The sequence below is a fragment of the Cnephaeus nilssonii genome (assembly GCF_951640355.1).
Source record: "Cnephaeus nilssonii genome assembly, chromosome: 6".
Lineage (NCBI taxonomy): Eukaryota > Metazoa > Chordata > Mammalia > Chiroptera > Vespertilionidae > Cnephaeus > Cnephaeus nilssonii.
This window is the reverse complement of record NC_137077.1, coordinates 2,520,605-2,803,983: the sequence shown is the minus strand read 5'-3', so window position 1 is coordinate 2,803,983 and position 283,379 is coordinate 2,520,605. Positions and strand designations below refer to the sequence as shown.

At 57.4% G+C, this 283,379-nt stretch overlaps 2 protein-coding genes and 1 pseudogene across 3 annotated transcripts; 1 reads left to right on the top strand and 2 right to left on the bottom strand.

Annotated features, from left to right (window-relative positions):
- Positions 1-58,655: 58,655 nt before the first annotated feature.
- Positions 58,656-109,366, top strand: MPPED1 (metallophosphoesterase domain containing 1; the record flags this gene model as incomplete). The annotated part of the gene is made up of 6 exons (XM_079775764.1): positions 58,656-58,879; positions 67,856-68,041; positions 92,514-92,735; positions 105,400-105,515; positions 108,007-108,120; positions 109,248-109,366. The coding sequence occupies 6 exons, from the start codon at positions 58,656-58,658 to the stop codon at positions 109,364-109,366; spliced, it is 981 nt and encodes a 326-aa protein (XP_079631890.1).
- Positions 109,367-117,048: 7,682 nt separating this feature from the next.
- Positions 117,049-273,271, bottom strand: EFCAB6 (EF-hand calcium binding domain 6; the record flags this gene model as incomplete). The annotated part of the gene is made up of 33 exons (XM_079775486.1): positions 273,213-273,271; positions 271,825-271,988; positions 265,652-265,749; positions 255,780-255,925; positions 250,740-250,951; positions 246,006-246,094; positions 243,658-243,724; positions 233,622-233,758; positions 227,897-228,006; positions 221,904-222,031; positions 214,748-214,896; positions 206,561-206,671; positions 204,920-205,025; positions 198,525-198,695; positions 195,765-195,824; positions 195,152-195,312; positions 192,877-193,044; positions 189,903-190,071; positions 179,032-179,146; positions 176,363-176,496; positions 174,986-175,218; positions 169,444-169,540; positions 164,125-164,243; positions 161,860-162,081; positions 158,515-158,670; positions 151,786-151,981; positions 148,850-149,041; positions 130,106-130,333; positions 126,410-126,646; positions 124,029-124,197; positions 121,907-122,091; positions 119,132-119,281; positions 117,049-117,171 (listed from the first exon to the last, which is right to left on the bottom strand). The coding sequence occupies exons 3-33, from the start codon at positions 265,711-265,713 to the stop codon at positions 117,049-117,051; spliced, it is 4,602 nt and encodes a 1,533-aa protein (XP_079631612.1). The 5' UTR covers positions 265,714-265,749; positions 271,825-271,988; positions 273,213-273,271.
- LOC307101962 (ATR-interacting protein-like) lies at positions 142,082-144,238 on the bottom strand (annotated as a pseudogene). Its single transcript has one exon. The product of its transcript is annotated as an ATR-interacting protein-like (transcript).
- Positions 273,272-283,379: the final 10,108 nt, after the last annotated feature.

Sequence of the window (283,379 nt, the reverse complement as noted above, 5' to 3'; positions counted from 1 at the left end):
ACACACCACACACACACATCACACACACCACACACACACATCACACACACCACACACACACATCACACACACACACCACACATACACCCCACACACCCCACACACACCCCACATACACCCCCCCTCACCCCCCCACAAACCACATACACACACAACCACACACACCACACACACACATCACACCCCCCACACACACCACATACACCCCCCACACCCCCCACACACACCCCACACACACACATCACACACACAGCACACCACATACACACCCCACACACCCCCCCCCCCACACACATCACACACACCGCACACACCACACACACACACCCCCTCACCCCCCCACAAACCACATACACACACAACCACACACACCACACACACACATCACACCCCCACACACATCACATACACACCCCACACATCCCACATACACCCCCCACACACAGCACCCCCCCATACCAAACACACCACACACACACCACACACACACATACACACACCACACACCACACACACACATCACACACACACACCACACACACACCACACACCACACACCACACACCACACACCACATACCACACACACCACACACACACTACACACACACCACACACACACCACACACACACCACACACCACATACCACACACACACCACATACCACACACACCACACACACACACACACACCACACACACACCACACACACACCACACACACACTACACACATACCACACACACACACCACACACCCACACCCCCCCACAAACACCCCCCACACTCCCCACACACCACACACACACACCACACACACACACCACATACACACACATACACCACACACACACACACCACACCACACACACCCCACACACACCCCACACAAAACATATGCAGGCACATGCTCTCACACACACATTTACACACTTTGTATAGCCTCACACATACAAGCTCTCACACACATTAGAACTCACACACTCGCACCCCCAGCACAGACACACTCCTGCACACGCCCTTCCGCAGCCGTCCACAGGCGATGCCCACAGCCCGCCAGCCTGGCTCCCGATCTGACTTCCCATCACAGAGCGTTTGTGGCACTGGCCTGGCGGCCGAAGCAGAGGCCAGGGGGGCCAGGAAGGCCCCCACCCCACTTTCCATCTGGAAAACAGACTCGGGCCGCTTGCCGGGGCCAGGAGTCCCAGGGGACGGAAGCGCTGCGTTCTGCCTCCAGGAAGCTCACCCTCACTCCATCGCTCCAGGCCAGTGGCTCCCAGCGTGGGGCACACGCCCCACAGGGGGGCGATTTGATTTTTGAGGGGGGCAGTTCGAGAATGAGTTAGCCACAGTGAATTTTGTGCATTTCTTATGGTTCTGGGGGCCTCATATATGCATATAAATATATATTGTGACGTTTATGCATTTCAGTTCTCTGTTATATGTTTTGAAACTTCATTTGCTATTTTTCATATCACGTCATATTATTATTTTTTAAAACAATTTCTTAGTGATTTCTTCCTCAGGACTTCAACTGTCCTTTGGTTCTTTTGTTTTTCTCTTTCATGGAAGCCATGTTCTTTGGAAGCCTGTTTAGACCAAGCTAATGCCTTTCAGGCTTCCTCCCCGTGAGTAGGAGTCACTCTTTGAATAATGAGAATTCCATGTCACGGCGGGTGGGGGGGGGCATCAGGGTTTAGAGATGCTTAGGGGGGACACGGCCCAAATGAGGTTGGGGACCACTGCTCTAGACATTTCCTTCGGCAGTGGCCCGGCTGGCGGCGTCACTGGGAGACCCCGCTCTCAGCTTTGTTTGTCCTCTTCCTGGGTGTGTGGCGCTGGTTTCTGGGGTATAAAGCTTCCCTAGAACCATGCTGTCTTGTGCCTTAGGTAACAGGACAGGAAGTGTGAGTTTGGGGGGGTCCTTTCAGGGGGCAATCCCTCTAATGTGCCTGTCCATCAGGGACCCCCGCTCCAGCCAGGTACCCAAGCTTGATGGTAGCAGGGACACCTTCTTCCAGGCTCTGTCCCCCCAAATCAAGGAGGGAATGGAGGCAGGGGGGTGATGGCCTGTTAGAATGTGGACCCCCAAAGCCCAGGGGCAGCTCTCACACCGAATTCCAGTCCCGGCCTTCCCCTCTAAGGTGTGCAGATAAGTTGGGGAGCAGGGGAGGAGGGAGGTGGAGAGGGAACGTACTTGTAAGCCCCCCTCAAATGCACTAAAAGGCAGAGAAAGAGATGGCGCCTGGCCAGTGTGTCTCAGTGGTTGAGCATTGAAATCAATAAAAAAAAATCTATATATCTATATCTATCTATCATCTATCTATCATCTATCTATCATCTATCTATCTATCATCTATCTATCTATCATCTATCTATCTATCTATCTATCTATCATCTATCTATCTATCTATCATCTATCTATCTATCTATCATCTATCTATCTATCATCTATCTATCTATCTATCTATCTATCTATCTATCTATCTATCATCTATCTATCTATCATCTATCTATCTATCTATCATCTATCTATCTATCTATCATCTATCTATCTATCTATCTATCATCTATCTATCTATCTATCTATCTATCATCTATCTATCTATTATCTATCTATCTATCTATCTATCTATCATCTATCTATCATCTATCTATCTATCTATCTATCTATCTATCATCTATCTATCTATCATCTATCTATCTATCATCTATCTATCTATCTATCTATCTATCTATCTATCTATCTATCATCTATCTATCTATCATCTATCTATCTATCTATCTATCTATCATCTATCTATCTATCTATCTATCATCTATCTATCTATCTATCTATCTATCTATCTATCTATCTATCATCTATCTATCTATCTATCTATCATCTATCTATCTATCATCTATCTATCTATCTATCTATCTATCATCTATCTATCTATCTATCTATCTATCTATCTATCTATCATCTATCTATCTATCTATCTATCTATCTATCTATCATCTATCTATCTATCATCTATCTATCTATCATCTATCTATCTATCTATCTATCTATCTATCTATCTATCTATCATCTATCTATCTATCATCTATCTATCTATCTATCTATCTATCTATCATCTATCTATCTATCATCTATCTATCTATCTATCTATCTATCATCTATCTATCTATCTATCTATCTATCTATCTATCTATCTATCATCTATCTATCTATCTATCTATCTATCATCTATCTATCTATCATCTATCTATCTATCTATCTATCATCTATCTATCTATCTATCTATCATCTATCTATCTATCTATCTATCTATCTATCTATCTATCATCTATCTATCTATCATCTATCTATCTATCTATCTATCTATCTATCTATCTATCATCTATCTATCTATCTATCTATCATCTATCTATCTATCTATCATCTATCTATCTATCATCTATCTATCATCTATCTATCTATCTATCTATCTATCTATCTATCTATCTATCTATCATCTATCATCTATCTATCTATCATCTATCTATCTATCTATCTATCTATCTATCTATCTATCTATCATCTATCTATCTATCTATCATCTATCTATCTATCTATCTATCTATCTATCTATCTATCTATCTATCAATCATCTATCTATCTATAAAAGAAACGGTCACACCTGCTCTGGGGTCGGTCAGGGAGACCGCCCAGGGCACGTGACCCTAGAGTTAGGCACGAAATATGAGGAGGTGACTTTCCGGATGGAAAGAATGTGCCAAAGTCCGTGAGAGAGGTGGAGACGGAGGCGCGAATGTTCGTGAAGCACCTGGAGAGCAGGAAAGCACTGCACGTGTGTGAGGTGGCCGGACGGAGGGCTGCTCACAGAGGCTGGTGGTGGCGCTGGCGGGCCGGGCTGGCGGGCACCGCACGCTTGGACTCCACAAGAGGCGCCGGCAGCCTTTGGAGACGAGCGCCGAGCGGAGGCCCAGGGAGGAAACCCCCCCGCCGCCCCCCGCCCCCCCGCTCACAGGGCTCTGCGTCCCCCCTTGTCTGCCCCGTCCTCACCACACCACTGGCCCAGGGGTCCCGCAGGCACCTGAGTGCACACGGGCGGGCCTTTGCCCAGACGCCTCCCTCTGCCAGGGACACCCCCTCTTCTTCACGAGGCCCCTCTTCTGCCCACAGCCTAGCCCCCACCCGCAAGCTGGGTGTAGGGCCTCCATGGGGGCGCACACAGATCCCAGGGCATCCCCATCAGAGCCCAGCTCACCCCAAGTTGCACATCTTTCTCCTTTCAGACTAGGGGTCTCCGAAGGCCAGGCTCACAGCCAATGCACATCTGGTGCCACGGCTCCCACAGGAGGCCTCAGAAGTGATGGTTGAATGAATGAATGAATGAATGAATGAAGAAACAGGACAGGTTTCACTTCACTGGGAATTCATTTTGTGCCAGGGAGTGGATGAAATTCTTTGGCCATTTGACGGGGCCTGGGGAGGAGAAGCCAGCTGCCCACCCCTCTGGCCACACCACTGCGCCCGCCGCTGGGGAAGCTGGGCTGGCCGGCGGGAGGCAGGACCGCTGTCCTCCGGGTCCCTCTGGCTCCCCCTGCTGACACTCCACTGAGGTCTGCGGAGAGGAGAGGGGAGGGGAGGGGAGGGGAGGGAAGGGGAGGAGAGGGGAGGGGAGGGGAGGGGAGGCAGAGGTGAGCTCCTTGAAAGGAGAGGAGAGGAGAGGAGAGGAGAGGAGAGGAGAGGAGAGGAGAGGAGAGGAGAGGAGAGGAGAGAAGAGGCAGAGGTGAGCTCCTCGAAAGGAGAGGAGAGGAGAGGCAGAGGTGAGCTCCTCGCCCAAGCACGCAGCCTCGGCCACCGGCTCCGCCTGCTCACCGTCCTCAGTGCAGAAGCACTTGACTTACAAAACGCTCCCAGGAAGACTCCTTGTGGCTGACGACAGCTGTAGGAGTTCCTGAAGAACATACTTCCTAGACTCTTGTCACCTTCCTTGTTAAACACTAGCGTTCCCGTTGCAGGAAAAATCCTGCAATAGGGTTTCCTGCTGCACTCTACCCCACCTCCGCTCCTCCCTTGTCCCCCGGCCCGCCTTCTCCGCCAGCCTGCCCCGCTCTCCTTCCTTCTCCCCCGGCCCCGCCTCCGCTCCTCCCCTGCCCCCGCTTGCTTGCTTCTCCGCAGCTTTGCTCCCTTCTGCAGCTCTTGGCTTCTTTCTATGCTGTCTTGATATGCAAATTAGCCACAATCTTTGTTGGGTAATTTGCATACTCATCCTGATTGGTTGGTGGGCGTGGCTTGGGCGTAGCGAAGGTGCGGTCAATTTGCATATTTGTCTATTATTAGGTAGGATAAACTTTCACCAGGAGACCTCTGTGTGCACACTGCTTTAGTCCGCGAGGGGAATCTTACACCCCTCGGTGACCCGGGGCCCCACAGGCCGGGCGTCTTGCTCAGGACCCACCTGTCCAACAAGGGTCTCGGTCCCCAGGGCCCTGGGCACGTCCAGCCCATGCGCCTGCGCCCCGGCACGCAGTGTGCCCTGACCCCCCCCACCCTCTCCCGTGGGTGCAGCAGCTCCCTGTGTCCTGTGTCCCGTGTGCGGGGTCCGCGCCATTGAATCCCGAGCGGCCGAGACCCCCCCAGCCCCACTTCCCGTCGGAGAGCCGGGCAAGGACAGCTAGCAGACGGCAGAGGTGGGTGCGAACCCCGTCTGCGTGGCTCCTACAGATGCACTCTTATCACCACCCGTTCACAACCCCCTCTAGCCCTGGTCAGGTGGTGCAGTGGGTAGAGTGTCGGCCCACCCACCAAGGGTCTCAGGTTCAATTCCCAGGCAAGGACATGCACCCGGGTTGCAGGTTCAATCCCTGGTCCCCGTCAGGGTGCGCGTGGGAGGCAAGCAATAGATGTTTCTTTCTCGCCTTCCTGCTCCATCCCTCCCTTCCACTCCCTCTGAGAACAATGGCAAACTACCCTCTGGGCAGCGAGGATAAGACAAACCAGCCAACCAACCCCCCGAAGGCTCCAGGGCTCAGCTCCTGGTGAAACGTGTCAAGTTTCCTTGTTTGGCCTCGTAGGGAGCCACGGGCTTCACACAGTGGCCAACGGGAACACTCCACAGCCCACAGGGCTGGGGTTCGGTGCCCCCGCCCCCAGCTTCCCACCCGGAATGGCAATACTTCACTTTAGAGGTTGGGTGGGATGGTGTAGGAGTGGAAAGGGGGGTGATATGACACCGCCCCCCCACCCCGGGGCGGAGGAGGGCACAGGAGACACCGGAAGGGCTCTCAGTCTCCTAAGAGCCGAGCTCCAGGGGCGCTTCCTTCTCCCCGCGTTGTACTCCGGGGCACGGGCCGCTCAGCACGGCTTGCACTTGTGAAAGGGACTCAGCTGCAATCATAGACACATGGACAGGAATCCCCCTCACGGTGCCCTTCCCCACCCTGGTGCCAGGCAGACCCAGACACACGGCTCAGCCCGGTGCCCTGTCCTCAGAGCCTCCCCTGCTCGGGCCTTGGGGGGCGAATCCAGCTCCCACATTCCCCCAGTCACCTCCTTCCTGGAACCCCGTGGGGACGCTGGGCCAGCCAGCAGGACTGCCCTCCACGGGGCGCCAGAAGAGGTGGCGTGTCCCCCCACCATGGGCACTGGTTCAGCTTTGAAACCTGGAACTTTTTGGTGAGGACACCTGTCTTCCGTTTAGGACCTAAACTTTAGGTCAAGATGCTGGGATGCACAGATTAAACTGCCTGGTCACCTTGTATGTGGCACAGAGAGGTCAAGTGACTTGCACAAGGTCACACAGCAGAACCAGAAGTGAATGAATGAGTGAGTGAAGGAGAGATGTTGCCCCCGGTCACCCAGCCAATTAGAGGCAGGATAAGAAGGTGCTGTGGGATCCTGATTCCCTGTCCAGGGTTCCTCGATCTTTCCTCTGTCCTGCGGTCTTAGATGCTCAGTGGTGGTGGCGGGGGCGGGGGGGGGGGGGGGGGGCGGGGAGCTGTGGGGGGGGAAGCAAGGGCTTGGCGGGTCAGGACTAGAATCCCTGCTCTGTCACTCGCTGTGTAGCTTTGGGCAAACTACTGCGCGTCTCCATGACTGAGTATCACTGGTACACGGAGCTAGGAATGCCGACCTCCCAGAGCGGGCGTGAGCATCTCATCAGATCACACGCACACGGTGCTGGGCATCGGGCAGGCCCGGAACGCGTGGCAGGCGGGCGGTCTGTTCTTCAGAGGATGTTTATGGAGCACCTGCCTTGTGCGAGACGCTGCTCCAGGTTTGGGAGACACAGTGGTGAGTGGGCCATTTGGGGGCGGCAGACAGCCAGAAACAAGGAACCGGGAACAGCCCGGTGGTGGTAAGGGCCCTGCAGAGAACTGAACGGAGAGGCGGGGTACGGCCCACGGTGGGGGCGGGTGAGGAGTGCTGCGGGTGGAGGGGGGGCAGCCAGGAGCGCTCCTGGGAGCTGATGCTTGTGTTAGGAATATCAGCAGGAGCCGCTGTGCAAAGGTGGGGTGGGGGTGGGGTGGGAGGGGGGCGTGGTTGGAAGTCTGTCCCAGAGGGTCATAAAAGGGGACTTGACCTTCAAGTTCTCTTGGAGTCCTTTCTCTTTTTACGTTACCGTGGAGCCGGTCCCAGCCCCCGGCACCAGCACGGTCTGTGTTGACCGCAACGCTGAAGCAGCACGTGGCGCGGTGTGGGGTGCGGGTGTGGGCGTGTGGGGGTGTTTCTAATGCGGGGCCAAGTGTGCACTTTCCACGTGCCCTGCAAATACAAGAACATCTTCTACACAAACACTAACACCCCCCCCCCCCCCCGCCTCCCCCGAGGAAAACTTACAGCGACTGAACATAAAAAGCACCGGTCACTTTCTGCTGTATTTCCTCCCAGTCTTTTTCCTATGAGTACAAAGCCTTTAAAAAATGAAATTAAGATCACGATGTTACACACAGCATATTTTTCTGACCTCTGTTTTTTTCTGTTTTTTTTTTAAACTTTATTTAAATTATCTTTTCAGAGGTGTAAGTTATATACCAGAAAGTGTGTCACGCCGAATGATGACCTCTTGTCTGGCTTTTGCTCACCATGCCTTTTACATTCCATTCAACGCATACATACAGCTTTGCAACCTGCTTTCTCTCATTTTATTCAAATTAGTAAGTATTAAATCTTCTTTTAAAATGTGATTTGTTTTGGTTAATCCTCACCTGAAGATATTTTTCCATTGATTTTTTTTTTTTTTTTAAAGAGAGAGTGGAAGGGAGGGAGGCAGGCAGCCAGGGGGGCGGAGGGGGAGAGAGAGAGAGAGAGAGAGAGAGAGAGAGAGAGAGAGAGAGAGAGAGAGAGAGAGACACTGATTGGTTGCCTGGAATCCAGCCTGCAGGCACATGCTCTTGACTGGGAATTGAACCTGCGACCCTTTGGTGCGTGGGCTGATGCTCTGAAAACTGAGAAACACCGGCCAGGGCTTAAAATGCGATTTTTAAATCCGTTATGTAGTGTTCCATTGCGGGGTCTCACATAAGGTATCTGACCACTCCAAGCGGGTTCTATTGTGTGCGGTTATAAACAACACTGAGTGGAACGTCCTTGTCCCCACATCTTTGCCCACCTCTCCGCTCATTGCTCTGAAATAAATCTGTGGAGGTAGACTCACTGGGGGGAAGGGGTCGACAGTTTTTCGTCTCCTAAACCTATTGCCAAGTGGCTTCTCAGAGAGGGTATCCACCCTGTCAGTTTCTCCCCGTAAGTACCTCACGCACCGGTGCACCCCTCGGTCTCCATCTCTCAGGTCTCAGTGCCCTTTGGAGTCACCACCTGGCACTCTGCCCAGTGCCGCCTGCCTGAGTTGCAAGCAGCTCTCCAAACCCAAGACCAACACAGACCCGTCAGGAAGTCAAGCCAGGGCTTCCTGGTTCAGGCAGGGCACAGGCCTGGACCCTAGGTGCAGAGCAGGGTCCCCGTGAATGAATTAGGGGGCCGCTAGTCCCCTTCCCTCCCTTCCGCCACCGGTGCCCAGCAAGAGGCCCAGCCGAGTAGGCACTGAGCGTGGGTGTGGCCGCGGAGTCACTGCCTGGGGCCCCTCACGCCCTTCCTCCTGGGCCGTGTGGCGGCAGCGATGACATACAATCTGGAGGCGATCGTGCTGGTCAGTGGCCCTGGACTCCTCCCAGGTGGGTCTCAGGGCCCAGAAACCAGAGGTCAGCCCGGAGGCCACAGCTCCCCATCCTCTGGGGCCTTGCCCTGGTTTGCCAACTGCATGAAGATGCCAGCCCTGCCCGGCCAGCGTGGCTCAGTGCTTGAGTGTCGACCTATGAACCAGGAGGTCACAGTTCGATTCCCGCTCAGGGCACATGCCCGGGTTGCTGGCTCACTCCCCGGTAGGGGGTGTGCAGGAGGCAGCCGATCAATGATTCTCTCTCATCATTGATGTTTCTATCTCTCTCACTCTCTCCCCTTTCTCTCTGAAATCAATAATATATACACTGAATGGCCAGATTATGATGATCTCTGAACGCATAATAATCTGGCCACTCAGTGTATAGCCTATATAATAAAAGGCTAATATGCAAATTGTCCCCTCGTCCAGGAGTTCGACCAGCAGGCAGGCCGGCCAAGCGCCCATGTCCCCTCCCCGTGGCCAGGCTGGCTGGACCCCACCCATGCACGAATTTTATATATATATATATATATATATATATATATATATATATATACACACACACACACACACACACATATATATATACACACACACACACACACACACACACACACACACACATACATACTGAGTGGCCAGTACATATATATATATACATTAGAGGCCCTGTGCATGAATTCGTGCATGGGTGGGGTCCGGCCAGCCTGGCCAGGGGGAGGGGACATGGGCGGTTGGCCGGCCTGCCTGCTGGTCGAACTCCTGGTCGAGGGGACAATTTGCATATTAGCCTTTTATTATATAGGCTATACACTGAGTGGCCAGATTATTATGCGTTCAGAGATCATAATAATCTGGCCATTCAGTGTGTGTGCATATATATATATATAAATGCCAGCCCTTCTCCGGTCCCAACCCTCGTGTAGTTCAACTTCAAGAATGTCCCCAAGACAAAGGAGGCGGAGGAGCTGTGTGGCCATGATAAAGGTCCCCACAGCCCCCACGCTAGGCTGTACACAGACGCAGCTCCTCAAGCACAATGAGCCATTGTGGTATTCCCGGCGCCATCCTTACCTCCCAGGAATGCTGGGGGAGAGAAGGAGACCGGACCGACCGAGCCTGACCAAGGGGCCTGGGCTCCTCGGCTCTGCCCCCAAGGTCAGCCACGCTCTGACAGCTAGTCCCACAGGCCAGGGCGCTGTGACAGTGACGACGGCAGAGCCGCACAGTTTACAGACTCACTCACCCCCGTCATCTGGTTGGACCCTCAGCGTCAAAGGCGGAGATCAGGTGTCTCATATGCTCCATTTCGCAGATGGGGAAACTGAGCCCAAGAAAGGTTCAATGCCAACCCGCGGGCCCAGGCTGTGGGGCCCCAGGGAAACTGTTAGAGGAAGAAAGAGCCGGTCGGTGGTTGTGCTGGTGCCGCAGAGAGGAGGAGGCGTCACTTCATTTGGAAGAAGTGTACTAAGCAAGGACTCGGGGCCTGTGCTTGTGTGCGTGTTTGTATGAAGTCTCCAAGGGTGGCACACCCCCTGTCAGCCGTGGCTTCCTCCAGGGAGTGGGATTTGGAGGTTCCCAGCCAGGATTTTGAGGGTTTTTTTTTCTGTGTACCCCTAGCATGCCATGGAACTGTCCTTGCAATGGACATTCACTGCTTTTGGGGGAAAAAAAATCCGTGAAAATAAAATTAATCTGTAGAGGCTCCTGGCACACAGTAGGTGCTCACTAAACATGTGTGGAAGGCAGGGGTTCAACTGCAGGGGGTGTCCTTGGGCTGCTGTGCCTCCTGCCTCAGACTGGGCGCTCCCACCAGGTGAGCGGGCCATGTGACCCTGTGTGGGTCCCCCCCCCCCCCCCACACACACACACTCATGGCCTCGGATGCTGCTGGCGTGGATGCTCAAGGCGGCTGGGAGCCGGCGGCCACATTTCCTTGGAGGGACTGCTCTAAGGCCAGAGCTCTGTTTGGTTGGCTCAGATTTTTATTTGTGGGGAGATTAAGAAAAAAAAAATAAAAATAAAACATTGAAAACAACCCAGCGCTCCTTGCCGTCCACTGCGGGTGAATGGCGCGGCTTCGGGCAGGCGGGCCGGCGCCTGCAGAATCGCGGGCACCGCCGGCCGCAAAGCAAACACACGGACAGGACAGACGGCGGGACAGACGGCGGGACAGACGGCGGGACAGACGCGGACTTTGTGCGCGGCCCCTCCTCCCGCGCCGTCACCGGGAGCCGGGGGACACCCCCCCGGGACCCCCCCCCCGGGGAGCCCCTCCCAAGGGTGACCAGTGAACCCGCTCTGTTTGCGGGCCTCCCGGGCGGCCCTCCGCAAAGGCCTGCGTTAGCTCTGCGGACGGAAAGAAGGGCCGATCCCAGAGGCTCGGAGAGAAAGGGGGGAAATTAGGGTTCCGTGGGCTCACGGGGTGGGGAGAGGCCAAGGGTCTGCTCCCCGAAGCCGAAGCCGGGCTGCGCTGGAGCCGCGGGGAGGCGGCCGATCCGCTGAGTCCAGGAGTCCAGACGGGGTCGGAGGCGCATTCCTCCCCAAGGCAGGGCGATGGCTGTTTAAATGGCTCCTTAGCTTTCCAGCTGTTTTACGGGCGATTTGCCCAACGTAATAGCTGTAAGGCTTCACACAAGGAAAGAGCTGAGCGGCCGTAGTTCGTTCAGACGGCGCCCATTGTCCGAGGCTTAAACCTTCCCAGAGCGACCCCCCCCCCCCCCCCCCCCCGCCCCAGGCCCAGCCTCTGTCCAGCTCCTAGAGACTCTGTATTTATCCTTTGGACATTCTGCTTTCTGGGCCTCCGTCCAGGGACTTCTTCTAAATGAATGCTTACGGGAGGGGCTGCCTGTCTCCTGCCTGTGAACATCCCCAACGAACAGTCATAGCCGTCATGAGGACCACAGCATCAGTCTGCTGAGCACCCACTGTGTGCCAGGCCTCGGGGTCAGCCCTTTCCTTCACTCATCTCATCTCCTTCGCGCACGTGTCCACGGACACGTGGGTACTACTATGAGGACCATTTTATAAACGGGGAAACTGAGGCACAGAGGAAGGACTGTGACCAGATCAATGCTAGACAGCCCACACCTAAGACACCCGGGGTCCAGCCTGCCTCCCGGCAGATGAACAAGCGGTTCTCCGGTAGAGTAGGCACTGGCTTCCAGACCCTCTCTACCGCCCCTGGGGAGTGAGACCCAGCCCTGTCTGCCTGGCTGGGCCGAGCGGCAGCCCCTGGGTGACTGTGTCCCTGGTGTGCCTGTCACTCGCCCCTGCCACCCCCGCCCCCCGACATTCACAGGTAAAGACGGATTCACTCTTTGTCATTGGTGAGTCGGTTTGAGAAAGGCCAGTCTACTTCATTCCTCTTATTTTACCCATGGGCGGTGGTCGGCAAACTCATTAGTCAACAGAGCCAAATATCAACAGTACAACGATTGAAATTTCTTTTGAGAGCCACATTTTTTAAACTTAAACTTCTTCTAACGCCACTTCTTCAACATAGACTCTCCCAGGCCGTGGTATTTTGTGGAAGAGCCACACTCAAGGGGCCAAAGAGCCGCATGTGGCTCGCGAGCCGCAGTTTGCCGACCATGGCCCATGGGGAAGCCGAGGCCCAGTGTGGGGAGGGGATATGCGAGGATCTCATGGCAGGTGAATTGGCAAAGGCAGAACTAAGATAGATTTCTTACCTTTGTACGACATTTGTAATTCTCGCCTATCCTGCCCTGTTCCTTGTATTTTTTAAAACACACGTAACAAAACAATCGTCATTCTTGGCACAGGGACACAGGTGTTCTCACACACAGTTGGTCAGAGTATAAATTGCTATAACCTTGTGGAAGGCAGTTTGGCAACATCGCTCAAAACTTTTAAAATATATATATATATATATAATTGATTTTTTACAGAGAGGAAGGGAGAGAGAGAGTTAGAAACATCGATGAGAGAGAAACATCTATCAGCTGCCTCCTGCACACTCCCCACTGGGGATGTGCCCACAACCAAGGTACATGCCCTTGACCGGAATTGAACCTGGGACCCCTCAGTCCGCAGGCCGACGCTCTATCCACTGAGCCAAACCGGTTAGGGCTCGCTCAAAACTTTTAATGCAAAGATCTGTTCACCAACCGGATTCCATTGCCAAGAATTGTTCCTACAAATACAGTCACATATGTATGCAAAGATGTATGTACAAGGATGTTCATCACAGTACTGCTGCTTATGCCTAAAACTGAAAGTAAAAATAAAAATGAAAATAAAAATAACCAGAGACTCTAAATGTCTATAAATGGGGACTGGTTAGATATATTTTGCTCTCTCCACTCACGGAATATTCTACAGCCACTAAAAGGAACGGGGTAGACCGATTTACATTCCCACTGACAGTGTTTGAGAATGCTATTTCTCTGTAAACTTGGGTATTTTCAAATTTTTAAAATCTTGGCCCATTTGATAGGTAAAAAAAGAGCATCTTACTGTTCGTACTTGTGTTTCTTTGTGAGGAAGGTTGAACTGTTTCCTACAGATGTTGTTCATTTTCAATTCTTTTTCTGGGAATTTCCTTTTCATATCTAGCTTTGGCTCATTTTTTTGTTGGGTTTTAAGTCTTCCCCACGTATTTGGACATTTTCTAAATCCAAGCACTCGATCCTATGAAATCCCAGTCCCTCGTCAGCTTTTATCCTGACTTTGTTTATGCTATTTTCCACCTAGAAATGTAAAAATTGTATGTAGTCATACTTTTTTTGACTTCGATATTTTGGTGCAGAAGATATTTTAAAAAATAGTTGGATCGGTTCTTTTTTTCTCCTTTTTGATTTCCTCAACCATTGGAAAGCCTGGAAGGCCCCCATCCCTCCAGAGAACTGGCCAGTAGTCGCTGATATTTTTGGCCAGTTTTTCTAGGAGTTGATGTGCGTTATCAATACTTCATCTCCAGAACCCGTGAAAGTGGATTTAAACTTGTATTTTTACAAACACGACCTCCCAGCTCCATCCATTCAACTTTTCCTCCCGTGGTTCATGAGCCGTTTCCGTGCTGTGAGTTATTTTGTGTGGGAAGGGCTGTTTCTCAGCTCTCTATTAATCATGTGTTTTAATATCGGAGAGGGCTTGTTTCTCATTTAAAAAAATAATCTTTGGATTTTACACTCTTTCATTTCCTCACATGAATTTTATTATGGCTTCTGGGTCTCCCGCTCAGAACCAGCTTTCCTTTCCAAGATTATAAATAACTTCACCTGTGTTTTCTTTTGCCGTCTTTTATGGCTCTGTTTTTGGTTTGGATCTGGGGTCCATCTGGAATGTATTTGGGCGGGAGGGGTGAGGTGGGGATGCGCGTTATCTCCTCCAGGCGGCCGGCTGCGGCTCCCGGGGCCCCGCGTGTGTTTCTGTCGGTTCCTGGGCTCTGGGCTGGGCTGAGCGTCGAGTTCCAGGACAAACCTGAACCCGCGTCGTGTTTTCCCATCTGGAGAGCGAGGCCCCCGTTCTGACTTTGGCTTCTCCGTAGGGTTTCCCTGGCTGGCCTCGCACGCTCATTTTTCCAGATGAAACTGGGTATCATTTTGTCAAGTTCCAAAAAAATGAAAGAAAATAAAAACTTGTCCGTTGAAAGAGGTGGTTCCCCCCCCCCCCCCCCCGCCCCATAGACTGTTGGTATGAACCCTTTGCCATTCACTGGGTTGTCAGTCTATCTCTCCCCAACCCCCCCGAACCTTGCTATATTTTCTGTGATACAGAGATTTTTGTTTGTTTTTTATAGTCAAATTCATGCTCCATTTCCTTAAAAAAACAACAACCTCCTCAGTGATTTGAAAGCTTGGGAATGTCTCCTTCCTGCAGAGCTCTGGTCACCACTCACGTCGATGTTGGCCGGTCTTCCCAGACGCGCTCTGCTGCGGACACCACCTCCACTGCGGCCGTGCAGGCGTGAGGAGGCCTCCGAACGGACCGCCCTGTGCGCTCCTCCGCTGTCCTCCGCGCCCCTCGCTGGTTCACCGGGGCTTAACCACCCATCCCCACACCCCAGGGGCTGGGGCTTGTGTTTCTCGCATCGTCTTTGCATTTCTCACCTCCTGCTTCCCAAAGCACCCAGCCTGCCCACGCCCTGGCCCTCGTGAGAACCCGGGCAGCGGGCGAGAAGCAGCCATCCCCGCGCCCAGTGTCCGTGAAGGGAGAGGGACTAAGGGACAGACACGGTGACGGAGTTGTCATGGCGGTGGGGGCTCGAGCTTCCTGTGGGATCTGAAACTCCCCGTGGGAAGGGCATTGTCCGGTCAGCAGCAGCTTTGGTGGGTTGTTGAGTTTGACACGAAGAGGAAGAGAGGGGGCTGTGTATGCAGCAAGCGTTCACTATTCGGCCTCAGATGATCGAGGGCTGTTACCATGGCAACTGTGATTCAGTGTGAGGGTGTCACTAGAAAGGGGTGGGGAGACCCATCAGGGCTGGGGGGTGGGCCCGAGATGGAATGGGGTGCAAGATGGGATGGGGGCGTGAGATGGGACGGGGTGCGAGATGGTATGGGATGGGGTACGAGATGGTATGGGGCATGAGATGGGATGGGGGGCGTGAGATGGGATGGGCCCTCGCAGGCCCCTCTGGATGGATACGCTTCGTCCCTGTGACCTCGGTGCGGGGGTGCCCTCGTCTCTGTGACCTCGGTGCTGGGTGCCTTCGTCTCTGTGACCTCGGTGCTGGGTGCCTTCGTCTCTGTGACCTCGGTGCTGGGTGCCTTCGTCTCTGTGACCTCGGTGCGGGGTGCCCTCGTCTCTGTGACCTCGGTGCGGGGATGCCCTCGTCTCTGTGACCTCGGTGCGGGGTGCCCTCGTCTCTGTGACCTCGGTGCGGGATGCCCTCGTCTCTGTGACCTCGGTGCTGGGTGCCCTCGTCTCTGTGACCTCGGTGCGGGGTGCCCTCGTCTCTGTGACCTCGGTGCGGGGTGCCCTCGTCTCTGTGACCTCGGTGCGGGGTGCCCTCGTCTCTGTGACCTCGGTGCGGGGTGCCCTCGTCTCTGTGACCTCGGTGCGGGGGTGCCCTCGTCTCTGTGACCTCGGTGCGGGGTGCCTCTTGAGCCCAGTGCACCGGCCTGAGCCCTGCCATGAGTGTGTGACAGCCTGGGAGCCTTGCTCTTAGGGGACATGGGGGGTCCCTCATTTGCAGTTGACGTGGCTACGTGGACACCAGTAGCCCCTGAATGAGCTGAAGGTCCATGCAGACGGGGTCTCTGAGGCGATCCCTCAGGGTCCTCAGCCACGGCCACATCTCACACTCTCCTGGGCCTGCCGATGCTGCCGGGCTTGAGGGCGGCTACCAGGTCAGAGGCAGAGTCACAGAGGACACAGAGATCCAGGGACGACCCCCCGCCCCAGGCTCCGCCCTGGTGGCCCTGGCTTGCTGGCTCTACCTAGGCTAAGGGGGACCATTGTTTAATTCTTCTCTTTATTTTATTTTTAAACATTTTTATTGATTACAGAGAGGAGAGGAGAGGCAGAGAGAGGTAGAAATATCAGTGACGACAGAGAATCATGGATAGGCTGCCTCCTGCATGCCCCCTAGTGGGGATCGGGCCACAACCTGGGCATGTGCCCTGACCAGAATCGAACCCAGGACCCTTCAGTCGCAGGCCGACACTCTACCCCCTGAACCAAGCTGGCTAGGGCTCTCCTCTTTATTTTTGGCTTTTATTTTGATCAAACGTATAATGGCAACTAGTTCTGGGGGTTCGTCGTGAAGAGCGGCCGTTTCTGCGGGTCCCCACCCGCTCCGTGGGTGCCCCAGAGGCCGCCGTTTCGCCTCCTTTAATGAATTATTGGGCTCTCCCTCCGCACCTCTGGGACCACACCTTGTTTCTGCAGTCATCAGCCTAGTGGAATGCTCTGGAAGGCGAGGATTTCGCTGTTTCTGCCTCCCCACCCCCCACCTGCCTCACACACCTTCCCAGTCCTCGGGCCTGTCCGTGTGGCCACCTGTTTTCAGAAATGAAGGGTGTGGATCGGAGCCGCCTGCCCGGGTTCCTGTCCTCTGCCCGGCTCTGCCAGCCACCAGCTGTGCCACCCAGACAGATAACGCAGCCTCCGGTGACGCCTCCCGCCCGGCTGTGGGTGGCCTTACATGAGTCACGTACAAACGCTGCACACGGGGCCTCGGGGAGCGAGTGCCAGGACGGAGGGGAGGCCTGGGCTGTGCCAACTGTCCCGGCAGCTCACCCCCCCGCCCCCCCCCCGCCCCCCGCTTATAAAGGCCTCCTTCCCCCTTTGCTTAGTTTCCTGTGTAATTGTCGCTATTGCAGTTCTGCCCTTCCTCACGGGGCACCCCAGGCACCAGGCTGCCCCCCTCCCGGGAGCCCGGGCCTGGTGAACTGGGGTCTCCCTCTCCCAGCAGCGGGCTTCCGCTCGCCTCTCCTGTTTCCGGTACCCCATCTTTTCCTCGTCCTTGAGTTACCCGCCCCCCCCCCCCCCCCCCACGCTGGGGCAGTTTTCTCCGAGACGGCGGTGAGGACAGTGCCGCCGATGCTCAGGGCGCTGGCCACGTCTGTGAGCCCGCGGACTCGGCGTCAGCCCGCCCAGCGGGGCCCGGGGCACGCGGCTCAGGGGCCTGCGAGGCTGTGGTCGCCCGTCACCGCCTCGCCCCGCCTCGCCTCGATTTCTGCTGAAAGAGCGCTCTGGTTGTCTTTCCACTGCTGGGAACTTCTAATTGAAACCCTTCTAATTGAGCAGATGAGGAGCGGGTCCGGCTCGTTCCCCAGCGCCCCCCCCCCCCCCCATGCCTGTGCACAGGACCGGAAGCAGTCGCTGGGCATCTCAGGCGAGAGCAGCAGGCTGGCCTTCCCACCAGGAAGGCAGATGTCCACCGGGAGGTCCGAGTCTAAACCCCAGGCCTGCCGTTGATCTGCTGGAACTGGACGCGTCCTTTTATCTCTCCGCGCCTCGGTTTCTCCCGCTGCGAAATGGGTCTGCCTACGTGACCTCGCGCAGCTGGTACAGGACAGAAGCAGGAGGCTCTGTGTGGGAGCGCCGAGCGAGCTTTAAAGCCGGTTAGAGATTTCGCTCCCGGTCACAGCAAAGAGTGGCTGCGGTGTGAGAAGCCGGCGGTGATGGGAGGACGCGGGCCGGGGTGCGAGCTGGGCTGTCACCCTGCTTCCGCCTCTGCGTTTCAAATGACCTTCACCCGTCCCCCTCCGAGGCCCAGTTCCCTCTCCTCGTCATCACCACCATCTCACAGTGTTGCCGCAACTAACACGGCGTCCTCCCAGGAGGCCCCCCGCGTGCTAGGAACCCCCTAATCACGGTGACTGTGTATCATTACATGTATAATTTTTAAAAACTCTTCAACATATGGAAGGGTTGGATTGTTAGGACGACCTTGATGAGGTTCGTCAGCATCCTCTCCGTTTTATGTTCAGGAAACCGGGGACTGGGGTCCAGGACTTGCCCAGGGCCACACGGCTGAGGAGGGGGAGGCCTCAGACCCAGCTCTGGCCGGCGTACGAGCTGCTGTGGCCCGGGTCCCGGGCCGCGTTCAGACCGTTTGGCTTGGCCGCCGTCCACGCCTCCCGCCGCTGCTGCGTGTCCCTCTGCCGGACCCGGATCAGAAATAACTCGGCTGTGAATGGCCCGCGGCGCTGGCCAGCGGCCCTCGGAGGAGACGGATGGCCCGGGTCCCCCCAGGCAGCGGTGTGAAGGAGGCGGGGAGAAGCCGGCCTGAGGGCCCGGGAGCCCTTCGGGACCGGGATCGGTTCCATCTGGGGGAGGAGGAGAGTGAGCCGGCCCCACTCCGTCAGACGGGCTGGCGCGCTGGCTGCCAGGCGCTCGACGCCCGCCGGGCGGCCTCTGGTCGGCGTGGCTGCCGTCCACGGCCCCACACCCGGCTGGTGCGGCTCCAGCGGGAGAGGCATTTCCTTTTGTGGCGTCAGCACCTGGTTTGCACCGGGCGGTTTTGAAGCCTTCTGCGACCACATCCTGGTGGAGGCGTGGCCCTCGGGCCCACGGTGATGCTGTGAGGAACAGCGAGTGACAGGCCAACGTCCAGCACCGATTCGGTCCTTCCGCCCCGGCACGCTGGGAGGGGCATCAGGCAGGCCCGGCACCGGCTGTCCCTGCAAGCCACAGGCTGTGCCGACGAAGCAGGTTAGAGGCTGGAGCGAGGGTCCACTTGCTCGTTCGTTCATTCGTTCATTCATTCATTCGGCTTCTGCTCACGTTCCCCGGGTGGATGTTGTTCCATGTTCACATCAGGACTGAGGACACTGACCTTCCCTCCTTCTGCCCTTGAGCTGCCCTTGGCCTTGATGGAACACAACAGCAAACCCACAGGGAAGCATGGTATGCTGCAGTGTGTGCCAGAACAGAACGGGTTGAAGGCCAAAGCAAGTTCTGGAAAGTTCTCAGAGAGAGCGTCTATTCCTGGCACACTGCCCGTGTGGATACCTTGATGAACTCCCCTGGTTATAATGAACTTGCTGGAGACAATATTTTTTTTAAACTTGATTTCTGGCCCAGCGGGAGTGGCTCGGTGGTTGAACATGGACCTATGAACCAGGAGGTTATGGTTCAATCCCCAGTTGGGGCACACGCCCAGGTTGTGGGCTCGATTCCCAGTAGGGGGCGTGCGGGAGGCAGCCGATGGATGATTCTCTCTCATCCTTGATGTTTGCATCTCTCTCTCCCTCTCCCTTCCTCTCTGAAATCAGTAAAAATATATTTAAAAAAACAACAACAGGAAAAATAACCTTGAATTTGCACGCTGCTGCATGGGCGTGGAAGCGGGAAGTGATGGGTCCCCGAAAGGAAGGGGAGGCGGGGCCTCACCTTTGCTCCCACGGCTGCTTGAGAGGCGAGGAGCAGGAGGGGAAGGCTGGCACGGCTCAGCGAGCAGGGACCGGGAGCCCCCGAAGCTGCAGTCCGGGGGCCGTGCCCCAAGGGTGGGGGGGAGTGGAATGGAAACCACCCTGCGGAAGAGGACAGAAAGCAAACCTGCCGGCTCTGACCTTGACGCTGGGTTGAGCCGAGAGAGAGAGATCATCTCCCTGGAGAACCTGGACCCACAAGCTGGTCCGCACGTGGTTTTCCAGTTTGAATTCCCGCTGCTTGTTGGTGCCAAGGAACTCCGTGGAGAGTTCCATTTAAAGGGGCCTGTGCTCGGCAGAGCCCCCAGGGGACGGGCAGGAGGGAGTCCTGACCCTCCCCGAGGAATTGAGTGACAGAACCCCAGGGGGTTCCAATGAAGTTCCAAGGACATTGGGCCCTCACGGTGAAAAATAATAAACGCCGCCCGGAGAGCGAGAACCAGCGAAACCAGGCAGGAGAAACAGAGCTTGAGCACCTTTAGGCTGGAAATGATTGCATTCAGGCTACAAACAAACCCAAAAGAAGTCTCTGGGTGTGTGTGTTCTTAAATAAACAAAAAAGTAATCTGAAACGATGCGCAGGGAATGCGAGTCTGTGAAGAACAGCCAGATTTGAAAAAAGAATCAAATAAAACTCACAGAAACGAGAAATCTAGCACTGGACACTTGAAGCTCGATGGACAGATTGACCCTCGGATGAGATGCCATCAAAGAGAGAATTTGTACGCTGGTCGAGCCTCGGAATCACCCGGAAGAGACAGGGTCCGACGCACACCTGTTTTGAGGTCTAGAAGGAGGGGGTAGAACAGGGAACAGGCCCTGTGGGAAGAGACAACGGCTGATAACTTTGTAGAACTGCTGTCGATACAAAACCTCAGATCCACAAAGTGCAGTGAATCCCAAGCTAGGTGGATACACGAAAATTATACGTAGACACACAGGAGGAAAGGTGTGGAACCTCAAAGACGAAGAAAAGGCGGGAAGCGCACCAGAGAATGAAAGACGGAATGCCAGCGTCCACGGATGCCTCCCTCCCAAAGATCCGCAGTTAGACGGACAGCGGACTTCTCTCTGCCAGCCACGGGAGCCGGCGGGCGGTGGGGTTCAAGCTTCCATGCGCCGAGAACAGATCACTGTGCACGCAGAGCTCGACACTATCTTTTCAGAATGAGGACGGAATAAAGACATACGCGAATCCAACTGTTAGGTCTTACCAGTAAAATACCCTCCCGGAGGGAAATCCTACGTGAAAGTCATTGCAGAGAAAAGGCGAGACGCGTAAGGGAAAATGGGCAGAGATATTGGCAAATATTCGGAGGGAAATGACCAAAGCCTGGGCTGTGTGACTCCACAATAATAACGTCTAATTTACGGCAGGAAGAGAAACCAAGCTAGGACTAGAGTACCGGGCAGCACCATGTAATTTGGAAGGGGTGGCCAAAATGTAAGTTTCCAAATTCCTTCAATGACTTGATGAAGTTAAGACGTTGTCAGCTAAGTGCTCAGTATTAACGTAGCTAGGGCAAGCATGAAAACTGGTCTTAGAATGTATAATTTCCAAACAATTAGAAAAAACAATTAGGATAAGAAAAAGAAGAAAAATCTTAAGTGATTGAAAGGAAGGCAAGAAAGGGGGCAGTGGCAGAGGGGAGGGGGGGGAGGGGAGGAAAAGTTAGAATGAATAGAATATACGGGATGAGACTATAGAAATCAATCTAGATAGACACTGAGTGGCCAGGTTATTATGATCTCTGAACGCATAATAACCTGGCCACTCAGTATATATACTAGAGGCCCGGTGCATGAATTCGTGCATGGGTGGGGTCCGGCCAGCCTGGCCAGGGGGAGGGGACATGGGCGGTTGGCCGGCCTGCCTGCTGGTCGAACTCCTGGTGGAGGAGACAATTTGCATATTAGCCTTTTATTATATAGGCTATACACTGAGTGGCCAGATTATTATGGGTTCAGAGATCATAATAATCTGGCCACTCAGTGTATAAGCTATTGGCAATACACGTAAAAGGGCTAAACTCTCCAGTTAAAAAAAGATTGTCCGGCTGGATTTTTAAAATATCTAGATTATGCTCTGTTTACAAGACACATACCTCAAACGTTAGGACCCAGAACTGCTGAAAGTCCAAGTATAGAAAAAAGTGGACGAGGCAAATACCAACGGAAGGAAAGCTGCTATAAAAATAGACGTCGAGGGGGGAAAGCACGGTTGGAGGTAAGATGGTTGCCAGATAATGACGGACGGCATTTCAGTTCACCCGGGAAAGCCTTCGGCTTGCTTCATCGAGTCAGCAGAAGCCGGACGGTCAGGGTACGGAACACTAGGGAAACATGTCACGTTAATTTCACTCCTGAACATAGATCCAAAAGTGCTTTGAAAATACCAGTGCAACCCGGCCGGCGTGGCTCAGTGGTTGAGCATCAACCTATGAACCAGGAGGTCAGGGTTCGATTCCCGGTCAGGGCACAGGCCTGGATTGTGGGCTCGATCCCCAGTAGGAGGCGTGCAGGAGGCAGCCAGTCAATAATTCTCTCTCATCATTGATGTTTCTCTCTCTCCCTCTCCCTCTCCCTTCCTCTCTGAAATCAATAAAAATATATATCAAAAAAATAAAAGAATAAAAAATACATCAGGGCAGTGCATTCAGCAAGGGCCACTGGTCGGCTCATTGCTAGGAAATTAATTAACACAAGTCATCACATTAATGTGAAAAACATGCCCATTTCACGAGATGAGAATATCTTTAGGATTCTGAGTGGGAAGGGAAAGGGAAAGTGGGTGAATCTGACTGCATTAAAATGAAGGTTTTTAGAAAATCAGAAGACCATACCTGGATGGAAAAGACAAGCCCCGAGTGGAAGATGCTGGCAGCACGTCCAGCGATCAAAGGGTTAATGTCCAGAATGTGTCAAGAATTCCTGAGAACCAGTAAGGAAAAGCAAACAACCCGTAGGAAAATGGGGTCATGGCGAAGGGCGAAGGGCAGGCAAGCGCGGCCGCCGGCCTGGGAGCAGGCCCATGCGAGTTCTGGTCGGCTCAGCACGCTCTCTGCTGTGTGCCTTCGGCTGCATCGCTCGGCTGCTCTGAGCCTCGGCGTTCTCTCCGGAGCGTGTGTCTCGCTGCTTTGGCGCGAAGGGGACCTCCCCTCCTGGCCCTGGGCTGGGGGGCAGCATGTGGCCCGACCATCCATCTGTCCGTCCCCTTACCCGAGCCATGGTGGGGCCAGGTCTCCGACCTCCTGGCTGGGCCTTGGCCGTGGTCACCAGGGCCCTGATCTCGAGTGTCCCCAACCCTGGTCAGTGAGGGTCCCCCCGGCCTGTCCGTTCTCTCCCTTTCACCAGAGTGTGTGGGGCGGTGGCCTGGAGGGCCCCCCTGAGCTCGCAGGCAGCCTCAGGCCTCGGGGGAGGAGTCGATGGCATTTGTACAGGCTCCAGCCCCTCACCGCGGCAGTTTCCTGGGTGTCAGGACCCACGGCGGCGGCTGCTCCAGCAGACTTCCAGCGCCCTTCGTGGGGGGCAGGACCGGCACGGGCCTGGAGCTCGGGGACAGGAGGCAGGTGGCAGGCACAGGGAGCCGGAGCCGGAGAGGCACCTGCGGTGCTGATGGGGGAGTGGCGGCAGGAGAGAGTTCTGGGTCAGGAAAGGTGCCCCAGGACTCCCAGGGGGCTCCAGCCCAGGGTACCCAGGTTCATGGAGCTGTGGGCACTGCCCCAGCGGTGGCTGTCCGGTGCTCTAAGCTGGCCCTCTGCCTGGGTCACGCCACACCTGCGCCGCGGCCCCTCCCAGGCTGAGGGTCTGCTCGGGGCTCCATGCCGTGCTCTGCTGCAGCCCCTGCAGCCCCAGACTGAGGGGACGCCAGGGCTCTGGTCTAGCTCGGGTCCCACACACTGGCCAGGGGGCACTGGGAGTGCTGTGTGTGCGTGTGCGTGTGTGTGCGTGCGTGTGCGTGTGCATGCACGTGTGTGTGCGTGTGCGTGTGTGTGTGCGTGTGTGTGTGTGTAGCCTTGTAGCAGCGGCCCAGGGACCTTTGGCTAAAATTTTCTGATGCTCACTGTCAACAGTGCTGAGGTTGGGGGGCCCTGCATCCAGGACACCCGGCTGGGGAACCCCCAGTGGTCTCAAGTGCACATGCCTCCCGATGGCCAAGGGTCACGTGAATAAGCGTGTGGGGGCGGGAACAGGGGTGCAGAGGGAAGGAAGCTGTCCAGCCCAGAAGGAAGGGGTGTTGCCAGATTTTCTGTTTTTTAATAAAGTGTAGACGCAGCCAATTATTATTTTTGGAAAACTGTGTGGATTGAAGGAGACTGTATACTTCTCCCTCTGCTCCTGGCCCTGCCACCCTGCCGGCTCCCTGCCACCAGGTCCCCGCAGAGCGGAGTGGGAGCGCCCCACAGCGAGGCCGGCCGTGGCCGGGGCGCTGCTGCCCCCTTGTGGCTGCAGTGGGGCGGTGCTGGCCAGGCGTGGACGCTGGCATTCCTGAGACCAGGGCTGGATCCCAGAGCTGCCCGTTTGAGCCCAGTGCTTCCCCCGCACAGGGTGACCCTGGACGGTCACTCCCCTTCTCTGGGCCTCAGTTTCCCCAACTGAAGCCGGGGGAAGTGGGGGTTTGGGGAGGGGTAGGTGAGAGAATGGGCGTACGAATGCCAGGTCTCGTGTAAGGTGACTGGTGTGGGCACAACCAACGTTTTCCATTCCACATCCCGGGAGGCCGCCCCCGCCAGGCTGGGCACACGCCCCGCGGTGACCTGAAGTGTCCTCGGGCCCTGTGGCTGCAGGGCCATCTCATGGATCCTCCCCCGCCTGAACTCGGGGCCGCGGGAGGGACACCGGCGGACGGAGCAGGTCACCTTCACAAGGACTCTGGCTCTGAAAATGGTGGGAACCAGCGGCCGCGGCCCTGGGCTGGACACTGGGACCCCCCCCCCCCCCGCCCTGACGGAGAGAGGAGGCGCCCCCTGCCAACAGGGGCCTGGGAGGCCCATTCCGGTGAGAGCCGAGACTTGAAGGGAGGCGCCGTGGTGGCTTGGGGAGACCTGGGGAAACTGGGGGTGCCCAGCGCCCCCGGGGGTCTGCGGGCTCTGCGCTCGCTGGTGAAGGGAGGCAGGCGGGGAGGATGATAGCATTTCAGGGCAACCTCGTGGGAATCCAGTGTGACCTCGTACCGGACAGGAGGGAAACTGAGGCCGGGGAGCAGCCAGGCATCCCCAGGTGGCCCAGGGGCCTCCCCCGCTGGCCACAGGCTTGCCCCTCATCGGAAGGATGGGGGCTCATCCGGTGAAAGGGGGTGCGGTGGGGTGGGGCGGGGACGGCGGTCACCCGGGGCTCTCTCTGCTGTCCCTACAGCTCTTGCAGGGCCCGGGCTAAGTCCGAGCCACGGCGGAAGCCACTGAGCCAGCTGCTCCCTGGGGTCCTGTGAGGGAGGGAGTTGGGGCTGTCCGTGCAGCCTGGCTGTGGGTAGGCTGGGGACCCTGCCCCCTCCTGCCTCCTGGAGACCAGCAGACCTGGGTTCCTATCGGGCTCCATCCATCGCCGCCTGCTGTGTGATGCTGGGAGGGCCGCTCCGCCTCTCACAGCCTCACGGCCGGCCCAGCAGGCGGGGAGGGCGGCGGAGGCGATGTTGCACTCTCCTTCCGAATCAAGCGTGAGCACGCCGGTAATGAAGTGGGTCCTGGGTAACGAGTGTGAATCCCCGCCACCTGCCCCCCCAGCCGGCCAGCATCACGGCTCTCCGGCCGATCATCACGTCACCCGTGCCCGGCAGAGGGGCTGCCCTCGGCATATGTTTGGAGAGCTGAGGATGTATCGCGTGGGACACACCGGGACACGGAGAAACCCCGGGTCTTTGGAAAGCCCGTGGGGAGGAGATTGCGGGGCCCCTGACCCCGGGCTGCCCAGGCCTGAGCTCAGGACCCAGGGAGGCGTGGGCAGCAGACGCACTTCTCACCTGTAGCCAGCAGGTGGCGCCCGCGCCTGCCCGCAGCCCGCAGCCCGCAGCCCGCAGCCCGCAGGCCCGTGGCCGCTGTGCTGCCTGCGGTGGGCTGTCCCGGTGCCTCGTTCCAGTGCGTTCCTTCTCCCCGGGGAGTCCGCTCCCAGCTCCCTGCGGCTGCTGCTCCTCCTCAAGGCCCACCCCAGGGCGCCCCAAGTGGAAGTGACTTCCTCGGAGCCCAGCCCAGTCCTGTTAGGGAGGGAGGTGGGGCTGCCGTCATCCCCAGGGTCTGTCGGGATGATGCTCAAATGTTGTGACCTGAGGCGGGAGGTCAGAAAGGAGGGCCTTGGGTTGTTAAAGGGGAACAGATGCATAAACGTATGTACACGTGTGTAATAGGTGTGTGAAGTCACGTTTCAGTAGGTAATGGCTGGACATGGAGGGAGGGGGAGGGAGAAAGGAAGGGAGGGAGGGAGGGAGGGAGGGAAGGGAGGAAGGAGGGAAGGAAGGAGGGAAGGAGGGAGGGAGGAAGGGAGGAAGGGAGGGAGAAAGGAAGGAAGGAAAGGAGGAAGGGAGGAAGGAGGGAGGAAGGAAGGAAGGGAGGGAGGGAGGAGGGAAGGGAGGGAGGGAGGGATGGAGGGAGGAAGGGAGGGAGGGAGGGAGAAAGGAAGGAAGGGAGGGAGGGAGGGAGGGAGGGATGAAGGGAGGAAGGGAGGGAGGGAAGAAGGGAGGGAGGGAGGGAAAAGAAAAGAAGGGACAAAAATCCAAGCAGCAAAAAGGCCATAAAGTAAAAACCAGGTCTCTGTCATCCCCCGCCCCTCTCCCCCTCGCCCCCCGCCCCCCGCCCGCTGCCAGATCTCCACCCCAGAGCCCCCTGTGGTTGTGGCTTCTTGAACATTCTTCCAGACACTACTCAGACCTGTGTGTGTGTGTGTATACCTGTGTGTGTGTGTACCTGTGTGTGTGTGTGTGTGTGTGTGTAATGCACAATGCCTGTTTGCCACAATTGTGTGGGAAGAAATAGTCTTATCTTGAAAAACCCCTTAGCCATAAAGATTTGAGTCTTGTGGCGAGCCGGCACGGCCATGGCATACTCAGCCCCATGTTGGGCGCCTTATGTGCCACGCCAGCTCAGCCAGGTTCGGTGAGCCTGAGAGGGGGTGGTGAAGGATGGAGAAAAGACAGATGAGAAGAAAGCTGGGGTTGGGTGGGACGCTGCTCCCGGATGGAGAGAGCGCCACGGATTACAAGCCGTGTCTTTATTTTATAGCAGATGCCACAGGGCAAAGGAAGGGCGTGGTCAAGGTGTTTACACCATTCTCGTGGGTTTCCATCCTACTCAATCACATGCACCTGAACTCTATCAGCCCACAGCACTCAGGCACGGGGGCCACGTGTTCGGACCACAGGTTCAAGCTGACAACTCCAGCTGTTGGCTATCATTGTGCCGGGAGGCTCTGCCCTCCGAGCTGGGACTTGCATGTGGTCGTGAGAGGACTGTGCCCTCTCATCAGTCCGAGGCTTGAACCTGTCCAAACTCCGCCGCCGCTCTCCACAGGGTCTGACTGGAGAAGGACCCACTTGGCCATCTGTGGGGTGGGAGGAGGGTGGGAACCAGACGCGAGTGGGTGCCTCTCCCGGGGGACAGTGCCTCGCAGCTCACGGCGTCCTGGCTTTGTGTCACACTCAGGACTGGGCGGGGTCTCCCAACGGCTCAGGCGGGAGAGCATTCCAGTCTCCCCAAAGGGCAGGTGGGGGCCAGGGCCGGAGAGGCAGGGGGACCCTCCACGCCACACAGCGGGTGGCAGAGAAGCTGGAGTGGGGAGCTGGGTGTCCTGACCGGGGGCTCTGGCCTGTGTGACGCTCAGATGCCCAGGGATGGGCGGGCAGGTGGGCACCGAGTCAGCTGACCACGCCGGGGTCTTTCCAGCGTCGTGGTTTCGAAAGCCGCTCGGAGACCAGCCTTCAAAATATTTTCCTGCTCTCCCTCCTCCTCCTCCTGCCCCCTCCTCCCCCTTGTCAGGAATCTGTGAGAGGAGTAGAGAGTGGATGATAATTGCCCCCCACGGAACTCACCTGCTATGAAAGGGTGTTAAATAACACGCAATTTACATGTCTTCCCTGTAGGAAACGATAGAATCAGAGCTTTCAAATTAGCAGTAGATTGTTCTAATTGAATCTATTTCCCGTACGGCAGGTGAAGGGAGGAATGATCAGGCAGTTGAGCTTCCCCTGCAAATGGACCACCAGACAATTGAAGGAATTAAATGCTTATTAAAAGTGCAGGGGAAAGGGGGATCATGTTTCTGGGAAATCTGTCTGCAGGACGGTATTGCACGTGCGTTTGGATCCATACGATCAGTCTTGTGACAAGATACAGGGTGTGTGTGCCCAAGGAGGCGGAGGGAGGGAGGTGGGAGGGAGGGGGCCTGCTCCCTCCCCCCAGCCAGCTCTCAGCACACGGCCCGGCTCTGGGATGGGGACCTTGCTCCGTCCTATTAACCGTCCTGAGCCTGTTTCTCACTGTAAACGGCAGCCGTGAGATGCTGACGGTGAGTGTGGGGAGAGACGAGACAATGCACGTGATGCGCCTAGATTAACGCCTGGCACATAGTAGCTGCTCAATAATATAAATGTGTCTTGCTACCATGACTACGTCTCCCGTCATTCTGATGTTTGCCTGGTGTACTCATTGTCTAATTCTGCGTAATAAGTTAGCACACGGCTCAGTGGCTTAAAACAGCACACACTTGTTATTTCATCGTTTCTGTGGGTCAGGAGTCTGGGTCCTCCTGGCTTCTGGGGCTCTCAAGCAAGGTGTCGGTCCAGCATCTGCAGTCTCACCTGAAGGCTCAACCGGGGAAGGAGTGCCGTCCAAGCAGACGGGGCTGTGGGTGGCATTCAGGGCCTTGCCGGCCATTGTCTGGAGGCCTCCCCTGGGCCCGTGCCACGTGGGCCTCTCCAAGGTGGCAGTGGCTCCGTCAAAGCCAGCAAGCGAGGGAGTCCGCTAACAAGACAGAGGCATGACCTGGTGTGACCTCATCACAGCAGCGTCCCCTCTGCATGGCCCATGGGTGAGAACCAAGCCGCAGGCTGCGCTCCCATCCGAGGGGGCCTTGGCCTTGGCGAAGCTGCCATCGCAGCAGCCAGCAGGAGGCAGCAAGAGCTGAGGCCACGTTTGGGCCGAGAGGACCAGCGCCTTGGCGGCTCGTGGTCCACGCTGGGTGGGTGGCCAGAGCCTCATTCCCACGGGGCCTAGGCCCTAGTAACCCTGTCTGCACTGGGTCGTTGTTTTCCACAGACGTCGTCCCAGTCCTGGTTCCGCTGCCGAGGACCTGGGCCACCTTCAGGCACAGGACACGCTGACCCTGCCAGGCGCCCCCATCCTTTGCCTCTACACCCCTAAAACTCTTCGCTGCAAGGTGCCAACACACCCTGAGCAGGATAAATCTCACCTGGAGGCCCCAAATCAAACCCCTGCACAGGGAACATCGACTTAGGGGCCGATGGGAGAACGAAACCTTTCAACCCAATTTATTTTTATTTGATTACTAGAGGCCCGGTGCACGAAATTCATGCATGGGGGTGTGTGTGTCCCTCAACCCAGCCTGCACCCTCTTCAATCTGGGACCACTTGAGGGCAGTCGGATATCCCTCTCACAATCCAGGACTGCTGGCTCCCAACTGCTCGCCTGCCTGCCTTCCTGATTGCCCCTAACCACTTCTGCCTGCCAGCCTGATCACCACCTAACCACTCCCCTGCCAGCCTGATTGATGCCTAACTGCTTCCCTGCCAGCCTGTTTGCCCCTAACTGCCCTCCCCTGCAGGCCTGGTCACCCCTAACTGCCCTCCCCTGCAGGCCTGGTCCCCCCCACCTGCTCTCCCTTGCAGGCCTGGGTCCCCCCCAACTGCCCTTCCCTGCAGGCCTGGTTGCCCCCAACTTCCCTCCTCTGCCGGCCTGGCCCCCCCACCTGCTCTCCCCTGCAGGCTTGATTGCCCCCAACTGCCCTCCCTTGCGGGCCTGGTCCCTCCCAACTGCCCTCCCCTGCTGGTCTGATTGCCCACAACTGCCCTCCCTTGCAGGGCTGGTTCCTCCCAACTGCCCTCCCCTGCTGGCCATCTTGTGGTGGACATCTTGTGTCCATATGGGGGCAGTCATCTTTGACCACATGGGGGTAGCCATCTTGTGTGTTGGAGTGATGGTCAATTTGCATATCATTCTTTTATTAGATAGGATTAGATAGGATAGAGGCCTGGTGCACGGGTGGGGGCCGGCTGGTTTGCCCTGAAGGGTGTCCCGGATCAGGGTGGGGTTCCCTTGGAGAGTGGGGCAGCCTGGGTGAGGGGCCTGTGGTGGTTTGCAGGCCAGCTATGCCCCCCAGCAACCCAAGCAGAGGCCCTGGTATCTGGGATTTATTTATCTTCTACAATTGAAACTTTGTAGCCTTGAGTGGAGTCCAGGGCTGGCCAGGGTGTGTAGGAAGCTTGGCTTCCTCCATTGCCAGGGAAACCCAAGCCTCCTGCTCTCTCCAAGGCTGCAGCCATCTTGGTTGGGTTAATTTGAATACTCGCTCCTGATTGGCTGGTGGGTGTGTCTTGTGGGTGTAGCGGAGGTATGGTCAATTTGCATATTACTCTTTTATTAGATAGGATTATTTTTTAGTTTAAATGTATTTTTATTTTTATTGACTTCAGTGAGGGAGAGGGAGAGACAGAAACATCAATGATGAGAGAGAATCATGGATCAGCTGCCTGCTGCCCTCAGCCCTACTGGGGACTGAGCCCCCAAACCTGGGCATGTGCCCTTGACCAGAATTGAACCCAGGACCCTTCCGTCTGCAGGCCGACGCTCTATCCACTGAGCCAAACCGGCTAGGACTCAACCCGACTTAGAACTTGAACGTTGGTCCTTAAAACATGGGCCTTGGCCGAGACAGACTGCCACCCGAGGACACCCACGGGCCGGAGCGGTGCCGGCCGCGCGTGACTGGCACGGAAGCCCCCGGGAGAGGCCGTCGCCAGTGGACATGTCCTCGGGGGCCACAGGCCATAGCGATCCCAGGGAGAGCCAGCTCGGGAAAACGAAAATGAAAATAAGGAGAAGCTAGACAGGTTTATCGCGCTCGCTGGGCGACCCGTCAAGACACTAAAGGAACAGAAGGCGCTCCAGCTCGGACCGCAGCTGCTCCAGAACACTGTGCAAGGCCGAGCGCAGGCTGGTGACAATATTGTTACCCACCCGCCGGGAGTCAGAGGCTGGCCAGCCGCGTCGTGTCCCCATGTCCCCGCAGGCGGCCCACGGAGTGTGCTCAGGCCGTCTGTCTCCTCTGTCCCGCAGCGTGCTGACCAGGCACCGACCCCTTCCTAGAGAGAGGGACCCGGTGCCCAAGAGAGGTGCCCCCCTCAGCGGCCTCAGGTGGGGCGCGGGGGGTGGGGGTGCTCAGGGCTGGAACAATGATCAGGGGCCAAGGGGAGGTTCAGGCGTCGACACGGGGGGACCTGTCCTGTAGGTCCTCCTGGCCTACCTGGTCCTGAGCTCAGGGGGAACGGGGGTTGGGGGTGGCTGCCAAGCTCTGGGCTCCCGGGGTCAGCACTGGGCAGCTTGGGGGGTTGGGCAGCTGAGTCCGGGAGATGGGAGGGTGAGGAGCGAGGCGTGAGGAACGTCTAGGAAAGCGGGTGGGAGAAATCGCTATTTATTGAGCACCTACTGTGTGCGTTGGCACCTGACAGCCACTATCTGCTCTGAGCCCATAACAGTCCCACACGGAAGGACCGTGGTCACTTGTCCGGGAGGAAGTCGCTGGTCCGAGGCCGCACAATGGACAGGCGTCAGGCCCCGGTCAGTCTGTCTGTCTCTCTGTGTCTCCAAACTTCCCCTCGGCACTTGGGCTCCGGCCCTGCCTCCCCTCGGGACCCTTCCTCAGGGTTAATCCTCTCCCCGCATTATTCCCGCCATGAAAAGCGCCCTTGTCTTCCCTGGAAACCCTCTCGGGAGGGCTGCGCTCCCCTCTGGCCCTTTGTCCCTGGCCACAGCCTCCCGGGCTCCCAACCTGGGCCTGGCCGCCCCCACCCCTGCCCCCACCCCTCTCCCTTCCTGGGCCCCATCGTAGGAGGCCCCGGTGAGGTCATCCCTGTGGTAGCACAATAGGGCCCGTCGATCTTTCTGCTGAAGAGGGAGATTGGGGTGGGGGTGGGGAGGCAGGAGGCTGCAATCACAGGTTCCACAATGGGCGCCTTGCAATTAGAGCTGCCGCTGCCGCTGCGAGTTAGGAGAGGCTGGGGGCGGGGCAGCGGGCCAGGCAGGGCCGGGGGTCAGGCCAGGTAGGTTGGGACAGCCATCGCTCCTGCGTGCTGTGGACACTGTCTGTGCACCCCGGAGGACGCATCAGCAGAGACAGCGCAGGTGAGGCCGGTTGTGATGGAGCGAGACACTGTATGTGAGACAGACAGACAGACAGGCAGGCAGGCGAGGAGGCACGGGCGGGTGAATGAGCATCTTTCCCCCACGATGACATTCATTAGGCTCCTGCCGTGCGCGGACACCTCCCGGATCTCTGCCTGTACCTTCGCCCACTTAATTCCTGCAAAGAGGCTCGGAGAGGTTAGAGGACACGACCAAGGCCGCCCAGCTCTTACCTGGGGAGTCCGCACTGCGGGCGTTTGCCTGCGCCCTCACATGGGCTCTTGCCAGGCCTTTGTCCCCCACGTCCACCCTTCTCTGTAGCTCTCCATCCACCGGCACGTGGCTACAGCACCCACAAGCCTTCTCACAGGAGGGCGCGGGGAGCCATGACCTAAGAGCGGCTCACTGTGCTGAAACTACCATGAACCCGCCGCCTCGCAGTCCCCACCGCGGCCGCACCCTGGGACGGGGCTGGCTTTACAGACGCTGACACAGGCTCTCGGCGCCCAGATCAGACCGGAAACGAGGCTGGGCCTGCGGCTCCTGGACCGAGGGGCAGCCTTGGCCCACGGCGTGTGCGTCTCCTCCCCCCGGGCCTCCTCCCTGTGCCTGCTGTTCAAGGACACATCTGGCCGGGTGCTGGGCTCAGACACTTAGGGACGTGGATGGGCCTGCGGGACGTCGGGCAGGAGGCCGGGGGAGGGGTTCGAGAGGACAGAGCTGCCTCCTGGCCGCTCCCCGCTCCCCTCGCTGTGGGATGAGGGAGGTGGCTGGGTGCAGACGGCATTTCGCTGCCTGGAAGGAGGACCCGGGAGGGTGCTGGTCCACGGAGGCTGGAGCCTTGGGAAGCTCCATGGCCCATACACGGGGACCAGGGGGAGGGGCGGCTGCCCTGCCCCGACTGAGAGGTGGCCCCAGGGCTGCCGGCCTCCGGGGGCACAGGGACACTGGCATCAGCTCCTGGGGAGCCTCCTCTCTGACAAGACACAGCGTTTTCTCTCCTCCTCCTCCCAGGAGCCTCACCCGGCCCTGTGGGCTGCACCAGGGCTCCGTGTGCCTGGCCGGCCGGGGGGCTTTGGCGTGACCTCTGTTTCCTCGTCTATTCCATGGCCCTGACCATGGCCATCTGGTCAGGGTGGGACGGAGGCAGCAGGTGTAAAGCGCCATTGCCCCTTCGTCTGGGTCTGCTGTCCCCAGCACCCGTGACGCCACCGACAGTGACAGCTACTGACCTCACACGCTGTGCCCGGCGCTGTCTAAACATGTCCTCGGCCCTGACTTCTTGAATCCTCATGAGGCCCTTCCTGGCGGAGGTGATGATTAGCTTCACCCCATTTTACAGACGAAGGAACAAGGCCAGAGCAATGCAGTGACTTGCCCACGGTCACCCCGCCGTGAGTGGCGGGGCTGGGAGTCTGGCCCTGGGCTGACCAGGCTCCTGCATCATCTCACAGCTTCTGTTTCGGCCCCAGGCCAGGAGCCTGCCCCTCAGCTCACCTGCTCACCTGCTCACAGGCCTCCGCCCGGAGGGTGCCAGCTCGCTGAGGGACTGCACACAGGCCGGACCCCAGCGATGTGGAGATTTGCACACTGCACCCCCCCGCCCCCCCCGCTCCCCCCCTCCCCCCCACACACAGCACGCGCAGCACGAGGGAAGACAAAGGGAGCTAATCAGGCTCTGGGCTGCGGGAGGCAGCGAGAACCCCTGGGACCTGCGCAAACACGCGGCCTGGCACCTGGGCGCCGGCAGCTCCCTGATGCCGAATCCCAGGCGCAATCTCCCCTCAGCCTCTGTTTGCGATGTAAATACCCGCTTCCTGCAGTGGTGCCCGGTCCTGCCCGCTCTGCCTGGGCGCCAGGAGAGTGGTGGGGGGTCCCTCGGGCTGCCTCAGGCTTCCTGGACCGGGGGTGGCTGGAGGTTTTGAACATGAGCTTCAAAGGGGCCATCTGTGTGGCACCGGTGACCGCTGTCAGAGGGTCAGCTGTCCCTGGGGTCCAGACACTGGCGACTGAGCAGAGTGGGCACCCCAGGCCTCGTGGGGCTGGCTCTCAGGGGAGGCCTCTCCGTGAGAGCTGGGGCGCCTGCAGGATGGGGTTCCGGCTCCTTGATGAGGGGCTGAGGCCTGGGGAGAGGAGGTCTAACCAGAGCTCTGTCCTCCCGCCCTCCCCGCCCCCTCCCGCCCTGGCTCAAAGCGGGGCCTCGTAGTATCTGCCCTGCTCCATGCCCTGAAGTCCGCCCACCTTGGCTCAGGGCTCCTCCATGGGGCCTTGACCCCCCCACCCCCTGCCTCTTCCCTCCTCTTCCCCGCAGCCACCTGGCTCCCGCCCGCCGCAGGGCTTTGGATGGGCCCAGGGTGCTGGGACACAACGGGGGGACCCTGAGTCCTGAGGGCCCCTCAACCTCCCCCCTGTAAAGCCAGGAGCCACCTGCAGGGCTGCCCCGCCCACAGAGTCTCCGCTCTCTGGGATTGGCCAGACTCACACGGGCTGTGTGACTCCGCCCCCATCGTGGCTGATTGGTCCAGACTGGACACCTGACTCAAGCGGGGCCCAATGGGATTCCCTCCCGCGAATCTGAATGGGAAACTGGGACACCCCATCCCAGGGGCGGGCCACCTGCTGGGCGCTGAGGGCCCCAGGTGCGGGGTCCTCGGAGCCCCTGGGTTTCTCGATCTTTCCTCCAACCCACCGCCCTCGCAGATAACAGCCACCTTCCCCTTTCGCTCCTCAGGGCTCCTGTTGCAGACGCTCTCTTCCCGCGCTGCCTGGCCAGTGTGTCCCCGAGGACCCGCCTCCAGCAGGTACCCTGCGGCCTGCGGGTCCTGGCACCCCCCCCCCCCCCCCACCACCACCAGGTGGAGGCCCAGGCAGGGCGGGCCAGCTGCCTTTGCCTCTTTCTTTCTTTCTTTTTTAAAAAAATATTTTTATTGATTTCAGAGAGGAAGGGAGAGGGAGAGGAATAGAAACATCAGTGATGAGAGAGAATCATTGATCAGCTGCCTCCTGCACGCCCCCCACTGGGGATCGAGCCCACAACCCCGGGCATGTGCCCTGGCCCAGAATCGAACCGTGACCTCCTGGTTCATAGGTAGATGCTCAACCACTGAGCAACACCGGCCAGGCTGCCTTTGCCTCCTTCCAGGGCATCCCCCAGGCCACCGCTTTCTCACTCTGGAAGGAGGCAGCAGGAGTAGGGGAAGGGCAGGGGGATGGAGGGCAGGGGGACGGGGGGCAGGGGCCGAGGTCTACCCCCTCCTTTTGCTTTCACCAGCCTGACCAGGAAGGCTCCGAGGCAGTTCGGTGGAGGAGGAGGAAGCAGAGGCTCAGAGGTGGTCCTGGAACTAGTCCTGGGCTCCCTTATCCTCATCTCCCGCCAAAGGGTGGGACAGGGGTTCCTGTGGCACTGGTATCTCAGGGAGTCAGGTGTCCCCTGCCTAGCCCTCAGCTGCCTTTGGGACTCATCAGGATGGGGACAGAGGTCGGCCTCCAGGAGCCAAGCACAGCCGACCTGGAGGGCCAGCCAGGCACCGGGACGGAGAGAAGCAGTCGTGCTGAGTGGCCGGCAGGGCAGCCCCTGAGGCACCGCCTGCCCCCTGAGCCGTCACGTGCCCACCTGGGCTGCGGTCAGCCAGGCGGCTGGTGGAAGGAAGCGCTGACTGGGTGCAGGGCAGGGCCCTGACCCTCCTGAGCTCCGCGTGGCCGGTGTGGGTTGAATGGCAGCAGCCCCGCCGAGGGAACGCCTTCCTCCCACGTCTTTGTCACCTGACGGTTCATTCGACTGATTTAGACAATTTCAAAGGAGGCCTGGCTGACCCCCAGCCTCAGTTTCCTGCTTTGTAGTGAGGAGGGCAGGGTTCCCCCAGCGCCCACCCTTCCCCGCTTCCCCGCTGGGGGCCTGGGGCGGGGCCTGTGCCTGGGAACTCGGGGAGGGCCGGAGGCGGGTGTGTGCCAGGGAAGCTGCTGGCGCTCCCTCTGGCTGCCTCCAGGCGATGAAAGGAGCTGACGGCTGGGCTTGGCAGTGCCTCCTGGGGAGGCAGCAGCCGGGCTGGCAGCAGGCGGAGGGGATCGATCGTGGGAGGGGCTCCCGAAGAGGAGAACAAAGCACTGAGGGTGCTGGGCTCCAGGGGTGACCAAGGGGGTGGGGGTGGGGGTGGGGGAGGCCAGGGCTCTGTGGCTGATTTGGAGGGGGTGGCCCACAGGGAGGCCATGGCGTGAGGGGATGCGTGGGTGTAGGATGGGGAACCCACCTCGTGGCTGTGTGAGTCCAGGGGGCCACTTAGCCTCTCTGAGCCTCAATGTCCACCCCTGTTCCATGGGAACCACCATGCCCACATCACCGCTCACTGCTGTATGCTAGTGCTTACTAACGGGTGTGGCACATAGTAGTCGCTCAATAAATATTTTTGGATTCAATGAATAAGTAGGGTTGATGGAGGATGGGGCTGGCTGATCCTTCTTAGCGCGATGCCTGGCACACGACCATTCTAAATACCTGATAGCGTTGCTATTGCTGCTGTGTGATCCGCCGCGGGGGCAGAGGACTGAGCCAACGTGGAGTCTCCACCAAAGAGAAGGAAATTGGCAGGTGTGTCTGGAGAACAAAGTGGGGTGGGGCCTGGGATGAGCCTGGAGATGCCCTGGGACCAGAACTCGCAGAGCGGAGGGCCACGGCCAGGAGGCTGACTCGGCCTGACTGCAGGGGAGGCCGGCAGGGCTGGGGCTGAGCAGGGCCACTGTGGGCAACGGGAGGCTGGTGACCTGCCCCGGCCGAGGAGAAGGCTGGGGACGCAGGGAGTGGAGACCAAACCATGGCGGCCTTTCTCCGGACGCTGGACAGGGAAGGCGAGGTGGGAGGTGGCAGGTGGACAGGGAAGGCGAGGTGGCAGGCGTGGAGGGCGAGGGGGAGGCCAGGTCTTGTTCCTCAGGTCAGGGACATGACAGGTGTAAATGCAGGTGGAGAGGGGTTCTGGGGGCGCCTGAAGACGTGGGGAAGCGGGGTACTGGCTAGAGGGGTCCCTGAGAGAGGCAGAGGCCAGAGGGCAGCTTGAGGGGGCTTCAGGAAGAGCTGCAGCTCTGGGGGTTATTGGGGCTCAGTAGTGTGCAGGGAGTGGCCAGCTTCAAGGCGGGAGGTGGAGGATGGGACAGGGCTCTGGGGAGAGGGCGGCGTGGAGGGCTGGGGAGCTCTGCGGGGCCGAGGCCGGGTGGAGAGGTAGGAGCCCTGCGGGGCCAGCGGGCCCTTTGGGAGGGCAGCGTCTCTCGGGCCAGCCCTTCACAGGGCCGGGAGGGACCCGGAGGCTGCATCCGGAACGGAGCGGGAGAGAACACGTAACTGATTAGCGGTCGGCTCTGGGCTCTCCATGCGTGAAGCTCAAGCTATTTCTGCGCCTCCCTCCGGCCTGGAAGCAACAGAGAGCTGGAGGCCGGCACAGAATGGAGCCAGGACCGCTGTCGCTCCAGCCCGAGGAGGGACCCAAGGTGTGGCCTTGGCAAGTCCACCCTTCAGCCCCAGCTGTCGCTGTGAATGGTGCTTACAGGGTAAAGGCCCCTGTGTGCGCCCAGACACCGGAGCTCTGTCGTCTCTGTGAGGGGCCCCAGCAGGTGGGCGGTGCAGGGGGTCCTGGCGGTGGGAGGCGGGAGGGAGGCCGAGTGAGTGACGTTTGTGGTGGTGGTGGCCGGGGACGCATCTGCACACACACCTCCCTCCCCCCTCACTGCCCGCAGAGCCCTGCCAGGGGCGGAGCATGTGGGAGTGGGGGTCCTGGAGCTCTGGCTGTCACTCAACCCTCCGACCTCACTTTCCTCATCTGTAAAATGGATGCTCTTCCTGACGAATTAGAGCAAGAGGGTTCCCAGCAGCTCCTCGGGCCCTGGCATCACGACCCTGGGCGGAGAAATCATAAGCCTATCTTCACCCCCACCCCCTGACCCTCTTCTTTGGGAGATGTTTGTCCCGCCCTCTAATCCGGGGACAAAGTATTCCCTCTGCTGCGTTCCTTCTCTATCTGGGCCTCAGTTTCCCATCTGTACAGTGGGGGGAGTAAAGGGAGGCTGGAATAAGTCACTGAGCTCTCTCCCTAACGCTGATGATTCTGAGTCAAATCTGCTCTTCGGAAGGGGCTGAGACATTCAGACTAGGGTGTGAATGACTGCCACAGCAGCTGCACACACTGGCTCCCATGGCCCCAGGCCTGCCCGAGAGCTGCACTGCGTCTCAGCACTGGTCTGGATGCCACACTTTGAGGGGAGACAGGGACCTTGGGGCTCATCTGGAGGAGAGGACCAAGATGGGCAGGGTGTGTGTGGCAGGTTAGGGCAGGAGCAGCGGCAGCATTCGCAGCTGGGGTGGTGAGTCTGGGAGGAGCAGACACCCGGAGTTCTGCGATGGTCCCAGGGCTCCTCAGAGCCACCCTGGAGGGAGCCAAGGTGCTGTGCAGCTGGAGTGGGTGGGGCGCAGGGGGGAGCGGCAAGCTTAGTAGAAGGAAGACCCTCTGACAGGTGAGGGCCCGAAGACAGAACGGCCCGGGGACGTGGAGGGATGCGCCTGGAGACAGGCGAGTCGAGGCACGAGGGTGCTGGCAGGAGCGAGGGGAGGGCTTCCCTTCCGAGGAGGGCGCTGCATGTGGGGGCCGGCACCGCCCCCCGAAGGCCTCCGGGGATTCTGCCTTTCACCAGGGATGATGGCTCCCCATTGGGGGGTTTCAGGCATTAGCAGGGGGGGACGCATCCTGGGCCCACGGGTCTGGCACGCTGAGTGCGTTGTCTGCGGAGTGCCTGTGGGCGCGGGAAAGGAGCTGGGGTGCAGCCGTGACCGGTACGGGGACACCAGTGGTCACCCGACACCAGGGGCCGGGCAGGGCGGCTGGTCCCTGGGGACCATCCCTGGTTCATACTTGCAGGAAGTCACAGCCAGCACCGGCAGCCACAGTCCTTACCCCCACGACGGGCGCGACCGCGTGGCAGAGGCCTGCCCTGGTGCAGGGGTGAGGGAGCAGGTCCCGCCCCGCCCAGGCCCAGCAGAGGACAGCCTGTGCTCGCTCCTCCCGCTCCCAGGGGAGGCTTCGGCGGGGGGGGGGGGGGGGGGGTTCCCAGGAGCTGCTTCACCTGCTGCTGGGCCCCAGGCCTGCCCCCGTGCTCTTGACCCCACCCCGGGCTCAAGGCTGGATGCTATGGTGGATGCCGGCTGCTCCCCCTGATGCTCACCGGGCCCCGATGGGGTTCAGAACTCCGGGACATCACGGGGATCACAGGCTGGGCCGGATGGGGAGACTGGCAGCCTGTGGGCGCCACCGAGTCTGGTTGCTGCCACCGTTGCCCACCACTCCGCACTGTCAGTGTGAGGGTGGTGAGGTGCGAGGGGGAGACTCATTCATGCAAAGTGCCCAGGAGTAGCTACTGTTGTTACTATGACCTGTAGCTCACAGAGCCCTGGGTGTCCTGCCTCCGGGGGGGGGGGGTCCCTCTTTCCATCCCTCTGTCCCTACTTCACACCATCCACTGCCCAGCCCCTTCCCTGGGGCTCTGCGCTGGGCTGGCAGAGGTGCGGCCTGGCCTCTCTCCGAGCCCCTCTCTCCTCCATCCCAGGCTCCCCTTTGGCTCCTGCCTCCAGGCCTTTGCTTATGGCCGCCCCCCTCTTCCCTTGTCACCAGGCAGCCCGCCGGAGGGATGAGGCGTGCTCTCTGCTCAGCGGTGTGGTCATTGCTATTTTCCAGGCCCCACAGGCTCTGGACCCGTCGCTGAAGGGCAGGGCCGGTCCAAGTCCCTCCAAGTCTCTGGCTTTGCCTGGCCCAGAGGAGCTGGGGGGACATCGATGGAAGTTTATGGAAGATGAACCACCTCCTGGCCTGCCCCACATTGCACCCATTCTTCAGAAAAGGAAACCAAGGCGTGGAGAGTGCGAGTGTGCTACCCAAGGGCCCGCAGGGAGTGCAGGCAGTGCGAGATGGGGCCCCGGGACAGCCCCGCCTCACCTGTCCCCCCTCTCTGATATCCAGGAGGTTGGGAGAGGTGGACGGACCAGGGAAGGCTGCGGGGCAGGGCTGGGCCTCGCCAGGACCCTGGACAGCTCAGCAGAGCTCTGCAGACCCGGTGCTGGAATGGCACCTAGATGTGCCGGGGGCCTTTAGTGGGGTTGGAAGGAGCTGGCCTGGGACCCGGGGTCGGAGGACCGGGGTGGGGGTGGGGGGTGGAGGTGAGAAAGGCGGGCTGGAGTCTGAAGACTGGCCTCGCAGTTCGAGCTTTACATGTCTGCCATGTACTGGCTGGACAGGTCCAGAAACCTCCCAGAGCCTCAGTTTCTCCATCTGTCAAATGGGCCTTCCAGTCTCGCTTCAACAGGGAAGGTTGCTCCCTGCCGAGTCCCATCAGGCTGTTGTGAGAAATAAACCAGCGACACGGAATCTGGAAAAGTTCTCAGAAAACCACAAAGGCTCACGGGCAGCATGTGAGGGGCCAGGCCAGGGTGCTGGGAAGCTGGCCACCCACATGACTGGCGGCCCCTCCACAGGGGAGCTGGGTTTGGCCTCTGTCCAGCTCCTGGAGACCCCGATCCCGGAGCAGCATCGCCTGGGGCGGGGACACCATTCCTGAGGCATATATATATATATATATATATATATATATATATATTCTCACTAGAGGATATTTTTTCCTTGATTTTTAGAGAGAGTAGAAAGGAGGAGGAGGGGAGAGAGGGAGAGAGAGAGAAACATTGATGTGAGAGAGACACGTTGATTGGTTGCCTCCTGCACAGCCTGACCAGGGCTGGGGATCGAGCCTGCAAACGAGGTACCTGCCCTTGACCGGAATCTAATCTGGGACCCTTCAGTCCGCAGGCCGACGCTCTATCCACTGAGCAAGACCGGCTAGGGCCTCAGGCCTATGTTGAGCCAATTGTCCAGTGATAAATGCCTCACCCTCCAAGTCAATCTCCCCCGGCAGACCCCTGCGGAATGACCAGCTCACTTTATACCAGGTCCCTCTGCACCTGGCATTTCGGGGGATGGCCCTGTGCGGGGAGTGTCCTGGAATGGGTCGGGGACTCATTTGAGCACAGTCTGGCTGGAACCTCAGCGAGGGGCCGGAGGAGGGGGCTCCTGGGGTCTTTGCACTCTTATCATTTCATCTTGGAGCCAGCCCAGGAGGGCGCTGTGACATCACCTCCTCCTCACGGTGAGAAAACCGAGACTCAGAGTAACATGAGAAAGTCCCAAGGTCCCAGGCAAGCTGGTGACAGAATAGATGCATTCGAACCCGGACCCGAGATTGGGTGCCCAGAACGGTGACAGCGTCAACAGCCCCCGCCTCCTGAGAGCTGACGGCGGAGGGCATGCGGGCACTGCCCTCCGGGCGGGGTATCACACCGGCTTTCCAACAGTCAAGAAGAGATGGAGGTGGTTCAGAGTCACAAGCTGTGAGTGGCAGAGGCAAGATCTGAACCGGTGGTTAGGACGTGGCCCCAAAGTTGGGGTCGTCATTATGGGCTGCACCGGAGCCTGTTCCCATCTCTTTGATTGACCAGAGGTGGGCGGGACCTGGGCCCCTGACGTGGTGTGGCTTTTTCACCCTGGTCTCTGGCCTCCAGAAAGGCCCGGGACGAGGCCCATGTCCGACAGCTGGATTGAAACTGCCTTGGGCTATGTCGGGATCCAGACAGACCTGGGGTGGGAGACAGAGACCTTGAGGGGTGTAAGGGAGCAGAGGTAAGAACGCCAAGCCAGGCTTCCCCCTGCCAGCCCCAGCCCAGGCCACCCCCTCCAGGGAGCCCCTGGTCCCCGCCCTGGCTGACTCCCACCTCCCCTGCAATCCTCGGGCCTCCCCAGCCAGGGTGGTGTTTGGGGCCTGACACAGCCCTGGCATGCTGTCGGAGCCCATGACTATCTGCTAATGAGAGCCATTCCTGCATGCTGGCTCCGAGCCGTGGAGGAGCCGACGGGGTGAGAGCCCAAGATCCTCTGTCAGCGAGGCGTGAGAGGTCCTCCGTGGCCCAGGCCCTGCCCATGACCCCAGCCCAGCCCTCTTCACGCTCTGCTCCCACCCCTCCCTGAATGCCCCCTACCCTTCACGATATTTTGATGGTCATAGAAATGTCGGGTGCCCTGTCTGGTTTGCTCGGTGGTTAGAGTGTCCGCCATTGGACTGGTGTCCTGGGTTCGATACTGGTCAAGGGCACATCCCTCGGTTGGAGGCGATCCCCAGTCCTGGTCAGGGCGCGTGCAGGAGGCAATCAATCGATGTGTCTCTCTCACATGGATGTTCCTCTCTCTCTCTCTCCCCCTCTCTTCCACTCTCCCTAAACATCAATGGAAAAAATATCCTCAGGTGAGAATTAACTACGACAAAAAAAGCAGAAATGTCGAGGATGACAGAAAGTTCCCCTAAGGTTAGAAATCACTTGTAATCTCATCCTCAGGGTGGCCACTTGGCCCTACACACTTCCGTCTTCATTTCTTCTTTCTGTTTCTCATTCTTCAAAGCACAGCCCCGGGCGCGCTCCAGTGTAACCCGCTTCACTGGTTTGTCAGGTGCGATGAGCCGCGGCCGTCACCTTCCCGCCTCAGTCCGTCTCCGCAGCCTGGTCCGGCCGCTGGGCGTTCCCGGGCACACCAGCATCCTAAAACCGCCCCCCCCCCCCCCGGGCACACCAGCATCCTAAAACCGCCCCCCGGGCACACCAGCATCCTAAAACCGCCCCCCGGGCACACCAGCATCCTAAAACCGCCCCCCGGGCACACCAGCATCCTAAAACCGCCCCCCGGGCACACCAGCATCCTAAAACCGCCCCCCGGGCACACCAGCATCCTAAAACCGCCCCCCGGGCACACCAGCATCCTAAAACCGCCCCCCCCCCCGGGCACACCAGCATCCTAAAACCGCCCCCCGGGCACACCAGCATCCTAAAACCGCCCCCCGGGCACACCAGCATCCTAAAACCGCCCCCCGGGCACACCAGCATCCTAAAACCGCCCCCCGGGCACACCAGCATCCTAAAACCGCCCCCCGGGCACACCAGCATCCTAAAACCGCCCCCCCCCCCGGGCACACCAGCATCCTAAAACCGCCCCCCGGGCACACCAGCATCCTAAAACCGCCCCCCGGGCACACCAGCATCCTAAAACCGCCCCCCGGGCACACCAGCATCCTAAAACCGCCCCCCGGGCACACCAGCATCCTAAAACCGCCCCCCGGGCACACCAGCATCCTAAAACCGCCCCTCCGGCTGGGCACTCAGCTCGTGCCTGTCTCAGGGCTGTCAGACATGGCCGCAGTTACCGCCCGGGGCCGCTTCCCGGGAGGTGATTTTCTCGGCCAGGGGATGTCAGTCCACGCTCTCCTGGCCTCTGAGCGCTGCACAGGATGGTCCCTCCGCTGGGCTTCCCGCTCCCTCCCATCCTCCCCGTGACGCCTCACTCCTCGGAGCACACACCTCACCTCGGAACTGCCCCTGCTGTCCTGCCCCCTGCCCCCAGCTGCCCCCTCCGACCTCCTGCCTCTGATCAGACCGTCTGCCTTCTCCACCCCCTCTCTCGGCTGGCAGCACGTAGTAGGCCCCGGGAAGTGCTTCCCAGCCTAGCGCGCCGCCCCGGCTGCGTGAGCCGTGTGGGACTGCACCGCGTTTCTGTTAGTCTCCGTGAACAAGTGCCGCTGTGTTATTGAATCTCCCCAGAGCAGCATGTCTGTGTGTGTGCCAGGCTGGCTGCTCTTTTCGGAGTGGTCTCCCCTGCCCGCCCCGCAGTCCTCGTTCCCTGGGCACCGACGGAGCTCCAGGCCCGGTGGGCGGCAGCGCTGGGGCCCGAGGGAGCCCGGCCTCCGAGCAGCAGCCTGGACCAGGGCAGGTGCTGGCCAAGCTCAGAGCTCGTCGTCTGGGACTGGGCGGTGCAGGTTAGGCAGGTCCCTTTGGGAGGGAGCACTGTTCCAAAGGCAATGCTGAGCGCTAGGCATACAGCAGGTGCTCAATAAGTGCACGCTCTAGGAAAGTACGAGATGGTGCTCTGGGAGCTAAGGAGAGGGCCAGTGGGATTGGAGGTGGCGAGAAAGCTGGCCAAGTGGGGCAAGTGTCCCAAGAACCTGGCTCTTACCCCAGGGACCAGGGCCACGCATTTTCCACTCCCCCAAACCACATGTCCTCGGGGCTCCTGAGGCCGTGGCCGCTGTGGCTTTGTCCTGGGCAGGCGGCAGGGCCAGGCAGTTGGGCTGTTAAGGCCAAGCCCTGTCTCCCGAACAAGCACCATTGTGCCTGGGATGCCTGTGTCCCCGGGGGAGAGATGCTCCCTGCTGAGTCTGGGACACGCATTGGGTCCACAGAGTGGGGGAGCCCTGCTGGGGGGAGCTGGGAGGTCCTGTGAGCTAAGGGGGGGCTTAGGTTGCTGGGTCTCATCCTTCATCCGCTCATTCGTTCATTCCTTCCTTCACTCATTTACTCATTCTCTCAGCAGACACTGGCCTTGTCCTGGCTCTGGGACAGGACCCCACAGAGCATCTTGCTCATCTGTCCTCGGAGCTCGGGGCCTGCGGAGTGGGGCATCCCAGGGCCCGGGTGACCGGCCTTGAACTCCAGTGCCTCTGGGGTCCCTGCTGTCCTGGCTCTCCTCCTGGGCACCTGCTGTGCCTATTGCCAGGAACGCCCGTCAGGCTCTCTCCCTGCCCACGTCCGCCCTCTCCTCTGGGCAGCGCTCTGCTGTCTTCCGGGAGCCCCTGCCTATCCCCCCGCGGGCACCCCTCCTGTTACTAGTCTCTGACCTGTCTCCCCTTTGGCCTAGCACTGGCCCTGGCTGGGTGGCAGGGGCTGTATCTGGGTGCCCCCTGCACCCCTGGCCGCCCAGCACAGGCCAGGCACACACGGTCCCCGGGATGGCAGAGGTGCCAAGTAGACGTGGCAGCTGCTTGAGCAGTGGTGCTGAGTGTGGATTTGTGCCACTGACCAGGATTTGGGTCTCTGCACCAGGCCTGCGTGTCTCCCGGGGGTGTGTGTGGGGGTGAGGGGGTTCTTTCCTCAATTCCCAGGCGGCTCCGCCCACACTCCTCTCTGTCTGGGATGGGAATTGCCTGCCCTGGGGCTCTGACCCTCACAGGCCAGGCAGACGCCAGCTGGGCAGCTGCAAGGTCAGTGTGACCCCCGGGGTGCGGAGGGAATAACCATGGGGGAGACCTCTGGCCGGGCGAGGGCGCTGGGGAACCCGCTTCCTTGGACTGGCCCTGAGGAGACTGTGTGGCAGCTGCCTCTTCGAGAAAAGACGGCAGGGCCTGCCAACCGGTGCCCACCACTCAGGTGTCCTTCCCACGTGCCCCCGCGCTTGTATTTCCAGCCTGGCTTCTTCACGCTGCCCCAGAGTGACCCCAGTACAGGGTGAGAGAAGTGAGGCTCAAACACAAGGAAGAGGAGGGGGTGCCCTCCCGAGCCCCCTGGCCAGCCCCTGGCTTCCTCTCTGGCCTTGGCACCCCAGCCCAGGCCTCTACCCCCAACTCTACCCCCACAGCCCTCACCTCTCCCGCTTGAGTCTCCCTCCTCCTGTCAGGGCCACCAGAGCAAACTCTAAAAATAAAATAAAACCGACCAAGTCATGCCCCTGCTCAAACACCTCCCATGGCTCCCCATGGATAAAGTCTATCCCCTTAAGCAGGTACCCCGGGGCATCTTCTTGATACCCCTCCCTCCCTCCACCCCCCCTTTCCTCTTCCTCTAGCCCCCTCCCCAACACGCCAAGGTCTTTGCACGGCCTGTTCCCTCTGCCCGTAAGGACTTCTCCATACCTCCTCTCCTCGGCTTGCTGGTAGTGTCCGCCTCCAGGAAGCCCCCCCAGGTAGCTGTCCCCACCTCCACGCTGTGCCTGCAAGGAGCATTTTCTGTGCCCCTGTCTGCCTCCTACCAGACGGGGCTCCCCCCAAGGCAGGCCAGGCCTGAGCAGCGGCACAGGGCGTCCACCTGGGACTGGGTGAAGCTGAGATGAACGCAGGAGGGGGAGGCACAGTGGGAATGTGGGGGGAGGGGGCCCGCAGACATCTATTGAGGTGCCTTAGAAGGGCTCAGAGGGGCCACACCCCTTCTCACCCCCGCGTGCCTGGACCTGTGCCCGGAGACAAGGCCCTGTGGACACCTCTCTCCGCTGGTGGCCGGGGTCAGAGGTCACGGGGCACCTCAAACTCCCCAGGGTGGGACCACCCTGATGGGGGTGTTGCTCTTGCCCTCCCCAATAAGCCAGGGGCCAGGTTCTCAGGTCCGACTGCTTACCTGGAATGGGGAACTTGGGGCCCCCGGGGTTAAGAGAGAGGGGCACAGAGGGGCGCGGGCCTATGCTGCCTGGGAGCTGGGGTCCATGTCTCCCCAAAAGGGGGCGGAGGGGATCTTCTCAGACTTCCAGCAGGAGGGGTCCCGAGCAGGGTGCCCTCGTGGTTCTGGGAGGGGGTCCGGGCGGGGGGCGGGAGCCGCGGCGCCCCGGAAGGGGCTGCGCACGCCGCGGCCGCCGCGGATCCGGAGGTGAGAGCGCCCCCGCCCCCGCCCCGCTCCCCGCTCCCCGCCCACCCGCGCGCGGCCGGCCGGGCAGGGGGCGGGCCAGCGTGGCCGGAGCTGCCGGCGGCCCGCGACCCTCTCCGCGGCGCGGCCCCGCTCACCGCCCGGGTCCCGGCCGTTCCCAGCGCTCCCTTTCCCGGGCGGCGGGATGCGGGCGCCGGGCCTGGGCGGGGGCCGAGGGCCGAGGCCTGGCCTGCCGGGCGGGGACCCCGGCGGGGACCCCGGCGGGCGCAGGGCGTGGGGCCGAGGGTGAGAGCGCGCCCCTCCCGGCGGCGCGGCGGGGGAGGCGGGCGGGGAGGGCGGGGGCGGGCGGCGGGCGGGGAGTCGGGGAGGCTCGGAGCGCGCGGCGGGCGGGCGGGCAAGGGAGGGGGCCGCGGGGAGCCCCCCGCCCCCCGAAGGAGGAGTCTGGCTCCCACTTGCTGCCTCGGACGCGCGGCGAGGCGGCCGCCGGAGCAGCCCCCGCCCCGCTCGCCTCCCCCCGGAGCCGGGCCCCTGCCTCCCTCCGTGCGCGCTGCTCGCGGCCGCGGCCGCCGAAGAGGAGCCCGGGGCCAGGTAGGGCCGGGCGGGCGGGCGGGGCGCGGGGGCGCGCGGGACCCTCTCCGGGCGCGGGGTGACGCCCGCGGCGAGGGGCGGCGCAGGGGCGCCCGCAAAGTTAGTTTGGCCGCCTTGGGCCGCGCCGGTGCCCTGCCCGCCGAGCGGGTGCCGCCAGGAGGGCGCGCGGCCGGGCGCTGGACTCCGCCTGGGGCCGCGGGGTCAGCGAAACTTTCCCGGCTCGCCAGGCGCTGCCCACGGCTGGCAGGTCGCTGGCGCAGGAGCGGACTGGCGGGTGCAGGTGATGCTGCCGGTGGTAACAATAGCAGCCCCGGCCTTGGAGAGCCTACTGTGCGCAGCGAGGCCCCTGCTGGTCCTTGGGGGCAAGGGAGGGGGCACTCGTACTGGTCTGGTGGCCACTTTCGCGAGCCGTTGCCGGAAACTCCCTCTCCCTCTCTCCACCCGTCTGTCTGTCTGTCTGTCCATCCATCCATCCCTCCCTCCCTCCCTCCCTCGTCCATCTATCCAGTCACTCGTTCCACACAGATTTCTTGCTGTCTGCTGTGTGCCTGGCCCAGGGGACCAGTGGCGAACCAGCAGGTCCCAGCCTCACAGGCAGTATTTCACCGACTGCCCTGCGGAGGAGCAGTGCTGTTTATTCTGGGACTTGTTTCAGGAGAGTGCATCCATGCACAGTCTCCCTCTCCCTGGTGGAGACCGAGCTGAGGTGGCCAGGCGTCCCTGGCAGGCCACGGCAGGCCACGGCTGGCCACGGCTGGCTCGGGGTCCTGCTCCCCTCCCACGCTGCTGGGTGGCCTGAGATGGGACCAGGAGGCCCCCGCCTGGAACTGGCCCCCAGGCCTGCCCAGCTGACCTCTGGGGGATGGCCCCCTCAGTGCTGGGTCAGACCCCCTCCGGGTGCCCCTCCGGGAGCTTGGCTGCCTCCTCCTCCGTTTCTAAGGCGTCTATTGAAGGCCCAGAGGAGAGCTTGCTAAGTGGCGGACAATTATGAAATTAAACTGGGAACAAAAGTGGGCCGGCTGGTGAATGGCCGAGCTGGCTCTGCAGCACTGAATGGTGACGGGAGCCGTGTTCGCAGGGCTCAGCCGCGCCGGGGGCTCAGGCAGACACTGCCACTGCCGACACCCCGATTGCTCTTTGCAAAAAAAAAGAAAAATTAAGCCAACTTTCCCAATAACTTGCCCCGTGGGCTACAAGGCGTTGGGAGATGTCAGAGTGGCCATCGTCTGACGGCCACGTCCAGGTTGGAAGCCAGGCCTTGGTTCACGGCGCCAACACGCCAGGAGACCATTGGGGGAGGGTGGTGGCTTGGCTGGGGCGAGGCAGGCTTTGGTGGTGATGAGAGAGAAGCATTCTGGGGCCCGGCCGGTGTCCAGGGTACCTGGTGCGAGCCCCCCTCCCCGCACGTATAAGCTGCTCCATGACGCCTGGCTCCCTGCATTCGGCTGTCCGAGAGGCAGCCCCCAGCCCTTGTAAACCCGCTTCTCAAGATGGTTTCTGCGAGATGCTGCATCTGTCCGCGCGCTCACTGGGCGAGGACCGTCCCTGGCTGATGGCCGAGCCGAGGCGAAGAGGCAGTCACAGAGGGTTAATCGTGTTTGAAGTCTTCGGGGTGGGGCTGCTTTCCTATTTATGTCCCGGCCCCGGGAATTTCGGAAGACCCGGGTCGAACCAGACCCCTGTCAGCTCCGTGGGGCATGTAGGTTGCGAGTCTCACCCACACGTGGGACGCCGGATCTCACACGCCCCAGCCAATGCCCTTGAGCTGGGACTGTGGACAGAGACCGGGATCTAAGTTTAGGTAAAAGATCGGGTTTTGGGGATCTTTCCACATGAGCCCCAATGTCAGGAATGCAGAGACGACATATAGAATGACAGTCCAAGAAGAGCCTGCTGGTAAAACATGTCCCAGTCCACCCGTGAGACTGTTCAGTCTCCATCGGACGAACGTCACGGAAGTTCCCTGGGTGTCCCTGGCCTTGCTGCCTTCCCTGCAGGCGGTGGTGGACACCCACGCAGGACACCCCTCTGCCCTCGTCGGGGGAGCGCAGGAGCGTGGCAGGGCGTCACGGAAGGGTAGCACCCAAGGAGAAAAAGCAGCATTCGGGGTGTGGGTTCCGGACTCCGAGAAAAAAGGAAACGCTCCCCAAAGTGCGGGCGTCTTTCAATCTATCCAAATGACTTCACGTTTCCAGCTTCAGGCCTGCGCACTGCTCGTGACTCGCAGGGGCCGGGGACCTGAGCCGGCCGGGCAAAGGCTTTTAGCAGGTAAACATCAAGCACAGAAAAAGGCGCAATTAGCAGAGGTTAGTCAGCGCCTCTCAAGTTGTGGCGAGCTGCAGCTGAGGGTGGGATCTCCGCCTCATCCCCGAATTGTCTGTCAACATCTTTCATGTGACAGTGTGACAGGTCTCTCCCACCGCCCCTCCCTCGCTGGCAGCAGAAAAGGGTCCTTTCAAGCCTCCCCTCCTTTCCATTCTCCTCCCCGAGATCTCTGTGCGCAGTCGGTACCTTTGTCTGCCTGCACCTCAGAGGGAGGGAGGGACCCCAGGGGAAGGGGCGCCCCAGGCGCAGGGGCCGAGGGATGGGCTCTGGGCCTGCTCTCTGCCCACAGACCCCCCGCTCTGGCATCGTGATGAGGGGCAGGCTGCTGGTGGGGTCTTCCTTCTGGCCAGAGCCCTTGCCTCCTAGGATAAGACGAGAGAACACTTAGTGGGGGGCAGGGTGAGGGAGAGCTTCATGCAGCCACGGTCCCGTGTTTGGATGATGCTGGGTGACCCTGAGGGCAGTGCCCTGCAGCCACAGTTCCGGGGGGGCTGAGGGGGGTGGAAGTCCCCTCAAAGGAGGCGTCCCCCCAGCTGGCGTCCTCTCCAGCCAGACTGCCACTGAGATGTTTGACTTGGGTCTGAAGAAGTGAAAAAAGAAAAAAGAAAAAGGAACGAGCAAGAGCAACCCCAAGGGAAAGAAAGGAAGAGAGGCCCCTGGAGGAAGGTGGGGTTGGGGGGGAGGTAGGAATACAGCTTCTCCGTTAACTTGATTCTCGGTGGCTCTCCCCGGCGACCTGGCCATTCTGCTGCCAAAACAGTTTACCTTATTTTGACTTTTCCCCCCCAAATGAGACAAGACTTAGTTATGCTTTATTCCATTTAAAATATCTCTGGCCAATCTCATGAAAAAAAAAAATCTTCAGTTGAGATTGTTTTAATTTTGAGCTCAGACAGAGACTGGCAGGTTCTTGGGTCTCCTCACGCCTCTCGGTAACGACGCTTTGGGGGCTTCTGGGACGTGGTCGCGGCCAGCTCGATGTCAGAGCCGGGTCACACGTCATCCGTGGACGCAGCTCCCGGGAAGAGCCCCCTCCGGAGGATGGCGCTGAGTTCAGAGCCAAGGACCGAGGAGGCCCCCGTCTCCCAGCCCGGCCCACACCCGGGAGGTCCTGTCTGCCGCAGTCTCCACACCGCCATCCCCTTTCCAAGGAGGACGGAGCTCAGCCCGGACGCGCATGAAGAGACTTTGGCTGGCATCGCCCGTGCTAATTTCATCCCTTTACGAAGAAAATGATGCCTGCTTTCAATTTCCAACACACCCATCCGTTCTCCTTCATTTCATGCTTTTGCATTTTCCAGTAGGACCGAGGCCTGCGAGGCTGCAAAATATGTCGCACCCGCTACCTGGGCAGTGGGCGCCCTGCCCGAGCCCTGCCTCCCCCCTTCACTGCGAAAGCACGGCAGCGTTTGGGGAGCAGGCAGCGGGTCCCTGCTCCACCCGGGGCCCCCTGCCCAAAGCCGGTGGCTGGGGGGATGGAAAATGGAGTTTTGCTTTTATAACTTTGTCACTCAGACACATTCGTTAATTGATCATACTTTGGAGGTTTAATCTTTAATTGCAAATTCCCACACGACCACAAAAAAACACACTTAAATTGATCATAAAAATGGCAGAACCCCAGCCGGAGACTGGAGTGTAGAATTACCGTAGTGCCGATTTGATTATGCTTCGGTGACATCTGTTTAATAGATTTCCGTGAGAACTGTAAATCCACGTTCACTTGCTTTGCAAATTGTATTTGAATGCCGAGCAACCGAGACTTCCTTGCTTCCCCCCCGCCCCCGTCCCCCAACCCTGTGTGCCCCAGGCCCCCGTTCACGGTGAGGGTGCTGGACATGTTTGGGGATGGGGGGGAGGGCGGAAGGCCGATGGTCACACACGCGCCTCGTGTCCTTTTGTGCGCGGGCGCGTCTGAAGCGGATCCGAGCCGCTTCCCATTTGGACTCCACGGCTACGTGAATCTCCAAGTGCTTTATTTCAAAAACTAGGACATAGCACTTTGCAGAAGAAAAATCAGTCCACCCGCTATTATTTATGTGATTGCTGATCTGCTGGGTGGATAGAGAAGGCACCCGGAATTATAATAATTTATGGAGCGGAGCGCTGGTTTACAAACATATGTCTCAGCCCCGGCTCCTCGGTTTCTTGGCGTCTCTGGCCTCGCTCGGGGCCGTGGGCACGGAGAGCGTCCGGAGTGTGAAGGCCGGCCGGCCGGGAGCGGGGACCCCCGCCGCGTATCAGACGGGAGGCATAAGTGAGCAGCTATTTGCGGCAGACGGGACATGATCCAGTAAGTAGCGCTCTTCATCATTCTGAAATAAAAGCGCATAATTGGAAAATGAAGCGGCAGCAACTGGGGGGGTGGGGTGGGCGCGAGGAATTAGAAAGTGTAATTTAAAATCATGTTGTCATCATTCAAAAGGGGCCCGACTAAAAGGTTTTTAAGTGGTAAATGCTTTAGAGCCACTCACGCTTGATCCTTTTTCAAGGCAGAGTGTCCAATTTTCTCGATGTTTCTGGAGCCCTTCATGGCCGGGCTCAGCGGCTCCTTGGACTTGGCCGCCAGGCCCGGCTGCGGGCGGTTTTTCCCCTGGCCTCGCACAGTCCACGCGGGAGGGCGGGACGCTGGGCCAGGCAGGGGTTGGCTCTGACCGCCCCCCTCCACTGGGCTGTTGGTTCTTTCCCCCTTTCCTTTGCGTGCCTCTGTTTATTTTTTGATCCTTTAGAACATTTTCGACTACCAACTAATCACATGGCATATTTCCAGGCACCAGCAAAACAAGAAAAAAATAAAGGTGGTTTTTGTGCTCGTGAGGAAACCTGGCTTCTAAAGGAATTATTGCCAACCCTCCCACACCTCGGTGGCTTTCTGTTGCATATGATTGCTCCTGCCTTCTGCGTAGTGGGGGACTACTTAGGAGACGTTAGTGTGGCTTTTCTGTGACATTTCGCCACGGGGCAACTGAGTTATCCACAGAGCCTCCGTGAGCAGTGCCTTCCGCTGAGCTGGCTGGCCGGGCAGCCCTGGGGTGATGGGCTGGAGGCTTGCCTGCAGGCGGGGCTGGCCGCGGGGCGCAGGCCTGGGGCTGCTGGCTGCCCCCCCAGGTGAGGGGTGGGTGGGGTCCGGGAGAAAGCTTTCCCTTGAGGGGTCTCAGTGGGGAAGGCTGTTGGGGCCGGCACTTCTGAGGGGCCGCTGTTGCATAGACAGCCGTCCCCCTGCCGCCGTAGATGGTCCCCCGAGTTTCAGACTCGGGACAACACAGTTTTGTCCTGGCCCCACAGTTGTGGCTGCGAAGGTGCTCGTGGCAGGAAGAGAAATGGTGCCTTTCGCAGTGGCTGCCCCACAGCCTCGAGTTGGCTTTGACTATAGTGACCGTGACGCTTTGTGACGATGGAAACGGGGACACTTTTGAGAGCCAGCGAGGATGCTGGGAATAAGGGCTGATGGGGGATAACAGGCATGGACGGGGCTGCCCTGGGTGCCCACGCGGGCCTTGGGGAGGCAGTGGATGCCTCGTGGCAAAGGGACTCTGTCCTTGCTCTGCAGATCAGCACCCCCTGGCCCTGCAGACACTCGGAGATTTCGGGGCTGCTGGGATGGCCCAGCATCTTCCTTTGCGAATCCCCGCCCCCTCCACCCCCATCCCGGGGTTAAGATGATCCACACCAGTCAAGGCCTGCTCAGTCTCTCCTCTCTGGGCCTTTGGCCCGTGCTGGCTGGCCGCAGAGTTTGGTGGGGGCCTTTTGGGGGCCCCCTCCTCTCTAAGCTGCTGTTGAGGGTCTGGCTGCTCCTGCTGGGCCTGCGCCCTGGGAGGGTCAGTTTCACATCCGAGGCATTTGGGTCCCCAAACAGGACCTGTCCTGGACCAGGGGCTGTGGGAGTCTCCGGGTTGGTGCCCTGTGGTGCCGGGTGAGGGTGCGGAGAGCTCGCCTAGGAAACGTGGCCTGGTGGTCCTGGATGTGTCCAACCACACGCCCAGGGAAGTGAATCACAGGGGCCTCACCAGGGACGGTGGGACGGAGGGGGCAGGGGAGGAGGGGTCCTCGAGTCTCTGAAAATCTCTGCTCAATGCTCAGCAGTTGCCTGCAGAGCGCCTGGGTTTCAATGGGACTTTCTGGCCACAGCGGAAGGACGTTTCGGGAGCACCTACTGTGTGCTGGGCCCTCCGCCAGCTGCTGCTTTGGGTACCATGTCCTGTGACCCACCACCCCAGTGGCTCTGGGAGGGCGGTGTCAGCATCCCCGTGTTTACAGATGGAAGACCGAGATCCGGTCACATATGTTTTACCCTTTGGCCTCTCACTCAGTCAGACACAGGACGAGACTCTGCGTGGGGAGCTTTGGAGAGGGGGGCCCTGGGGGTTGTGGGTAGAGGCACCTGGCCTATCCTGGGGAGGTCGGGGAGGTGTCCACCAGGCCCGGAGCTGGGAGACAGGTGTGTGTGTTGGTGCTCAGAGCCGGCCAGGCAGAGGGAACAGCATGAGCGAAGGCTCAGAGGCAGGACTCCTGGTGTGCAGGGAAACCCAAGTGGCGAGCTTGGCCTGAGGGGTGAGGGAGGCTGGGCCCGGGCCGGGCCTCCTGCGCGGATCTAAGGAGCCGGGGCCTCCCCGGGGGCAGCGGGCTGCCCTTTGGTCAGAAGCATGTTTCAGGACTTTTCTTTTTTTAAAATATATTTTTATCGATGTCAGAGAGGAAGGGAGAGGGAGAGAGAGATAGAAACATCAATGATGAGAGAGAATCATGGATCAGCTGCCTCCTGCACCCCCCACACTGGGGACTGAGCCCTCCACCTGGGCATGTGCCCTGACCGGGACTTGAACCGTGACCTCCTGGTTCATTGGTTGACACTCAACCACTGAGCCACGCTGGCCAGGCTATTTTAGGACTTTTGTTCCGGAGGCTGATGTGGCGCTGGCCTTGGCCTGACCGGGTTGTGGGGCCTTCGGAGAGCTCTTTCCTCCTGTGAGCGGTGCAGACAGTCGGCGCCTACTGGCTGCTTCGTTCCTCTTGGAGGGCCCTGGCCTGCCCGGGCTCAGGGCACCCGAGGACAGCACGTCCACGCCGTGAGGGCGCCCCACCTGGAAGGAGAAGCCGCCTGGGACAGGGCTTTTGAGACGCGAGCCCTAAAGAGCGGAGGGCGTTTCTCAGCGAGAATTTCCAGCCCTTCCCGTCGGGCTGCCTCGGCCTGTGGAGAGGCCGGCTCAGGGTTCACTCTATCCCCCTGTGACCCAGGGAGGAGGCAGCGCACAGAGAGGTCAGGGGACCGGTCCAGCGTCCCACAGCCGAGCAGCACCATCTGAAACCGAACCTGAGCCCTGCTTCTCCTGATCTGGAAGTCCAGGCGCTTCTCCAGTGAGGAGCCCCGAGGCTGAGAGCTCTCCAGAGAGACGCTCAGTGCCTCTGCCTCGGGGCCTTTGCACGTGCCGTGCCCTCTGCCCGGCTCTTTCCCCGGGTCTGGGCAGGCCTGGCTCCCTCTCGGCCTTCGCTTCTGCGGTGACGTCACCTCCTCAGACAGGCCTTTCTTATCACCCAACTTAAAGTGCACCCTCCTTTCCCCAGTTACTGTCACCCCATCACCCTTCTACCTCTTGTGGGTCCATCTTCTCGTCTGAAAATAGCTTTTGTGTTTGCTTAGGGGATGACTTTACCGCTCCTCCCCCACCCCCCGTGCGTGAGGGCCGTGACTGCCTTGCTTTTTCCTGCTCTTTCTGCCCCAGGAACAGGGTCCGAACGCTGAGTAAGTGCAGGTGCCCATCAGATCACCCACCTCCTCTCCAGTTCCACTCCCCGCCCACCCCTGGCTCCGGAGGCACCCGTGGTCCAGCCAGGACCTGTGACTTGCTCAGGGTCACCCTGCTGGACAGAGCAGGCACCTCCACCTCTTCTGCAGTGCCCCCCCCCGCCCCCGTCCCCCCCCCCCCCCGCCGCCGCCTGTGGTGCTGCTTCCTGGACCAGGAGGAGTGCTTCCCGCTGAAAGCTGTTTGGCGGAATCGGCTCCCGCTCCGTGATGGCTGGCTGTCTGCGCGGTGGCTGACGCTGCTGCAGCTCCATAAATATTAAACGGCATTAAGGAGGCTCCGCGCTCCCGCGCTCCCTGGTTTCTCCGTGCGGGGCCGTGCGAACCCCCTTTATGTGAAACGCAGCATCTCACTGCGGAGCGCCCCGGGACGCGGGCGCTGCCTTTTCTGGCTGAGTCCCCGGTGCAGCGCCGTCTCCCCGCGGAGGCGATGCAGGGCACGCGGGCGCCTGCTTCCGGGGCGGTGGGTACAGGCCCCTGGGACCCCTTTCATAAGGGCGGTGCCCACCTGGCCAGCCTCCTTGCGGATTCGTGGGGTGGGAAAGGGGAGAGGGCGATGGCTCTTCAAGCTTCAGCTGAGCCCTCCTGACACCCCCCCTCCGCCAGGCCTGTGCTGGCACCGGGGAGGGAGACTGGCAGGACACTCTGTCCGTCCATCCCTCCCTCCACCCTCCCTCCCTCCACTCACTAATTCAGTGTGTGTGCAGCCTGGTGGGAGGCCCTGGCGGTGGGGATGATGTAATCACGGAATAGCGAGCATTTATTGGGCACTTACTATGTTCTGGGCTCCGTGATAAGCAGTTTACACGAGTCGCCTCATTTAATCTTCCTGGCGGCACCCACTAGTCTCTCCGTGCCGTCGCCGAGGATGCAGAGCCCCGGCTGGGGGAGCCGCTTGCGCAGCGTCCCTGAGTCACGGTCCCACAGAGGGGCCATGGCAGGGTGCAGAGCAGGGGCGTGGGGAGCCGGCGTCTGAGAGGATCCTGGAGCTGCCGCCTTTGCTCACACCGACACCCCTGCCCCACAGAGGCCCCGCCCGGGCTGCCCTGCTCCCCGCAGGCCCCCCGCACACGCAGCCAGTGGAACGGAGTGGCGATGACAGCAGTAACAGCCCATGTTAGCTGGGCCCTGGGCACCCGCCAGGCGCTGGGTCAGGACCCCATTCACGGAGCCTGCACAGCTGTCCTGGGAGGTGAGGCTCTTCTTTCCAAACTCGTTCTCCAGAACAGGAAGCCGAGGAAGCTCAGAGAGGGTAGGAAGCTGGCCTAAGGTCACACAGCAAATCAGCACGAGGCTGGGGTTCAAATCCCTGTGCAGGTCTGGGCCGTGGCAGCCCTGGACCTCGGCTTCTGTTGCCCGAGGCTTCTCCCCAACTTCCAGACAGGACGGCAGGGCCGGCTCCCACAGAGGTCTTGTGAGTCCGGGGCCGGGACACCGGACGCCCCACTCCGAGGCCGGCCCCGCCATGTCCACCGGCGGGGGGCGGGGGGCGTGGTGGCGATTGAGCCGATTCACTTAGACCTGTGGTCGGCAAACTGCGGCTCGCGAGCCACATGCGGCTCTTTGGCCCCTTGAGTGTGGCTCTTCCACCAAATACCACGGCCTGGGCGAGTCTATTTTGAAGAAGTGGCGTTAGAAGAAGTTTAAGTTTAAAAAATTTGGCTCTCAGAAGAAATTTCAATAGTTGTACTGTTGGTATTTGGCTCTGCTGACTCATGAGTTTGCCGACCACTGACTTAGACACAGGCTCGCAGGGGGGAGAGGCCGGTTTTTCTTGGGGGAAGGGGACTGTGCTGTGAGTCGGGATGTGTTCTGTGTGTGTGAGTGGGGCTTGGAGAGAGGATACGGCTATTGTTGCACCTTGTATGGGCATGATTGTCGAGATTCCTTTTTAAAATTAATAATCCATTTCTCCTTTGCACCTAATTAGAATGTTCTCCAGTCTCTAATTTTTGTCATTTCCCTAATCTAATTTGTGTTCTGACCCTGTGGATCCTTCTTCCACGCGCAAAGCGAAGGGGGTTTTCTTTGTTTGGCGTGACTGGGCCGGGACTGACCAGGAGCGTTCACATGACGCGGTTTCCTGTCTGGTTAGTGCAGTGCGCACGGAGTGATCGCAGGGCCTGAATGACCAAACGCGGGAACAAAACCAAGCCACGTTCAAGGCGTTTCCTGTTTACACGGGTTCAAAAAGTAACGATGGAGCCGGGCGATGGCGTGGATGGGGCCTCGGTGGCCGGGGGGCGCGGACCTCACACAGCGGACGCGGGATGGTTCCCAATGCGAACCCCGCTTTCCAATGACACGAATTCAAACAGTACGGATCGCGCCACGCGCTGTGACTCTAAGTGGGTTCGAGGGTTGACAGGATCCCTGAGATGCTTACGAAGGCGTCGGGGAGGGTTTTGGTGAAGGTGGATTCTGCTCCCCCCTCTCCTCCGCGGCCACCCCGGAGCCGGAGCCGGAGCCGAGCCGGAGCGCGCCGGTGGGGGCCGCCCGCCGGGAAACTCCCTCTGCTCCGGAGCTCTTCAGGCGGAATGGGTGCCCGGGAAGGAATGTGCGCCGTGCGCCCACCTGCTGGGGCTTGCAGGGTGGGTGTGGGGCCTGGGGAGTGGGTGCATCCGGGTCCGAGGGAGGGGCTGGGGCTGGAGGGGATCCTCCCTGTTCCCCAGTGTGGAGCCCTGAAACTCACTTTACCTGTTTGCAGCGCACCAGCCACGTCCCGCCCCATCTCGGTCCCTCACCCGGTGGGCTCGGGGATTTTGTCAAAGGCAAAAAAAGCCTTAAGTATTTAAACATGTTGGACCATGCCAGCATCCATCCCCTGCCTGGCGGGTTGTGTTTTTTTTTTGTCCCCTCCCTCCTTTTCCTTTTCTTTTTACCAAAGTATATTCATCAAACTGCTGAGTTGGAAAGATTTGTAATGAGTTTTTGAGCTGTACGACTGTGTTTTCCCCCCCTCCCCCCGCCCTCTCCTCTTTCTAAATCTTCATCTGACATTAAATAAAGCAAATCCCAAACAGATTAACTGTCGCACGGTTCTGCTCCGTCTCCTCAGTCTGCTTCCAGGTCTGGCGCGGGACCAGGCGGCGGCGGCGGCGGCGGGAGATGCCCGGGCGGCCCGCGGAGGCCCATGTGGCGCGCTAGGTGGGATCCCGGCGCCCTGAAGGCCGAGGCCCTGGCCCTGCTGCCCTGCGGCCTGGGCATGGCGTTCTCCCAGTCCCACGTGATGGCCCCGCGGAGGCACCAGCACGGCCGGCTCATCATCGAGGTGGACGAGTACAGCGCCAACCCCACGCAGGCCTTCACCTTCTACAACATCAACCAGGGCCGCTTCCAGCCTCCGCACGTGCAGATGTGAGTGGGCGGCTCGGGCGCGGGGCCTGGGGGGGCGGGGGGCCCGGTGGGTGGGGGACCCGGCGGCCGGCCGGGTGGGCTCAGCACGGGGCGCCTCCTGGCTGCCAGGCCCGACCTTCTCTGGCGTGCTGAGCGCCCCGATGCTGGGATGCCAGGATCTCCAAGGCTCGCGCGGGGAGGGAGGAGCGAAGCTGTGGAGCGATGGCCTGTGGGCTGGTTCTGGCCCGGAGTCCTGTTTCATTTGGACTGGAGAATGTTTTACAAATACTAAAAAAAAAATGAGGTGATTGCATATAGACGTCCAGACTTCTGGCTTGGCTTTGCAACGCCCCAAAGCCTGGCAACGTCGGGCCCACGGGTCCTCGTGCAGCCGGGGAGGGGGTGTGGGCCGGGGTCCAGCTTCCCCTTCTGGGTATTTGGGTTTAAGGCCCCCCGCCCCGGTCTAAGTCATCTTCCTCATTGTACAGATGGGGAGACCGAGGCCCGAGAGGGGAGGGGACTTGCCGCAGGCCCAGGGCAGGGTCAGACCAGGCCCTGGTCTTGGGCTGGCTGCCTTCCCTCCTCCTGCCCGCCCGGCCCCCAGGCCTCCCTGGAGACAGCAGGGTGTTCCAGGCGCCTGGAGACCCTGAGGCGTCGGTGGGTGTAGGTGCCGGCACAGGGCGGTCAGAGCTGTGACGGGCACGGTGCCCAGAGCAGGCCCTCCTGACCGCCAGGTCCCGCTGCGGCCACGAGCACCGCCTCCTGGGAGGTGGGGGCCTGGAGGCTGTTCCTATGGGGAGACCCGAGAATCCAGCAGGTGGGGTGGGAGGGGTGCTGCCCTGTTACCGAGTGGCTCCCTTAGGACCTGTCCCCCGTTGTGACGGTGGGCACCGAGGCGGTATTCCCAGGAGGAGGCGGGGGCTCCGGGCCTGGGGGGTCCCAGCACTGGCGTGTGCTCCGGAAAAGGCCCGTTTCCCCGGGGGCTGTGGGGCTGGCGTGGGCAGCAGCTGCCGGCTTTAGTTTTTGGTGGATTTCTGCTTGGAAACGGCCTCCAGCTTCCATTTTAGGGCCAGATGTGCAGGGCTGGGAAGGGTGGGTAGCCTGGGTCTCAGGCACACTGTTCCCTGGGAGCTGGACGCCGGGCAGAGGGGGTGGCTTCCTGGACGCGTCTTCCTGAGGCCCCTGGGTGCCCGACAGACTCCTGCCTCCCTGGGAAGGGGCTAGAGCCGGGCCCTCCGGCCGGGAGCTGGGCTGTGCTGTGTTTGTGGCCGAGTGCATGCCCACAGGGGGCCGCAGGCCCCACACATGATGCCCGGATGCCGTGCAGTGCCAGGCAGAGCTGCCATTGATAGCACCTTTGCCGGGGCCCGCGGGCACCCAGGCGGCCTCCGGTCCCAGCTCAGAGCCGGGGAACCAGGAAGTCCTGGGAGGGGAGGCCCAGGGGTGGGGCAGGACCCTGTGGGGAGCGTGGCTTCTAGGTTGAGACGCAGAGGAGGATGCGTGGGGGCAGCGAGCTGGCGGGGCTGGAGCAAGGGGCACCTGGGAGCTGGGTGGAGGGTGCCGCAGGCCCGGCCCTGTCCTGAGCAAGGACGTGAGGGATTTCTCCCATTTAACCCACGAGCAACTGTGGGCTGTTTGCTCGTTTGTCCATCCACTCATTCATTCCCTCATTCATTCATTCGGGAAGTGAGTGAGCAGCTGCTTAGCACACCGGCTAGAAATGTGCGCTGTGCGCCAGGTTTGAATCCTGCCTCTGCCACTTCCTTCCACGCCCCCGCGCGTGCCCTGCTGACCCCTGGGCGGGTGGCAGACGGCACACGTGTCGTGAGGGGCGTCAGGGCATGAGGCGCTGGCAGCAGGAAGTGCTGTGGAGAGATGCTGTGGCTTCCTAGTGGTCACTCGCCTCTAGGAGTGGTCGGAGCAGTCTCACTCGGGCCTGCCCCACCCCCTCCCTCCCGGCCCGCTCTGTGCTGCCCCCTCTGTGGCCAGGCTCCGGGCCTCCGTGGGCAGTGGGTTCAGAGGTGGCTGGGGTTGGGCAGGGCCCAGGAAGACGAGGCACTGAGCCTGGTTCCGGACTCCTCATCCAGTGCTCCCGCGCTGCCCGCCCGGGCCAGCCAGGCTCTGAAACACAACTCTGCACAAAGCTACCTGAGGCCACGGTCATGCAAGGACGTGGGGCTTGCTCCCTCCAGCCCCTCCCCCTCCCCCTCAGATCCCAGCCCAAGCGCCAGGGGAGTGTGCGGGCTGCGGCGGGCTGTGCGGGTTTCCATGGTGAGTCTCCACAGAGGGAGACGCGGGAGACGGAAGCCACTCCCCCACACGTGATTGATCACCGCCCTGGGCTTTGTCTGCGGGCCGAGGGAGTGAGGGGGCCTTATTGAATAAACCCACAATTTATATTTAATAACAGCAGTGACAGCCCGAACGTGGCCTCCGATTGAGCCGTGAGATTTACGCCGTTGCCCCCAGAGGGCCTGGCGGTGACGAGGCTGCCTTAGCCTGAGTCATGAATCTCTGGGTCTGCGCCTCTGGGTTTCAGGCCCTGAGGACGTAGACCCTCACCCTGGGGGCCGAAACCCCCCGCGGTGGCCTGGGAGAGCCCCCCCACAGCCCCCCGTCCTTCCGTGCTGGGCGGGCAGGCGGGCATGCGGGCGCGTGGCCTGGTGGTCGGGGGGAAGGCAGGGGTGGTGCTGGAGGGACAGGGTTATCCTGGGGTCCGCCCTACCGCTGCCCCGGGGCTGGCGCCAGGCTCAGCACCTCTTCTCGCCGCTTTTACAGAGTCCTGCTGGTGGAGCCCCTCCGAGCACACGGGGCGGTGGGGGTCCTTGAAGAGCGTAGCAGGCCGGGGAGCGCCCCTGTGTGCCAGGCCCAGGCGGCCCCTTAGCGTCCCGGCCCTCCCAGCTGAGCCAGAACAAGACCGTTTTAGTTCTGTTCCTGTGGTCACGGTCACAGGAAGGTGTTGAGGTTAGACGCCAGCTTCCTGTGGTGGAGACGCAGGCTCAGACCTACTCTCTAACGTACTCGCTGCGACCTTGGACGTGGGACTCACGTCCCGGCCTCTGTCACGGAGGGCCGCCGTGACTCCGGTGTTCACGGGGGTTTTGCCATTCTGAGTGTCGGAAACCCAACTCCGACGGTCTCCAGGAGAAAAGGGAGTTTCCCGGCTCATAGCGAGGACCCGGCGTCAGGCACAGCTGGGTCTAGGCAGCAGGTGATCCGTCGGGCCCTCCCAGCGCCCTCCTCTGCTCCATCGCTCTCTCCCGTTCCCCACACCGAGACTGTTCTTGTTCTGTCCTCACTTCCAAGCACAGCTGGGTTTCTGGGAGCTCCGTGTGGAGGTCTCCCTGGGCGTCCTGGCCACAGGTGTATGCCTTGAGCCTAGCAGGTGCCTGTCCTTGAGAGGCAGGAATAAGCATTTGTCCAGGCCTGGCTGGTTGGCTCAGGGGTTAGACCAGGGGTCCTCAAACTTTTTAAACAGGGGGCCAGTTCACTGTCCCTCAGACCGTTGGAGGGCCGGACTATAGTTTTAAAAAAAAAAACTATGAACAAATTCCTATGCACACTGCACATATCTTATTTTGAAGTAAAAAAACAAAACAGCAAAAACACCCGCATGTGGCCCGCGGGCCGTAGTTTGAGGACGCCTGGGTTAGACCGTCGACCTGCACACCTGAGGGCCTTGGGTTTGCTTTCCGGTCAAGGGCACGTACCTGGGTTGCAGGTTCAATCCCTGTCCCCAGTCAGGGCACCTGTGGGAGGCAACCAATCAATGTGTCTCTCTCACATCAATGTTTCTCTCTCTCTCTCCTCTCTCTCCCCCTTCCCCCTCACTTCCACTCTCTCTAAAAAAAAAAAAATCAATGGAAAAAATATCTTCCCTCCTCGGTTGAGGATTAAAAAAGAAAGAAAGCGTTTCTCCATAGATGGACTGAAGGAAATGAATGAGGACCTTGCCATAGTCCAGCCTCGTGTGAACTTGGGAACCAAAAGCCAGCTCCACAGTTTCGGCGTGGCTGGCTCCCACCGCTGGGGTCCCAGGCAGCCTTCCCCGAGCCCGGTTTCCTCATCGGCACAGGGCAGGTGCCCGAGGAAGGCGGGGGAGCGCCCGCCCAGCGGCGATGAGCTCTCATTCCCGGGGATCCTCCGCACCATTCCCGCGGTTAGGGGGTTGAGCATTAGTTATAATCCAAATAGCCGGAGGACAGTGCCGGCAAATAAGAGTCTTTATTTTTAATCTGGGGATGAGTAGGCTTGCACGCTCACCGAGCTCAGAAGCCTCAGGGTGGAGAGAAATAAGAATGGAGTTAATTAAAGAGCCTGTGAGTTTGGAAACCAACCACCAGCTTCACGATTTCAGCGTGGCTGGCTCCCACAGCTGAGAACCGGGGCGAGGGTGAAGGGGAGTTACCGGAGAGCCCTCGCGCTGTTCTGTTCGGGGCTGGCCGATGCCCCGCCAGGGCCTCTCAGGAGCAGAGATTGTGGGCATGGAGGTGGCATCTGGCTCTTTCTCGCTCCCTTCTTTGTCCCTCTTGGACTCTTTGGTTTGGCCTGCTCACAACCCCAGTGTGTGTGTGGGTGAATGAATGAGTGAGTGAACTTGATCGGCTCACTCACGGGCCCGTGCCAGGCCAGCAGCCCAGATGCGACTGGCTGCCCTGGGTTCAATCAGCCGCGTGGGGCAGACGAGGGGTACAGGTGGGTTCAGGGCCAGGCCCCTGCAGAGCCTCGGTCATATGGGTCATGTGGGGGGAGGGGCGGGAGGGGAGGGGAGGGAGGGAGCCAGAGGACAGAGGAGTGGCGGGAATGACTGCTCTTTCCCTGGCCCCCAGCCTCCTGGCCCCACATCCCCACGGAAGCTGTGGCTTTATTGGCTGGCCACGTGTGGGCTCTCCTGGCCTGGGGTCGGGCATGGTGCATCCTGATGGCCCAGCCCTGAGCTCGGGGCTGGCTCACAGGAGTGGGCAGAGGTGCCGTGCTGAATGAACCGGGAATGAATGAGTGAGGGAATGAACGAGTGAGGGGATGAATGAGTGAGGGGATGAAGGAGTGAGGGAAAGAACGAGTGAGGGAAAGAACGAGTGAGGGGATGAAGGAGTGAGGGGATGAACGAGTGAGGGGATGAAGGAGTGAGGGGATGAAGGAGTGAGGGGATGAACGAGTGAGGGGATGAACGAGTGAGGGGATGAACGAGTGAGGGGATGAAGGAGTGAGGGAATGAACGAGTGAGGGGATGAAGGAGTGAGGGGATGAAGGAGTGAGGGGATGAAGGAGTGAGGGGATGAACGAGTGAGGGGATGAAGGAGTGAGGGAATGAACGAGTGAGGGGATGAAGGAGTGAGGGGATGAAGGAGTGAGGGGATGAAGGAGTGAGGGGATGAACGAGTGAGGGGATGAAGGAGTGAGGGGATGAAGGAGTGAGGGGATGAAGGAGTGAGGGGATGAACGAGTGAGGGGATGAAGGAGTGAGGGAATGAACGAGTGAGGGGATGAAGGAGTGAGGGGATGAACGAGTGAGGGGATGAACGAGTGAGGGGATGAAGGAGTGAGGGGATGAAGGAGTGAGGGGATGAACGAGTGAGGGGATGAACGAGTGAGGGGATGAAGGAGTGAGGGAAAGAACTAGTGAGGGGATGAAGGAGTGAGGGAAAGAACGAGTGAGGGGATGAAGGAGTGAGGGAAAGAACGAGTGAGGGGATGAACGAGTGAGGGAAAGAACGAGTGAGGGGATGAACGAGTGAGGGGATGAACGAGTGAGGGGATGAAGGAGTGAGGGGATGAACGAGTGAGGGGATGAACGAGTGAGGGAAAGAACGAGTGAGGGGATGAACGAGTGAGGGGATGAACGAGTGAGGGAAAGAACGAGTGAGGGGATGAACGAGTGAGGGGATGAACGAGTGAGGGGATGAAGGAGTGAGGGGATGAACGAGTGAGGGGATGAACGAGTGAGGGGATGAACGAGTGAGGGAAAGAACGAGTGAGGGAAAGAACGAGTGAGGGGATGAAGGAGTGAGGGGATGAAGGAGTGAGGGGATGAACGAGTGAGGGGATGAACGAGTGAGGGAATGAACGAGTGAGGGAATGAACTAGTGAGGGGATGAAGGAGTGAGGGGATGAAGGAGTGAGGGGATGAAGGAGTGAGGGGATGAAGGAGTGAGGGAATGAACGAGTGAGGGGATGAACGAGTGAGGGGATGAACGAGTGAGGGGATGAAGGAGTGAGGGGATGAAGGAGTGAGGGGATGAACGAGTGAGGGGATGAACGAGTGAGGGGATGAAGGAGTGAGGGGATGAACGAGTGAGGGAAAGAACGAGTGAGGGGATGAACGAGTGAGGGAATGAACGAGTGAGGGGATGAACGAGTGAGGGAATGAACGAGTGAGGGGATGAACGAGTGAGGGGATGAACGAGTGAGGGAAAGAACGAGTGAGGGGATGAAGGAGTGAGGGGATGAACGAGTGAGGGGATGAACGAGTGAGGGGATGAAGGAGTGAGGGAAAGAACTAGTGAGGGGATGAAGGAGTGAGGGAAAGAACGAGTGAGGGGATGAAGGAGTGAGGGAAAGAACGAGTGAGGGGATGAACGAGTGAGGGAAAGAACGAGTGAGGGGATGAACGAGTGAGGGGATGAACGAGTGAGGGGATGAAGGAGTGAGGGGATGAACGAGTGAGGGGATGAACGAGTGAGGGAAAGAACGAGTGAGGGGATGAACGAGTGAGGGGATGAACGAGTGAGGGAAAGAACGAGTGAGGGGATGAATGAGTGAGGGGATGAACGAGTGAGGGGATGAAGGAGTGAGGGGATGAACGAGTGAGGGGATGAACGAGTGAGGGGATGAACGAGTGAGGGAAAGAACGAGTGAGGGAAAGAACGAGTGAGGGGATGAAGGAGTGAGGGGATGAAGGAGTGAGGGGATGAACGAGTGAGGGGATGAACGAGTGAGGGAATGAACGAGTGAGGGAATGAACTAGTGAGGGGATGAAGGAGTGAGGGAATGAACGAGTGAGGGGATGAAGGAGTGAGGGGATGAAGGAGTGAGGGGATGAAGGAGTGAGGGAATGAACGAGTGAGGGGATGAACGAGTGAGGGGATGAACGAGTGAGGGGATGAAGGAGTGAGGGGATGAAGGAGTGAGGGGATGAACGAGTGAGGGGATGAACGAGTGAGGGGATGAAGGAGTGAGGGGATGAACGAGTGAGGGAAAGAACGAGTGAGGGGATGAACGAGTGAGGGAATGAACGAGTGAGGGGATGAACGAGTGAGGGGATGAACGAGTGAGGGGATGAACGAGTGAGGGAAAGAACGAGTGAGGGGATGAAGGAGTGAGGGGATGAACGAGTGAGGGGATGAAGGAGTGAGGGGATGAACGAGTGAGGGGATGAACGAGTGAGGGAAAGAACGAGTGAGGGGATGAAGGAGTGAGGGGATGAACGAGTGAGGGAAAGAACGAGTGAGGGAATGAACGAGTGAGGGGATGAACGAGTGAGGGAAAGAACGAGTGAGGGAAAGAACGAGTGAGGGGATGAACGAGTGAGGGGATGAACGAGTGAGGGGATGAACGAGTGAGGGGATGAACGAGTGAGGGGATGAAGGAGTGAGGGGATGAAGGAGTGAGGGAAAGAACGAGTGAAGAACGAGTGAGGGGATGAACGAGTGAGGGAAAGAACGAGTGAGGAGGGAAGAGGAGGAGCGGAGGAGCTCCCAGCACCCCCTGTAGGTCATCAGTGGACGCAGGGAGTTTTCTTCCGCTCCGGGCTGGGCCCAGCGCCCACCTGCTGGGATTTGCTGGGATTCTAAGGGCCCAGCAGCCCCAGGAAGGACCCGGCGGCCCCTCCTGTCACGGCTGCGGGCTGGGGCGCGCCGGGCTGGCTCGCGCCTGCGGCTGCGGCGGATGAGCGTGCACACGGCCCTGCACATTAGCATGCTGAACCCACGTCGCTCGTAAGGTGTTAATTAAATTTCTTTGAAGTATATTGTCTGAAAAAAAAAAGGGTAATTAGAAAGATGTCTTTAAAAGTATTTATGTAACTGATACGGCCCTGCTTTCGGCTTGCCGCATAATTAGATTTAAACACCACGGACTCCTCGAGCGGCTTCCTCGTTGGGAGAGAGCTGCGCGTGGAAATGTCATTGCGTTGTTTTGAGGAGCTGGGAGCCTGGCAGAGTCCTTCAGCTGAGAGGCAGGGGCGGGGCGGGGGGGGGGGGGACTGAGCGGGGGAGGCGGGGGCTGCACGGTGCCCCGGACCAGCCACTTGCTCCGCGTGACGCACACCCCTGCAGCTTTTCCATTTTCTGGGTATTTTTGCTTAGCGAGGCCGCTCCGTTTTACAGACACGCAAACCAGGGCCAAGTGTTGTTGTGTTTTTTTGTTTTTTTTTTGTAAATTTGTTTTTATCGATTTCAGAGAGGAAGGGAGAGGGAGAGAGAGATGGAAACACCAATGATGAGAGAGGACCATGGGTCGGCTGCCTCCTGCACGCCCCCCACTGGGGATCGAGCCTGGGCATGTGCCCTGACCAGGAATCGAACTGTGCCCTCCGGGTTCCTAGGGCAGGGCCGAGTGTTTGGCTTAAGGCCACACCAGCAAGTGCCGGGCTGGGTTTGAAGCCTGATCTTCTGGTTCGGGGGCTGCTTTCTCACCCCATGCGCCCCCCCCCTTCCCCCGGCAAAGCCTGTGCTCTCGGGTGGTCAGGCCATCTCAGATCCGAAACACTGCCGCTCTCTCCTGCCTCTGTTCCGCGTGTCGCTGGGAGCCCCCGCGCCCCCCGTTTCACGGTGGCTCCGCTGGGGTGTGCACTGCCCTGGGACCCACCTCTTTCAGCCGGGCCATGGACGTCAGTCCTTGTAGTCTCGCTGGGGTTGATAGCACCCCCACAGAAGCCTGTGTTGTGGCGTGAGAAACCTCGCCCTCATTATTATAAAGCACAGATACACATTTGGTGCCGTGACCCCGTGACCCCATGACCCTGGGACCCCGTGACGAGTGCCTTCCTCCCCGCAGGGTGGACCCAGTGCCTCACGACGCCCCCAAGCCGCCCGGCTACACCCGCTTCGTCTGCGTGTCCGACACCCACTCCAGGACCGACCCCATCCAGATGCCCTACGGCGACGTGCTCATCCACGCCGGCGACTTCACGGAGCTGGGCCTCCCGAGCGAGGTGAAGAAGTTCAACGAGTGGCTGGGTAGGTGCTGGGCAGGGGGTGGGCTTCTGCCGACGTCCGGGCCTGGGGCAGCCCCTCTGCCCAGCTGCCCTCCCTCCCTGCTCTGCCCACTGCCCTGCCCGGCCTCTGTCTGCCTGTTCGTCCCCCCGCCCCCCCCCCCCCCCCCCGCAGGGAAGCCTTCCCTGAACTCCGGACCAGGCCCCGGACCTCGGCCTCTCCTGCCCCAGCCCTGGTCTTCGCTGGGACTGACCCTTTGTCTGTGGGGATTTGGGGCCCAGGTGTGTTCTTGTCCACGTGGGTGTGCAGCCCCCGTGTCCGGCACAGGTGGGGGCTACATAAATAATGGCTGAGTGAGTGAGTGAGTGAGTGAAGGAACGAGGGGCTGGACGGGTGAATGAATGCGTGACCGTCTGGGAATGCTGAGGCCAGGCAGGTGCTCGGCTGGTGCCTAGTGGCTCAGCCACCGACCACTGTTGGGATGGCTCCCCCAGTGAGGGGACCCTTTGAGCCTCTGTGCCCACATCAGGGACCCGGGGGGCCGGCCCTCGGCTCCTCCCCAGGGCAGCTGTTGGCACAGGCAGTTGGCACAGGCCTGTGGTGGGCCGTGATTTGCAAGCATGCCCCCAGGCTTTTCTCGTTGGCTTTTTACTTTCTTCCTAAATAAGAGAGACAGACTGGGGTGCCCCCTGGGAAAAGCTGTTTGCTTGGAATTGAGTCTTCGCTGCCACAGCCCCGGGGTGGGGGGTGGGGGGTGGGGGGACAGCTGGATGGCATTGGACGGCCTGGGCTGGCTGCCGTCTCAGAGGCCGGGGTGCGCTGGCCGCCTCCCCGCGCAGCCCACTCCCCTGCCAGACTGTCGCTCCCGGTGCCCGCTGCGCAGTTGGCCGGGAGCGAGGCGGTTGCTGGGCGAGCGGAGGCCTGGCTTTGCAGTTGAGACAAATATTTACAAACACGGCCCTCCCTCCGCTTGGCAGGCGCAGAGCCTCACATGTTGATGTTCACATGGGGATGCTAATCGGGGGCCCCCCGCTGGGCTGGGCCCCGGGAAGGCTGGGGGAGCGGGGACAGGGCTCCACAGGGGGGGCCTGCCCGGCTTCTCGCCTCCCTGGTGCCGCCTCGGGATCGCGGCCGCCTCCGGGAGGGACCCTCTCTGAGCCGGCTTCTTATCCTCAAAAGATGGGGGGTCCTCCCTGGGCTGATCCAGAGCCGGAGACCAAGGCAATGGCTGTGCCAGGCGCACGGGCAGGCTCCTCACGCCCTGCCGGGGAGAATGGTGGGAACGGCTCTTTGGGGCGGGTGCTGTTCGGATCTGAATTGGACGGAAGGGCTGTCAGCCCCCTGCGCCGAGGCACTGGAGGGTGGGGACGGTCTCGGCGTACCCGGCCCACGACTGCCCCTCAGCGCGGGGGAATGAGTGAGGAGACGCTGGCATGGGCAGTGGGGTGGACTCCACGCGCTGGGGGTCTCCGTGCGGGACTGGCAGGGCAGGGCCTCTGGGGGAAGCTGACTTCGGGCTGGGCCTCGACCGAGGGGCTGGGAGTTTGTGCAGAAAGGGTGACACCAGGCCGAGGGGACCGCTGAGGCCAGCGTGGGCCGGTGGCCGCTCGGGAGGAGGCGTGATGTGTTGTGGCTGGAGTCAGGGCGGGGCCTGACCTGGGTCCTGGGGCCGGCACAGTGCGGCGGGCACTTTAGGACGACCCCTCCACCTGCCTCTGAACGGAAGTCAGAAGTGTCCACAGGACCTGGGGGGCCTGCGTCCTCGTGTGCCCTTGGCGTTGGGGTGACGTATGTGCCGAGCTATTGCGGGGGGGCGGGGAGGGAGTGTGAGCTCGCCAAGGGCCCCTCCTTTTACAGGAGGCTCCCTCCCCCCGGCCTCTCCCCTTGCTGCCTCCAAGGCGATTGCAGGTGTGGGAGCTGTCACTCAGCTGGGGTGTGGCTGGGCGCTCACACCGGAGGCCGAGGAGCCGCGCCGGGTCCTGCGTGGAGCGGCGAGGGTTTGCGTGTGAGGGCGAGCTTTGGCGGGGGCTGTCTGGGGGAGTCCGTCTGCAGGAGGCGGGGCAGCATGAGGGCTGGGACCTCCTGCCTGGGAGTCAAGCAGACTGTCTTCACCCCTGCTTTGGCCTCTCCTTTGCTGTGTGACCTTAGCTTAGTCACTCAGCCTCTCTGTGCCTCACTGTAAACTGGGAGAATTGTTGACCTGCCCCATAGGGTTGTGGGGGATTGAAGAATAACATTCTCGTGTAGCGCTAGGCACAAGGAGAAGCCTCAGGAAGTGGGGGCTGTTACTGTGGAAAAACCTGCCTCTCTCATATTCGAGCCCCCCACGCCCCCCCAACACACACCTATCAGCCGGCCTCAGTGTCAGCAGAGCCATGTCATTCCAGCCACATGGTCGGCTCCTTTGTCGTTCCTAGAGCAGGCCCCCAGCTGGGACCGCTCTCCCCCTCACGGGCAGGCCGGCCTCCACCCTCAGTGTCCCCCGCCTCGGAGCCCCTCCTCCCTCTGTGCACCCAGAGCTCCCCGTTCAGGCCTGGGTGGTGGCCCTCACCTCCTGGCAGGGAATTATCTGTGTTTTGTGTCCCCCTGCCCCCCAGCCCTAGACCATCAGCTCCTGGAGGGCGGGGCCAAGGCCTCCTCTCCAGCGCCAGATGAGGCACAGCCAGGGTAGGCCCTGGACAGGAGCTGTGGACAGGAGTGACGGGCGCGGATGCATCCCCGGGAGGTGGGGTGCGCTGGGGCAGCAGTATGGGGGGGGGGGCTTGGGGGGGGGCTTTGAGGAGGCAGAGCCGTGAGCAGGCAGGTGTGAGCCATGGCTCTCGTAACATGGCACTTGGGGCCTGAGAGACTCGGGCGGAGGCCAAGTTGGGTCCCCAGGACGAGGCTCGGAGCTGAGGCCAGCAGGTGAGGTAGACCGGGCCCCGGGGGCAGGTCTTCCAGGTGGGCGTGTGGGCTCCCCCTGAAGCCAGGGTGCTGAGGGCAGGTGAGTGGCTGAGTGCCAACCGCACCCACTTCCAGGATGTGGGATGCAGAGGTAGCAGCTGACCCGAGGCCCCCTCACCACCCACACCTTCCCCAAGGCAAGAACATAGCACCTGCCTCTGCCCCGGGCTCTGGGGCAGCCATGCCCTCAAGGACTGTCAGTTCAGGAGCTGGGATTCGCAAGACGTCAGAAAGCTCCCTGTGACTGGCAGGTGCTGGCCTGGCCTCCTCGTGTCTCCCCCTCCTCCGCCCCCCCCCCGGCCCCCCGGCCACGAGAAGCCTGCACCTCTGCACTCTCACTCCCATCCCCCAGCTCCCTAGCCTCACCCCTGCTCCAGCCTTGGAGTGACCAAGGTGGGCTTGTTCTCAGCCTTCTCTCCTGGCCTCTCCACTTGACCTCCGACGTGGGTTCTTCCGCTTCCACTCCATCTGCCTCTCTGGGCCTCCCCTTCTCCTTCTCCTTTGGTTCCTCGGTCTCTTGCTCACTGCAGGTGGCCTCTCCCAGGGCCAACCTTGAGCATCTCAACCACCTTCTTTCCAGGTGATAATCACTCAGACCTCCCCCCCTCTCCATCCCCAGCTCTTGCTTCCACCCAGACCTCCCTCTCTCTCCCCAGCCTAGATCCTTCTTTGAGATTCTGCCGGTGCATTGTTTGGTCTTTGCAGAAGACACCTCCTCCAGGCTGTCCGCCAGGATTTCAGACTCCCTCTGTCCCAAACTGAACTCCTCAACCACAGACCCATCCCCATAGGCTGTATAGTGAGGTGCAGCCCTCCAGTGCGGTGTTTGAGACCCTCCCCACCAGGGCTCCTGTGCCCCTCTCCTCCCCACCGAGGCTGCTATCAGCTGCCGTCTCTTACTATTCTGACCCCACTCTTATCTGCCCACTCACTTATATCGCCTGCCAAGCGTCTGTGGGCACCCAGCAGGCCAGCCTGCCGGGCCCCCCTTCCTCCTGCAGGATGCCGTGAGCCCCTCGAGGGCCAGGCAGCTCCCCAGAGCCCAGCCCGGCCTGGCGCTGGCGGAGGGCGCTCGGCAGGTGCGCGGGCAACAGCCCGGAGAGGCCTCGGAGCCCAGGCTGAGCTGGTTCATCAGGTGGCATCACCCTCAGCAGACCCGGGAGGGGAGGACGGCGAGGCCCGGCAGCGGCGTGTTTAGAAGTTATAATTAACTTTTTACTGGCGCCCTAGAATGAAGCGATATGTGAAGACAACGTAAAAGGGTCCAAGCATTTAGTTAAATAGAGCTGGGTCTTTCGCAAGCAAACCCTTAATTAAAGCCAGGGAGGGAGGCGAGGCGGGGAAGGGAAGCGAGAACCCTCCAGGCACTGCCTCTGGCTCTGGTCTCAGTCGCCTCCGCGTTGAAGGCAGGGCTCGGGCAGGGGGTCGGCCGCGGAAACCGGCCGACCTCTTTGTGATTCAGTTCCGCAGCGCTGAGCAGGCTCCGGTCGAGGTGGGCGCTTGCGGGGGGGCTGCAGGCCACCAGGAGCAGAGATGGTCCTTCACAGAAACCGTATTTTCCGTGCAGCTGGAGGCCATCACCCCTCAGCCACACGCTCCCCAAGTCTGCTGCCTCCTTCCTCCCTGCCTCCCTTCACGGGGGCCATCCTCGATGTGGGGGCCGAGTGACCGCTCTGCTCTCACCGCTCCGTCCCCAGCAGCGGCGCCAGCCTCTCGTTTGTCCCACTCCTTTAAGTTTCCCCGTCCGTGCGTCCTGCCTCCCACGCAGGGGGACGTGGCGCCCCCTCCTCTCAGCCAGGGTTTCTGATCTGTGTGCTGGGCTCGCCGTCACTCCACCTCTGCGGCCTCAGGACTGGCCAGGAGGCCACGGCATGTGCGTGTTGGGCGGGGTCCCATGTTTTACGTTTCAGGCCCTGGAGACAGAATCCGGTGGCCCCACTCCTGCCGTGTCCCAGGTCTAGTCTGCTCGGGGCTGCCCTGGGGCACCCCAGGCCCCCAGTGGGACCCCTTCTGGGCGTCCTGAGGCAGCGGGTCCTCTCTCCTGCCCATGAGGGTGGAGGGGACTGGAGGTGGGGGCAGCCGCATCCAGGGGTGTGAGCTGCTCAGCTGGGCCGGCAGGTCGGCAGGTCGGCAGGTGGGGTCTGACAGGCCTCACACTGACCCGGGGTCGGGAATCCAGAGAGCAGGGGACAGAGCACCAGGGGCTCCTGGGGTCCCTGCTGACTCTGCCCCTCAACAGCCAGGTGACCTGCGTCTCCCACACTGAATGTCCACACCCCTAAAATGTGGGTGCAGGTTGGGGCCACGTGTTAACCAGGCTCCCCGCACTCCTGGCCGGAACGGAGCCCTTTAGTTCTCGGGCCGACACTCTAACCACTGAGCCAAACCGGCTAAGGCTCCAGCAATACTTTATTTTTTAGAGTAATATATTTTTTAAAATATATTTTATTGCTTTCAGAGAGGGAAGGAGAGGGAGAGAGAGATAGAAACATCCATGGTGAGAGAGAATCATGGATCGGCTGCCTCCTGCACGCCCCCCACTGGGGAGCGAGTCCGCAACCCGGGCGTGTGCCCTTGGCCAGAATCGGACCCCGTGTGCATTCCGTCTCACTTGCTCACCCATTCGATGCAATGGCCCGACCCAGGCACGTGATTCTCATGAAGACTCGAGACTGAATATTTAAAACAAAAGTGGCTTTGACTCCAGGCTTCAGGTCATTCCTGGCGTCTCTGCTCAGGAGCCACCGGCGCCTGGGGATTTGGGTCGTGTGTCCTCACCGTGGCCGTGGTCCCCCGCGAGCGGGATCGATGCTCAGATGGAAAATGGAAGAAAGGTGCAGCGGAGGCGTGGTTTTTCACTAAAAAAAATTAATTTTCTGTATTCTTCATGGGAAAATGCCGCACAAAGCCAGAGCGTGTGCCAGGGGCTAAACGGGAGAACATTCACTTCCAATAAAGACGAAAAATCTAGAATCCTCAGTGGTAGTCAAGGGCCTTCGGCCAGCCGTAATTACAGTATTTTCATGTGGATGTATAAACCCCTCGGGAGGTGTGCTTAAGTGCTAATTATCTATTTACGACAGAATGGCTTCAGAAATGAAATGAGACCTGCTGGTGTGTGAGAGTGTGTGCGCACGCGCACGCGTGTGTGTGTGTGCGTGTGTGTGTGTGTGTGTGTGTGTGTGTGTGTGTCAAACATGTGTTGCAGTGGGCTTTTTTAAGACCATCATCCTAAAAATCTCTGCCTTAAATTAAAAAAGGAGTTTTATATTTAAACAAGGGAGAGATGCGTGTTCCTGAAAGCTCTGAGCTCTCTGAAAGGTCTTTCTTGGTTTTATTTTTGTTATTTGTTTGGATTTTTTTTTCTTCCTTATTTATAGCTCACTCTGTGCCAACGGATTTGAGATGGTTTATAATAATAAGAATAGTGAAATGGCAGAGGATTGATGGTACATTAAAAGCCAATTAAAAATAGAAATTAGAGCAGCTCAGAGGGAGGGCCTAGCATGTCAGCACGTTGGGCTCGGTGGGTTCTGTGAGTCGGAAATCGGAGCCTGAGCTTCCTGGGGGCCAAAGTGAAAAGGGAGATGCATTTGGCGAATGGCCCTGATTCCTGGGAGGAGGGAGTGTGTCGGCCCCTCTGATTGGTCCATCCCCTGTAGCATGTTCGATGTGAGTACCTTGAGGACCACATGTGTGTCCCGATGGTTTCCGCGTAGGAGGACCGTGGTGAAGGTTTTGTATTTGAATAATGGCAGTGAGTCTTTATCTGGTGTTCCCCAGTGTACAAACATGTCCACTTCTGTCATCTGTCTGTGCCTCTCTCCCCCCCGCTCTGCCTTCTTTTGGATTGATGGAAGTTTCTTTTTTCCCCCTCTACTGGTTTGGAAACTATTTATTCTCTCTCAGCTTGTTTAGTGGTTACTCATAAAATGCTAATAAGCATATCTTAAGTCAGAATAGAAGTAGTCAACATCTCCTTTCCTCCCTGAACCTCCCTGGCACACACCCACCCTGTCCCCTCGTGCCACCAGCTCCTATATCTGCTGCCTGGCGCCTCCATGCTCACTGGGTTTTAACCCTGCCCTGGAGTAGCCGTCATCATCATCGTCGTCATCATCATCATCACCAGTTTCCAGTTTGCACGTGATTATTTGCTCAGTGGGTGTTTGCCGAGCACTGAGCACTGGGCACTGGGTGTGCAGCCGTGAGCAGACAGAAGACAGGCCACGGAAACAGCTATGGTGTGTGTGAGTGTCAGGCTGAGGGGGCAGGGCTGGGCCTTCTGTTGGGGTGACCCGTGGGCAGAGACCTGAATGGCTGGAGCTGGCATGCACACGTCTGGGGAGGCCGTCTGAACAGAGGCAGCAGCCGGGTCAGGAGTGTGGGTGGCACATTTGAGGACTGGCCAGGAGGCATGTGGCTGGAGTGCCGTGGGGGTCTGGGGCGTGAGTAGGAGACGCAGAGGCCAGATGGGTGATGGGGACCAAGTAGGAGAGGCCGGTGGCTCATGTAGGAAGTGGGACGTGAGGGGACCTGGGCATGGGGCGCAGGCGGGCTGCCGAAGGGCCCGAGCTGGAGCGCTCACCGGCCAGCTGGATTGGTTTGTGATCCCCATTCATCCACATCCACTCCTACCTTGTTCTAGACTCTGCAGGTGTGGAGTGTGCAGTGGGCAGCAAAGCAAGCAAGACTCCTGCTTAAAAACATATAGCCCGGCTGGCGAGGCTCAGTGGCTGAGCGTCGGCCTAGGAGCCAGGAGGTCATGGTTTGATCCCCGGTCAGGGCACATGCCCGGGTTGTGGGCTCGATCTCCGGTGTGGGGCGTGCAGGTGGCAGCCGATCCATGATCCTCTCTCTCTCTCTCTCCCCCTCTCCCTTCCTCTCTGAAATTAAAAAAAAATTATAAAAATAGAAACATATAAACAAGAAAACACCATGGCACGATGCAGACAAGGTGAAGTGTAGCCAGTGACCAGGTTAGACCCTCACCTGCCTCCCAGGTGTGAGATGGAGGGCAGAAGGCTCCCCTGCCCAGGGCCTCAGCTTCCACATCCATGCCATGGGCGTGATGCCTCCTCCCAGGCGCTGGGTGTGCGGATGAGAGGCGATGCGTTAGAAACACAAGGGCCCGGAGGCTTTGCTGGGTTGCCCACGGGAGCCTGCCTCTTCGCCCCGGAGTGCGTCTCCGCTCGTCAGCTCTCGGGCTTGGCGCCGTCGGAGGAACGGTTGGCTGGTAGAGAAGTCGCTGGCTGGCCATTCAAGAGCCGGGGAGGCAGGGTTTTCGTGCTGGCATGCTTCTTCCTCTCTTCCCCCACAAACACGGAGCGATGTGTTTGAATATGGAACGAGCCTGTGAGTTTTTAAAAATGTCATCTTCGTGCTGGACTTGGTTCCAAAACGGGAAGAGTCCACGCGCCAGAAAATCCTGGCCAGCCCAGAATTGGAATCGTCTGTCCTCGTGTGCCCACCGACGCCCGAGGGGCCTGACGGACTCCACCTGTCCCTGTCGCCGCCCGCTCCGCCCCCGCCCGGCCCCCCTGGCCTGCCCCCGGCACCGGACTCGGACTGTGCAGAGGCTCTGGGCCTGGTTGGGTTTGGGGGTTGTGATGGCCACTTGGAGAGGGTGTGGGAGCTCCCTGTCCAGCTGTCATTGTTCTCATTACAGAGCTGCCCCTTCTGTGGGGTGTCCCCCCCCCCAACCTGGTCTCTCACTGAACCCTCACAGGCAGCCCTTCTCAGACTTCAGGTGATGAGAATCCCCTGGCGGCAGGGGGGAGGAGGGGGGAGGGGTGTTTTGTTCAAGTGCACGTCCCGGTTGGGCAGGTCCGGGTGGGTGACCCCCAGTGATGAATGGCGCGGCTTTAGACCTGCGCTGTCCAAGCAGCAGCCCCCTGCCCCCTGTGGGTACCGACCACCTGAAATGGGCTAGTGGAACGGAAACACTGACTTCTGTGTTTTTTTTAAATGTTTTTATTGATTTTAGACAAAGAGGAAAGGAGAGGGAGAGAGATAGAAACATGGGTGAGAGAGAAACATCGATTGACTGCCTCCTGCACGCCCCCCACTGGGGATGGAGCCCACAACCCGGGCCTGTGCCCTGACCGGGAATCCAACTGGTGACCTCTTAGTTCATGGGTCAATGCCCAGCCACTGAGCCACTCCAGCCGGGCTTGTGTTTTGTTTCATGGCAATTAGTCTGAGATTCACTGGCCACAGGGGAAATGGCTTCTGATAGGACAGCACAGCCAACCCCTGGTCTTGCTGTCTCTGCAGATGACACTGAGCTCAGAGCGGTGGAGAGCTTGCCCGAGACAGTCAGCAAACGAAACGTGGAATCGGGATTCTCACCCCAGGGCTATGATCTTTTACATTTTTAAATTGATTTTTCAGTACCCAAGGTGACCATTTTGTGTGGGAACGTTTCCTGTCCATCCAGAGAACCCCAGCTCTTTCTGTCAGCAAATCCCTCCTTTCCAAGAGCGTTTGATGGTCATGGTCAGGAGGAACGCTCTGCAGCGTCAGGGCCAACTAGACAGAGTCACGTTCAGGTTGCTGACGGGATACAGAACTCCCAGCATCCTCCGCGTCCTAGGTGAGAGCCACGTTTTGCCACAGAGCCTCCTCTGGACGGTACTTCCCAGTTGAGAGGCGCTGCGTGTGGTCTGCTCACCGCTCCCTGGCAGCCGGAGTCTGGGTGCCGAGTAACGGTGTCCTCGCTTTGCAGACGAGGAGGCTGAGGCCCAGGGCAGGGGTTGGCTCCCCAGAGGTCACCCAGGTCCTGGCTTCCCAGAGAGGCCTTCCCTGACCGCCTGGGGTGGCTCAGCTCCCCCACCCGATGCTCCCTGTCCCGCTCGCCGGGGCTTATTTTTCTCATCTCTGTTATCCCCACTGACCTGGTACGTACATGTTTTTATTGTCAACATCCCACGGCAAGGCCCACTTCTGAGGCAGGGATCTTGTCTGTCTCGTGGGCCGTTGCATCTTCAGCACCACGGACAGCACCAGCACCCGCAGGCTCTCAGTATTATTTACAGACTAGCGTTCCCGTTGCAGGAAAAATCCTGCAATAGGATTTCCTGCTGCACTCTACCCCGCCTCCGCTCCTCCCTTGTCACCCGCCCCGCCTTCTCCTCCCTTCTCCCCCCCCCCCCCCGCTTGCTTGCTTCTCCGAAGCTTTACTCCCTTCTGCAGCTCTTGGGTTCTTTGATGCTGTCTTGATATGCAAATTAGCCGCCATCTTTGTTGGGGTAATTTGCATACTCATCCTGATTGGTTGGTGGGCGTGGCTTGGCTGGTGGACGTGGCTTGGGCGTAGCGAAGGTGCGGTCAATTTGCATATTTGTCTGTTATTAGATTAGATTAATTCCTAAAGTGAGCGAGGGGCCAGTGGAAAGGATGCAGGCTCCCCAACAAGGTTGCCCCCTCCCCAGCCCTGCCCGGCCACGTGCCTGCTGGGCAGCCCTCTCCTGCCTGGTGTATCATCTATGGGGGCGGGGCAGGTAATACTTGTTCTTAGTGGGGCTGGGGTGAGGACGGGGGAGGTGCTGCAGTTGGATCCTGTTCCGCCGTGTGGGTCCGGAGACCCCTCGGGGTGGGCCCTGGCTCTGTGCCGCCCAGCCATCTGGCCGTGAGCATGGCATGTCCTCTCTGAGCCTCAGTTTTCTCATCTGTACAAGGGGCTGATGTTGGGAGGATTCAGTGGGGCAGCGGGTGGTGTGGGCCCCGCGCGGGGTAAATGCCCAGCGCATGCGGCTGTTGCGTTTGTGGTGGTGGCTTTGTGAATGAGCTGAGTGCCCGGCACAGAGTGGATGCTCGGCCGATGGCAGCGTAACCGCTGCTATTACTCTCATCCGAGGGCGCCTTCGCGCTTTCAGTCAGACGTTTAGAAGTCAGGGTTCAGTTCTTTGAAACGTGTTTTAAAGACAAGCGGACCTTTCAGTGCACAGGCTTGTTCCTTTGATTTCTCTTAAGGAGAAGGATTTCACACCTTTCTGAGCGCGCGCGATGAGCCACTGAGCCCGGGAGGCCGTCCGAGCTAATTCTGGGCGCGTTTGACAGCCGCGCCCGTGAGCGGGGAGCGGGGAGCTGACAAGTGGGGCTTTGGTAGCGTCCCAACCTCTCAAAATAGCCCCTCTCCCGCTCACATTTGCCATTCGGCGTTCGAACGAAGCTTCCTGTTCGCTGAGCCCGCCGTGCCCCTCCCCCCTCAACACGCCTCACTGGTTCCCCGCAGGGCCCTGGGGGAAGTCCAGGTCTCCGCCCCACAGTCCAGACCCCTCCACGTGTGACCGCCCCCGTCCCTCCCCGGCCTGCCTCTGTTCACCCCTCGTCTGCCAAGATGTTGGCTTTCCCCACCTCCATGCCTTGGCTCCTGTGGGGTCCCCTCCCCCGGTGCCTTTCCTGTGTCATGGGCCTGGGGAGCTGTGTTCATCCCTGACACCTGTTTCTGTGGCCCCGCCCTCTCACCGCGGTCACCGCTGTGCTTGGCTTCGTGGGCCTGGGGACCACCTGCTCCAGCTCTCACCCTGCTGTGCGTGTCTGCCCCGCCCTCACCGGGGGCCAGAGAAAGAAAGGGTGGTGTGGAGACCGCTCCGTTCAGCCTCCAGCACAGGGCCTAGCAGCACGTAGTAGGGCCAAAAAAATAAAAAATAAAAAGATGACTGGAATGAACAAGAGGGGGCAAGATGCTTTTACTTTAGTGAATCTTAACACCCGAAATGTTTATTTAGTTTAAAAACACTTAGTTTTATTGAATGCTATTAAGAAATGTATTTTAGCCCCAGCTGGTTGCTCAGTGGTTAGAGCATCAGCCTGTGGACTGAAGGGTTTGATTCCTGTTCAGGGCATGCATCTCAGTTGCAGGCTCGATCCCTGGCCCTGGTCAGGGCACGTGCGGGAGGCAATCAATCGATGTGTCTCTCTCACATCGATTTTTCTCTCTCCCAGTCTCTTCCCCTCCCTTCCACTCTCTCTAAAACTCAATGGAAAAGATATCCTTGGGTGAGGATTAACAAAAAGAAAAGAAAAAAAGGAAATTTCTTTTAAAATAGGGATCTTTAGTGTAAATCGTTTTCAAATACCTCTTTCAGTTACGACTGCAAAGAACATTGCTTTGGGCCAATTTCCCCCCTGGAGGTGGGTTGCTGTAGCCAGCAGGCACCTGGGAAGAGTTTGGTCAGTGAGGGAGGGTCACGTATGCGGCCCTGCAGCCATGTCCTCCATCCAGGCCCTGGAACCTCAGGTGAAACCTCGCTGGGCACTCCGGAGAGGTGGGGGCAGGCATAGCCCCCCTGCCTGAAACTGCTCAGTTAGGACTTCTTACAAAGGAGGGGTGAGTGGGGGGAGATTCAAATGGCCACTCAGTCCCTTCCCACCTCTGCCCCCCTGCTGGCTGGTACAATTCTGGAGGCATTTGCTTCCACTAGTAGAACGCTTGGCCGTCAGGGGTCCAAGATTCTCCAAGCAGCATTTCTAGGCCTCGAAGGCCCATGGCTCTGCCTGCTCACCGTTCTCGTTGTTGAACTCAGGGTCCCGGTTCTCTTCTTCTGCGATTCTTTTCAAGTTTAAATCGTGGTTAAATATACCCAGCATTTACCGTTTTCACCTTTTTTGTTTGTTTGTTAATTCTCACCTGAGGATTAACATTGATTTTTAGAGAGAGGGGGAGAGACAGGGAGAAACATCGATGGGAGAGAAACACATCGATGGGTTGCCTCCTGCATGAGCCCCGACCAGGGCCTGGGCCAGGGAGGAGCCTGCAACCGAGGTACATGCCCTTGATCAGAATCAAACCTGGGGCCCTTTGGTCCGCAGGCCGACGCTCTATCCACTGAACCACACCTTTTTCAAGTGGACAGGTCAATAGCACCAGGTACATGGACACTGTTGCGCAACCATCACCACCATCTGCCTCCAGAACTCTTTTCATCTTGCAAAACTGAAGCTCCTCCTTCTCCCCCAGCACCCACCAGGCGTCTCTGCAGGTGACTGCCCGCAGGCCCCTCATGTACATGGCATCACACAGTTTTCTTCACTGAGCGCGATGTCCCCGGGTTCGCCGTGTCGTAGCGTGTCCCTCCTTTTAAGGCTGAGTAATATTCCACTGTGTGTGCAGGCCACATGCTATCCACTCCTCTGTCCATGGACCCTTGAGCTGCTTCCATTTTTTGGCTATTAAAATATATATATATATATATATATATATATATATATATATATATATATATAATTTTTTTTTAATGACTTCAGAAAGGAAGGGAGAGAGAGGTAGAAACATCAACAATGAGAGAGAATCATGGATCGGCCGCTTCCCGCACACGCCACACTGGGGACTGAGCCTGCAACCCAGGCATGCGCCCCTGACCGGAATCGAACCTGGGACCCTTCAGTCCGCAGGCTGACGCTCTGTCCACTGAGCCCCACCGGCCAGAGCACTTGGGGCTGTTCTGAATAATGCTGCTACGGACACGCGTATACAAATACTTGTTTGAGTCCCTGCTTTCCGTTCTTTGGGACATGTGTTTGCCCAGAAGTAGAATTGCTGGACCATTCTCCAGTTTTGTTTTTAATTTTTGGAGGAACCTCCATACTGTTTCCCACGGTTTCATTTTACGTCCTCACCAGCTGCACGCGTCCCCGTTTCTCCGCATCGCCGCCCGCACTGGCGGTTTCTGTCTTTTAGTAGCAGCCACCCTGCCGGGTGTGAGGGGGCATCTCACGGTGTTTTGAGTTGCATTTCCCGAATGAGGGACGTCCCCCATCTTTTCGTGTGCTTGTTGGTCATTTGTGATCTTCTTGGGAGAAATGTCTGTTCAGGTCCTTTGCCCATTTCTATGTTGAGCTGTTTGTTGTTGAGTTGCAGAGTTCTGTCTATGTTCTGGATGTTAGCCCTTTATCAGAAACATGATGCATTCCCCCTTTCTGCGGGTGCCTTTCCACGCTGTCGATGGTGCCCCTTGCTGTACAGAAGCTTTACATTTTGATGTATGTTTTCTTTTGTTGCCTGTGCGTTCGGTGTCATATCCAAGACATCACTGCCAAATGCAATGCCATGAAGCTTTCCCCTACATTTTATTTATTTTTCTTTCCTTATTGATTAAGGTGTTACACATGTGTCCTTATCCCCCCATTGTCCCCCCCCACCCCGCTCAGGCCTTCCCCCCCCCCACGTGTCTGTGTCCATTGGTTAGGCTTATCTGCATGCATACAAGTCCTTTGGTTGATCTCTCCCCCTTACCCCCACCCTCCCCTACCTTCCCTCTGAGCTTTGATGGTCTGATCGATGCTTCTCTGTCTCTGGATCTGTTTTTGTTCATCAGTTTATGTTGATCATTATATCCCACAAATGAGGGAGATCATGGGATGTTTGTCTTTCTCTGACTGGCTTATTTCACTTAGCATAATGCTCTCCAGGACCATCCATGCTGTTCAAATGGTAGGAGTTCCTTCCTTTTTACCGCAGCGTAGTATTCCACTGTGTAGATGTACCTACATTTTCTTTTAATAGTTCATAGTTTCAGCTCTTACCTTTAGGTCTTTGTTCCATTTTGAACTCATTTTTGTATGTGGTATAAGGTAAGGGTCCAACTTCATTCTGTTGCATGTGGATATGCAGTTTTTTTAAAAAATATATTTTTATTGATTTCAGAGAGGATGGGAGAGGGAGAGAGAGATAGAAACATCAATGATGAGAGAGAATCATTGATTGGCTGCCTCCTGCACACCCCCCCCCCCCCGACTTGGGGATTGAGCCCACAACCTGGCATGTGTCCTTGACTGGAATCAAACCCGGGACCCCTTCAGTCCACAGGCCAACGCTCTATCCCCTGAGCCAAACCAGCCAGGCCTGGATATGCAGTTTTAACAGCACCTCTCTCTCTCTGTCTCTCTCTCTCTTAAACCCTCACCCAAGGACATGCTTAGAGAGAAAGGGACAGGGGGAGGGAGAGAGGAATATAGATGTGAGAAACATTGATCATTCTATCAAACCCGCCACCCAGGTATGTGCCCTAGTGGGGAATTGAACTGCCAACCTTGCCGTGCATGGACGATGCTCAGCCACCTGAGCCACACCAGCCGGCTCCTGCACCCTCTCTTGAAAAGACTGTCCCCATTGACAGGTCTTGGCACCTTTGATGAAAATCATTTGCCCATATATACATTCCTGGGCGCTCTCTTCTGGTCTGTGGGTCTGTATGTCTGCCTTTATGCCAGCACCATTCTATTTTAATTACAGTTTTGAAATCAGGACGTGTAAGTCCTCCAACTTTGCTTTTCATTTTCAAGATTATTTGGGCTATTCAGGGCCCCCGAGACTGTCTGTGAACTTGAGGATCGGTTTCCTGTTTCTGAAAGGACCGTCGCTGGGATTTTGGTGGGACGGCATTGAATCTGGAGATTGCTTGGGTGTGCTGACACCCTCACAGCGTGGAGCCCTCCAATCCGTGAACACGGGGTGTCCCTCCGGTGACTGGAGTCGTTGCAGTTTTCAGCGCGCAAATCTCTCACCTCCTTGGTTAAGCGTATGCCTAAGCATTTTCTTCTTCTTGCTGCTACTGCCAGTGGGACTGTTTGCTTAACATCCTTTTCGCATTGTTTATTGTTCGAGTTTATAGAAACGCAACGGATTGTTCTCTGCATTGCCTTTGTATCCTGCACTTTTCCTGAATTCGTTTAATTTGCTCTAACATCTGTATTGCTTTTAAAAATGGCCTTTAAAGGCTTGTTTACAGCGGCCACAAGACCTTTTCCAAAACATGATGGTGTTTGAAATGAAGTGGGGAGAGCACCGCTCCACGGGAGGCATTGCGAGGACTCAAGTACGCGGCAGCCTTGTCTCTCTCGCTCTTTGTTTGCGAGCTTGATGCACCGGCTCTGGCGTGTGGTCGGTTACAGTCTTGGTGGCTGTGACAGGGAGGGCGATGTCGTGGGCTTCAGCCAGACATGCATCCGGGCTCAAATGCCCACCTCTGCTGGCCACCGGGCAGCTTTCTCACCGCAATGAGCCCCAACTTCTTCACCTGCCAAAATAGTGCCGTGTGGGTTGTGGGACTGTTGTGTAGGGAGCCTGTCTCAGACTTTGAGCAGCCGACATCCGGTGTCCTCAATGGCTGCCTGCCCCGCCCAGGTGGGGGCTGCCTGCCCCGCCCAGGTGGGGGCTGCCTGCCCCGCCCAGGTGGGGGCTGCCTGCCCCGCCCAGGTGGGGGCTGCCTGCCCTGCCCAGGTGGGGGCTGCCTGCCCCGCCCAGGTGGGGGCTGCCTGCCCTGCCCAGGTGGGGGGCTGCTTGGCCTGGTCACCTGCCTTTGACCCTGGCTGCAGGAACAATCCCAGCCCTGAGGGCCCCCACGGCTCCGAGGAGTGGAGCGGAGGTTCAGCGTTAGGCTTTCCGCCTGTTCCGTCTCCACCCGTCTCAGCGGGGACCCAGCTTGATTTGGGTCTAGGTTTCGGGCAGCGGGCCCAGCTAGCGAGAGGCCAGGCTGTCCCCGGACAGGCCCAGGGCGCAGGTGAGGAGTGCCCGGCCTCCGATGCCTTCTCTTTGGTTAATTAAAGCTGTTTGCGTTCCGGTGATACCTGTGCACAGGACGTCAGCCAGTGCCACAGGCTTGGGGTGCAGCGGCCTGGCGCCCCGCCCTCGCCCCAGGCCTCACTCCCCTCCGGGTGCCGCCTGCTTCTGCCGCCGAGTCTCTGAGCGACGCTCTAACCAGGCTGCTCGTCACCCTCCACGGGCACCGGGTCCATCCCTCAGCGAAAAGGGAAGATGTAGAGCCGTCGCCTCCCCACCCATGTCACGCGTCCTTTCTCCTTTTAACACGGCCCCTCGCATCCTCGCTCACTCATCGCACAGAGTGTTTTCCTGGGAGGCCCTCGTTCCGATGCGTGTTGTTCTGGGCCCATCATGCTCCGTCCCGTCTCCCCCAGTTTTTCAACGCCCCCCAGCAGCGTGGTTGCTGGCGCCCGGGGCTGCGCACAGACTCCATCCTGGGACCTCCTTCGCCTCCGTCTCCCTTTGCTTCTCTTCCGTCAGGAGCCCCTGGTTCCGGGTCCCAAGGCCCCTTTTCCTTGGTTTCCTCCCCCATTTTGTCGGGAGACGCCCTGCCGTAGCTTTCGGGGAAAGGATTCCCTAGAGATCAATGCTTGGCCGAGGGGCATGCCGGAAAGCCTTCATTCCGCCCCCCCCCCCCCCCCCCCCCGTCCCGAGTGACAGTTTGTCCGGGGGTGGAATTCTGCGTTGAAGTCACTTCCCCTCAGAATCTGGGCGGCAGGCTGTGCGCTCTCTCATTTCCAGGTCGCTGCTGAAAATGCCGCTGTTGCTCGGAGACCTCGCCCTCCGTGTAGGATCGTTTATTCCTTAGTCGCTATTCCTTATTCTGGGCCCTCAGGCATCTGAGTGTTGGGGAGCACCTTCCCCCTCCTGGGTTAGGGAGAAGCGCGAGTGAGTGATCCCGGAAGGCACCTTGGAGGAGGTGGCACTGGGGTCAGCTGGCGAAGGGAGTGGAATTGGACTTGACTCGGACAGGAGGGCAGGAAGCGGGTCCCGGGGGGAGGGAACAGCATTTGCAAGTAAGCAGACTGGAGAGGTGAGTGCATGGTTATCCTGGGTTGGGACAGGTGAGATCAGAGCACCAACAGGGCCTGACCTGGAGGGGGCGCCATGCCCTGAGTTCCAATGCAGTGACAGCCTTGGTTCCCAGCTCGGCACCCTCCTGAGGGCCAGGGGTGGTGATGGGGGTTTCGCGACCACCTCTGGGCGTGTGCGTCCTGCCAGGCTGCGATCCTGGGGTCCCCTGGGAGCCGCTCTGGTGCAGGTGGCCTTCGGGGAGGACGAACGGGGAAACCCTTCGGTCCCTCTCAGCCTGGCATCGCACGCTCTGCAGTCGCAGCGGAAACAAGCCCTCGCAGAGGATCAGGACGGAATGTTCCTGTTTTTAAAACATTCCCAGGAAAAACAAATGTTTGAAAGTTAAACATTTTGGTTATTAGGATGGAACAGAAGAAAAATTCCATTTGCCTTTTAAATATGGGCAGCAGAGTCACAGTGCGAATCCAGAACCTCCCTGCAGGCCCCAGGGGCAGGCTGGGCAGGCTGGGCAGGCTGGGCAGGGTTGAGGGGGTCCTGGGCCGGGCTGGGCAGGGCGGGGTGGGGCGGGGCGGGGCTGGGTGGGGCTGGGCGGGGCTGGTTGACAGTTTGGAGGGGTCTGCCACTGTAGGACGGTCTGTCCAGGGGTTGTCTGGACACTCAGCTCTGGGCAGATGATCTGGATCCAGGAGCTGCCCTGTGACCTCAGGCAGGTGACCTTCTGATGTCTCTTGTGACCCTGATCCCCCCATTGCACTCCTGGGCTGACAGCCAGGCTGTGCTCTCAGGCCTTCCCTGTGTCTGAGGCTCTGACACCGTGGGCCTTGCTGACCCGTGGGCACAGCCTTTCCCAGGGTACCTGGCCCTGGAGCGGGCACAGGGCTCGCCTGGAGCGCCTTTCCTATGCAAACCGACCAGTCCAGAGCCGCCCCATCGCCCATGGGGCTCTCACACTCAGCCCGGTACCTAGTCCCCTGCCCTAGTCGCCCCAGAGCCAGGCATCAGACAACTGGGGACACCCCCTGACCCCACCCCCAGCCCCGGCCACCCCAAACCCACCCACCTGGCTCCTGCCTGCATTTTCCCGTCACTCCCTCGGCCTGCCATGTGGTGGCCTCCCCTGTGGTCCCAGGTGCCTTCCGTGGGCGTAAACTTCCTCCTCACGCCCGTCACCCCGTGTCTGTGTGCACGTCTTCCCCAGTGCGATGGTTGCGAGAACCCTGTGCGGGACCCTAACCGCCCTGCTTCCAGGGGAGGACCCCGAGGCTCAGAGAGGCGAGGGCTCCACTCCAGGCCACACAGCTGGTGGAGGCAGGGATGGGATCCGGCTTCAGGCTCAGGGCCCCCCGCTCTGTGCAGGCCTCTCCTCCAGGAAGTGGGGTGAGCTGCCCTAGCTTCCCGGGGGTGCCTGGAGGCATCGAGTGTAAATCGCTTACCACAGGCCTGGCACAGGTTCTTGCTCTTGGCAGAGCAGCCAAAACCAGATCCTGCAGGCCCAGCCCGTTCCTCTTCTTGCTCAGGCTGCACACAGACCCCCTCTCTGCCGGCATCCCGGGCCTGTGTGTGCCGGGCTGTGTGACTCCATTGCCCCAACCTGCGTCCGAGCGCAGCGGGTGGCTCTCCGCCGTCCCGTCCCGTGTGATTCGTGTGATTGTAGACCACGCGCCATCCCCCGCACGGCGGCTCCTGCGAATCCCCGAATCCCCAGGCCTGGCAGTGCCTGCACACCGGGCTGTGAGAGCCGCACTGAGGACGCCGTCAGGGTGGTTACCTTCTCTCCGCCCTCTCCGCCATGCTCTGCGCTCTGCGCTCTGCGCTCTTCGTGGGGAGCGGGCGGGAGAGGCCGTAAGGGCCTTTTCCCGATTGTGCGGCTCACAGAGCACCCAGCTCCGGAGCTGGAACTCCAACAGTGCGGGCGCTCCGCGGGCAGCAGGTCACGGGGCGCTCCGCGGGCGGCGGGTCACGGGGCGCGGGCGCAGACCTTGTGGAACGGAACAGAGGATGCGGCCCAGGGCAGCGCCTCCTGCTGGGTGGGACGGGAGGTGTCAGGATAAAGCATGGGAACCTTTGGGGGTTCATCCTGGAAGCGTAAAGGGCAGGTTCCCGTGCGCGTCCTCGGCGCCCCAATGCCGTGCCCACCGACGGCCCGTGGGCTCTCCCTGGGGCTGTGGCGTGGAGGCAGCGGCCCCGGGAAGTGGACAGCACGTCACCCCCTGTGCCGCCGGCCGAACCCTCACGGCCTCCTGACCACGAATTCTCCGCGGGCCACTGCCCAGCGGGATGACGGGTGGCGGGCGCGGGGCGTGGCGGGAAGGCAGCCTGAGCCCGCGGGGTGCACCTGCTGGAGGGCCCCGCGCTGAGCGCGGAGGCGGGGCTGTTTCCGGAGGACGTGGTGCTTCTCCGGGGTCCGGGGTCCGGGGTCCGGGGTCCGGGATCCGCGCCCTGCCCGCCCAGTGAGGCCCTCCTGCCAGGGCCTGTCCTGTCCACGCAGCCGCCCCGCTTCCCGCCTTCCAGACCCGCCTGCCGGGCTGGGCCCCCCTCCCCCTCCCTCCCCCCCACCACTCCCCCTCCCTCCCCCTCCCTCCCCCCTCCCCCTCCCCCTCCCCCTCCTTCTCCCCCTCCCTCCCCTCCTCCCCCGGGGCTGTCGTGGCCACGATGCAGCACCCGCTAGGGGGAGGCCAGGCAGGTCCCGCCCCTGCGCCCCCCTGTGTTGCTGTGTGACCTCAGGCAAGTCCCTTCCCCTCTCTGAGCTCCAGCTTCCTCCTGTGTCCAGCGAGTGGTAGGGGGCCCCTCTGTGTCACGTGGTTCTGCCCTCAGGGCTGAGTCTTGGTTCTCAGTGTGGCCCTGCGGTGCCTCTCCGGGGTCTGAGCAGGGCTGTGCGCCCTCAGAGCTGGACAGCTGACCGGGAGGGGGGAGGGGGTGTTGGGCGTGGGGGGCCTTTACAGCAGGGCCCAGCTCCAGGGGAGAAGGCAGTGTCTGGCTGGGTGGGCTCTGGGGACAGGCAGACTGGCTTCTGTGCTTCCGTGGGGCTGATGAGGGGAGGTGGGTGAGGAGGGGAACGTGGACCCAGCCACCCATCTCCTCCCGGAGCCCCGTCGAGCCAGCATGGGCGCCAGACACCTGAGCTGCGCCCACCTCGTCCGTCCTGGGGCCCTTCAGACGCCGTCTCTCTGGTGTCCTGCAGGGAGCTGTCCTTGGTCCCCAGCGTGGCAGTCCTTCTAGTCTCCAGGGTTGACACTGCTCATCCCTCCTCACACCTGCCTAGGGAGCACCCTGTCCTGGGACCCAGGCACCTCCAGCCCCTTGCCAGGCCGGTGCTCCCTCCGGGCACTGGCAGCGCCGCTGGGTGCCTGCCTCTTCCCTGCTGCTGGGAAGGGGCAGAGGGCAGTCTCCTCTGTGCGCAGGCGTCGGGCACAAGAGCGTGAATTCGTCTCAGCTCTCACCCACGAAGCCCCTGCCAACCAGTCAGCCATCGAGGCCCCCAGACCTCCTCCCGTTCACCACCCATCACAGGAGGGGAAGGTGAAGCTAGTCAGGAAGCCTGTGATGACGGGTCGTTGGGCATTTTGTATCTACAGTCGGGGTGGTAAGAGCTGCAGGGTGACGTGGGCACCTGAAGGCTAATGCAGCCTTTGGTCGTAACAACAGAGGTAGCAGTCCCAGAACCGAGGAGGGGACTCCTCCACCTCACTCTGTGACAGGCCATACCAGAGCCTTAGTTCTGGCTCCTCTTTCCCCCACCTGCACGAGACCAGGTCCAATTGGAGAAGATTCAGAGATGGACAGTCAGGGCTATAGGCGAGGGAGGAGAGTCTGAGAAACACGCCCTGCCTAGACAGCTGGAGGGAAGGGAGGTGGAGGGGTGCAGGGAGACTGAGGTCAGTTGGTAGAAAGGAGACAGAACTAGCTCCTTACAAACCAACCAATTACTCCATCTGGAGGGGCGAGTGAGGAGGCAGTAGGGGCTTGGAGAGCCGTACGGTGGGAGTAATGAAACTGCACAGTTGGAGTAATGGGTTGATTGATTTATAAATGCATCCATCTCTCTCTCTCCATTTACCCATCCATAATCCATACATCTCTGCCCATCAATTTCTCTATCCATTCACGCATTATCCATCCATCTATGCTCCCATCCATCTATTATCCATGCATCCATCCCCTTCCTTCCATCCATCCATCATCCATCCATCCATCATCTAGCCATCCATCCATCCATCATCTATCTATCCATGCATTCATCCATCTATCCATGCATCCATGCATCCATCCATCATCTATCTATCCATGCATCCATCCGTCCATCACCCATCTATCCACCTGGTGGTTTGGAGAACCACTTCAGGATGAGTTTGTGGAGGCCAAGCCACAAAGATGATCAAACGTCCATCGCCCTCTGTGGTTTGAGTTGTGTAACCGTAGGCAACCTCTCTGAGCCGGTTTTCCCAGATGTAGATGTAGATGTAGGTATGGGTGTGGGTGTGGGTGTAGGTGTAGATGTAGGTGTAGGTGTAGGTGTGGGTGTAGGTGTAGATGTAGGTATAGATGTAGAGTAGGTGTAGGTGTAGATGTAGGTGTAGGTGTGGGTGTGGGTGTAGATGTAGGTATAGGTGTGGGTTTGGGTATAGGTATAGATGTAGGTGTAGGTGTGGGTGTGGGTGTAGATGTAGGTGTAGGTATGGGTGTGGGTGTAGGTGTAGGTGTAGATGTGGGTGTGGGTGTGGGTGTAGGTGTAGATGTGGGTGTGGGTGTCGGTGTTGGTGTAGGTGTAGGTGTGGGTGTGGGTGTAGATGTAGGTGTAGGTATAGGTATAGGTGTAGATGTAGGTGTAGGTGTATGTGTAGGTGTAGATGTGGGTGTGGGTGTCGGTGTGGGTGTCAGTGTAGGTGTAGGTGTATATGTAGGTGTATATGTAGGTGTGGGTGTAGGTGTGGGTGTAGGTGTAGGTGTAGGTGAAGGTGTAGATGTAGGTATAGGTGTATGTGTGGGTGTGGGTGTAGGTGTGGGTGTGGGTGTGGGTATAGATGTAGGTGTAGGTATAGGTATAGGTGTAGATGTAGGTGTGAGTGTGGGGGTAGGTATAGATGTAGGTGTAGATGTACAGGTGTAGGTGTGGGTGTGGGTGTGGGTGTGGGTGTAGATGTAGGTATAGATGTAGGTGTAGGTGTAGATGTAGGTGTAGGTGTAGATGTAGGTGTGGGTGTAGGTGTAGATGTAGGTGTAGGTGTAGATGTAGGTGTAGGTGTAGATGTAGGTGTGGGTGTAGGTATAGATGTAGGTGTAGGTGTAGATGTAGGTGTAGGTGTAGGTGTAGATGTAGGTGTAGATGTAGGTATAGGTGTATGTGTGGGTGTGGGTATGGGTGTAGGTGTGGGTGTGGGTGTGGGTGTAGGTATAGGCGTAGGTGTAGGTGTAGGTGTAGATGTAGGTATAGGTGTGTGTGTGGGTGTGGGTGTGGGTGTAGGTGTGGGTGTGGGTGTAGGTATAGGCGTAGGTGTAGGTGTAGGTGTAGTCATACTTGGTGTCTGTGAAAGGTACCCCCAGCGGGTGAGTTGTCAAGTCCAGGTGGACGTCTAGGCAGACGTGTGTGTGGCTCTGGAGGCATGGTGATGGACAGTTTCTGTGTTCACCAGCAGACACGTCCCTGCGTCCAAGCCACGTGGCGCCCACCTTCCTGGGAGAAACCAGACAACACGGAGGTGTCATGTGAATGTCCTGTGGGGGCCCCCCCCCCGGCTTTGTGTACAGGAGCCTTGCCCCTTCCCTGGGAGGGAAGAACCTCTGTTACGCCCCCCTGAGGTGGGAGGAACAGGGGGCCGCTGACAGCTTCCTGCTCACTCCCCATCCCCGATCCCGGGAGACGGGAGCCACGGAAATAAAGGAAGCTGTACAGTTGGAGTAATTGGCTAATTTGCTTAAGGAACGCCCCCAGTCCGAGACGTGACTTAAATGCATTAGTGCAGCTCATGCTCCCCAGCCGGCGGCGCTCGGCGTGGGGTGGGGGGTGCCGTGGAGCTGAGACAGAATCAGAGCCTGGAGGCGGTCGGCGAGGGGCTCCGTGAGGGGTCCCCCTGGCTCCGGTCTGGTGGCCTTGGAATCTGACCTGCTGACCCACGTGTGGGGTCACAAGGACTGACGCCCAGTGTGGCCTTGCCGCTCACCTGCTGGGGGGCCCGGGCGGGTACCTGACCCTGGGGCCGGTCCCCAGCTACAAGGCGAGATGACAGAGCCCGCCTGGAAGGTTCCGTGGGGCCCTGCCTTTCACCTGGGGTGGCCGCCGACAATGGGGTTCAGGAAATAGTCCTCTCTGTGTGACCTCTGTGACCTTCCCCAGCTGCCCAGGCCCAGGGCATCTCTCCTCTTCCTGTCGCAGTTTGAGCATCGCCATGGGTGGGTCCTCTGCACCGTGTCACCCTGGGGTGCTGTCGGGGCCTCGCTGGCCCCACCTGCTGGGACCTGTGGGGACAGATGGGTGAAGCAGATACGGCTACTTCCCGGCTGCGGGGGACGGGCCGGCTGCTCAGCACCCTGGGCCAGGCCCAGTGGGGTGGGCAAGGTGGGGAGGCGGGAGGGGCTTGGAGGGCCGATCTCCACCACCTGATGGGAGCCCCCAGGGACGGCGGCCCGGTCTGTTCCCGTCATGTCTCAGGGACCGCAGTCCCTGCAGGGTGGCACCTCGACATGCGTGGAGGGGCCTGGGTGTGGGTGTTAGGGACAGGTGGGGACGGGCACACGGATGTCTGCCTCCCGCCCGAGGGAGGAGACGCAGATACTCAGCACGGGACTGGCAGGATCATCAGATTTTAAAACGGATTGATTTTTAGAAAATAGACAGAATGACATTTTATTGGGAACCCCTGGCATTTGTTTTACGCTGGCAACAAATTCAAACGTAAAAAAACTCAAACGTTTTGCCAAACAAACGGCGTCTGCGGCTGGCCAGCAGCGTGCGTGTCGCCCGTGTCCGCCCCGCAGGCAGCCTGCCCTACGAGTACAAGATCGTGATCGCCGGCAACCACGAGCTGACCTTCGACCAGGAGTTCATGGCTGACCTCATCAAGCAGGACTTTTACTACTTCCCATCCGTGTCGAAGCTGAAGCCGGAGAACTACGAGAACGTGCAGTCGCTGCTGACCAACTGCATCTACCTGCAGGACTCGGAGGTCACCGTGCGGGGCTTCCGGATCTACGGCTCCCCGTGGTGAGTCCACGCCGCGCTGGGCGGAGGGAGCTGAGGCTGAGTGTGGGGGCCGGGGAGCGGGGAGGGGGCGGAAGTGAGGCAGTTGTTGAAGTCACAAGGACACACCGAGTCCTTCTTGTCTGCTGGGGACACAGAGTGGTCAGCCTCGTCCCTGAGCTGCCTGGCTGGTGGGATCAGGTGAGGAAGGGCCATGACTGTTCAGTGACATGGTCAGTGTGTCACGGGAGCCCAGGTGGTGCCGTGAGGGTGGTGATGATGGCAATGACGATGGTAAAGGTGATGGTGAGGATGGTGATGGGGATGATGAAGGTGATGATTGTCATGGTGAGTATGTCATAGTGATGATGATGATGGTGATAACTGTGATGATAGTAGTGATGATATTGATGATGATGATGATGATGGTGATGATTGTCATGGTGATGATGATGATGTAAGTGATGGTGATGACGTCAGTGATGTTGATGATGATTGTCATGGTGATGATGGTAGTGATGATGTTGATGATGATGATGGTGATGATGATGGTGATGATGTCAGTGATGTTGATGATCATGGTCATGGTGATGATGATGGTGATAACTGTGATGATGGTAGTGATGATATTGATGATGATGAGGATGGTGATGATGAGGATGGTGATGATGTCAGTGATGTTGATGATGGTCATGGTGATGATGATGGTGATAACTGTGATGATGGTAGTGATGATATTGATGATGATGATGATGGTGATGATGAGGGTAGTGATGATGGTGATGATGGTGATGGTGATGATGGTGATGGTGATGATGGTGATGGTGATGATGGTGATGGTGGTGATGGTGTCAGTAATGTTGTTGATGATGGTCATGGTGATGATGATGGTGATAACTGATGATGGTAGTGATGATATTGATGATGATGATGGCGATGATGGTGATAATGGTGGTGATGGTGATGATGATGGTGATGGTGATGATGATGGTGATGGTGATGGTGTCAGTGATGTTGTTGATGATGGTCATGGTGATGATGATGATGATGGTGATGATTAAGATGACGGTGATAAGGGTGGTGGCAGCAAATCATTCCTGAGTGATTACGGGAAGCCAGGCCCTGGCTAAGGTCTCCATGAGCATCGTCTCGGATCCTGCTCAGCCTGAGAGGACTGATTTCTTGTCCCCGTTCCACAGGTGGACAGACTGGCACTTGGAGGCCCAGCTGGCAATAGCCGCAGGGCGCCAGCTGCTGGAGGGTGAGGAGGGTCCCAGACACAGCAGGGACGGACCACTGTGCTTGAAAGTGGGTCTCCATCCCGCGGGGCTCCCTGGGGAGGTGGGGTGCTCTGAGCCAGGAGGAAGAGCAGTGGGTACAGAGGGTGGGTATCAGGGCCTGAGACTGCGCCTCAGCCAGAGCAGCACACGCAGGAGGCTGAGGGGCGATTTGGGGGGACACGGGGCCTGTGTGGGTGCAGGGACTTCAGGGAGAGCTGCTGCCATCACAGTGTGTCTGGGGAACCCCTGTGCTGCCCTGGTGGTGCCAATGCTGACCCCCTGTGGCTGCGGGCAGCTTTGGACCTGGCTCATCCTGCTCAGGCCTCCTCGGGGAGCGGGGAGAGGCCAGCCCGCCCCAGCTTTCCTGAGCCCAGGAGGTCCTCCTGTCGCCTCCTGGGTCCTCACCACATACGGGGTCTCTGTGCCCCTCCCTGCAGCCCGTGAGGGCCCAGCAAGCACCGGTGGGCACTCCCGGCTGTGAGGAGCTCAGTGCCCAGGACAGGAGAGGAGGCGGTCGAGTCTGCCGGGCCGGCAGCGGAGCCCAGGCCTGGAGGAGCTGGGGGGGGCACAGACCAGGAAGGCGTTCTGGGAGGGGAGCCGGTGTGAGCAAGGCCCGGAGGTGGCCCACGGAGCTTGAGGGCAGGTCTGGGTTAAGGTGCAGGTGAGGAGTGGACGGGATGGGTAGAGGGCCTGGAGGGTCAGATGGGAGGCCCTCGGGTGCCAGGCCAGGGAATCTGGCCTAGATCTCTTGCCCAGAAGTTTTTAATAACCTGCCTCCCTGACATCCCCACTTACCTACCCCCCTTTACAATGCTATATTCTATAGAGGTTGACAGCAGGCTTTGGAACAGAATGTCCTGGCTTCACCTCTTAAGGGCTGTGTGACCCTGGGGGAGTCACTTAACCTCTCTGTGCCTCAGTTTCCTCTCCTGGGAAATGGGAGTGACCGTGCCCTCTCCGGAGGTGGTTGCAAAGGTGTCAGAGGCCAATCCCTTGATTCAATGGGAGCCGTGGAGGAGAAGCCGTGGGAGCTGGGGTGACGCAGCAGCCACAGGGGGCCGGGAAGGGTGTGACAGGCAGAGGGAACAGCCCAGGTAAAGGCGGGAGGCTTGAGGGGCGTGGGCATTCTGGTAGCTGAGTGTGGCTTCCGGGGCCTGAGTGGTGTCCGTGGGAGAGAGGAGGCCAGAGGCCAGCAACCAGGCCCCGCTGGCCGTGGCCGTGGCCCAGGCCGTCACCCGGGGCTCCCATCTCTCAGGGAGTCACAGCTCCCTCTGCCTGTGGCTCCGGGTCGCCAGCCTGCGGGAGCCCAGCACGTCACCCAGGCCTGGAAGGGCCCCAGTGCTCGTAGGGGCAGGGCTGGCTCTCAGTCACGTGCTTGGCCAGACACACAGGGACGTCCCCTCGGCTCTGCCTGTCCCTCTGTGTCGGACCTGGCAGGCCTGCGTCCCCCGTCTGTGCCAGGGGCACTGTGCAGGGGGTCCTCTCTGGGGTGTCCCGGGCACCTCCGGGCCAGGCGGTTCTGTCCTGCCCCTTCGCCCACACGCGGCGTCTGGGTCGGCCTCTCCCCGCAGGCCCTGTGCTCCGGACCGGCCGGCCGTGTTGCTGGGATGTTTGCTTTCTCTCGTCTTTTCCCCACGAGAGCGGGCCCCTGCCTCTCTTTTTTGTGGACCTCACGCGAGTGCCCAGGAGCTGATGGCATCGGACCATCCTAATAGAGCTGCTGAGTGAATGAGTGGATGAAGGAACAGATGGACGGAAGTCAGGCCCTCGGGACTCGGTTAAAACTCGGGCCCTGGCCAGTGTGGTTCCGTGGATAGAGCGTCGCCCGTGGACCAAAGGGTCCCGGGTTCGATTCTGATCAAGGGCACGTACCTGGTTGCAGGCTCCTCCCTGGCCCAGGCCCTGGTTGGGACTCGTGCAGGAGGCAACCAGTCGATGTGTTTCTCTCACATCGATGTTTCTCTGTCTTTCCCTCTCTCTTCCCCTCTCCCTAAAAATCAATGGGAAAATGTCCTCAGGTGAGAATTAACAAAAACAAAATAAACCCAGGCCTGGCCTGCTCTCTGTGTCGGAGTCTGTGGTCTCCGTCCCTGTCGACCTTGCGACCCCCCCCCCCCCGCCCTCTGCCCTCCCTCCTGCCCGCGGGTCCCTCCCCCTCCGCAGTGCTGGTCCCTCTAAAGCAGGGCCCGACTGTGCCACCCCCTGGCTTCCCTCGCTGCCCCCCCCCCACACCCAGGGTGGAGGCCAGACACTCCATCCCTGGATTTGGTTCCCTCCATCACCCCCAGTGCAGTCGGGCAGGGAAGCCCGTGGCCGTGGCCGCCTCCTGGGCCTGTGTCCGTGGCCGCCTCCCGGCCTGTGTCTGTCCTGGTGCCGGGAAGCCAGCCCCTGTGCCCGGGCGCCGGCGGAGCGGAGGGGGCAGGGCCAGCGCAGAAGAGGAGGAGCTCGGCGGAGAAACCCTGGGTGCGAAAGCTCCGCACACACACCGCGTTCACGTGCTGGTTTTGGACGCATTTTTGTTCTCCTTCAACTGAACGCGGCCTCGATTTTTTCTCAGAAAAAGGAGGGAGGGAGGGAGGGAGGGAGGGAAATTGGCAGGCCGCGCGCCCATCTGGCCTAATTACTTCTGGCATTTTACAGAGAGACTAAACCTGCGGAGGCATTGAACTTCGGGAAGTGGCTGCGCCCAGCACGGGGCGTGGGTCCTGGTTCTGGGCTTGGCTGCCTCCGGGCAGGGCAGGGCCTGGGGCTGGCGGGGGGTGCGGGGCCAGGCCTGGGGCTCAGCAGGAGCCTTTGATGCCCTTCCCTCCCAGGTGAGCCGCGGGGCTGCCGGGTGGGGTGGAGGCAGGAGCTTTGGGAGTTTGCCCCTGTCCCCTGCAGGGCTCAGTGTCCCAGGAACTGTTCTCGCTGTTTCCCGGGGGCTCCGCCTCTGTATGGGGGGCGGGGGAGGGTCCTCTTTGCAACAGGCAGTGAGGTCTGACCTTGTCCCCATTGTGTGGCTGAGCCTGAGACCCATGAAGTGAAGGGACTTGCTTGAGGTCCCACAGTCACCGAGGCCGAGCTGGGCCTGAGCTGAGTCGCGACCCACAGGTTGAGAACCGCTAGCAGGGTCGCCTAAGACCATCGGAAAACAGATATTTACATTACGATTCATAACAGTAGCAGAATTACAGTTATGAAGTAGCAACGAAAATAATGTTATGGTTGGGGGTCACCACCACATGAGGAACTGTATTAAGGGGTCGCGGCGTGAGGAAGGTTGAGAACCACTGCCCTAGAGGAAAGGGCTTTGAGGAGGAGCTAGTGAAGCCGTAGCTCCTTCCCGCCTCACAAATGCCAGACTGTGACCGAGGTCCTGGGCAGAGGCCGATGGGCGGGTCCTGGCCCTGCCTGAGACGGTGGCCTCCCCGGCGCCGGCCGGCCCCTGCTGTCCCAGCTGCTGGTGGGCGACCCCGGTGAGGCCGTCTCTGCCCATGATGCCCCTGCCCCTGGCCATGCTCCACCCTGGCTTATGGCCTCCGCCACCCCCTCCAGCAAGTCCTCCTGGTGAGCCCAGTGTGGACGGCAGCCCCCACGCTGTGTTCCCGGCCTCTGTCCTCCCTCCTGGCTAAGTGTGAGGAAGGCTGGGTCTGGGACTCAGCTCCAAACACCTGACCCAGAATCCTTTGCCTTTTCTCTTAAGAAAATCCTTTTTTTAAAAAACATTTTAAGAAATATATATTTTTATTGATTTCAGAGAGGAAGGGAGAGGGAGAGAGAGATAGAAACATCAGTGATGAGAGAGAATCATTGATGGCTGCCTCCTGCACGCCCCCGACTCGGATCAAGCCACAGCCTAGGCCTGTGCCCTGACAGGGCATCGAACCGTGACCTCTTGGTTCATAGGTTGACGCTCAACCACTGAGCCACGCTGGTTGGCAAGTCAGGATTCTTTTAATTCCCATTTACGGAGGGGTAAAGTGAGGCGTGGGTAGGAGAAGTGATTGGCTCACGATCTCTGCCCTGGCGGTGTGCGTGGTCGGCTCCAGAACGGTCACGGCTGCTGCTTTCTTCAAAGTAACGTCCATCGCTAGCTACACATTCCCCCATCTCTCAGGGAATTTGTGGAGACCGTCCCAATAGAACTTTTCTTGTTTTGAGGCAGACCATTCAGAGACCCAATTTTCCACTTCTTCGTACGTTGTGAAGTGCTGCTCAGAAAGTGCATGTGCCATCGATCGGAACACGTGGTCATCTGAAGGAGCGAGGTCTGGTGAATACGGCGGGTGGGTTCATACTTCCCAGGCAAGATCTTTTAACGTGTCTTTAACTGGTTTTGAAGTGTGTGATGGTGCGTCATCATGGAGCAAAATTACTTTGCCGTGTCTTCAGGCCCATTCTGGTCATTTCACGATCAAAGCGTGGTTCAAATTGATTATATGTTGTCGGTAGCGATCAGTATTAACGGTTTCACCTGGTTTTAGAAGCTCATAATACACCACACCTTCCTGATCCCACCAAACACAGAGCATTGTCTTCTTTCCGAAGTGATTTGGCCTTGCAGTCGATGTTGATGGTTGACCTGGATCAACCCATGATTTTGTGCGTTTGGGATTCTCAGAATAAATCCACTTTTCATCGCCAGTCACAATTCGATGCAAAAAAGACTTTTTTTCGTGCCATTGAAGCAACACTTTACTGATGACTTTTCGGTTTTCCATTTGTCTTTTGTTCAGTTGATGTGGCATCCACTTTCCTTCCTTTAACCTTTTGCACTCGGATGTCGAGTGTGACTCGACACGGTTAGCATTAGAATAAAGGAATCTAGAAAAAAAGCAAGCGAGTGCAAAGGGTTAAAATCTTTCCCATTGCTTGTAAACGATCGGAAATTGTTTGCTGAGCAACGTTTAATCTTTCTGCAGGTTGTTTTTGAGTTTGACACACATCTTCATCCAATAATGCTTGTCATTGTTGGTCTTCAAACTTTTTCGGTTGACCCGGACGTTCTTTGTCTTTTACATCGAAATCATCACTTTTAAAGCGTTTAAACCAGCGCTCACAAGTATCTTGAGATGGAGCATGTTCACCATAAGCTTCCCAAAGAATACAATAACTTTCAGCAACACTTTTCTTCAAAATAAAGTAATGAATTAAAACTCCCTGCAAATGCTCTTTTTTTGGCACGAAATTGGACATTTTTAAGTGTAAAAATATCTATGATGTTAACACCTTCAGCAAATTTGACATATGAAGTTTTGAAGCTTGCTGTCAATACAACATAATAGCACACACATCAAATCACATATATATGAACATATGTGTAACTCCATCTATTGAAAAAAATCCACATTATTAACTGGTACACCTAGTACACACCACACAGCCACACATGTATACTCAAAACATACATACACATGCATGCACTCCACACCCTCCCACATCACGCATCCCCCCACGCTCACATCCTTTCACACACTCACACGCGTCTTTCTCACACCCGGTCTCTGCCCCTCTCCTGTCCTATCTTTTTTGCCCTCACGTGTTTTCCTCACAGAGCCCCTCAGCACACACACAGCACACACAGCGCACACACAGCACACACACAGCACACACACAGCACACACAGCTCACACACAGCACACACACAGCTCACACACAGCACACACACAGCACACACAGCGCACACACAGCACACACACAGCTCACACACAGCACACACAGCGCACACAGCACACACACAGCACATACAGCGCACACACAGCACACACAGCACACACAGCACACACACAGCGCACACACAGCACACACAGCTCACACACAGCTCACACACAGCACACACACAGTACACACAGCACACACACAGCGCACACACAGCACACACAGCTCACACACAGCTCACACACAGCACACACACAGAGCACACACAGCACACACAGCACACACAGCGCACACACAGCACACACAGCACACACACAGCGCACACACAGCGCACACAGCGCACACACAGCTCACACACAGCGCACACACAGCGCACACACAGCGCACACACAGCGCACACACAGCACACACAGCACACACACAGCGCACACACAGCACACACAGCACACACACAGCGCACACACAGCACACACAGCACACACACAGCGCACACACAGCGCACACAGCGCACACACAGCTCACACACAGCGCACACACAGTACACACACAGCGCACACACAGCACACACACAGCACACACACAGCACACACACAGCACACACAGCTCACACACAGCACACACACAGCACACACAGCTCACACACAGCACACACAGCGCACACACAGCGCACACACAGCACACACACAGCACACACAGCTCACACACAGCACACACAGCTCACACACAGCATGCACACAGCACACACAGCGCACACACAGCACACACACAGCACACACAGCACACACAGAGCACACACAGCTCACACACAGCACACACAATGCACACACAGCACACACACAGCACACACAGCGCACACACAGCTCACACACAGCACACACACAGCTCACACAGTGCACACACAGCACACACACAGCACACACACGCACTCCACTCCACACGAGATTTGCGCCCCCAGAATCAGCTGCAGTCCCAGCCGGACAAAAGAGGAATGCTTCTGCAGTGGGCGGGGGGGGGGGGGATCACTCAGGACCCACAAAGGGGTCCGCTCCACCCCTCCGGCCGCTGCCTTGCGGGAAGTGCGGTGTGCCCTGCAGGGTGTGGGGTTGCTGGTGCCCCTGCCACTGAGGCAGCTCCCCAGCCCCCATCGGCCCCCAGCCCCCTCGGCCCCCAGCCCCCCTCGGCCCCCAGCCCCAGGGCTGAGGCTCAGAGATGCAGCGAGAAGGAAAACCTCTCTCCTTCGGAGCTGGGCAGGTGGGGGGGGTGGCTCGGATGTGGGGCGTCGCAGCCTGTAGGTGTGGAGCCAGCGTGCATTCACGGGGAGCCGGCACGTCGCTGACCTCTGAGCCTCAGTTTCTCCGGCTGCAGAGCGGAGCACGGCCTCGCTGGGCGCTGGCAGTGTCCCCGGAGGCGGGGGCTTTGACAGGCGTCCTGGCTGGGACCTCTCAGCACCCGCAGAGGTTGTGGCCCGGGAGGTCCGGCCTTGGGAGAGGGGAGGTGCAGGGGCAGGAAGAGCAGAGGGGTGAGGGCTCAGGCTGGATAGTTGGCTGGGGGGGCCCTGGCCTGGGAGCTCAGGGAGGCCATTGGGAGGACGGGTTGCTGCCCCTCAGACTGCAGCTTCACCTGAATGAGAGGTGGGAGCCGGGACACGGGCCCCCTGTGCCCAGGGCTCTTTCCTCCTGGGCACTTCCAGGGGCTGAGGGCAGCTCCCTGCACCTGCCTCGGGGCCATCCTAGGGAATGCGCTGCCCGGGGGGCAGGCAGGTCCCCTGGGGAGATGAGTCGGACGCAGCGGAGGGCGGAGGGCGTGAGCATCCTGGGCCCGGCCTCGCCTCTGAAGCCTCCTGTGAATGGGCACCGCTCCCCCCCCCCCCCCCAGCAGGCCCTGGGAGGGTGGAACGGGCGCTCCGCGGAGGGCAGTTCCCGGATTCTGGCTCTGGCTGCAGGCCTCGGGCTCCGTGGCTCCAGCAGCTCTGGGGAGGGTGCAGAGCGGAGAGGGTACGCTTCGTCCCACCGCCTGGCAGCCAGGCAGAGCCCCGGTGGGTCGCTTCACCTATTCATTCGTTTGTTCATTCATTCATTCATTCATTCATTCATTCATTCATTCATGCGCACCTTGGGCAAACCCCTCTCTGGAGCCCTTCCAGGCTCCTCCCGGCCAGGATGGGTTGGGCCTGGGCCTGCCCTGAAGGAATGGGAGGGTCACCTGTGCTGGGGGTGCAGGTGATGGGGAGGCTTCCTGGAAGAGGTGGCCCTGGAGCCAGGCCTCGGCCAGTAACCACGGTGGGCTCCGAGGGGAGGCGAGGAAGCACCAGGAGCGGAACCCTGGAGGCGGGAAAGGCTGGGCTGTGGGATCTGACGGGGGAGGGCTCAGCAGGGACCCTGAGCAGGAGCCCATGGGGGGGCTGGGCATGGCCCCGGGAGCCGTGAGGGCTGTGGGTGAAGGAGCCACCTGGGCCGCAGAGGAGCGGCAGGAGGAGCCCGAGTGCCCGCCAGGCTCGGCGGGGCCGCGGGCTGAGGCTCAGGGCAGCAGCTGCCACGGACGAGGGCAGCCTACGGCCTGGCCCCCCTCGGGTCCCCCTCGTGTCGGCTGGCCGTGGGGCGCGGGGCGGGAGCAGGAACCCCGGTCCTGTGTGTCCTCGGCACCTGCTCCCTTCTCTGGGCCCGTTTCCTGTCTGTCTGGGGGACTTGCCCAGCGGCGTCCGAGGAGAGCGAGCGAGCTGTGGCGCCGTGGCGGGGGCTTTGCTGGTCCTGCGTTCACAGTCTGGGATCTGCTGTTCGGGGTCAGCCCCGCTCTGTCCCCCCGTCACCGGGTGACCCTGGGCACGTGACCCTCTGGACGCACAAAGACGTCCCGCGTCTGTGAAACGGGCAGCGATGGCATTGCCTCCTGGGTGTGGGGTTGGGGCTGTGCAGGGCGGTGCCCCCTGGTATCCTGCCAAGGGGGCCCCACACTCCACTCTCTGGTCATCAGAGCCTCGTCAGGGTGTACCACTGGGCCCCCCACCGTGGGCACCTGGGCCTCCTCCACCCCACATCCCAGTCCCCGAGGAGGGGGGGCCGTGCCCCAGGCTAAGTGAAGGGCCTTCGGTGCCGCCTCTGGCGCAGGAGCCGTGCGCCCTCCCGGGGTGACCGCAGGGCCCGCGTCAGCTGTGTTCTGCAGACAAGCACCCCTCCGCCGGGACCCGGAATTCACGCTGCGGGGGGAGGGGGGTGGGGGGGTCATGGTTGGCCGCAGGAGGTCGTTTATATTGGCTAAGCGGCTTAATTAGCCCGCGCCGGAAGGTGACTCGGAGCAGGGCGCCGCGGAGGGTTCGTTAGCCTCTGAGAGATTACATTGTGTTCGGCGCTCTGTTAAAGTTTGAATTAATTTTTCCCATGGGTTTGCTCACATTCTAATTTTCAACTAAATGAGACATCTGTTTCAGAAAAGGAAAATTTGCTCGGGTTGTCATGGCAACTATCGTTCTGTAAGGAAATTATTCCGATGGTTCCTTCAGAGCAGAAAGACAGAAATTCGGGGCGGAAAGCCGCCTCCATCGCGCAGGCGGAATCCTGATCCACCGGCCTCCCTGGGCGCTGCGGGGCCCGCGCTCGGGGCCCGGCCCAGGCTGGGTGGACGTGCGGACACGACTCCTGTGCACCCGGCGCCGTGTCACGTTCGTGGGTCTCGGACCACGGCTGCCCGGGTGGCGGGCCCTGGTCCCTCGCCGGCGACCCCGGGCAGCCGTGCCCTTTGCCTCTGGCCCCCAGGGCCTTGCTGGGCGATGCCCGAGTGTGCGGACGCAGACGGCCCGGGAGCCGAGGGCCGGCCCACTCAGCAAGGACGGCGCCTCCTCGTCTCCTTCCCACAGAGACACCCGGGCAGACACCCCACTGGAGGGACAGGGCCCCTCCTGCCTCGTGAGGTCACCCCGAAGAGTGTCCCTCCTGGTCCCACCTGCCGCCCTTGGGAACGGCTCCGCTGGGCATTTTCCTGTGGGATTTGAGCTCCTGCTCCCCCAGTTCCAATCAAAGCCGGACGTGGCCTCCCGTGGACAGAGCTGGTGTCGGGCGGCGGCCTCAGTGGTGGTGCGACTCCGTCCTCTCAGACCCCTCCCCCTTGTCAGCCTTGGGCTGGACCCTCCTGCCCTCATGGGTGAGGTCAGGGGCCCTTGACCCCGGCTGGGAGAGGTGAAGGGCAGAACCGGGGGCAGAACCAGGAGGTGTGGGGTCAACTTCTGTGCCTTTTCCACCCAGGAGAGGGGACAGGCACCCTGAGCGGGGCCTGACCATCCGGAGCGGCCCTGCCCCCACCCGGTGCTGCCCGCAGGCAGGCCTATGGATCTCAGGGCCCCAAAGACAGGCGTGGGGGGGAGGGGGCGGGGAGGGGGTGGGGAGGGAGAGAGGTGCAGTGGTCGCAGTCCCGAGTCCTGCCTGGTGAGACCTGCCTCTCACGGGCTCTGCCTGGGACCTGCTGTGTGATGTGGGCAGCGGCACCTCCCGGGCGTCTCTGCGGGCGGGTGGACCCCAGCTTCCAGGATCTGAGGTGATGTGTTTCCAAGAACCAGGAGGTGCATCTACAGGGAACGTCACCCCCGAGGAAGGTCATTAGTGCTGGGCGCGGGGAGGTGGGGGAGGCCTGGGCGGTGGTTCGGCCCCTGGGCCTCTGGGGACCTCTGATACACCCCCAGCTGTCCCGTTCAGAAGCCACCTTCCGTGGCTCCGGCTGACAGACGCCTCCTCTGTCCTGTCTGGTAAACGTTGGGTTCGATTTTTGAAAAACGGGTCCTGTGTTTGGAAGGCCACGCCCGAAACCCTGCTCCTCACACAGGGGCCGGCTGGAGGCTCAGGGGGGACCTGGTGTGGCCTGGGGCCTGCCCGCAGCCACGAGGGGCCCAGCCAGAGGGCTGAGTACACCCTGGGACGGGGCCCCAGGAATGTCAGAGCCAGGCTCAGCCGGGGGCGGGAGCGGGCTCCACGGCTCTTGTGGGTGGAGTTTCTCCGATCAGACGTTCCCACCTCCCTCCCAGCACCCCCAGGCTTCCCGGGGTGACGGTTCAGGGTCTTCTAATGACTTCCTTACGCCTCAGGGGTGATCCTGATGACGCTTTTGTTGTCAATGAAAACCCAATTCCAGTGGCTTCCTTTGGGCCCCTGAACCGCGAAGTCCAGTGTTGGGGTGGTGGGGGGCTCCCCTGGGCCCGTGCTCCAGCCGCCTCTGCGGCAGCTCCCGGGGCAGCAGCTTCCTGGTTTGTACACGGGATGCACCTTGAGTGGATGTCTGGGCGCCCTCCGTGGGCAGGACCGGGCACACGCACACGGCGCCAGGCGAGGGGCAGGACTGCGCTGCCCGTCTAGGCCCTGGCGGGGCCACAGTCGGGGTTCAGTCCCTGGCCTGGTCCGGGGGCCCTGCCCTGAGGGCTGCGGCTGGGCCGGCCCTGCCTGGACCCTGGTGGGACCTCAGCCGGACGCAGGAATGTGTGTCCCCCTGCGACCACCCACCTGCGGGGGCGGGGGGATGTTCTCAGTGGGTTTCCTTAGGTTTGAGCGAGAAAGATCTTGGGCAAAAGCTAATTGTTTCAACTTCCATGTTTTCATGGCTTAAATGCTCCCGCTCATCGCGGAGAAGAGCAGGTTCAGGTGAGCAGCAGGAAGAGGGAGGAGAGGGCCGCCTTGATGGGCGTGTGGGCATCGAGCCAGTCCTGGTGGCCTTTGTGCGCCGAGCCCTGCCTGCTCCCCTCCTGTGGCCGCCCCACGCTCACCTCCGCTCTGAACCCCTCTCTTCTCCCCCAGGCAGCCCTGGTTTTACGGCTGGGGCTTTAACCTCCCGCGAGGACAAGCCCTGCTGGAGAAGTGGAACCTCATTCCCGAAGGCGTGGACATCCTCATAACCCACGGACCCCCGCTGGGTAAGAGTCAGCGCAGCCCCAGCCCAGCACCCCCAGCCCAGCCCCCCCCCCAGCCCAGCCCAGCCCCCCCAAGCCCAGCCCCAGCCCAGCCCCAGCCCAGCCCACAGCCCAGCCCCAGCTCCAGGCCCAGCTCCAGCCCAGCCCCAGCCCAGCCCCAGCCCCAGCCCAGCCCCAGCCCCAGCCCCAGCCCCAGCCCAGCCCTCCCCAGCCCCAGCCCCTGCCCCCCCCAGCCCCAGCCCAGCACCCCCCAGCGCAGCCCCCCCAGCCCCAGCCCAGCTCCCCCCCATGCCCCAGCCCCAGCCCAGCTCCCCCCCCAGCCCCAGCCCCAGCCCAGCCCAGCTCCCCCCAGCCCCAGCCCCAGCCCCAGCCCAGCCCCCACCCCCCCAGCCCCAGCCCCAAGCCATGTTACACATGTGGCAGCTGGAGCTTCCTGTCACACAGGAAGGAGCTGCCCTACTGTGTGCCAGAGTCAGAGGCAGCTCTGAGTCCTGGGCACTCAGCACCCAGGGCCACTCCCACAGGCCCATCTCGTGCACCCTGACCTGTCAGACACCTGGGAGCCCCCCACCCCCCCAACAGGCTCCCTGCCTCTGGAACCCACCCCGCAGCTCTCCTCCCCACCCCTCCTCACCTGCCCCCTTCCCGCCCTCAGCTGGTCCCTTTGATTCCACCTCCACTGTCCCAGCCACTCCCTCTTCTCTCCACCTCTGCCCTCCCCAGTGGCTCTCTGACGACCTCCTCGCTGGCCCGCAGCCCCAAGTCCTGCCCCTCCCACTCCCCTCTCCTCACGCCAGCAGGAGGGCGTCTCTGCGCTGTCGGTTATGCCATGCTATCCCTCTGTAACCCTCTGTGGCTCCCTCAGCCCCTTACAATGAAGTTCAAACTCCTGGCAGTTCAGCCCAGACCAGCTTCTTTCTCCCACCACAGCCTCGGTGCTTGGGGGCCAGGCTGGGGCTGGGCGACGCTGGACCTGGGGCTCACCGGATGCAGAGTTCGCGTCCAGGGCTCCCAGGCCACTGGGTAGAGGGCCCAGCACGGCCCAGCCCAGCCGGACGCGTTCAGGAGTTCGGGAAGCCTGAGGGCAGAGGCAGAGACAAAGGCTGTCAGGGGGCCTGGGAGCTTGGGGAGGAGGGGACCACAGGACGGGGTCTGGGGGAGGCAGGGAAGGGAGGGAGACGGGGGCGTCCCAGATGGGAGGGGCCCAGGGCAGCTGCAGTCATTCGCTCACACACCTGTGCAGGAAGGAGCTGCCCTACTGTGTGCCAGGCGCCCAGCCAGGGCCCACAAAGTGCTGAGAGGAAGGCTTTGCTACCCTGTTTTCAAATGGGGGAGCCCCAAGTCCCAGGGCCCTGGTAGGGTTTAGGGGCGACACACAGCAGACTGTAACCAGGGTGCGTGAGCCCCACGGGAAGCCTGCTGATCACACCCATCGTGTGGTCGCTATAGTGAGGCTCTGGGGCAGGTTGGTGTCCTCCGTCCCTCCCTTCCTCGCTCAGTCCGTCCCTCCAAACAGTATCTTTGGGGGTCCTGCTCCCCGGATGCCTCCCCTCACCCCCTTCACACACACACAGCTCCTGTTGTGGGAATGCCTGTGTGCCTAGCCTAGCTGCCTGTGGATGCGCTGCTGAATGAAACCAAGGCACAGAGAGGTTACATGGCTCATCCAAGGTCACACAGCCAGTGGGTCGCAGATCCCGGGACCTGAAACCCAGGCGTCTGCCCCAAGCCTACTCCCTGCCCGCTTCCCGCCTCTTCTCTCCTCTCCCTCCTCCCCGTCCCTCCTCCTCCCTCCTTCCGTTCTCTCGCTCCTCAGTCTCTCTCCCTCTCCGTCTCTCTCATCTTCAAGTCGACGTGTGTTGCCGCCTGCCTGATTCTTTGAGTGGAGGGACCGTGTGGGCGCCCCCCCCCCCAAGCAGTCGTGAAAACCCGTTGTGCCCACCCAAACAGAGGGGCCGAGAGGGGCCGGGGTGCCGTCTGGAGTAATCAGCTATTCTTTGTTTGCGTAGCCATGTGAGGCTAACAAGCAGCTGCCATATGGGCGCTCCGGGAGGCTGGCGCCAGCACACCCAGGCGCTGCGTGAGCCACGCCGCGTGGAACCAAGTTCATTTTCATGCTTTTGTGATGTTTGTTTAGAAGGTTTTCGACATGGAAGTCTCGCTCCCGGCTCCTCTCCGCGGCTGGCGGCGGGCGTGGGTGCCCCGGCCTCTCCGGCCCCCTCAGGCGTCAGTTTGCCTGTCTGCCGCGGTGGGTGCCATCCTTGGGGCCACTTTAGCATCAATGGCCAGAGCTCCCGTGCCCAGCACTCCCGGCCGTGCCTGCACTCTGGGTTCTGTAAGCGTGGCTGTGTGTGGCCAGCAGGGGTGGGGCTGTCCGGGGCGAGCAGGCTGGGCGCGGGGGCCCAGAAGCCCCGTCTCCGAGGCGGCAGAGGCTGCTGGCCGGGGTCTGCGGTGTGAGCGAGCGCCGCACTGCCCCCTGCTCTCCCCGGCACAGGCTTCCTGGACTGGGTCCCCAAGAAGATGCAGCGGGTGGGCTGCGTGGAGCTGCTCAACACGGTGCAGAGGCGCGTCCAGCCGCGGCTGCATGTCTTCGGCCACATCCATGAAGGTCAGCCGTGGGGCGGGGTGGGACCGCACATGCCAGGGGCTCCTCCCTGGCTCTTGAGAAGGCCATCTCCCCTCCTTCAACCTAGTGACCTCCTCGCTGAGTTCTCTGCTAGCGGAAGTGGCCCCAGCCCCAGCCCCAGCCCCAGCCCCAGTTGGTGGTGATGGTGATGCTGCTGCTGGTGGTGATAGTGATGATGGTGGTGATGGTGGTGGTGGTGATAGTGATGGTGGTGGTGGTGATAGTGATGGTGGTGGTGATGGTGGTGGTGGTGATGATGGTGGTGATGGTGATAGTGGTGGTGGTGGTGATGGTGGTGGTGATGATGGTGATGGTGGTGATGATGATGGTGGTGATGGTGGTGGTGATGATGGTGACGGTGATGTCGTGATGGTGATGATGTGATGGTGGTGGTGGTGATTGTGATGGTGGTGATAGTGATGATGGTGATGGTGGTGGTGGTGGTGATGATGGTGATGATGGTGATCATGTGATGGCAATGGTGGTAGTGGTGGTGGTGATGGTGATCATGGTGATGGTGACGGTGGTGATGATGGTGATGATGATGGTGATTGTGATGATGGTGGTGGTGGTGGTGATGGTGATGATGATGGTGATGGTGATGATGGTGATCATGTGATGGCGATGATGGTGATGGTGGTGATGATGGTGGTAGAGATGGTGGTGCTGGCGATGGTGGTGATGGTGATGATGGTGATGCTGGTGGTGGTGATGGTGATAGAGATGGTGGTGATGGCGATGGTGGTGATGGTGATGATGGTGATGCTGGTGGTGGTGATGATGGTGATGATGGTGATCATGTGATGGCGATGGTGGTGGTGATGATGATGTCAATGCTGATGTCTCACTGTGTGCTTTCCAGGCTCTGAGCTGAACACCAGATGTGGATTATCTCATTTGGTCCTCTCAGTAGCCTAGGAAGAGCATCTGTCCTTGTCATCCTTATTTATAGATGAAGAGACGAAGTTGGGAGTTTCAGTAGTTTGCCCCAGACATACTCAGCCCATGGTGGCTGAGTGCCCTTGACTGCTGCCCCCACCAGACCACGCTTACTGCTCCGGGTCCTGGCCCTGCCCCTCAGCCTTGACAGGTGTGTGCTTACTTTCCAGGGTACGGTGTCATGGCGGATGGGACCACCACCTATGTGAATGCGTCCGTGTGCACCGTGAACTACCAGCCTGTGAACCCACCCATAGTCATCGACCTGCCCACACCCCGGAACTCCTGACTGCCCTGCTGCCGCCGCCCTCCCACCGCAGCAGCTGCGTGTGCCTGGCTGAGAGCACGGAGCCCCGGCCCCCGTCCACGCACACAACCCGTCCGGCCGCGGGGACCAGCCCAGCAGGTGCGTTGAGGCCTTGGAATGAAGCATCTCACCCCTGACTCTTCAGCCTCTGCCACCGGAGTCGGGATCTGGGGGTCTTCGGGGGTTCTGTGTTCATTACTGTTTCCTGCGTGGACATCCCGTGTGCCCCTCGGTGAAGGACCTACTGGGCGGCGGCCTGTTGTGCTGGGAAGGAGCGCACTTCATCCTTCGCAGGGGACGCCTTCGTGGTGTGGGAAGCTACTGTTCTGGACAGATTTTGGAAGTTCTTGCACAAAGTCTCCCTCGAGCCAAGCGTCCCGTGGCTGCCAGCCCCAGGGCTGGGGGTGGGTGGGGGGTTGTAGTCCGTAGGAGCAGCCCCTCCTCCGCTCCCAGGCTGCAGAGGAGGCGCACCTGCTGCGCAGGGTCCGAGGGCGTGTCCGGGACTTCTCAGGAATGCCACTGCCCTGGAGCCTGCACACCCGGCCCGTGTGGGTCCCGTTTCCTCCTGCGGGCGTCTTTGCTGACGCTCGCTCCCTCAGAGCCTGGATGATTTGGGGGGTCGGTTCTACAGAATGAGCCCAGGACCCGCTGCAGGGTTCCCAAGTCATGGATGAGGCCTGGTCCCCCGGGGGCTGCGCTGGGCTGCAGAACTCAGCAGCCTGGAGGGCCTACAGGCCGAGGCCACCCTGCCACGCATGTGCTCAGGCTGGCGTGCACCATGCACACGCATGCACGCACATGCACACCCCTCCTAATTTAACGAGCGGGTCCCATGCTTCTCATTGCCGTCCTCGAGTGGGCCCCACCCCGGGGGGTTTCCCTCACGCTGTTTGGATTCCACCTGGCGCGCCCACAGCTCAGGATGGCAAATGGGTCACGGACCTCGTCCCAGCGCCAGCTGGCCCATAACGGGAGGTGGCACGGACAGCACAGGCCCAGGGGCCTCCCTTTTCTTTTTAAATCAGGACTGGGGGGCGGTGGGGGGGTTGGGCTGAGTGTCTGAGGGAGGGGCAGCCAGCAGGGCCTGGCGGGGAGCGGCGAGGGAGGCAGGGTGGGCGCGTGCAGCGTCTGTCTTCATTTATAATTTGGCTGTTTTGTTCATCGTGGATGTTTTTGTATCAACTTTGTTTTTTAAAAACATTGCATTAAAATAGCATCCGTTACCGTCCTCACTGAGGTTTTGGGTAACCCCTTAAATTGTGCACCCGAGGGGAGGGACCGACTCGCCTCCCCCGAGTCCCAGCCAGGAACCAGCATGGAATGAGCCTTTGCTGTTACATCTCGTTTCATCCTGTCCAGCCTGCAAGGTGGATACCCTTGGCCCCATTTTAGAGATGAAGAGAAAGACCAGAGAGGCGAGGTAACTGGCCTGAGGGTGCACAGCTCCAAAGGGGCAGAGGCAGGATCTGAACCTTGCTTTCCCCACCACCAGCGCTCCGCCCTGCACGGTCAGGCGTGCCCAAGGTCTTTGTTTTTGGTAACTACGTCCCGTTCGGACCTGTCTGGTTCATTGCTCACGGTGCCCCGGAGCCCTGAGGGCGCTGTTCCCGGGGCCCCGCGCGGGAGGGGGGCGGGGGCTGCGGCCACACCACACTGGCCCAGGCCAGATTCGCACTTGGGGGGGCAGGGCTTCAGGAGCCCTGTTTGGCCCAAGTGGTTCCTGGCGGCTGGGGTGTGTGCGAGGTCCCGGGGTGCCCCAGACGCCGAGCTGGGGGTCGGGGGAGAAAACAAGGCCCTTTCAGTTGCCTCTACTGCATTTCTACGTGGACCACGATCTATGAACTTAAAACGTTTTCCGGAGGTACCTGCAGAATATGGTGTATTTTTATGTGGAGAAGGAAAGCTACGAAGGCAGCTGTTACTTTAAGAGAACGTCCATTAAAAGTCAGAGCTGATGGCGTGCTCCTCAACCATCTTGGCATAACTTGATTGTGGCGGTAACTTTTTTGTCAAGCATGTCAGACAATAAAGTCTTTGTACAAAGAAAGAGAAGTCCGCGTGGCGCCTCTTCCTGTGTGTGTCTGTGTCGTGTGGGGCATGTGGGGCAGCAGCAGCGTCGCCCTGTGGTCCTGGGTCCGGGACCTTCCTTCCACGGTCAGCGACGGGTGCCCTTCTGCTCGCTCCAGCGTCCTGGGGGGTGGGGTCTCAGAGGTGGTTGGCAGGGGCAGTTCTGGGCCCTGTTGTGTTCAAATACCTTCCGGGTGGTAGCATGTGTGACCCCACTCTGGCCAACCTAGCGGTCCGGTGTTGCCCAAGAAAAGCACTGGCAGGTATAGCGACTCCAGGCCCAAAGCTCCCTAAGCTGCAAACATCCTGCCACTTTCAATCATCCATCGATTCATCAATACACCCATCCACTCACCTACCCATTGACCCATCCATCCATCCATCCATCCACCCATCCATCCATCAATCCACCCACCATCCATCCATCCACCATCCACCCATCCATCCATCCATCCATCCACCCATCCACCCATCCATCCACCCATCCATCCATCCACCATCCATCCATCCATCCATCAATCCACCCACCATCCATCTATCCATCCATCATCCATCCACCATCCATCCATCTATCCATCCACCATCCATCCATTCACCATCCATCCATCCACCCACCATCCATCCATCCACCCACCATCCATCCATCCACCCATCCATCCATCAATCCACCCACCATCCATCTATCCATCCATCATCCATCCATTCACCATCCATCCATCTATCCATCCACCATCCATCCATCTATCCATCCACCATCCATCCATTCACCATCCATCCATCCACCCACCATCCATCCATCCATCCACCCACCATCCATCCATCCACCCACCATCCATCCATCCATCCATCCATCAATCCACCCACCATCCATCTATCCATCCATCATCTATCCATCCACCATCTATCCGTCCATCCACCTATCCATCCATCCACTATCCATCCATCCATCCACCATCCACCTATCCATCCATCCATCCATCCATCCATCCATCCATCATCCACCATCCACCTATCCATCCACCCACCATCCATCTATCCATCCATCCACCCAGATCCATCTCTCCACCCATCTAACCATTGACTCATCCATCCACCATACATCTACTCCAGTGGTCTGCAAACCTCGGCTCGTGAGCCACATGCGGCTCTTTGGCCCCTTGAGTGTGGCTCTTCCACAAAATACCACGTGCGGGCGCGCACGTACAGTGCAATTGAAACTTCGTGACCCATGCGCAGAAGTCAGTTTTCGGCCTGGGAGAGTCTATTTTGAAGAAGTGGCGTTAGAACACTCAAGGAGCCAAAGAGCCGCATGTGGCTCGCGAGCCGCGGTTTGCCGACCACTGATCTACTCATCCATCCACTTACCTATTGACCTATCCATATCCATCTGTCCACCCACCCATTCATTCACTCCACACACTCACTGAGCACCTCCCACGGGCCTGGCTTGGACTAGGGAGATGGCAGTAGTGCTGTGACCGGGTTGGGAGGTACACTGATGAGGAATGGATGTGGGGTGTGGGGATGGGGTGAGGGAGAGCTAAGATGGCAACGGATGTTGGCTGCCAGCATGGAGGTGGAGCATGGGAGCGGGAAGTGCAGGCTTGAGGAGGGGCGTTGTGCCGTGGGATATGCAGGAAGGTTTTTAAAATATATATTTTTTTATTGATTTCAGAGAGGAAGGGAGAGGGAGAGAGAAACATCAATGATGAGAGAATCATTGATCGGCTGCCTCCTGCACGCCCCACACTGGGCATGTGCCCACAACCCGGGCATGTGCCCTGTCTGGGGATCTAACCCTGACCTCCTGGTTCATAGGTCGACATTCAACCACTGAGCCATGCTGACCGGGCCCTAAGGGCTTGAAGGGTGGAGATTTTAGGGGGGGGCGGGCCCAGGGGAAGATCTCAATAGAATATTCGGCAGGTGTTTCCTTTCAGGGTCCAGGTCTCCACTGTGGATTGGTTGGCGTCAGGGGTCATTACTCAGGGCAGCTGGTGTGAGCTCAGGCGTGGCTTGGCCTATCTGGGCCTGGAGCTGAAATGCAACTGAGGCCTGAATGTTATCTGAAGGAAGCAAAGGTCAGGGGGTCTAAACCGCATGACCAGCATAGATCCTCGAGGGGGTGTGTGGTAGGCGGTTAGACAGACCTGAGCAGAACAAGGTGGAGGGAGGGGCCAAGGGCAGGAGGTCACCAGGGCAGAAAGCCCCGGGTGCCTAGCAACAGGTGGGACCTTGACCCCAGGGTGACCTTTGCTCCACATACATCTCTAAGTTACCTGGACATACATCTTTTTTTTATATATAATATATTTTATTGATTTTATACAGAGAGGAAGGGAGAGGGATAGAGAGCCAGAAACATCGATGAGAGAGAAACATCAATCAGCTGCCTCCTGCACACCCCCCACTGGGGATGTGCCCTCAACCAAGGTATATGCCCTTGACCGGAATCGAACCTGGGACCTTTCAGTCCGCAGGCCGACGCTCTATCCACTGAGCCAAACCGGTTTCGGCTAGACATACATAAATCTTGCTGAGCTTTTTGTTGCGACTGCACAGCATTTACAGATGCAAGAAGGGAGAAGTGATATTTTTAGAACATTGCGTCTTGTGATTCACGCATACCATTCCACTCTCCGTTTATTTAAGTCTTTGATTTCTTTCATCCACGCTTGCATTTTTCACCACAGAGATGTTGTACACAGTTTGTTAGGTTTATACCTAAGCACGTCACTGGGGGAGGGGTCACTGTAAATAGCTGTTTATTAAACGTCATGTCCCAGCTGTCCGCTGTGGACACAGGCATAGGATTCACTTTCGTATGTTGTCCTGGTAACTCAGTGTTTTCGCAGGTTCTTTGGAATTCCCTAGGTAGGTGGCCACCTCGTCTGCAGACGGCGAAGTTTTACTTGTTCCTTCCCCTTTTCACTTTTTCTTGCCTTATTGCACTGGCAGGCCTGTCAGTATGACGACGCACAGGAGTGAGGAGAGGCCAGCCTGGCCTGGTTTCTATCTCCGGGGAAAGCAGTCGCTCCCTCACCGTTCACTGTGATGTTAGCTTTAGGTTTTTGTAAATGTATTTTATTTAAACTGTTCCCAGTTTGTTGAAGTTTTTCTTAGGAATTAATGCTGAATTAATTCAAACGCCTCTTCTGCATCTTTTGAGGTGATTGTGATGTGATGGGTCTGGCCGGGGTCTCCCGGAGTTTACCCCCTGGGAGTTCACTGACCTTGGAGATGTAGCTTCATGTTTTCTTCCAGTTTGGGAAATTTCTCTCTCCTCTCCTGGGATCCCCGCGTTTACTCTGTGTGCTGTATGCTTGCTTGTGCTCACAGGTCTCTGAGGCTGTGTTCATTTCTTTTTTGTTGTTTAAGACCAGATAACCTCAATTCACCCATCTTCGAGTTTTCTATAAAACTATTCTATAAGATTATTTCTCCTTATTTTTGAAGGGTATTTTGCTAATTATAGAATTTTCCCCACTATTTTTTTTTCTCTTTGCATTTCAATTTGTGTAGGTGTTTTCTTCAAACTCACGCATCTTTCCTTGTGCTGAGTCTACTATTGAATCTGCCAAAGGCAGGCTTTCTATTATTCTGCTTTTCGTTTTTCACACCTGGTTGGGACTCAGGCCTGGTAAGAGGAGGAGGGATGGCAGTGCCACCTGGGAGCACAATGCTGCGGTCAGCAAACTGCGGCTCGCGAGCCACATGCGGCTCTTTGGCCCCTTGAGTGTGGCTCTTCCACAAAATACCACGGCCTGGGCGAGTCTATGTTGAGGAAGTGGCGTTAGAAGAAGTTTAAGTTTAAAAAATTTGGCTCTCAAGAGAAATTTCAATCGTTGTGCTGTTGATATTTGGCTCTGTTGACGAATGAGTTTGCCGACCACTGGCCTAGGCCTCTCGGCCTCCGGGCTTTGACCGAGGGCACTGGGCCCCCTCCTCAGCCCCTCACTGAAATCCTATCCGGAGGTCTGACTCCCGGCTTTGAGCTTAGGGCTGGGGCTCCTTAGGCTCCCAGAGATGAGGGCTCCCCAACCCTCCTCTCTTCCCACTGTCTGTGCCTACGGTCTCGGGCGCTCCCGGAGGCCTGTGTGGCTCCGGGGCAGGCACGGAGGTGCTGGCCGGGCCGGGGTGGCTGCGCCCCGAGGAAGGCAGGGCAGGCGGTGGCCCATCTCTGCAGATGCAGAAACGGGCGTGGTCGGGGAGGTGGGCTGCACACGGCTGGGGCATTCTCCCTAAGAAAGGAGCTGCTGGGCTGAGGGGGTCCCTGCCTCCTGCCCTGCCAGAGCCCTCAGCCTCCTCCCGACGCCCCTGCCAGGCTGGGGGGGGGGGCTGAGAGACAGGAGCAAGGAGCTGCGCCCTCCCTCCCCCAGGCCGCCCTCCACCGCCACACCCACAGCTCTCTCCGTCCGTCCGTCGGGCTGGCCTCAGCGTCTCCACGGGTGGAGCTGCACCTGCCGGGGCCGTGGCTGGTGGGGCAGAGTGGGCTGGCGTGGCCCGGCAGCTCTGACTCCTGCTTCCATAGGAACCCGCTGGCACCACCGGAGGGGAGAAGCCGCCAGGCACCGCCCAGCCCGAGGCCGCTCTGCCCTCCGGGGGGGCGGGCGGTGGGGGCACTGGGAGCGCCGGGGCCGCATTTATTCCGGCACCACCTTGGAGGTCCCCGGACCCGCACCATCCGGCCCCGGTTAGGTGACCAGAGGAGGAGCAGGGGCCATGAGGCCCTGGCCGGGGGCACAGAAGCCACGAGGGTCAGCCGGAGCCCTCACTGCCCTGCGGGGGCCTGTCCCTCACAGACCTCCGCTCACTTCAGGCGGGGGCCCACGTGGCCGAGCAGGGGTGCAGAAGGGGGGGGGTAGGAGTGGAGGGGGAGAAGAGTGGAAGAGGGGGAGGGGGAAGGAGGGGAGGAGTGGGGGAGGGGGAATGGGGGAAGGACAGAGAGAGGGAAGGGGGGACGAGTGGAGGAGGGGGAGGGGAAGGGGGAGGGGGAAGGAGGGAAGGGGGTAGGAGTAGAGGAGGGCAAGGGGGGATGGGGGAGGGGTGGAGGAGGGGAGGGAGGGAGAGGAAGGGTCGCAGCCGTGGTGCAGGCCCAGGCCGGCATGGCGGGCTGGGTGGGCAGTGCAGGGTGGCAGTGCCAACGGCCAGGGATGGGGTGACAGTGGGCTCCTCGCCCCCACCCTCCCCCATGGCCTGTGGTCACACAGCTCAGGGGCAGCTCTCTTGCCTGCTTCTCCTCAGTTCCTTCCAGAACCTTCCAGAAGGCAGCAAACTGCATCTCCCTGCCATCTGGGTCACGGGGGTGGGGGGGGAGTGAGGGGTGGGGGGTGGGAGGGGGTCTTTCAAAGCCCTCAGAGCCCTCTCTGCAGAGGTAACATTTTATTTGCTCAGACTAGTGAGGGGCGCTGAGGCTCGGGGCGATGTCGCCGCCGGAGCGGCTGTCCCTGGCTGGGACGAGGGCAGTGCCGAGCCGCTGACCGCGAGGACGCCGGCTCGGGTGGGCTGTTGGTTCCCGACGACCGTCTGACCGTTCACGAGGCCCGGGTACGGGGCCTGGTTAGTGGTGGGCGCGGCCAGCGGACGGTGCGCAGCGCCTACTGCAGGAAGGCGCGCAGGAAGTCGTTGTAGGAGAGCCGGGAGGACAGCGTCTTGTCGTAGTACTCCAGGATGTGGAAGAACTCCTCCTCTGACAGGTTGATGCTGTACTGACGCAGCACCTGCCGAGCCAGAGCCGGGCGAGGTGGGTGGGCGCCACGGGCCCTGCCTCCAGCGTGCCCCCCTCCAGCGTGCTGTCCCCCTCCAGTGTGCCCTCCCCCTCCAGCCTGCCTCCCCCTCCAGCGTGCCCCCCTCCAGCATGCCCCCCTCCAGCGTGCTCCCCCTCCAGCGTGCTCCCCCTCCAGCGTGCTCCCCCTCCAGTGTGCTCCCCTCCAGTGTGCCCCCCCTCCAGTGTGCTCCCCCTCCAGTGTGCCCCCCTCCAGTGTGCTCCCCCTCCAGTGTGCTCCCCTCCAGCGTGCTCCCCTCCAGCGTGCTCCCCCTCCAGTGTGCTCCCCCTCCAGTGTGCTCCCCCTCCAGTGTGCCCCCTCCAGTGTGCTCCCCCTCCAGTGTGCTCCCCTCCAGCGTGCTCCCCTCCAGCGTGCTCCCCTCCAGTGTGCTCCCCCTCCAGCGTGCTCCCCTCCAGCGTGCTCCCCCCCAGCGTGCTCCCCCCTCCAGCGTGCCCTCCCCCTCCAGTGTGCTCCCCCTCCAGTGTGCTCCCCTCCAGTGTGCTCCCCCTCCAGCGTGCTCCCCCTCCAGCATGCCTCCCCCTCCAGTGTGCTCCCCTCCAGCGTGCTCCCCCCTCCAGCGTGCCCTCCCCCTCCAGTGTGCTCCCCTCCAGTGTGCTCCCCTCCAGTGTGCTCCCCCTCCAGCGTGCTCCCCTCCAGCGTGCTCCCCCTCCAGCGTGCTCCCCTCCAGCGTGCTCCCCCTCCAGTGTGCTCCCCTCCAGTGTGCTCCCCTCCAGTGTGCCCCCCTCCAGTGTGCTCCCCCTCCAGTGTGCTCCCCTCCAGCGTGCTCCCCTCCAGTGTGCTCCCCTCCAGCGTGCTCCCCTCCAGTGTGCTCCCCTCCAGTGTGCTCCCCCTCCAGTGTGCTCCCCTCCAGTGTGCTCCCCCTCCAGTGTGCCCCCCTCCAGTGTGCCCCCCTCCAGTGTGCTCCCCCTCCAGTGTGCTCCCCTCCAGTGTGCCCCCCTCCAGTGTGCCCCCCTCCAGTGTGCTCCCCTCCAGTATGCTCCCCTCCAGTGTGCTCCCCCTCCAGCGTGCCTCCCCCTCCAGTGTGCTCCCCTCCAGTGTGCTCCCCTCCAGCGTGCTCCCCTCCAGTGTGCTCCCCTCCAGTGTGCTCCCCTCTAGCGTGCCTCCCCCTCCAGCGTGCTCCCCCTCCAGCGTGCCCTCCCCCTCCAGTGTGCTCCCCCTCCAGTGTGCTCCCTTCCAGTGTGCTCCCCCTCCAGTGTGCTCCCCCCTCCAGTGTGCCCTCCCCCTCCAGTGTGCTCCCCCTCCAGCGTGCTCCCCCCTCCAGCGTGCTCCCCCTCCAGTGTGCTCCCCTCCAGCATGCTCCCCTCTAGCGTGCCCCCCTCCAGTGTGCCCCCCTCCAGTGTGCTCCCCCTCCAATATGCCCCCCCTCCAGTGTGCCCCCCACCTCCAGTGTCTCCTGCAGCCCTCACCCTCTCTCCCCTCTCCTTCTCTCCCCCATTTTCTCTCGTGAGGGCATTAGAGGCACCACTGTCAGACAGTAGAGGGCACTGCTCAGCCGACCCTGCTGCGGGGTGAGCGTGCTGCCTGTGGAGGCAGCTGGGGGCACGGGACTCCCTGAGGCAGGGCCCGGCTGCCGGCCTCTGAGTGGCCACAGCTGGGACTGAGTGTCCTGTGAGGCAGACTGGGCCCTGGGTCCCCACAGAGGCCAGGGGCAGGCCCGCCGTGGGGCCAGGGGCAGCCGGCTCCGGTGTGGGCACTGAGGGGTGTCCCCAGGGGGTGCAGAAGCCTTCAGGGGGAGAACCTGGGCCTGTGGGTGAGAGGGCACTGTGCCCTTGATAACCGGGGTCCCAGGAAGGGGGTCTGGGAGAGCGGCTCCCACGGGGCCTGCGCTGGGGACTGGACACTGGATTGTGGCACTGCCTCCCACTCAGAGGCAGCGGCACCCGGCGGGGCTCACCTTCCGGAAGTCAGTCACACCCACGAACCCCGTGCCCCCCTCGTCGTAGGACTTGAAGGTGCGGCGCATGGGCCGCCAGCAGTGCATGATCTTGGGCTGGATGCGCAGCAGCGCCGAGTAGAAGGAGGACGTCTCGGCACCGGCTTCTTCCTGGCAAAGAGCAAAAGGAAACCCCCAGGAGGGTGAGGAAGGGGCGCTGGCATGGGAAGGTGCCATGGACAGGCCGCCCCGGGAGTGGGGGGCCGGCTGCTCACCCCCTGCTCATTCCCACTGCTCCCCCTCCCTGCACCCCCTCTGGCTCCCTGCGCGCCCCTCGCCCTGCGCCGCCCCCCTCCCTGCACCCCCTTCCAGCTCCCTGCACTGCCCCACAGGCTGGCTCGCGGCCAGAATGGAGCGGAACTCCAAATAAGAACGCTGGCCGCCATCCCGCTGTCATGCGCTGTGTGGGGCTGTTAAAACACCATTCCATTTCCACCTCCCTCCCTGCTCCCCACGCTGGGAGGAAGGTGCGTCTCTCCATCCCCATTTCATGGATTGGGAAACGGAGAGGCTAGGAGGAGGGGTGGGGACTGGGCCGTTTAGGGAGGACCCGATACCCGCCCACTTGAGAACAGAGTGAGGACAGAAGAGGTTTCGGTGTGGGCTCCTCAGTGGTTACATAATGCACCGTTTTCAATCGCAGGTGGGGATTGCATCCAGCAAGGAGGCAGCGCCGATGCTGCGGTGACTTCATTGAGGGGCGATGGTTTCATTGAGGGGCGGTCAGGCGGAAGCCACGCCCCTCTAGGCTCAGCCCCCGTTGGGCAGCCCTGTAGCCGCTGGGTAGCCGCTGGGGAAAGTCTAATTTTACGTGGCACCACGTGCCGCAAATTAGCACCACGCCAAGGTCTTTCCAGTTCACATCAGGTTTGGCGCCCAGGACGGAGTGGGGCAGGTACCCAGCCGGCGGACCCGCCTGCGCAGAACACGAGGGACTCATGCCCGCGGGCTCTCCCGCACCCAGCCGGGCCTGAGAGGGATTTCCCCAACCCAGAGGGCCCCGCTCAGCCCCCGAGAAAGCAGCCCCCCCCCCCAGCCGCTTTCCCCGGGCGGCTCTGCTGCTGAGGCCCCCAAAGAACCAGCAGAGAAATGGGCGTTGGCCGCCCCGCAGGGAGACTGCTGGCTGCGCAGGGGGGACAGGGGGGCCTGCACCAGGCCGCGGGGCACCGCCTGTCAGTCACGCCCAGGGCTGAGCCACGGGGTGTGGGCTGTGGTCAGGCCCCTGCCTGGAGGCCCAGGCTCCCAGCAGGCCCTGGGAGCAGCCATCACCCCGGTAAACAGTCCGTCGGACCCCCGCCTTCCTGCACCGCCTTGAGGATGAGCAGTGGGCACGGGTGGCCTCTGCCAGGGGAGGGCTCCTGCTCTTCTTAACTTGGCCGCTCCCTGGAGGGCGCTCAGAAGCCAGCAGACCTCCCATCATGGCAGCAGGGAAACTGAGGCAGGGAGCGGGGAGGGCCGCAGCTGGCCGGGGCTGCAGGCCGCTAAGCTCGGGGTCCCGCGGAGACGGCGACGGGACAGCCTTTGCGCGCAGACGCTGAGCAGAGAGAGACGGAGTTTCCTGCCCTAACCGGCCTGACCCTCAGCTGGCGCCTGCGCATCGACCAGGCACTGTGCTGCGGTGGCACCGGATTCCGCACAAAACCACACGTTTCACTCGTAGAAACTTGTATGGAACGAACTGTTCGCTGGGTTAACCGCCCCCCTGCTGGCGCCGGGCGCGGTGGGCACTGGACAGGAGTCTTGGGGGGCTGTCGGGTCTGCCCCCCCCCTGCAGCCCCTGCCCGAGTCCGAGGGGAACGAGCTGTGTTCCCCAAGCCCAGCATGCCCGTGTGCCTGTCCCCTCGGTGTCACGGGCGATGGGCTGGGAGCAGACGCCCTGGTTTGCTTCATGTTGTGGAAGGACCCGAGGAAGGCGAGTGGGTGAGCGCGGGGCTTGAGTGGGGAGGGGGAGGGTCACTGAGCTGCAGGTGACCGAGGGGAAGCTAACGGCGGGGAAGGCTGTCCTCTGCTGTTTCAGCACCTGAGGTCTCGTCCTCTCCACAGAAACAGAGAGGACGGGGGCTGTGCAGGATGGCGGGTGCGGGCTGTGCGCTGTGCTCCGGTGTAAAGGCTTCCCTTTGCTTGCCCCCCTCCTGGCACGAGCCCCCCCTCCCGGCACGAGCTCCCCCTCCCGGCACGGCTCCCCCTCCCGGCACGGCTCCCCCTCCCGGCACGGCTCCCCCCTCCCGGCACGGCTCCCCCTCCCGGCACGGCTCCCCCTCCCGGCATGGCTCCCTCTCCCGGGCACGAGCTCCCCGCGTCCCGGGCACTGGCTGCGGGCCCACTGGCCAGACCCCAGAGGTTATCCGCTCACCTAACAACTGCCCGGAGCTGGACAGGCCTTAAGGAATGGAGGACATGGGGTAGCAAAGGATCGCTTGACAAGCGCATGGACACACGTGTCATGTGTGTACATACACACATCATACGTGTGCACGTTTATATTACAAACGTGGTATGCACATACATTGTCTACGCCCACACATCATCCGAGTGTGATCTACAAATGCGTGTGCACGGAGGAGTCTGCGTGGGGGCACCGGGTGGCAGCGAGGCGGGCGACACCGGTAGGTGGGTCCGCACTAGCGGCCCCTCCTGCAGCCTCTGCATCGCTGCGCCACCTTTACTCGTGATGAGCTGAGGAACATGGGACCTGTTACCCCCAGACCCGCACGCGCTCCTGGGCCGGCCTCCTACCATCTTGTCTGCGTTCTGGATCTTCATCCTCTGCATCAGCGAGGTCTCCTTGGCCCTCAGCAGCAGGACGCAGCTCTGGAGGAAGTCGCAGTAGGCAAACCGCCCGTTGTCCTTCAGGTCGTACTTCACCGTCAGCTGCTGGCTCTCCTCCTTGCTGAGGTCCAGCTTGAATTTCTCCGCGAGAGCTAAGGGGGAGAGTGCAGTTCAGTCGGTGGCACTACATTCATCCATCCATTCATCCATTCGCTCATTCATCCCTTCATTCTTTTGTTCGTTCATTCATTCATTCACTCATCACTTGCTGAGGGGCCGTCTCTGCTTTAGACCCTGTTTCACAGGCTCCTGGGCGGTGGCTAGACAGACTAGAAACATGTGGACACGGCAAGCTAAGTGAGGTATGGGGGAGGGGACCCGCAGCCTGCTGGCCCCACCATCCTGGTTTTGCGCAGTCACCCTCGCCAGGGGCAGGGCAGTGTGGAGAGTGCTGTGGGAGCTACGACCAAGGAGCGGGCGGGGAGAGCAGAGTGGGGGTGTCCGGGGAGGGAACTGTCAGAACGAAGGCTCAGAGTCAGGCCGAGCCCGTGTGAGGGGACAGGGGGCTCCATGTGCCGAGTGTGGGCCTCCGCCCGGGTGTTTCTCAGCTGGGCTTCGGAGGTGCGCTCAGGGGTCCGGCGGCTGCACGGATCCGCACGCTCTGAGTCCTCATGCCAGGGGCGACCTCAGATGTGTGATAAAGCCTATTCTGACGTGCCACGCAGGTAGGGGTTAAGTCTGGCCTCTGACTAGGACCCTGTGGACGCCACGTCGGTGGTCCTTCCAGCTGCCCGAGGCCGGCACGTGTCGGTGTCAGGCTATCAGCTCTCCTCACGCTCAGCTCTGACCAGCGACCAGGCCCCAGCTGCGCCTGCAGTGATGGCTGAGCAGGAAGAGACTTAAGAGCGTCAGGTTTCAGCTTAAGGGGAGTCACTGAGACCGCCTGTGACAGCACAGAAGCAGCCCAGTATGGAGGAGGGAATGCTGGCGGGTCACTGAGGCTCAGGAGCGAAACCAACACCAGTGAACGTTTTGTAAACAGAGGCACCAACCAGACCAGCTGGAGGCCAGCGTGCATGCGCAGCAGGGGTCCCTGCGCCCTGCCCCGGGGTCACGCAGCCACGGGGACAGCTGGGGGCTGTGGGCGGGGCTGTGGAGCCTGGAGGAGCTGTTCGCAAGTGCTGCTGATGCTCCAACTTGCAGAGGCCAGCAGCAGGCAGAGCGTGCAGAATGCCTTCGAGTACGTTTTTACGGAACTGAATTGGAATGGAATACTGAAGGCAGGCAACCTGTCTGAGTCACGGATCGCTGGCTTACATGAGTTCACCGTTAAAAAGGAAAATCAGCGATGCTGTTAATGACAACGCAAATTAAGGCCCATCCGGCTCAAAATCAAAAGAACTAACTAAGAACACGTGGCACTCAGCAGGAAAAGCAGCAGTCGTGGCCATTAAATCAACGGAACAACACTGATTATTACTGCTTTCATGTTCTCGTGTTCATGTGTTTTGGGGCAGGAACTGTTCACGTAGCGAGTTTATATGTGGTTTCATTTGTGCATTTTGAGGCCACGGCTATCCTAAAAGTAAATCCCATGAATACCGGTTTCCCAAGAAAAACTTTCCTGAGAAGGCTGGGACGTTAGTCAAGAAGACGGAGCTGAGGGCTTCGGGAGAGGGTGACAGGTCAGAATGATTTCCCTGAATTAAAATGTTGCGCAAGCCAAGTGCAGCCGTTAGTGGGAGCATAAACGAACCGGCTGAATCTGCACGGCTCATCCGAGTGCTGAGTGAGTCCTGGGAGCTGTGTGGGGCCTGCGCACCCCCAGCCTCCCTGTCTCCGCCTGTCCCACTGTCAGTCATTAACATGCACCCCCCTCGCCCCCCGGGACCACAGCCAGGTCTGTGCTCTAACGCAGGGGAGATGCCAGCGGGTGACGCTCAGCGGGGGTCCAGGTGGGCTGGGCGTCCCTGTCCCGCCACACGCGTGTCTATCAGGGTCTCAGCCTGCCCTCGCCACCCGGCTGCCTCCCCCCGGGGAACGGCCTTGTGCCTGGGGGTGAACCTGTTACCCGGGAAGGCCCACGCACCCAGGAAGTCGGCCGCGGGGATGTCGCCCTGCCTGTGCGTGTCCCGCTCCTTGCACTCGCGCAGGAGCTCGCGCCAGCAGCCCTGCACCCGCTTCCGGAGCCGGCTCTCGATGGGCTCGCAGTTCTGCAGCTGCGGGGTGCCCAGCACGGAGCCCATGCTGCTAGCGGTCTGTGGGCGGAGAGAGAACTGTCTCACTGAAAGGAAGGAATAACCACGACCCACAGGCCTGACTCCGGGGGGGAGAGCCGCAGTCTCACAGGCAGTATCGGCTCAGCAGTAACAGGAGCAGCAAACAGAGACGGTGATGTTGCCGCCTCACCTGTGTTTGTGCCAATCACAGCAACTCCAGGCCTTTTGGGAATAAATGTGTGGCCAAGATTCAAATTCAGAGAGATGCGACTTCGACGTCACTGGTGTGTGTGTGTGTGTGTGTGTGTGTGTGTGTGTGAAGTGACAGTGACGTACTTCCACCAGGTGAAGAGTCAGGAAGGAAAGGGGTTCACTTGTCATTTGCAGGGACGCCCACCCCTGTACTCAGCCCTGGAAAAGGGGTGCCTGAAGTTCTGTGGACCACGTACGAGGCTGTTCTCGTGTTGTGTTTTCTGTTTTTTTGTTAATCCTCACCGGAGGATATGTTCCCGTTGATTTTAGGGAGAGTGGGAGAGAGAGGGAAAGATGGAGAGAAACACCGATGTGAGAGAAACACATCGATTGGTTGCCTCCTGCACGAGTCCCAACCAGGGCCTGGGCTGGGGAGGAGCCTGCAATGGAGGTATGCGCCCTTGACCGGAATTGAACCCGGGACCCTTTGGTCTGCAGGCTGACGCTCTATCCACTGAGCCACACCAGCTAGGGAGTGTTTTCCATTTAAAGACAGAATGAACTGAATCTGGCCCAGACGTCCCCCGAATCCTAACTGGACGCCTGGCCGACGCGGGGCTGTCTGCTATGGTGACCACCTCGGGTGAATTCCTGGTCTTTCTGCCAAACCTCTGCCGCCCCATCTCGGGCGATGACAGGCCTGTCCTCCCGGCTCCCTGCCTCCTCGCAGCCCAACTGAGAGGGTGGGGCGTCCTGTTTTCCCGCCTCCGAGATGCACCGAGTGTCTGATACGGGCCCCAGCCCAGGCCACGTGGCTCTGAGCCAGCAGCGCCTCTCCGGACGCAGCCTCAGTCTCTCCCCACCCCTCTGCCCGCCCTCCGCACCCACGCAGCCACAGCCTCATCCTCGCTCCACGCGTGCCCCACGCCGGAGTCAGCCCTGCGCTCAGACACCCGAGGCTCCATCGCCCCGGAGCGCCCAGGCCGTCCTTTCCTGTGGCAGCTCCCAGGCCACAGACTGGCGGCTTGAAACAACCCGCTTCACCTCTCGGTGGGCGCGGTGCGGGCAGGGCTGGCCTCCTGGGGCCAGAGGGAGACCCCGTTCTGGCCCGTCTTGCTCGAGGCCCCACACTCCCGGGCTGTGGCCCTTCCTTCCCCTACAAAGCCCACGTGCCGGCGGGCGTCTCTCAGATGGCGCCTCTCCCGGACCCTCGCCCGCCTCCCTGTCCCCACCTGCAGGCCCTGGTGGCCGCGCACCCAGGGGCTCGGAAAGACCGTCCTACTCAGCGGGCAGCGACTGATTCCATCTGCGACCCTGACCGCCTGCCGTGTGCGGGCACTGGGTCGGGGACATCTTTGGGGGCTCCTGACCCCTTCTGCTCTACGCACCACCTTTAACTTCTCGCGTCCACTGTTCGCTGCCCACCATCCCCCTCCCCCCACGCGCCTGTGGGCCCCGCAGGGCAGGCACCGTCATTCTCAGCTGCGAGAGGACCAGCTCCGGGGTGCAGGGGCGCCGAGGACAAGACGAGTCCTCAGGGAGCTCAGCAGGCAGAGGCGCCGGGCGGCTGACCTCTCGGCCACCCTCCTGGACACGCTGTCCCTCTTCCTGCTGAGGAGGCGGGGCCTCGGGGCCGCCCCTCCCCCACCAGGCCGGCCGGGCTGTAGTCAGACAGGCTGGGGTTTGAAATCGGGGCTCGGGGACCTGTCTGAGGGACCCTGAGTGCGTGAGGCTTGTGCCCCGTGGAGCGGGCGAGGCAGGCTTCCCTGGGCACAAGCGGGCAGCTCCACCACGGGGCACCCCTCACTGACTCCGGCATCGGCTTTCTGGCCTGGATGCTGGCAGCCTGGCTGCCATGACAGCCCCCTGTCCCCGCCCCCCACCTCTTCCTGCCTCCAATCCTCCTTACTCACCCCTCCCCTCTCCCCTTCCTCCCCCCAGGCCTGCTCCTGCCCTGTGACCCCACCCCAGGCACCCACACCCGTGGGAACACAGGGGACCCACCAGGGGCCTGCGGGCCTGGGCAAGGCGACGTGGACCCCAGGGGTGGAGAACTTACACACGGCTGGCTCCGTGGTTTGGCCCCTGTTTTCGGGGGGTCTCGGGTGGGTGATGATGACCCCACAGCTCTGCCTCCTTCCGAGGTGGCGGGGACGTCGCCCCTCCTGTGGGCCTTGGTCGAGTCGCCGCTGCTGGGTGGGGTGGCCGCCTTCTCGGCGCTGAACCTGCTCAGGAAGTCCAGGTAGCGCAGCCGCCCCTTGGCGGTGACCGGCATCTCCTTCCAGAGCCTGTCGAACTGCGAGGAAGCAGAGGGGGGCCCAGGGTCAGCGCAGACCCCGCGAACCCCGGCCCGGAGGCAGCCCTCATGTGGGTGGGGCTCCGAGCCCAGCCCAATGAAAAACTAGACAGAAAACGGATTCGGCCTCCACTTGCTCGGTGGAAGCCTCCAGAGCCTGAACAAGCGAGGACAAGAGGACGTTCGTGGCTCTGAGGGACATTTTTAAACTGACTGGGCCTCGGTGAGCAGTTAAGGCCTGAAACCTTGGGATCAGTCATGGGCAGAGCAACGTGCACGACGAACGAACAAACGAACGAACGAACGAACGAACGAACGAACATGGAGGGGAAAAGCAAAGCAAACCCCTGGCCCTGTGGTCCTGCCTGCCCAGCCAGACTCCCTCCTCCTCCTCTCCCTCCTCCTCCTCCCCCTTCTTCCTCCTCCTCCAGGCACCTGGCTCCCTCCTCTTCCTCCTCCTTCTCCCCCTGCAGGCACCTGACTCCTTCCTCCTCCCCTTCTCTCCTCCTCCTCCTCCTCCTCCTCCTCCCCCTCCAGGCACCTGGCTCCCTCCTCTTCCTCCCCCCCTTTCTCCTCCTCCTCCTTCCTTCCTCCTCCTCCTCCTCCTCCTCCTCCTCCTCCTCCTCCTCCAGGCATCTGGCTCCCTCCTCTTCCTCCTCCTTCTCCCCCTGCAGGCACCTGACTCCTTCCTCCTCCTCCTCCTCCTCCTCCTCTTCCCCCTCCAGGCACCTGGCTCCCTCCTCTTCCTCCTCCTTCTCCCCCTGCAGGCACCTGACTCCTTCCTCCTCCCCTTCTCTCCTCCTCCTCCTCCTCCTCCTCCCTCCTCTGTTTCCTCCTTCCTACTCCTCCAGGCACCTGGCTCCCTCCTCCCCCTGCGGGCACCTGGCTCCCTCCTCCCCCTGCAGGCACCTGGCTTGCTCCTCCCCCTGCGGGCACCCCAGCTTTACAGGCGGCTCCCGGTGGCAGCCCTCAGCCTGTGTTGGCCTCCAGAGTTTACCCCGAGGGTAATGCTGCCTCGCACCCGTGGCAAGGCTGGCATCTGGGAGAGGCGCGTGGCCTTGCCCAGGCGCTGTCTGGTGTCACGGGCCGTGACAGACACAAATGACCCAGTGCCTCCGAGCGAGCCGCCGCCAATGGCCCCGGGCCTTCAGGGAGCCAGGAAGGATGTAACTTGCTTGCAACTGTGTTTTATAACCCCAGGCCCCGTGGCGCCCCGCCTCCGGCACATGTGGGGAGCAGCGGCTCCGATCAGCACAGGAGGGACGTCCCCGTCCTTCCCACGCACCTGGCCTTGGCCAGAAACCCAAGGCGCTCCTGGGCTCCCCTGGGGTTTCCAGAAGCAAATGGAAAGGGACGTCTATCCCAGGTCTATTGGAATGCTGGGAATGAGCGGTGAGGGTGAGGCATGGAGGGAGACTGTTCTTGGCCCGAGAGGGGAAGATGGTTTAGCTGAGGACAATATTCTTTCCTTAACGTTTTCTTTCAGACTAAGCGTAGATCTGCAGGAAGCTGCAGGAATGGGACAGAGAGGTCACTGTCCCCTCCACCCAGTCTCCCCGGAGGCTACACGTCCCGTAGCCACTTCAGAGCCAGGAGCTGTGGCATCAGAGGGAGGTTCCTGGAAAAGCTGCCTGGTGGGGGCAGGGAGGGGCCTGTGGAAAGCGACCACCTTCCCAAACAGCAGTCTCTGCCCATCGCCACCCAGCTCCGCACGGCGGGGGCGCAGGCCGTGGCGGAGACGGGCTGCGTGCTTTTAGAAAGCAGCCTTTAAACATACGTGCTTGATGGGGGGGAGAGGGGGAGGGGCTGATGCGCCGGGGACGGTGAAGCTCTTAGAGGAAAATTAACATCCAGTTCCTGTTCTGAACGGCTCATGTGCAGAGCGCCATTCATCCCCATCTATAATTAGAGTAAAATCGCACCCAGTTCAATGAGAAGCCTTTATTTGGAGAGCCTGCATTAGGTGGCCCCGTAGAATAAGAAATGCGCATGTATTCGTCTGAAAGGCTTCAATCTGCTTAGTGACAGCAGCTCCTGCTCCAGGGGACAGAATCATTGGGAATCGCATTTCATGTTATTTAGCCAAAAGGCTCAGGACGCCTGAAAAGCTGATGTCTCAGCCAAGGGAAGTCTGAGGCTCATCTTAGGAGTGTCTCTGACGACTTCATCCTTCTGGGTAGTGAGGTGCGAGGCCTAAGTGGGGTGAGGAGGCTTGGTGACCGCCCCTCCCCGTGGACACTTTCATCCAATGAGGAGGCTGACCCAGCTTCCAGGGAGAGCGTGACATTCCCATGGGCCTGCAGGAGGCTCCGGATGAGCCGAAGCAGGACCGGGGGGACGGGGGGGGAGCAGCCTCCATAGTGTGTGTGGGTTCATTCTGCACCCGAGTCACCCTCTGGAACCGGCAAGGGTGTCTCTGAAGACTGGAGCGGGCCTGTACCGGGCAGCGTTTTTGGGGTGAAGGGAAACCCTCTTCTGCAAGTGGGTCACTGTGCTGTGCTGTCAGTGTTTGGTCCCTGGCGTTCGGGGGTAGGGGGGGTGTGCCTACATTGGACACTCCACTCCTGGGACCTGCTGGGCCCCAGCTGTGCCAGGTTCTGCTTTGCATTTGGGGTACAGTGAGGAGCAAGAACCCTCTGCACCCTCAGCTCTCCGAGGGGCTCAAGAAAAGTTCTGATTGTGTAGGTATCTGGCCTTTTCTCATTGTTGGGTGGGAGTGCCATCCTGTCGCTTGTGGACAGTGGGGACAGTCGGGGTGGCATGCCCCCAGCGTGCTTGGGGAGCAGCCCCAGAGCATCTGAGAGCCCAGCCGCTGAGCCAAGGACCGAGGAGGGTGAGGAGGGAGCCGGAGGGACGAGGGCCGGCAGGCTGGGGAGGGTGGCTCGGTCGGGGCGGGGCTGGCCTCCCCCGTGGCTCTCCCACACCCAGGGCTGCAGGGGGAGGAGCGGCACAGGGGCGGCTGGAGGTAAATGCAATTTGACTTTAACAATAAAAGTGAGCCCTGGCCCGTGTGGCTCAGTGGACAGAGCGTTGGCCTGCGGACTGAAGGGTCCCGGGTTCAAATCCGGCAGGGGCACATGCCTGGGTTGCAGGCTCGATCCCTGGTGTGGGATATGCAGGAGGCAGTCTATCAATGATTCTCTCTCATCACTGATGTTTCTATCCCTCTCTCCCTCTCCCGTCCTCTCTGAATCAATAAAAATATATAAAAAAATAAAAGTGACACTCTTTGCTTTGATAGAAATGGTGCCATCTGTGCCTGCTGCAGACACAGAGGGCTCTGCGAGTCTTCAGTGAGGTTCAAACAAAACAGCCATGACCACAGTCCCTCCCCAGAAAAAACAAACACCCAACCCACCCTTCAGGCATTTCCCCAGGAGCGTTCCGCTAGCACTCGGCGCCACGGGGGAGGCGGCCTTGCTCAGGCCACGGTCAGGGCGCCCACCCAGCGCCCGCTACCTGCTCATCCGTCAGCACTTGGACGTGGCGCGTGCAGATGGCCCGGAACTCCTCCCGGGAGGCGGTGCCGGCCTTCGCGGTGTCGAAGTTCTGGAACTCCTGGGCGATGGCCTGGTAGCGGGTCGCCACGGCTCTGTGCAGCCGCGCCAGGATCTCGCGGTTGGCCACCTCCTTGGGAGACCTGGGGGGCGGGCCCTTGGGCATCTTCTCGGCCCACTCAGAGGCATTCTGGGCAGAGAAAGGAAATGGATCCGGTTAGTAAAGAACAGATGGCCCCTGGGCTCTGGGCCCGTCACCCCGCAGGGCCCGGGAGTCCCAGCTGAGGACGGTGACCTGGAGACCAAGGCGGTTACACAGGCCCCGAACACAGGCTCCTACCTAGCTGTGTAAAGGAGCAAAACTGAGTCCCCGCAGGGCAGGGCGACAGGGATGCGGCCGGGCTGGCGGGCCCAGCTTCCACGTGCGCCCGGGCGCTCATTCGCTGGTCTCCGGTCTCCGTCCCTTTAAGGAGGACAGTGAGCGCCGGCTCTGCCTGGTGAGGGGCTCACCCTTCACCACCGCAGGAGTCAGAGGGCAGTGCTGAGGGCTGGCCCTGCTGCAGGCCGCTCCCGGCTGGGGGCCCCTCACGTGGGAAACCCTTGGAGCCCACAGGGAGTTAGTCCTGGCGAGTGCTGGGCAGTGGGTGCGGGCGGGGAGCAGGGAGGTGGGGGGCGCCCGCTCTGGGCCTCTTGACGCTGTCCATGGTGCTGGGGAGCCCGGACAGCCTGGGCTCTGGGGAAGAGGGTTCAGGAAGAGGGGTCTCAGCAGGACCTTCTCACTGGGAGTTTGGGCGTCGGTGCGGGCAAGAGGGCTCCTGGGAAGGTGAGGTGGGAGGCCCGGGAGGGCAGCAGCCCACCCTCAGCACCCGCTGAGCCTGATGTGGGCAGACGGGGAGGGACTGGTGGCCATCAGCGGAGGCTGGGAGTGCGAGGATCTCTGTCTGTCTTGGCGGCACCGGGGAGACGGCTCCGTGAGGAAGTCAGGCGTGGGAGACGGGGCTCAGAGGGCGAAGACATGGGGGCGGCTGGCCCAGAGCCTCCTGCGAGGAGAGAGGCCCGGAGTGGGCAGGGCAGGGGCATGTGCGGGAGGCAACCAACTGACGTGTCTCTCACATCGCTGTTTCTCTCTGTCTCTCCCTCCCCCTTCCACTCTCTCTAAAAATCAATGGAAAAAAATATCCTTGGGTGAGGATTAACAATAACAACAAAAACTAGATAATTTTCACCTTAATCAGAGTATTCCAGAATATGGGAAGGGAGATACAGCAGCCCAGTTCGCTATAGATTACCCCAACCTAATACCTAACAGAAAAATAGGATAAAGCAAATACTTTAAGGAAAAAATATAAACCAACCTAATTTATGGACATTAATGCAAAGACATTAACGTTTTTTTAAAGAAAGCCACTAGGAATGTTTAGCACCACGTTCAAAAACGGCACACCAAGTTTAAGTAGCGTTTATTCCAAGCGTAAGGATCTTTGAGAATTAGCAAATCCTTCCATTCCTTCCATTAGCAAAGCTCATGTCAACAGAGGGGAAAGGGCATCAAATCTCGGCCGCCATCCCTGATAGAAATGGTGCAGAGTGGACTAGAAAGGACCAGCCATGGAGAAACGAGGTGCACGTCCCTCGGCCCCTCGGCCCTCCGTAAGCCGTTAGGCGCCATCTGCAGGCACACGACGTGGGTGAAACGCTAAGCATTCCCGGCAGAGTCAGAGACGAGGGAGGCACCTGTCGGCCCTGCCAGTCACACGCTCAGGGCTGCCAGCTTATGGGATAAGGCAAGATGGTGAAATGAAGCTTCAACAGAAATAAACGTTGAAAAAATAAGATTTATCCTTGTTTGTGGATAGGAGTCCACAACTAGAAAATCTCAGGGCCATCAGGAAAGTAGCTGGATCCAAGCTAAACACACGACAAGGCAACACCGCATTTTAATCGTATACTGGTGTAATAAAAGTGTAATATGCAAATTGTCCCCTTGACCTGGAGGTTGTCTGGGAGTTCGACCGGGGGAGGGGCCAGCCGGGGAAAGGGAGGGAGGCCCCGGCTGGCAGCTGTCTGCTGCTCAGACCCTACCAGTGCACGAATTTTGTGCACTGGGCCTCTAGTAGTAATTATAACAAGTTAGAAACTGTGCTGTAAACTAACTCCATAGTCACACAGAGGACAAGGCTGCTGAGTGCAAACCTCGATCCAGAAATGTACACATTGTGTGGGAGGTTATTACAGGAAGACTGGAATGAACGGAGAGACATACTGTGTACCTGGATGTGAGAAAACTTGATCATTTCCAAAGATAAAACTGTAAGTAAATGTAGTAAGATTCTAATAAAAATACCAAGGACATTTGGAGGAATTATTAGACATACTGGTATGAAAGTTGCTATCCTCTCTAATAATCCTCTCTAATAAAATGGTAATATGCAAATTAACCATCACTCCGCAACATAAGCCACGACCATCAGCCAAGCCACGCCCACCAGCCAATCAGGGCGAGTATGCAAATTAACCCAACCCAAGATGGCTACAGCCACAGAGAGCAAGGTTTCCCAGGTAACAGAGCAAGCCAAGCTTTCCATAGCCGTTGCAGGCCTAAGCCTCCACTCAAGCTACAAAGTTTCAATTATAGAAGGTAAACAAATTCAAACAAATGGCGGCAGAACGGAGCTTGAGAGAGCAGGCCAGGGTTGCCGGTGGCAACAGGGGAAGCAAAGCTTTCCACACACCCTGGCTGGGCTCACCCGCTTAAGGCTACAAAGTTTCAATTGTAGAAGGAAAATAAATTCCAGATACCAGTGCCTCCGCTTGGGTTGCCAGGGGGCGTGGCCGGCCTGCAAACCACCACAGGCCCCTCGCTCAGGCCGCCCCACGCCCCAAGGGAACCGCACCCTGATCCAGGACACCCTTCAGGGCAAACCAGCTGGCCCCCACCCGTGCACCAGGCCTCTATCTTATCTAATAAAAGAGTAATATACAGATTGATCATGACTGCAACACACAATATAGCTGTCCCATGTGGTCAAAGATCCTGCTCCCATGTGGACACAAGATGGCCACTACAAGATGGCCAGCAGGGGAGGGCAGTTGGGAGGCACCCCGCCTGCAAGGGAGGGCAGTTGAGAGGGACCAGGCTGGCAGAGGAGGGCAGTTGGAGGTGATCAACCCTGCAGGAGAGGGCAGTTAGGGGTGACCAGGCTGGCAGAGGAGGGAAGTTGGGGGCAAACAGGCTGGCAGGGGAGCAGTTAAGCATCAACCAGGCTGGCAGCGGAGTGGTTAGGGGGTGATCAGGCTGGCAGGCAGAAGTAGTTAGGGGCAATCAGGAAGGCAGGCAGGCGAGCAGTTGGGAGCCAGCAGTCCTGGATTGTGAGAGGGATGTCCGACTGCCCGTTTAGGCCCGATCCCACCAGGATCGGGCCTAAACGGGCAGTCGGACATCCCTCCAGGAGTCCCAGATTGGAGAGGGCACAGGCTGGGCTGAGGGACAACCCCCCGCTGTGCACGAATTTCGTGCACCGGGCTTCTAGTCTATAATAATAAAAACATAATATGCTAATTAGACCGGACAGCCGAACGTCCTTCTGGACATCCTTCTGGACAAAGCTGTGGCAGCTGCGAGGGCTGAGGGCAGCCGCAGCGGCCGCGAGGGCCGAGGAGGGCCGAGGGCAGCAGCAGCAGCGGAGTGATGGGGGTGGTGCCTTCCCCTGATCAGCTAGTCGCCTCCCACAGAGGGAGGCCAGACTGTAGCTTAGGCCTGCTCCTCCGTGTGGGGAGTGGGCCTAAGCCATCAGTAGGACATCCCCCAAGGGCTCCCGGACTGTGAGAGGGAACCCCCTGCCGAGTGCACAAATTTTCGTGCACCAGACCGCTAGTAGAAAAATAAGTACGTGAGCACTGCCGTGACACTTCTGGAAAAGGCTAGTAATGAAGTTTTGGGCCTACCAGATATTAAAATGCCATGAACGTGATGTAATCAAGATGGGACAGGGAGGTCTGTAAATATGCAACTAACCCGCGGAGACCCACTCTGACGATCAGGGAAACAGCTCTGCACTGCGGCTGAGCTGTTAGGTCACAGGCCCATTTGTTACAGCATCACACGCCAGACAGCAGGGTGGGGGCCCAGGTAGCTCTGGGCAAGGCGGAGCCTCCAGTGCCATAGGGAGGTTCTTTCTTCCCTCCTGAGCCATCGACTGCCAACACAGGCCTGCGGAGGGCTCCGCCTCGGCCAGAGGACAGTGTCCCTCCGGCCGCTGAGGCCCGGAGTCCCCTTTCCGTCACCACATCCAAACCCCCCGCAGACCCCACGGCCCTGCCTGCGGTGTGGACCCACCCTCACCCCCGGCCAGGCCGGCCACGCCTGGCACGATTACTCAACACTCTCCTGCTCCCGCTCAGTCACTTCCCCGAGGACGGTCTTGCTAAGGCACGCACACCTGCGCACGCACACGCTCTGCGATGGAGGGGCAGGCGTGGGAGTGGCGGGTGGATACCTGGGAGCCAGGAGTCTGGCTGCTCTGCGGGGCAGGGGTCCCGAGGCCGGGGTTGGGGGCCGTCTGGTTGCGAGGAACGCTCATGAGGGGCTGGTCTGGAGCTCCGCGACATGTGCCTGAGAAGGTCCCGGATGTGACTCTGGCCCCTGCCCTCCACCTGTGCAGAGCTCAGGGTCCCACCTGGGTCACAGAGCCCCAGAGCCCGAGGGTGTGACACAGGAGCAGGTGATGTGCTCACAGAGGAGGAGCCCCCGACACACCCAGTGGCCGGCCATTCAGGGGCCCCCAGGAGACCTGCAGGGGCAGGGAAGGAATGACCATCGGGTAGAGTCAGCGCAGGGGGGTGAGCAGAGGGATAACCAGGCGTGTGCTCTGAGGGGCGGGGCCTCCCCGAGGAGGAGCAACCTGGGTGGTAGAGGAAGTGCAGGTGCAAATCCACGGAACACCCGTGGCCACAGGGGTCACTGTCCCCGCTCAGCCAGCTGACGGACGCGCAGGGAGGGCTGGGCAGTGCAGGAATCAGGGAGCCAGCAGAGAGGGTGCTGCCGGGCGCTACCTGCAGAGGGGCGGCCTCTGTCCCCTGCCTGAGTGCAGCAGGAGGCCGGGCCTCACGGGCGGGAGGGGCCCCCCGGGGCGGGAGGGGCGGGATACCGCTGTCGGAGGTGCGTCTGCTGCCAGTGCAGACATCCTTCACTGTTTGCAAAAGTAATCCCTGCGTGTTCGCTGTAAAGACATAGAAACTACAGACGCAAAGCAAAAACAAAATCCCCAGCCACCCCCGCGGCACTGCTGCCCTCGCCCAGGTGCACGAGGGACGGGACGCTGACCCGAAGGTCCCCAGCCCTGAGGACGTGGCCCAACTGCTCCCACCCCTGAGGCCCAAGCCCATGCCCCTGGCAGAGCCTCCTGCCTCCTGAGGACACAGGCTGGGGACCTGCGAGGCGCCCACATTCGGACTCCCAGGCTGTGCTCAGCCCAGCGCCCCGCAGTGGTCAGCCCCGCTCCGGAGGCAGGAGAGCAGATGGCTCCGATCTGGGGCGTCTGTGTCCCTGCACTTGTCATGTGATCATCAGTCTGAATGGGGAAACAGTGCTTTTTCTAGAACTAGAAGAAATGTATCTCCTAATTGGAAAAGACACAAAAGAAATTATGTCCCAATAGATGAAGTATAGTCCCCAGAGAGCCGGCCAATCACACCTCACTTTTATGCAGTGCGCCTCAATTTTAAAAGCACCCACTTATCTCCTATAGTAAAAAGCAAGTCACCCAGGCCGGTGGCTCAGTTGGTTAGGGGTCGTCCCGTGCCTGGGTTGTGGGCTTGATCCCCTGTAGGGGGTGTGCAGGAGGCAGCTGATCCATGTTTCTCTCTCTCTCTCTCCCTCTCCCGTCCTCTCTCTCTAAACCAGCGGTCACCAACCTTTCGGACCTCACGGACCACCGGTTGGTGACGCTGCTCTAAAGTAAATAACATTTTTTAAAAAGTCAAAGCTTCACAGTGTAAACCTGCAGTTCTGAATCCTGCCATTTGTGAGTTACCCAGTGGCTGCCCCAACGTTGGGGGTCCGAGGGCGGCAGCCCGGGTGGGGGCTGCACAGAATTCACCTGGAGCCCACCCCTCCCGCCCAGCTCCAGAGCTCTCTCCGCCCCCAGCCTGACACCTTTGACCCTGCCTTGGACTCAACTAGGGCTTCTCCCGGCGCACACGGCTGCCGGCTGCCACCGGGGCGTGCCTGCAGCAGGTGCTGGGACCCCAGCCACGTCCGTCCTCTGGCAGCGCCGGCCAGCCCGGCCATCACTCAGCGCCTCACACCAGCCCAGAGCCCGCCTGCCCGGGGCACGCTGGAGGGAACTCGGCGAGGGCCAGACTCCAGCCGAGTGTCAGTCACTCTGTGTCCAGCTCTGCCACGGGCTGACCCCAGAAAAGAGCTCCCTCTCCTGCACGTCCTCGCCGACTGACACAACCCATCGTCTCCCGAGCCCCCGCTCCACATACAGGATGGAGCCGGCCAGGGCGGGCGGGCTGGACGGGACCGACCAGGGAAACACGCACATCGACTTGTTCCCTGTGCGCAGCCTCCAGGCCCCCTTCTGCCTTCTTCCTGGCGTCTCGCCTTGTGACTCTGGGGTCCCTTTCCCTGTGACTCTGCCCTCTGCCCTGTGACTCTGGGGTGTTCCCTCTGCCCTGTGACTCTGGGGTCCTCCCTCTGCCCTGTGACTCTGGGGTGTCCCCTCTGCCCTGTGACTCGGGGGTTCCCCTCTACCCTGTGACTCTGGGGTTCCCCTCTGCCCTGTGACTCTGGGGTGTCCCCTTTGCCCTGTGACTCTGGGGTCCTCCCTCTGCCCTGTGACTCTGGGGTGTCCCCTTTGCCCTGTGACTCTGGGGTCCCTTTGCCTGTGACTCTGCCCTTTGCCCTGTGATTCTGGGGTTCTCCCTCTGCCTTGTGGTTCTGGGGTACCCCCTCTGCCCTGTGACTCTGGGGTGCACCCTCTGCCCTGTGACTCTGGGGTCCCCCCTCTGCCTTGTGACTCTGGGGTCCTCCCACTGAGGAGGCGGATGCTGCCCTGCCCTTTGCTCTGGAGCCGCCTAGGACCTGCCTAGCCAGGGGCAGGGCAGGTGTGACGGGGCAACAGGAAGGAGGAAGGAAAGCGGACGGCTCGGGGCACCGGATGAGCAGCCGACGGGGCAGCTTTCCCTGACGGCGGCATGACAAGGGAACGTGTCACCTTCCCCCCGTGGAGTCCACGGTGGTGGCCACCTGCCCGGGAGCCATAGTCAGACACGTGGTTTGTAGGGTCGGTGCATTCCTGTACCTGTGCTGGCACAGGGAGCTGCTGGAACTGGGGTTCACGGGGTTGTCCTGACCGCAGAGGGAGGCAGTGAGTCCGCCCGGTCCGCCCCCCCGCCCCCCCCCCCCCCCGGGATGCGGAAGGAGGAACACGCAGCGGGCAGTGGCTCTATTAGAGATCCTCGGAGAGGCCGCCTCCGCCTCCCGTAGGAACAGTGCAATTACTCCCAAGAATTGAAAAATTGCTTCATGTGATCAAATATTTTGATTAGCGAAAGAATTAATTGTACTGTGTCTTCATTTTATTTACAGTGGATTAATGAAAGCTAAAAATAACAACAGCAACAACACCGCCTGTCAAAACCAGATAAAGCATCACCAAGTCCAGATGAAAATGAAGCGGAGGCCGTGTGGGGTGGCCGCTGGCGGACCTGCGTCCGGATGGAGACTGGCCCTGCACCCGCCCCAGGGAGGGGCCTCGCTCCGGGCTTGGGGACCGCTGCGTGGTGTGTGCAGAGGCTGGAGACCCCAGGTTCCAGGCGCAACCCCGGTTTCCTGGCGGCATCAGCGCGGCCGGACCGTCCGTGCAAGGACTCTTCCCAGGCGGGGTGACAGCGAATCCCAAGATCCCCGAACTCCCTTCAAAAGGCGACAGTTAAGTCACACTCAAGCCGCCGAGTCCAGGCTCACTGTGCTCCAGGGCGGGCTCCGGACCCGGGCCAGAGGCGCCCCGCCGGCTCCTCCTTCCCCCGGCGCCCGCTGGGACATGGTAAGCGTTCCTCTCACCCTCCGTCACCCTTCCAGGCACCTGTGCTTCTCTCTGTTTTCTAACGAAGTTGAAGTGGGTTCGGCTCTTTGAGGTCAGGCCTGGCCCCAGGTCCCCGAGCTCCTCCCCTGAATGCTGATAACGGAGCTCAAGACAGCCTGACTTCAAGCCACGCCTTCCCTTCTATCCTGTTCCCCCACCTACACTCCCAGAATGTGAGCGCCTCCCCGACAAGAACGCGGTAGCAGGAATGCTGACCCAGAGCTTGCTCTGTGCGGGCGCTGCCCAGGCTCTGGGGTGGGGCCCCTGCCCTGGAGGAGTGGGCACACGGAGGCCCACCAGGCAGCGTGGGGGGGGACCACCCTCAGGGCTCTGCCCCTGCACGCCCCCCCCAGGGCCCTTCCCCATCTGCCCCACCCACCCCGGCCTCCTTTCTCCCCTCAGCCCTGCTCCAGCCACGACCCTGTCTGCATGCCTAGCTCCCTACGCTCAGGGTGCCCGCCACCCTCCCCGCCCGCCCGCATCCAGACATCAGAAAGCCGGATGCGCTGTCTGCCAGGACCCTGGCGAGGACCCTCTGCCTCCTTCTCTGGCTACGCGCTCACTTCGGCCACGCTGCTCGGCTCGACATTCACAGCGGATCCAGCTGGACACCTCTGCAAACACGCAATTCACAAGTCCTTCCGCGGCGTAAAATGGCCATAAATGCAGGGAAGTGCAAGGGAACCACCCCCTGGGCCCTTTAATGACTCAATAACCTCACGGCTGAAGCCATTTATGACTGCTGGTCTTCCACCAGGTAAGTCCCGCACCATCCAGTCACATGCTCAGCAGGAGCCCTCGCTGAGTGGGACAGAGGAGCAGCAGCCACGATGCCAGTGCCTGGTGGTTGCTGCTCGGTGCCACCCGAGCTCTTCCCACCGTCAGTCCGTCCAGTGCCGGTCCCCCGGGCATGCAGGGCCGGTGCCCATGGACGGGGAGCTGAGGGCGGAGCTGAGGCCGAGCCTGGGCTGGAGAAGGCTGACCAGGCCGCAGCACCGCCTGTGGGGCCAGAACGGGCGCTCGGCCTCGCTGCACGCCGGTCTCCTCGTCCGTAGAATACGGGTAAGGCAGCACCCACACCTCAGGCTGCTGGACGATCGCTGACTCATTTGTCAAAGCTCTCGGGACGCGCCGGGCACACAGCACATGCGCCGAGCATGTCAGCCGCCCCGGATGCCGGGTCTGACTGCGGGACGAGGGGCTGGCGGACCTGGCCAGGCGCAGCACCAGGGGGGCCCGTGCTCCTTCCTCTTAACCGCTCAGCGTGGACCCTTCAGGTTCGGGGCTCGGGAGCACCGAAGTGGAACTTTCTGGTTTGTGACCAGTGGTCGCGGCCGTTCCTGTGGCGCAGTCACCGCCACCAGGGGACCGTGGGTGCTGACCCGTCCTCCCCGCCCGTCCCCCGTCCAGCCCACGTTCTGCCATTTGCTGCGTGTTGAGAGTTAAGATTCCTCCAGGCAAATGGGCAACGGAAGCCAGAACAGCACGCGCACCGCCCTGCTGTCACACGTGTGCAGCGGCCTCCAGCGCTGTACTGGCTGCGTCTGGATTTTCTGTGTCCCACTGGGGATGACGGTTCTCGGGTGGACACCTGGCCTCCGATACGGTCTGACCTTGTAGCTTCAGGGGAGCAGCTCAACTCTGGGTCTTCATTGATCCAAAAATCGCAACTAAGTGAGGCTGTAAGTTAGACTGTTGGCTCAGGAGGGACCGAATGAGGGCCGCCTGGCCTGCGGGGCCACAGCCCCTCGGGGTAGGACATGCAGACAGCGTCCCTCAGGGAAGGACTCGAGAGACCGCCAGCCGGATGCCGAGGGAGTGTCGCCGGCGGCCGGAGGGCTACGGGCCTCGAAGCAGCTCCTGAGCCTGGCGAGCGCCCGCCGCGGCTGCACACGGAGGGCAGGACCCAGGCCCGCCCGGCCCAGCAGGCGACGTTTAGCTGTGAGACAACTCACTCCCTCAGATGCCCTACAGATGCTGCTCCACTGAGAGCCAGTGCGATGCGCGTCCTCCCGATCGTCCCCGGACTCCTGGTCACCTTGTCCGCTGCCGGAGCAGCTGCTTGAGGGGGGTCTCGGCGGAGAAGGGGAGGTGACCGCCCTCGGCTGGGTCAGCGGCCGCCAGCCTGGGGTGGCCCCGGCACGTTCTGCGAGAGGAGCGGAAAGCGGGCCAAGCCCCGTGGCTGCTCCCGTGCTGCTCCCGCAGAGTCCCGTCTGGCAGCTCAGAGCAGCAGGCCCCGCCGCAAATGTCCACACCACGGAGCCTGGGGGCGGGGGGACCCCAATCCTCTCCAGAGGTGGCTCCAGTGCAGGGGCGCCCAAGGTGCAGGGGGGCCCAGGGTGCAGGGGCGGAGGAGCTGGAACCGACCCAGGTTCGCTTTCACGTCCCGGGAAGCGGCGGTCAGGTGGCTTTGGCGGGTTGTGCCACCTCGTGCGAATTCTGTGGCTTTCTCACCAGGGTGGCCTGAAGCTGACCATCTGTATTAGTGCAAACGCCGGGGTGGCGCTAGGACCCACGTGGACGCCAATGCCGAGAGGACGCGGGCACCCGTCTGTGCCCAGGTCCCCGCGCTCTCCACCCGCAGGAAAGCAGCTCCCGAGCTCAAAGGCCCGGAAGCAGAGTCCTGGGTGCGCCAGGTCGGCCTGGCCCACGGGCTGCCACGGGACACAGAGAGGCAGGCGTGGTCGACAGCCCATCGCCTTAGCTTACGCACTGTGGGCCCAGCAGCCCCGTGCCCGGCCCGCTTGGTCCCCGCAACCTGCCCCCTCCCCAACGGTCTCCAGGACAACAGGCAGGACACGTGTCCTCGGCAAGTGGAAAGCGGGTGGAATTTACGGGAAACATCTGGAAATCCCCGGAAGTCTCCCGAGGGGACTTGGCCATCAGGAGCAGAGTAAGTAACAGGGACGTCACAGCTTAACCACCACCCGACTGGCTCTGCAGGAATCTCCCGCACTTCCCGGAGAGAAGCCTCCTCCCTCGTCACATTCGTGGAACACACATGGACGCGTTTCTTCCACAACCAACAGGAAGACAAGTCCCACGTGTGGGCTCACACAGGTCTCAAACACGCTGCTGGGCTTTCCGCTCCTCTTCACTGGAAACGCCCACCTTCATTCTCTCCTGGAGAAGCACCCCCTTCTGGTACCTAACATCCGACGGTGGCTCCGAAGCTGCTCGAAACCGGTTTGGCTCAGTGGATAGAGTGTCGGCCTGCGGACTCAAGGGTCCCAGGTTCGATTCCGGTCAAGGGCATGTACCTTGGTTGCAGGCACATCCCCAGTAGGGGGTGTGCAGGAGGCAGCTGATCGATGTTTCTCTCTCATCGATGTTTCTAACTCTCTATCCCTCTCTCTTCCTCTCTGTAAAAAATCAATAAAATATATTAGAAAGCTTCTCTGTAAAAAAGAAGAAGAAGAAGAAGAAGAAGAAGCAGCTGCTCGTGACACACGCAGTAAGAAGAGCCTCCCTGGCCACCGCTCGGTGCTGAGTGAGGGCCCGTCTGTGAAAGCCCGTTCTTCCCACAACCAGGTGGGAAGACTTGGTGTGGGTCTGCACTGTGCCGCGTACACCTTCTACATCCGCTCTGATACGTCCGGGGAAGACACTGCGATTGCACCTTAAGACTGGAAAGCCATGCTACGGGGAAGGGTTGTCTAAGAGCGAGGTGGCACTCTGCACGTGCCCGCGGCAGCGGGAGGAACGCCGCTCTCCCGGCGTGAGGAGAGGCACTGGCCGGGACAGGCGCGGACCCTGTGCCCCGGTCTGAGAGGATCTTTTTTTTTTCTCAGCGGCACTGCTTCAATCAGCCCCGGTGAGGAAGCCCGTGGGTGCTGCGGGCGTGATGCTCAGACCTCAGCCAAGTCCGTGTCGGGGTCATCTGCGTGGGGCTCCGCCGCACAGAGGTCATCCAGGGCAGCCTCCTCGCAGTCGGTGACGTCGGGGAGACTGCGGATGAGCGCGCTGACCCCGGGCGCCGCCTGGTCGTACTGGTGCAGGACCCCACACAGTGCACGCGAAGCGCTTGTCCTTCTGGGACAGGCTGTGCAGCAGCAGCGCCGCGTCCCGCAGGCACCGCACCGTGCGCCTCGCTGCGCCATCCTCGGGGCCCGCCCCGCCCCGCCCTCCGCACGGTCACCACTGTCTGTGCAGCACCGCAGTGAGCACCCGGACACCTCCACGTGGCACTGGCAGCTGGAGCCAGTAACCGGGGACAAGGGGCTCTGTACGCCCAGCTTAGCCAGGAGCCACACGCCTCTTGCTCCAGGTGGAGCCACTGTGTGTCCGTGGCCGCGCGGTCGGCCTGGAGGTGACGTACACGTACAGCAGCGGCAGAAGGCACTCTTCTGAGCGGGAGCAGAGCTGAGGGGCCAGCGTCTCGTGGTTCGCCAGCAGCACGCTGGGCAGGGCTACGTCTGGGCGGAGGCACCGTGGCAGCAGCGGGAACACACACTGGAACCTGGGCAAGAGCTCACGGGAGAGTTTTCAGCCGATGTCACCAGCACCGTAAGGCACGGGCCCAGGAGGCTGGCCTGAAGGTGCCCTGTCGCGCAGAAGAGAAAGCTAGCAGGCGGAGCAGCGTCTCCAGCCGGGGGTGCCGGCCTTGGTCCCCAGCAAGGCCCCCGGCGGCCGAGGTGTCCTCCCCAGGGGGACGCAGGCTCTGGCTTCCTTCCCCAGCAGCAGAGCCCACCCCGGTCCGGACAGCAGGCGGCGGACCACGGCCCCGCTGGGGCACACCAGGTGCTGGAGGACACCCAGCGAGGCCACACAGCAGCTCTCCAGGCTGCACAGGGAGTCCTCGGCGCTGGCCTCCGCCCCGGAGCCCCCCGGTGTGCCGCTCCTCCTGGCTGCTGCTGAGTCCTGGAGCGCCTGGCAGTGTGCGCCGACAAAGAACTGCACCAGGGGGAGCAGGTGCACGGCGCCGGGAAGCTGGCAGAGCGGGAAGGCCCCTGGGCCCCCCTCTGCCGGGGCCCCGTCACAGGAGTCCTCTTCCCTGGCGACCAGATTGAGTCCCGTCAGTGCCAGGCTCTGTGCTTCTCCGAGGGCCGAGAGGGGGAACGACCCATCGCAAGAGCCCGTGGTCCTCAGGCCCGAAACTGCAGCCCCCGTGCTGCCAAGCCCCAGGGGCTGCAGCGGGGTGCTGGAGGGAACCTCAGAACCACAGCTCAGGAGCTGGCACAGACCGAGGGCTGACCCCGGGATCCACGGCTGCTTCAGGAGAAGGTTTATCAAAGTGGAACCTCGAGTGTTTGATCTCCGCATCAGGCTGCCAACAAGACTCTTTTGGGACTCTTCTTGCTTTGTGGGGTCACCTCCCAGACTGAAGGTCTTATTTTCCTCTCGGCCCGCCCGCGACGTGAACCCTGGCCCTGTGGGGCAGGGCTGGGGAAGGACATGTTGGCAGAGAGACTCCTTTGTAGGGAAAGATGGTTTCCCAAACTGTGGAGAACACGCTTCCGGCTTTAGAGCCACAGAAGGGCTTTTCCTAGGACTGCCGTGGGAAGTGGGGGGAACAGCTGGCTATGGGCTCGCTCACTGCACTGGAGCTTTGTCCTTAACTCACTCATCTCCGCATCTTTAAACTGGAGCTCAGACTGCAGCGACCGGAGCTTTCTGGAGAATCCCTCTCCCTGTCGCCGAGTGCTTGCGCTTTCTCCTGCTCCAGCAGGAACTGCGATCTTCTCTGTTCCTCTGAAACGGATTCCGTCTGATGGAGGGAGTCCCGCAGAACTTTAATTTCTCCATTTTTAATGAGAACTTCTTCTCCCATGGCCTTCATCTTTTCTTTAAGTTCTTTGTATTGGGCCTGAAGTAACTCTAATTCGAAATTATCTTTGACTGCAGCACTCTCCGTTTCTCCCTGCAGGACCTTTGGACAGCCCATCTGATCTGGGGGCGCTATGAACACTGGACGCGCCCCGAGCCGCGGCCGGGCACTGGCTCAGGGCCTGCGACGCCAGGATGTCGAGCTCCTCCAGGTCGTCCGCCATGAAGTCCCTGTGAAGGCCGACCGGGTCTCCGGGGTCCGGGGCTGCCGGTCTGAGAGAACCTGATGGCGGAGAGAATCTGATGTGCGGCGTCCAGCACGTGGCCGTTTGTCTTCCTTTTCACTCCTTAACCAAGTCGCCGCCTGTGGCCTTTCAGCTTGAACACCGTGCCCCCTTCTTTTAGGAGTGGGGGCGTGATGGGAGGCACCGTCCTCGCTCCCACTCCGCCTTCAGCCCGCAGCCTGTGGGCCGATGGCCTAGATTTCCAACCCGAGAGTGGCGTCGAGAAGGACGTGGCCCCGCAGATGGAGCCCGCGGTGCCGGGACCCCGCTGTGAGAACCGCTGCTGGGCCTCGGCGGTACTTCCCCAACCGCGGAGCAGGAGATGCCAAGCAGAGCCACACGCCAGACCCACCGGCACATGGGCGGACAGCAGCACGGCGCCTGTTCCGAAGGGAGCTCGGGCGTCACGTGGGCGTCACGTGGGACGGGCCCACGCGGCGTAAAGGCATCTGAAGCTGCTGAGCAGACCTGGCGGTGCCCACGAGGAGGAGTGACCCTGAGTGGTGTCACATGCGCATCCACATGGGGCCTTCTCCCCCGAGGCCTGGGAAGGGCGGCTCTGAGCCGCACCCACCGGGCTGGGATACTGGGGCGCCTTCCGGAGAGGCACCCCCCGCCTGAATCACCTCTGGGTAATCTCCTTCAACAACTGCCGCCGCGTCCCCAGGGGCAGGACGCAGCATCGCAGCTAACGAGCTGCAGGGCGAGGCGTCTGCGCTGCCTGTCGTTTGTGGCTGTTTCCCGCTCTGAGGACAGCAGCCGGACCGAACCTCAGAGGTCAGCGCGACGACCCAGCATCCCTGCCCTCCGGCCACCCCAGGCGGCCAGCCCGGGGCCCTGCCCACGAGGCTCCGCCATTCTGCTTTTGCTCAGAGAAAGGGACACGGGACCGCAGGGGCTGTGCGCAGTCACCGCCACCAGGGGACCGTGAGTGCTGACCTGTCCTCCCCCGCCCGACCCCGTCCAGCCCACGTTGGACGTCCAGTCCACGTCCAGCTCCCTCCAGAGCCAACAGTCTAACTTACAGCCTCACTTAGTTGCAATTTTTGGATCAATGAGGCACCACAGTTGAATTGCTCACCCCAGTCCAGCAGCAGGTGACAGACAACAGAACCCCCATATCTGACCTGCCGTGGCCGCCCACGCCCAGGCCTCACACCGCACCTTCACGCCGTCTGCCAGCCCAGACCCTCGCTCAGCTTGTCCCCCTGGTAAACGCACCCTGGTTCTCAGCAAGCGCTCCCCACCCCGAGGCCAAGTCCAATCCTGGGGCTGATCCTGACTGCGCACAGACCCGGAAGGCAGGCGGAGGCCGTGCCCGCCCCCACCCCACAGTGCACCTGCATCCCCGGTCCCCGGCTCCGACCGCAGTGGCCCTGACACCTCCCGCAGGAACGCGCAGTGAAGTGCTCCCGGAGGCGGACAGCGAGAACCAACATGGGGGAGCGGGCTGGTGATGTGTGAAGCTTTCAAGATGGTCCTGTCATTCCAGAGGCAGCAGAAATGCTCGTGGGGACCCGAGGCCAGGGAGGTGCCGCACTGAGGCAGGAGCCCACCCTGACCTTGGCACACACCGCCCCGAGGAGCCTGCACTGCCCACAGAGCCCGCAGAAGGCCTGGGCTCGCATCCACGGGTGCACTATCCCCACTGGAACACGGAAGCGGGGAGCCCACAGTCCTGGGACTGGGTCCTACACCTTCCTCTCCTCTTGCCTCCCCATTCAAACCCCAAACGCCTGGGGCCACTCCTGTCTCTCCCCCCGCACCCCCGCCGGCTCCCTCTCTCTCAGCACAGATGTGCCAGCAGCAAGGCCTATCTGTCCACTTTGCAGACGTGTCTGGAATTAACCGCCAGCAGCTTCCCATCCGAAGGGGTGAGGCCACCTCCTGCCTTGGCCGTGGCCCCACAGTCTCCTCTCCATCCAGCTCCCACAGCGACGTTCTAAAATGTACGTGGGGTCACGCCGCTCCTGTGCCCAAACCACCCGCCCCCGCCCCAACCGCCCCTCCTGCCCCCGTCACCCGCTCGTGGCTGCTACACCGGACTCTTCTCACACCTGTGGGCATCTCCCGTGCCAGCTCTGACCCTGGGTCTCCCTCCCTCCCCTGGGTCTCAGCTCCTGTCGCCTTCTCGCACGTCTTCCTCCTGCCCTGCTACATCTTCTCCGCGCACACACTGGGGTCGGACACACGCCATGTTTTCTCATTTCTTCTCTTCCTCCCTCGGTGGGATTCAAGCTCCTGGTGGGCAGGGGCGCGTCAGTGTGGTTCCTGCTGACCCGGCACACGGTGCGAGCCGGGCACACAGTGGGCCCGCAGAACACTGGCTGATGGAATAGTGAAGCCACACAACGGGAAGGTATACATCAAACAGATCCACATTTGAGAGAAAAACCAATGACATGGGAAAAGGCAATGACATCAGTGTGAGTGACAGGCAGCTACCGAGGAGACCTCCCAAGGGGGCCCTGGAGGAGGCCGGGCGCTGGGGCCCTGGAGGAGGCCGGGCGCTGGGGCCCTGGAGGAGGCCTGGGAGCTGGGGCCCTGGAGGAGGCCGGGAGCTGGGGCCCTGGAGGAGGCCGGGAGCTGGGGCCCTGGAGGAGGCCGGGCGCTGGGGCCCTGGAGGAGGCCGGGCGCTGGGGCCCTGGAGGAGGCCGGGCGCTGGGGCCCTGGAGGAGGCCGGGAGCTGGGGCCCTGGAGGAGGCCGGGCGCTGGGGCCCTGGAGGAGGCCCGGGAGCTGGGGCCCTGGAGGAGGCCCGGGAGCTGGGGCCCTGGAGGAGGCCGGGAGCTGGGGCCCTGGAGGAGGCCGGGAGCTGGGGCCCTGGAGGAGGCTGGGAGCTGGGGCCCTGGAGGAGGCCCGGGAGCTGGGGCCCTGGAGGAGGCCGGGAGCTGGGGCCCTGGAGGAGGCCCGGGAGCTGGGGCCCTGGAGGAGGCCGGGAGCTGGGGCCCTGGAGGAGGCCGGGAGCTGGGGCCCTGGAGGAGGCCCGGGAGCTGGGGCCCTGGAGGAGGCCGGGAGCTGGGGCCCTGGAGGAGGCCGGGAGCTGGGGCCCTGGAGGAGGCCCGGGAGCTGGGGCCCTGGAGGAGGCCGGGAGCTGGGGCCCTGGAGGAGGCCGGGAGCTGGGGCCCTGGAGGAGGCCGGGCGCTGGGGCCCTGGAGGAGGCCGGGAGCTGGGGCCCTGGAGGAGGCCGGGAGCTGGGGCCCTGGAGGAGGCCGGGCGCTGGGATAGGGAAGCCAGTCCTCCATCATCGCAGGGAGTTGGGAGCAACACCCAGAGCAATGCTTTCAGGAGCGGGAGGGAGGCAAATCGGGGAGGCAAGGAGGTTACAGCTGGAGCAACACCACCAGTTCCAGTGGGAGCTCTGGGAGCGGACGGAGGGGGAGTTGATCAAGTGCTCTGGCCTTAACTCTTCTGCAACAACTCAATTTTGTTCCCACGCGGGCATATATTACTGATACAAATAAAAATGTACAACCCCCGAGGAGCGGGCACAGCGTTCGGGGGCCTGGAGCCGGGGCCAGACTCCTTGGGCTCACAAACAGGCTCCCCTCACGCCCCCCCCACTCCCATGGGCTGACTGTGGAAGGCTCTTGTGTCTCTGTGCCCAGCGCCCCGTCTACGAGGCGGGGTGCTCCCAGCAGTGCGCGCAGTGACATCGGAAGGCGCTGACAGGGCTGGCTGCTGCAATTACTATCACGAACCTCAAACCTTACAAACCTTCACACTATTTGCCCCGGAATCTCATTTTCAAGAATTTATCCCGGAATAGTGAGCGAGGATTTATGAACTTAGGTGTCCGTGTATATAAAGCGCACAGCTGGACATGACTTGGCACCCAGCTCGGGGCAGTTACCGGTAAGCGTACCTCGGTTAAGCCAGTTGCATTATTTTTGGATGTTTCACGCGTGTCCAGGCTCACTGGGCACAGAACGGTGACTACAGAGATCTGTGCTGGTTAAAACTAGATTGGAATTCTTTCTAATGATGTCGGCCCATTTATGTTTACAAATCAAGAAACCACCTAAGAATATACATCTTGTGCAGCCAAAGCAGCAGTCCTCGGGAAGAACTATGAGCCCGTGGTCAGCCACCCTCCCTCCACCAGGAAGTACTCCCTGATTTCCCCTGGGGCCCGCTGATTATACATCTGTGTACGCCCACTATCTCCACATTTCCCTCTGCCCCAGGACTGCCTGATACATGGCCTGGGGAGGGCCTGGCACATAGTGGGTTCTCAACAAATGCCTCCCGAGTGGGTCCCAGTTCCTTCACTGCCACTCGGGGCCTCACTTCTCTGGACACCAGATCATCTTCCGGTCCCTAAGAATCCCGAGCACTCTAAGACAACCAGACAAAAGCAAGCTCGCAAGCGTCTCTGAAAATAAGATAGTAACTTTCAAGCGAAGTAAAAGCTACGTTTACCTTCTCATATAGACTTGATACCAACGCTTCCTTCAGAATGAGCTAATCGCACCAGGCGCCTGCCGATTTACCGGATCGGCTTTTAATCGGTTACCGTTCCGCAAAAGCGCGTTCCAGCCGCTTGCCCAGGAGCCGCGGGCACTCACCTCTTCCAGGAAGCCGCCGAAGCTCTGCAGGAAGTACTTCCACCCGATGCAGGGCGTCAGGTGGAGCCGCAGTTTCCTCAGGAAATAGTGGAACTGGTTATCTGTCAGCTTGTAACAGAAATCCTTCAGCACTTGGCCGAAGTCCGAAGCCTTCACGAACCCCGTGTCCTCCTTGTCCACGGCAGAAAATGCCTACGAGAGGAGAGAAAGAGGCAGGTGCTACGTCCAGCGTGTGTTTCTGCGGTGTTGTCCTCGGTGCTGCTCCTGCACGATGGGAACGAGGCCGAGGGCATGCCGCCTGAACGCTGACCCTCAGACGTGCTGGGCCTGAGGGGCACCGGCAGGCCAGACGCGTGCGCCGTGCCACTCGCAGGCCATGCGCTCTGTTCGCTCCTATTCGGATACGAGCTGGAAGAGGCGCGAAGGGAACCCTGGCCCCCGTAACTGGCCCGAGGTCTCTCCCTCATTCACTCCAGCTGCTTGGAGAGTAAACCACCAGGAACGGGAGGCTCAGGAAGGAGTCTCATGCCACCAGCACCAGGAGGTGGGGTCCCTCCATCACCCCCAGCCTGAGGCTGGTGCCGGGAGCTGCCGTCCTTTCCCCTCGGCCAGCCCGAGCCCGTGCCCTCGCCTCCGGGCGGATCCCACTGCCTGGTGCCCACACTGGTGCCCAGCAGTCACACTGGGAAAGTGCAAACATGTGCTATGAAAAGAAAGCACATTTTCCCATCTGCCGAAACAAAAGCATTCCCTTTTCCTGCACTAGGAAATCTGGATGGAGCGGTAGGTTGAGATCTTTTATTTTTAAAGTAAGACTTAAATGTATTTGCAGACCCCAAACCAAATGCCCTTGCGGTTGATCCTCCCCCAGAGCTGCCCAGGCAGCCATCAGCCCGGGGCTGTGCCGTGTGACTGCTCCACAGCTCAGGTCGCACGGCCTGTGGGAGGACGAGGCTGTGCGTAGGGGAGCCCTCTGGCCGCAGGCCAGGAAGCGGACGCTGAGCCTTCGCTCTGCTGCCCCCCCCCCCTCCCCCGGAGCCCCGAGCCGCTCTGAGCTCAGCGGCTTCCATAGAAACAGAGGGCTGCACACCTCATGCTGCTCTGAGTTAACCATGGCCCCCGGACGTGCACCTGCCCGGGACGTGGCGGGCCTCGGCAGCCGTGACCACAGAGCGCCGCCCCCTGGCACCTGTGCTCCGAGGGCGGAGGCACTGCGCTGTGCACGGAGCCTCGGGGGACCTGAGGCGACCTGGGGCCTGCACGTCCCTGGGTCTGCGTGGCTCCCATGTCGGCCCAGCTGCCCAAGCATGGGGCGAGGGGAAGAATCAGACGAGGAAGGGCTTGGGAATCCATAAAACTCGACACAGCTATAAGTGCTGCAATGTCATGTCAGAAACAGATGCAGCTGACACACGCCTGCGGCGCTGTGAGGAAATGCGTGCCCGTGTCCGGTATGCAGACGCTGTCCTTCGACGCCGTCACTCCTTCCTCTCCTGCTGCCCTTCAGCAGCCCGCCTGTCACTCTCTCGGCCACAGACTCCCACCCTCTGGCTTAAAACCTCATGGCCTGAGGAGGGTTTCCCAGAAGTAACAGCCAGGGTTCCTCCCACAGGTTCCACGGGCCTTGGTTTGAGAAACATCCTGGCCCCCGTGCACACGGGTGCAGACCCTGGGCAGGGCGGCCCTGGTGTGAGCTCTGGCGCTGAAAGGTTGCGGGTGGGTTTGCTAGGTGGCCCGCATCATGCTCCCACTGAGCTTCAGATAATCAGTAAAATAAAGGCCAAGTGTTAAAACCTCATAGAGAACTCCTCCATGCAAAAATGCCGGCTGTCCAAGATCAAGGCCAAGATGCGGGCATTCGGGACTGCTTGCAAGCTGGCTGGCGGCCCACCTCTGTCCCTCGTCCCACCCCTCCGCAGGCTGGCTCTTCAGAGCTGGGCATGGAGCAGGCCGGCCTGGTACTGAGGGGGGCGGCGCGTCTGCATGTGAGACGTGGCCGGCATCACATGCAGCTTTGCGTGCCCGGCTCAGACCACAGCCTCCCCTCTGCAGCCAGCATTTTCTCTTGCTGCTGCTGCTGCTGCTGCTGGGGAGACTGTGGGCCAGGCCAGGGGACCGTGACCTCCCCGGGAACATGGCCCAAGCCCTGCTTTCCGAGGACCCTGACCCAGTCCCCAGGTCTTGGCACGCTCTAGGTGCCACAGATGCCAGCCCACTGTGCCAGTGTACTCGGTGGTCCTCCTAAACCCTCCCCAGCTCCTGGCAGTCTTCACCCTGAGTCTGAGCCACAGCCCCGCCCTGGCCGACCTCTGCAAACCGCCTGCGTCACCCCTCCACGGGCCCAGTGCTCACCCAGGGCTGGCCGGCTCTCTCCTGAGCTCCCCCTCTGCCCTCTTTGCCTGGAGCCCCCGCCTTCTCCCCAGACCCAGCATTTGCTAAACTCGGAGCACTTCGCCCAGAGAACACGTGCTAGGGGGCGATTGTGAAAGCTTTTTCCTTTAAATAAATTTTTCTAATCCTCACCGAGGATATGTTCATTGATTTTTTAGAGAGAGAGAAAGGGAGAGAGAGAGAAAAAAATAAAAGGACAGACAGAGAGAGAAACATCCATCAGTTGCCTCCCGTACGTGCCCTGACTGGGGATCAAACCTGCAACCTAGGTATGTGCCCCGACCAGGGATCGAACCTGCGGCCTTTTGGTGTACGGGACGATGCTCCAACCCACTGAGCCACCGGCCAGGGCATGGGAGCTCTGCACGGAGCAAGTATGGACAGACACCTGCTCACTGAGCACATGATCTGAGCCACTCCTCGGAGATGCGACACCCGGGGGCGTGGAGAGGCGGGAGGGGTCCCGGAGGGAAGGGCTCGCAGCCCTTTTTCATGATCGGCACGCATCCCCGAGCGTCGGTTCCACAGAGAGCTGTCTGCCGTACCGTGGCCAGAGCCGGGCCGCAGGCGGCCACCACTTTCTGGACGCCCTTCAGGACCTCCTCCGGACTCAGCTTCGCAAAATTGACAGGCGCGCCCGGCTCGCTTTCTCTCGGCTCAGGGCCGGATGGCTTGCTGTCCTCCACTGCCCTCAAGAAGTCAAGGTAATTGATGGAATTGTTTTGCCAGCTGATTCCCAAACTGGTCCCCAAGGAAGAAGAAAAAAAGGAATATATTAATTAAAAACCCCTATCACTTATTCATTCAACACGCACTAGCTGAGCACAGAATGGGGTGGAGAACAGGAATAATGTGAAGGCACCGTTCCCCGGCCTGTGGGTGCATGCCTGCCTGCATACCATCAGCCGCAGCGGCGGCCGGGCACACACAGAACCTGCACGCTCCGGGAGCAGGTCAGGGTTGGGCGAGGTGAGTGTGTGGGCCACTGCCGGCCGGTGAGGGCACAGCGGCCTGGCCTGAGGCTCTGAGGCGTGAAGGCTGACAACAGGGCTCAGTCTGGAGAGGAGCTGGAAGAGCCCCCACTAAGGAATCTGGCCTGACCGGGGCAAACCGGTGCCTCGGCAGGGCTGACACTGGCAGAGCAGTGTCCCGGGAAGTCGGGAGGCAGGTCTGTGGAGTCGGGGCGGGGCCAGATGGAGGGTGATGGAGGGGAGGGGCTGGTCCTGGAGATGTTAGCTGATGAGACCCTGCCCTGAGAAGCGGCTGGGGAATCTGAAAAGAAGAGAAATGTGGCAAAGACAGCGAAAAGGAAGAGAGGGACGGAGTAAAACACCCGATCACTCCTTTACAAGAATGGCTGAAGCTGAGTGGTTTCACAAAACCGATTTAGCTGAGTAGTTTCTCAGAGAACAGTCCGTCTGAGTAAGTGTGTCAGCAGGACATCCCCGTAGAAACCGGCCCCTCCTGCCTCCGCTTCAACACACGTGCCTTTAAACCCTGCAAGAACACGTCGGGGGTAGGGGGAGGGGGGGGGGATCCAAGGTGCCATGAGAACATAACGCAAGTTTACTGAAAATGCAAATAACTCAAAGTTTAACTGCATTCAGAGCTCCCAGTTCTGTCACAAGTTCTCTGGGCATTCCTGGCACGTCGTCACCTAAACTTTCTTTCAGCAGGAAGGAGCGTGTCCAAGAGGAGGAACCCGGATTCCTGGTGAGCAGAGGGAGAAGCTCCCGGGGAGGGAGAAGCTCCCAGAGAGAGAAGCTCCCAGAGACTCAGAGACCTGCTCTAAGGAGCAGGAGCCAGAGCCGTGTCTCCGCCCCGCAGCTGCAGAGCAGCCGGCCCGGCCCAGCCCGCGGCGCTGGCTCACGATGTAGTCACAGGCAGAGGGTAATCAGCTCTATTTCATCAGCAGGGTAAACTGCCAACTCGGTATTAAAATTTAGTAATAAAATCAAATGCATATGCTAATCTTCTTGGTATTATTTAGAAAAATCTATTTTGGATCTAGAAAAGAATAATCTACATATAATTATAAATAACGGAGCTGTTTCTCATCAAGAGGTCTTTGAGAAGAAACAAGCAGCCGAGCCATGGGCCCTCATTAAGGTTTCAATCCCTAAGGAAGGGATCGCCCCACTGAAAGGTGGACCACAGAAATCCCACAGTCCTTTTGTTGCCGTCTATGAATGCACCGAGACTCACTATGTTTTAAAAGACTCTCACACTCATTTAGTTAATTATTTATCGGGTGCTATTTTCCCATGATTTATTCATTGAGTGCATATGAATTCTTGTTCAGCTGGAAATAGGTTTCGTGAGAGGAGACCCTATCTCAGGAGGAAGAGAGCACACAGGCATTTGAAGATGAATCGGTCCTCCTTCTCTCTCCCCCTCTCTCTCCTCTCTTTCTACACACACACACACACACACACACACACACACACACACACGCTAGCATGGGACTTCTCACAGCTTGAACACAATGGAGCAATGTCTTCAACATTTTAAGGGAAAAGAATTTCCTCCCTAGGACTTTATGCTCAGACAAGTTATCAATCTGTGTGGAAAAGAATTTAAAAGTTTTCAGACAAACAAGAACGCAGAACATTTACTTCCTGTCCACCCTTTCTTAGGAAATACGTCAGGAAGTACTCCAGCAAAATAAGGATGTAAGTTAAGGAAGAGAGAGATGTGAAAAGCTGGGGATGGGGGGTCCAACCCAGGAGCATGATGGGGGCAGACAGGGAGGCTCTTGGGCATCGGACCTAGGACAGGAGGAGGGCCGGGCGCTAGGACGGAGCACCAGGGGAAGAGCCCGGGAGAACAGGAAGTGGGGCAGGTGCGGGGGAAGCTGGAGCTGGACATAGAGCTTGGCCTGAGCCTGTGCTCCTGGAAACCAGTGATGGCTAAAGCAATCACCCTCCCTGACGTCCTTGGACATGGCTTACGGCAAAGAACCAGCTTTCCCATCTGACTTAGAGAAGACTCCTAGGTTTGCCCACGAGCTGGGCACAGCCCTCCCAACACCTAGTTTAGAAATGATTGCCTGAACTTCCTTTCACTCACTGACCAAACTTTAAGCTTCCCTGCCAGCATCGGGATGGGGAACAGCCCCTCCGCCATGGCCCCTCAGGACACCCTGACCACAGGACAGACATTTCCTGCCGCAGCGACTGGTCACACTGCCCACTCATCACGTTACCCCACACTCAGGCCTTTCTTTATTCTTCCCCATAAAGGCCTTTTCTGCCTATACTTGGAGATGCTTATAGATTTTCTGGTCAGGGCAACCCCCTATTGCAATAGCCCTCCTCCCCCCATAACCATAGTCCTTCCCTGCCTATTGCAATAGTCCTCCTGCCCCATAACCATAGTCCTTCCTCCCTATTGCAATAGCCCTCCTCCCCCCATAACCATAGTCCTTCCTCCCTATTGCAATAGCCTTCCTCCCCCCATAACCATAGTCCTTCCCTCCCTATTGCAATAGCCCTCCTCCCCCCATAACCATAGTCCTCCCCTCCCTATTGCAATAGCCCTCCTCCCCCCATAACCATAGTTCTCCCTCCCTATTGCAATAGCCCTCCTCCCCCCATAACCATAGTCCTTCCCTCCCTATTGCAATAGCCCTCCTCCCCCCATAACCATAGTTCTCCCTCCCTATTGCAATAGCCCTCCTCCCCCCATAACCATAGTCCTCCCTCCCTATTGCAATAGCCCTCCTCCCACCAAAACCATAGTCCTTCCCTCCCTATTGCAATAGCCCTCCTCCCCCCATAACCATAGTCCTTCCCTCCCTATTGCAATAGCCCTCCTTCCCCATAACCATCATCCTCCCTCCCTATTGCAATAGCCCTCCTCCCCCCATAACCATAGTCCTTCCTCCCTATTGCAATAGCCTTCCTTCCCCCATAACCATAGTCCTCCCTCCCTATTGCAATAGCCCTCCTCCCCCCATAACCATAGTCCTTCCCTCCCTATTGCAATAGCCCTCCTTCCCCATAACCATCATCCTCCCTCCCTATTGCAATAGCCCTCCTCCCCCCATAACCATAGTCCTTCCTCCCTATTGCAATAGCCCTCCTCCCCCCATAACCATAGTCCTTCCTCCCTATTGCAATAGCCTTCCTTCCCCCATAACCATAGTCCTTCCTCCCTATTGCAATAGCCTTCCTTCCCCCATAACCATAGTCCTTCCTCCCTATTGCAATAGCCTTCCTTCCCCCATAACCATTGTCCTCCCTCCCTATTGCAATAGTCCTCCCGCCCCATAACCATAGTCCTTCCTCCCTATTGCAATAGCCCTCCTTCCCCCATAACCATCGTCCTCCCTCCCTATTGCAATAGCCCTCCTTCCCCCATAACCATCGTCCTTCCTCCCTATTGCAATAGCCCTCCTTCCCCCATAACCATCGTCCTCCCTCCCTATTGCAATAGCCCTCCTTCCCCCATAACCATAGTCCTTCCTCCCTATTGCAATAGCCTTCCTGCCCCCATAACCATCGTCCTCCCTCCCTATTGCAATAGCCCTCCTTCCCCCATAACCATAGTCCTTCCTCCCTATTGCAATAGCCTTCCTTCCCCCATAACCATTGTCCTCCCTCCCTATTGCAATAGTCCTCCCGCCCCATAACCATAGTCCTTCCTCCCTATTGCAATAGCCCTCCTTCCCCCATAACCATCGTCCTCCCTCCCTATTGCAATAGCCCTCCTCCCCCCATAACCATCGTCCTCCCTCCCTATTGCAATAGCCCTCCTTCCCCCATAACCATAGTCTTCCCTCCCTATTGTAATAGTCTTTTCAAATAAAGTCTCTCTTTACTAACTCTGCATTGGTCATTATTATTTGACAAGGTAACATAAAGGCAAATAATGCAAGAAAGACAAACAGGAAATTAAAAACTTCAGGAAACAAACAACCTATCAATAAGATCAGAGTATAAACATGAAGCAAACTTAATAAGAGTGGGTTTCAATGGGAAGAACTACAAAACATAGACTCTATTTGAGGAGGAGTTCCTAGGGAACCCCAAAAAACGTAAGGGACAAAAACAAGGATTCTGGAGGAAATGGACAGCTAGAGCAACATTAAGCACAGCCCAATTCCTACCCAAATCAACATAAAGCCTCACACTAAACACATGAGAACCAGATTCAGACATGACACATATTTTGGAATTACCAGACAGAACACTTAAATTAACTATGATTAATATATAAAGGGCTCTAATGGAAAAGGCAGGCAACACGCAAGAACAAATGCATAATGTCAGCAGAGAGGTGGAAACGCTAAGAAAGCATCAAAAGGAAATGTTGGAGCCCAGCTGGCGTGGCTCAGCGGTTGAGCATCGATCTGTGAACCAGGAGGTCACAGTTTGATTCCCAGTCAGGGCACATGCCCGGGTTGTGGGCTCGATCCCCAGTGTGGGGTGTGCAGGAGGCAGCCGATCAATGATTCTCTTTCATCATTGATGTTTCTATCTCTCTCTCTCCCTTCCTCTCTGAGATCAATAAAAATATGTATTTTTAAAAAGGAAATGCTGGAGATAAAAAGTAGGGCAACAGAAATGAAGAACGCCTTTGATGGGCTCATCAGATCAGAAATGGTTGAGGATAAAAATCACTGAGCTTAACAGTGTGTTAATAAAAACTTCCCAAATGGAAATTCAAAGGGAAAAACAAGTTAAAAGAAACAGAACATAATATAAAACTGTGGGGCAATTTCAAAAAGTGCAACATCCACATAATTAGAATACCAGAAAGAGAGAAAAAGAGAAAGGAGCAGAAAGAGCATTTGAAGTAATCATGGCCAAGAATTTTGCAAAATTAACGACAGACACAAAGCACAGATCCAGAAAGTTCAGAGAACACCAAGCAGGATAAATACCAAAAATTCAACACCCAGGCATGCCATATTTAAACTGCAGAGAACTGAAGACAAAGAGAAAATCTTGAAAGAAGCCAAAGGGAAGGAAAACCTTACCTACAGAGGAACAAAAATAAGAATTACATGGTACTTCTCATCAGAAATCATGCAAGAAAAGAGTGGAGTGACATAATTAAAGTGTTGAAAGAAAAAAAAATCAGCAACCTAGAATTCTATATCCAGTGACATTATCCTTTAGAAGTGAAGGAAAATAAAGACTACCTCAGGCAAACATAAACCTCAGGAATTCGTCACCAGCTGCCCTGCCCTTTGAGAAATGCTAACGAAGATTCTTCAGAGAGAAGGAAAGTCACGTAAGTTAGAAACTCAGATCCACATAAAGAAAGGAAGAGCATCAGAGAAGGAATAAATGAAGGTAAAACAACGTCTTTTACTTTTCTAACTCTCAGTTGACCTGACAATGATTTTTCAAAGTAGTAACAATGCATTGGGTGATCACAGCTTGTGGGTAAGCGTGAAGGTGAAGGACAGCGGGTCATGAGGGACAGGAGGAAGGAGCTGGAAATCTCTGTCATAAGTCACTGCCCACCCATGAGCTGGCATCATGTTAGTTTAAACTGACTTGGGGTACTTGTTCGTGTACCAGTATACTGCAAACTATAGAGCAGCCACGAAAAGACAGAGATTTCATGAGTGGGGTGAGTTAGGGGTTTAATTACTGATAATAACCATACGGAAACTAAAGAAACAGAAAAAATAAGATTAACTCCAGGGAAAACAAGATGCTCCATTAAAAAGGAAAAGTGATCAGCTAGTCACAATAATATAAACCCTGAATACTGGTCTCCCCCAAACCAAGAGGCAGCAGATGGGAAAAGTAACACCTGTGGAGACATGTTTGCGTGTGTTCCCGTGGGGGTGGGGTGGAGGCTGTGGGAGAGGTGGCTGGTGGCAGGTGACGGTGAAAAAGAGTTAAATGCGCACCTTCCCGCTTGGAAGTCAATAGGCACAGCCTAACAGCACAAATCCAAGAAGCAGCTATACAACCCGTCCCTCCGAAACGCCAAGTTAAGCACCAAAAGATGTCACGTAAGCGCTGGGAGTTGGCCCCGGGGAGGGGACAGGAGGACAGTGGCCCGTAGAGCTCCCTGACGCCCGCCGAAGCGCAGGCAGAACTCGGGAAAACAAGAACGGAAGGTAAAAAGGTGCATCTGCTGCTGAGACACACCAGGAAATGCTACGCATTTAAGCAGCTTCTTCCTTTTGCTTCGGGGCGACTCAAGCCCATTAGGATGTAGCCTGGCCAGAGGGAGGTGTGGGGGTCATTTCAATGTCCAGTCTGTTTGGACAGAGGAGGAGAAAGGAAAGCCACCGGGTGAGAGCAAACCTGCCCAGGAGCGCGGCCAGCTCCGCCTCCTTGAGGGGACAGCCGCTGTCCCGCAGCGCCCTCTGCAGCTGGCACAGGGACACCGAGCCACCGCCGCACGTGTCCAGCTTGGTCAGCGCCTTCCTGATGTCTTCACAGTGGTCCTTCAGCTTCTCCCTGGACGAGAACACAGGTCAGGCGCCCACCGGGAAGCAAGCACCGCCTCAGGCGAGGGCTTCACCCCCCCACTGTGACGATCGGTCTGGCTCAGGGGACAGAGCGTCAGCCTGTGGACTGAAGGGTCCCAGGTTCGGTTCCCAGTTGGGGAACGTTGCGGGGTTGATCCTCAGTAGGGGGCGTGCAGGAGGCAGCCGATCAATGATTCTCTCTCATCATTGATGTTTCTAGCTCTCCCTCCTTTTCTCTCTGAAATCAATAAAAATCTATTTTTTAAAAAAAGAACTGACTCGGAAGCTGTTTTGCAGCCTCGGTGCGACATTTACAGAGAGAGGTGTAAGTCTGCATGCCTATCACGCTATCATCACCAGCCAACTGCGCAGGAGGAACCCCGTCTTGTCTTGTTCCCAGGATCAGTGCTGTGAGAGGGGGGCCAGGAATGAAAGCGGTGGTTTTATACTGATGTGATGTTCCCCCCATGAAAGCTCCCTGGGCACCTACTGCCAGGACTGCTGTGGGCACCGGGGCACAGCCAGTGACTCCGAGTGGCCCCTACAAGTTACATTCCAAGTTACATGGTCGGGTAGGGCAGATGGCACTGAAGGCATCCGTGCCCGCCCTGCACAGGGGTTAGTGGGTCAGGAGAGAGCCGGGGGCAGGACTGGGAGTGGCCACCGTGGGAGAGGGTGTGGGCAGGCGTCACTGGGAAGGTGGCCCAGGAGCAAGACTGAGCTGAAGGAGCTGGCGGGCAGCTACCTGGGCACAGTAGCGCCGGGGGCCAGGGCCAGCCGGTGCCAAGGCCCTAGGGCAGCTGCGCTGGCGGGGTAGCAGGGAGGGGAGGGCCAGGCAGTCGGCAGAGGGAAGGCCCAGGGACCCTCGATTTGAATCAGGCACTTTGTTGTTAGAAACTGCCACCATCTGTGCACAGCAACTGGCCAGCCCGGGCCTCGCTGTGAGCCCTCCCTCTTGTTCCTCCCAACAGCCCTGCGAGGGAGGGGTCCCGGTCACCCCACTGGACAGGCGGGAACAGGGCCCTCGGGGTGGGGGCACGCTCCCGCTAGAGGCTGGTTTTCCTGCAGAACGTGCTCAAGTTCTAAACGTGCTACGATTCCGCTTCTCAGGAAAGTTCTTCTCTGACCACAAAGAATGGAGGGACTAAGAGAGTGTGGGTAGCTGTGGATGGCACTCCTCGGCCACCAGGTCTCTCCCACGCCCTTCCCGCCGCACTGAGCAGCGCGCTTGTCCACCGCCTAAGTGAGCTCAGAGCACAGAGCTCGCCGCACGGCCGCACTCGGGGTGACTGCTGCTGCTCTGGGTTCCTGTCCGGTTCCTGGTCTGAACAGTGACACGGAAGCCCAGGGGCCACTGTCATGGCCAGTGGGACGGCCACTGCGCCCCCCACAGCCTCTGAGGAGGTGGCTGAGCCGGCCCCAGGCTCTGCATTCTAGGACTGGCCCAAGGAGGTGGCCGGGCCCTGAGGGCGGCACTGATTCCAAGTCTTCAGCTCAGACTCAGGCAAAGAAAAAGCAAGACATGGGCAACACAGCGGGTTTAAAAGAGGATTTTTCTAAACGCAAACAATGCGTTCAGGCACTGCAAACAAACCCGTTCCCTCAGGTGTAAGAGGCAAATACACCACGTTGGTCACTTGAATGGAGCACGGCTCCCGTCTGTCAATCTCCTCAGAGTCAGTAGAAACGAGGGGCAAGTCCTGGAAACACTGAACCTTAAGGACGACCGGGAGGACCTGCTGCCCCGGCGTTTAGACGCGGCGTCTGAAGGGGGCCCCTGACAGTGCTGCCAGCCCACGGCGTTGAGAAAACAGGTTGGGATGTGGTTTAGTGAAATCAGGCTTGTCTAGCGGGAGGCTGACCCCGCAGAGGAGGCGGGAGGGCGGGCGGGCTGGGCCTGGCGGTCAGGAATCCCTCCCGCTCCACCGGCTCCCAGTGGGAGGACAGGAAGAGCGGCCGCGGGGAGTGAGGCTGGGCGCTCCCTGCCACCTCGCTGCTCACCCGCGGCAGGGGGAGGGGTGGTAATGAGGCCGGCCCTGTCTGGTAAAGATAAACCCACCTTTTCATTAGTGCCAGGGCATGTTTGATTTACATGAATCTTATGCATATTTTCCCCTTACTTTTCAAACTCCATCCTTTAAAACTCAGTCACTTCCCCATCAGGGGCGGCACGCTGCCTTCCCCTTCACCCCCCGTGGCCCTGGCACCTCATTTCTGCGCTGCTGGGCCTCTTATTGCCTTTGGGGGTTCTTCAGCAACAAGTCATGCACTCACTCACTCGCGGGCTCTCTGAGGGGCGGGGACAGAGCTGAAGTGACAGCAGGTGGCACAGTCCCGGGCAGCAGGGAGCAGGGGGCAGGGGGCAGGGGGCAAGGGGGCAGGGGACAGAGCCCAGGCCCGGGCAGTGCTGATGGGGGACCAGGACGGAGACGGGCCAGGAAAATCTGCCCCAGCTCTGTGGTCACTCAAACATGGCAAAGCCCGCTCCCATGTCACACACTTTTAAGGTACGACATTGGTAACTGGTTTTCCACTTTGAAGATAATCCTCCCAGTCCCACGGTCTGCACGCCCCTCCTGGGCCTCGCGGCCAGGCCCTGCGCGTGGCATCGCTGCAGTCACGCAGACGTGCTGTCCAAGTGCCTTTCCCATCAGCCCTCGGTCACACACGCTGCCCAGGCTGCGTGGCGGCAGCTGTTCCGTAGCCTTTGGGGCCAGACTTCACACCCCGCGCGCTCACTGGGACCATCCCTGCCCACTGCCATCCCTGCCCACTGCTAACCCGAGGGCCTCGCCTGCATTACTTCTTTGGTATAAAGTCCTTAAAACAGAAGTACTGAGTCCGAGACTCACTCACTCATTCGTTCAACAGATATTCGCCGGCGCCTACTGGTGTCAGGCACTGGCCGAGCAGGCGTGTCTTCACGCCCCTGCACCCTAGCTGCCCGGGAAGGGCCGGGCCACGGACAGGAAATGCCTGAAGGGACAGGTCTCCAGCGGCGGGCAGGCACGGCGGGCACTCTGCGGGGCCTGTGACAGCGCCGGGGCCGAGCACCCCGGCAGCGAGCGCACAGAGCAGCTTCGGCACTTCGCCAGCCCGCAGGCCGCAGCTCAGAGCCACGTCTGCTCCGGGAGTGGGTGGTCAGAGGCGGCTCCGGCCCGGGACACGCCCAACTCACCTGGCTGGCTCGGCCGCGGCCGCGTCCGTGCCCGGGGGCGGTGCTGGGCGCTGCTCCGGGCGCTGCTCCCGGGGGGGCTCCTGCGGCAGCGGCTTGGTGAAGTGGCCCATGAAGTTGGAGCGGTCCTCCGCGTAGGGCCGGTGCACGTCCGCCGAGTACGTGATGCCCAGCTGGTGCAGGAACTCCGGGAACGTGATGTGCCCCCTCCCCTTGGTGTCATAGCTGCAGAGACGAGCAAGTGTGGTCAGTGCCCCGCCGCGACGGTGCCGCCAGGGCGCCCGGCCCTCCCACGCAGCGCTCCGCCGGCCAGCGGCACCGGCTTGCCCGGGGGCCAGTGACCAGGCCCTCGGGCCCCAGGCCCCCTGCTCGGAGCCTGCATTTACCAGGTCCCCAGGCCACTCGCAGGCACGTGGGAGTTTGAAACCACTGCTCGTCCCACAGAAGGCTCACCCCACACAAGGTGGTCCCGGCCACCCCAACAGACAGCAACCGCATCTGCTCGCCGGCCACGCTGACTGATGGAAACCCGCTGTGCCCGCAGGAAGGCAACAGCCCTTCCATCCACTCGGCAGCTTGTTACCGAGCCGCCTGGGAAGGGGTGCGCGGGGCAGAAGAAAAGCCTCAGAAAGCACGGCCAAGCTTCAGGCCGGCAAGTGAACGCCGCGGGAGTCGAACCCCGCCCTGCCTTTGAAGCGATGCCGGGTACAACGGCCAGGGAGAGAGGCCGGCAGGAGGGAGATCAGAATTACCTCCGTACCTTTTGTCACTTCCTATGACTGAAGTTCTCCTGAGTTATAATTCATTTAAAAAGGCACAATGGGGGCTTTTATCTCCTGACATTATTCGAATAGAATTACTTCAAATAAAGTGTGTGAAGGCAAATTGACAATTTTCTTTAAAGGAAAAAAAAAGCCTTATTTATTTTAACAGCAAGATCTTGGTCCTCATCTAATCAATAAAGATGGCACTTGCGGGTGCGATTTACTAGAGCCGTGATCGGCAAACTGCGGCTCGCAAGCCACATGCGGCTCTTTGGCCCCTTGAGTGTGGCTCTTCCACAAAATACCACGGCCTGGGCGAGTCTATGTTGAAGAAGTGGCGTTAGAAGAAGTTTGAGTTTAAAAAATTTGGCTCTCAAAAGAAATTTCAATTGTACTGTTGATATTTGGCTCTGCTGACTAATGCGTTTGCCGACCACTGTGCTAGAGGAGTTCCGAGTCACAAGGACCAAGCCTGTGTTTAAACAGGTCGCGGCGTCACTCTCCGCGGGCTGTGGCGGGCGCTTCCCTGTGCAGAGCGAGCCTCCCTCTGCTCCTCGTGGGACGAGAGGCTGACAAGCGCAGAACCCCAGTTCGGGGACAGCCAGCCCTCTGCCTGTCTTCACTGGATGACAATGAAGAAAACGCATCCACTGACCCAGCTGACCTTTGTCTGTGAGGGAGCCCAGGCATGTGCCCGCTGTGCCCCGAGCCCTGGGCCATCAGAGGGACCACGATCTAACCTACCGAGAAGGAAAACGGACGGGGGCTCACTGGCCCTGTGTCGGAACTGATGTAAACAAAGGAAAGATTTTGTAAGAATCTCAAGTTGCTTTTCTAAATTAGACACAAAACAGCCCACCAATTCTAAACTTGGCCAACACTTCCGCCCTCCACTTTGAAAAAACGAAGGGCTACGAAGTGGCCTGAGCTCTTCGTGAGCGTGCCCCGCAGAGGACGTGTGAGGCGCACGCGGCCCTGGGGGGGCCAGTGGCGCTCACATGTACGGAGGGGGACGGGGTTCAGACAGGGACCTGGGCCTGGAGGTGGAAATGAATGTCAGACATCTGCCCGGGATGCTGCCACGGGGCCGGGTTCAAGCGCAGCCACAGCCACAGCCAGAACGCATTCTGCAAAATGTAACCGGCTGACGAGGCCCTGGGGGACACTCCACGGGATCAGAGCTTATTTTCTTCCGGCAAATCACGTGTCTGTGAAGCTGCTGTCCAACTCTGGCCTCCATCGCTAGCGACGGGGAGGCTGTGTGGCTGCTGAGCCGCAGGAGAGCTGAGCCTCGGGGAGTGACTCCCGGCTCCTGGGCCACGAACCCCGTCTGCCTGGTGGCTGCGCTGCCCCTGGTTCTCCGTGCCTGAGGCCAGCCTGCTAACCAGGCTGCTTGCTGCGGGGCCCAGGGCCCAGGACAGACAGCCCCCCCCCCCCCCGCCCCCAGCAGTGACGGAAGGAAGGCTGGTGCTGATGTGCGGCCGGCCGGGAAGGAGCCACTCACCGCATCCACAGCTTCTCCAGTTCTCGCGGCGTGAGGGGAACATCGAAGCCGTACAGCGCGTTCTTTATGTCCCGGCGACGAAGAATGCCGGCGCCCTCATGATCGGTTTCTGTAAAATTCTACAACATCAGGAGGTGGCGTTGAGCGGCATAGCACGCGTGTCTGTGGCAGTGCAGAGGGCTTCCCGTTGTCAACCTCTGGACAGCCTAACCCACTGTCCTCCACGTCCACCTGAAACCACCTTTCACCCGAGCCCCAGCGCCTCCTCTCTCCCCTCGGGTCCCAGCAGCCTCATCTCTCCCCTGAGTCCCAGCACCTCCTCTCTCCCCTCGGAAGGCGAGGAGCACCCAGGACAGGGCTCTGGGCCGGCGGGCTGGCCTCAGGGAGTGCGTGGTCTCAGGTGTGACCCGGACTCTTCTCCTGACAGACAAACTGGGCTCTAAACAATGAGAATAAAGTCCCCCCCCCACACACACACACACTCACGGCCCGAGCCTGGGGAGGCGGCGGTGGCCGGGCTTCCTGCGGTACATCTCAGAGCAGCGGCTGCGGAGGGGAATGAGGACGCGGGACTCCCCCCATCACAGCAAGCTGCTATGGTGCCATTTTAATGTCCCTGAGGGGTTACTGGGGGCTTACTGGGGATTTGAGGGGACCACCAGAAGAGGAGGTACCCCGGGCACTCAGCACTGCCTTACACTGCTTCCGCCCACCAGCCATGGGCCCTCCCCCCACTCCTCTCCCCCCCCCCCCCCCCCCCCCGCATCGGCGAGCACTGCTCAGTGGAGGACAGAGCGCCCCGGGATCGGGAACAAGGCAAGGGCACATCTTGTGCCGGGTCAGGGCGGGTTAGCAAGAAAGAGGGGTGAAAGGGATGACGCTGGGACCGGAGAAAACACCCCCATCATTGTTCACAGAGGAGCTGATTGTATGCGCAGGAATACGGAAGTCCACAAATAAAGTCTCAGGATAAAAGAATTCAGCAAGAACCATTCCATGTCAACAGGCAAAACCGTCCATGGTTTTAGGGATCAGACACAGACAGTGAATTTTAGAAAATAACCTTTACAAATAGCATCAAAAATAGGAAGTCCTAGGAGCCAACCTTACGAATGCCTGCAGAACTTCTACACAGGAAAGTCTACAGCTTGATGGGGAGTCGAGGAAATACAAAATAGGTGGAAACAGCTCCTCCCACTCACCGTGGACTGCAGAGTCCCAATAGTGAAGGTGCCATTTCTCGGCAAACACCCCAGCAGGTACTGCTTTCTTGGTGGAACCTGACAAACGGACTCAGAAACCCTTGGAGGGCGAGGGCAGGGGCTGGCCTCCCCGCTGACCAGGATGTGTTGCTGCGTGACGGTGTCTCTGAGGAGGCGGTGTTGGTGCTGGGACCAACGGACCAACAGGACAGACCGCTGCCAGGGCCTCGAGGCAGGGCGGGGTGGACTTTACAGAGAACGGAGCGAGGAGGGCTGATCGCCGTGTGGAAGCAGGGAGCCGGACCCCTGCCTCACTCACGACACGCAGGGACAGGGGTGCCGACTGCAGGCCCCGAGCGTGGAAGTGAAGTGCTAAGCGCCTGGGAGAGAAGGCGGACCATCGTCCTGGCTTCTTCAACAAGACCTACCGGGTAACATCAGAACACCTCACTACATCAAAAGGAACTACCATTTCAAAAGACGTCCCTCAGAAGTGTGCAGACAGAGCACAGACTGGGAGCAGGCACGCGCACCGCGTGGCGCCACGAAAGGCTCGCCGCCCATCCACAGCGAGGGCTCCGGCTGGCCGGTGGGAAGGAGGCGGGCAGCCCGGTGTGAGAACCGCAAAAAGGCGCACGCTTCACAGGAAGGAGCCCGCCTGACGGGTAAGGCGAAAGCCGCGCGGTCTCATTAGTCACCACAAATGCTCATTAGAGTGCAGGAGACACTGCCCCATGCGCTGGAGGGACAGACACAGCAGTGGAGGGTGCCGAGGCCACCCTCCGGTTTAGGCTGAGCCGCGTCACTGAAGGCCGTGGCCACAAAGCCAGAGCACGCGCTGCCCGGCCCACACAGGGAGAGGAGCCCTGGCAACCTTCCATTCCTCCATCCGGGCGCTGGTTACACGGGGACACGATTTGCAGGACATGGTGACGACTTAAACGCATTTAAGAATACATATACATAACTACTATGTACATTGTAAGACATAGATGTGCACGTACTATCTAATAAAAGAGTAATATGCAAATTGACCCTCACTCCAACACACAAGATGGCTGCCCCCATGTGGACACAAGATAGCGGCCACAAGATGGCCAGCAGGGCAGGGCAGTTGGGAGGGACCAGGCCTGCAAGGGAGGGCAGTTGGGGGTGATCAAGCCTGCAGGGGAGAGCAGTTAGGGGCAATCAGGCTAGCAGGGGAGCAGTTAGGCATCAATCAGGCTCACAGGGGAGTGGTTAGGGGGTGATCAGGTTGGCAGGCAGAAGCAGTTAGGGGCAATCAGGAAGGCAGGCAGGCGAGCAGTTGGGAGCCAGCAGTCCCAGATTGGAGAGGGTGCAGGCTGGGCTGAGGGACACACACCTCCATGCACGAATTTCGTGTACCGGGCCTCTAGTATTATATATGCGTCATTATATACATATGTTATCGTATCCACTGTAGAGTCACATCTTAAAAAACAACTAAGCTTCAAGAAATTAGGTCTGGATGATTTCAAAGCCCCTTTAAAAACAACGTGAGTGTACTCATTACCACTAAACGGGTGGCTTAAAAATGGCTAAGATGTCATTTTATGTTGTGACTTTACTGCAATTTAACAACAACAACCAAAGCTTACTGCATGTGAGGCCTGCTGGGACCTGTCCCCTGCCTGCCTCGCCCTGGAAACTGCCCGGTCGAGCCCTTGGACACGTCCCTGCGGAACTGTCCGCAGCCCTCCACGCGGGCAGTCCCCCGGGCCTGGCCTTGGTTCAGTCCCGACAGCCTCCGCATCCCACCCCGCCCAGCACCTGCGGTCCTTTCGGTGGCCTCTCCCTCCTGGAGCCCCCCGTAGGAAAGCCCCCACCGCAGTGTGCACAACCCCAACGCCCCTGCTGCGCCCCACCCCCACCCCCGTCTGTGCAGGCACAACCGTCCTGTCTCTGTGGCTTTCACACCCTGCAACAGTGCATAGTGAGCGCATAATGATGTTTGCTGAAGAAACTGATGAACTTATTTCCTGCAAACACTTAACTAGAAATGAGCCTATTAGCTGCCCCTGGGCCGGCTCCTGCGTCTCCCGAGGACTCAGCTGTGCTGCCCGGGCGGAAGAGGCTGGGCAGCCAGGTGACTGAAGATGCCTCAAGGCCGAGCCCTGCATCCTTCCGGGGGTCAGCGGGCCCTGTTAGGTGAGCCCCCACAGCAGTGCAGCAGCGGGGAGGCCGACTCCAGGCCTTCAATCACTTTCACGACCTACACACACCACAGGCCAGAAGCCCAGAGCGGGGGCCACGCGTGACCCGCCCCTGCTGTCCCTGGGCGGCACGGCACACGTGACTCGTCCCGTCTGCAGGTTGAGAGCCCGGCACCAACTCCCCCAGAGCTTTACTCCACGTAAGCCAACGAGTGGCGGTGCCTGTGCAGTGACGGCACGGGCAGGGTCCTTCAGCCCTGCGGGCCCAGAGAGGGGACACGTGTGGGCTGTGCTCCATTCCGGCTCCTTTCCCTCCCTCCACAGACGCCCTTCCTCTGTCACCCCGCGTCCTCTCCCTCCCCACACCCCGCCCGCGGTGCCAGAGAGGGGGGTTACCTGGCAGCACAGTGTGGGCCCCACCTGCCCCCACATGGCTGGGGATCTGCAGAACCGGGGCCTCGAGGGCTGTGGGCCTGAGTGTGGACACACCGCTGAGGAGGGGGGTCCACCGAGAGGGAGGCGGTCAAGCCGGCCAGGAGGGGGCCCACCAGAGGCGTGTGTGGGGCCGGAGGAAGTGGTTCAAGAAGAGGGACTGCAGGCGGGACACGGACCTCTGCCCGCAGCCCCGGCCACTCTCCCTCAGCCTGTCCTCTTCCCCACGGCGCCCGTCTGCTCTGTGACCTGCCTTTCTCATCAGCGCTCCCCTTCCTGGCCTGCTAGCTGCGTGAGGCGCAGTGGGCTCTCCTAAGAGGGGACGGAGTCAGGGGACAGGGACAGGGGACAGGGGGTGGGGACAGGGGGTAGGGACAGGGATAGGGGATGGGGAGTGGGGGCAGGGGGTGAGGACAGGGATAGGGGACAGAGGATGGGGACAGGAGGTGGGGACAGGGATAGAAGACAGGGGATGGGGACAGGGATAGGGGATGGGGAATGGGGGCAGGGGGTGGGGACAGGGATAGGGGATGAGGATAGGGGGTGAGGATAGGGGACGGGGGAAGGGGGTGGGGATAGGGATAGGGGATGAGGACAGGGGGTGGGGACAGGGATAGGGGATGAGGACAGGGGGTGGGGACAGGGATAGGGGATGAGGACAGGGGGTAGGGACAGGAATAGGGGATGAAGATAGGAGGCAAGGGACAGAGGATGGGGACAGGGGATAGGGACAGGATCAGGGGATGGGGACAGAGGATAGGGGATGGGGACAGGGGATAGGGACAGGGATAGGGAATGCGACAGGGGACAGGGGAGAGGGGACTAGATAGAGGGGACTAGGGGGTGGGGACTAGAGAGAGGGGGCTGGGAAGGGGGGAGAGGGGACGGGGAGAGGGGACAGGGAGCCCAGGAACTCAGAAGGACTTCACAGAGCCACCCTCCCCTGGGCACAGGCCACGACACAGCAAACACAGGAAGAAATGACCAAATGAAACCAAGTGGGGACATGCTTCCAAAGAACGCGGAGAGACTGCCCGCAGCTTAAGGGTCCTTTCCAAGTGAGGCCATGGGTGGCACTCGGTCTGCGGCCTGCAGGGGTCGCTGTGGTGGTTACATTGTTTCCCCTTCGACACAGGAGGGCGCTCACCTTCAAGGGGCTTTCCACCATCTGGGCAGCACAGGAGGGGCTGCTGTACAAAACGCAGGTTCCTCCCCGCGGGAAAGAGTATGACAGCCTCCCACGTGTCTCTGAAGTTTTAATTCACGCAAACCCGAGGCAAACCAGGAATTCCCGGCCGTGACTCCCACCGCTACTGATTTTCCCACGCCGCGACTGACCGTGAGTGTGAGCGTCTGTTTTGAAAGTATTTCAGACTACAAGGCCCCATGGTATGGGGGTGCAATGCCGTCCCCCCACCGTCTCGGGGGCCGGACCTGATGGCTGGGTCACCCAGTGATCTCGGAGCCTGAAAGAGATTTCCTTTCCTCCAGGGAAAAGATCGTGCTCTTACCTTAGACAAGTCTGTCCACCTGTTTTTTGCTTTGGTGACAAGGTACTGGTGAGCCTGCTCGCAAGCTAGTTCTGAATCTGTGACCTTCTGCTTTTGTCTTAAAAGAAAAATAAATCAGTAAGTAGCTGTGCTTACAGGTAATGGGCGCGTTCATCTCCCGAGGGGTCCCCTGCCCCCCGTTTCAGAGATCTGGTCCACACCTTGTCTAACTTAATTCTTAAAAGACGGTCTTATCTGTACGTCCTAGCTGTACGTCAGGGAGGTCTTATTAAATGTGGTAAGTCCTCGTTTATTTTCAGATAAATGCGATTAAACTTTCTCTGCAGCTCACAAAGCAGGCTCCTCTCTCCTCCCAGGGAAAACGCAGTGTAACCTTGGTGTCTGCGGGAGAAAACAGCTAACAGCTTTACCTCTGGGGTCACGCGCTGCCGTGACAGTTCGGACTGAGGCAACGACGGGGGGCGACGGGGCAGCGCCTCAGACTCCTGCCTCAGCTCAGGCGCAGAGCGCGGCTGCAGGCGGCAAGGTCACCGCGGCTGTGGATTTGCACCCAGGGTGACGGAGCCGAGGAGAGAGCCTGTGGCCCCACGGGCGTGGCTCCCTGGCGGAGCGTGGACCTGTGATCCAGGAGGTCGCGGTTTGATTCCTGGGCAGGGCACGTGCCGGGCTGATGTTTCTGTCTCTCCCTCCCTCTCTGAATTATCAAAAGGATAAAAAATAAATAACTAACAAAGAGCCGGTGCTCCCGCCTCGGCGACACCACAGCGAGGCGCAGCGAAGGCTGAGGCTGAAGGAAGGCGGGGTGCCTGGATTCTTACTCCCCCAAACCAGTAGGGGAGTGAGCAACCTGTCACGCCCTCAGACTTCTCCTGGGAGGTCCTGGCCCAGCGGCCCGTCACTCCCTTGGGGACCTGCGCTCCCCGACGCCCAGGTCTGCACCGGCAGCGTTCTCCCTGCACCCCCATCACGGGCAGTTCCCGGACCTGCGGCCACGGGCGCGCATGCCGGGCCGCACACTTCCTTACAGGCTCCTGCCTGCGGGGAGCGGGAGGGACCGACTGAGGCCCATGGGGACCGTCCGTGCATTGCTCTGAGGGCCCAGGACAACCAGGCTGGACGGCGAACCACCCCGTGCTCCCAGGTGAGAACACGCAGTGATGCCGGGGCCCGCTGCGGGTCGGAGGTCTGCGTGACCCTCCGCAGCGCCGCTGTGACCCTGACCCTCTGCCTGGGACGCAGGCCGGGAGCACAGGTCCGGGGATGACGACACTGAGCCCCACGGCCGGCGGGGGGAGGCTGGCACCACAGCGCTGGGCGCTGTCCCGCTGCAGAGGCTGCGGTTCAGAGGCCGGAGCTGCGGGAAGGCGCAGGCGGGGCCGGCATCGGCATTCCCACCAGCCCGGCCTGCTCAGCACCTTCTCCTTTGATCCCAAACCACCTCTTTGGGGTCCCCTTCCGCGTCCCTCCTCCTGGGGGGGATCCTTTGCACCCTCACTCGCAGGCGCGGGGCCGCCTGTGGGTGGCGCTGTGCTCAGGAGCCTTGTCCAAAGCAGTTCGTTCCCGTGACGTGAAGGGCAGCAGCGCGAGGACTGCAGCGCGGCCCTGGGCCCGGGGAGCGGAGCCTGCGCTCCCGCCTGCCCGACGGCGCTGCTGGCACGTCCCCCTGCCCGCACACACTCAGAGCGGGCGGCAGCCAGGTCACCGCGACGAGCACCCACAAACTCAGCAGTAACACTGCTCCTCACCCGGGGGGGGGGGGGAGTGAAAAGTCCTCGTTCCGGTGCCTTCTGGGACATTCGTGCCCACACTCCTGTGCCGATGGGGCGCAGCCCCCAGCGCTCTCCGAGCTCCCGGTGACCACCAGGCCGGAAGCCCACTCTGCGCTCCTGTCGCTGTGCCACACGGGAAGGTCTTGGCGAAGCAGCGTTTCCTCCATGAATTCCGGAAATGACCCCACGGTCCGGCAGGCGAACATCCTTGCGTTTGCTCTGTTGGCAGGTGCCGAGGCCCAGCTGGGACGAGGGGGGCTCTCCCTGCGTCCTTGTCACTGCTGAGCCGGCCCAGGGAGAGCCTGCGGGGCAGGGGGAACCGCGGAGGCGCCCTCTTTAGGGAGACCCTGCGCCAGTCTTCAATCCCGTGTCTTCCGTCCTGCCCAGTGCGGGCCTCTGCTGACCTTCCTGCTGCGTGTGACACTTTACCTTCTCCCCGCTGGCCTTCGCGACGCTGCCTCTCCGCGTGGCCCCGGCGGGAACAGCGCCCGGCCTGGCCTTGTGGGCGTGATTTCCCCTCTCCTGGCCCAAGCCCCTGACCTTCTCTCTCCTTCTACCCGGATTCCTTTACTCTCCTGAGAGGCCATCCCCTCGCACGGTCCCACGGCCTCCTCGACGCTGGTACCCACACGCCCGGACCCGAGGCCTGTCCGCTCACCTGCCTTTCCGTTGCATCTCTCCCCAACTGCCCACCGGCCTCACCCACGGAATTCCAAGGCCAGCAGGGGCCCCTCTCACCTGCCGGCCGGGGGCGCTGGCGGTGGGCGGGACTCTGCTGCCTTTTCGTGTCCCGGATGATGCCCATCCCCCGCCTTCACCTGAGGCTCTTCCTTAACCCCACCTGCACCCAGCGGACTCCCCTGGACCCCCCAAGTGCTCTCGGGGAGACCCTGGGCGGCGGGGTCAGCGCATCCACACCTCCCTCCCTCCCTCCCCATCTCAGCGCCTGTGCAAACAGCGCCCCCACATCCATCCCAAGGCCTCTGCTGGCCATGGCCTTGTTTTCTTAGTGACCAAGCTCCAACCAGGGGCCCTCGGACTTCTCATTCCTCCCTCCCTTTCTCCATTTTACATACTTGTCTCCTCTCTCTAGCCTCTCCTGAAGTTACACACTGCCTCTCCTATAGCTGGGTCTTTGGATCCGGACATCAGAGCCCGACTTCCCATCAGCCAGTCCCTCAGTCACAGACACAAGCAAGCCTCAGGCCTCAGCCAGCGTGACGAGCAGCGTGGACAGAGCCCCCGTCGCCAAGGAGCTCCACGGACGGCAGGAAACTGACAGCAACACAGGAGAAGGCGTGGATCCGCTCACTCCAGCTACTGAATGTGGCAGGGAATGATGGACGGAGGGACGCCAGCCAAGAAGGCCAGGGCGTGGCTCTCGGGGGAGGGGGGATAGGGAATGGGGGGGGGCGGTCTCGGGAGCAGCATCCCAGGAGAGCAAGCTCTGGTCGCGGGAGGAGGAGACACCTGCCTTCCTCACCCACTGAGGACAAGGAGCAGCTCTGGACAGAGCACAGACCTAACTCTCCGAGGACACGAGAAGCAAACCTGGGAGGCCGGTGCGGGGGTGAGTGCGGGTGCTTTTCCTCCCACTCCCCCTCCACTCAGGGTGGGGAGGGGAGAGGCTGGGGAGGCGAGAGGCTGGGGACGGGAAGGTGGGGAGGGGAGAGGCTGGGGAGGGGAGAGGCTGGGGAGGCCAGAGGCTGGGGAGGCGAGAGGGTGGGGTCTCCAGGCAGAGAAAGCAGCCCCTCCGACAGGCACCCTGGGCTCACCCTCGCCCTGCCACCCGCCGTCCGGGCAAGTCGCTAACTGTTCTTCGGCCCCAATTCCTTCACCTGGAGTCAGACAGCAATGCGGGCGCTGGGGAGTACAGGGGCTGTCCTCCTGAAGCGCAGGCACACGTCTGGCGGGGGCGGGGGGAGGGGGGAGGGAGGGAGGAGGGAGGAGGGAGCGGGGAGGGCTCGGCTTCCTACAGCAGCACCTTGGTGGGCGTCTAGGAGCCATGCTGTGTGCCCCTGGGCTCCCGCTTCTCCTTCATGTCCATCCCCTGCTCTGGGGCGGCTCCAGGCTCTTCCCACAGCACAACGTCACCCCCAGTCCATGACACAAACCTCTCCTGCCACCAAAGGACTCTTCACCCCGCACTCTAGCCCCTTCACCACTGCCCTGGTCTCCAGGCCTCCCCCACACGCCCCGCCATGCCCCCCGCCCCTTCCTCCTCCCCCACACGCCCCGCCATGCCCCCCGCCCCTTCCTCCTCCCCCACACGCTACGCCATGCCCCCCGCCCCTTCCTCCTCCCCCACACGCCCCCTCCCATGCCCCCCGCCCCTTCCTCCTCCCCCACACGCCCCTTCCCATGCCCCTGCCTCCTCTCCCAACCAGCCCCCTCCCATGCCCCCAACCCTGCCGCCTCTCTCACTGCACCCCACATGCCCGCTGCTCCTGCACACACAGTCTCCCCGTTTCCTGAACGTGCTCCCACCTCTGTGATTTTGCAAATGCTGTTCCCTGGCCTTGAACCACTGTTCTGGTAGCTGAACCTGAAAACTATTCACACCTCAAGACACGGCTCAAACGTCCCCCTTCCCCCGTGCCCCCCACAGGCTGCCCTGTGGCACTCCGACACCGTGAGCGGAGTGGAGGTCCTTCTTTTGCACGGGCCCCACATTCAGCCGTGAGCCCTCAGAGCGAGTGTTCGTCTCATTCATCTTGGCAGCACCTGTCCCGGGGCAACGTCTAGCACACACTCAGCCTCAGTGAACATCTGACGGATGAATGACAGAGACAGGAAGAAGCTGGCTGGTTTGAATGGGAAGATTGCGCTTTGTGCTTGAGATGCTCCGTGCTCATTCTGCAGGCATTCTCCAGAAAACTCCTTCTGAGACGAGCTTTTGTGTGGGTTCGCGTGAAGCAATCAGGGCTCACGTGAGAGCGCCTGGGAGCCGAGCAGCTGGAAGCAGGTGGCGGCGTGGGCACAGTCTCCCTCGGGAAGAGGCCCGTGTCCTCTCTCCTGCCTGCTGTCCGGGTCGCGGCACACAAACCCAGCACGTGCGGAGGCGAACGCGCGCCACCACGGGGCTTCCTGCAGCCTGGACGAGGCTCACGGTGGCCGTGACTGGGGCGTGGGGCTGCAGTGTCATGTTGCAGCAGAAAACACGCCTCCCTGTTATCACGGGGACAGCAACAGTCAGATACTGGCATTTACTCATAACGGCTGGTCAAGGCGGGCCGAGCGGCCACTCCGTTCCTTCGTGATGACACTCAGCGGGTCCCAGCGGGAGCCGATGGTGATGCCCAGGGAGGACGGGAGGCCTGTCACCGCCTGGGGTCTGTGCTCTCATCAAGGAAACCGAGGGGACAGGGGAGCCGGGATCCTCCTCCTGGCTGCGTGAGGCCAGCCTGGGGTGGACGGGGCCTGGGAGTGGCGTGGCTGGGAAAGGGCTGGAGGGGGTCCTTGCATCTCCCAGAGCCGTCGGCACCGCTGAGCCCCGATTTATAGAAGGAACCCCATGCGAGCGCATGCACAGCTCCCATCAGAGCGCGAGTGACAGTGAGATCGGGTCCATCGGGTGTCTTCTACTCTGCGCCTGCGTGTCCAGGCGTCCTGCCCTGAACGCCACTCTTTGGGGGTTTACCTGACTAAGAAGAGGACGGAACGATGGCTCGGGAGGCGGCTGCCTTCTTTGTGCCCCGTGGGCAGCGGAAAGGCGGGCCGGGTTTGGCAAAGGCGGCAGACGGGGCCGACGCCGAACTGCGCCGTCTTCTTACCTGATGAGTCGTTGAGGCGGGTCGTCTGTTGTGGGCGGTGTCTCCTCAAACAGATTTCGAAATTCCCGGAAATTCAACGTGACGCTGAGCCTCAAGCCCAGGAGGGCCACGAGGCGCTCGAACTGGTCGTCTTTGAGGTTGAAGAGCAGGTGCTCCAGCAGCCGGTGCAGGTCCTGCATGCTGATGATGCCGTCCCTGTTGGTGTCCATGCGGAAGAAGGCCGCGTACAGGTTCTGCAACAGAGCGCCCGTCAGAGCCCTCCCCGCTCCGCGGCCCAGGACCGCCCTGCCCCATCACCCCACAGTGAGGCCCAGGACCGCCCTGCCCCATCACCCCACAGTGAGGCCCAGGACCGCCCTGCCCCCATCACCCCACAGTGAGGCCCAGGACCGCCCTGCCCCCATCACCCCACAGTGAGGCCCAGGACCGCCCTGCCCCATCACCCCACAGTGAGGCCCAGGACCGCCCTGCCCCCATCACCCCACAGTGAGGCCCAGGACCGCCCTGCCCCATCACCCCACAGTGAGGCCCAGGACCGCCCTGCCCCCATCACCCCACAGTGATGCCCAGGACCGCCCTGCCCCCATCACCCCACAGTGAGGCCCAGGACCGCCCTGCCCCCATCACCCCAAAGTGAGGCCCAGGACCGCCCTGCCCCCATCACCCCAAAGTGAGACCCAGGACCGCCCTGCCCCATCACCCCAAAGCGAGGCCCAGGACCGCCCTGCCCCCATCACCCCAAAGTGAGACCCAGGACCGCCCTGCCCCATCACCCCAAAGCGAGGCCCAGGACCGCCCTGCCCCCATCACCCCACAGTGAGGCCCAGGACCGCCCTGCCCCCATCACCCCACAGTGAGGCCCAGGACCGCCCTGCCCCCATCACCCCAAAGTGAGACCCAGGACCGCCCTGCCCCCATCACCCCAAAGCGAGGCCCAGGACCGCCCTGCCCCCATCACCCCACAGTGAGGCCCAGGACCGCCCTGCCCCCATCACCCCACAGTGAGGCCCAGGACCGCCCTGCCCCCATCACCCCACAGTGAGGCCCAGGACCGCCCTGCCCCCATCACCCCAAAGCGAGGCCCAGGACCGCCCTGCCCCCATCACCCCAAAGTGAGGCCCAGGACCGCCCTGCCCCTATCACCCCAAAGTGAGACCCAGGACCGCCCTGCCCCATCACCCCAAAGCGAGGCCCAGGACCGCCCGTGTACGGACCTCAGGGAAGGGCCGAAGGAGGCGAGGGGATGCAGCCCTCCCAGGAGGTGGAGGGAGCGCTGTGTCCTGGGAGGAGCCGGACACGACGGGCCTTAGCGGTCACAGCCCAGGCAGCAGAGTGGCCGGGGGCCAGCTGAGGCAGGCGGGAGCCGGCCGCGCTTACCGGGAAGCTTTCCCGCAGTCTCTGGGGCAGGAGCTCCAGGCACTCCTCAGCGGTCACGAAGAAGCTGGCCAGGCTGTTTTTCGGGAGAACTGAGGTCTGAGGCGCAGTCACTTGCAGGCCATTCGTTTTAGCTCCTGAAACCATCGCGTAGGTCAGAGGCCCGTGTCCAGGGGCCTGCGCACCTCCCACCTCTGCGCCAGCACTGGATTCTCCCGCCCGAGGCCCGTAAGCCCGGCCACACGGGATCGGCCCTGCAGCTGAGCCCGCGGAACGGTGCCGGACCCGCTGTCCTGGCCCTCAGTTCCTCGGACACTTCCCTGAGGAGGAGCCTGCCCTCCGGACGGCGCGGCCACGCTCCTGCCCAGCACGTGCTGCCCACGTGCCCTCGCACACACCCTTCGTCCTGCCCCCGTCCTGCCCCCGTCCTTCCTCGGGGCAGGGACACGTCTCGCTCACCCCTGCATCCCGCAGGCCGCGGACGAGAACTCCTGCCTGGGCTTTGTTTCCTGGAATCATGTCCTGAACCCAGGAGGTGGCGTTCGGTCGACATTCACTAATTCAACAGCCATTTGCTGCCCGGGAGCCTGCTCAATCCCGTGCTTGGCCCTTTAACCCCGAGACCGAGAGTCTCCCCATGCCCAGCTGCTCGGGAGGAAGGCTATCGCTGTGCCCACTTTAGGGTGAGGAGATGGAGCTCAGGGGGCCCAGCTCCCCAAGGTGAGCGCTCATGGACAGCACGGCTGAACCAGGCCCTCCGGCGCCAGAGCCCAGCTGCTTGGCACTGCGCCGTGCCCGCTCTGGCGCCTGAAACCAGGAAGGCAGCAGGACGCACTCAAAAACCCATCCGTCCATCAGGTGGGACGCGAGTGTGGCCTGGTCTGGAGGCTGTGAACTGGGACGTGGTTCTGCAAGTAGAACCACGTCTGCAGGCTGGATGCGGGCAGTGCGCCCGGAACTCGCGGCATCCTGTGACCCAGGAGTGAACCTGGCTCCTGCCCGCTCGACCTGGGCCTGCAGGGGCCTCCCCCAGGTTTGGTGCGCCTGGCAGGTAACGCCTCCCGAGCTGCTTGGCCACGTCTGTGGCCCCCTCCCCCCAACCTAACCTCTGGCCGGAACCTCAATCCCACCAACCAGGTGGGCGACAGACAGCACTGGGACTGATGGAGGAGGAGGAAGAGGAGGAGGAGGAGGAGGAGGAGGAGGAGGAGGAGGAGGAGGAGGAGGAGGAGGAGGAGGAGGAAAGTGAGGGAAAGAACAGGCGGGGCCGGGGCCGGGAGGAGGCCGGGAGCAGCCGGCAGCTGCTGATCAGTTCCCGCTGTGCAGGGGACTCACTGCTCGGGGACCGCAGGCCAGTGACCGGCCCACCTGGGCCTCATTCCCTTCCTGGCACACTGGAAACACTCCCTGAAATAAATGTGATTCCTTTTCCTTCAAAACATATACCCAGTCAGAGCGCAAATTCCAAATGGGATGGCTTCCGGCACTGCCCGTGACCTATGTGGGGACCCCTGTCCCTCTGGGCCTGGCAGATGGAGGGCTGGGGGGCTGGGGGACCTCTGCGTTTCCCTGGTGAGGAGCCCAGCACCACTCTGGCGGAGCCCCAGGGTACCGCCCCGACCAAGCTCCAGACATGCGAGATGCCAACAGCTCCCGGCTCTGCCCTGGGCAGCCTGCAGCGCGCTCGCAGCAGGACAGGAGAAAGCCCGTGACACGTTTGCATGATTCCTACAGCTTTTCTACGGGCCAGGGCTCGTCTGTCCCTCTCACCTCCTTGCACAGGAGGAAGTGGCGTCAGCACAATGGAGAGGAGGGGACGGAGGACATGGCCTCCTGTGTCTGCCAGGCGTGCGGCCAGGGGAGCAGGGTGAGGGGCAGGGCATGTGGGAGGACCCGGCTTCCGGCCTTGACCGCTGTACAGGACGGACTTCCTGATAGCCCTTTGGGAAGGGGAGGGGGGCGGGGGTGGGCCTTGGGCTAGTCACAGTCTTACAGAACCCTGGGTCCTCATCGGCAGGAGGCCAGGGGGACAGGCCGCTTGCCCTGCCACGCCCAGGTGCCATTCATTGCAGATAACCGGGGCTTTTGTTTCTTGGCTAATCCTTACCGGAGGTATTTTTTCCATCGATTTTTAAAGAGAGTGGAAGGGAGGGAGGAGGAGAGAGACAGAGAAATACTGATGTGAGAGACACATTGATCATTGCCTCCCACACGTGCCTCGACTGGGGGTCAAACCTGCAGCCCAGGTTCGTGACCGTGACCGTGACCGGGAATCGAACCCATGACCCTTCAGTATGTGGGCTGACGTTCCCACCACTGAGCCACACGGGCCAGGCCCAGCAGTTTTTCAAGGAGGAAAATCTTAAAGAACATGGGGTGTGATTTAAGGCTCCGAGGGCTTTGGAGTGAATTTTACACCATTTTGCTCTGAGTTTGTAGATGGCTCTGTCAGGCAAATTTCTGCATCACAACTAAGCTTAACTGCAAAAGCAAGAAGACCGACAGTCAGATAAAAGTGAACCAAGCGCCTGTTCCAGCCTGAGCGCAGCTCCGCACCATGCCCTGGGCTCTCGCTCGCCCAGCCCCGCCGCAGGGCGCTTCTCAAGGCTCAGAAAGACTGTGGTGCCACCAGGGAGACGCGCTGGCAGGGTTTGCCCTTGGCAATGAGCTACCTTCAAATCCTGCTGCGAGATCCAGGTAATTCATCCCTTCTTTCTTATATCCGATGGCTGCAGTCAGCTGAGCGTACTGGTCATCATCCATGGGCATCCCCTGATTTTCCAGCACCTGACAGGGAGACAGTGAGGGGGAGGTGCTTATGTGGTCTGGGTCCCGGCTGAGCCCGCAGCCCCGCAGCCCTGGGTTCCAGCCTGCAGTCAGTACTTGTCTGCCCACCCACAGGCTCCTGCGGGCAGGCCCCGGTGCCCTGGGCCCCCGGCCCTGGCCCAGGTGTGTTTGTTGTGCGGTGAGCGAACAAAGGAGCCAGCGGCGCCCGGCCCGGGGCTCTGTCTGCAGGGCGTTCGGGCTGCAGGCAGGACTGCAGACCTCCTCAGGGCCGGGCCATCCGAGTTACCGAAATCACACACACGTGCTGTGACTGCAACGGCTTCCGAGCCTTGTAAGTTAGGTTTACAGTCACATGTACCCTGGGGAACATGAACAAAACAAAGCACGGCAGTCTGTGGAGGAAAAACTAAAATTCTGATTAAAGTTTCATTATGACCGACAGTTTACACGGCAAGCTATGTTTTGGGGGGCACCCACGGCACTATTTTTCTCTCCTGAGACATGCCACTCACTGAATGTTATCCAGGATCCTTCACTCACCACACACACCGACTGCTTATAGTTTCCATCCTGTGTACGTGTGTGTGTGTGTGTGTGGGGGGGCAATTAGACAACACTGTCCCAGGAGATGGGATGGGCTGTTCAAGGGACAGATGTTGAAAGCACCCTTTTGTCAACAACCAGTCAACAACCCAGACGAACTCCCTGCCTGGAGGTGAGACCCCAGAAATGATGTGGGGAGGAGACAGGCAGGACAGAAGGCACCATCCCTGCTACTCTCAAAGTATTTGCAATTTAAATGAGAAAACACGGCTTTTCTTCTAGAAAAAGGACATCCCATGCATGGCATATGAAGGAAGGCTGTCTGGGAGAGCCGCGTCTAGAGATAGGTTTTGAAGAAAGTGTGTTTTGGAGGCCTGGGGACACACAGACCAGCTGATAACAAATGTCAGGGGTCCGATGGCACAGGAAGCCAGAGTAAGCCAGAGAGCAGAGGCATAGCAGGGTCAGCACCACACTTACTGCGTTCAGGGGAGAAAGCTAAATGGGGAAAGGAAACAGGAGGATGAAGTGAGATAGGACACTTCATCATCACCATCATCATCACTACCACCATCATCACCATCACCATCTTTATCATCATCAACACCATCACCACCATTACCATCTCCATCACCATCATTACCACCATTACCATCTTCATCACCATCACCATTATCATCACCATCATCATCACCATTACCATCACCATCATCATCACCATCATAACCACCATCATCATCACTATCATTATCATCATCATAACCATCATCATCATCATTGTCACCATCATCATAACTATCATCATCATCTCCATCATCACCATCACCATCATAACCATCACCATCATCACTATCATTGTCATCATAACCATCATCATCATCATTGTCACCATCATAACTATCATCATCACCATCATAACCATCACCTTCATAACTATCACCATCACCATCATCACCATAATCATCACCATCAACATCACTATCATCGTAACCATCATCACCATCATAACCACCATTATCATCATAACCATCACCATCATCACCATCACAAACAACATCATCATCTTCATGTAGCAATGCTACGTGCCAGGCATTGTGCTAAGTTCCTCACAGGCATTTTAAAGTCTCAGTTAATACTTATAATAAGCCTTGAGAAAGTCACTCTTACTAACCGCATTCTAAAGATGTGGAAACCGAGGCTTAGAGAGTTCAAGCGACTTGCCCCAGTTACATTTTCTTATCAACCACGATGATCAACTCCGCTCCACGGCTGGACTAGGCCTCTGGGGAAGGAAGGGCTCTGTCGCAGAGCCCTGGCACCTCTCAGGTATCCAAATCAGTCACACGGTTAGAGGCTAATCTGGTCGTGGTAGACACCATAGAGATCCCTGGAACACCAAGGAGGGAGCCTTTAGGAGTTGCTGAGACCGTCTGCCCAGGTGCTAATGAGGTACGGAGCCTTCTGCCCGGCCTTCTCAGACTACATGCCCACTTAGCTGCACAGGGTACCCATAACCTGCAGGGCGGTTGTCAACTCCTGTTTTGGTGACATCCTTTTTGGTGTGCGGGACTAGGGCGCAAGGAGCTGGCATCTTAGGCTGTGTACGTCAGTAACAAACTGACTACAACAGACAGCGGCTCATTGTATCTGTACCGCTCAGTTGATCAAGCCCTGGAGTCGGCTGGGCGTGTGTGTGTGTGTGTGTGTGTGTGTGTGTGTGTGTGTAAACAATCCTGCTTGGTGCAGGATCAGAGACAAGGAAAACGGAGGGAATGCAGGTGTTGCTGCATTGCCTGGAGCCTCGTGGGGAGCAGCGCTGGATTCCAAGACCATCAAGGGCCTGCCTGGGGACGCGGGCAGCTGCACGTGACTGGGAATTCTGGCAGTTCCATGCCATCTGCACACCACCCAGGCCCGCCCTGCGAGGAGCCTGTCCCAGGGGGGATGCAAGTGCTCAGACAGACCGCTGTGGCCCCGTGGAAGCAGCGAAAAGGACAGATTGCTTTCTTTGAAAAATAACTTCATAGAACATATATGCACAACCCATGGACACAGACACTAATGTGGAAAAGCCTGGGGCGGGGGATGGGGGGCTAGAAGGGGTTAACAGGGGAAAAGGGGACATCTGTAATACTTTCAACAATAAAGATTTTTTAAAAAGAAAAGTGACTTTATATTTTGAATATTTTGAAAACAATTGCACATGAATTATTCATCGCAAATTCCTCCTGCTCAGCCTTTCATAAAAACATATGTGATGGAGAGTAAGGAAGTGTCTGTAGGCAAATGCTTCACAGCCTGGAGGGTTGAGAGGGAGGTGGGGTGTGCTGCAGGCGCGCAGTCCCCTCTCTGCACAGAGCGCTGCGAGGGGCCAATCCCAGGAGAGACACTGAGCACCTCCCAAGCACCAGGGCCCCATCCCAATGCCCCCTGCACCGCTCACATCTCTAAGATGAGCACAGCGGCAAATCCACCAGCTTGATCACAACCCTGGGAGGCAATTTGCAATACAACATAAGGCTAAACGGCACCATTTATAAAGCAGATTCCAAAACGTTTAAGCATTCAAGTGACGTCCTTTGGTCTTCCCCAGGAGGCATTTCCCTGAGAAGGTTCCTCAAAGCGTAACAACCTGTGGCCTGGCACATTCTGATTCGCCAACTAGTCCCTGCATCCCTCAGATGTCATTTAGACTGTGGATGGATTCTTCCTTGCGAGACCTTGCCATTCAACGGGTTCAACACTGGGCTCTCAGTGGGCAGGCGCTGGTTCTGAGTTCATGTTCCTTCTCACTGAGAAAGTGACTCAGCTCAGCCCAGCTACCGCAGGGCCTCCCATGAGAGGGAACCCCCCGCCCCGCCCCGGTCTCCAGGTGTGAGCAGCACATGCTTGCTAGGCCTCTGCATCTCTTCTTTCTGAGGGTTACAAGATAGACCCTTAACTTCTCATAGTCTATTTAGAGTGAACAGTGACCCACTCCAGATAAAATGCAGGAAGCGTATGGGACTTTACCCCCTCCTGTCCTTTATGCCAACTTGTTTTACATCTACTAGTATAAACCCCACAAGACAGTATTATGTTTACCCTAAACATCCTTTGTAAATTAAGAAAAATAGCCCTTTATGTTTAATCAGTTATTCACCATTTCCAATGTTCTTTATTCCTTTAGTGCATCTGAGTCTCTGCCTAGTTTCAAATTCCTTCAACCTGAAAACTTCCTTGAACGTTTCTTATAGTGAAGATCTGCCTGTAATAAATTATCTTTGTGTTTTTATCTGAAAATATCTTTATTTTCCTTTCTTTCTTAAAGGAGACTTTTGCTGGATGTAAATTCTGGGTGGAGAGACTTTTTGTTTCCTTTCCAGCATGTTAATTAAAGGTATTGTCACACTGTTTCTGGCTTCCACAGTTCTGATGAGCAGTGAATGGGGATTCAAATCCTTGTTCCCCCATTTGTAATATGGCATCCTATCTAATAAAAAGGTAATATGCAAATTGACCATCACTCCAACACACAAAAGATGGCCACCCCCATGTGGACACAAGATGGCCAGCACTGGAGGGCAGTTAGAGGTGACCAGGCCTGAAGGGGAGGGCAGTTAGGGGCAATCAGGCTGGCAGGGGAGCGGTTAGGGGGTGATCAGGTTGGCAGGCAGGCGAGTGGTTGGAGCCAGCAGTCCTGGATTATGAGAGGGATGTCCAACTGCCCGTTTAGGTCCTGGATTGTGAGAGGGATGTCCCAGATTGGAGAGGGTGCAGGCTGGGCTGAGGGGACCGCCCCCTCACCCCCCCCCCCCACACACACACACACCCTGTGCACAAATTTCATGCTCCGGGCCTCTAGTTTTCATATGCTGCTTTTAATATTTCTCTCTTTGACCTTGGCTTTCAGCAGTTTGTGATTTTGCTTGTATTTATCTTACTTGGGTTTTCTGAGCTTCTTGAATATACATTTAGCCCTTTTACCCAAAATTAGGACATTTCAGCCATGATTTCCTCACATGACTTCCTTTCCTTCTACGACTCCAATTATACCTATGCTAGACCTTCTGATGTTGTTCCACATGTCCTTGAGTCACTGTTCTTTTTTTTTTTTAACCTTTTGCTTTTCTTCAGTTCATAGAATTTCAATTGACCTGTCTTTACATTCACTGACTCTTTCTTTTATCATCTCCACTCTGTGGCTAAGCCCATGTGGTCAATCTTTCTATTTCAGCTATTTTATTTTTCTGCTCTAGAACTTCCATTTGGTTCTTTTCACAAATTCTATTTGTCTCCTGAGATTTCCTACAATTTCATGTATTATGAGTATATTTTCATTTACATCTCTGAGCATAGTTATAATAGTTACTTTGGCTTAAGGCAGTGGTCGGCAAACTGTGGCTCATGAGCCACATGCGGCTCGTGAGCTGTAGTTTGCCGCTCTGTTGACTAATGAGTTTGCTGACCACTGGGATAGGGGCTTAATCACAAGGAACAACAGCGTGTAATTATTGGAACTGAGAGTCTAGGTCAGTGGTCGCCAAACTCATTAGTCAACAGAGCGGCAAACTGCGGCTCACGAGCCGCATGTGGCTTGCGAGCCGCAGTTTGCCGACCACTGGCTTAAGGGGATGTTGTAACTGGTTTGATCTTTCCAGACCACTAAAACTCTTTCCATATCAGCAATAGGCTGTTTTGCTCTCTTATCATTTGTGTGTTCACTGGAGTAGCACTATTAACTTCCTTTATGAAATTTTCCTTTGTTTTCACAACTTAACTAACAAGAGGCATAGCTTTTGGCCTATCTCAACTTTCCACATGTCTTCCTCACTAAGCTTAACCATTTCTAGATTTTGATTTAAAGTGAGAGATGTGCAACTCTTCCTTTCACCTGAGTACTTAAAGGCCCTTTTAGGGATAATAATTGGCCTGATTTCAATATTGTTGTTTCTCAGGGACTAGAGAGGCCCAAGGAGAAGAAAAGAGATGGGGGAACATCCAGTCGGTAGAGCAGTCAGAACACACAACATTTATTAAGTTTGCCATCTTATATGGACACTAGAGGCCTGGTGCACGAAATTCGTGCACTGGGGGGGTGTCTCTCAGCCTGACCTGCACCCTCTCCAATCCGGGAGCCCGCAGGGGATGTCCTACTTACGGCTTAGGCCCGCTCCCCATAGTTCTCTGCTCTCTGCGGGGCCTGCCTGCTCCACACCACAGTGACTGCCAAGCAGGCCGTGCTGGGTGCTGCCTGCAGGCTGCGCTTCACTGCTCCTGGGTCACTGAGGCCATGCTGGGTGCTGCCTGCGGCCGTGCTTGCCTGCTCCCAGGTCGCCGCAGCAACGGCCAAGCAGGCCATGCTGGGAGCTGCCTCCTCCCTGCTGTCAGTCTCCACGGAGACCATGAGGTTAATTTGCATACTCACTCCTGATTGGCTGATGGGTGTCCGAAGTGATGGTCAATTTGCAAATTTCTCTTTTATTAGTATAGATGGTTTGTGGTGCCCCTAAAACAATTGCAACAGTAATATCACAGATCACTGACCAAAGGTCACCATAACAAATATAATAATAATAAAAAAGTTTGAAATATTGTGCAAATTACCTAAAGGGTGACACAGAGACTCAAAGTGAGCAAATGCTGTTGGAAAAATGGTGCCAGTAGACTTGTTCAATGCAGGTTTGCCACAAACTTTTAATATGGAGGGAGGGAGAGAGGATGGCTATAAAACCAACCACACTAGTAATTAAATAAATGCAAAATGGACTAAGTACTCCAAGTAGAAGACTAAGACTGTCACAGTATATCTTTTAAAATGTCAGCTATATGGTGCCCATTAGAGATTTACTTTAAATATAAGCACCCAGGAAGTTTAAAATAAAAGGATAGAAAAATATATTCTCTGCTAGCACGGATCAAAAGAAAGCTGAAGTAACTCTATTATTATCAGGCAGAAGGAGGCTTGCCGGCAAGCAGCATTACTCTGTATCCGGAGAGTCATGTCATAATTGTAAAGGAGACAATTCACAGGGAGTTTCAGCGAGCTATGTGTACCCAATAATTTAGCTTCAAAGCGAACAAAGCAATAATCAACAGAATAAAAAAGGACCTCACTAGACAAATCCACAGTCCACTTCAATACGCTGCTCTAAATAGCTAATGGAATGTGCAGGCAGAACTTTGAATAGACTAGAGAAGTTCTGAAGAACATAATTAATGAAATAGACCCAATTGACATACTTAGAAAACTGAAGGTCCGTGACGGAGTGAGCACACCTTCTTTTCGGGTGCTTATGGAACATTTGCCAAAATCGTCTAAGAGTTGGGTCATAATCCAAGGCTCAGTATCTCAGAGGACAGCCTGAAGTCATTTAGACTTGAGAATCTATTCTCTCCTCACAATGGAATCAACTTTAAAATCGATAATAAACGGTAAATTAGAAAATCCCAACTGTTTGGAAATTAAACAATGCACTTAAAATTAAGCATTGGAAAAAAAGAATAAACCACTAAGGAAATTATAAAGTATTTTGAACTGAATGATAATGAGGACATGATATACCGAAACTTGCATGATATGGCTAAGCCTGTACCTAGAGGGCAATGTATAGCCATCAATTCATACATTAGAGAAATAAAGGCTGAACAGTAATGATCTAACATTTTATCTCAAGAAATTAGAAAAAGAAAAGCCAATTAAATCTCAATGAAGTAGAATGAAGACAATAATCAAGGTAATAGAAATAAAAACAAATAAAACAATATATGAGAGAAAAATACCAATAACAATAAAGTAGTTACTAATAAAACTGACAGACCTCAAATGCTTCTGGATAGGATGGAGTAATTCACAGCAAGCCAACATTCCCAATGAAAAACAAAACCCCTGAAAAAGCCCAATCCATTACCAAAATGAAACGGCTCCCGAGAGCCGAGGAAGCGGGGCTGTCACAGGGACTGAAGTTCCCAGGTGAGAAGGATCCTGCAGAGGCGAGCTGAGGCCATGCAATTGCATTTTCCCTGGGGACAGCTGAGGATTCTGGGAGTGGACTTGAGCCTGAGAAATAGAGCTGGGCCAGCGGAGGGCCCCTCCAGCAGAGCGAGCGCCACGTGTGTGGTGCTAGGATCTCGAACTTGGGAGATGGAGGGGGCAGGCTCAAACCAGGACTCGTCCCCTCCAGACGGGGCTGACCTCTGGAACCGCTCAGGGCTGAAGTCTGAAACCAAAGCTTTTGAAAAGCAGCCTGCAAGGCCCAGGCTGTGGTACTCAGGCCCACCAGGGAGAGAGGCCTGGTAACCCCACGGCGAAGACGGAAGCCTAGAGGTGTGGTCAGTGGACACTAAGTCTGGCGACTGCTCCTGCGGTTGTGGGGGGCTCGGACCAACAAATGTGAAGATGTGCGGACCTCGAAGCGCAGTGGGTCTCCCCCTTAAACCACCTGCGAGATTAGGAACGTGTCCGCAACAGGAAGCCAAAGGGCGAGGACTGCCCGTCCCCGCCCTGCACCTGGCCTCCGGGACGGGCACTCCATCCGCTTCCCCAAGGAGTCCTACGCCCATGACCGGGCTGGAAACCCATTAGGAAGTGACGGTGGTGGGGTGGGAAGGGCGTGAGGCCCTCTGCTAGGGCGGAGAAGGAGCACCTGCTCCTGAGCTAGGCCAGGCCCTGGCTTGGAGCGGATGAGAAGCAAGGAGGCAGAGCGCTAAGAATCTGGGGCGCTGACGGGGCTGTTACAGACGTTGCTGCCCTAAGGCACTCCTGGGGCTCTGTTTGCTGACAGCTCTGCGCCCCACGTCGGTCTCCAGAGGCCTCAGCTGGGACCGGGGGACGGGCCTGAGAAGCGGGGGTTGCGGGGGGGGGGGGGGGGGCGGAGCTCCACCGCGCTCAGGGTGCTTATGAGGGTGACGAATAACAACTTCCCATCAGGAACAGCCGACTAAGGGAACGGGAATGGGAACGCGTCCTAGGCTCCTGGCGGATGGAGTCGCTCAATTAGGCTGATTACTCAATTAGACCAATCTTGACTTCTGTGTCCTTGGGTGTTTGTCATTTTATGTTCCCCACGGGTCACTGTCACCAAGCAATCACACCTCGTTTCCATCCACGTTCCCCGTGGCGCAGGCCTCTCCCAAGTGCGCACCAGGCACCCTCCCATGTTTCCTGAAGGAGTCTGACAGACTATTCGCTGCCCAACATGTACCTCTTCTCGCATGGAGAGAACCGTGCTTTTCCTGAAGGTGGTCATGTTTCCAGCCCAGAATCAATCAATCAATCAATTAATCAATCTCTCTCTCTCTCTCACACACACACACACACACACACACACACACAGGCCTGGTCCATAAAAAAAAAGCTGCTGGGAGAAGCTTCTAAGAATGCTGTTTTAAAACAGAAAGACTTGTGTAGCTCAAGCCTTTGCCCCTCACTCTCCGCCTTCTGCATGCCTGAAACCCGTGTGACGGCTGGTGCTCCAGCTGCTGTCTTGCAGGCATGGGGCGACCGGAAGAGGTGAAAGCTGACGCAGCCTGGGCTCGGAAGATGCTGCAGAGCTCTGCGCAGGCCCTGCACAGGCAGCTTCCCGATCCTCTCACAGAGAGAAACAGCAGCCTCTCATTTCAGGCTGTTTGGGGGAGTCTGCTGCTAATTCCGCATGTGGTGGAGAAGGGGAGGAAGGAAATGTATATGGGAAAGAAATAGAAAGATTCTAGATCACCCTAAAGTTCCAAAGCAGTTTTCTATACCACCACCAGCTCTCGACTCATCTACACTAATAAAAGAGTGAGATGCAAATTGACTGTACCTTCGCACCGCCCACCAGCCAATCAGGAGTGGGTATGCAAATTAACCCAACAAAGATGGCTGGTTAATTTACATATGCAGCCGCTCCACGCCTCTGGGCAGCGTGGGAAGGCGGAAAGGTGGCTCCAACCAGAGCGAAGATGGTGCCGGCAGCCAGGGGAAGGAAGGCCCATTCTTGCACAAATCTTCGTGCACTGGGCCTCTAGTTGTTTAAATAAAATGCCATTAAAAACACGCAGCAGTCACAGCCACGTGGCACAGTCACCTGAGCAGTGAACTGGGAGGGCTCTCCTGGGAGGGAAAGCACGGCGTACAGGGTTGTGGTGAGAAATGACGTAATGTCTGAGGTAACACGCTCCGACCGGGTCTAGCAGGGGCCCAGAAGCACTGCTCCTTCTCCTGCCCCAGCAGAAGCCACACATTTCACCGTGAGAAGCACACGAGCTCACGGAAACCGCAACAGGCCGCCTCGGTGAGGACTGTCCCCTCCCGGGGTATCACTGGTTGCCTCTCACATTAAACAGAGAAGAGAAGAGGGAAGAGGTCACGCGTTAGTGAACTGGACTGGCACAGCGGGTAAGCCTCCCGACCACGTGGGCAGTGTCCTCGCAAGGACGGTGCGGCTCGTGGGTGTGGGGCGGTGACGCCTGCCTGGCCCAAGTACAGTCCTGCAGCTCTCCCGCGGGAGCCCGGAGCCCCGCTTCCTCCTCTGCTGCCCTTACTCCTCAGTGTTTCCTGAATCCTCTGCACCCGGCCCACGTGCTCTCACACCCTCGGGCCTCCGCGTCTTCTGTTCTGTCTGCGAGGGGAGGTGTGGACTGGCTCAGGAGCCTCTGTCCCCACCTCTGTGCCACCAGCCCCTCCTCTTCACCCGCCCCGGGGGCTGCTGTCGGGAGCTGGCACAGAGACATGCAAAGAGCCTGTGAGAGCGGCTAGCCTGGGGGCGGACACCCGTACGTAGCAGCACTCATAGTTATCCCCTCTTGGAGATGTAGGTCATTGCCTTCCCTGAACCTGTCCGCCCGGCACGGCTACTGAGTGCAATGCCTTCCTGAACAAGAGCTGACGCTGCCGGGCCGGGGCCTCGCCACAGGGCTTTCTGAGAAGTCGATGCAGACCCCCGGCCGCGTCCTCCGCCGGCTCGCCTTTCCTGCCCGCCTCCCCCCGCTCTGGGGGGACAAGCCCAGCAGCGCACTCCCCGCAGCGAGGGCCTGGAGGCCTGTCCCACCCCAGCCGCCCGCGAGGGCAGCGCATTGCCGCCGACACTTCTGGCCGAGAGGAGCCCTTTCCGTCGCTGAGCGGCCTGACCTGCTCTGTCTGGCTGGGAACTGAGAGCGGAAAGCCCAGGCCGCGCCTTGGCAGCGCGTTCGTGAGACAGAGCAGCCGACCCGCCTCGGGAAAGAACACAAACACGGAGGCCCGTCCCCCTACCTTCCTGAAGTCGCACGAGTTCACTCTGCCAGTGACATCCTTGCTGGAGTCGAGAAATTGCTTCTTGAACGCTGGGTCCTGCCGCTGGACCCAGTGCCGGAGCCTCTCCACCGCTTCGTCCTTGGTCACCGTCTTGGTCCCGGGGCTTTTGTCCTCCGGGGGCTTGGTTCTGAAATCACAGCAGACACAGGTCCGGCGGGGTGCTCCTTACAGACACCCCACTTCCCATTCCACCAGGACCACCTCCCCTTCACAGCACGCCAACGTGCTCAGGTAGATGGCGAGCAAACGTGCTGGGATCGATGGAGCACCTTGGGGATGGCTCACAGGCCCGGGGCTCGCAGGTGCGCAGGTGCGCCCCGAGTTGGCGGGGGCAGTGTGTGGGGTGGAGACCCCCGCCCCTCCCCCCATGCCCGAGAGGGGGCGGGAGCCTCGGGAAGAGAATGCTGCCGCCTGTGTGTGGGATTTCCACTTGCGCTCTGAGCTGGCTGGGCACGCTGGGGACAGGAGGCGTGGTGGGAAGGGTCTTTGAGTGACCGGGGAAACGACGCTTCAAACAGGTGCTGTGTGGCAACCGGGTCACAGGGGTCATCCCCCTCCGTGGGAAGAAAGGGCGGCCACAGCCTCTCCCAGGTGACTTCCCAGGGGCAGAGTGTGAGAGGGATGTGTGCAGTGAGAGGGGCATGCAGTGAGAGGGGTGTGCAGTGTGAGAGGGGCGTGCAGTGTGAGAGGTGTGTGCAGTGTGAGAGGGGTGTGCAGTGTGAGAGGGGCATGCAGTGTGAGAGGGGCGTGCAGTGTGAGAGGTGCGTGCAGTGTGAGAGGGGTGTGCAGTGTGAGAGGGGCATGCAGTGTGAGAGGTGCGTGCAGTGTGAGAGGGGCGTGCAGTGTGAGAGGTGCGTGCAGTGTGAGAGGGGTGTGCAGTGTGAGAGGTGCGTGCAGTGTGAGAGGGGTGTGCAGTGTGAGAGGGGAATGCAGTGTGAGAGGGATGTGTGCAGTGAGGGATGTGTGCAGTGTGAGAGGGGTGTGCAGTGTGAGAGGGGAATGCAGTGTGAGAGGGATGTGCAGTGAGGGATGTGTGCAGTGTGAGAGGGATGTGCAGTGTGAGAGGGGTGTGCAGTGTGAGAGGGGAATGCAGTGTGAGAGGGATGTGTGCAGTGTGAGAGGGGTGTGCAGTGTGAGAGGGGAATGCAGTGTGAGAGGGATGTGCAGTGTGAGAGGGATGTGTGCAGTGAGGGATGTGTGCAGTGTGAGAGGGATGTGCAGTGTGAGAGGGGCGTGTGCAGTGTGAGAGGGATGTGTGCAGTGAGGGATGTGTGCAGTGTGAGAGGGATGTGCAGTGTGAGAGGGATGTGTGCAGTGAGGGGGTGTGCAGTGTGAGAGGGATGTGTGCAGTGAGGGATGTGTGCAGTGAGAGGGGTGTGCAGTGTGAGAGGGGCGTGTGCGGGAGGACAATTGCTTCCTCAGCTCCAGCCGCCTCTCAGGCTCAGGGCGAGGCTCAGGGCCGGGAAAAGCCCGGGAGTGACCTTGAGCTTTCCTGCTCCCCGGCTCTGAGGAGGCTCGGAACGCCCCGTTTTAGGAAATGCTCAGCTGCCAGGACTCCCTCCTGGTTAAGGGCAGACTTCTCACCTCTGAGCACTTAACCTGCTCCCAAAGGCCATCTCTCTGCCGTTTATACCGCAGCTACCACCCGCACGCCCGGTGCCAAACACGTTAGCAGCGCCGCACCCCCTGGCTCGCACTTAGGGGTCTTCAAAGGGGCCGGTGAAGTGGCGTCTGCCGAACACCTGCTCGCTTTACCTTTCTTTATAGATTTATTGTAGCTTTGGATAAGCAAGTTGGAATAGTCTCTCTTCACTAGACTAAACCTGTGTTTTCCAAAGTGACCAAGGGCGAGGACGTTTTTACTAGGTTTCCTAAGGATGTTTCATCGTTACAACTCCACTGGCTGTGAGGGAACGCCCCTGGGGCGGCGTGTTCTGCGGGAGGAGTCCGGGTGCGGGAGGAGTCCGGGTGCGGGAGGGGTCCGGGTGCGGGAGGGGTCTGGGTGCGGGAGGAGTCCGGGTGCGGGAGGAGTCGGGGTGCGGGAGGAGTCCGGGTGCGGGAGGAGTCCGGGTGCGGGAGGAGTCGGGGTGCGGGAGGAGTCCGGGTGCGGGAGGAGTCCGGGTGCGGGAGGAGTCCGGGTGCGGGAGGAGTCGGGGTGCGGGAGGAGTCCGGGTGCGGGAGGAGTCGGGGTGCGGGAGGAGTCCGGGTGCGGGAGGAGTCCGGGTGCGGGAGGAGTCGGGGTGCGGGAGGGGTCCGGGTGCGGGAGGGGTCCGGGTGCGGGAGGAGTCCGGGTGCGGGAGGAGTCGGGGTGCGGGAGGGGTCCGGGTGCGGGAGGGGTCCGGGTGCGGGAGGAGTCCGGGTGCGGGAGGAGTCGGGGTGCGGGAGGAGTCTGGGTGCGGGAGGAGTCCGGGTGCGGGAGGAGTCGGGGTGCGGGAGGGGTCCGGGTGCGGGAGGGGTCTGGGTGCGGGAGGAGTCCGGGTGCGGGAGGAGTCGGGGTGCGGGAGGAGTCGGGGTGCGGGAGGAGTCCGGGTGCGGGAGGAGTCCGGGTGCGGGAGGGGTCCGGGTGCGGGAGGAGTCGGGGTGCGGGAGGAGTCCGGGTGCGGGGCAGAGCGCGGTGAGTGCAGGTGACGGCCGGCTGAGTGGTGGATGGGCCTCTGGGCCGAGAGCCCTGGGTTCCGGCCCGGGACGGCCACGGAGTCTGTGAAACTTGAGGCGCCCCCAGACCTCGGTGCCTCGTTCTAGAAGGAGAGGTCAGTGCAGTAATCCCTAAGCTCTCTGCCGCTCCAAATCCGCTGCCCCCAGCGCTGCGCTGGCAGCCTGCCATCTTCCTTATTAAACCATAAAATATGAACACGCATGTCGCCCACGAAGGCTGACTAACGGCCTTCCCCACGGGCCGAGGTTCCCGCTGCGCCTGCCTCTGCCCCGTTACCTCTCGGCGCGCTCCGGCGGCGGCTCCTGCTGCCCGGGCTCGCGGGGCGGCCGCTCCTTGGCGGCATTAGCTGGGCAGGCGGCGGGCAGGCCCGGGACGCCCATGCTGGCCAGGAGGTTCTTGTAAAGGACCTTTCCCGAGGCTGAGTCCTGAAACTTACTGCAGAGCCTGGATGGGAAAGGCAAGCAGAGCACGCCCATTGGAACGGTGCAACGACAAAGACGGCCCTGCCCTCCGCGTGGGCGGCGAGGGGTGGGCACCTGCACCCCGCCCGCCTGGGGGTGCGGCCTGGCAGCGGCCGCTGGGAAAGCCAGCTTGGCAGCTGAGGTGCACCTGCCCGAGGAGCCAGCCACTCCGCCCTGGAGAAGTGGGTGTGAGTCTCCACAGAGGCCCATACAACAGGCCCAGGTTGCCGTGTGCCAGCCCCACACCAGAAGCACACCACGCATCCAGCACCGGGGATGCACGAGGCGTGCACCCCACACAGCGGACACTACTCAGCAATGACAGGGGCTGCTGGAATGCCCGTCACAACACACATGAATCCCAGGCTCGTTGTGAGGGGAACAGAGCCGGACAAGAGGGCAACACCGCTCTGGCCGGTTGCTCAGTGGTTAGAGCGTCGGCCCTCGCACCAAAGGGTGGCGGGTTGGATTCCCGGACAAGGGCACGTACCTCGGTCGCAGGCTCGATTCCTGGCCCAGTAGGGGCATGTGCTAGAGACAACCAATAGCGATATCATTGATGTTTCTCTCTCTCCCTCTCCCCCCCACCTCCCTTCCACTCTCTCTAAAAGCAATGGAAAAAATATCCTCGGGTGAGGATTAAAAAATTTTTTTAAAAAGAAGCGAACACCACGTATGCTTTCACTTACGTAAAATCATAGAAAGTGCAAAGCAACCAGAGTGGCGCAGAGCTGAGCGGAGGCTGCTGGGGGAGGGGGATGAAGTGTGATAAAGATGTAACAAATGCAAAAACAGAAAACTTCTGAATGAGCAGTCCTGGTAGGGTATGGAAGGGCTCACACTGGCACCGCGGCACACACCATGTTAGGAAAACAAGAAACCACCCGTGTGGCAGGTCTGGCTGCTTCTCGGCATTTTGTTTGTTAATATTTTCTAATCGTAGGAAGTGTGCGTGCTCCTTGCTGCACGTTTAGTGAAGCCCAGCGCCCGAGCAGAACCTACACGTTTGCTGAAGTGCCCAGGCCAACGGGCAGGGAGCTCGGGGCGAGGCCCTGGCGGGTCAGAGCGTCGCCCAGGCCTGATGCGCTCAGGAAGGACAGGCATCCTCAGGGCTGGTCGCTGGAGGTGCCAGCGCCGAAGCCACAGCCAGCTTCGAGTGAACGCTGAGGCCTCGTGCGCCCTTCCGCCCACGTGTGCGCACAGCGGGCTTCTCAGAGGCCGTGTGTCCCGTGACCCCACGCAGAGCACGGAGGGGACGCGTGCGTGTGCTCAGGCCGTCAGAGGTCAGGGTGTCGTGAGGAGTGAGACTGGATTTCGGAGATGAACTCGGCTTCGTAGCAGCACTTCCCGAGCTCGGCACTGGCGACCTGGGGCCTCCCTGCTGTCATCCCCGCGCCCTGTGTCACCCAACGAGTCTTTACTGTGAAATCCCGTCTCCCCAGAGCCTGCGGGGACAGGCACTGCCCCACAGAGGGGGTGGCCACACCCCTTCCAAGCACCGCCCAGGCCACTGGCCCTGTCACCAAGGCAGAGGGCTGGGGAGCGCCGATCTGGGCGCCGCCTCTCTCCTGCACCCGTTTCCTCGCCTACAAGATGCGCACAGCAGTGCCTGGCGTAAAGGAGGGCTGCGGGCAGGAAGCCAGCTGGCACATGTGTGCGTGTGCATGCGTGCATGCATGTGTGTGTATGTGCGTGTGCATGGCGCTCAGTAACCAGCTGTGGTAACAGGGTCACAATCAGCAGGGACCGTGACTATCACAATCACTTCACGGAATCCCCCTGCTCCCATGTGCGGAGCGCGGAGCTGAGTGCGGTGAACCGGTGAGCCACGCACCGCCTGACCGAGCCAGCGGCCGGGAACCGGCCTTTCAGAGCCCGCGTCTCCCATCGTGGGCAGGCCCGACGGCCTCGCCTGCGCTGAGACCGTCACAGCGACGCCCAGCTCCCGGGGGCCCGGCCTGGCAGGGCGCGGGAATGGCTGTGACCAACGCTACCTGGCAGCGCTGCGACCCGCTCAGAGAAGGGTCAGCGAGGAGAGCAGACCTGGCGGAGACACGGAACCCAGGAGCTGGTTGCCGGCTGAGACTCACTTGGCTAAATGCTCCGTCGTCAGGCACGGGCAGAATATGTGCAGCACTTTCTTCAGGCTGTTGGCCCCGATGAGCCCCGTGTCTCCCAAGTCGTAGGAGCACAGCAGGTCATAAAACGCCAGGAGGTTCCTGCTGACGGCGTCCCGCACCATCCCTTCCACCTGAGAAAACACGCCGTCACGGGCTGCAGGCGTGTGGCCTGGGGGGAGCACCCGAGACCACGGAGGGAGGGGGACCCCGGGACCACAGAGGGAGGGGGACCCCGGGACCACAGAGGGAGGGGGAGCACCCGAGACCACGGAGGGAGGGGGACTCCGGGACCACAGAGGGGACGCTCCAGGACCACAGAACCACAGAGGCAGCACCCTGGGACCACGGAACTATGGAGAGGGCACCGGGACCACGGAGGGGCGCCCGGGACCACGGGGGAGGGGTGCCCGGGACCACGCGGGAGGGGGCGCCCGGGACCACGCGGGAGGGGGCACCCGGGACCACAGGGGAGGGGGCGCCCGGGACCACGGGGGAGGGGGCGCCCGGGACCACGCGGGAGGGGGCACCTGGGACCACGCGGGAGGGGGGCGCCCGGGACCACGGGGGAGGGAAGGGCACTTACTGAGTCCCAGGCCAGCTGGTGGGGCGCCTGGGCGTCCCCCCCGGAGGACGGCTTCCCTATCTGCGTGGGAGAGAAAGGACGTGAGTGAATACAGGTCACTCACAAGGGCAGGCGGAGCTCTGAGTCCGACGATGACGGCCAGCCTGCCCGGTCAGCCAGCGGCCGTGAGACTGGGCAGGTGCAGCTGCCCTCTGACCCCGTGGAAATGGGAACAAGAACCCTGAACTGGCACTTATTTTTAAAAAGTACAATAAACGTGAACAAAGCCATCAGCTAGGAATGAGTAAATGCGGAGTGAAAGAATAACGAGGTGGCGTTTCTGCCTGTCGACGTGGTGAGAACGAAAACACGAAAACGCGAGCGCAGTGCCGTGCGGCCGGGAGTGACGTCGCCAGGGTGACAGGCGCACACCCGGTGGCAGCGCTGCTCCGGGCGGCCAGGGAGCGGGGAGGACACTGGCTCTTCACGCAGTCCCTTCCCATCGTCTGCAGTCTGTACGTTACACACATATTCCTCTTTAAAACCATTACAATTTTAAAATAAAATATATACTCTTTGACCCAATAACTTCATTTCTAGAAGTTTATCCTAAAGGAATAACCACAGAGTGAAGCTAAAAAAGTAGGCATCCCGACAGTCATTGTACCGAAAGTCATGAAAGAAAAGAAGACACCTAGATTGTAACGTCGGGGAATAGTTACTCTGTGTCTTTAAAGTTACACAACAGAATTGACGCTGTTAATAATATGTTAATAAGTGACAACAGACTAAAAAGGCTGTGATTACATGATCTCATTTTAAAATGAAATAGATTATCATGTATGAAAGCTTGTATCCAACTCATCAAATTCTATACAGTAATACATGCAGTTTCTTGCAGCTTATTGAGGTGTAATAGTAATTATAACTAAGCTGCAAAAAAGAAGTGTGTGTGTGTCGGTATGGAGGTTTGGGAAGATAGGTGTGGGTAACGAGTTCTCGAGGTTAGAATTAGTGGTGATTTTTATTCTCTTCTGTCTCATATCTATGTTTTCTGATTTTCCGAATAATTCAGTCTCTCACCGAGTCGTTTTGTGAGTGAGCCCAGCGCTGGGCTCCCCTGCGGTACAAGTCACACGAGACTGCGACCGGTGTGGGAGGTCGAGGACTACAAGAGGGGCTCCTTCAGGGGTGCCAGGGGGTCCCTGGGAGGGCCTGAGACACTGGGACCTGCAGAATGGCCCCGCGAGGTGGGAGGAGCAGAAGGAAGTGCTGGCAGGAGCCCCAGCAGGTGCAGAGGCTGGAGGGGGTGCAGTTGACAGGATCCAATTCCTACAGAGCAAACATCACTGCACTCGCCAGGTGCGGGGGGGAGGGGCAGATTGCTGACAGTCTGTATTTTTGGTTTTAAAGAAAAAATCTGGCTCTGTGCGGGGCCGCGGTGGGGCCAGAGCTCCCACAGGTCTGCTCCACGCGGAGTTCAGGAAAAGCTGTCATTATTCACTTCTCTGTGGGAAGGGCTCTGGGACTTTGGAATTCGAGTCCAAGAAGGACCCAGTAGTGTGGGTTTAGGCTGTGGTTACTACCTTGCACAGGGCGCCATGCAGGAAACGATAATAGTAGAATGAAAGGTTAATCTGTAGCTAATAAAGGAAATCTTACACATCTATATATATAAAAGCCTAAGAGACCGAACAACTGTTTGACCGGTAGCTATGATGTGCACTGACCACCAGGGGGCAGACGCTCAATGTACAGGCATGGAAAAATGGAACAGACTGATGAATCTCAGAGGGAAGGGGGGAGGGGAAGGGCAGGAAGAAATTAACCAAAGATCTTATATGCATATTAGAGGCCCGGTGCATGAATTCGTGCACCAGTGGGGTCCCTCGGCCTGGCCTGTGTGGATCAGGCCGAAACCCACAGTCCAACATCCCCTGAGGGGTCCCAGATTGCTAGAGGGCGCAGGCCAGGCCAAGGGACCCCACCGGTGCACGAAAAAAAGAATCTGTTGATGTCAATTTTTTGGTCAAAAGAAACGGACACTAAAAGCCAGTGTTAGTCATTAGAGGCCACACTCAGTTATCACACAAAAGGTGAACTAACACAAGAGCTCTAAAAACAGGACGGAACCCAGAGGAGCAATTCATACACGGCCTGTGAGACGGTGGTGAGGGGGCTGCTGCTGAGGTTCCATGAAAACACGTTCCCTCCAGCAGGCCAAGGCGAGCCATCCGGGGGCGGGGCCTCAGAAACTTCAAATATCCTTCAGCACGATCAAGAAAATAAAAGTCCAGCCCTAGCCGGTTTGGCTCAGTGGCTAGAGCGTCAGCCTGCAGAACGAAGGGTCCCAGGTTTGATTCTGGTCAAGCGCACGTACCGTGGTTGCAGGCTCCTTTCTGGCCTGGGCCCTGGTAGGGCGTGTGCAGGAGACAATCAATTGATGTGTTTCTATCACATCAACATTTCTCTCTGTCTTCCCCCCTTTCTCTCACTCTCTTTAAAAATCAATGGAAAAATATCCTCTGGTGAGGTTTGAAAAATAAAATAATAAAATAAAAAACAAAATAAAATAAATAAATGAAATGAAAGACAAGTCCAAATTGAGTAACTCTTACACACTTAATTCTGACTTAAAATGAAAGTCATCGCAGCTGAAAAGTTACCTCCGCGAAGTGATGTGTTTCATTAAACCGCACTGCACCGGCACCTCTGATTTTACGAAGAACACGTTTCCCGCCGTGACCGGGACACCGAGCGTGCCGCCGCCGTGGCACTCACCTTCTCACGGCTCTCCTCCAGCAGCTCCAGGAACCTGTTGATGTCCACCAGGCCCGAGCCCCCGGGGTCCAGCTTCTGCATCAGTTCCTTGAACTCGGAGTCGCTCAGCTTGACGACCATGGAGTTGATGGTATGTTGCAGCTCTTCCCCTTTTATCTGCCCGTTCACCTTCTGAGCAGGGGAGTGTTTGTAAGGGAAGTTTTTAAAAGAAAAAAGGAAGGAAAGCAACATATATATAGCATCATTTAATAAACTGAGCGCTTTGGTAAACAGCATTATACTATGAAACTAGAATATTGAAATTGATAATCATTATGTAACATGGAGCTGTTAAAAGAAATCTTACACATTTCAACAATGGGGGGTGGGGGAGGCTAGCACTTTGCAAGTGCAGTTCCCACAATGCTCCCTGTTGGGACAGGGGCAGGAGACGGCCCTCGGGCTGACCCCCTTCCCGGGGCAGGCTGAACGTGGCTGTCACAGAAGCTGGAATAGTCCCTCCTGCCCCAACCCCACCTGAGGGCGACAGGATCAGCCTCAGGGGGCACAAAGCTTCCTGGCAATTCAATTACAACTCGCCAATTTACTAAGAATATTAATTAGGCGTGTTTTCACTACCACCAACCTCATTCGTTACGTAAATGGACAATTACTTAGCGAGAAAAATTTCAGGCCCTGCTGCGTAAAGAAAGCATATGATGAGCAAAATACTGAGAAGAAAACTTCTTGCCCAGAATAAAAAAATTACCAGCAAGTAAATTAAATGGAGAGAGACTGTTTACTAGAAAAACAGGAAATAAAAAAACCCTGCCTCATAGATACTGTGACTATTAATGTGGCAAAAGGGCGTACTAAGTGAGAAAGTGGCGTATAAATGCCAGCCTTTACTCTGGACCAAAATCTGAAAGGGACATGAGGTTCTCTTGGGGAAATTAAGTAATTTAGGATACAGGCATATTTCTTTTTGGGTTTGGGAGCGATCATTTTTTAGTGTCTAGACAGGAATCATCGACAATTTTTTGGTGATTTTCAATAAATTTATAGCATTGTGCAGCCATCATCACCACTAATCTAATTCTAGAACATTTTTGCCCCAAAAGAAACTGTGCTGATTCGCAATCACTCCCGTTTCCACCCCCAGCCGAAGACAACCGAGGCGTATTTCCTGCCTTTCTGTATTTGCTTTCCTCCGGAAATCCGCGTAAACCAAATCCGACGATATATGCACTTGCATGTATCGTGCATCTGGATTCTATCACTTCGCATAACGGTTTTGAGGTTCATCCATGATGTAGCATGGATCACTATTTTGTTCCTTTTTATTTCTGTTCCTATTCCCTTGTACGGATATGCCACACTTTATCTTGTCACAGGTTCGTGAACACTTGGGTTATTTCCAGTTTGGGGATTATGAATAATGTTGCTATGGACATTTGCACATAAGTTTCGGTGAGCATATGTTTCTATTTCTCTTGGGCAGACCCCTAGGAGTGGAATCACTGGGTCATATGGCAGGTAAATTATTGTTGAAATTTTAAAGGAACTACTGCTTTGTTTTCTGCAGTGGCTGCACCCTTTTACCCTCCCACCAGCACTGTACAAGAGTTCCCTCACTACACCCTTGTCAACACTTATTATTGTCTAAGGCAGCGGTCGCCACCCGGTGGTCCGTGGACCCCTGGTGGTCTGTGAGGTCCGAAAGGTTGGTGGCCACTGGTCTAGGGGTTTGATTATAGCCACATGTAATCAAATGTGAAGTAGCATCTCATAGGGTTTTGATTCGTATCTCCCTAATGTCTAGTGATGTTGAGCATCCTTTTGTTGTTGTTGGTAATCCTCACCCAAGGATATATATTTTTTTCCATTGATTTTTAGAGAGAGAGGAGGGGCGAGGGAGAGACAGAGAGAAACATCAATGTGAGAGAGTGAGAGAGACACATCTATTGGCTGCCTCCCTATGCGCCCGGACCAGGGCAGGGATCAAGCCTGAAACCCAGGTACATGCCCTTGACCAGAATCGAACCCCAGACCCTTCAGTCTGTGTGCTGACCCTCTAACCACCGAGAAACCGGCTAGGGCTTGAGCATCTCTCTATGTGCTCCCTGACTATTCGTATACCTTCTTTGGTGAATTGTCTATTAAAATCTTTGGCCCATTTTTAAAATTGGGTTGTCTTCTTATTAAGGTCTAAGTGTTCTTACATATTCTATCTACATACAGGTCCTTGGCCAGATATTTCATTTACATATGTTGTCTCCTAGTCTGTGGCCTTCTTTTCATTTTCTTAATGGTATCTTCTGGCGCACAAAAGGTTTGAATTTTGATAAATACAATTTATTGGGTGTTTTTTTTTTAATGGATCGTGCTTTTAGTGTCATATCTAAAAACTCTTTGGCTAACGCAGGGTCACAAAGATTTACGCATGTCTTCTAAGAGTTTTATCGTTTTAGCTCTTATATTTAGGTCTAGGGACCATTTTAAGTTAATTTTTGCATGTGATGTTAATTTGCCTCTTTGCATATGGATATCCAACTGTCTCAACACCATTTGTTGAGAAGATTATTCTTTCCCCCAACACCCCCTGAATTTGTCAAACTGGGTGACCACAGTGTGAAGGTTTATTTCTCTACTCTCAGTTCTGCTCTGTTGACCAGTATGCCTCTCCTCCTGCCAGTTACAGGCTGTCTGTATTACTGTGGCTTTACACGAAGAAGATTCCTAACCTGGAAGTGATGTACTCTCACTTCATTCTTCTTTCCCAAGATTGCTCTGGCTTTTCTGCCAACTTTCATTTCCATATGAATTTTTAAGATTAGTTTTTCAATTTCTGCCAAAAAAAAAAAAAGCCAGCTTGGATCTTGATGTAGTTTGCACTGAATTTATAGATCAGTTTGGAAAGATTTGCAATCTTTTAAAAAAGTTTTTTAAAATATATATTTCTTTATTGATTTCAGAGAGGAAGGGAGAGGAAGAGATAGAAACATCAATGATGAGAGAGAATCATTGATCGGCTGCCTCCTGCACGCCCCCTACTGGGGATCGAGCCCGCAACCCAGGCATGTGCCCTTGGCTGGAATCGAACCTGGAACCCTTCAGTCCCCAGGCCGACGCTCTATCCACTGAGCCAAACCAGCTAGGACAAGATTTGCAGTCTTAATGAGTGTTCCAATCCATGTATATGGACTATCTCTTCATTTATCTTTTTTCTTTTAATAACGTTTCATAATTTTCAGTGTACAAGTCTGGTACTACTTTTGTTGAATTTGTCCCCAGGCATTTTATTCTTTTCGATCTACTGTGAGAGGAATGGCTTCCTGACACTCATTTCCAGACTGCATATCGCTGGTTTATACAAATATAACTGAACTTTGTGTACTGATCTCATATCCTGCAACCCGAACTCACACATTAGTTCTTACAGTGCGTGTGTGCATCCCTTAGAACTTTCTACTGCAAGACCCTATGGTGTGTGAATAAAAACGGTTTTACTTCTTCCTTTCCAGTCTGAACGCCTTTATTTCTCTTCCTTTCTGACTGCTTGTCTAGAACTTCCGTACAATGTTGAACAGAAGTAGCAAGAGCTTTTATTCTTGTGCTTTTCCTGATCTTTAGGGAAAAGCCTTTGGTCTTGACTATGAGTTCCTCATAAATGCCCTTGAGCAGGTTGGGTATCTCCCTCCTATTCCTAACTTTTCAAGAGCTGTTATCATGAATGAGCGCTGGGTTTTTCAGATACTTTTTCTTCATTGAGATGATCATGCGGCTTTGTCCTTAATTCTACTAACACTGTGTATTACATTAATTGATTTTTTTGGAAGTTAAACAAACCTTGCAATCCTGGAATAAACCCCACATGGTCATAGCATTTAATCCTTTTTATATATTTCTGGATTTGCTTTGCTAATTCATGAAGGATATTGGTCTATGGTTTTCTTTTCTTGTGGTGTTTTTTTTTTTTTTTTATCTGGCTTCCTCCGATATATCCTGAATGTTTGTGAAGGGTTGGTATTATTTCTATAACCAATCTTTGTAGTCTGCAACATAGAGAATCTGCACATTGTTTGTTACATATATTTCTAGGTATTTAATTTTTAAAAAATATGATTAGAAATGGTATTTTTAAACTTTTTTTCTAATTGCTTATTGCTGTATATAGGAATACTGTTTCTCTTTGCATATTGACCTTAAACCTAATGACTTCCTAAGCTCTGTTATTAATTCTCATGTGTTTTTAAGATTCTTTTAGACTTTGTATTTACAAAAGCATGTGAACTGCAAATAATGACACGGAAGGCATGAGGCGGGGAGGAGGCAGGGCACAGCTGTTTCTGGGTGATGGAAGGACAGCCACGCCTGACGGGAACGTAGGGGTCGGGTGCCCGGGCGCACTCAGCGACGGCGCAGCGTGCGGAGCGGCACACGCAGCTGCCGGGGCAGGACCTGGAGCAGGTGCGAGCAGCCCTCTGATGACCCCGCACCCTCTCTACAGCAGGAGGGGACCTTCCCAGGGCTGTGCCTGCAGCAGGCGAGGTCCCCAGCCTGCTCCTCCTAGTCTCTCCCTCCAGGTCCCAGGATGGGGTCAGGACCAAGGCAAGAGGGGAGTGGGGGTGGGGGTGGGGGTGGGGAATGGGGGTGGGAGTGGGGACTGGGGGGTGGTGGTGGGGAATCCCTCTCAGAAACCCTGCTCTCTGCTCCTCTGGGGCATCCGGTGGTCACTGCTGGTCTGACGCTCAGCGTGTGAGCTGGTCGTGGGCAGGAACCCTGCATCGTCCGCCGAGCCCTCAGCCTGAGCGCCCAGCGCAGCCCGGCGTGGCGGGCGCATCCTCACCTCCACCGTGCCCCGTGGCTCCCCACGTGAACAGCACACCAAGGAGGGTCCGACAGCCTCGGGCTTGCGGCCGCCAGTTCACATTATCACAGCCCTCCACCGGTAGAGAAGCAGATGCACTATTGTTAATTAATTAAGATTGCTTCTTCAATGTATAATAGAAGCGGCGCTCACAAAGCCTTCATTCATCTGTAAGGGGCGGCCAGCTAGCAGCTCCAGGCGGCTCTGGGTGCGGCTCTGGGTGTGGTTCTGGGTGCGGCTCTGGGTGTGGTTCTGGGTGCGGCTCTGGGTGTGGCTCTAGAGCAGCCAGTTTGGAGGTTTGAATCCGGGCCCAAACTCACCAGGGAGCCTCAAGCCGTCACGGCCCCCTGCGCCCTCCTCAGCCAATGGGGACGAAGCCAAAGGACACGGGAGATAAGAACAGCCCCTCACGGAGCTGGGAGGCTGCACGGGTGACAGCCGGCGCCGGGCACGCGCTAAGCGCCCCATATTGCTGCTCAGTCAGATGCCAGGTCAGTGCGGCCTCGAGGTCAATCACAGGGTCGCCAGCAAAGATGTCCCCGCAGAAAACGGAACCCCAATCTCTGACTCAACACTCCGCCCGGAAACCCCGCACGGCCTGGAGGAAGGACCGGCAGAGGGGGGTGGTCACCAGGACAGAGGGCACCCGCCCAGCCTGCCCTGTGGTCTCCGGGCCTGGGAAGGCTGACGCGGTGCCCAAGTGGCGCCGCTGAGGGAAGGAATGCACGGCGGTGCTGGCGTCTGGTAGAGACTCGGTTTCTGAATGTGCTTCGTAAAGAACGACCTTGAGAAATGTCACCTAAGTATCAAAACTACCCCATGCCCGCCTCTCAAATGCACATCCCAGCGGGACGGGCTAATGTTCAGGCGCGAGGTGCAGGCTCCTGAATCAGCTCCCTCTGCAGGACAGCCGCCCGGCTAAGCAGGCAGCTCTGCAGCTAATGTTCCTGCTGAGCCACAAGCCGGGCGTGAGCCCTAAACTCTAGGCTGAGGGGGGCACTCAGGGGTCTGGGTTACTCATCGACCCAGCAGCACCTCCACTCTTAGCGACCTGGCCACGCACTGTTCTCGCCCCTGTGCGTCTCCCTGTAGCGTAATAAATGTTATGTCATCGGTCCCCCCGACCAGACGGACTCAGAAGGCCAAGCCATGGGTTCCTAAGCACTCCGAGCAATTCCCCGCATAAACAGGGGCTCCACAAACACGTGCTGGCCTGGCCAGCTTGGCTCACGGACTGAAGGGTCCCGGGTTTGATTCCAGTCAAGGGCACGTACCTTGATTGCAGGCTCGATGCCCAGTCCTGATCAGGGCACAAGCAGGAGGCAACCAATCGATGTGTCTCTCTCTCTCTGTCTCTCCCTCTCCCTTCCACTCTCTCTAAAATCAATGAGAAATGCCCTCAGGTAAGGATTAGCAACACAGAAAGCACCGTCTGCTGGCCGGATAAGTGGGTGCACACCCAGCTGCTGCTGCCCTTGCTCCGACCAGCACCCTGGCAGCCTCAGAAACAGTGCGTCCTTCACAGAGAAGGGCCTCGAACCCTTACCGTGTTGACCATCAGCAGTGTCTTCCGCAGCAGTGTGTAGTGGTCTTCTCGTCTGAATAACTTGGTGATAATATTTTCCCTGCAACACTGATTTCTAGAGTTGGTGCTACAAGAAGATTAAGAGGAAAAATCAGAAATAGAATCCTGTTCTTGACTAGGATTTGTTCTTACATAATGCAAAACAAAATTCTAAAAGCCACCCTCACAGCAGCTATAATAACGGTCTCTCTGTGGACAGCTCTTCTCCCGAAAGCGCAGGCGCGGGGCTGGCCTGGCAGCCTCGGTCGGTGTGACTCCTACAAGGGCTGCGGGCGCCTGCAGCTGCCAGGGTTTGCTCTGCTGAGCCAGCGCTTCCCGCCCCATGCCCCTCTGCCCCCTTGCCCTCTGCCCTCTGCCTGTGCCCAGCCTTCTAGCCAGTCTGTGCCCTGGCCGGAGCGGCTCAGTTGGCTGGACCATCAGCCCGCACACTGCAGGGCTGCGGGTTCGAATCCTGGTCAGGGCATGTGCCTAGGTTGTGGGTTCAATCCCAGGTCGGGTGTATGGGAGGCAACCGATCTGTTTCTCACATTGATATTTCTTTCTTTCTCTCTCTTCCCCTCTCTCTAAAAATCAATGAACATATCCTCAGACAAGGATGGAAAGATACCACAACCACCGGGGCGTGTGCGGGAAGCAACCAATTGATGTGTCTCTCTCACATTGATGTTTCTCTCTCTCTCTCTCTCTCTCTCTCTCTCTCTCTCTGCCCCTCCCCCTCCCTTCCACTCTCTTTAAAAGTCAATGAAAAAATATCCTCAGATGAGGATTAACAAACAAAAAAGAAAAGAAATGAACTCATAGAGGTGCACCCCAGGAACGGGGGTGAGGGTGGGGGGCTCTGAGCACTGAAGGCTGGTATGGCTGTTCATCAGGTATTCCTGACCCCGCGGCGGGAATGACCTGGGCCCGGCTTCAGGGGAGGCGGTGCTCTGGGGCGCGCTGAGCGCAGAGGCCGGCTCTCCCTCTGAGACTCACATGGGCCGTGGACAGGCGCCCATCAGCGTGAACTGCCCTCCTGAGAGCGAAGCCTGGATTCTAACGCGTCTCGCTGTGGAGTGCTTTCCCACATCGTGGGGCCGCACCACCATTGATGCGACAACGCAAATCCCACGTGATGACAGACATGGGAGCGAGGCAGGAATAAGGGGTCAAGGGCCCGGTCCCCTGCGCCCCGCACGCCTGCACCGCGCAGAGCGGGCAGAGACTCAGTTACCAGTGGCGCCCCTTTCCCTGTCATACCTAACAGATGCGTGTTTGTGCCCATTTTACAAGGACACTCAGAGCGCAGGGCAGCGCTGGCGGCGAGCGTGGGTGCGTGTGGCGTCGGCCTGCTCTCTAAGCACGTGACCTGGCCAGCCACCCCGTAGCCTCCTCTTTCCATCTAGAAATCGGAATAACAGCTACACCTACCTTTAGGTATAAGGCGATTCTAAGTCAGCATGTATAGAACATAACTGACAAACTGGAAGTCACTCCGGAAAGTTCATAATTATTCACGCAGACTAATTTTCCATTAGTAAATGAGGAGCAAGGAATTCAGATGCCCTCTAACCTTTGACATGCTATGCCACGTATAACTAAAAGGTAGGGGCTTTTCCATACCTGTCCTTTTTGGCTGGGGGATCTGAACTCTGAGCCTCCGACCACTGAGGGTCATGTAGCAACGTCAGAAACTGCTTCCAGTAGATTCTGTTGGTGGTTCTGAGTCCAAATCTGGGCATTAGAAAGCGTTTTAAACATTATTCCTATAGCACTGTACGGATTAGATGCTCAATACTGAATTTTAAAGGGCAGCAATGCATTTCTTAATAATTTGGTCAAACAGTACTACAAAGAGATCTTTTAACAGCAAAGGAAAATCAAACTGCTTCCACATCTCCGTGTCCCTGGATCCCATTAGCAGGAGCTGGCGCTGAAGGAAGAAACGAAGGTTTGTTAAAATTCTCCCGCCGGAAATGAGCCTTTCAAACGCGCCATCTGAGGGCCCGGCCCGGTGCGGGCAGCGGGAAGGCCCTCGTGCCTCCGCCCGGCTCTGGCTGTGGGACCTCACGTGGCAGAAGGGCTGCAGGTGACTGGGGCTGTGGACCGTGAGGCGGGAGAGCAGCCTGGGGTGCCGGGCGGGCCAGGCTAACCCTCTCCTGTGTGTGTGTGGGGGGGGGAGGAGGGGTTGTTGGAAGGAGCAGAGCTAACAGGTCAGAGAGCCCCGCCCGCCTGCAGGGTGGCATCCCCGCTCAGTCACTCCCGCCCCCGCTGCCCTGTTACCCCACGAAGCGCCCTCCGTGCCTCCACACCAGGGGTGAGGCCCTTGAGCAAGGGCGTGAGGTGCCACATGTGCAGGAGGCGAACTGCCCGCACTGACCGCTCTGTGTGGATCAGCTGTGGGCGCCGTGAGAGAGCAAGTGCGGTGTGTGCCCACAACCACACGGTCCCCCCGGCCCCTCCCAGGGCGTCACCTGAGCCCCGCACAGCGGGCTTCCTTCTGCTTCCAGGGCCGGGAGCCGAGGAGGGGACGCGCGGTGGGCCGAGATGGAGGTGCCATCGCCCTCATCAAAGAACCAGGATGTGTGGCCGGAGGTGCCACCCACACGCCCAGCCCAGGCTCCCAGGCAGGGGACACCGTCCGACCCTGGGTGGCCGGGGTGCGGCTTCCCGCTCAGGCAGCACCGGCCACGAGAACTCTCCCCCCCCCCCCCTTCTTCCTCTCCCTCCTCGGGGCTCTCCAACCCCTGGAGGAGCCAGAGAACAAGTCCGCACAATGAGGAAGGAAGCAAATGCAAAGCGGGGAGAGGGAGCAGCGGCCCGAGCCCCTGGTTCTTGCCTGCGCCAGGCCCCGAAGGGGCGAGGCACAGTCCACGTGTAATCGAACCCACAACTGACTGCTGTGAGGATGGCTCCTGCACCTGCCAATCCAGCCAAACAGACAAGGCGAGGTCTCCGTGTTCAGCCAGGGGCGAGAGAGCAAGGCCGAGGGCGTGAGATGAAGGGACGGCGGGGGACAAGGCTAGTTTCTTTAAGGTCACAGTCCCCGAGTCTCGCCAGCTCAGCTCAGGTCACCCGTGCGCCACCCACCCAGCTGTCCATCCGTCCGAGCGTCCGCACGAGAAGCCGAGCGTCCCTCTCTTTCACTCAAATTACTGCCGCAAGCCCGACAGGTCTGTGTCCCGCTCGCCTTCCCCGGGAAGTCTCCGTACTTGGACCGGCCTGCTCGCTCTGAAACGACCTGTGAGCAGATTCCTCTCTTCCTCCAGTCTCTCCACGACGCTCCATGCTCTTGATAAAACCAAAGCCTTCCCGTCACTCAGCCCGCAGCTGGGCCCTACCAGCATCTCTTGCCTCAGCCCGCAGGCCGTCCCTGCTCCCCGGCGCCAGCCACACGGCCGTCCCGTCCTTCACGGGGCTCTGCTCCGCCTGTCCTGGCTCCCTCACCCGCCGCGTCCTTTGCCGGACGCCACGCTCCTTCCCCATCATTACCCACTCCCCACACTTCAGCTCCTTGACTCTGTCCCTCTGTCGAGACTTGGTTTAACCATGACTCTCGCAAGGAGCCTTCCCCGACTTCCGTAACCAGGGCGATCTGCCCTGTTAGCGTCTCTTAGGCGACGTCACCTTCCTATGGCATGGCCACTGTGACCTAGGGATCGTTAGCAGCTAACAGCGGCACCGCACTGTGGCTATGATTACGGCAGGCAATACTGGATGATGGTTATGATCACTGCTGCTGCTGCCAGCACCGTGTACGTGGTCAAGAGAGAGAGATGGATTGGCCGGCGGATTGCTAGGCACAGGTGGCAATACCCAACAGGTGGGTTACGCCAGTAGTTTGACGCCCTCTGTTCATTCTCCTCCCGAGGCTTCCCTGCTTTTGGACCCTCTCGGTCAGCCTCGGTTCTTGCTCAGTGACCCCCTCTCTCCGGCCCCTTCAGGCCACAGGGATCATGTCTACTCCACCAATGACTCCACTGAATCCCCCCTTCTTGGGGGAAAGACCCTCAATCAGCTCACAGCATCTGCTGGCTGCCTAGACCTGGCCCACGTGAGCCCGGATCAGTATCACGGCAGGGCAGGGACCAGCTCCCTCGCCCCACGCTCCCTCTGCACCCCTGGAGTCACACCCTGCCCAGGCCCGGTCCCGGGACCCCTGATCTCGCCTCACGCCTGGCTTCGCCTTTTCCTGAATTCCTACCATTTGCAGCAACCTGGAATGGAATTGGAGAACATTATGCTAAGTGAAATAAGCCAGTCAATGAAAGAAAAATACCACATGATCTCACTCATTTATGGATAATAAAGAACATTATAAACTGATGAACAAAAAGATAGATACAGAGACAGTAAAGCATCAAACAGACTGTCAAATTACAGGGGGAAGGTTAGGGAGAGGTGGGGGAGATAAGAGATCAACCGAAGGACTTGTATGCATGCATATAAGCATAACCAATGGACACAAAACTCTGGGGGGTGAGGGCATGTATGGGTGTGGGGTGGGGGGGACAATGGTAAGATATGTACACATATAATACCTAAATAAAAAAAAGTGAAAAAAGAAAAAAAAAAAAAAAGAAAGGCGTGGAAGTGGAAGAGGTCTTAGACACCGAGCGACGCTTTGGGCAGTGACTGGAGCCGTCCCCGGCTCTGCTGTCCCGCTTCAGACAGCGGGCGAAAGGGCTCGCTCTCTGCTGGCAGCTCGGCAGCCACACGTGGGAGCAGCGCGAGCGTTCTCAGCAGGAGAGGGTCTGGGGAGGCCCGCTCTCGCGTGGACGGACGGAGAGCTCCGTCTCCGGTGAACCGAGTCCCGCAGCGTTTACCCGTCCTCCCGCTCCTCCTGAACCCGCTCTCCTGCCGTTAAAGGTCACCTGGTGTGAAGGCGGGCGGCTCCGAGAGCACAGTGTGGTGGTCATACAGGCTGCGTTCGCTGTTCGAGCACCGTCTACCGCTCCATTAAAAATACACGGGGAAACAGCTTTTCGAGTCTCTGAACCATTACTTGGATAAGATTTTATGCCTCATTACCAAGCTGTTAGTGTTTTAAATTTAGCTCTAGACCCCGAGTAGTTAAAAAAACAACACTCTTAAAAAGACGCCTATTTTTTCCTATATTGCCCATTCTTAAATTGGATATCAGAATAATTTCTCACATCGTTTTGTTAGGCATGAGAGATTAGATTTTGTTTTGCTTCCTTCTTTATTGTTTCCTGTATTACTGGCCTTAAAAAAAGCATGAGTTTTTAAATTTCACTTCTTAAATGAAAGTGCAATAAAATGGACGTTGGCTCTCCACGTAGTTTCATGAGTTTTAAGTTATCTACAGAGATACCTCGCTTTACTGAGCTTCAAAATATTGTGTTTTTACTAACTGAAATCAAGAAGATCCTGACCTGCTTTATTGCAATGCTCGCTTTATTGCGGTGGTTGGGCACAGGACCCACCCCATCTTCCAGGTGTGTCCGCGCAGATGCGTAGAACCCCCACACTCAGGGTGCAGAGGGGTTCCCCTGCCCACAGCCTCCCTCACGTGCCCCCTGAGGTCACGCCCGCACAGCCCCTACTTCCCTCCCATCTCTCCTCCATCCCCACAGACCAAAGCAAAGAGGAGCACCCGGGGCAGGGCCACCCGGGCCGCTCGCTGCTGACACTAGTCTCACCTCGAGCTCGTTCTCCTGGGCCAATTCTTTAGTGCAGAACCCGGCAGATTCTCTCTTAGGAGCCCACCTGGTTAGTGCTAAAAAGTGGTGATGGTAGATTACCTATTTGGAAAAATAATTTAATTTGGATACTACCTTATGTCAGAATGGATTATAAAATGTTTTGTTTTGTTTTCAAAGAATAAAAACAACAACAAAAAACAAGCAGTGTAGAAAATGTTTTTTTCAAGCCTGGGTAAGAATGATGAATTTACATATTTTTAAGCCACAGAAGACATTGCAAAAGAAGATTCGTGTCTGTGATTATATTAAAACTAGAGGCACAAAATCATTCACTGAGTGGGAGGTCTCTCAGCCCGGATTGCGAGAGGGCACAGGCCAGGCCGAGGGACCCCACTGGTGCATGATCGGGGCCGGGGAGGAACGTGGGAGGTTGGCCAGCCTGGGAAGGACTCGGGGAGGGCTCCAGGGCATGTTGGCCTGTCTCGCTCAGTCCCAATTGGCTGGACCCCAGTAGCAAGCTAACCTACTGGTCAGAGCGTCTGCCCCGATGGTCAGTGCATGTTATAGCAACTGGTCGACTGTCTGCCCCCTGGTGGTCAATGTTTGTCATAGCGAGCGGTTGAACAACCTTAGCATATCATTAGCATATTAAACTTAGATTGGTTGAACAGACGACAGGACACTTAGCATATTAGGCTTGTATTATATATGACTAGAGGCCTGGTGCATGAAATTCCCTCAGCCCAGCCTGCACCCTCTCCAATCTGGGACCCCTTAGGGGATGTCCGACTGCCTGTTTAGGCCCGATCCCACCGGGGCAGTCAAACATCTCTCACAATCCAGGACTTCTGGCTCCCAACCGCTCACCTGCCTGCCTGCCTGATTGCCACTAACTGCTTCTGCCTGCCAGCCTGATCACCCCCTAACCACTCCCTGCCAGCCTGATTGATGCCTAACTGCTCCTCTGCCGACCTGATTGCCCCTAACTGCCCTCCCCTGCCGGCCTGGTCACCCCTAACTGTCCTCCCCTGCCAGCCTGGTCGCCTCCAACTGCCCTCCCCTGACTGCCCTCCCTTGCTAGCCTGGTCGCCCCTAACTGCCCTCCCCTGCCGGCCTGGTCACCCCTAACTGTCCTCCCCTGCAGGCCTGGTCACCCCCAACTGTCCTCCCCTGCAGGTCTGGTCACCCCCAACTTCCCTCCCCTGCAGGCCTGGTCACCCCTAACTGCCCTCCCCTGCAGGCCATCTTGTGGTGGCCATCTTGTGTCCACATGGGGACAGCCATCTTGTGTGTTAGAGTGATGGTCAATTTGCATATTACTCTTTTATTAGATAGGATGAGAACTTCGACCCGAAGAGCTTACCATGCAACTGAGGGAAACAGCAAGCGGGGAACCCCACCAGAGGACCAGGAACAACACCTCCTAGGTCCTGCGAGGAATAACTCTCCAACACGCGTTCTGCCTAGGCCCAGCAGTCGGACATCCCCCAAGGGCTCCTGGACTACAAGAGGGCACAGGCCAGGGTGAGGGAACCTTCTGAGTGCACAAATTTCGTGCACTGGGCCTCTAGTAAGAACATATTATTTTTAAATCAGATAAGGGAGATTATAAAAGTCAGAGGGATTAAAACGTATCTATATACTTCTAAAGGGATCATTGACAAGTCTTTACTTCCACATACACGCACCAGGGGACACACCTAATTTACAGCTCATAGCATTAAGCCGCTGGGCATTCACCTTGCCATTGTCGCTTGTGCCCTGTTCCACCGGGAACTCTGGGTGAATTCGGGAAAGGGCACGACTCAGGAAACCCCGGGTCACTGGCTGGAACAGGCTGTCCCGGAAGCACAGCGCTGGCTGCGGTGGCCTCCTACTACACTCACTCCCTGCACCCGTCACCGTCTCCACCGCCACCACCACCCTGGTCGGCCACGCTGATTTCCGCCTTCTTAGCACCCCCACAATGTCTGGCAGAGAGAAGCACTCAATATGTATCCATTACACTTACAACTAGGAAGACCACCACGGCAGCATGAAGGATGTCTGTAATATGCGTTCCTATTTAAAAAGCACAATATAAAACTGGAGACACTCTCGGATTACAAATATGTGAAAGTTATAGATGCATGCGGACACAAAGCAGAAGAGAGCGTGGGAAATGAAAGCAGTAAATTTGCTACGTGAGGTGGACGGGACGCTGGTTTTGATCTTCCTTGCTGCTACTAAATTGCTACTTGTAAAATTTTGAAAATGAACTAGAAAGAAATGTCTGTATGACGTTCAGTTGTCCAAGGAGGCAACCCTACGGATCGCCACCGGGCACAGGTGGGACCACACAGCTGCGTGCTGGCCCGTGGCGTCCTTGGTCCCAGGGCCACGCCGTGTCCTTCACTGGGGGAGCCAGTGGCCGCATGTGGCGACTCTGCATACACAGGGCGCGGAGAAGGAAGGGGGTGCGGTGGGAAATGACGCGCTGGCCCAGCTTAGCACCCCTTCTTCCTCTTCCTTCCCCTGGGCCTTTCCTTTCTAGGTCACCCGAGTGCCCAGCAGTGCCCAGAGCTCCGTAAGACAATCTTCCCATGAGCCTCCACCCAAGCTCCCCTGAGGAAGGTCCTCTGAGCTCCTCACCCAGAGTTCGGTCTCCACACTCCACTCCCAACGGGAAGGAAACAGATCCTGGAGAAATGGCTGATTCCAGGTCGGGGCCAAGAGATGACCCATGGAGCCGGGAGCATGTGTCAGCCAGAAAGCAAGAGAGCGACACAGACTCCGAGGTGACAGCAGCTGACTCAGGGCCGATGCGAGAGGCTCCCCGCGCGCGCCCCCTCCCCCTGCCCCCGACTACGACGGAACAGACTGAGTATCAATGGAATGACAACTGCAACAAATGGAAATGGGTTGGAACTATTTTTCAAGGAAGATGGCTCATTGCTCTAGGAGGTGCTAGGAAGCCCAGGGTGCCCTGCCTTTCTTAGGTTGATGGGGCCTCTTGTCGCCGTCACTGGGGAGGGGACGCTCTCACTGCAGAAGAAGCCCCACCAATAAGAGCAGGAGGACCCGCGGGAACATCACCGCTCGGCAGACTCGCAACCGAGTGCGTGCACACTAGTCCGGTCAACGTGGCCGCGCACATCGCCGAAGAGACAAGCAGTCCATTATGAAGAATTCTTTTTTTTTTTTAATTTATTTCTTTATTGATTTCAGAGAGGAAGAGAGAAGGAGAGAGAGATAGAAACATCAATGATGAGAGAGAATCATTGATAGGTTGCCTCCTGCACACCCCCTACTGGGGATTGAGCCCGCAACCCAGATATGTGCCCTTGGCTGGAATCGAACCTGGGACCTTTCAGTCCACAGGCTGACGCTCTATCCACAGAGCCAAGCCGGCTAGGGCCATTATGAAGAATTCTTGCCCCCAAACTGGACGTGGGTCTACAGACCTATCAGCTCCGGGCGGGCTGGGGGAGGGGGGCGACAGATTCGTGTCGTAAGAAACTCCTGTAGCAAACAGTACTGACTGTCACTGCGGGCACCATCGACAGATTCGTGTCGTAAGAAACTCCTGTAGCAAACAGCGCGGCTCCTACACGCGCCTCGGGATGGTGAGCAGACGGAGAGGGGCCCAGCGACCGCAGAGAATCGTGCAAACCAACCAGCTGACGTGTGCGGCCTGATGTGGATCCGGACTCAAATACGCGTCATAAAAGAAAACAGGTCACATCCGAACCCTGACTGGATGTTTATCACCATCAATAATTCTCCGAGGGGTGAAAACGTGTTTTCGTGTTTCTAAGAGTTCTTACCTTTTGGAGATCTTGCCAGCGAAATGTGATGTCTGGTGTTTGTTTCAAAAACACCTGGGGTTGAGGGCGTGGGGACCTGAGCGCATAATTCCCTCATTCTCTTTGCTCCCACGCGCGTTTGAGCTTTTCAGCGGCGAAAAGTCCACAGCATTTAACCTTTTGCACTCGGATGTCGAGTGTGACTCGACACGGTTAGCATTAAATCCCGAGTAGAATAAAGGAATCGAGAAAAAAGCAAGCGAGTGCAAAAGGTTAATAAGAACTACGGGATGCCCTCCTTCCCCTCGTGGCCGGCCGGCGTGTGAGGGAAAAGACGGCCAGGAAGCAGGCACTCGTACCTTTTCATCAGCGGGATGAAGATCCTTCTCGGCAACCGGTACACGAAGGAGTCGAGGACGATCTTGAGGTAGTTCAGGGAGATGTACCCGCACTTGGAGGGGTCCCCGGCACTCAGGGCCTTTTCCACCTTCTCGCGGCACTTGGCAAGCTGCAACGGATTAAAACGAGAGCGGAGCATGCAGACCCCGCCTCACAGGGCGACGCAACCTCTTTTCCCCAAACCGCTTCCCACTTCCCTCTCCGAAAACTGGTCAGAAAGGGGCCACGGCAGGCGCTGAAGCTCAAATGTTTAACGGATGAGCTCCTGCAGAACAGGGTCCCGGTCCCAGCTGCTCGCTGCGGGGCAGACAGGCTCCCAGGACCAGCAGCGCCCGGAGCAGCGCCCCACACGCAGGCTGAGGGCAGGTGGGCCTGCCAGGGTGATGCATCTTATCCCCATCCTTCCCGCTGCGCCCGCCCTCTGCTCCTCCTGACTACGGTCCATCGCACTGAGAACAGCCACCTCTCATTAAAAACCAAGTGGCTTTAGAGAGAGGCACTGCTAAGGACTCACAACAGCACACACTGGACATTCCTTTATTCTTTAATGAGAATTACAGAGAACCGGGGAGAATGAGCTTTGCTTGTGGGTCTCTGCAAATGCAGTGAAGTGGGTTAGCCCATGATTTAGTCTGTGACTCGTTAAGTACTCCGAAGACTGGCTTTCCTGCCAAAGGCTTTCCTGCCGTTTACTGTGGAGGGATAAATATTCTCCAGTATTGCCAACCCTCTCCGCTCTGTCCCATTTCAGTTCTTCCTGCTAGCCGGGGTGAGAAGGTAGACAAACTAGCCACCAACGAGGTATGAAGGGTGACTTCAGAAAAGCTGCCGGGACATGGAGACATATGAACAAGAGTCTGTCCACAACGTAAGAAGCCGGCTCAGGAAAACTTCCGCAGAGTGCCCCGGAATACCGGACAACCAGGGGAAAGCTCTGGAAACATTTAGAGAATCACAGAGCCTAGGCTTCTTAGGAAGTTGTGTCAATTTCACCCCAAATATGGCCAAGTCTGCGCGCCTCTCTTTCAGGGAGGGGGGTGCCCGGGGAGGCCCCAGGAGAGACGCCAGAGCTGGGCGGAGCCACGAAACGCTGTCAACATCCTCCCGGCGTCCGGTCTCCGATGAGGTTCGTGTCCGGAACGGTTCTGACAGCGGCGTTTTTCGAGATTTCGCAGGGAGGGAAACAGAAGGGGGATCTCTGCGACATGCCTAGGCTTTCAGGAATTTCATCGTCACTGTTTATAAAGAAGCACAAGGTGAAAAAGCAAGCAATTCGGCAAAGCACGGGAGAGGGTACGCGGATCGTGGGGGTCTCAGCACCCAGTCGTACAGTGACCCCTCGCCGCCGGCATCACGGGAGCACGGGCAGCACTTGCATCCAGTGCCCCCGTCCTCCGGCGCAGGGAGGTGCTTTCCGCTGAGCAGCCGCCGGCAACCGTTTCCCTAAGAGCCGGCACGTGTGGGCATCACACTTCTCCAGGACGCGTGGCGCCGGCCACATGTGGACGACCGAAAGCTGCGCCCATTTCTGCTCACACGTTCGCTTTGTTTAATGTTTCCTGGTCCCCGATCCCGATGCGGCCCCTGTTAGTCCCCCCTAGTGCCTCTCCTTGGCTCACTCCCTCAGGAGCAGGTGAGGTGTGTGTATGTTCTTTGTATTTATGAGTGTGTGAGTGTGTAAGTGTGAACATGTGTGTGAATGTGTGAATGTGTGTGTGAGTATGAAGGTGTGTGTGAATTGTGTGAGTGTGTGAATGTGTGTGTGAGAATGCGTGAGTGTAAATGTGTGTGTGAATGTGTGTGAATTGTGTGAGTGTGTGAATGTGTGAATATATGTGTGTACGTGTGTGAGTGTGAATGTGTATGTGAATTGTGAGAATGTGAGTGTAAATGTGTGAGTGTGTGTGTGAATTGTGTGAGAATGAGTGTAAATGTGTGTGAATGTGTGTGTGAGAATGTGTGTGAGTATGTGTGTGTGAATGTGTGTATGAGAATGTGTGTGAGTGTAAATGTGTTGTGAGAATGTGTGTGAGTATAAATGTTTGTGTGAATGTGTGTATGAGAATGTGTGTGAGTGTAATGTGTGTGTGTGAATGTGAGAATGTGTGAGTGTAAATGTGTGTAAATGTGTGTGAGAGAATGTGTGTGTGTGTGTGTGTGTGTGTGTGTGTGTGTGTGTATTTGACGCCTCTCTCCCTGGAGCACCATCATGCCACCTTCCTGAAAGCAGAGACTATGGCTGCTTTGTTCACTAATAAGTACCAAGAATGAGGCACAGTTTGGCAGGAAGTAGGCAAACTCATTAAATATTTGTTAAAAATGGATTTTTTTAACCAAAAATCACCCAAAGCAATGTTGCCCAAAAGCCATTTGGCACATCAGTTTTTAAAAAGTGGCAAGGGAGAGCGTGGCTGAGATGCCATCGCGCCTGCCTCACACGGAAAATGTGAACTCACGTCAAGCGCTGGCGAGCCTGTGGGACAAGGGCGTGCCCAGGTCTGCGGGCGTGGGCACTGATACCTGGGCTGGCACTGCCACGGAGCAGAGCAGTGTGCGCCCCACACCCTTGCCAGCGCCTGCACTCCCGGCCTGATTCCCAAAGAGCCTTCCGCAGGGCAGCGGGGACTGCACGGCCACGTGGGCAGCAGCGAACGGGTCAGCACAGACGGGGCGGTCCAGGTATCGATGCCGAGGGGAGTGTGTGCGCTGTGCGGGTGCGGATAATGGGAGCATGTGCGCTGTGCGGGTGCGGATAATGGGAGTGTGCACTGTGCGGGTGTGGATAATGGGAGTGTGCGCTGTGCGGGTGCGGATAATGGGAGCATGTGCGCTGTGCGGGTGCGGATAATGGGAGCATGTGCGCTGTGCGGGTGCGGATAATGGGAGCATGTGCGCTGTGCGGGTGTGGGTGATGGGAGTGTGCGCTGTGTGGGTGCGGGTGATGGGAGTGTGCGCTGTGCGGGGGCGGATGATGGGAGTATGCGCTGTGCGGGTGCGGATGATGGGAATGTGTGCTGTGCGGGTGCGGATAATGGGAGCATGTGCGCTGTGCGAGTGTGGGTGATGTGAGTGTGCGCTGTGCGAGTGCGGGTGATGGGAGTGTGCGCTGTGCGGGTGCGGATGATGGGAGTGTGCGCTGTGTGGGTGTGGATGATGGGAGTGTACGCTGTGCGGGTGTGGGTAATGGGAGCATGCACGCTGTGCGGGTGTGGATAATGGGAGCATGTGCGCTGTGCGGGGTGGATGATGGGAGTGTACGCTGTGCGGGTGCGGATAATGGGAGCGTGTGCGCTGTGTGGGGTGGATAATGGGAGTGTGTGCTGTGCGGGTGCGGATAATGGGAGCATGTGCGCTATGCAGGGTGGATGATGGGAGTGTGCGCTGTGCAGGGTGGATGATGGGAGTGTGCGCTGTGCGGGTGCGGATAATGGGAAACTGCATGGCGAGAAGATGACGGTGGGGCTCCCGCGTAGTAAGAGGACTGTGTCCTAAGCACCGCCAGGATGGAAGGCGATGGTCTCGCAGCTCTGCACACAGACTACAAGGCACAGACAAATGTCAAGCAAAAGACCAAGAACCCAGACTGCATGGGAACATAATACGAGCCTGGCTGGCACAGCTCAGTGGTTGAGCATCAACTTATGAACCAGGAGGTCACGGTTCAATTCCCGGTCAGGGCACAGGCCCCGGTTGCTGGCTCGCTCCCCAGTGTGGGGAGTATCGGAGGCAGCTGATCCATGATTTTCTCTCATCATTGATGTTTCTCTCTTTCTCTCCCTCTCCCTTCCTCTCTGAAATCAATACAAATATATATTTTAAAATAATAAATAAAAAGAAAAGGAAATACTAAGCTTTCCAAAGGAAACTCACAGAAAAAAAATATTTTAAAAAAAGAAATATAATATGAAAAAATACAAACACATCACCTGCAAAGGTTTGATGCCATAAAAAGGAACTAAATAAAAACATGAATTCGTTGAAAGAAAAGCTTGAAGACACGTTGATAAAACAATAAAAAGAGATGAGAAGGGATATTTCAGAACTATGGAAATAAAAAACAAAAATAACAGCATTATGTGAACTAATAAACGAATTAGGATCAGCAAGAACAAGCGCCGAGGCTGGGATTAGAACCCCCGGTGGAGGGATGGCTCGAGAGAACTCCAGAAGCCCACTGATTAGAGCAGGTCGGGGAGGGGTGGCCGTCAGGAGGGCAACAGGAGGGCCTCGGGCGGAGGGAGCAGGAAGGAGGCAGAGGGGACGAGAGCGGGGTGGGGATTCTCTAGTGATGGACCGGGGAGACGTTCCTGAAATGAAGGAACAAGTCCGCACACCAGAACTCTGTGCCCCAGGAAACTCGACGTGCCCCACGCCAGGACCGCTTAGTTGCTTTTTAATTTCAAGGATCAAGAAAAAGTACTTAGGCATCCAGGGAGGGCAAGTCCCCTCCAGGGGGATCAGGTGACCCCTGCGGCTTCTCCCGACGCCCAGCGCCCGCAGGCGATGGACACACGTCGTGAGAAACAGAGCATGACGGTGTCGTTCCCGTGAAAAAGCAGCAGGGGACGGGCTCCAACATGAAACAACGAAGGGGAGCCCACGAGCCGTTCCCGGGGAATTACTTGACAAAGAGGTCAGCCGGCCGATAGGTCGGAAGGAAGAACTCAGCAAGGCGCACACCAGCAGGCGTGGGCCTGAGTCCATGTGCAAGTACAACAGGGCAGAGCCTGTGGGGAGCGACGGTGACAGGACAGAGCGTCAACACCAGGGACTCCGAGAACAAAACATAAACTGCGAAAACCGCGCAGTGGGTGGGAGGGAGGGAGGCAGGGAGACCCAGGAAGTGCCGGTCACGCTGGGTTTCCGAGCAGAGAGCCAGCCCTCCCGTCTGTGGTGAGACCACCTTCCAACACCCGATCGATCGCTTCAGTTCCTAACAACTGTCTGCACCTCTTTTCTTGCCTCAAAGCCCCTCTGGGGGCCTCACGACTCCTGAGTGATGACACACCTATCCGCAGTTCAGCAATGCCATTGGCTTCACTTGAGGACAGCACTGTGAGCAAGGACTGGGGGTTGTTTGTTTGTTTGTTTATTATTTTTATTGAATCAGAGAAGAAGGAAGAGGGGGAGAGAGAGAAACATCAGTGATGAGAGAGAATCATCGATTGGCTGCCTCCTACACGCCACACACTGGGAACCAAGCCTGCAAACCGGGCATGTGCCCTGACTGGGATCGGACCGTGGTCTCCTGATTCATAGGTGGACACTCAACCACTGAGCCAGGCAAGGACCAGGGGCTTAAACGTAGCTCCAGAACTTACTGGCAGGGTAACTAACTGTGGGCAAGTCATTAAACCTCTTTGTGCCTCAGTTTCCCCAGCTTGAAAGGGATGATAAGAGTGCCTACCACACGGAGTGGCTGGGAAGGCTAAATGGGAGGGCTCCTGTGAGGTGCCTGGCAGGAAGGCAGCCCAGAGAAATTTAAATCAAATGGGCCTTCCTCGTAAAGAAGAAAATGTATGGCCCTAACCGGTGTGGCTCAGTGGATAGAGCGTCAGCCTGCAGACTGAAAGGTCCCAGGTTCGATCCCGGTCAAGGGCATGTACCTTGGTTGCGGGCACATCCCCAGTGGGAGGTGTGCAGGAGGCAGCTGATCGATGTTTCTCTCTCATTGATGTTTCTAACTCTCTATCCCTCTTCCTTCCTCTCCGTAAAAAAACAATAAAATATATTTTTTTAAAAATGTATGGTTCCCTCCTTAGAAAATTATTTCTATGCATGTATCCACCCACCCACCCACCGACACAGCCATCCTTCTATGTTTGTGAATCGAGACAGGCCTAGAATTATGTTTGCCAAATGTTGCCTTTGATTATTGCTGGGTGGTAGATTCTGAATATTTTATTACTTTCTTCTTTGTACTTTTCAGAATTGCTCACATTTATGATTTGTAATACTCACATGTTTTGATGAAACCAATAAATTCATTAACAACAACTAAAGTTTCACCAAGTGACCAAGAGTCTATTAAGTGCTCACTTCTTTTCTTAGTTTTTCCTCACTGACAATTTCCTGCTGAAAATTCTCTATCGAGAATTTGTAAGAGTGCCACGTCTGTGAGGAGCAGTTATTGCTTACCTCTTGTTTACGGGCACACTTTTCACCAAGCTTATCATTTGTTTAAACGAAGTGTTGCTGTGGAGAGCCTTTTCGTTTCAATGTAGACTAATTAATCAATCTTTTTCTTTATGGTTTTCGGGCTTTACTTCACATTTAAAAGCCTAAATGTCAATCTTAAAATGTTTTCACCCACATTATTTACTTTTAAATAGTGGATGCATATAGAGTGTATTTGGGTGTGAAAAGTGGAAGTTTACAGCTGTTCCCCCCCGAAATGGCTAGAATTATCCCAACAATGATTAGTGAATATTCCACTTCCCATCCCTCCACACCTCAAATCATAAGCTGGATTCACATGTAAAGATTGCTCTACTATCCAACTACTGTTTCAAATCACTCTGAATGTCCACTAGTGCCCCAGTGCCATACCGTCTTCACTATTCGACCTTCATAACCTTTTCCTACGTATGTGGGAGGGTGTGTCCTCCATTATAACTTTCCAAAAGAAAAGGTTCTAATCGGGAGAGCAGGCATTAATAGCGAATCTTCCAATCCAAAAACTAGAAAAGACCTCTTTACTTATGCAAGTTTCCTATATTTTATTCAATAAATCTGTATCATGTTGTTGTTTTCATCCTCACCCGAGGATATGTTTTTATTGAATGAGAGAGAGAGAGAGAGAGAGAGAGAGAGACAGAGAGACAGAGAGAGACAGGACAACACTCCCACCAACTGAGCCACCGGGCCAGGGCAGCTGCATCCTGTTTTTATATGTGCTAAATATTCCTTATAAGATTTGGTGTGTGAGTAGCACAAAGCAGGCACTTAATCCCGGTCTCATCACCATTACTATTATCAATGTGTTACCGTTAGGAGGAGATGGGGAAGTCGAGTTTGGGGGGTGGAGTTAGGAGCAAAACTATTGTTAGAACCGATGTCTCACCTAACGGTGTTGCACGCGGCCCCCCTCTGCCCACACTGGGAGAACATCCTCACCTCCTGGCAAAAGGTCCTCCCGATTTCATCCAAGGAGCGGTCTTCCCAGCTGCTTTCGGGCGCTTCGGAACAGCGGAGGAGGAAGTCCCTGGTGGCGGCTTTTGCTTGTTGATTCTCCCAGGAGACCCCTGTTAGAATGAAAGAGCGTTCGGTTATTAATATTGTCAGAGGTACAATTAGATATTAAATGTTTCCTTTTCATCATAACCTGACTGGTAGAAATGGAGGCTCGAATACACCAAACCATGATGAACTATGTCATAAATGGTGTTGAAGTAACTAGATGAACATTAAAAAAAATTAATCTCTTTGCTATCTTATCCTCAGATAAACCTTAGATAGCGCCAAATGTACACTGAGTAGAATAATAAAACTGTAATAGTAGAAGAAAATGAAGATGAATATTACATAATACATAACATTTGTGTGAGAAGTCCTTTCTAAGGAACATTTTCAAGCCAGAAATCACTTAAATAATGACTAGGTCCAACAATATATTTATTTTTATTTGGTAAAAAACAACACACACACACATAACAATGAAAGAAAAATGAGTGGGAAAAACTATTGCTAATATACATGAAAAATACAGGTTAATTTTCATAATATATGAGTAGCTTTTACAAATCAATAAGATAAATATACTCAATAGAGCAACAGACTAAGATTATAAACAGGTAATCCAACAAATATATATAAAATGGCTCAAACTCATTAGTAATTTTAAAAGTCTAATTAAAACAAGTTTGACCTATGAACCGGGAGGTCGCGGTTCAATTCCTAGTCAGGGCACATCCCCAGGTTGCGGACTCCATCCCCAGTGTGAGGCATGCAGGAGGCCACCGATCAATGAGTCTCTCTCATCTTTGATTTTTCTCTCTCTCTCTCCCTTTCCCATCCGCTCTGAAATCAATAAAAAATACCTTTTAAAAAACACACAATTTAACATTTTTCTACTTGTCACGTAGGCAAGGATTAAAGGGAACGATGAGGAAAGAAATCAGTGCGGTCCAGCCTGTGTACAGAAAACCAGGTACCGGAACACTCGCACGTCCCTGTTAGAACTCTAGTAAAGGAACGAGAGGATCCCCCACAAGTGCCCAGGGGCCGGGTGCTCTCTGCACTGCTGAGAGAGGAACACTTGGCACAAGGCAGATGCTCATCAACAGAGGACTGGCTTTATAAATGATGGCTTATCCAGCATGAAACACTTCACAGATACTAAAAACAAGGTGCTGTCTAAACTATGGACGGGGAGGCTTTCTATGATATATATTGTTTCATGATTGAAAGAAAGGACGACTAGCATCATTAATTTTCATTTCAACACTTGTCTTTTGTATTTACCTATGCACCTCCATCCATCCATGCATTCATCATCCATCATCCATCCATGCATCCATCATCCATGCATCCATCCATGCATCCATCCATGCATCCATCATGCATCCATCCATCCATCCATCAGGCATCCATCATCCATTGATCCATCCATGCATACATCATCCATCCATCCATCCATCCATCCATCCATCCATCCATCAGGCATCCATCATCCATTGATCCATCCATGCATACATCATCCATCCATCCATCCATCCATCCATCTTCCATCCATCCATCCATCCATCCATCATGCATCCATCATCCATCCATCCATGCATCCATCATGCATCATCCATCCATCCATGCATCCATCCATCATCCATCCATCCATCCATGCATCCATGCATCTATCCATCATCCATCCATGCATCCATCCATCCATCCATCCATCATCCATCCATCCATCATCCATCCTTCTTCCATCCATCCATCCATGCATCCATCTTCCATCCATCCATCCATCCATCCATGTTCCATACATCCATCCATTCATGCATCCATCTTCCATCCATCCATCCATCCATCCATCATCCATCCATCCATCCATCATCCATCCATCCATCCATCCATCATCCATCCATCCATCATCCATCCATCCATCCATCCATGCATCCATCATCCATCCATCCATCCATCATCCATCCATCCATCCATCATCCATCCATCCATGCATCCATCCATCATCCATCCATCCATCCATGCATCCATGCATCCATGCATCTATCCATCATCCATCCATGCATCCATCCATCCATCATCCATCCACCCATCATCCATCCATGCATCAGAAACAAAACTGGGAGGATAAGACACCACAAAGAATACAGTGGTAGGATTCAGGTGGAGGCTAACAGGGACTGCTATTTTGTGCTTATGCGTTTTCTGGCTTTATGTTTTATTTATTTATTTTTCTCAACAAGCATGTATTACTTGTATAATAAAAGATGATGAAATAAATCTAAAATGCAGCCGTTTTCTTTCTCCAAGCTGACTGCAGAGTCACAAATGGTTTCCCAGATTTACTTCCTAAAATGTCTGCAAATAAGCTGCGCTCAAATGAAGCGCACTCGTAACCACCAGCTGCAGCTCCCAACCCCGCCGCCGGCAGCCCCTTCCTGCCTCAGAGGACAGACAGGAAGGGAAGGAGCAGCCGCCCCAGCAGGCCGGCTACATAATAAAACAGAAGCGGTCCTTCAGGACGGTCTGGAATGCGGGGCCTCGGTGGCTGAGCGTGGGAAACACGGGCTCTCAGACCGCACGCGCACAGTCTCATGGAAAGCTGGGGAAGCCGGGCCCAGAACCAGGCGCTGACCTGACCGCACACTCGCTGGCACTGTGCCCTGTGCCCCCTGCACTCCGGACACTGGTGTGCTCTGACAGCAGCTCACAGGGACACACAGCACATCCTAGGAAACCCACTGGTGCTCCGAAAACCACACGGCAGGCCCCGGAGGCGCAGGGCTGGCACGGGCACGAGTGAGGCCTGCCCTCAGGAGCCCATCTTCCAGGCCCTGGGCAGCTACAGCTGCTGCAGCAGGCGGGTTCCAGAGCCCCCTGAGCCCCATCCAGTGCCCTCCACCAGGCGGGTTCCAGAGCCCCCTGTGCCCCATCGAGTGCCCTCCACCAGGCGGGTTCCAGAGCCCCCTGAGCCCCATCCAGTGCCCTCCACCAGGCGGGTTCCAGAGCCCCCTGAGCCCCATCGAGTGCCCTCCACCAGGCGGGTTCCAGAGCCCCCTGCTCCCCATCCAGTGCCCCTCCACCAGGCGGGTTCCAGACCCCCCTGCTCCTCATCCAGTGCCCTCCACCAGGCGGGTTCCAGACCCCCCTGCTCCTCATCCAGTGCCCTCCACCAGGCGGGTTCCAGAGCCCCCTGCACCCCATCCAGTGCCCCTCCACCAGGCGGGTTCCAGAGCCCCCTGCTCCCCATCCAGTGCCCTCCACCAGGCGGGTTCCAGACCCCTGTGCCCCATCCAGTGCCCTCCACCAGGCGGGTTCCAGAGCCCCCTGCTCCCCATCCAGTGCCCCTCCACCAGGCGGGTTCCAGAGCCCCCTGCTCCCCATCCAGTGCCCTCCACCAGGCGGGTTCCAGAGCCCCCTGCACCCCATCCAGTGCCCTCCACCAGGCGGGTTCCAGAGCCCCCTGCTCCCCATCCAGTGCCCCTCCACCAGGCGGGTTCCAGAGCCCCCTGCACCCCATCCAGTGCCCTCCACCAGGCGGGTTCCAGAGCCCCCTGTGCCCCATCCAGTGCCCTCCACCAGGCGGGTTCCAGAGCCCCCTGTGCCCCATCCAGTGCCCTCCACCAGGCGGGTTCCAGAGCCCCCTGTGCCCCATCCAGTGCCCTCCACCAGGCGGGTTCCAGACCCCCCTGCTCCTCATCCAGTGCCCTCCACCAGGCGGGTTCCAGAGCCCCCTGCTCCCCATCCAGTGCCCTCCACCAGGCGGGTTCCAGAGCCCCCGAGCCCCATCCAGTGCCCTCCACCAGGCGGGTTCCAGAGCCCCCGAGCCCCATCCAGTGCCCTCCACCAGGCGGGTTCCAGAGCCCCCTGCGCCCCATCCAGTGCCCTCCACCAGGCGGGTTCCAGAGCCCCCTGTGCCCCATCCAGTGCCCTCCACCAGGCGGGTTCCAGAACCCCCTGCACCCCACCCAGCAGCCCTTCCACCCGCAGCTACTCCGGCCTCGCTCTCCAGTGCAGCTCAGTCATTCCTGTCGTCTCCCACAGGTGCTAAGTCTCCTGGGAAGGGTTCGTGCTGGTTTGAAATGGGGTAGAGAGGAAACCCGGAGCGTAAAGGAAATCGCCCCAATGTCATTTCTTCATGCGCCCAAATAGGCGGTGCTTTCGGTAAGGAAGGCGGTAGTGGCTTCCTAAGAACTCACACTGCGCCTTCATTTAGAACACCGCACAAAGAGGCTGCCTTCAATGGAAGGACGTGAATTTCAATCATGAAAGGCATAGAAGAAGTTTAAGGGGAAACCAGGCATGAGGAAGATTTGATTGTGAGATGTCCCTACGGCTGGGTATAGAAGGCAGGCTGGAGAGGCCACGCAGGAGACGATGACCCGGTTAGCAGGCAGCAGCGAGAACTGGGCTGATGCTGCAGGAGCAGGAATATGCAGAAGAATCGCTACATACACATCTCACATTTCAGCAGATCAAAGGTGCCTTTCGTTATAAGACGTGTCATTATTTTGTGTGTCCCCAATAACGCCTGCTGCTAATTATAGTCAAATGAAAAATGAGGTTTCCATGGTGAATTGAAATTGTTCTATAAAACTTACCTTCTTAAGAGAAAAAGATAGTAAAAACTAGGGGGAAATTACCAGCAGGAAACTGAAGCAAAAAGAAACTTAATATGGGCAGCCAGAAAGTTTTGCTTCCAATTATTGTAGGTTGGCTCACGTTGAACCGACCCTCCAGCAGAAAACAATTATAAACTCTGGCCAAAATACACACAAAGAACAATCCGAAGGCACTGGAGAGCAGCTGACAGAACTGGAGCTGCACTTGGAAATACGCAGTAACGCTCACTGAGCTGCTTCTTGTTGGCCTTTAGCCCAAGAGCAAGCGGCCGCTAGAAGCATGCTGAGTGGCTCAAATTTGGAATCAACCCAGGGTCTTGCTGGGTTTTAAACCAGAAAACAGCGTCAATGACCAGCACAGCATCGGAAAGGAAGGAGGGAAAGCCCACAAAGCAAGGCAAAGAGGAGGCTGTGAATGTCTCTGCCCAAATCTCTGGCTGACCCCCACGACAGCTGCGCAGAGCAGACCACAAAAGCCCAGCCAGGAGTAGACCAAAGGTTCAGGTGTTAGTGAACACCCTCGGAAGGCAGAGATTAGAGGCTGAATGTAGCCAAGCAAACTGGCTGCTAAAAACAAAATTCTTCAGAGGAACTAACAGAACCCCTCTCCACAACGCCAAGTTTACTCCATCCAGGACAAATTCCCAAATTACCAGACATGGGGGGTGGTGCGGGGGGGACCGGGGAACAGGAAACTATGATCCATATTCAAGAAAAAAGGTGATCAATAAAGACCACATAGCCTCAGGTCCCTGCTGATTGCTCATTAAGGCTCATTAAGGGAACTCGGCCTCCACTGTGGGCGCAGCCATCGTGTGTTATGGAATCCCTGCCTCTGCTGTGGGCACAGCCATCTTTGTTATGGCGTGATGGTCAATTTGCATATTCCGTCTTTATTAGATAGGATTCTCCTCACCATTAAAGGAATAACATCTTCATTATCCAAAACTTTTGAAAATAAGGAAGCAGCAGAAAGAAGAACTGAACAGCACCGGAGACAGATCACTTAAGGACACTCTGTATTTTGGAATTTCTTCCCAACAATTTCTGATATTCCACAGACACTTTCCATGTTCCCGTGGCCTTTGTGGACAGCATGGCCCCTGGCGGCGCCGCACTGTGCGGTGCGCTGTGGCTCACTTACCCTTCCTCTTGTTAGACATCCGTGTGACTCTGATGTTGCATGATCCCAGGACTCCTCTGGGGATGATTTCCATATTCAACACCATTTCCTCAGGACAGGTCCACAGAAGAGGACTTGCATGCCAAGACTACTGACATCTTAGCCCTATACTTAACAATACATACCTTGATCTCCCAAATACTTGAGGTGTAAGTTATTATTTATACTGAGGTTCTTCAAAAAGGCATTATAATCCACTGAGGCGTCCTTATTAATGCTGTAGTAGTCAGCAAACCTAAAACAGAAATACTCCTTAGTGACCAGCAATTGTGAGACAGACTACAAATGAAGCACGTTTGTTACTAAGGCATCGTCCACACGAGGGGTAGTGTTCACTGTAACGGTGTTTCTAGCTAGAGCTGGAGTTACACGTGCACCCCAGGAAATGTTTCCCTTTAATAAAAACAGATACTTCTGAGGAGAGCCCTTCCCTCTGCCTACAGGTGGATGCGCATGGAGTCTAATGGGACAAATGCACGCGGAGGCCAACGGGACAGGTGCACGCGAAGGCCAACGGGACAGGCGCACGCGGAGGCCAACGGGACAGGTGCACGCGAAGGCCAACGGGACAGGCGCACGCGGAGGCCAACGGGACAGGTGCACACGGAGGCCAACGGGACAGGCGCACGTGGTGGCCAACGGAACAGGTGCATGCGGAGGCCAACGGGACAGGTGCACGTGGAGGCCAACGGGACAGGTGCACGTGGTGGCCAACGGGACAGGTGCACACGGAGGCCGACGGGACAGGTGCACACGGAGGCCAACGGGACAGGCGCACGCGGAGGCCAACGGGACAGGTGCATGCGGAGGCCAATGGGACAGGTGCACACGGAGGCCAACGGGACAGGTGCACGCGGAGGCCAACGGGACAGGTGCACACGGAGGCCAACGGGACAGGCGCACGCGGAGGCCAACGGGACAGGTGCATGCGGAGGCCAACAGGGCAGGTGCATGCGGAGGCCAACGGGACAGGTGCGGGCAGGCGCACACGAAGGCCAACGGGGCAGGCGCACGCGGAGGCCAATGGGACAGGTGCATGCGGAGGCCAACGGGGCAGGTGCAGGCGGAGGCCAACGGGGCAGGCGCACACGAAGGCCAATGGGACAGGTGCACGCGAAGGCCAACGGGGCTGGATCGCCTCGGGACCTGCCCAGGGGGAAGGCTCTGCCTAGGATGCCCATGGGGCCGTCTTTCTGTGGCAGGAGGAGGGGCAGCCAGGGTGTGTGCTGCCTGGGAGCCACGCCGGTCTCAGAGCAAAGGTAGGCTCCACTTTCCTGTCATAATTGGGGGGAATGGAGCTGGGCCAGGAGACAGCTTCTCTGGTTAAAATGCCAGTCATGAGAGAACCTAGAGCTGGGTGCAGGGACAACATAGCCCACCTTGACCAAGCGTGTCCTTTCACCAGAGAAACTGAGGCCAGCATGACATACTGTTTCAAGCCGTTATTTGCAGCAGGGGTGTGGGGGCTGGGGGGAGTACTTTTCTTGGCACATGCTATGATTTCTATATATAAAATTTTAAGCACAACCAATGTTTCTCCCTGAACTATCTGGAGATACGCTATTTTTTAAGTTAAGATAAATAGAAGGTTTGCAATTTTCTTCCAGTTATTCCAGTCTGTCACCTGATACATGGTTTTCTAGATAATTTCTGTGTTGTAACATTTATTTAAGAACTAGTGGCCTGGTGCACGAAATTCGTGCACATTAAAAGGGGATTAATTAGAGGAAATAATTTAATATTGCTATTTGCCCTTTTTCTATAATAGAAGTGTCAGAGATGAAAGAAAATTAGTAAAATGTATATGAAAACCTTCCTCCTGTCAGAGTCTGGGGCACACCATGGGACCCAGAGTCTAGTCCTCGCCCACCCACATGTGCCTCAAAACCACATGAGACCCAGACCCGGCTGGCCCCTGCCCCCATTTGGCTAGATCCAGACCCAGCCAGTCCCACCCTTGTCAAGCCCTGCCTCAGGTCCCCTGGCCCGGTGCCAGGACCGGGGGCGTGGCCTGAGGTCCCCCAGCCCAGCACCAAGATGGAAAGCACACCTTGAGGTCCCCCCTCAAGCCCCACCAGGCGGGGGGGCGTGGCCTCATGTCCCCCAGCATGGTGCCGGGGCAGGGGGCATGGCCTCAGGTCCCCTGGCCTGGTGCCGGGGCGGGGGGGGGGCGTGGCCTGAGGTCCCCTGTCAAGCCCTGCCGGGTGGGGGGCGCAGCCTGAGATCCCCTGTCAAGCTCCATGAGGGGCAGGGGAGGGCGTAGCCTCAGGACCCTGGTGATTGCTCGTTAAGGCTCCTTATGGGAACTTGGCCTCAGCTGTGGGTGCAGCCATCTTTGTGACAGAGTGATGGTCAATTAGCACATTCCCTCTTTATTAGATAGGATGACAGTTTTTAAAGGTTTGGTTACATTATCTCCATATGTGATGGTTTCTATAATTATCTAACCTCATGCTACTTTCTACAAATTTAGAAATTATCACCTTAAGTATTTATTTCTCTGTTTTCCAAATGTAACAAAGATGTGCTGTACTCATCCCAGTGCACACCTTTGTTCCCGCCGTCATGAATCCTGCCTATTGTTCTACTCAGGAAATTACCCCGAGATCTGACAGCTGCCAGATGCAGCGCCGAAGCCCCCGAGGCTCCCCCCTCACCCACAGGATGCCTCCTGCGAAGAGGCTGTAGCTCGGGAACCCAGGAGGCGGCCCGAACGCTCCCTTTTTCAGTCGCCGAACTCTAGACGGCGTGGGCTGCTCGGCTGCCCCAGGGAAACGGGGCGCTGGTGGAAACCTCCTCACCAGCCTCCCATCTGCTGTGAAACCGGCAGCCCTTCCGACCGGTATTTGCTCCCAATGCCCGCTGCACAGACGCTGCGCACAGACAGGCAGAACCCACGTGAGGCCTCGGCGAGGCTCCGCCAGGTAACACGCCCCCAGCGAAGCCCGCCCGCCTGCCCAAGCACGCAATAGCTCAGAGGTTTTCTGTGCGGGGTATTTTATTTTATTATTTTATTTTATAAGAATCAAGGCCTGGGCCGAGACCGGTTTGGCTCAGTGGATAGAGCGTCGGCCTGCGGACTGAAAGGTCCCAGGTTCGATTCCGGTCAAGGGCATGTACCTTGGTTGCGGGCACATCCCCAGTAGGGGGTGTGCAGGAGGCAGCTGATCGATGTTTCTCTCTCATCGATGTTTCTAACTCTCTATCCCTCTCCTTTCCTCTCTGTAAAAAATCAATAAAATATATTAAAAAAAAATAATCAAGGCCTGGGAGACAGAATCACTCCTAAGATGCCACACCTCAGGCCACGTTCCCAGGGCCCTGCACTCACACGTCCACACAGACCTCAGGCAGCTCGGTGGCGCAGGAAGGCCGACTGCAAGTGCAAAGGGAAAGACCCCAGCTGACCCCGCAGCCTCTCAGGGCAACCGGCTGGACCTGAGCCGGGGGCTCCTCGGCCTGGGCAGCCGACAGGCCCCTGGTGAGGAGGGAAGGAGCGAGGGTGTTTGTCCGGCTCCAGGCTGCTCACCCAGAATCCCACCTGCATCCCCGCACTGTGGCCTGTAGGCAGTGGAGGGCAGGGGGTGCAAGATGGGAACGAGCCAAGGATGGGTCTCGGATCGGTGATGAGGTATAAAACCTGGTGAGTGTTTCCCGTCGCTGGTTCGCATCGCTGCACGGCATCCTGCAGCCGCAGAGAGCAGAGAGCTCTGTACCGAGAGGGGCGCTAACGGCACCACTGCGGGCACGGCATCGCGGGCACGGCATCGCGGGCACGGCATCGCGGGCACGGTATCGCAGGCACGGCACCGCGGGCACGGCACCGCGGGCACGGCACCGCGGGCACGGCATCGCGGGCACGGCACCGCGGGCACAGCACCGCGGGCACGGCATCGCGGGCACGGCATCGCGGTCATGGTATCGCAGGCACGCTTTGCACAGAACCCATGCCTGGCGCCGCAGGCACGCTCTGTACGCCCGTGGAATCCTCACACCATCCCTGCCAGGCAGGCTCCCCCGCCTCCGTTTCTTTAAGAGGAAACTGAGTCTCAGAGAGGCCCAGAGCCTCCCAAGGCCCGAGCATGAGGGAGGGCAGAGCACAAACTGGACCCCAAGGGAGGCCGACCCCAAGCCCAGGCCACGCCCACCACACCAAGCACTGAAATTAAACAGAACGCCGTTAGATTAAACAAACGAGGAGGATTCAAAAATGCACTGTGTTTCCTGCTCAAAAACGGAAAAGGCAACGCTAATCCTGAAGCAGCTTCTGGGGAAAGAGTGTGCTTGAGCTTTAGCAGAAAAGCATTAAAGCAATTGAGGAAATGGCTGCTTTGATGGTCCGCGGCTCCATCCTCACGGAAGGCAATCCACTCGCCTTTCAGCCTTATCACAAACACAGCATTGTTTCGAGGCTTAAGAAATCTCAAATAAAAACGTGTGGAGCCCTTTATTATTCAGTACTGTGCGATGGGGAAGCAGACAGCAGCATTTTTTATAGATTTACTAGGTTGGAGACGGCAGTGCCAAACGCAAGGTTTATTGTCAAATAAAACAGTTCTGCTTTTTGATTGCCGGCTTTAAAGTGTTGCTTGTGTTCTATAATTGCGTGCACAAAATTATTTAATTTGTTTTGTTTGGATCTTATTCTGGACACTTTCCCAGCCGGGAAGATGTAAAAATTAAAACATCTATTATGGCTTTTATATTGTGAGGTGGGTGATAAAGAAGAAAAAAGGAATTATTCAAAAGACTGGGAGATATCCATTTTTTAAACGTCTCCTTGCTTTTCAGACCCTGCAGTGCCTGCGACAGCCACACGCCCGCTTGACTTCCCGGCCACAGGAGCGCAGGCCTCTGCCCCCAACAGAGGCAACAATGTCTCCTTACTGCTGCAAGGACGCCCTGGCGGGTAGCTCAGTTGGTTAGAGCATTGTCCCCATACACCAAGGTTTGGGGTTCGATCCCCAGTCAGGGCACATACAAGAATCAAGCAATGAATGCATAAATAAGTGGAACAACAAATTGATGTCTCTCTCTCTCAAATTGATTTTTAAAAAATTAAAAATACTGTGCAAAGAACCACAGGGAGCCGTTTCCATAGCCACAGCAGTGTTGGGGTGAACCACTGAGGCTTGGCACGCCCATTGGTGGCCTGGAGGGTGCGGACAGATATGGGAAGGGGAGGAGCCGAGCGCCTCGGGCTGAGCCCTCTATAATAAAGTTAAACATGGATCCTCCTAGCGGCTTCCATTCAAAACTCAAGTGGCACTGAAGCCAGCACCGGGCTCCGCTCAATGCCCGCCCGTGCAGCTTCCACACGCCCCGCAGGGCACGTGGCAGCGCTTCCAAACGCCAGGAGCAGCTGAAGGTTCTGTCCCTCGCTGTCCCCTGTGGGACGCCCCAACCCCAGCAGGAACAGTCCTCCGAGACAATTAACTGTATCAGGGTGGAGAGCCAGTGGGGAGCATGTCAGCTCGGGAATAAATGTGGACAGCTTCCTTCTCCTAAGCCCAGGCTGTGAGCGGCTGTGCGGCAAGCACCGGGGCTGGAGGGCATGGTGCCAGCCGGCGGAGGAGCGGGAGGAGCGAGACAGCGGGTGCTGGGTCACTTTCCTGGAGATGCAGGGCCCAGGCCGGTGACTCCCACCCTGGGTGCTGAAGGGCTCAGAGCCGTCAGCTCTCCCTGCGGAGACTCCACGGAGAGCCGTGGGAACGTGGGAAGGATGGCGAGCGGGGCCCCATTTAGGAAGAGTGGAGACGGAGGGAGGGAGGGAGGGAGGACAATGTGGGGATCCCAGGAACCGACAGGCCCCTTTTGGAATGGTCTCCATCCCCCGCGCCCCTCACTCACTTCCTGTACTCCTCCTCCGTCATCCTCAGGCAGAAGGTCTCCAGCACCCGCCGCAGCTCGTTCGGCTGCATCCGGCCCGTCCTGTTCACGTCGATGAGGTTGAGGGCGCGCACCACGGCTTTGATGTTCTTAGAGACCTGCGTGGAAAAGCCATGGAGGGAAGGTCAGAAGATCCGGGGCTGCAAACCAAAATGGCAACGAGCAACGTGAACGCTTTGAACGCTTCTTGCAGAAGAACACGTTCCAGAGCTCGCAGTCATCGCTGTTGCAGAACGGCACGTGAAGGGGAGGAAGACACTGCGTTGATGGAACGTTGTCAAGGCAATGTTCTCTGTAACCGGTCTCGGTAAGTCTTTAAACCCTCTTTCTGCTGTAAAGCGGTCGGTCTCATGCACAGTCCATCCCTTGGAGGCCACAGGCAGCAGCCGCTTTGTGCCCGGCGCTGGTGCCCAGTTCCGCTGCCTCAACGTTACAGCTTCTACTCGTCACAGCCACATGCAAAGGCTCCTACTAGGAGCTGAATGGAACCGTGACTGAACTTCCACCCGTCTGATTTTTAAAATTCATCACAGCAAGTGCGTGCTTATGTCACACACGTGAAGGGCATCGCAGGCCCGTGGAGATGCAGAGAGCCGAGCTGAGCACCTGCCCTTCAGCCACGTGTATTTAGAGGAAAGAGACACCCTTGGGCTCTGTGTGCCCAGCGCAGAGCCACGTGGCTGACTCAGGGGAGGCAGGAGGACCGGTTCCCCACTGTCAGATAACACTGAGGTTCAGGGAGGCCATGGGAGCCACCCAACATCCCTGGCTAGTCGCTGACGATGCTGGGATTTGAACCCACGTCAATTCTTAACCACCCCGCCTCGCAGAGGAGAGAAGGCACATAAGCTGCCATGGGAACAAGAACCTGCCTCCGGCGTTTGCATGTTCTGTTCCTGGGCCTGGAACCTTCTGCCCAGGGAGCCGCTGGCCACTCTCCACTTCACCTGGGTCTCGGCCCAAACATCTAATCACAAAGGCCTCCTCTGGGCACGTGCAGAAGATGGGAAGGACCCCACCAGCTTCCTCAAAGGACTGCTCGCCACGGAACACAATGCGTGTCGTTACTGTGTCTCCCCCGGAGTGTCTGCTCCGAGAGCAGGCTCCGCTCACGGCCCCCCTCACGGCTCCCTCACCTGCCTGGCGAAGACCTCGCTGGGAGCCTGGTCACCTGCCTGCAGAGGGTCGCTGCACCACCGTCACCTGATGGCGGTTACGTGGCAAGTCCACACACATCTCCCACTTCGAACCGCCAGAGAGACTGGCAGAAACGATCAAACACCCGACACTGGGGACGCCAAGCGAGGAGGAGGGGCCCATGGCTGGGGTGTCCCCTCAGCTCCAGCACCTGGTCAGAAAGCGCAGGCCCGGCCACAGAGACCACGTGCTCCCACGGCCACATAAACCCTCCGCACCTGGTCTGCGGCCAAATCCCGCTCCCCTCCCCGGCGGAACGGAGGGCACGAGGCGATGTGCTTTTGAAAACCCAAAGCAGCCCATATGGCTGTGCAGCGCGGAGCGCGGGGAGCAGCCAGGCTGGCACGGAGCCCCACCCACAGCGACGTCTCCAAGTCTCTTATCATTTGTCAGACGGCAGTTTGGCAGGATCTGCACTGAGCCGCAGATGGCGAGGCTTAGCAAAGGCGCCGGTGAGGGCCACGCTGTCAAGATCGGCCCCGCGCAGGGTGGGAGGGAAGCAAAGCGAGCTGGGGTCACAGTGGCCATGCCCGGGCCCGCCCCACTTCCCCACTGCCCTGGCGTGGGAGGGCGGCAGCGGACAGGTGAGGAGGAAATGAGGGTGGCGTGGGCAGCACTCCTGTCCGGGCCAGCTGGACATCGGCGCTCGGGTGTAACCGGGACAAGTCTGCACGGAGAGCCAACTGTCTCGGAGCCTCCTGCATGGATGCCCACCCCGGCTCCGACTCTCAGTCACACTGCACCCTCCCTCCCCCCCCCCCCCCCCCCCCCCCGCACACACAACCTGTCGGGCTGCTCGGCTCCATGTTCTCTCTCATGCACGCAAAGTGGCTCACTCCCAGGACTGACTGTGCGCGCTGTCTCCTCTGCCGGACAGCTCCTCCCAGCCCTCCCTGGGGCCTGTCACCGCCACCTGCTCCAAGAGGCCGCCCCTCCCGTCCTGCACTGAAGCGCACTCTCACCCCCGTGACCGCTCGCCTCGTTGCTCTTCTCCACACGCATCCTTCTCTCAGTGTCTGTTCGCTGTGTCTCCTCCTCCGCGGAGACGGACGCTCCGAGGAAGGGGACTTGGCTGTTTGCCGTGTCTCACAGAGCGGGCGCTCACACCATCGGCTGAGCGGTCACATGCCGCGTCTGCTGCCCGCCGCCCTGCCTGGCCCTGCCATGTCCCTCGGATGCCCGCTCCGTGGCTTTCCCGATCCCACTTCCATCGGTCGCTGCTCTGTGACTTCCGTCTTAACATCTCGCCTCCCTCCCCACTCCCTTCTGGCCTCTGCTCTCAGGGTGCTCCAATCCCACCCTTCAAACCCCCACCGCTTTCTGGGGGGGAACTGGGGCACGGTTAACGGAAGGAGAGGGTGCTGTCTCCTGCTTCCCACCCCCCACCCCCACATCCAGTGCGCTTCTAGAAGAGAATGTGGTCGTGCCCTGTGACTGCACAGACAGGCCAGGAGAGGGCACCCTGCCGCCCAGCCTCATTGCCTAAGGGCCCGGTCCCTCTCCTGTCTTCCAGGTGCGGCAAGCTATTGGCCACTTGTTTTGTGTGCCTCCAAGCAAAGGATGGTTTTCCACTTCTAAATGGTTGGGGGAAAACAAGAGTGGTATTTTGTGACATGTGAACGTTATGTGGATTCCACCCTCCAGGCTCCTAAGTAAATGTTATTGGTGCCACCATGCCCCTTTATTTACATACTAGGGGCCCAGTGCACAAATTCGTGACCTTGAAGGGAACTGTGGGCCATGAGGCTGTAGTAGGCACAGGGGCGGGTCGGCCCATCCTCCGCGCCCCGCCTGGCCCCTCCCGCCATGGCCCCCGGTCCCCTGTCCACTGGCAACCCCATGGGCACCGGCCCCACTCTCACCGCTGATGGCGCAGAGCGATTGGGGCCGGAGCTGAGCGGGTGAGAGTGGGGCTGGTGCCATCAGCAGGTGCGAGCAGCGGCTGCGAGCAGCGGCTGCTGCCCTGATCACCCCTCAGGAGCAGGGGGAGGTGGAGAAGTCCTCAGGGGCGATCAGGGCTGGCAGCCTCTGCTCACACCCACTGATGGCACCAAGTGATTGGGACTGGCGCCGGGCACCAGCAGCAGGTGCAAGGGGGGCTGGCCTCAGCTGTGTGTGCAAGCATTGGGCAGGACTGTGGCACACGTGAGCAAAGAATTTTCAGTAACCACCAGAGGCTCGCCCCAATGACAGCGACCAGCACCCCGCCTTGGTCTGGCTCCCCCGTTCACCTGCACCACCATCCCGCCACAGCCAACACCTGCTATGTTCTGCACACGCCCCCTGGTGGTCAGCGCACATCACAGCGACCGGTTGTTCAGTTGTTCTGGTTGTTCCACCACTCGGTCTATTTACATATCAGCCTTTTATTATATAGGAAGGATTGCCTCTGGCTGCTGCCCTGCACGGGCAGTTGAGTAAGTGGACAGAACAGACCGTCTGGTCTGTGAAAATAACAATATTTACTATCTTTCCAAACAATGCTCACGACCGTCCCACAGTCTCCTCTGAGCCCTGCTCATGTCTGAGAGGTTAGTGTCAGGGCTTTCTGCGCACAAACACAAGGGAAGCGCTGAGGATTTAAAAAGAAAACCAAACAACAGGTAGGGGGACTTCAAAGGAAACGGGCCCGAGGCTCTGCAGAAGCCGCCCAACTGCCCAGCGATTTCTCTGCCAACCACCTTCCTGCCCTGAGCCAGACCTGTCCCAGCCCATCCGGCAGCCGGACCAGCCAGGAGCTGCTGCCCACTCCCGGGCAGAGCAGACCCTGAAATGAGACTCGAATGCTCCGCGCTGTTACTCGGGTGACCATGGGACAGCGACCTCGCCTTCCGTTTCCTCGTCTGTGAAGAGGGGATGCCCTGGGCGCTGCATCGGCGTGGGGGGAGCAGCGAGCCCGGGCGCAGTGCCCCAGGGAACGTGCTCAGTAACAGGCGCTGATGGAACTGCTGATGGGCCACAGGCTGCGGACAGGGCAGGCAGGTTCGCAGCGCCTGCGGGGAACAGTGCCCACACACACGGCCTCACACGTGCACACACTCAGTGCGGATGGCTCGACAAACTGCTCACGGTGGATGTGGTTATGACTCCATAGTTCTTTGTCTAACTTCATTTTATAGCGCTTAGACCTCCAAGAAGGAAAGCTGTGAACCCAAATTAATACGAGCACCCCGATGTTAAAGGAGATGAGAGAAGACCTAGATGATGTGTCCTCCCTGAGGCCCAAATCCCCACCCGGCCGGCAGGCTCTCTGGCCGGCCCTTCCCCGGGAGGAGTGGCTCTTCGTGCCAGACGGGACCCTGTGCATAACTTCAACCTTCACAGCCGTGTCCTCCCTGCTCCTGCTCGCTGGCTTCTGCCCGTCTGCCCTGGTTTCCGGCAGTGGGAGTGGGAGGCAGCCCACGCCGCCTGGCCTGAGCCGAGGGCCTCCCAGCCGAGCACCGTCTCGGCGTCCCCTGCTCACCGCGCACCTGTCACCGCGGCTACATTCATTTTAAACTTAAGGAGTACATTTTTTAAATGAAACCATGAAAAAGAAGTTCTCTTACAATAAACACATCAATGCTCATTTCCCTTATTATTCTACTTTTGGCTATTTCGTATAAAATCTTTAATTAAAGTTTTTCTTTAAAATTGTCATTATCAACCAGAAGAAAGGACGGGGGACGAAGAAAGCACAGCTGTGCAGACAGGAAGCCCATTCGGGACTAAATGGACCGGAACGGGGCGAGCGGCCTGCCTGCTTCGCTCTGAGTCTGGCTCGGTATTCTCCCAGCGCCGTCTAACCTGTCACTTTATATCAGTTCCATCTGTTTACACTCTGCAGAGTATTGGCTTCCTACCGTGAACATTTCCTATTTACCAGCTGGTAGCGATGCGCCAAACCAGATAGGAAAAAATTAGAGCGCATCCAGAACCTCATAAACACAAACTCCATTCGGGGCCGGTGGGCGGAGCGGCCGGCGGCGCCACCTCCGCCTCGGTGACACTGCTCTCGCCACCCTGGGGCTCCCACGCACACGCCCAGGACTGCGCATGCTCCCTGCACGCGCGCATCACTGCCTCGACCGAGGCTGGCACACAGAGACCTCACACGAGACCCGTGAACACGGAGAAAAGGGGGCCGACTACAAGGTCAAGGCAACCTAAACATCAGAGCTGCTATCACGGAGCAAAAACCCAGAACTCTGGCATGGGGCTTCCTTGCAGCCACAGTGAAAAGATCAACTTGCTGTTCTATGAGCACAGGCCACGCAAACCTTCCGCATGTTTGATTCATTGTTAAAATGCGTCCCTGCCACGTGCAGCTTAAGGACTTCCTGTCTTTCTAACCCAGCCCACACCCCGGCCCTGGGGCCTGTCACCCCGCCTCCAGCTCACCCCAGGGCAGAGGTGCACGCAGGGAAGGGCAAGCCACTCCTCTCCCAGGAACCTTGTCCCCACGCCCCAGCGGCGCTCAGCAGATGTGGCTGATGGTGATGAGTGACGGGTCCATCCGGGTCTGGTCGCAGGTGCCCTGCCTCCGCTGCCTTCCCATTGGATGTACCCGCTGCACTGCTGGCACCACCTCCTAACACCGCCTTGCCCATGCCACCCCCACCCGAAACCTTCAATGAACCATCCCCACCCCACACCCTGCCCCGGCGTCAGGGTCAATGCCCGGCCTCCGGTCCTTCCATCCTCCTCCCCAGCCTGCCTTCACAGCGGATCGGCCCATCCCGCCTAGGGAGTCAGAGCTCCCCCAGGGCGGTCAGAGGGCCGGTTTCCTCCCTGCCCCGCCACGGCCACAGCCCCACTGCCAGGACCCCTCTCTCCCCAGACTCAGTCCCGAAAGCTACCCGCAGGCCCCTCACCGTCCTGCACACTGAAACGCCCCCTGGCCCGCCTGGAGCTCCCACCTCCGCTCTCCCGGAGTTTCCCGCTGCCCGGCCTGGCTTTTCACCAGACAACAGCCTGAGCTCACAGCAGGCGCCAGGACCCGCCCAGGGCACCGAAGCTCAACTTGCGGAGGACAGAGAAGGTGCCCCTCCCAGGAAATCTCAAGAGTGGCCCGGGTGTTAAAGAAATGCACCATTTTAGCTCAGCCAGTGTGGCTCAGTGGTTAAGTGTCGACCTATGAACCAAGAGGTGACGGTTCGATTCCTGGACAGGGCACATACCCGGGCTGTGGGCTCCATCCCCAGTGTGGGTGTGCAGGAGGGAGCCGATCAGTGATTCTCTCATCATTGATGTTTCTGTCTCTCTCCCTCTCCCTTCCTCTCTGAAATCAATAAACATATATATAAAGTAATGCACAATTATAGACAGTGGAGTCAGAAATCACCTCCGAGAGAGCTCTCTTGGCGCCGCTGTAAGCCCACACCCAACCGCGTGGGCGTCTCCCCAGGACCCGCTCAGAGCCCCAGAAGGAGACTGAATGTGGGTGCCATCGGCATCCGAACTCTTACCCTCCCGCTCTGTGGCTTCAAACCATAAATGGCCACCATTTAACTGTCCGCATGAGAACTCGCGTCTCATCTCCAAACGCAAACTCCTGGTTTTTGAGTCACTTCCCGCATTATGGTGAGTTCACTTCATATTGACTCTCACACTGAAGCTCAGCAAGACCTGGCGATGCTGTCCCCCGTCTCACAGCCCAGGAGACAGCGGCTGAGACTCGGTGCGCGGCCACTCGGGTGAGAGCCGCTCAGCCGCACACCCAGCGAGGCAGGTCCGAGGGTTCCCACCTGTTCCCCGGGCCCGCACCGCTTTAAACACTCACCCTGTAAGTCTATTTGTGCGTGGATTTGCCACACACAGGAAACGTTATTTAAAAAACAAATAAAAAGATAAACTTAGTCTGAAATAATCCTGATGTAACAAAATCCTTGCTTTCGCCTCCCGAGGAAGCCTCTGGTAAGTCGGTACTAGAGCAACCACATCGGTCCTGGAGGAGGAGTGTTTGCAGCTTAATTTTCATAAAGTGGCGCGTGCCTGTTAGGTGACATCCTCCAGATCACACGTGAGCGCGCAGGCGGAGCTGTGACACTTGTGATTGACAGGCGTCTCCGCGGGAGGACAGCGCCTCCCAGCAATCTGTCCCAACAGCTCTGCGATATGCTAATTCCCTTCAGGTGAGCGAGGCGATGTGTTCAAATATCTGCCGCAGAGCAATCCACACCTGGCGCGCGGGGTGGGGCGGCGCGGGATCGGGAGATGCGGGAATCACCGAACGCGAGCGCCTGGCCAAGGGCCTCGCTCGGGGCCTGAGGCTCTGCACGCGGCAGGCGGTGTGTCCGCTCGGGCGACGCGCTGTGATCATGGCGAGGCACGTTTAGAGAGGCTGTGACTCGTTGTTTCTTTACTCCTCAAGCCGTAATATTTAAATGCCTTGTTTTTAGGAAAATCCACCTTTTTAAGGAGAGAACCTACCCATCACTGTCTTTTCCTCCTGGGGTACCACAGACCAAGCAAGCAGGCCACCTCTCCTCACTTCCTGATTCTTCTGAGATGCCCGAGGCAGCCAGGGTGCCCCACGAACACGGGCTTACCGCTGGGTGGGTGCCCGACGGACACGCCGGTCACGGCGGCCGGCAGACCAGATGTTGGGACACCATGACACCGGGGCTGGGACCAGCTCTCTGATTAGGGGGTTCCGTGGTACAGAGCACACAGCCTGGGCTCAGGGTGTGTGTGTTTATCCTTTCTCTCCTATGTTAACTGAGTTCCACGTTCTTGAACTCTGGGCCTCGCTCCAGAACAGTGTGTTGTTGTTTTTTCGGGGGGAGGGGGGAGCATGCGCTGGCTCCTGTGCAGGCCTGGGAGCGCCGTCTCTGCAGCCCTGGACGTGGTTACCACGAGCGCGCATCCACGGAGCCGCCAGACGAGCTGCTCTTTCTTCGCCAGCCTCTCCTCGCTTCCACCTTAACACACGGACGCTTGGCCTTCGTCCTTTCCGTCCTGAAGAAGGCAGAGCCCCGAGTCTGGGGCCTCGGGCGTGGCCACCGCTCAGGGATGGAGCTGGGCCCCGGCAGGCGGGGGCCCGGGAGACTGAGGAGCTGGCAAGAATGCGAGGGCTTGGTGCCCGGTGCCCGAGAGAGAAAAGGAAGGAAGACTCCCGAACGCCCACGTGATGAACGATGACTGAGCTGGGAGCAAAAGCCCCCCAGGGTGTGGCCCACACGCGGGACCGGGCTCAGCTCCAGGGCGCTGCTCCCAGCAAAGGGCGAGGAGCAGGTCTGCTCTGCTCTGCCTTTGGGGGGGGGGGGAGGGGGGAGGAGGCTCCGCACTCACAGGAAGCCGCAGTGCTGCCCTACCGATGGCAGCTGCGCGGCCCAGGCCGCCGGGTGCTGGCTGCGGTACTCACACCACGCCACACAACACCACACCACGCCACACCACACCACGCCACACGGCAGCACCTCAGGTGGGTGTGACCGTCCCCGCTGACAGATGAAGAAACGATGACGAGGACTTGCCCAAGGCCACGGCTGAAGCGGCAGAAACCTGCCTGGTCCACGCCCCTGCCTGCCCAGGGCGGGGGTCAAGGAAGAATCTGGGCCAGCAGTTCAAGCCGCAGAGGCATGACAGGCCCCCGAGCTGCCAGGATGCGGCTCAGCTCCACCCCGCTCCTCCGCCCCTGCCTGTCGCCTTTCTGTTCTCTCCGGAAGTTGATGAAAGCTGCATGGGTTAACCGACCCTTAGCCCATGGATGGGCCTCTCCCACGCTGGTACGGGGCAGGGCTGGGATTAGAAAAGGGCGTGGGCGGAAGGACGGTCAGTGCAGAGTCCCCCTCAGCTTCCCATCATTCTCAGTAATTTACGCCCCTCACGTCCACACCCTCCACGCTAACGCAGCGGCGTTCCTGATCCATGACGTGTTTATGTTGATACGAGTGTCATAAACAGCCGACTTTCCTGGGAGAATTGCATGATTCACACTGTTTATGAAGACACAAATTAAAGATGTACCCCACCAATAATATCGATCATGTGACGTGTTTCTTACAGAAGAACAAATGGACCGCAACGGAGGAAGCCAATGCGTCTAGCAGGTGCCCGCCTCCCTGGAGCCCAGGGAGCTGGGTGTGAGGAGCAGACCACGTCCCACACGATCACGCGCAGATGCGCGGCCTGGTGCTCACGGCATCCGCCAGGAACATTCAGACACACATTTTGTGGATTTCTGGCTATTTTTGATATTCAAATGTATGAAAATCTCAGAAGACTTCAAAAAAGAAAGAAAATTTGTCACATTTCAAACCAACATATTGAATCAAATAAATTAAACCACGATTCTCAAACTGCTCGTGCAACTGACAGGTTCAAATGCATTTTAAAAAGGGGTCTGATTCCAAGCCCCAAATGCCATGAACATGCCCCCCCATCCCTGCCCCCCACAAGCTGGGTGCTGTGACACCCCCCGCAATCAGCAAACGGGGCGAAGCTACAGGCTCCTTCTCTAAGTGCAAGGCCGCTTCTGTGACCCCCTCCCGTGGATCCCCGAGGCCCCGGTTGCTTGTACCGTGCTGCACAGGATTGGCCCTTACTGCTGAAACGCGGCAGTTTTCTCTTTTTAAAGAAAACCCTGCTTCAGTCTGAGACAAATCAGAAAGGGCAGCCCCACTAACAAGATCGCAAGTTAATGGGAAGGTCATTAACATTCCCGGACCTCTGCGGGGCGCTCAGCAGGCACCCGGCACTGCATGAGGCTTTGACCTGGGAACACAGACGACAAGCCCATGACTCAGGCTGCACGTCTCCCGCTGCTCACAGTGACTGCTCTTAAGGGTGGGGAAGCATTTGACAAGCTCTCCGTTACCTTGTCTCCTACGAGGGTTTCCAGTTCTTTCAGTGTCCGGCCGCCTTTCACTTCGCCTCCATTGCCCCTTAGGGACAAAAAGAAAAACTTGTTCAAGTGTAGCAAGTCAATGTTGACATAGGGCATGCAGAGACCAAAATGAGAAGGGTTGCTAAACTGTGCATTTTAATTGTTTATATTTTTACTAGTGGCCTGGTGCACGAAATTTGTGCACATTAAAAGGGAATTAATTAGAGGAAATATTTTAATATTGCTATTTGCCCTTTCTCTATAATAGAAGTGTCAGAGATGAAAGAAAATTAGTGAAATGTATATGAAAATCTCCCTCCTGTCAGAGTCTGTGGCGTGCCGCAGGACCCAGAGTCAAGTCCCCGCCCACCCGTGCGCACCTCGAAATCGCGTGAGACCCAGACCCAGCCAGACCCACCCCTATCAAGCCCTGCAGGGCGGGGGGCGCAGCCTTAGGTCCCCCATCAAGCCCCGCTAGGCAGGGGGCACAGCCTCAGGTCCTCTGTCAAGGCCCGCTGGGCAGGGGCTGCGGCCTCAGGTCCCCCAGTGCAGCCTCAGGGGCCTGGCCCTGGCATGACAGTGTGACGGCGTGATGCCCATTTGCATATTAGCTCTTTATTATATGGGACTGATTTCAGAGAGGAAGGGAGAGGAAGAGAGAGAGAATCATTGATCGGCTGCCTCCTGCATGCCCCACACTGAGGATCGAGCCCGCAACCCAGGCATGTGCCTTTGGCTGGAATAAAACCTGGGACTCTTCAGTCCACAGGCCGACACTCTCTCCACTGAGCCACACCAGCCAGGGCTGCCCTGTGCACTTCTAAACGCGGGATAGTGCTCATGCACCACGGTCTGCCAGAGGGGGACCTCAGAACTGCTTTGCTGGGTCTGTTGGGGCCAAACCCCCTTTTGTTGGAGAACGTCCTCACTTCTGTCCTGAAAGTTCTGAAGCTATTTCCCTTAGACACACAGCTCCAGGGAGGCAGCGGCTTCTTTCAGTGAGGTGGTGATTAACCCTTTCCCTCCTGGTTTCCTCTGTGACCCTTCAGAAGTCACTTCTGCCTCAGTGCTGACACCTGGCTTTGTCTTTGGGGTCTGTCTCTACTCCTGTTGGTCATCCTGCTTGAGATCTGGCTTCTTGGATCAGCACCTTTCACCAGTTCCGGAAGTCCGCGGCCGCGTTGTGGGCATCACTCCCAGCCCCTCTCTCATGCCCCTCACGCGACCTGAGGGGCCTCTGGTGCGGCGCTGCGTTCCGGCTCGTTTCTCCTGCCCCGTCCGCCAGGCCGCTTACCTCTGGGGCTGTGTCTAATCTGCCTGTCAAACTCACTGAGCTTTAAATTGTTACTATGAAATAGAACCCATTTGCAGAAAATACATACAACAATGCACAGTTTCGTTACAATTAAGGCAAAGCCTGTTTAACAATTACCCAAATTAAGAACTAAAGCCAAACACAAAGGCCCCTGTGTGCCTTCTCCAATCCTAACGTTTCCTCTCCTCCTGGTGGTAACCGCCATCCTAGTACTTAACATGTCCTTTCCTTCTACGTGGTTGTAACTGCACCCCCTAGTATGTATCCCTCAAACATACAGTCCAACTTTCTTGTCTGTCACGTGAATAGGAGATTCCTTGGTTTCTTGCTCCTTCGCTCATTCTTATGTCCATGAGATTCATTCAACTTGCCAACTATAGGTGTGTGTTTTTATTGATTTCAGAGAGGAAGTGAGAGGGGGAGAGAGAGAGAAGCATCACTGATAGGAGAGCATCATCCATCAGCTGCCTCCTGCACGCCCCACACTGGGGATCAAGCCCACAGCCCGGGCCTGTGCCCTGACTGGAATCGAACTGTGACTTTCTGGTTCCTAGGTCCCTGCGCCACCACCGAGCCACGCCGGTTGGGCATTAAATTCTATAGGGACTGCCGAAACCGGTTTGGCTCAGTGGATAGAGCGTCTGCCTGCGGACTGAAAGGTCCCGGGTTCGATTCTGGTCAAGGGCATGTACCTTGGTTGCGGGCACGTCCCCAATGGGGGGTGTGCAGGAGGCAGCTGATCGATGTTTCTCTCTCATGGATGTTTCTAGCTCTCTATCCCTCTCCCTTCCTCTCTGTAAAAAATCAATAAAATAAAAAAATAAAAAAATTAACCTCTTCAATGTGCCCTTCTTTCCCTCTTTAAAAAAAAAAAAATTCTATAGGGACAAGTTCTACCAACACGTCTTCCATATATATCTGTAGACATGATCAGTTCTAATGACCCTATGTCTTATCTCTTATCATTACAAATTTCACATTTTCATCTGAACAACAATAAAAATTAAAAAATAAAAACACTTACCGCTTTAGAAGATTTGCATTTAGGTCCACCCCGCCGAACCTGGACAGGAACTGGAGGTACGGAACAGCACCAGCGCTGGTGAGGGAGATCTGCATTCAAACAGGAAGGACAGCCTGTTAGAGCACTCGGACCCAACCCGGGGGCAGTGCAGGCGGAGGGGATGTGGGTGGGACACCGCTGCTCAGACCAGGGGCTGAGGGACGCGCATGCTCAGCAAACCAGGTGCAAACAAGAATGCCAGGCTGCGCTTAATTAAACATCAACACGTTCTCTACAAAATCATCTAAATCTAGATCTACCTAAAAAATAAAGCAAAAATATATTCGAATATGTTTATAGACATCTGTGCTAATACACATTATCTATGTAAAAACATAAATGTGATGGATTTGGTTCCCGAGAGGTGAAGAACAGCACAGATACCCTCTGAGTGCCAGGGAAACGTGCACATCAGACTCTCGTAAGGGAGAAAAGGTCATTCTTAAATTCAGAATTCTAGCAGACATCACTGGGTCAAGTGTGTCAAGACTGTGTGTTAACTTACCCCGATGTTTGATTGACTGCTGTTGACAACTGTGCTGTGGTTATGTAAGAGGACAGTTCTTAGTCTGCACACTGAAGTACTTAGAAGGCAAGAACCAGCAACATAAGCAACTTCCCAAATGGCTCAGACAAACGTTATGTCTATTGTCGTGTGCATCATGTACAGTACTGTTTACACACACACACACGGAAAGGTCACAGGAGAAGCAGGTGAGGTCACGTGTTCACCCTGGCACATGGGGGGGGGGGATGGGCGCTGTTAGTGCCACAGGGCCCCACCCACACCCTTCCTCTTCTGACAAATGCTCTGGAGTTTGAAACTACTTCTAAGTAAAAAGGCAAATTTTTTAAAAAGTGAAAGTAACTTTTCTCCCGGCCCCCAAAAGAACTATACAACCAAAACACAGGGAAACATGGTCATTACAAATGTGTTTATTCACGTTGACGCAGCACACGGAGGGAGCACACCTGCCCAGTGGCGATGGCTCCGAGTCTGCCCAGCGCGGCCTGTGGACCCCTCCCCTCCATTCAGCACGTGCCCCCGCCAGAGGGCGCCTGAGGGAGGGTCCTTTGAGCAGCTCTTCCCGGAGGACCCGTGGCTTCTGACCCGACGGGCCTGTGCGTTGACCTAACTTGGGGTGGACACCGCAGGCCCCGTCGTACAGAAGGTGAGGACAGGGTCCCCGCGCTGCTCCTCGGGGTGTCCTGGCGGCCTAAGGCAGAGATGTCTGTGATGGCCAGCCCCGCGCCGAGACCTCAGACCCCACGGCTCTGTCCACAGGAGAGGCTCCGCTGGGAACTCGCCTCCAACACTCGTGATTCCGGCAAAAACGTTCATGCATGAAAACCGTCCTCCGGCGAGGGGCTGAGGGCAGAGTCTCGGACGGGCCGGTCGGCGGCTGGAAAATCAGTCTCCCTGCCAGGCGAGCTCTTCCGTCTCTGGAATCCATTTCCCAAGCCAACTGCTGCCAAAACTGCTACATGACGCTCAGAGACGGGACCGTATTCCTTCCCTCGTCTTCCGGTCAGCAGAAACTCAGGCGCGGGCCTGATCACAACACCCGAAGTCACATGCCCAACGTGGATCTTAACATTAAAAACTGAAGCGCAAGCCCTGGCTGGTGTGGCTCAGTGGATAGAGCATCGGCCTGCGGACTGACGGGTCCCAGTTCGATTCCGGTCAAGGGCACGTGCCCGGGTTGTGGGCTCGATCCCCAGAAGGGGGCGTGCAGGAGGCAGCCAATCAATGGTTCTCTATCATCATTGATGGTTCTATCTCTCTTTTCCTCTCCCTTCCTCTCTGAAATCAATATATATATATATATATATATATATATATATATATATATCTTTTTTTTTTTAATTGAAGCTCAAGTAAATTCACTCTAACTGGAAGTTCTTTCCTCATTTGAAGGGGGACGTTCCCGTGCAATGTTTTACCAGTTGTATGCGTTTCCCATTAGGCTGGCGTTAAGCGCAGGAGAATGGTTGTACCACCACACGGATTCGTCACTAAAAGATCTAGAAAAGCCTCACGCTCTCTGGACTGCGGGGCTGGGAAGAGAAGCCACGCCCTTCACTCCAGTGACCGTGGCCTCCTGCTCAGACACCAGGCTCCAGCCTCCCTGATTCACACACGTCACAGGAGCTCGAGGTTCTAGAAAAACATGCCTTTCGTTTAGACTACTAGGACCTGTGTGTGTGTTCTTAATCTTTGAAGTTCAACATTTCTCAGTAACTTCTTTTAAAGACAGATGTAGCTTTTAAAAACAGATACGCATTTCACATCTTCTGTGCTTTTCTTCTTCCTGCATAGCTGATTAGCATGGGAAGGTTGTCAAATTTTTAAATTAACATCAGATCATGAATATAGGAAACATTAACAGGAAATAATGTTTTTATTTTCCATTTGGTATAAAGTGTCAGTTCAATCAAGCCTATGAGAAAACAGATTTCTCTGCAAGGACAAACGCTCCTTAAAAGTAAAAGAACATTATTAGCGTATGACACAGCAATTCCACTCCCAGGTGTGTACCCAAGAGGAGGGAAGACCCATGTCCACACAGACATCTGTACATGAACGGTCACAGCAGCACTGTTCACAAAGGCCAACGAGGGGAAACAACTCCAAGGTCCCTCACCTGATGATAGAAGGTGGCCTGTCCATACAGTGGAATATTATTCAGCCATAAAAAGAGGGAAATACTGACTCATGCTACAACACAGAGCTGCTCAAAGGACCCTCCCTCCAACACCCTGAAAACATGCTAAATGAAGGAAGCCAGACACAAAATATCATACAATGTGCCGTTCCATTTATAGGAAATGTCCAGAATAAGCAAATCTGTTGTGAGAGTAGATTAATGGTTGTCAGGGAGCGGGGCGGAGAAGGGGGGTGAGGAGAGGCTGCTAAGAAATACGGAGTTTCTCTCTGGGGTGGTGGAATGTTCAGGAATTAGGGAGTAGTTGCGCAACTCTGTGGTTGTATTAAAAACCACTAACTTGTATATTTTTAAATGGTGAATTGGATAATATGTAAATGTTATCTTAATAAAGCTTTTATTTAAAATGTAGGTACGTATTAATTGACCATAAAGGTGTGGGTTAATTTCTGGGCTCTCTCTTCTGCTCCATTGATCTCTATGCCTGTGTTTATGCCAGTGCCGTGCTGTTTTGATTATTATGCCCTGGTAGTATAGTTTGATGTCAGGTAGCATAATTCCTCCAACTTTGTTGTTCTTTCTCAAGACTGCTGTGGCTATTCAGGGTCTTTTGTGGCTCCATATAAATTTTTGTCATATTTCCCTAGTTCTGTGAAATATGCCAATGGTATCTTGCTAGGAATTGCATTGTATCAATAGATTGCTTTGGGTAGTATGACTATTTAAAGATGTTAATTCTTCCCGTTCATGAACATGGCATATGCTTCCACTTATTTGTATCTTCTTCCATTTCTTTCTTCTGTGTCTCATAAGTTTCCGAGTACAGGTCTTTTATATCCTTAGTTAAGTTTATTCTTAGGTATTTTCCCTAAGAATTTAGGTATTCTGAGGTGTTTCCCTCGAGTTAAATACCCCCTCCTCCCGAAAGCCCTCCTGGAATGCCACACCTCATTGTTAGGTAGTGTTCCCTCCTCTAACTCCCACACCGCCCTGTAACTGCCTCTGTCTGGGGGCAACTATCAGCCCTTTCATAGCTCCCTCACTGGACAGGGATCCCCTCAAGGGCGGCCCCCGTCTGGCTTCTCTGCACTGTGTCGACCATATAGCAGATACTCAGTAACCCTGGGATGCAAGAACAAATGCCGAAGTCCAACAGCCCCGACTTACGATGGTGTGACTCATACTTTACAACTGGATGATGGTGCGAAAGCGATACATAATCAGTAGAAACTGTACTTTGGATTTTGTTCTTTTCCGGGGCCAGTGACACTCTGATGACACTGGGCGGTGGCCGCAGCTCCCAAGCAGCCACGCGCTCACCAGGGTCAACAATCAATACCGTCCAGTGTACTCATTGTGTTGGAGGGTCTGCTCACCCGTCGGCTGAATGCCTGGAGCACGGCTGCGTGGGCTGGCTAAGCGGGGATGTTCCTCGGCTAGGTGTGTTAAATGCATTTTCTCAGGACATTTTCCACTGACCATGGGTTTATAGGAGGCACACCCCTCGTAAGTCAAGGAGCATCTGTACTAAGTTCCAAAATGCAAGTTGAGCCCGGCCAGCGTGGCTCAGTGGATGAGCATCGACCTATGAACCAGGAGATCGTGGTTCCATTCCCGGTCAGGGCACGTACCCACGGTGTGGGCTCGATCCCCAGTGGGGGGCATGCAGGAGGCAGCCGATCAATAATTCTCTCTCACCATTGATGTTTATGTTTCTCTCTCTCTCTCTCTCTCTCTCTCTCTCTCTCTCTCTCTCTCTCCCCCTTCCTCTCTGAAATCAATAAAAATATATTTTAAAAAATGCAAGTTGACCAAATGCATTTGGTCATTGGAAGCTTTACAAAACAAGACAAAACAAAACAAACAAAAAACGAAAAGAAGTAGACTGTAACGGTGCCACGTGCAAATTATGACCAAAGTTCATCCCAACTCTGCCCCAAGGTGAGGAAGTGACGTGAAGAAAGCGTGCACTGCTCCCCCGGGCCGCCGCTGCCCGCCATCTGCCGCCGCCGGGGTGACGCGACCCTACCTGGGCCAGCACGTCCTGGAACTGCTCCCTCGTGAGAGGCAGCAGGAAGGTGCTGACGACCCTCCGCAGCTCGCTCTTGGACACTGCCATGCTGCGGCCGGGATCGAGCAGCTGGAAGGCTTTTATCAACTCGTCTCCTTTGTCGGTAATTTTTTGAAATAAAATCCGCTTAACATCTAAGAAGGACAGTGTCGGATTTGCAACGGTTGTGGCTGTAAGAGAGAAATGGCTATTTATTAAACATGCTGAGAGCTAAGCGACCAAAACCCTCCCCCTGTGGCCTGGGACCAAGCCGCCTGTGAGACCTGATCTCTGTGGAATGACAGTTGTAAGGACAGAGGAACACAAGGCAAAGACGACCTGCCCTGCAAAGGGCGTAGGTCACTACAGGTGGGAAACAGGGGTGTTGGACTAAAACTTAGGGGTCAATTCCTTTTACATCAATCGTTAAACTACACTGAGTTTTCAACCCCGTGCTCATTTTCGAGGGGAAAATGTGTAATTCTTACACCTAGACCACGTCCCTGTCGAAGACAAGGAGGAAGTGAGAACAGGCACACTGAGGGGGGAGGGTGCTGAGCTCGAATGCGCTTTGGGGCCTGGCCTGCCCGGCCCGGGCAGAGAAGGAGGGGCGTCCTGGCTGCAGCGGTCAGGTCCCTGGGTGCAGAGCCACAAGGAGAGAAGATACAACACGGGCCTGCCTTTCCTGTCTACGATGAAACTGCCGTGGGAACTGGTTGAAGTAACAAGTAAACACAGTAACTACAAATCAACTCGCGGTACCACCAGCATCAGAGCCAGAAGATGTGACTACTCTGTTTTCTAGTTTATGACCGGCTAGGAAGAGGAAGCGAAGAATCGCTGCAGTTTGGAAAACCTCTATTTACGAGGTTGCACAGGCTTGGTGACCACAGTTAGTAGCTCCGTCTCACGTGTGTTAAATGTTTGTAGCATCGCCTGGTCACCCTCGTAAGATGCCACACCAGCCGCCACGCTGTGTGGAGTCATAAAGCCACAGGGAGAGGCCGCCGGTGGGTGCTCCGGGCGTTTGCTCCCCGGGAGGAGAGGACTGGCTGAGAGCCTGAGGGAGGGGAAGGGCTTAGCCCTCCCATAGAGATGCTCACGGTGCAGCGTCGCCACGTGTGGACTCCCAGACGCCACGGACTCGCGTGGCACAGCTCGCAATTCCCTTTGGGCCCACACACACTGCTCTCTCTCAGCCCGCCCAGCCTGGAGTGCCAGCTGTGTCCAATGTCACAGAGGGACCCTCCTGGCCATTTACCTCCGTCCTGAAATCTTTTTTTCAGACTTTCATGGACATTTTTAGTTGCTTTCTGAGAAACCCATCTTTCCTTTATTTTTTTAATTTATTATTTTTTAAAATCTTTATTATTGAAAGTACCACATATGCCCCTTTTTTTCTCCCATTGACCCCCTCCACCTGGGCACCACCCCCGACCCCAGGTCTTCACCACCCTATTGTCTGTGTTCATGGGTTATGCATATATGCATACAAGTTCTTTGGTTGATCACTTCCCACCCACCCACCTTCCCGCCAATATTCCACACTCTGTTCCATGCTTCCATGTCTCTGGGTCCACTCTGTTCATCAGTTTATTTTGTTCATTAGATTCCACATATGAGTGAGATCATGTGATACTTGTCTTTCTTGGACTGGCTTATTTCACTTATCATGATACCCTCCAGGTCCCTCCATGCTGTTCAAAGGGTAAGAGATCCTTCTCTTTTATTGCTGCATAGTATTCCCTGGTGTAAATGTACCACGGCTTTTTTATCCACTTGTGTACTGATGGGCACTTGGGCTCTTTCCAGATCTCAGCTATTGTAAATTGTGCTGCTATGAACATAGGGGTGCATGCATGCTTTCTAATTGGTGTTTGTGGAAACCCATCTTGTCAATCAATAATTCTAATTTAAAATTATTAGGAAAAAATAATTATTATAATTATCAGAAAATATTAATTTGAAACCAGGTGAAATTACTTAAAGGAAAACCTTTCACTTCGTGTGCCCCTGTAACTTCTGAGATTTAAAATGAAAGCACTAACCAAACTTTGCATGACCTGCTAGTGAGAATGCAAATTAATTTCATCTTTCTGCATGGCAATTTGACAGAATTTTTTACATCCATCCAGAATAAAGTCACAACAGACTGTCCCTCTTCCTTCTAACAGTGAGGAAAAAATGAGATACGCTAACAAAGATGGCTTTAAAAGCCCATCAGAGAACTAAGGATGGAAAGAGGTTAAATTCCAGAAAGGACGGGCACTCGCAGAGACAGAGGACCCAGGACTCCCCCCCCCCCCTGCAGAGCCCCCGAAGAAAAGCCAGGCCGCTCTGAGCTGTGTGGTGCCAAGGCACACGGCCTTCTGCTGGCGCAGGACAGCGGCCGGCCCCGCGGAGGACAGAGCAGAGAGCTGGGCAGTCCCTCAGAGCCAACGGGCCTTCGCTGAGTGTACCCCGCGGGCCACTGCGGACCTCGGGCAGGGTGGCCAGGGGCTGGGCTGGAGGCAGAGAACACCCAGGACACTTCTAAAACTGGCAGGTGGGCTGAAAGCACAGAGCTCCCCAGTGGACCGAGCTGGCAGCTGGGCTATGGGACAGATCTCTGGAGTCTCCCCAGGGTTCAGATGTCAAGAGTTGTTGAAGGGAGACATCTGAAACCAGGGGTCCCCCAAATCTAACTGAAACTGCAACCAGTCCAGCCCGACTGGGAGATTACACGGAGCAGCCGTCTCACCAAAAGCCGGGAGAGGAGGCGCATTCCTTTAGCTGGTGGTGAATATTAGTTACTTCCATCTCTACCGTTTTTCACACAAATGTCTGGTCTTAAGTCTTTTTTAAATTGCAAGACAAGTGAAATAAGGAACGTGTCCTAATGAAGAGCAAAAACAGTCATGAGAAGACCCACAGAGTGAACAGATATAGCAGTGATCAGCTGTTTAAACTAAGAATGGTAAATGTGTTAGAGACTAGAGGCCCAGTGCACGAAATTCATGCACTCAGTGGGGGGTGGGGGTCCCTCAGCCCAGCCTGTGCCTTCTTGCAGTCTGGGAGCCCTCAGGGGATGTCTGAATGTCAGCTTAGTGGGCCTAAGCCAGCAGTCGAACATCCTTAGTGCTGCCATGGAGGCGTGAGAGGCTCCCGCCATCACCACTATGCTTGCCAGCCGTAAGCCTGGCTTCTGGCTGAGCAGCGCTGCCCCTGTGGGAACACACTGACCACCAGGGGCAGCTCCTGCATTGAGCGTCTTCCCCCTGGTGGTCAGTGTGCATCATAGCAACCAGTTGTTCCACCGTTCGGTTGATTTGCATATTGGCCTTTTATTATATAGGATTATATAGGATAACAGAAAAGTTGACACCATGTTGAACACAGGGAGGTTTCAGCAGAGAAATGGAAACTTTTTTAAAAGTACGTGAAAAAGCTAGAAAATAAAAATACAGCATCAGAAGTTCAGAACTCATTTGATTTGCCTAATAGCAAACTGTACGTGGTAGAAGAAAGGACTAGTGAATATAGAATCAGGTCAGTAGAAATTGTTCAAATTGAAACAAACAAAAGGCAAAAAACATTCATAAAAGAACCAGGGTGTCTAGTATCTGTGGCTGCCAGGTTCACGTTTACCCCATGAATTCTGCTTATTTAATATAACAAGGACACATCTACATATATATGTGCACGCATGAAAGCGAAGCCAGCCAAACAAGTAATGGTGACCACTTTTGGAGAGGAAAATGCTGTTAGGATACACCATATAAATACCTATATACAAATGTGGTCTGTGTGTGTGTGTGTGTGTGTGTGTGTGTGTGTATAATTTTTTATTTAAGGAAAAAATAATTTTAAAATGCCATCAATAAAAATAAAAGGCAAATGACCAATGAAAAAAGACACTGCTGGCACATCGGGTGGATGAAGGATTAATGTCTTCACTACGGAGACAGCTCATAAAAATCCTAAAACCACTTCCTCTTAGTGGGGAAGTGAGCAAAGGGACGACAAGGCCGATGACCAAAGAAAACAACACAAGCCAGATGAACTTGAGGTCAAAGTTAACCGCTACTGTTAGAGAAATGCAAACTCAAATCCCAGCAGAGTGCTGCTTTTGGACTTGAAAGGACAAGATGTACAGGGTGGTACTCTGTCAGGAGGCTTAGAATAAGCACCTTTAAACATTACCTGTGGGGCGTACGGGTACAAGCTTCCGAAGGGCAATCCAAGAGCCTTAGAGCGCGAGTGCCCTCTGACCCAGTGACCCGCTCACCGCAGCCTTCCTGTACCATCAAGTCACACCCAAAGGGCATTGCAGGCCTGCCGATAACGGACTGGAACAGGTTCATTCCCGATGATACATTTCTGGGCTGGAAATTGCTAGTCAACCCTCGCTTCCCACTCTCCCTTTTCCCCTAGAAACAGGAACCCTGAGATGTGGGTACACGTGGCTGTCTGGCATAAAGTCTGTATTTCCCAGGCTCCCTAGTGCATGCATGTGACCATGTGATTGACGTCTCGCTAACGGTGAGCGCACACAGGTGTCACTGTGACTTCGGACCGCCTTTCTCCCACTCACGAGGCAAAACCAATTCCCCCTTTCGTCGTGTCCCCTCCGAGTCCTGCTCCTGGGCCCTGCACTCACTGCTGCATCTGTGCGTCTGTCCCGGCACGTGTCTCTCACTATTGGAACGCCCCATTTTCCTCTCTGGACTCCCCTCCAGGCGGGTCCTCCCTAGACCCACCTCCTTCTCCTCAGAACCGGTGACAGTTCTTGTCACACAGTAGGGCTCATAGAGTGTTTGAGAAGGCAGGAAGGGAGGGCTCACATCACCAACCTGCACTCAGGAACTGTAACTGTGGGGCAGTGTCTCGGGTGTCCGTACAGGAAAGAGGGACAAAAACAGAACCCACTCCCTCGCTCTGTGGTGGGGATCCAGGGCCAGGAAGCCCTCGGATAGAGTCTGGCACGCACCACACACACAGTGACTCTACTGTCAGTAGCATTTGCTCGTGAATACTCACTTGAGGAAGATCTGGATGTATTTTGGAAACCATTTCTTGAACAGACTCTAAATGGTGAAGTATAGGGTCTTAGATTTGTGAATTTTTGAAAGTGAGGACACGGAGTATGCCAAACTGGTATGGTAGCCATTTTGCACATTAAATCCCTGCGACAGAAGAGAAAACAGAGCACGTTACCCTCCAGCACACACTACAGATGTGGCCAGCCTCCCACCTCGTCCTCTTCCGGCAGGCAGGCAGCGGAGGCTGTAAAACACAGCGGGCTATGACCTTCTCGCCAATGTCGCAAAGACTATTCTTAAAGTGAACACAAAATTTCGGGGTTACACTCCCTGTTTTTAGCAGATCCAATCATCTTCAAAAATGGAAGAGTGAAGCTGTTTGGACACGAACCCCCACCTGCATCCTGACTAGTGTGCACCACTTTGTTCACATAAAAAAGCATTCAAACCTGAAAGAATTTTTGTGAGTTTATTTGAGCCAAACTGTCGACAATTGCCAGGAAGCAGAATCTCAATGACTGGGGTAATGCTCTGGAGAATGGCAGTTTCTCACTGTTTTACACATGACAGTCAAAGGAGGAGACGCAGGGGGGTTACATGAAATCCACTGGTGATGGATTAGGGAGGCGGGGGAAGCAAAGCGGGGAAACCTCTGAGACTGGATAAAGAGTAAAATGTTAGACACATACTTCTTTCCGTAGGTGGGTACAGGATAGTTAACAGTCACCAATTAACACGACAACAATAACAATGAAGGAATCTGCGGTCTCCATCCTGGCGCCCAGGGCATCTGTCAGGAAAGATACTGGCCTAGGACATGACTACCCACCATAACTGCTTTTAATTCAAGTTTTCATTTCAGACCATCCTTTGTGGTTCCTTTAGGTCTTTGAGTTTGCAAGACTGCCTTCCCTGAACTTGCCAGGTTAGCGTGTGGCTCCTTTTCCGTCCACAACTCCTTTGGTGGCCATCAGGATGGAAAGCCTGGACTCCGAGCTTCTTTTTTCCCAAATGTATTGGTTGATATGATCACATAGGTTTCGGGTGTGGGTTCCTATGTTACAAGATCTGCATCTTGCCCTGTGTGCCACCGCCCACGGACTGAGCTTCCTAAGCGCCTCACTGTGCACCCAGCACACAGTGAGGCAGAGCTGGCCTCGGAAAGCCTTCCCCTCCGTGAAACAGCGAGAAGCCGGCCAAACGGCCACAGCGAACCATTTCAAAACTCTGCAGTTCACCAGAGGTTTGCAGCAATCTAGGGAGCATAGATTCACGAAATACGGCAGAATCTCTGTATGAACACCAAGTTTTGGGGCGTTTTAATGTTCTCTGTTCCCATCTCCCCGCTTCCTTGAAATCACCCGCCTGATCTCAGAGGAAACCCAGCAGCCGACAGCCACTGGCAGGAGCAGAGGGCTAGAGTCCCGTCAAGGCCCCATTACGAGAACATTCTCATTACCTGACACACTGTGGTTCCCGGGAGGACCCCACTCACACCCAGGGAGAACAGGCTATTCTGAGAAGGTTTGTTGAAAAAAACAAAGATGATTGTGTTTAAAATCTTAGCCGCCTGAGTGGGTGGATAACAGGTGGAGTAAACAGTAGACTAACTAAGAGCTTAAAGGAAAGAGCTAGGGAATGGATGTCTGTGGGGGTTCTGAAAGGCATCCCCATGCTCCTGGGAATCTAATGGCACTCTCTGTGTAGGGGGTGTGAGCCAGTCCAGGGCAATGTGTTTACTCAGGGAAGACCTGGGAAGGCCCTAAACTCTCACCTCTGGCTGACCTTGAGGCTCTAGCCAAGGTCACAAGCAGGGAGTGAAGGCTCAGGAAGAATTGTAAACTTCCTGTCTGAAGGCTGAAGGAACGCTCCAGCACACATGAGAGCCCCTTGCAAAGATCAGAAGACTACTGTGTCCAGGCATTTGAAATAAAGACTTTATCATACAAACAAAAATGGAGGGAATTTGTCACCAGCAGACCTACTTGCAAGAAATCTTGTTAAAATAAAGTCTTCAAAAAGAAGAAAAAGTCCAATGGGTCAGAAACTCAGACCTACAGAAAGAAGGAAGAATATCAGAGAAAGAATAAATGAAGTAAGATAAACATGCACGCACCTAATAACAGAGCCCCACTGCACCTGCAGTGAAGCTGAGACCAGTGAAAGGAGAATATACCTTTCACACTAATAGCTGGAGGCTTCAGTGCCCACGCTTGATAATGGAGAGGCCACCTAGAGCGAAGAACAGGGGACAGGAGACTCGGACAACGCGTAAACCAGTCAGACTAAGAGCCATCTAAAGAACGGTCCACCTAACAGCAGTAGACACATTCTTCTCAAGCACACATGGGCACCCTCCAGGACAGGCCATATGTTAAGGCATAAAACAAGGCTCAATAAATTTGAAAGGATTGAATAACCAATAGATGTTCTCCAACTACACTGAAATGAAAATAGAAATCAATAACAGAAAGAAATTAGATAATTAATAAATATGTAGAAATTAAAGAATATACTCCTAATTAATCAATAGGTCAAAAAAATAATCACAAGATAAATTAACAAATACTTTTACATGAATGATAATGAAGGCACAACATACCAATACTTATTGGATGCAGATAAAGTGGTGCTTAGGGGTAAATTTATAGATATTAATGTCTATATTAAAGAAAAGAAAATCTCAATTGATAACCTAAACATCTTCCTTTAAAAGCTAGAAAAATAAGATTAAATTAAACCCAAGAAGATTGAAGGGACTAATAAAGATTAGAGCAGAAATAAATAAAATTGAGAATAGAAAATAAAGAAAACCAACAAAATGAAAAGCTGGTTCTTTGAAAAGATTGGCAAAACTCAAATTATTTAAATCATGAATGAAAGAGAGGGCATTACTACTGACCTTCCAAAAACAAAAAAGATTATAAGGAAATGTAAATTGTATGCTAACAAATTAGATAATTTACATGAAATGGAAAAATTCTTAGAAAGACACAAACTACTGAACTGACTAAAGAAATAAAATATCTGAATAGATCTATAGCAAGCAAAGAGCCTGAATTAGTAATCAAAACACTTAATGTGAAAATCCTAGGACCAGATAGGTTCACTGATAAATTCTCCCAAACACTTAAAGAATAATTAAAAACAATCCTTCACAAACTCTTCCAAAAAACAAAAGAGGAGGGAACACTTCCCAACACACTGTATGAGGTCAATATTACCCTTATACCAAACCAGACAAAGACATTAAAAGGGGAAAAAAAAAACTAAGGACCAATTTTCCTTAGGAATATAGGAAAAATCCTCACCAACATACTAACAAACTAAATCCAGCAATATACAAAAAGAATCAAACAGCATGACTAAAGGGGATTTATCAAAGGAATGCAAGGATGGTTTACATTCCAGGAATGCAAGGATGTTTGCTCCATTTGTTATAAAAATTACTCAATGCAACATTAATAGAATCAAGGGGGGAAAATCATCTCAATGGGTACAGAAAAGGCATTTCACAAAATCCTACATCCTTTCATGATAAAAACACTAGGAACAAACTAGGAACAGAAGGGAACTTCTTTGACCTGACAAAAGGCACTAATAAAAAAAAAACAGCTAACATCATACTTAATGGTAAAAAAAAAATTTTTACCCTAAGATCAGAAACAAGATGAGGATGTCTGCTCTCACCACTTTTATTTAACACTAGTGGCCCGGTGCACAGATTCATGCACATTGAAAGGAAATTAATTAGAAGGTGGCTGGCGGGGCAGGACTGGGCGAGACAGGCTGGACACGCCCTGGAGCCAACCTCCTGTTGACCCTCCCCAGCTGGCCGCACCTGGGGCGGTGCTGCGGCTCAAAGGGTATCTGCGGAGTGAGCGGGGTCCCTCCGGCAGTTGGTATCCCTTGGCCTGGCCTGCAAGGATTGGGCCGAAACTGGCTCTCCAACATTCCCTGAGGGGTCCCGGAGTGCAAGAGAGCACTCTGCAAAGTTGCTGTCACACTGGGTGTGGAACGCAAATGCAAGTGTGCAGTACACCAGATTTGGGGCCAACAGTGCCCCAGCAACAACATAACTCCAGCCAAAGGTGGAATCACACGGCTCCCTCCTCTCTGGTTCCGGGGTGCATCACCCGAGAACTGCCGCTGCCAAGTCACCGCAGATCAGCAGCTCCAGCGTTGAGCGTCTGCTCCCTGGTGGTCAGTGCGCTTCATACCTTCCGGCCGGTTGGAAGGTCACTTAGCCTTTTATATATATAGATTGTGCTGAAGGTTCTAGCCAGAACAATTAGGCAAGAAAATGAAATACAAAGGTACCAGGTTGGAGACTAATAAAAGCTATCTCTATTTGCCAATGACATAATCCTATATAATAATAGCCTAATATGCTAAGTGTCCAGTCAACTGGTCGGTCGTTCAACCAATCAAAGTATAATCCTACCTAATAAAATTGTAATATGTAAATTACCATCACTCCACTACGCCCACGATTGGGCCAGAGGGAGGCGCAGGGGGCTGGACTCGGGGTGGCCGGGGTAGCCGATTGGGCCAGCAGGACACTGAGCTCGCGTCGCCAGTGGCGGCACGAGCTCAGCGTCTGCGCCATGGCTGTGCTGCGGAACAGAAGGGGCCTCTGGGGCAGCGAGCTCACGTCCCACCGCGGACCATCAAAAGCGGGGGAGCTGTGTGCCTGTCTGCTCCGGCACCAGGCCTTTCAGAAGCTTCCGAAAGGCCTGGTGCACCAGCAGACAGGCACCCAGCTCCACCGCGATCGAAAGTGAAAGCATGTAGGGGACCCTACACGTGCATGATTCAATCATGCACTGGGCCTCTAGTATGCTAATAATGTGCTAAGGCACTCAACCGCTAGCTATGATGTGCACTGACCACTAGGGGGCAGACAGTCGACTGGTTGACCGGTTGCTATGATGTGCAATGACCACCAGGGGGCAGACACTCTGACTGATAGGTTAGCTTGCTGCTGGGGTCCAGCCAATCGGGACTGAGCGAGACGGGACTGAGCAAGATGGGCCAGACATGCCCTGGAGCCCTCCTGTGATCCCTCCCAGCTGGCCAACCTCCGGTGTCCCTCCCCGGCCCTGATCGTGCACTGTGGGGTCCCTCCGCCTGGCCTGCACCCTTTCACAATCCGGGACCCCTCAGGGGATGTTGGAGAGCCGTTTTGGCCTGATCCCACAGGCCAGGCTGAGGGACCCCACTGGTGCATGAATTCGTGCACTGGGCCTCTAATTTTGTATAATAGAAAACCCTACAGAAAACACACATGCCAAAAAATACTATTAGAATAAACAACTTCAGTAAGGTTATAGGATATAAGATCAATATACAAAACTCTATTGCTTTTCTATATACCTGCAATAAACAATCTGAAAATAAAATTAGGAATACAATTCCATTTGAGGCAGGAAGCTGGGTCAGCAGCAGAAAGGATGGGAGAGGGGGCTCGGGATTAAGGAAAGAGGAGGATGAAATGGCTGTCTGCAGGAGCAGGAAGCAGGAGAGTGGGAGAGAAGATGCCTGCCGGGGAGCTTTAAGAGCCCCCTGCGGTCCGGGACATGAACCGTACAGCCGGACCAGTGGTGGAGAGTCGGGTCTAATTTGGGACGGGTTTTGAAAGGCAAGTGTGGTGCAGCAAGGCAAGGGTGTGACAGCGGGCAGGTGCTGCTCAGGAAGGAACACCGGGAATGCTGGGAATAATGGGCGTAACTGCGACCACTGGCCAAGACCGAAGAGGTGAAGAGACAAGAAACTCAAGCTTATGAAGAATCCTAAGAAGGAAAACAAGTTATTGGAATCCCATTAGCATTTACTGGGGACTTTGAGCCAGGAAAGATGCTTACGGTTGTGAAAAGCTGTCATTTAACCCTCCCCATGCCCCATCAGGTTTCTCTTCCCACTTCACAGGTGAGGAAGCTGATGCTCGGCGCAGCACGCCATTCGTCCAGGATTACACGCCTGCTGCGCCCAGGGCCGGGCCGGAGGAGCGCTCTCCAGGCACCCAGGTGCGGGGTCGGCAATGGCCAAGGTTTTCTCTCCTGCTGCTTTTGCAACATTAATGAGCAGCTCCTCGAAGGCGGCGAGAAGTCTGGCTGCCCACGGGCACGGCCGGCCAGGAGCGCTCACCTCCCGCCTCGCCCCGCTGGTCAGGCTCGCGGGGAGGACCCGCTGTAACTGCGCTCCTTATTGCACTTCCTGCTCATGCAAATAACCGCTTTATTTTACCCATAAATTCACTGCCTAATAACAACCAGGTGTGCCAGGGCTTTGGCCTCCTGCCTTATTACACCACCTGAGGAGCGAGATAATCACCCAGAAATGTACTGCCTGTTGTGCACTTTATTACTTGAATACAAAGTGATTCAATCCAAGAAACACTTAGCGGAAGACAGCGTGAAAAAAATAATAATCATGTGAGAAGTCGTTCCCCCGGGCTGCTGAGCGCACTGCGGGGAGGAGTCCCCTTCCTGTGGGAGGATGGCCCGGTGACCTGTCGGGCCCGCTCCACGAGAATTCCCACCAAGGGCAGGACCGGGAAAGCTGGTGCGGCTCCCATTACAACGCGAGCGCCCCAGGAGCCAAGTCTGCGCAGCTCTGAATGGAGCCTGTCTGTGTCCGACCCCCACATCCTGGGCGCAAGCATTTCCCAAGCAACTGCGCTCTCAGGGTTCCTCTCCAGCAAACCCTGCAGGCCGCCCCGGCGAGGGTGGAGGTGCAGAAGAGAGGCCCGGCCCGCCTCCCGGCCCTCCACAGCTCATCATCTGACTCGGGATTTGAAGAAATGGCAGCGTGTTTTCAAAACCAGGGAGAAGGGATCCGCACACTCGCAGTTCCACGGATGCAGGGGCAGCAGCTCAGTGACCCCGCCTCCCCGAGCTGAGGACAGTGAACTAAATCCCCCACCTGGGGTCAGACTAAGGACTTTGCAAGGGATGCCATCGCCAGCGCCTCTCCCAGGGACAGAGCGATCCACTTGTAGATTCCTCACGCAGAAATAATGTGTTTTTATTGCTCTTACTACCGTTATTTTCAAATGCATTATTTTCCATTTGTAAAAATTAGTTTTAAAAGGCTGTTGAGGCAGACAAGGAGCTTTAAAACAGTGGCTCTCAAATGTGGCCCCTGAACCAGCAGCATCAGAAATGCAAATCCTCAGGCCCATCCAGACCAAGCAGAGCCCCTGGGTGGGGCCCAGCCCTCTGTGTTTACAGCTGAGCCCACTGCCGAAGAGCCGGAAGCCGATTTCTAAGTACCAGCCCATCGTTTTTTATGGAGGCGCCTGTGTAAACCTCCCTGCTTACTATCCAAGTGACACAGAAAGCCCAGCAAGCCCAGCTGGTGCGGCTCTGGCTGAGCATCGACCCATGCACCAAGAGGTCGCAGGTTCGATTCCCGGTCAGGGACATGCACCGGTTGCAGGCTCCATGCCTGGTGGGGGTCGTGCAGGAGGCAGCTAATCACTGTTTCTCATCGATGTTTCTATCTCTCTTTCCCTCTCCCTTCCTCTCTCTCTCTAAAATCAATAAAAAACATTTTTTTAAAGCCTAGCGAAAAACGAGTCTGCCCCCCAACGGTCCTCACCGAGGGTCTCCCCTGTATCAGGGTTCCTCAACTCCCCACCCAGCTGTCATCTTGCTCTCAAAGGTCATCTTAACAAACACTTTCTCTCGCAGCGCAAATTTCAAGTCTATGCATACACATAGACACACACACACTGCAAGACACACACACACTGTAAGACACACACATACTGCAAGACACACACACACACACACTGCAAGACACACACACACTGCAAGACACACACACACACATTGCAAGACACAGACTCAGAAATCAAACTCAGAACACAACGCGGACCTCAAAGTCAATACGTTTGCATGGAGTAGCATCTCCTGTTGTAAGCGGTAACCACACAGGCTATGTTGAAACACAAAAACGTGTTTAGGACAACGTTGAGAGGAACAGGACAGGAAACACTGAATACAATGATGTAAGAACGTCTTTTCACAGATGGACGGTCTAGAAGATGTGATAAAAGCAGCCGTGTTGGGATGGTGGGGCATCGGCATTTTTTGTTAATCCTCACCCGAGGATATTTTTCCAATGATTTTTAGAGAGAGTGGAAGAGAGAGAGAAAGACAGAGAGAAGTATTGATGTGAGAGAAACACATAGATTGGTTGCCTCCTGCACACGCCCCATCAGAGCCCGGACCAAGGAGGAGCCTGCAACTGAGGTACATGCCCTTGACTGGAACTGACCCCAGGACCCTTCGGTCCACAGGCCGACACTCTATCCACTGAGCCACACCGGCCAGGCAGTCTTTGTTTTATTTTAAATGCTCTTTAATGAGTGTATCTCAGCGTGTTCGCTGCAATATGCTCACAGGCAGCACCTGACCGAAGGGCTCCTGGCTCCTCTCCCTCCCCACCTGTCACTCTCCCACAGGCCCCGCCCTCCGCCTGGGTCCCTCCTCCCCCCCTCCCCGCCCCCAACTCCTCTCCCCTTCGCTCCAGGTGTGAGCTCGCCTCCTTAGAGAGGCCTCCTGGTCCCCTTGTCCCCACCCCCTGTGGAGCTAGCACAGCCTGTCTCCCCTGCCCTGCACGTACCACCACTGGAAACCATACTCTCATCTGGGAAATGAGACTGGATCACAGGCTCCGTGAAATAAAAGGGTGTTTTCACACCCCTGGGCCCCCAGCAGGAGTACCCAGCTCATAAGTGGCGCTCCAAACGCGTTCATCAAACTAATGAGTGAAGGATTTTCGCAGCCCTGTCATTCAAACAGCGCTCCTCTCCCAACACGCATACACACACACACACACCCACACACACACACACACACCCTAGATACTGTTCATGGCCATCGCTCTCGCCATCCAAGGCAAAGTTTCAGCGTCACCCATGATTCTCTCTTGTCCCTACACTGAGCACACGTGGCCGGCGACAGAAAGGGCTTCTTAGCACACATGACCTCAGGGTTGTTCACCGGCGGCCTTCCCTATTAGACCACTGATGCTGGAGAGCGGGGACCGCACCTGGGGATGGTGGTCCAGACAGTAATGGACGTGGGTTTCGGAGGGGAGGGTGTGGTGCCCATTTTCTCAGCCTGAACGCCCTCTGGCCCAGGTGCGGACCCTAAAGCGAAGCTTCCGCTGCTTTGTTTGTGGTGTGCTCCCTCTCATCAGAAAGTCACGCCCCCTCCTGTGATGACAGATCGGGCAGCGGGCCACGGGAAAACAAGTCATGTCAGCAAACTGACCGCGCTTGGCGGCTGTCAATCCGGTGCCCGTCGCAGAAAGTTTGACTGGCAGCCTTCTGCGATGGCAGGCCTGGAAACCATTCCGTTCTGCCAGCTCGGGAGCCGACAGGAGCGACAGGAGCCAGTAGCACATCCTATTTATAGCTCGCCAGGCGGCAGGCGCCCAGGCTGGGGGGGGAGGCTGGGGGTTGCAGCCCGCCGTGCGGGAGGCTGCTGCCCCCTAGAGCAGCCCGGACGTCCCACAGAGGAACCACAGCTGCCCGAGGCCCGCGGCACGGCCACGGCATCGCTTTCTGAACGCCCCGTGGCTAATGTCTGCTGTCCTGTTGGGCACCAAATTAAGGAATTCAATCTTCAAACCTATCAGCCGTTGCTTCCTGATACGATAAATACTAGCATGTCAGTCCCTAGACAACCCTGGCTCAAAGCCAGCATTTAGCGTGCGCGGCTGCGTGACGGACACGAGCCGGGAGTGACAACGGCATCCTGATCCACCCGAGGCCTGCCACCCAGCACAGCACACACATCAGCGGATACGCGACCCGAGCCGCCAGCGGACACAGGTGCGGGGAGGAAGCGGTCTCACCTGGCCTTGGTACTGCCTGACTTGGTGCTGTTGACATTTGTTTTCATGCCATTTCGTTTCATTTCCTTCAGGATAAACTATTTCTGAATTTGTGTATTCTGAAAAGTAAGAGAGGAACGGGGTTAGCACAGACCGGCAGACAGGTGTCCTCCTTCAGCTTCTCGGGCCGCGGGTCTGCAAGGAAACCAGTGATTCCGCCGCCTACTAAACGGGGTCGAGCCCCAGGCAGGTCCTCACGTGGACCTCACTCCAGATGTCAGCTTTCCCAGGCGGGGGGTTGATGTCAGTGCTCCTCTTCCCATATCTCCATGTCACACACACGCACACACACATACACACATGCCACATATTATACACACACACACACACACAGCACAACCACACACAAACCAGTGGTTGAGCATTGACCTATGAACCAGGAGGTCACAGTTCAATTCCTGGTCAGGGCACATGCCCAGGTTGTGGGCTCGATCCCCAGTGTGGGGCGTGCAGGAGGCAGCCGATCAATGGTTCTCTCTCATCATTGATGTTTCTATCTCTCTCTCCCTCTCCCTTCCTGTCTGAAATCAATAGAAACATATATTTTAAAAAACACACAGCTTGGTTCAATGAGCGGTGCATCTTGTGCAAGGTACCGAATTTAGAGGGGAAAATGCTGATCTTGTTATTTCCTTGCTTTACAAATTCCAACTGCTTCCTGTGGCCTCAGAATAAAGACCAGTCACAGGCCATACGGGTGGGTTGGGCCCGCTTCTCCAGCTCTGTCCCTCTCCCGGGCTCTCCGAGGGCGATCGCACCGGCCCCGGGCAGTCCCTCCGATGTGGCCTTCCCACAGGAACGCTTTCTTCCCTGTGCAGCAGCCCCTGCCCAGACCACTCCTCCTCCTCCCTCTCTGCCCTGAACTCCTCCTCCCACACCTCCTGGAGGGCTCCTTAGACACCCACGGCTGCCCCCTCCCCCAGGCCCTGGGTGGGGGCGGGCCCCGAGAATTGCCTCACTGACAGTTCCCAGGTGATGCTGGTGCTGAGAACCCGGCCACATGTCTCAGTGCAGTCACTTCCTCAGGGAGCCTGGACACCCCACGCTGGGTGGGCCCCATGACACCCCCACAAGGACCGCCGCTGTCCCTGGGAGCCCTTCGCCAGCTGCAGTGACGCGTCTACCTGTATGAGCATTCAACTAATGCTTGTCTCGGGCGCGCGGACCCTAGGCAGGGACTGGCGTTCAGAGGTGCTCACACCTGCGTGAAGGAATGCATTTGCTTCCACCCCTGCACCTGGGTCGGTTAGAGCAGAAGTCCCTGCCTCTGGCCTCCTGCCCTCTAAGCAATCAGCACGGACCATCAATTTTACTAGGAAAACAGTGGACTCCCTGCCCCTCCACCCCTATGTCACTGCTGGTCCTCACTGGTCTGGATTAAGAAATAGCCCTTCGCCCTGGCTGGTTTGGCTCAGTGGATAGAGCGTTGGCCTGCGGACCGGAGGTTCCCGGGTTCAATTCCGGCCGAGGGCACATGCCTGGGTTGCAGGCTCGATACCCAGTGGGGGACGTGCTGGAGGCAGCCGATCAATGATTCTCATCATTGATGTTTCTCTCTCTCTCTCTCCCTCTCCCTTCCTTTCTGAAATCAATAAAGAAAAATATTTTTTTAAAAAAGAAATAGCCCTTCAATTCCTTCCAGGTCTCCCCACCACCACACCCTCCCCTTCTGCTGCCAGGCTTCATCCCTCTAAAGCACAGATACAGTTATGTTACTCCTTGGCTTGAAGACATGCAATGAAAAACATACGTGTTACATTTTCAGAGAACTAAGCACAGAGGGAAAATGAGAGCCTTCCACACGGGGGAAGCTGCCGAAGCCTGCTGCTTAGACCCCGGGTTTGCTCGCTGTACGCTGGCTGTTCGGTGAGACGGCACCACTGAGGGGAAGTGAGGACACGCTGGGCCTCTCCGCACTAATTCGGCAACATTTTTGTGAGTCTAAATTTTTTTTAAAATATATTTTATTGATTTTTTACAGAGAGGAAGGGATAGGGATAGAGAGGTAGAAACATCAATGAGAGAGAAACATCGATCAACTGCCTCCTGCACACCCCCTACTGGGGATGTGCCCACAACCAAGGTACATGCCCTTGACCGGAATCGAACCTGGGACCCTTGAGTCCGCAGGCCGACGCTCTATCCACTGAGCCAAACCGGTCAGGGCAAGTCTAAATTTTTTTAAGTTAAAAAACAAAACAAAACACTCAACACTCTCCTGGGCGGAAGGTCATCACATCATCAACAACCTGGCCCCGGGAGAGCTCCCAGGCACCGTGCCGGCACCTGCGCTTCTGCCGTCTCCCAGCATGCCAGGTGGCCCCTCGCCTCCGCACTGCGGTTCCCTCTTTTGCTGGGTTCCCTGCCTCCTCCTCTGCTAGCACACTCCCATCACCTTCCGAGATCGAGAACGCAGCCCCCCTTGCTGAGTTCCTCCTCCCCTTGCCCTCCTGAAAGGAACCAGCCGGGCCTTTCAGAGAACGTGGTCTTGCAGTTTTGTTCTGCACCCGTCGCTCCATTACTTCGCTGTGGGGGTGGGGGACGTGTGTGTACAGTATTAGCACCTCCCAGCCCGTCCCCCCAGTTTCACTTGGGTTCTCTGCTCCCATGCTCCCCCTGGCTGTGCCGCAGCCCCTCCAGCGGAGATCCGGCAGCACCCAGCCTCCTGTACCAGCACCTGCCGCACAGCCTGGTGCGCAGTCAGCACTCCATTAATCTCTGTTCTCGGTGGACACCGCTCTCAACGCCGACGACTGGGAGGGCAAGAAGCGTGGGCTCATCTGAACCTTATTTTGGAAGCTGAACCGTGTCCTGAGCGTGAGCAAGGCGGTGATGCGTCCTGCGGGTCAAGCCTGACGTCCCACCACCCTCAGCTGAGGCTTCCTAAACAGAAGAGAATTCTCAGGCGCTCGCGCTCGCAGGGTGACCGCACAGCGTGGGAAAGTGGACGTCAGCCAGGATTATAAGACCAATGCCCCCCAAGAAGCACCAAGTCACAGGGCACCACAGACACAGGCGGAGGCCCGGACAGGAGGCGATTTCACCTGTACGTGTACTTGCCACACACGGACCGATGTCCAGTTCCTAAGAGATGCTATTTGTACCAGAATCAGAACCACAGTGCCATCCATCTGCCTTGGCGCCAGGGAAAGCATCATTCCATGCAGGAGTGAGAAATGCGCGCAGCCCGGCAGAAGGGCAGCAGCAGCAGAAACTGTTGGAACTGGTATCGCGGGGGAAATCATCACTTGACTAAATTGGGAAACGTTGCAAGCAACACAAAAGATTTTGGCAGTTAAATCCAAACCCTTGAGAAAAATCTTCCGTGTCCATTCTGCCATCAGATGGAGGGTCTGTTAGGTTTTGGGACTCGTCACCCTGGTAAGTTCCCTCCTTGGCCTTCCATGCCCTCAGTCATTTGCTGAGCATCTACCGGGGGGCGGGGCGCAGGGGGGAAAGGGGGGCGGGACACGGGGGGGGGGATGAAGAATTTGGAGTAAAAAAGACATGGAGTCAAATTGGCTCCACCACCTTCTGTGCAAACTTGCCAGTGGCTTAACCCCCGCCTGACCCAGTTTCCCCACTTGCTACATGGAGTCATCTTTCTCTTTAGCGCAAGTATGCCACGCTGGGACCTGGGGGCGGGTCCATGTGCTTCCGTGGAACTGGCAAGCCTCAGAGACTGAATAGCAAGCGTGTGTGACATGGTTGTTCTAAAGAGAGGATGCATTACTTCCACCAGCTTCTCCAGGGGCAAGTGACAACCCCACCCCCAAACACTCTAAAGGCTGTGGGGGGGGGGGGTCACAGACACTGTCCCTAAAGCGCCTGACACCCAGGAGGCTGTGTTCGGTATGTGGTAGCTGTTATTAACGTTAGGTCCAGGGAAGGGACAGAAAGGTAAGTCAGACACATCCCAGGGCAGAAGGCAGGCAGACAGTTACAGGGTAAGGTGCTGAGTGTCGTCTCAGGGATTTTGAGGCCAACACAGGAGGGCAAACCAAACCAGCGCAGAGAACCCGGCAGGAGAGAGGGGCAGGGTGGAGGCCCCGGCTGCGCCAGGTTAGCGCCTGGCCACCACTGAGTGTCCTCAATGCCTAGACAGGGCTTGGCACACGGCCGGTGCCCAGCGAATAACTGTGAAGGAAATAAGCAGACGAGTGAGGGAGACCAACCCAAGGGACAGGCTAACACGTGTCCCCATCCCTCGGGGAGAAACAAAATTCCGAAGGTGTTACTGAAAAGCGCTGATATTCCAAATCACGTTACAATTCCCACGCCAACGTGACGGTCCACACGCTCCCCAAAGAGGGAGGACCCGGGCCTGCGCCTTCGTCACTCAGTGGTCCCCAAGCCCTCTCGGGTGTTGTGATGAAACCCAAGAATTCTGCCTTCCAGACCAGCGGTTAGAAAAGCTTCATTTTTCCTTCCCAGAGGAATTCAAATGCCTCATTTGCCTGGCCAAAATTAATTCAATTTCTTCCTATTTTTTTCTTTTTTTTAAATTTTCTTTCTCTTTGAGTTCAAGAAGCTGAGAGCTGAATGTGTATTACCCATATGGGTGGTCTGAGTATTTTCATTTCTCCTGACGCTACTTTCCATCCGACCTGTACTGTGCATGACCCTGACTTCCGTGTTGCTACTCGACGGTGTCATATATATTCTCAGTCACCTCAGAGCTTCAGTGGGACGTGCAGAGTATTTACAGGAATACTGAACACTAGTACCGAGTACCAGAACACTGGTCACGAACACAGTTGTAGGCCATGGCCTAGCAGCTCAGTGGTTTACAGCTCTTGTCCATACACCAAGGTTTTGAGGTTTGATCCCCGGTCAGGACACATACAAGAATCAACCAGTGAATGAATAAATATGTGGAACAATAAATCAATGTCTCCCTCTGTCTCTCTCTCTCTCTCACACGCGCTCTCTCTCTCTCTCTCTCTCTCTCCCTCTCTCTCTCTAAAATCAGTAAAACGTTTTCTTAAAAGAACACAGTTTCTGTGGGGAGGCAGGCAGGAGTAGAAGCTGCACTCTACCACTTGTCTGCTTTGTAGCCCCTTACCTGCCCTGCGAAATGGAAAGAGCACCTCCTTTTTCATAAGCAGCCGGCGAGGACGGAATGTGTTCCATGCATTTGAGCCTGGAGCAGAGTACGTGCTCACTGAGCATGAGCAGGAACAGCAGTCATAGCTGCGGGTCCAGCAGCAGTAAAACTGCCAGGACATGGAGCGAAGAAGTAACAGTGCCACCTGAGCCCAGTAAACAAACCAAACAGCAGTCAAAGGTCAACACGAGGAGGAAGCGTGGGAACTAAGCCTCTCTCGTGTTGGACGGGTATCCTAAGCCTCTATTACCTCTGCTCATGGCTTCCTCAAACATGTCCCTCCCCTTCCATCTGCTCTTCTAAACGGTGTGGACATCCTGGACAGCACTGCACTAAAAGTGAACTAATCTTTAAATAGCAGAAGAATCCAATCTATATGGTTTTGCACGCCTAAATTTGGGGCACTTTTAGATAAAGATACTTGACAAAAGGGAAGCAACCGTTACCTTCCTATCTCGCCCACAGTTTCTCATGTGTATCTCCCAGCGTATGTCCCCATCCTGGCAGAGGCAGGAGGCAGCCGAGCAAGCCTCCAGGGACTCTCACCACCCACTAACCCCAAACATTCATTCTTTTATATATATATTTATTATTGATTTCAGAGAGAGGAAGGGAGAGATAGAAACATCAATGATGAGATAGAATCATGGATCGGCTGCCTCCTGCACGCCCCACACCGGGGATCGAGCCCACAACCTGGGCACGTGCCCTGACTGGGAATCAAATCGTGACCTCCTAGTGCCGTGGTCGGCAAACTACGGCTCGCGAGCCACAAGCGGCTCTTTGGCCCCTTGAGTGTGGCTCTTCCACAAAATACCACGGCCTGGGCGAGTCTCTTTTGAAGAAGTGGAGTTAGGAGAAGTTTAAGTTTAAAAAATTTGGCTCTCAAAAGAAATTTCAATCGTTGTACTGTTGATATTTGGCTCTGTGGACTAATGAGTTTGCCGACCACTGTCCTCGTGCATAGATCCACGCCCCACCACTGAGCCACGCCGGCCGGGCCGAAACAGTCCCTCTTAATACACACCTGCAAAGCAGCTTTAGTAAAGCCATTGGCTTGTTAACAGCCAGAGGCCTCCCAGGAGAGTCCTGCTGGGGGCGGGCACCGGACTGCGGACCATCCTCCCGGCACCGGCTCTGTCTCCATGTGCCAGTCAGCTGAGGGAGTCAGCATGGGGCAGCAGTGGACGGCTGGAAAGGGGCAGACACAATTGGAGGGCAGTTTCAAGTCAGGCAAGCATTTCTCTTTTTCTTTTTCCTTTTTATCGTCGACACTATTGCAGATGTTCCTGTTTCCCCCCACCCTCTGCCCTCCACTCAGCTCCCACCACTCGGATAAGCATTATTTGACAAATATCTACGAGCGCCTGCTGTGAGCCAACACCAAAGTGAAGGCGGAAGGCAAGGGAAGCGCAGATCACGCAAATAACACCCTGGTCCTCCGAAAGCTGTGGCCAGGTGGCGTGGGAGGCGAATCTGTTCGCAGACAAACCGCGGGGCGGGGGCTGATTCACTCCCAGTTCCCGGGACATGACCAACTAAATGTATGTTGGATGGAAAACAGTGAATGAAAGAGACGAAGGAACTGCAGTGTGAAAGTCGTGTTTATTTTTACAGCATTTCTGTAAATCTACCCAGGTAGCGGCACATACTTAAGAAACATCACAATACTCCTCTTGAAAGTGATTTCTCGAGGGTCTTAAGTTTTGTGAAAGCAAATTATTTCACAAAGTGCCTCCGAACCAAATTTCTGAGGAATAACTGTGTGTGTGTGTGTGTGTGTGTGTGTGTGTATGGGGGGGAGGGGAGGTTGAGGAGAAAGAATGTTCTAGAAAGACCAGAGATTTGTGACATGGGACAGAGTGCTGAGTTTGAATTCTGGCTTTGCAACCTCCCAGCTGTATGGTGTTTGGACAACCGCCTTCACCCCACAGGGCTCAAGTCCTCATCCAGGAGGTGGCGTTAACAACGATATAAATTCAAGATCGTTGAGGGAACGGAAGAAATAAGGGGCATGGAACATTCGGTAAGCGGGAGCGACTGAAGGCATTACCACACGTTTCCCACGTGGCCCTCACAGATCCAGGGAGGAAGGGGTCACCCCCTTCCACGTTGTTGTTAACCTGTCTTCCCCAATTATCACGTCAGCTCCGCGGGACCCGGGCCGGCCTGTTCGCCGCTGAAGCCACGCAGCCCACCCCGCGCTCAGCACCTGCAGGCGCGCCGCACACACGTGGGAAAACCGGCACCACCCCCTTCCCGCGGACCGGGAGGGGAAACTCCGTATCCCCGCAGTGGGCAGCAGCCCTCTCGGGGCTGTGGGGCCTTCAGGTCTGCCCGCCGGCCCCCTGCTCGGCCCTCCGCCGCCCTGCGGCTCGCGCGCGGGCTCCCGGTGCCGAGGCCACGCCGCCTTACCCGCGCCCGCGTCCAGGTCTCCTCCTCGCGGGGCCACTAGAGCGCGCAGCGAGCCGCCGGGCCGCGGAGGCCCAGCCCACTCTAGGACGCTGTTGCCGGAGCGACGACGACGCTCGCTGATTGGAGAGTGTTTCTCCGCACTCGGGAATAAGCCGTGCTCCGATTGGCCAAGTCGACTACGGAGCGTGCAGGGACGAGGCCCGGCCTGCGCACTGGCTCCGCCCCCGACGGAAGGAACTTCCGCCGGAAGTCGTGTCCCCGGGACGCGGGAACGTGCTTGACGACGTGTAGCTAGAAAGCAGGTTTCTGTTAAGAGGGCTTCGCGCGGGGAGCTGGCGGTTGGGCCTGTCGCGCGGAGCCGCCGTGAGCCGCGTGGTCTGGTGGAGGCCGGCCCCCTCGTGGGGAGGCCTCCGCACCTGTAAACACCAAGCGGACCGGACCCACGGGGGTCTGCTGCTGCCTCGGTGAAGGGAGGGATGTTTTCAAAGCCCGACCCCTTGCTACACCTTCCCAAAGGTTAGCACTTACGACTGCGACTGTGACACGGACGGGCATGTCTACTGTGTCCCGCCGGCCTGCTGCAGATGAGAGCCCTGCGAGGGGCCCCGGCTTGCTTCGCCCACAGCGTATCCTCAGCCCCCGGCCTGCACCAGGGCTGCTCAGTGCTAGGCGCCAGGTGAACGGGGGCTTACCCCACTCACGGGCAGAGTGGGAGCTCAGCAGGTCACGTTGGTAATCACAACAGCAATGACCACAGTTGTCGCCGGCCCTGAGGGAGCACTGCCCTTTGCCGGATTCCCATCCAAGTACGTTACTTGTCATTTAATCTGCATTGATCTGCACAGCAGCCCTACCAGGTAGGTGCTAGGATTATCCCCATTTCACGTTTAGGAAACTGAGGCACCGAGAGGGTCTTCTGCCCAAGGACTCGCAGCTACTCCACGGCGGAAGCAGAATCCGAACCCAGGCAGCTTAGGACCCCAGGCGTGCCCCCCGAAGCACCCTGCCGCACCGCCCCTTGTGGAGCGAGGCCCTGACTCAGGTTCAGCCGGCGGAGGAATTCCCTCCCCACGGGGCTGTCAGCAGGTAAATGACAGGGCGCCCTGCTGAGTGCTTTGGGGGCGATGGTTTAGGGGCCCTGCTCAGCACTGTGACTGCATGGCTGGTGGCTAGTTTTCCTACTCAGCCAAGAGTCATTTCAGATGCTTTTTCTCCTGGGCTCGGCACGCTTCGGTGAATGGCCTCCCCTCAGTTCTCACTGGGGGAAAAAAAAAAGGAATCCATAAGAATAGAACAGGCAACTGCTTTGGCGACATTTCTGCTTTTGCTCTTGTTCCAAAAGATGAACTTGCACTTTTCACAGAGGCCGGTTCCCCCATTGGGGTCCTGAATCCCATCCCCATTTGCCTCCTCCTGGACTTCCTCACTTAGGTCAGCAGTTCCTAAAGTGTGATCTGGGAACCCTGGTGTCCGGATCCTTTCCGAGAGTCCATAATCATCAAAGCTATTGTCATAGTAATACTAAGACGTTTCACTTCTGCTTAAGGAGTGTGCAGTAGGGTTTTCCAGAAGCTACGTGATGTGTGATGTTGCAACAGATTGAACGCAGAAGCAGATAGGAGAATTCAGCAGTCTTCTGCTAAGCTGGCATTAAAGAGGCTTTTAATTAGGTCAAATTTGTTCATTGTGTTGTCGGAATTTTCCATTTCTCTACTAATTTTTGTTGTTGCTGTTTGTTCTTTCAGTTTCCAAGAGAGGTGACACTATAAATTGTATTTAGTGTGGGTCTGCTGGCAATAAATTGATTCCGTCTTTATTTATCTGAAAACCTTCACCTTTAGGATGTTTTCCTGAGTATGGAGCTCCAGGTCTGCAGTTATTTTTGTTCAGCCTCTTAACAATGCTATGTCCTGGCTGCCATCATTTCTCTTGAAAAATCTGCTGTCTGTGTAATTGTTATTCTTTTGTAAGTAATGTGTCTTTCTTTTCTCTGGAAAATTTTAAGATGTGCCTAGCTGTGGTTTTGTCTTTTTTTTTAAATATTTTTTTATTGATTTCAAAAGGAAGGGAGAGGGAGAAAGAGATGGAAACTTCAATGTGAAAGAGAATCATTGATCAGCTGCCTCCTGCACACCCCCTACTGGGGATTGAGCCCACAACCCAGGCATGTGCCCTGACAGGGAATAGAACCACGACTTCCTGGTTGATGGGTCAACACTCAACCACTGAGCCACACCGGCTGGGCTGAGGTTTTGTCTTTATCCTGCTTGGGTTTGTAGGCTATCTTGAATCTGTGGCTTAATGTCTTCCATCAATTTTGGAAAATTCTCAGCCAGGATCTCCTCAGATATTGCAATGCCCATTTTCTCTTTTCCTTCTGTGACTATGAACCACAAGGACTTGTTCACATAACACTAGGGCAGTTGTTTTAAAAAACACATTCTGAGGCTATTTGTAATCTCCAGGATTATCTCATTGGGTTGGATTTTTGGAAGACCTATTTCAAATAACACCTGACACATCCAACACCGTAAAATGTAATGACATGGCACTAAGGATTTCTAAATCTGTGTTTAAATTTCTCTGTCTCCAGTTCCATCAGGCGTCCTCTTGTTCAGAATCATCAATATTTGGGGTAATTGTTGTTCCAAGTGAGATAACAAGCTGCTACGTGAGAATCTTTGCAAGGATTCTTGCTTTAAGCAACACTTCTCTCTGAGGGAACATTGTAGGTGAAAAACCCTACTAGTTGGCTGTGTGAGCAAATATGGGATTTAATAAACGTCTTTTGAGCCAACCTGAACTCAATGGTGCAACTTGGGTGATGTGTGCTCGGGTCCACAGAGTCCAGAACTGGGGAGCTAAAAATCTGCGCTTACTTCCTTGCACACAAGGACTTTTCCATGTACTTAGGTGACTGATTAGATCAGTCTGTCATGAGAGTTTGAAATGAAATTCTTTTTTCCCTAAGAGCATCTTCACTAAGTGTTTTCCCTGACCCTGGAATCCCCCACTTCCATGTGAAGAGTTAACTTAGATTTTTTTTTTTTTTACAAGAACCTGAATTCGCCTCTCTGATCAGCCCATAAAGTCTATTAGGTTAGGTCAGTGGTCGGCAAACTGCGGCTCACGAACCGCGGTTTGCCGCTCTGCTGATTAACCTTTTGCACTCGGATGTCGAGTGTGACTCGACACGGTTAGCATCGGTAGCAGCTCGAGAAAAAAGCAAGCGAGTGCAAAAGGTTAATGAGTTTGCCGACCACTGACCCAGACTCTCGATTCCAATAATTACAGGCTGTTGTTGTTCCTTGTGAGTAAGCCCCATCCCAGTGGTCGGCAAACTCATTAGTCAACAGAGCGGCAAACCGAGGCTCGTGAGCCGCAGTTTGCCGACCACTGGGTTAGGTTTTCTCTCTGTCAAACAGACCGAAGCTCTGTGGTGCAAACAAGTCTGACATGCTTGCTGTAGTGTGACGGCCTCCGGAGAGGAGTTTGGAGGAAGAGGTCACTGTCTTCCTTGGCCATACCTTCCAAAGGGCACTGGTGGCGCCCTTGGGTGCTCAGTCCTGAGTCTGCTTTCACCAGAGCCAAACCAGGGGACAGGGAGCTGTGTCCCTCCCTGCAAGTTCAGGTACCATTCGGCACCATGGCACCTCTGCAACCAGGAAAACTCAACCCCCCGAGAAACTGGGACAGTGCAGGGATCCGCTGCTGAAACCTCTGGAGACGCCAACCTGGGGGAGCTGGGGAATAGTGCTCCCCTTACGACATCCAGCAGCAGCTCGTCCCCTCGGTAGTCAGACGGAATCTCGGGGACTTGGGGAGCTGTGTCCCTCCCTGCAGATTCAGAGTACTCAGAGCTCCAAGGCCTCCCCCATCTGTGCACCTAGGAGACTGGGCTCCACAGCAAGCGTGTAACTAGTCCACAGGAATCAATAGCGATGTTATTGGCCTTCGCGGGAAGAAATAGCAGGAGCTCAAGCCCTGGGGAGTGAAGTTCTGTTTGCACCTTGTCTGTTAATAAGGACGGAAGGAAGAGCACGTGTGGCTCGGACCCCCGTGCATCTGAGTGGAAGCGAGACCCCCTGGGACCTGGGCCAGGAGACAGGTCTCTGAGCGTTGTCCCGTCGGTGGCCTCAGAAACGGAGACCAGGCTCTGAGCCGTACTTAGCGGGAAGTTTTTTAGTAAATGAGGTGTAAGTCGCCCTCTTGGAAGAGCTACTGTGGTGGTTTTTCATTTACTGGAATAGGTGCTTTCTCTCCCGGGCAGTGACCCTGACCAGTGACCCAGCTGCTCGTTTCTGTTCAGTCAGCCAGGCACGAATCGCACATTTTAACACTGTCGCTGCAAATCATTGATCATCATTTGTAAACGGGGGGCCGTTCTGCTATTTTAGGATCGCGCCTGGAGAGAGACTACACACTGGCTCAGCAGAGCAGCCCCAGGCTTCCACTCCCATTTCTGTGCTAAGATGCTATTAAGCTCTTAATTTCCCTTAATAGTTACCGGTTGTCTCCTTCCATGGAAACAGGAATCAAAATCCACTTATCTGGCTCCTGAACAAGACTGCGTCGTGCAGAATGCTGGAATTTAGAATTTTAATGAGCCCTGCCCTCCGAACATTATGCTGCAGCAATCTTAGGAGAACGGCCCCCTCCCCGGAACAAAGGAGCAGCTAGGAAACAACAACCTCAGCTGCATACACCTGGGCAACGAGCAAATCCCCGACAACCACCCGGAATTCTCTGTGCTGGGCGCCAGGATCTGCAGCAGCTTGCAATTAGTGCTGTTTAGCATTTAATTTGCCTTTAGTTAGGTAACAAGCATGTATTGATTACTTGATAGGAATGCAGCGCTGTGCTGAGCGCAGTGTGGGGACAGTGATGGATGAGGCACAGCCCCTACTTACAGTCTCCTCGGGGCTGGAAATGTGTACTTTGGAAAAGAAGCTTGAAAAACAGCTACAAAATGTTTTCTTTACTGCCACAGGAAATTATTCCTCTTCCGGAATTCGGGGCTCTCCTGGCACACACCATTCTAAGGAGAAAGGTACTTGCTGCGTCTGTCTCATGCTACGAGTGGGGACACACCAGTCACTCATCCTCTGGTCGAGGAAGGTTCCCGCCTTCTCCTAGGGAGAGCCCCAGTGTGGTAGGGACCCAGGGCGGAGGTAGCCACCAGCCACTGAAAGTTGGTCTGTTGGCCACAAATGGCACCCGCCCCCCCCCACTAATGTCTTTGGTAAAAATGGAGTTCTAGGTTCCTACAGGCTGGCAGCATCAGTGAGCTAAGATTCATTCACTGTGGCCTCCTGGAGGTTGAGTTTTAAGGCCAGCTTGAGGCAGGTGGTGGACATGAATTGGCAGCACTTAGAAATAACAGGGATTCACAGCAATCTTGAGAAAGAAGAACAAAGTTGGAGGTATCACGCTACCTGATAGCAAACTATACTACAAGGCTATAGTAATCAAAACAGCATGGCACTGGCATAAAAAACAGACTCGTAGATCAATGGAACAGGACAGAGAGCCTAGACATAAGCCCTCATCTCTATGGTCAATCTATGGCAAAGGAGACCGTGTTTTCAATAAATGACGTTGGGAAAAATGGACAGCTACGTGCAAAAAAACTGAAACAAGACCTTCTTACACCACATACAAGAATAAACTCTAAATGGATGACAGACTTAAATGTAACACTCTAAACCATAAAACTCCTAGAAGAAAACATGGGCAATAAACTGACGTCTCTGGTGGCAATGTTTTTTTCCTGAGATACCTCCTCAGGCAAGGGAAACAAAGGAGAAACAAGTGGGACTACATCAAACTATAAAGTGTTTGCCAGGAAAGGAAACAATCAGCCAAACAGAAAGACAGCTTGCTGATTGAGATATTTACCAACGATACATCGGAAAAGCGTGCAAATCCAAAATTTGCCAAGAACTCATACCACTTAACACCAAAAAAGGCAGTAACAGTGGGCAGCGAACCTGAGTAGATGCTTCTCCAAAGAGGACATACAAATGGCCAGTAGACGTGAAAAAATGCTCAGCAGCAGTCATCATCAGAGAGAAGCAAATCAAAGCCACAGTGAGCTCTCACCTCACACCTGTCAGAATGGCTACCCTCAACAAACAGCAAGTGCTGGAAAGGATGTGGAGAATTGCATTGTTAATGGGAATAGAAATTGGCACGGCCACTGTGGAAAACAGTATGAAGTTATCTCAAAAAATTAAAAAATAGAACTACTTAGGACCCAGAATTCCACTTCTGGGTATTTATCTGAAGAAATCTAGAACACTGATTTGGAAAGACATATGCACCTCTCCGTTCATTGCAATTATTTACAACAGCCAAGATTTGGAAGCAGCCAGAGTGTCCATCAGTAGATGACTGGATAAAAAAGTTGTGGCCCATTTACACAATGGAATACTACTCAGCCGTAAAAAAAGAGGAAATCTTACCATTTGCCAACAACATGGATGAACCTAGAGGATAATATGATGAGTGAAATAAGCCAGTCAGAGAAAGGCAAATACCATATGATTTCACTTATATGTGGAATCTAAAGAACAAAATAAACAACAAAATAGAAATAGACTCATAGGTACAGAGAACAGACTGAAGGTTTCCAGAGGGAAGGGGTTGGGGGACTGAGTAGAAAAGGTGAAGGAATTGAGAAGTACAAATTGGTGGTCACAAAATAGTCACAGGGATATAAAGTCCACCATAGGGTTTATAGTCAATAATCCTATCTAATAAAGAGGGAATATGTTAATTGAACCTCACACTGTCGCAAAGATGGCGGTGCCCACAGCCAATAAGGAGGGAATATGCTAATTGACTGCTCCGCCCTCAAAGATGGCGGCGCCCAGTCCCCTCAGCCCCGCCGGGGCGGCAGGCGCATGGCAAGGCCGGGCCTGCACCCAGGCAGGCTCAGCTGCTCCGCGCCTGCCTCCAGAGTCCCCCAGTCTCCTCAGCCCCCCAACGGCCCAGGGCCGACCTGAGGTGCAGGCAAGCCTCAGATGTCAGCTTCCCAACTGCCCAGGGCTGGCCAAGGCTTGTGCTGCCGGCAGTGGCAGCAGCAGAGGTGTGATGGGGCGTTGCCTTCCCCTGGTCACCAGGTTACCTCCTGCCCCTGAGGGCTCCCAGACTGTGAGAGGGGGCAGGCTGGGCTGAAGGACACGCCCTCCAGTGCATGAATTTTCATGCACTGGGCCTCTAGTATTGTCATAAGTATGTACGGTGCGAGGTGGGTCCTAGACTCACTGGGGGGGGGCCACTCTGTAAATTATATAAATGTGTAACCACTGGGTTGTACTCCTGAAACTAATGTAAAATAATATTGAAGGTCGATTTTAATTGACCAAAAAAATGTTTTTAAATAGCAGGGAAGGGGAAAATGGTCCCCCGAGTTGAGGAAGAGAGTTTAGGCGTTAGGTCAGGCTGCGATGAGCAGAGTGGCCGGGCATGCATTTTGTGGTTGATTTTCATGTTTCAGACACATGTCACATTCCCCAGTTTTAAAGAATGCTTTTAATAGAGCACAGACTTCCTTCCATCCACGGTGATGAGACAGGTTTAGGAAAGCAGCTCAGGCATCTGGCGCCAACAAGCTTACAGGGATCCAAGCGTGAGGATGAAATTGTCATCTGACGTTCGGATTTGGCAAAGGCTCAGCACGCCTTGGGGATGGCTGTGCGGGCCCACGCTGTGTGGCAGGTGCTTCTGGGACTAATTCTTTGCTCTTGGTGCTAAAGGCCGTCACTGGCTAAGTCCATCACTGGCTAATATTGCACAGTCTCTTCCCCGCCCGCCCCCCCCCCCCATTCATCAACTCCTCTTGGGTTCAGCCAATAGGCAGTTTGACCACTTTAAGGGTCACAGGAGCTGGGTGGGATTATGGGACACCTGATCATTAGGAGATAAAAAGGGGTGTCCCCCTTGGTCCCACCAAGTGGCCGGCTGGAATGAGAACCAGGCCCCTGGACCCACTCTAGTATGTCCCATTCCCACTTGGCTCATCCCAGCTGTGCCCTATTCCTGACATTGAGCGGGTTTGATTCCTGGTAAAGGGCACGTATCAGGGTTGCAGGTTCGACCCCTGCCCCAGTCGGGGTGGGTGGGGGAGACAACCAATCTCTCTCTCTCTCTCTCTCTCTCTCTCTCTCTCTCTCTGCCCTCCCTTCCACTCTCTCTAAAAATCAATGGGAAAATATCCTCGGGTGAGGATTAACAACAACAAAAAAGATTCCATTCAACAATCAGGCATTGATCATATGCCCACCTGCCGCCTGGGAAGATGGACACAGCATAGCCCTGCTCCCAGGATGTCACTGTCCAGGGCGGGAGGCAGAGCAGGGAGGTGGGTGTGCCCTGCAGGAGTGGCCAGAGGACTGCCAGCAACGGATGGCTGTCCCGGAGGGGGCAGGCTTGTCAGGGGCTGGGTGTCCAGCTGCCAGGATGTCAGAGGGCATTCCTTGCTGGGTAAGGCGGGACCAGCTGCCCAACATGCCATCCAGTCTGGGAAGGCTGCTTCTATGAATGAAAGATAATGTCACAGGCAGGACTGGGCCATTCCTACAGATCAGGCCCCGTAGTGGAGTGGTGGACACTGAGGTCTGCCCCCACCACTACAAACAGTGTCACCCCGCCCAGAAGGGGACCCCTCCCCACCCCAGGACAGAAACTGCACGCCTAGCATTCCTGGCCAGGACCTCTTGGCTGTGAACTGTGAAGCCGCTGTCAGCTCTGGCGCGGCCACTAGGGGGCGCTCGCCAGCAGTGCTGGGTAGAGGCTACAGCGTGTGGATTTCATTTGTTTTCAAAGCCGCTTGGCTCTGGTTGTGACCGTGGGATGAAGTGAGCAGGATGGAGGTCATCTCCGCCGTGTAAGTCAGGGCCCCGCGTCTGAGACCTGGAGTGACTCACCTGCTCGTGTGGGAGGGCTCCCTCCCTGAGGAAGGAACGGGGCGCTTGGAAGAAAACAAATGACAGGTTCCACGTGGCACGGGTCAGGGCCAGGAGAGCCCGAGACGTCCCGCCTGGCGGGGAGAGGGGGGGAAGGCCGGGGGGGAGACTGGGGGCGGGGAGTAAACCCCGTGCTGGCCCCAGGGTCCTCTGGGGATCTCGCTGGTCTGTGAAGTCAGACCCGGCGCGCTGGCCCCTGCCGTGGCCCACCCGTGAGAATCCCGGGGAGGCTGTTCTGTGGAATTCAATCTGCCAGGGCCTCTCGCCCTCCTGGCCCGACTCACACCCCATCTGCACCCCACCCCCTCACTCCAAACTGGCTTCACCTGAGGGCGCCCAGCACCTTCTGCCTCGATTGCTTTGTCTCAGCGACGTGTGCCGGGCAGGACGCACAGCAACGTGCACACCAGGTCGCCTTCCCTGGTGAAACCCTCGAGGCTTCCTTTCTGTTGCCAGAAACCCACTCTCCTGACCTGTAGGCCCCCTCCCAGGGCTGGTGCCGGCCCACCAGCCTCCATGCCCTGCCCGCCCACCCTGGCCTCTCCCCCAGCTCCAAGCTGGGGCCCTCACTTCCTTCTCTGTCTGCTGGGTCCCCCCAGTCTTCTTGGGCCTGCACCCCCTCCCGTGGGTTTGTGATGCCAACTGGCCTGCCTCACCTGCCGCAGGCGCTCAGGTGTCTGCTGAGTGGACGAGCTCCCTCTGACCAAAGAGCCTGGTGCTGAGCGGGTGCGGGCCGTGCGTGCGGGCTGCCTCCGGTGCGCCCTGCCTGGCGCACTTGAAGCTGAGACAGAGCCATCAAGGCAGAAGGTGCTGGGCGCCCACAGGTGAGGTACCCGCCAATCAGGGCCAGCGGAGGCGTGCCACAAACAGCACCGCCCCCCCTCCCCATTCACCGGTGTACCTTGACTTTGACTCTAGGTGGTTGCAGGTGGTTCGGGACACAGCAGACTGCACATCCCACAAGCTACCTCGGGGCCTAGGGTAATTCTAAACAGCAGTCAGTCTGGGGTCTCACGTGAGACTTACAGGCTTAGGTTCCCGAAAGCCCAGCTTTACCGGATAAACCACGGCTCCAACTTCCTTCCGCAGGGATGAGGAAGACGGGCTGCGGGCTCCGCAGTGCAGTGCGACCTTGCCGCCCCCGGGAACGCCACCTTGACAACGGGACCCCCCGAGGCAGAGGGTGACACCTGTGTCC